The sequence below is a fragment of the Macaca thibetana genome, chromosome 8 (genome assembly GCF_024542745.1).
Source record: "Macaca thibetana thibetana isolate TM-01 chromosome 8, ASM2454274v1, whole genome shotgun sequence".
Classification (NCBI taxonomy): Eukaryota; Metazoa; Chordata; class Mammalia; order Primates; family Cercopithecidae; genus Macaca; species Macaca thibetana.
Genome location: NC_065585.1, coordinates 96774433 through 97043269, shown reverse-complemented (window position 1 = coordinate 97043269; position 268837 = coordinate 96774433). Strand labels below are relative to the sequence as shown.

Genomic DNA, 268837 nt, shown 5'->3' with positions numbered 1-268837 from the left:
GCCCCGCGCCTCCACCGTGGGACCAGATGCGGGAAGAGGCGCGGGGGACGGGACGTGGGGACAGCCACAGCGTCGTCGTAAGGTCCCCAGGTGGCGGCCTGGCAGACGGGGAGGGCTGCCAGCACCGCACTCGGGCGCCTCAGGTAATGCGGCCCGGTTCTCGCTGTTCTCCTCGGAGGTCCCGGGTCCGGCCGGCCCTGGGGGTCGAGGCCCAGCGACGCGGCTGCTGCGTCCTGGCCGAAAGGGCGGCGCGACCCCGTCGCCAAAAGCAGAGCAGATGAGGGAGACGCAGTCACGACATCGTGTCCTCCGCCGGCCCCTCGAGGTGCGGGCTCTCCCGCCGCACGCCACTCCCCGACCCCGCAGAGCCCAGCGCCCCCCGCCAGCTCCCGCGCCCGCGTCTCTTCCAGGTCTACGGAAGCAGTGCCATCGTGTGGCAGTATCTGCGTTAGACCTGTTTTTAGTTTCAGGCTCTTTCCCTGTTAAATATTCCAAAAAAGTGGCTTGAACGTAAAGTAGTTGGGTCCCTTTTGGGAGACAGGTAAGATATCTACCAGTAGCTATAGCAGGGTGCAGATGGGCCTTGGCTCATGATGGGGTTACATCCCGGTAGACCCATCGCACACTGAAAATGTCTTAAGGATGGGCTTTGTCATGTGTCCTGCAATTTGAGGCAGGCATTTCTGGTCAGACCCATTTATTATTTTGAATTTAAAATAAAGGTTTTTTCAGCCGGGCGCAGTGGCTCATGCCTGTAATCCCAGCAGTTTGGGAAGCTGAGGTGGGCGGATCACTTGAGGTCAGGAGTTTGAAACCAGCCTGGCCAACATGGTGAAACCCTATTTCTACTAAAAATACAAAAATTAGCCAAGCATAGTGGCGCGTGCCTGTAATCCCAGCTCTTCAGGAGGCTGAGGCAGGAGAATCGCTTGAACCCCTGAGGCAGAGGTTGCGGTGAGCCGAAATCGTGCCATTGCACTCCAACCTGGGCGACAGAGCGAGACTCCGTCTCAAAAAAAAAAAAAAAAAAAAAAAAAAACTGAAATGGGATCTCACAATGTTGTCTAGGCTGGTTTCAAACTCCTGGGCTTAAGAGATTCGCTGGCCTCACCCTCCCAAAGTGCTGGGATTACAGGCGTGAGCCACCATGCCCGGCCCAAATCTATTAACTCACTATCCCTAGTCACACCTGCTCCATGTCGAGTCTCTTCTTCCGTAGGCCTCTCACCAGATCTGCGTTGAAACACCAAGCCCTACTAACTGTGCGCAGTTTCTGCAGTCAGTTCCAGAGGTCATTTCTAATGTTGCATTATGGGATATTTAATAGGTTTCCTAAAGAACAAACGTATTTCTTTAGAGTGACTCAGAGGGTACGCAATGATGATGTCACACAATTACCTATTAAGACTCGAATCCAGCAATGCATATAAGTGTGGACTTACACACATCCAGAAAAAGTTCTAGCACAATTTTTTTCGTTCTCATATATTTAAGAAGCCACAGAAACACTATTAAAGCCCTCCCTAATCACTTAGGGAATGCAAAATAAATATTTATAAGAGATTACCATATCCTCCTAAAAACAGCTCAGACTATTTTCAGTGAGATGATTTACTGATTCCGATAGTCAACATAATTACTTTTTATTTTTATTTTTGAGACGGAGTCTTGCTCTGTCGCCAGGCCTGAGTGCAGTGGCACGATCTCAGCTCACTGCAACCTCCGCCTCCCGGGTTCAAGCGGTTCTCCTGCCTCAGCCTCCCGAGAAGCTGGGATTACAGGCGCATGACACCACCCCGGCTACTTTTGTATTTTAAGTAGAGACGGGGTTTCACCGTGTTAGCCAGGATGGTTTCGATCTTCTGTCCTCGTGATCCACCTGCCTCCACCTCCCAAAGCTACATTTATTAACACTAAGTTGAGTTTACCTGACAGTGATGCATATTGAGGTGCTTTACAGGAAGTGGTTAGAAAGCGCTTGCCTAGGCCTGGCGCAGTAGCTCACACCTGTAATCTCAGCACTTTTGAGAGGCCGAGGTGGGCGGATCACCTGAGATCAAGAGTTCAAGACCAGCCTGGCCAACATGATGAAACCCTGTCTCTACAAAAATACAAAAATTAGCCGGACATGATGGCAGGTGCCTTGTAATCCCAGCTACTTGGGAGGCTGAGGCAGGAGAATCGCTTGAAACCTAGAGGTGGAATTTGCAATGAGCCAAGATCACACCATTGCACTTCAGCCTAAGCAACAGAGTGAAACTCCGTATCAAAAAAAAAAAAAAAAGGCCGGGCACGGTGCCTCACACCTGTAATCCCAGCACTTTCAGAGGCCGAGGCGGGCAAATCACAAAGTCAGGAGATGGAGACCATCCTGGCTAACACTGTGAAACCCCGTCTCTACTAAAAACACAAAAAATTAGCCAGGCGTGGTGGCAGGTACCTCTAGTCCCAACTACTAGGGAGGCTGAGTCCAGCCTGGGCGACAGAGCAGGACTCCGTCTCAAAAAAAAAAAAAGAAAAAAGAAGAAAAAAAAAAGAAATTCAGGAGGTTGAAAACTGTTAAAATGTGTTTGAGTTAATATATGCTGTTAATATATGCTCTTGGGGTCCGAAAGCCAGTCTGACTTCCCTTCATTCATAGGATGAAGCTGACCATAATTCAGCTGTCTCTCATCCTAGGGATCATATTTGGATACTTCAGATGGCAGAAGAGCAGTTCTGCTCCAAATTGCAGTCTGAAAAAGTAAAACATTTTTGAGCACTGCTCTCTAAACGTAAATATGAAATTAAGTTTCAAGAGATGGGAAACTTTTTAGTGCTTTCTTCAGATTTTTATTCTCAACTACCAGATTAGATGGTTTTGTTTACCTTCTGCCTTCAGGCTATTCTAACTTTACGGCTTATTTTTCTGTTTTTGTGTCACAGTAGGATTTTTTTTTTTTTTTTTTTTTTTTTTTAGATAGAGTCTTGCTCTGTTGGCCAGACTGGAGGACAGTGGCACGATCTTGGCTCACTGCAACCTCTGTCTCCCGGGCTCAAGCAATTCTGCCTCAGCCTCCTGAGTAGCTGGGATTATAGGCATGTGCCACCATGCCCAGGTAATTTTCAGTACAGAAGAGGTTTCACCATGTTGGCCAGGCTGGTCTCCAATTCCTGACCTCAGGTAATCTACCTGCCTTGGCCTCCCAAAGTTCTGGGATTACAGGCATGAGCCACCACACCCGGCCATGAAATTTTTATATGTTACATGTTTATATCCAAAAATACTGACTTTTTTAGGATGAACCTTATTGCCAATGTGTGAGTTTGGAAAAGGAAGGACAAGAGTCAAAGGGACAAAATTATTGGTTGTTGGGGTCACGCACTCCTCATGCTATTAAAGCATGCGCATGTCATTGAAACCTGCTGTGATTGGTAACAATTTATATGTGTGCTTCAGCTTCTAGAATCTAAGAGGCTGAGTCCCCAGATTGTAAAGTAGCCAGAGCTGACAACAGGCATTGGATTCTGTGGGTTGGGTGTCCCACCTGCCAAATACCTGCTCACATTCTCCACAACAGAAAAGGAAAAGCAGTTTGTCTTCCCAGCCTACGTTTTCATCAGGTGGATTCATCCCTCCCTGGCCCACACCCGGCAGCCCCTCTGCCAGCCTCCTTGCACCCCAGGTCCCCAGCTGCCTCCTTGGTGACAGTGATGCTGCAGCTGCACCTGCACCCAGGAAGGGTGCAGCAGGTCTGGACTCACAGCTTGCTCTCCCTGTCCAATCCGTTCTCCAGATGGCCGCCCAAGAGAGCCTGTCACATCACTGTGTTCCTTAGAATCTGCTGAAGCTTTCTTGCCCTAGAGAATGGAGTTTCAGTTCTCAAGTGGGAGCCCTCCACTGCCCACTTCAAGAAGAAGTCATTTTCCTTTCACAACAACTGGCACCTGACTCAACTCCAAATACCAGGACCTGCCTGGTTTCCTGTGTGTGAAGCTGATGGTTCTACCGAGAGCCCTTTCTCCTCTGCACCACTCCACTGGCAAGAGCCTTCCATCTGTTACAGACTGGCTTAAAATGGTGCCTGCCTCGATGGTGCTTTCTGTGACTGACTTAATCACTTCCTCATCTGACTTCTCAGGAAAAATACATCCCACATCTTGTCAATTATTAAGTGCGCTTTTTAAAATATTTCACTGAAATTCAGATGCATCTGACAATCACTGTTGTCCAGAGTGTCAGTTAGGATGTTTGTCTTCGTCCACATACGGGTGCCAGTGGCTGGGAGTGAATCCTGAGAATGATGGCGGAGAGCACTTTCTAAAAAAATGCTACAGCGCTCGCTGTCTTGATGGAATGGAGAGCAGTGGTGTATAAAAACCCGCAGGGCAATGACTCTGAAATGAAAAGTGATTCAGAGGAGACAGTGAGTGAACATGAAAGCATTTGGGAATATCTTAAGCAATTTACTTATATTGTCCTTTTCTACATGTACATAAGAGTGATATATTATTAAAATCAATGTCTGAAAGAAATTAAGTTCTTTCTATGAGTACAAAATCAAAATTTTAAGAATTATGAGAGAAGCAACATCACCAAAAATGGCATAGTAAGGAATTCCGGTGCTCCACGAATACAACTGTCAAAAGCCGTCCTAATCAACTTTTACAGAACTCTGAAATCTAGCCACAAACTTACAGCAACCAGGGAAAGTATAATGAAGAAAGAAGCTGCTGCAATGTACTAAGAGAGCACTGTGGTGTTTTAAACTGCCTGCTTGCCATCCCTCCTTCTCCAGATCGCTGGTGGCCATGAAGTTGGCAGCATGAATTCCCGACACAGGCTGCTAGTGCCAGAGTGAACAACACAGACTCTGTTCTCAAAGAAACAGGGGAGTGTGTTTGGACCTGGCTGGCAGCTCCCTGATGGACTAGAGCAAGGGTAGCATTTGCATTTGGGCATTTGCCAAGAGCAGCAAGGGCAAAAGTACTGGCTGTAGCAGCCTGAGACAAGCAATAGAAAGACCAAAAAGTCTGGGAAGGAAGAGCTGGAGGAAGAACATAAGTGGGGGAATAGGGCTTTTAAAAGCTCTTGCGTGTACCAGGGAATCACGTGCATGCCCAGCATGGGTGGAGTGCTCAGAAAAGGCCTGAGAAGACCCCAAGCCTCCACTTCTGGCTGGCCTTCAAGATGTGCACATTCAAGAAGAGAAAGCTAAGACAGAATTATAAACAACCTGGCTAAGTGTTAAAGGAGTATGCCAACACAGAGCCAATCTCTAAAGACTGGAAGAGTTTCTGTAGGTATGTTTTTGTTTGTTTGTTTGTATTTTCCCTCTTTCTTTTATGGGTTGGGGGTTTTCGGTATTTAAGGTTACTCTGTTAAAAATACTAGCTGACCACTAAGCTAATGGAACACAGACTTCAGCGGCCTCACACAACAAACAATACAGATGTTACAAAAGTAGTTTTGAAAAGTCAGTAACAAATAACAACAGCCCACAACAAATAGCAACAACAAACCTTTGGAGGGTGGGGGCAGAATTTACTTTGCAGAGTTGCCACATTGTAATTATCAAAATGCTGAGTTTTTGACAAACATTTATGAAGCATGCAAAGAAACAAGAAAGTATGAACCATTCACAAGCATACTCTGAAGAAATTAATAGAAATTATCCCTGAGGAAGCCAGACATTGGACTTAGTGGACAAAAACTAAATCACCTGTCTTTGAAATGCTCAGAGTTAGGGCAAACCATGTACAAAGGACTAAGGAAGCCAGAAGCATGAAGTATCACCAAATAGAGAATATCAGTAAAGAGAAAGAAATTACCAAAAAGAACCAATTATAAATTCTGGAGCTGAAATGAAATGAAAAATCACTAGGAGGTTACAACAACAGGTTTAAACAGGCACCAGAAATAATGAGACTGGGTGTAGTGACCCACACCTGTAATCCCAGCACTTTGGGAGACCAAGGCAGGCAGATCATTTGAGGTCAGGAGTTTGAGACCAGCCTGACCAACATGGTAAAACCCTGTCTCTACTAAAAATCCAAAGAAAATTAGCCAGGGATGGTGGCACATGCCTGTAGTGTCAGTGACTTGGGAGGCTGAGGCAGGAGAATCTCTTGAACCAGGGAGGCAGAGGTTGCAGTGAACCGAGGTCATGCTACTGCACTGCAGCCTGGGCAACAGAGCAAGACTCCATCAGAAGGAAAGAGAGAGAAAGAGAGAGAGAGAGGAAGAGAGAAAGAAAAAAGAGAGAGGGACGGAAGGAAGAGGGAGGGAGGAAGGGAAGAAGGAAAGGAAGAGGGAGGGAGGGAGGGAGGGAGGGAGGAAGGAAGGAAGGAAGGGACAAACTTGAATATAGGACAATTGAAATTATGCAGCCAGGGAAGCACAAAAGAAAAGAATGAAGAAAAGTGATCCAAGCCTAAGGGACATGTGTGACATCATCAAGTAGATCAACATATGCATGACGAGAGTCCCAGAAAGAGGAGACAAGGAGAAAGTAGCAGAAAGACTACCTAAACAAATAATAGGCCAGGCACAGTGGATCACGCCTGTAATCCCAGCACTTTGGGAGGCCAAGGTGGGTGGATAACCTGAGGTCAGGAGTTCAACACCAGTCTGTTCAACATGGTGAAACGTCATCTCTACTAAAAATACAAAAATTAGCCAGGCATAGGGGTGGGCACCTGTAATCCCAGCTACTTGGGAGGCTGAGGCAGGAGAATCGCTTGAACCTGGGAGGCAAAGGTTGCAGTGAGCTGAGATTGTGCCACTGCACTCCAGACTAGGGGACAGAGTGAGACTCCATCTCAAAAAAAAAAAAAAAAAAAAAAAGAAAGAATAGCCAAAATGTCCCATATTTTATAAAATACATGATCTATGCATCCAAGAAGCTCAACAACACCAAGTAGAGCAAACTCAAAGAGATCCATACTTAAAAACACTATAGTCAAATTATTGAACACCAAACAAAAAGAGACAGTCTGGAAAACTGCAAGAGCAAAATGACTCATCACATACAAGAGATCCTGAATAAAATTAATAATCAGTTTTTCATCAAAACCATGGTAGTCAGGAGACAGTGGGATAAAAGAAAAAAAGTCAACCAGGAATACCATATCCAGCAAAAATTGAGACATTAAGACATTTCCAGCTAAACAAAAACTGATGTATTTCACAAATAGACCTGCTCTAGAAATCCTAAAGAGAGTCTTCCAGGATGAAACAAAAGGACATCAAACAGTAACTCAAAAGCATGCAAAAACAAAGAACAATGGTAAATGTAGCTACATAGGTAAATATAAAAACACTCTTTGGTTTACAACTTCCTTTTTCATTTTACTAAATAGTTTAAAAGACAAACCCCTGAAACGAGAATTGTAAAGCTATGTTAATGGGCACACAATATATAAAGATGCAGTTTGTGATACTACAACATAAAGTGTGGGAAGAGGGGCACGACAGAGCTGTAAAGGAGCAGAGTCTTTGTATACTATGAAACTCAGTTGGTATTTCATTAAAATTTGGTTGATATAAAGTTAATTGTTATTCCTCAAAGTAAACACTAACACAAAAACTAAAAATACATACAGAAATGGAAATAAGGGAATCAAAGTGGTGTACTGGAAGATGTCTTCTGGTAGGCGAATGGATAAACTATGATACACCCAGTTTCTAGCCATGAAAAGACATGGGAGGAAACTTAAATTCATATTGCTAAGTGAAAGAAACACATCTGAAAAGGCTACCTCCATGCTGTATGATTCCAACTCTGTGATATCCAGGAAAAGGGAAAACTATGGACATAGTGAAAAGATCACTAGTTGCCAGGGGTTCAGCGGGAAGGAGGGAGAGATGAGTAGGTAGAGCACAGGGAACTTTTAGGGCACTGAAACTAGTCTGTATGATACTATAATAGTAGATACATTTGTTTAAACTCACAGGATGTACAACACCAAGAGTGAACACTAATGTAAACTATGGACACTGGTTGATAACAGTGTGTTAATGTTGGTTCATGGATTGTAGAAAACACACCACGCTGGCTCAGATTATTGGCAGTGAAGGAGGGAGTGTGTATTGGGACGGGAGCAAGGAGGCCTATGGGCATTCTACCTTTCACTAAATTTTTCTGTGAACATAAAACTGCTCTAACCATAAGGTCTGTTTTTTTAAAGGAGCAAAATATCAAGTAAACTGGAGGTTTAAATAAAAAGAAAACTTGGTCTCTCCTGAAAGAATGCAAATACGGTAAGGTTAAGCGCTGTAACACTATTTTTCTCTAGTGTCTTTCACTCTTTTAAGCACATATTTTGCACTCAATAAGATTTTCTGAAATAAAGGGAATTTTGTGTGTGACCTTAAGCGAGTCATTTCTCCCCTCCCTTTTTTTTTTTCTGGAGATGGAGTCTCACTCTGTGCCCAGGATGGAGTGCAGTGACGCAATCTCGGCTCACTGCAACCTCCACCTCGCCAGTTCAAGCAATTCTCCTGCCTCGGCCTCCCAAGTAGCTGAGACTACAGGCACAGTCCACCACTCCTGGCTGACTTTTGTGTTTTAGTAGACACAGGGTTTCACCGTGTTGCCCAGGCTGGTCTTGAACTCCTGAGCTCAGGCAACCCACCTGCCTTGGTCTCCCAAAATGCTAGGATTACAGGCGTGAGCCACCACACCCAGCCAAATCATTTCCCCTTTTATCTATATTTATTTATTTATTTATTTATTTTGAGATGGAGTCTCACTCTGTCACCCAGCCTGGAGTGCAATGGCACAATCTTGGCTCACTGCACCGTCTGCCTCCCAGGCTCAAGTAATTGTCCTGCCTCAGCCTCCTGAGTAGCTGGGACTACAGGCATGCACCACTACACCCTGCTAATTTTTGTATTTTTAGTAGAGACAGGGTTTCACCATATTGGCTGGGCTGGTCTCGAACTCCTGACCTCATGATCCACCCACCTCAGCCTCACAAAGTGCTGAGGGGTGAACCAGTGCACCTGGTCCATTTCCCCTTTCTTAACCTTATATTCTTTACATAAAAAATAAAGGTAATAAGTGGGGGGAAATGGTGTGGTAGAAAAAAATCGAACAAAAGAAGGCAATATTAGTTGAATTCAGGAACAAAAATAAAGTGAATCTTACAGGGGAAAAAAAGCAAAATGATAAAAGTGCTTTTTAATTAGTAGAAATGCAGATGATAACAAAGGTGTTGAGGTGGATTATATGATATCAAACAAAATAGACTTTAAGTCAAAACTTGTTACAAGAGACAAATAAAGACATTATATGTAGATAAAATGGTCAATCTATCAAGAAGATAAATCAGTTTTACGGATGTACATATGAAAAAAGAACCCCAAAATACATGAAGGAAAATTTGACAGAGATGTGAGAAGAAATAGATAGTTTTATAATAATCGTTGGAGTTTAAATACCTCATTTTCAATATGAATAACAAAATAGAGTCCTTAAAGAACACTACACACCAACTAGACTTAATGGACATACACTGACTTTTTCACTCAGCAGCAGCAGAATACACATTCTACTGAATTGCACATGGAACATTCTCTAGGGCAGACAACATGTTAGGTCACAAACAAGTTTGACAGATTTAAAGGACTGAAATAAGACAAAGCATCTTCTCTGACTACAATCTTTCTCTGACTAGAAATCAAAAATAGAAGGAAAACTCAGTTTTCACGATTAATGTGGAACTTACACAACATACAATGGGCAAAAGAAAAAATTACAGCTGAAATTAGAAAAAGCTTTTTTGGGATATATCAACACAAAAATAGAACATATCCAAACTTATGGGACATAGTGAAAATTGTGTTCAGAGGGAGATTTATAGCAATATATGCCTACGTTTTAAAAAGAGAAAAAGAAATCTCCCAAATCAATCATTTCACACATTAAGAAACCAGAAAAAAAAAAAAAAAAAAACAAGCTAAGCCCAAAGTTAGCAGAAGAAAGGATTAATACAGATTACAGAAAAAAAAGAGAGAAAGAACAGAAAAATAATACAATCAATAAAACCAAAATTTGGCTCTTTTAACAAGATTAACAAAAAACGACAAACATTCAGCTAGATTTAACTGGATTGAGCAGAGAAAAAGAAGAGTCAGATTATGAAAACCAGTAAGAAACTAGGCCATTACTATAAACCTTATATAAATAAAAAAGATCATGAGAATAATATGAAAAATTATACACCAACAAATTAAATAATCTAGATGAACAAATTCCTAGAAACAAACTACTAAAACTAACTAAAGAAGAAATGGAAAATCTGAGCAAATTTATAACGTTTTTGAATTAGTAATCAAACATTATTTCAACAAAAATAAGCTCAGGGCAAGATGGCTTCACTGGTGAATTGTAAAAAACATTTAAAGAAAAATTGACCAGGCATGGCGGCTCACACCTGTAATCCCAGCACTTTGGAAGGCCAAGGCAGGGAGACCATTTGAGATCAGGAGTTCGAGACCAGCCTGACCAACATGGTGAAACCCCATCTCTACTAAAAATAACAAAAATTAGCCAGGCATGGTGGCATGCGCCTGTAATGTCAGCGACTTGGGAGGCTGAGGCGGAGAATCGCTTGAACCCAGGAGGCAGAGGTAGCGGTGAGCCGAGATCGCACCACTGCACTCCAGCCTGGGCGACAGAGCGAGACTCCATCTCAAAAAAAAAGAAAAAGAAAAATTAACATCAAAGTTTTCCAAAAGGAAGAAGGGGAGGGAACATTTTCTGATTCATTCTATAAATCCATATAAATATTACCTGATGCCAAGGCCAAATGAAGATATCACAAGAGAAGAAAATTTGCAAACTGGCCAGGCATGGTCGCTTGAGCCCAGGAGGTTGAGGCTGCAGTGAGCCGTGATCATGCCACTGCACTCCAGCCTGAGTGAGAGAGTGAGACCCCCCGCTTTTATTGAGATGGAGTCTCACTCTGTCAGCCAGGCTGGAGTGCAGTGGCACAATCTCTCCTCACTGCAACCTCCGCTTCCTGGGTTCAAGTGATTATCTTGCCTCAGTCTCTTGAATAGCTGGGACTACAGACACCTGCCACCACGTCCAGCTAATTTTTTGTATTTTTAGTAGAGGCGGGGTTTCTCCATGTTGGCTGGCTGGCCTTGAACTCCTGACCTCAGGTGATCCACCCACCTTGGCCTCCCAAAGTTCTGGGAATACAGGCATGAGCCACTACTCCAGCCCAAGACCCTGCTTTAAAAAAAAAGAAAAAAAAAGAAAAAAGGAAAGAAAATTTGCAGACCAACATCCCCATGAATATAGGGAATGCAGAAATCCCCCAAAAATATAAAATAAAAACTAAGAACCTACCAAAGCTTAGTCCAACCACCTTTTACACAGATTTTACATATCAACCATGTAGGATTTATTCCAGAAATACAAGGCTAATTCTGCATACAGAAAAAAATCAATCAATGCTACATTAATAAAATGAAGGAAAAAACCTATAAGATTATCTCAATTAATGCAGAAAAAGCATTTGACAAAATCCAATGTCCTTTCTTGATAAAAACACTCAACAAAATAGGAATATAAGAGAATTTCATCAACAGAATAATTAGTACTTATGAAAAAGCCACAGCTAACATCATACTCAATGCGGAGAAACAAAAGCTGTTTCTCTCTAAGATTAGGAACGACAAGTGTACCTGCTTTCCACACACACAATACTAGAAATTCTAGACAGAACAATTAGGCAAGAAAAGAAAAATCAATGGCAAACAAAATGGAAATGCAGAAGTAAAATTGTATCTATTCCAGAGGACATTATATTTATAGAAAACATTTTTTAATTCATAAAAATCTGTTAGAGCTAAATAAAATTAGCAAAGATGCTGGGTACAAGATCAACATGCAAATATCAGTTGTATTTTTGTACACTAGCAATGAACAATCTGAAAGAGAAATTTTTTAAAAATTTACTCATGATAGCATTGAAAAGAATAAAATACTTAGGAATAAATTTAACAAAAGACCTGAAAATTTAAGTGTGTTATACACTGAAAATTACAAAATATTGTAAAGAAATGTAAATAAATGGAAAGAAATCCCATGTCATGGACTGAAAGACTTAATAGTGTTATGATGACAAAACTGCCCAAAGCAATCTACAGATTCAGTGCATTTCCTATCAAACTCGAAATGACCCTTTAAGCAAAACTAGAAAGGCTGATTCTCAGGTTCATAGATAATTGTAACAGACCTGAACCTCAACACAATCTTGGGGAAAAAATAACAAATTTTGAGGGCTCACACTTTCCAATTTCAAAACTTACTACAAAATTATAGTAAACAACACAATATGGTGCTGCATAGACATATAGATCAATAGAATAGAATCGTGAGTCAAGAAATATAAGACCATCCAATGAGGAAAACATAGTCTCTTACACAAAAGCTTGGCTGGGTGCAGTGGCTCATGTCTATAATCCCAACACTTTGGGGAGGCTGAGGCAGGTGGATCACATGAGGTCAGGTGTTCGAGACCAGCCTGACCAATGTGGTGAAACCCCGTCTCTACTAAAAATGAAAAAAAAAAAAAAAATTAGCCAGGAGTGGCAGCTCATGCCTGTAGTCCCAGCTACTCAGGAAGCTGAGGCAGGAGAATTGCTTGAACCCAGGAAGTGGCGGTTTCAGTGAGCCGAGATTGTGCCACTGCACTCCAGCCTGGGCAACAGTCTCAAAAAAACAAAACAAAACAAAAAAATGTTGAAACAACTGGGCATATACAAACAAGAGATTTAATTTTGGCTCCTACACCACACCTCATAGGAAAATTAACTGAAAATGGATCAAAGATATAAATGTAAGGGCTAAAACCATCAAACTCTGAAGAAAACATAGGAGTAAATCTTCATGACCTGCATTTTGTTGATGGATTTTTAGTAATGATATGAAAAGCAAAGCAACAAAAGAAAAAAATAGATAAATTGGACGTCATCAGAACTAAAATGTTTGTGCACCAAAGGACACCATAAAGAGAGTGAAAAGTGAAGCCAGTGAATGGGAGAAAATATTTGCAGACCATATTTTGATAAATGTCTAGTATCCAGAATATATAAAGAGCTCTTAGAACTCAACAACAAAAAGACAACCCAGTTACAAGATAGGCAACAGACTTGAATAGCCTTTTCTCCACAGAAGACATACAAATGACCAAGAAGAAATCAAAAGCACTCAGATAAAGTTGGAAGGTGTTCCAAGATGGCCAAATAGGAACAGCTCCTGTCTGCAGCTCCCAGCATGATTGACACAGAAGACAGATGATTTTCTGAATTTCCAACTGAGGTACCTGGTTCATCTCACTGGGACTGGTTGGACAGTGGGTGCAGCCCACAGAGGGCACGCTGAAGCATGGCGGTGTGTTGCCTCACCTGGGAAGCGCAAGAAGTCAGAGGATTTCCCTTTTCTAGCCAAGAGAAGCCATGACAGACTACCTGGAAAAACAGGACACTCCCCGCCCAAATACGGCACTTCTCCCAAGGTCTTAGCAATCGGCAGACAAGGTGATTCTCTCCTGTGCCTGGTTTAGTGGGTCCCACGCCCACAGAGCCTTGCTCACTGCTAGCGCAGCAGTCTGAGAGGTGGCAGCCTGGCTAGGTGAGGAGCGTCTGCCATTGCTGAGGCTTGAGTAGGTAAACAAAGCTCAAATTGGGTGGGGCCCACCACAGCTCAACAAGGCCTACTGCCTCTAGACTCCACCTCTGTGGGCAGGGCATAGCTGAACAAAAGGCAGCAGACAGCTTCTGCAGACTTAAATGTCCCTGTCTGACAGCTCTGGAGAGAGCAGTGGTTCTTTCACATGGTGTTTGAAATCTGAGAATGGAATGACTACCTCCTCAAGTGGGCCCCTGACCCCCATGTAGCCTAACTGGGAGACACCTCCAGTAGAGGCTGACAGACACCTCATATAGGTGGCTGCCCCTCTGGGATGAAACTTCCAGAGGAAGGATCAGGCAGTAATATTTGCTGTTCTGCAATATTTGCTCTTCTGCAGCCTCCACTGGTGATACTCAGACAAACAGGGTCTGGAGTGGACCTCCAGCAAACTCCAACAGACCCGCAGCTGAGGGATCTGTTAAAAAGAAAACTAACAAACAGAAAGGAATAGCATCAACATTAACAAAAAAGGACATCTACACCAAAACCCCATCTGTAGGTCACCAACATCAAAGACCAAAGGTAGATAAAACCACAAAGTTGGGGAGAAACCAGAGCAAAAAAGCTGAAAATTCTAAAAATCAGAATGCACCTTCTCCTCCAAAGGATCACAGCTCCTCATGAGCAATGAAACAAAACTGGGTGGCGAATGACTTTGACGAGTTGACAGAAGTAGGCTTCAGAAGGTCCGTAATAACAAACTTCTCTGAGCTAAAGGAGGGTGTTCGAACCCATCACAAGGAAACTAAAAACCTTGAAAAAAGATTAGATGAATAAACTAGATGAATAACTAGATGAATAACTAGAATAAACAGTGTAGAGAAGACCTTAAATGACGTGATGGAGCTGAAAACCATGGCATGAGAACTATGTGGCACATGCACAAGCTTCAATAGCCAATTCAATCAAGTGGAAGAAGTGGTTTCAGTGATTGAAAATCAAATTAATGAAATAAAGCTAGAAAACAAGGTTAGAGAAAAAAGAGTAAAAAGAAACAAACAAAGTCTCCGAGAAATATGCGACTGTGTGAAAAGACCAAACTTACGTTTGATTGGTGTACCTGAAAATGATGGGGAGAATGGAACCAAGTTGGAAAACACTCTTCAGGGTATTATCCAGGAGAACTTCCCCAACCCAGCAAGGCAGGCCAACATTCAAATTCAGGAAATACAGAGAACACCATAAAGATACTCCTCGAGAAGAGCAACTCCAAGACACGTAATTTTCAGATTCGCCAAGGTTGAAAAGAAGGAAAAGTTGTTAAGGGCAGCCAGACAGAAAGGTCGGGTTACCCACAAAGGGAAGCCCATCAGACTAACAACAGATCTCTTTGCAGAAACCCTACAAACAAGAAGAGAATGGAGGCAAATATTCATCATTCTTCAAGAAAAGAATTTTCAACCCAGAATTTCACGTCCAGCCAAACTAAGCTTCATAAGTGAAGGAGAAATAAAATCCTTTACAGACAAACAAATGCTGAGATATTTTGTCACCACCAGTCCTGCCTTACAAAAGCTCCTGAAGGAAGCACAAAACATGGAAAGAAAAAACTAGTACCAGCCACTGCAAAACCATGCCAAATTGTAAAGAACATCAGTGCTATGAAGAAACTGCATCAATTAATGGGCAAAATAACCAGCTAACATCATAATGACAGGATCAAATTCATACATAACAATATTAACCTCAAATGTAAATAGGCTAACTGCCCCAATTAAAAGACACAGACTGGCAAATTGGATAAAGAGTCAAGACCCATCAGTGTGCTGTATTCAAGAGACCCATCTCACATGCAAAGACTCACATAGGCTCAAAATAAAGGGATGAAGGAAGATCTACGAAGCAAATGGAAAGGAAAAAAGCAGGGGTTTCAATACTAGTCTCTGATGAAACAGACTTTAAACTAACAAAGATCAAAAGAGACAAAAAAGGCCATTACATAATGGTAAAGCGATCAATTCAACAAGAAGAGCTAACTATCCTAAATATATATGCACCCAATACAGGAGCACCCAGATTAATAAGGCAAGTCCTTAGAGACCTACAAAGAGACTTAGACCCTCAAACAATAATAATGGGAGACTTTAACACCCCACTGTCAATATTAGACAGATCAAGGAGACAGAAGGTTAACAAGGATAACCAGGACCTAAACTCAGCTCTGCAACAAGCAGACCTAATAGACATCTACAGAACTCTCCACTCCAAATCAACAGAATATTCACTCTTCTCAGCACCACATCACATTTATTCTAGAATTGACCACAGAGTTGAAAGTAAAGCACCCCTCAGCAAATGTAAAATAACAGAAATCACAACAAATTGTCTCGCAGAACACAGTGCAATCAAATTAGAACTCGGGATTAAGAAACTCATTCAAAACCGCACAACTACATGGAAAACGAACAACTTGCTCCTGAATGACTGCTGGGTAAAAAACGAAATGAAGGCAGAAATAAAGATGTTCTTTGAAACCAATGAGAACAAGGACACAATATACCAGAATCTCTGGGACACATTTAAAGCAGTGTGTACAGGGAAATTTATAGCACTAAATGCCCACAAGAGAAAGCAGGAAAGATCTAAAATTGATGCCCTAACATCACAATTAAATGAACTAGAGAAGCAAGAGCAAACACATTCAAAAGCTAGCAGAAGGCAAGAAATAATTAAGATCAGAGCAGAACTGAAAGATAGAGACACAAAAAACCTTCCAAAAAATCAATGAATCCAAGAGCTGGATTTTGTTTTAAAGATCAACAAAATTGATAGACTGCTAACAAGACTAATAAAAAAACAGAGAAGAATCAAGGATGCAATAAAAAATTATAACAGGGTGATATCACCACTGATCCCATAGAAATACAAACTACCATCAGAGAATACTATAAACACCTCTACACAAATAAACTAGAAAATCTAGAGGAAATGGATAAATTCCTGGACACATACACTCTCCCAAGACTAAACCAGGAAAAAGTTGAATCTCTGAATAGACCAATAACAGGCTGTGAAATTGAGGCAATAATTAATAGCCTACCAACCAAAAAAAGTCCAGGACAAGATGGATTCACAGCTGAATTCTACCAGATGTACAAAGAGGAGATGGTACCATTCCTTCTGAAACTATTCCAATCAATAGAAAAAGAGGGAATCCTCCCTAACTCATTTTATGAGACCAATATCATCCTGATACCAAAGCCTGGCAGAGACACAACAAAAAAAGAGAATTTTAGACCAATATCCCTGATGAATATCGATGCAAAAATCCTCAATAAAATACTGGCAAACCAAATCCAGCAGCACATCAAAAAGCTTATCCATGACCATCAAGTTGGCTTCATCCCTGGGATGCAAGGCTGGTTCAACATATGCAGATCAATAAATGTAATGCATCACATAAACAGAACCAACATGACAAAAACCACATTATTATCTCAATAGATGCAGAAAAGGCCTTCAACAAAATTCAACAGCCCTTCATGCTAAAAACTCTCAATAAACTAGGTATTGATGGAGTGTATCTCAAAATAATAAAAGCTATTTATGACAAACCCACAGCCAATATCATGTTGAACAGGCAAAAACTGGAAGCATTCCCTTTGAAAACCAGCACAAAACAAAGATGCCCTCTCTCACCACTCCTACTGAACATAGTATTGGAAGTTCCGGCCAGGGCAATCAGGCAAGAGAAAGAAATAAAGGGAATTCAATTAGGAAATGAGGAAGTCAAATTGTCCGTTTTTGCAGATGACATGATTGTATATTTAGAAAATCCCATTGTCTCAGTGCAAAATCTCCTTAAGCTGATAAGCAACTTCAGCAAAGTCTAAGGATGCAAAGTCAATGTGAAAAAATCACAAGCATTCCTATACATCATTAACAGACAAACAGAGAGCCAAATCATGAGTGAACTCCCATTCACAATTGCTACAAAGAGAATAAAATACCTAGGAATACAACTTACAAGGGATGTAAAGGACCTCTTCAAAGAGAACTACAAACCACTGCTCAACGAAATAAAAGAAGACACAAACAAATGGAAGAATATTGCATGCTCATGCATAGGAAGAATCAACATCATGAAAATGGCCATACTGCCCAAGGTAATTTATAGATTCAATGCCATCCCTATCAAGCTACCAATGACTTTCTTCACAGAATTGGAAAAAAAACTACTTTAAAGTTCATATGGAACCAAAAAGGAGCCCTCATTGCCAAGACAATCCTAAGCCAATAGAACAAAGCTGGAGGCATCACGCTACCTGACTTCAAATGATACTACAAGGCTACAGTAACCAAAACAGCATGGTACTGGTACCAAAACAGATATATAGACTAATGGAACAGTACAGAGTCCTCAGAAATAATGCCACACATCTACAACCATCTGATCTTTGACAAACCTGACAAAAACAAGAAATGGGGAAAGGATTACCTATTTAATAAATGGTGTTGGGAAAACTGGCTAGCCATATGTAGAAAGCTGAAACTGGATCCCTTCCTTACACCTTATACACATATTAATTCAAGATGGATTAAAGACTTAAATATTAGACTTAAAATCATAAAAACCCTAGAAGAAAACCTAGGCAATACCATTCAGGACATAGGCATGGGCCAGGACTTCATAACTAAAATACCAAAAGCAATGGTAACAAAGGCCAAAATGGACAAATAGGATCTAATTAAACTAAAGACCTTCTGCACAGCAAAAGAAACTACCATCAGAGTGAACAGGCAACCTACAGAATGGGAGAAAATTTTTGCAATCTACTCATCTGACAAAGGGCTAATATCGAGACTCTACAAAGAACTCAAACAAATTTACAAGAAAAAACAAAAAACTCCATCAGAAAGTGGGCAAGGGATATGAACAGACACTTCTCACAAGAAAAGATTTATGCAGCCAACAGACACATGAAAAAATGCTCATCATCACTGGTCATCAGAGAAATGCAAATCAAAACCACAATGAAATACCTTCTCACATCAGCTAGAATGGCAGTCATTAAAAAGTCAGGAAACAACAGATGGTGAAGAGTATGTGGAGAAATAGGAATACTTTTACACTGTTGGTGGGAGTATAAATTGGTTCAACCATTGTGGAAGTCAGTGTGGCGATCCTTGTGGAAGAGAGTTTGGCAATTTCGCAAGGATCTAGAGCTAGAATTACCATTTGTCCCAGCAATTCCATTACTAGATATATACCCAAAGGATTATAAATCATGCTACTATAAAGACACACACACACATATGTTTATTGTGGCACTATTCACAATAGCAAAGATTTGGAACCAACCCAAATGCCCATCAATGATAGGCTGGATTAAGAAAATGTGGCACATATACACCATGAAATACTATGCAGCCATAAAAAAGGATGAGTCCATGTCCTTGCAGAGGACATGGATGAAGCCAGAAACTGTCATTCTCAGCAAACTGTCACAAGGATAGAACACCAAACACTGCATGTTCTCACTCATAGGTGGGGATTGAACAATGAGATCACTTGGACACAGGGTGGGGGAACATCACACACTGGGGCCTGTCAGTGGGGGGAGGGGAGCTGGGGGAGGGATAGCATTAGGAGAAATACCTAATGTAAATGATGAGTTGATGGGTGAAGCAAACCAACATGGCACATGTATACCTATGTATCAATCCTGCACGTTGTGCACATGTACCCTAGAACTTAAAGTGTAATAATAATAATAACAAAGAAAAGCACTCAACATCATTAATCATTGATAAAATGCAAATCAAAATCACAATAAGATACCACTATAGACACACCACACCACACACTAGGATGGTGATTTTTTTTTTTTTTTTTGAGACAGTGTCACTCTGTCACCCAGGCTAGATTGCAGTGGCGTGATATCCGCTCACTGCAACCTCTGCCTCCTGGGTCCAAGTGATTCTCCTGCCTCAGCCTCCAGAGTAGCTGGTATTACAAGTGTCATCATGCCTGGCTAATTTTTGTATTTTTAGTAGAGTTGGGATTTCACCATGTTGGCCAGGCTGGTCTCGAACTGTTGACCTCAAGTGATCTGCCCACCTCGGCCTCCCAAAGTGCTGGATTTACAGGCATGAGTCACCACACCCAGGCTTGGGATGGAGACTTTTTTAAAAATAAAGAGAAAATAAAAGGTGCGTTTTTTTGTTTTTTTTTGTTTGTTTGTTTGTTTTTGTTTTTTTTTGTCTGTTTGTTTGTTTTTAATACTTTAAGTTCTGAGATACAGGGGCTGAACATGCATATTTGTTACATAGGTATACATGTGACATGGTAGTTTCTGCACCCATCAACCTGTCATCTACATTAGGTATTTCTCCTAATGCTGTCCCTCCCCTAGCCCCCCACTCCCTGACAGGCCCCGGTGTGTGATATTCCCCTCCCTGTGTCCATGTGATCTCATTGTTCAACTCCCACTTATGAGTGAGAACATGCAGTGTGTGGTTTTCTGTTCCTGTAATAGTTTGCTGAGAATGATGATTTCCAGCTTCATCCATGTCCCTGCAAAACACATGAACTTACCCTTTTTTATGGCTGCATAGCATTCCATGGTGTACATGTGCCACATTTTCATTATCCTGTCTATAACTGATGGGCATTTGGGTTGGTTCCAAGTCTTTGCTATTGTGAACAGTGCTGCAATAAACATACATGTGCATGTGTCTTTGTAGTAGAAATGGGATTGCTGGGTCAAATGGTATTTCTTTCTGGTTCTAGATCCTTGAGGAGTAGCCACACTGTCTTCCACAATGGTTGAACTAATTTATACTCCCACCAACAGTGTAAAAGTGTTCCTATTTCTCTATATCCTCTCCAGCATCTGTTGTTTTCTGACCTTTTAATGATTGCCATTCTAACTGGGGTGAGATGGTATCTCATTGTGGTTTAGATTGGCATTTCTCTAATGACCAGTGATGATGAGCTTTTTTTCATATGTTTGTCGGCCACATAAATGTCTTCTTTTGAGAAGTATCCCTTCATATCCTTCACCCACTTTTTGATGGGTTGTTTTTTTTTTCTTGTAAAGTTGTTTAAGTTTTTTGTAGATTCTAGATATTAGCCCTTTTTCAGATGGATAGATTGCAAAAATGTTCTCCCATTCTGTAGGTTGCCTGTTCACTCTGATGATAGTTTCTTTTGCTGTGCAGAAGCTCTTAGGTTTAATTAGATCCCATTTGTCCATTTTGGGTTTGGTTGCCATTGCTTTTGGTGTTTTAGTCATGAAGTCATTGCCCATGCCTATGTCCTGGATGGTATTGCCTAGGTTTTCTTCTAGGGTTTGTTTTTTGTTTGTTTGTTTTGCTTTGCTTTTTTGAGACAGAGTCTCGCCCTGTCACCCAGGCTGGAGTGCAGTGGCGTGATCTCGGCTCATTGCAACCTCTGCTTCCCAGGGTTCAAGCGATTCTCCTGCCTCAGCCTCCAGAGTAGCTAGGACTACAGGCGCATGCCACCATGCCAGGAATTTTTTTTTTTTTTTGTATATTTAGTAAAGATAGGGTTTCACCATGTTAGCCACGATGTCTCAATCTCCTGATCTCGTAATCCACCTGTCTCAGCCTCCCAAAGTGCTGGGATTACAGGTGTGAGCCACCATGCCCAGCCTAGGGTTTTTATGGTTTTAGGTCTTATGTTTAAGTCTTTAATCCATCTTGAGTTAATTTTTGTATAAGGTGTAAGGAAGGGGTCCAGTTTCAGTTTTCTGCATATATGGCTAGCCAGTTTTCCCAACACCATTTATTAAATAGGGAATATTTTCCCCATTGCTTGTTTCTGGCAGGTTTGTCAAAGATCAGATGGTTGTAGATGTGTGGCGTTATGTCTGTGGCCTCTGTCCTATTCCATTGGTCTATATATCTATTTTGGTACCAGTACCATGCTGGTTTGGTTACTATAGCCTTGTAGTATAGTTTGAAGTCAGGTGGCATGATGCCTACAGCTTTGTTCTTTTTCCTTAGGATTGTCTTGGCAATGAGGGCTCTTTTTTGGTTCCATATGAAATTTAAAGTAGTTTTTTAATTCTGTGAAGAAAGTGAATGGTAGCTTGATGGAGATGGCATTGAATCTATAAATTACTTTGGGCAGTATGGTCATTTTCACAATATTGAGTCTTCCTGTCCATGAGCATGGAATGTTTTTCCATTTGTGTCCTCTTTTATTTCCTTGAGCAGTGGTTTGTAGTTCTCCTGGAAGAGGTCCTTCACATCCCTTGTAAGTTGTGTTCCTAGGGATTTTATTCTCTTTGTAGCAATTGTGAATGGGAGTTCACTCATGATTTGGATCTCTGTTTATTGTTGGTGTATAGGAATGCTTGTGATTCTTGCACATTGATTTTGTATCCTGAGACTTTGCTGAAGTTGCAAAGTTATCAGCTTTAGGAGATTTTGGGCTGAGACAATGGGATTTTATAAATATACAATTATGTCATTTAGAAACATAGACAATTTGACTTCCTCTCTTCCTATTTAAATACACTTTATTTCTTTCTCTTGCCTGATTGCCCTGGCCAGAACTTCCAATACTATGTTGAATAGGAGTGGTGAGAAAGGGCATCCTTGTGTTGTGCTGGTTTTCAATGGGAATGCTTCCCGCTTTTGCCCATTCAGTATGATATTGGCTGGGGTTTGTCATAAATACTTCTTATTATTTTGAGATACGTTCCATCAATACCTAGCTTATTGAGAGTTTTTAGCATGAAGCGGTGTTGAATTACATCAAAGGCCTTTTCTGCATCTATTGAGATAATCATGTGGCTTTTGTGTCATTAGTTCTGTTTATGTGATGGATTACATTTATTAATTTGTGTATGTTGAAATAGCCTTGCATCCCAGGGATGAAGGTGATTTGATCGTGGTGGATAAACTTTTTGATGTGCTGCTGGATTCGGTTTGCCAGTATTTTATTGACGATTTTTGCATCGATGTTCATCAGGGATATTTTCCTGAAATTTTCTTTTTTTGTTGTGTTTCTGCCATGTTTTGGTATCAGGATGATGCTGGCCTCATAAAATGAGTTGGAAAGAGTCCCTCGTTTTCTATTGTTTGGATAAGTTTCAGAAGGAATGGTACCAGCTTCTCTTTGTACCTCTGGTAGAAGTCAGCTGTCAATCCATCTGGTCCTGTGCTTTTTTTGGTTGGTAGCCTATTAAGTACTGCCTCAGTTTTAGAACTTGTTATTGGTCTATTCAGGGATTTGACTTCTTCATGGTTTAGTCTTTGGAAGGTGTATGCGTCCAGGAATTTATCCATTTCTTCTAGATTTTCTAGTTTATTTACGTAGATGTGTTTATAGTATTCCTTAATTATAGTTTGTATTTCTGTAAGATCAGTGGTGATATTCCCTTTATCATTTTTTATTGGCTAGTGGTCTATCTATTTTGTTAATCTTTTCAAAAAACAGCTCCTGGATTCACTGATTTTTTTTGTTTGTTTTTAGATAGAGTCTTGCTCTGTTGCCCAGGCTGCAGTGTAGTAGTGATCTCGGCTCACCGCAGCTGGAGTGCAGTAGTGTGATCTTGGCTCACTGCAGCCCCTGCTTCCCGGGTTCCAGCAATTCTCCTGCCTCAGCCTCCTGGGTACCTGGGATTACAGGCGTGCATCACCATGCCTGGCTAATTTTTGTATTTTTAGTAGAGATGGGATTTCATCATGTTGGCCAGGCTGGTCTTGAACTCCTGACCTCAGGTGATCTGCCCACCTCGGCCTCCCAAAGTGCTGGGATTACATGCATGAACCACCGTGCCCGGCTGATTCATTGAATTTTTGAAGGGTATTTTGTGTCTCTATCTCCTTTTTTTCTGCTCTGATCTTAGTTGTTTCTTGTCTTCTGCTAGCTTTTGAATTTGTTTCTCTTGCTTCTCTAGTTCTTTTAACCGTGATGGTTAGGGTGTTGATCTTAGATCTTTCCCACTTTCTCCTGTGGACATTTAGTGCTATAAATTTTCCTCTAAACATTGCTTTAGCTGTGTCCCAGAGATTCTGTTATGTTGTGTCTTTGTTCTCATTGGTTTCAAAGAACTTACTTATTTCTGCCTTAATGTCATTATTTACCCAGTAGTCATTCAGGAGCAGGTTATTCAATTGCCATGTAGTTGTGCAGTTTTGAGTGAGTTTCTTTCTTTCTTTTCTTTTCCTTTCTTTTCCTTCCTTCCTTCCTTCTTTCCTTCCTTCCTTCCTTCCTTCCTTCCTTCCTTCCTTCCTTCCTTCCTTCCTTCCTTCCTTCTTTCTTTTTTTTGACGGAGTCTTGCTCTGTCGCCCAGGCTGGAGTGCAGTGGCATGATCTTGACTCATTGCAAGCTCTGCCTCCCGGGTTCACACCATTCTCCTGCCTCAGCCTCCCAAGTAACTGGGACTACAGGTGCCCACCACCATGCCCATGCCTGGGTAATTTTTTGTATTTGTAGTAAAGATGGGGTTTCACCATGTTAGCCAGGATGGTCTCGATCTCCTGACCTCATGATCTGCCTGCCTAAACCTCCCAAAGTGCTGGGATTACAGGCATGAACCACCGTGCCTGGCCTTCAGTGAGTTTCTTAATCCTGAGTTCTAATTTGATTGCACTGTGTGGTCTGAGAGATTGTTTGTTGTTATTTCTATTATTTTGCATCTGCTGAGGAGTGTTTTACTTCCGATTATGTGGTCAATTTTAGAATAAGTGTGATGTGGTGCTGAAAAAAATGTGTATTCTGTTGATTCGGGGTGGAGAGTTCTGTAGATATCTATTAGAGCTGAGTTCAAGTCCTGAATATCCTTGTTAACCTTCTGTCTCATTGATCTGTCTAATATTGACAGTCTCCCACTGTTATTGTGTGGGAGACTAAGTCTCTTTGTAGGTCTCTAAGAACTTGCTTTATGAATCTGGGTACTCCTGTATCGGGTGCATATATATTTAGGAGCGTTAGCTCTTCTGGTTGCATTGCTCCCTTTACCATTATGTAATGCCCTTCTTTGTCTCTGTTGGCTTAAAGTCTGTTTTATCAAAGACTAGGATTGCAACCCCTGCTTTTATTTATTTATTTATTTATTTATTTATTTATTTATTTTGCTTTCTGTTTGCTTGGTAAATATTCCTCCATCCCCCCCCTTTTTTTTTTTTTTTTTTTTTTTGAGACGGAGTCTCGCTCTGTTGCCCAGGCTGGAGTGCAGTGGGGCAATCTCAGATCACTGCAAGCTCTGCTGCCTCCCAGGTTAACGCCATTCTCCTGCCTCAGCCTCCCTAGAAGCTGGGACTACAGGCATCCGCCACCACACCCGGCTAATTTTTTTGTATTTTCAGTAGAGACGGGGTTTCACCATGTTCGCCAGGATGGTCTCGATCTCCTGACCTCATGATCCGCCTGCCTCGGCCTCCCAAAGTGTTGGGATTACAGGCGTGAGCCACTGGGCCTGGCCCATCCCTTTATTTTGAGCCTGTGTGTGTCTCTGCATGTGAGATGGGTCTCCTGAATACAACACACCAATGGGTCTTGACTCTTTATCCAATTTGCCATTGGGAAATTGCAAATTTCCCAATGCAGGAAGGGAAAACCACCTACTCAAGCCTCAGTAATGGTGGACTGCCTCCCCTGTCAAGCTCAAGGGCCCCAGGTTGACTTCAGACTGCTGTGCTGACAGCGAGAATTTCAAGCCAGTGGATGTTAGCTTGCTGGGCTCCGTGGGTGTGGTATCTGCTGAGCTAGACCATTTGGCTCCCTGGCTTCAGCCCCATTTCCAGGAGAGTGAACGGTTCTGTTTCATGTCTTTTAATTGGGGTCATTAATATTGTTATGTGTGAATTTGATCCTGTCATTATGATGTTCACTGGTTATTTGCCTGTTAGGTGATGCAGTTTCTTCCTAGCATCGATGGTCTTTACAATTTGGTATGTGTTTGCAGGGCCTGATACCGGTTTTTCCTTTCCATATTTAGTGCTTCCTTCAGGAGTTCTTGTAGGGCAGGACTGGTGGGAACAAAATCTCTCAGCATTTGCTTGTCTATAAAGGATTTTATTTCTCCTTCGCTTATGAAGCTTAGTTTGGCTGGATATGAAATTCTGGATTGAAAATTCTTTTCTTGAAGAATGTTGAATATTGGCCCCCACTCTCTTCCGGCTTGTAGGGTTTCTGCAGAGAGATCCACTGTTAGTCTGATGGGTTTCCCTTTGTGGGTAACCTGACCTTTCTCTATGGCTGCCCTTAACACTTTTTTCTTCATTTCAAGCTTGGTGAATCTGACAATTATGTGTGTTGGAGTTGCTCTTCTCGAGGAGTATCTTTGTGGTGTTCTCTGTATTTCCTGAATTTGAATGTTGACCAGTTTTGCTAGGTTGGGGAAGTTTTCCTGGAAAATATCCTGAAGAATTTTTTCCAACTTGGTTCCATTCTCCCCGTCACTTTCACGTACACCAATCAAACATAGGTTTGGTCTTTTCACATAGTCCCGTATTTCTTGGAGGCATTGTTCGTTCCTTTTCATTCTTTTGTCTCTAAGCTTGTCTTCATGCTTTATTTCATTAAACTGATCTTCAATCTCTGATATCCTTTCTTCCACTTGATCAATTCAGCAACTGATACTTGTGTATGCTTCACGAAGTTCTTGTGCTGTGTTTTTCAGCTCCAACAGGTCATTTATGTTCTTCTCTAAGCTGGTTATTCTAGTTAGCAATTCCTCTAACTTTTTAAAAAGGTTCTTAGCTTCCTTGCGTTGGGTTAGAACATGCTCTTTTAGCTTGGAGGAGTTTGTTATTATCCACCTTCTGAAACCTACTTCTGTCAATTCATTAAACTCATTCTCCATCCGGTTTTGTTCCCTTGCTGGCAAGTTGTGATCCTTTAGAGGAGAAGAGGCATTCTGGTTTTTGGAATTTTCAGCCTTTTTGTGCTGGTTTTTCCTCCTCTTCGTGGATTTATCTACCTTTGGTCTTTGATGTTGGTGACCTTTGGATGGGGTTTCTGTGTGGACATCCTTTTGGTTGATGTTGATACTATTACTTTCTGTTTGTTAGTTTTCCTTCTAACAGTCAGGCCCCTCTGCTGCAGGTCTGCTGGAGTTTGCTGGAGGTCCACTCCAGACCCTGTTTGCCTGGGTATCACCAGCTGATGCTGCAGAACAGCAAAGATTGCTTCTTGTTTCTTCCTCTGGAAGCTTCATCCCAGAGGGGCACCCACCAGATGCCAGATGGAGCTCTCCTGTATGAGGTGTCTGTCCACCCCTGCTGGGAGATGTCTCCCAGTCAGGAGGCATGGGGGTCAAGGACCCACCTGAGGAGGCAGTCTGTCCCTTAGCAGAGCTCGAGCACTGTGCTGGGAGATCCATGGTTCTCTTCAGAGCTGGCAGGCACGAACATTTAAGTCAGCTGAAGCTGAGCCTACAGCCGCCCCTTCCCCCAGGTGCTCTGTCCCAGGGAGATGGAAATTTTATCTATAAGCCCCTGACTGAGGCTGCTGCCTTTCTTTCAGAGATGCCCTGCCCAGATAGGAGGAATCTAGAGAGGGAGTGTGGCTACAGCAGCTTTGCTGAGCTGTGGTGGGCTCCACCTAGTCTAAACTTCCCAGTGTCTTTGTTTACACTGTGAAGGGAAAACTGCCTACTCAAGCCTCAGTAATGGTGGACTGCCTCCCCTGTCAAGCTCGAGTGCCCCAGGTTGACTTCAGACTGCTGTGCTGACAGCGAGAATTTCAAGCCAGTGGATGTTAGCTTGCTGGGCTCTGTGGGTGTGGTATCTGCTGAGCTAGACCATTTGGCTCCCTGGCTTCAGCCCCCTTTCCAGGAGAGTGAACGGTTCTGTCTCATTGGTGCTCCAGCTGCCACTGGGGTATGAAAAAAAACTCCTGCAGCTAGCTTGGTGTCTGCCCAAATGGCTACCCAGTTTTGTGCTTAAAACACAGGGCCCTGGTGGCATAGGCACCCGAGGGAATCTCCTGGTCTGCGGGTTGCGAAGACCATGAGAAAAGCATAGTATCTGGGCTGGAATGCACTGTTTCTCACAGCATGGTCCCTCATGGCTTCCCTTGGCTAGGGGAGGGAATTCCCTGACCCCTTGCACTTCCTGCATGAGGCGATGCCCCACCCTGCTTCAGCTTGCCCTCCATGGGCTGTACCCACTGTCTAATCAGTCCCAGTGAGATGAACTGGGTACCTCAGTTGGAAATGCGGAAATCACCCGCCTTCTGCATTGATCTTACTGGGAGCTGCAGACCGGAGCTGTTCCTAGTTGGCTATAAAGCCACCCAATAAAAGGTGTTTTTCAAGGATGTGGAGAAATTGGAGACCTCACGCATTACTGGCGTATACCGGGAATGTAAAATGGTGCAGTTGCTGTGGATAACAGTTTGGAAGTTTCTCAAAAAGTTAAATATAGAATTACCATATGACCAACAAATTCTGCTACTGGTTATGTACCTCTGAAGAACTGAAAACAGGCATTCGCACACCAATTTCTATATGAATGCTCATGATTCACAGTAGCCAAAAGGTGGAAACAACCTTTTGAACCCAACTGTCCAGCAACAGATGAATAGATAAAATGTGATGTATCAATAATACGGAATCTTATTCAGTCCTGAAAAGGAACGTGTACTGATGAATGCTACAACATGGATGAGCCTCAAAAACATTTGCCAAATGAAAAAAGCCAGACCCTAACGGGCACATGTTATATGATTCTGTTTGTATAAATATCCAGAAGAGGCAAATCTATAGAGACAAGAGACAGATTTTCACAGCCAGAACCTGGAGGTGGGGAGTGCCTGCTTAACGGGGAGGGGTTTCCTTTGGTTGTATTGAAAATTAGAACTAGATAGAAATAATGTATGCCCATCACTGTGAAAGTAATAAATGCCACTGTATTATACACTTTAAAATTATTTATTTATTTATTTATTTATTTATTTATTTATTTATTGAGGCAGAGTCTTGCTCTGACGCCCAAGTTGGAGTGCAATGGCATGATCTCGGCTCATTGCAACCTCTGCCTCCCAGGTTCAAGCTATTCTCCTGCCTCACCCTTCTGAGTAGCTGGGATTACAGGCACCCACCACCACACTCGGCTAATTTTTTTTTTTTTTTTCCAGTACAGATGGGATTTCACCATGTTGGCCAGGCTGGTCTTGAACTCCTGACCTCAAGTGATCCGCATGCCTTGGCCTCCCAAAGTGCTGGGATTACAGGCATGAGCCACCGCACGCAGCCACTAAAATGATTTAAATGGAGAATATGTTGTGAATTTTACCTCAATAAAAGGATAAATATAAATAAATACGTAGGAGACTTATAAGTCACCCATTAATGTAACAACAGGGAAAGAGTATTTAGGCAATATACAATCTATTTTTAAAAGATATTTAGGTCCCGGCACAGTGGTTTACGCCTGTAATCTCAGCACTTTGGGAAGCTGAGGTGGGCGGATCACCTGAGGTCAAGATCATCTTGGCCAACATGATCAAACTCCGTCTCTACTAAAAATACAAAATTAGCCGGGTGTGCTGGTGTACGCCTGTGATCCCAGCTACTTGGGGGGCTGAGGCAGGAGAATCGCTTGACCCTGGGAGGCAGAAGTTGCAGTGAGCCTAAATCTTCCCATTGCACTCCAGTCCGGGCAACAAGAGTGGAAACTCCCTCTCAATAAATAAATAAATAAACGAACAAATAAATAGGCTGGGCACAGTGGCTCACGCCTGTAATCCCAGCACTTTGGGAGGCTGAGGAGGGCGGATCAGGAGGTCAGGAGTTCAAGACCAGCCTGACCAACATGGTGAAACCCAGTCTCTACTAAAAATACAAAAATTAGCCGGGAGTGGTGATGCGTGCCTGTAGTCCCAGCTACTCAGGAGGCTGAGACAGGAGAATCGCTTGAACCCAGGAGGCAGAGGTTGCCATGAGCCGAGATTGTGCCACTGCACTCCAGCCTGGGCAATAAAGTGAGCCTCCATCTCAAAAATAAATAAATAAATAACAATAAAAAAAGATAGATGGAAGCTTTGGGTCATTGCTTTTTTTTTTTTTTTTTTTTGAGATGGAGTTTTGCTCTTTTTGCCTAGGCTGGAGTGCAATGGCATGATCTCGGCTCACCGCAACCTACGCCTCCCGGGTTCAAGCGATTCTTCTGCCTCAGCCTCCCAAGTAGCTGGGATTACAGGCATGTGCCACCACGCCCGGCTAATTTTATATTTTTTAGCAGAGATGGGGTTTCTCCATGTTGGTCAGGTTGGTCTCGAACTCCTGACCTCAGGTGATTCAGCCGCCTCAGCCTCCCAAAGTGCTTGGATTACAGGCGTGAGCCACGGAGCCTGGCTGTGTGTGTGTGTGTGTGTGTGTGTGTGTGTGTGTGTGTGTGTGTGTGTGTGTTTTGTGCGATGGGAGTCTCTGTCGCCCAGGCTGGAGTGCAGTGGTGCAATCTCGGCTCACTGCAACCTCTGCCTCCCAGGTTCAAGCGATTTTCCTCCCTCAGCCTCCCCAGTAGCTGGGACTACAGGCGCACCACCATGCCTGGCTCATTTTTATATTTTTGGTGGAGATGGGGTTTCACCACATTGGCCAGACTGGTAACTCCTGAATTCAGGTGATCCACCCACCTCATCCTCCCAAAGTGCTGGGATTACAGGTGTGAGCCACCGCGCCCAGCCTGGGTCATTGTTTAAATGGAAGCATTTTTCTTTCTTCGTGGTACATAAAGTCTCGGTGCATCTTAGATTCAGGCACATCTCAAGTGAGCTGAAACGCGGTACTCAATTGTAAGCTCATTTAGTTGTGTGTGCCTCTTTGCTGTACGTGACTTTTACTGTGTGAATGCTGTGGAACTCTAGCCTTGCTAAAAAAAACATGCTCCTGTGTATTCGGTTTCATTTGGGGTAACAGGCAGTCCAAAATATCTGACTTCACAGGTCTAAAGGTTTTCTCGCTCATGTAAACGAAGTCCAGGGGCGGGCAGTCAGGTCTGCCCTGCCAGAGCCAGGAAACCACGCACGGTTGCTCCCTTCCCCTGCAGAGAAGCCTGTGCCCCGACCCCTGGGGGAGGCTTCCTCCAAGTTGCACATGAGGCCGGGGATTAGCGTTTTAGTCTGCTCAGCTAAAAATCGGTGTTTCTGATTGCCAACCAGTGACAGCACATGCGGTGCCCAGCCCTGGGTTTCTAAACCCCATTCTGTCGTCCCAATTGGTCCTGGGATGTCTGGCTGGGTCCAGGGCTTGGCGTCCTACAGTGACAAAACGTGTGAAAGTGAAGTTGAGCAAGAAGAGGAACAGCATAGCAGCAGATTGTAACCCAACACTGTCTGAGTCTATGCGAACAGACCCATTATTCTCCCTAAGGGAAGTGCGCATCTTCCCTAGCCGCTACTGTCCGCTTTCTGCGCGGCCGGGCTGGGCTCCGGCCGCAGTGAGGCAGTCTCGTGTAGATGAGACCACCATCCTCACCGGCCGAGGAGATGCCCCTGGACCACCTGCATGGTCAGGATCCAGGCAGGTGACAGGGCTCAGGGCCGCAGCCGAGTCCCCCAGAAACAGTCCCCCTGGGACAGTGGCTTCACGCTGGCCCGAGAGGATTCAGACTGGCCAGGCCAGGCCAGACCAAGTCTTCTAAGGCAGTTCCTTGCAGTGAACCTCCTACTGTGTGTGTGTCTGTGTGGAGTGTGTGTGATATGTGAGTGTGGGGTGTGTGTGGTGTGGTTGTGTGGTTTGATGTGTGTGGGGCAATTGTGTGTGTGGTGTGGTGTGTATGATGCTGTATGTGATGCTGTGTGGAGCGTGTGGTGTGGTGTGTGTGGTGTGTGTCATGGTGTGTGGTGTGTGATCGTGTGGTGTGCGTGAGATGTGTGTGGTATGTGCTGGGGTGTATGGTGTGGTTGTGGTGTGTGGTGGTGTGATGGGGTGTGGTGTGTATGATGGGATGTGTGTGGTGCGGTGATGGGGTGTGTGTGGTGTGGTGATGGGGTGTGTGGTGTGGTTCTGTGTGGTGTGTGTGAAGGGGTGTGTGATGTGGTTGTGTGTGTTGCTGTGATGGGGTATGGCGTGTGTGATAGTGTGTGATGGGATGTGTGTGTGCTGGGATGTGTGGTTGTGTTGTGTGATAGGGTGTATGGTGTGGCTGCGTGTTGTGTGGTGTGTGTGGTGGCGTGAGGAAATGTGTGTGGTGTGGTTGTGTGTGATGGGTTGTGTGTGGTGTGTGATGGGGTGTGTGTGGTGTGGTTGCATGTGGTGTGACGTGAGGTGTGTGCATGGTGGTGTGATGGGATGTATTGTGGATGTGTGTGGTGTATGATGGGGTGTGTGTGGTGTAGTGTGAGGGTGTGTGGTGTGGTTGTGTGTTGTGTGGTGTGTATGGGGTGTGGCGTGGTTGTGTGATGGCGTGTGTTGCGTATGATGGGGTGTGTGGTGTGATGGGGTGTATTGTGGGTGTGTGGTGTATGATGGTGTGTGTGTGGTGTAGTTGTGTGTTGTGGTGTGTGTGATGGGATGTTTGGTGTGGTTGTGTGGTGTGCGATGGGGTGTGTGGTGTGGTGTATCATGGGTGTGTGTGTGATGGGGTGTGTATGTGGTGTGGCTGTGTGTGCCCCTCTCCCTTCCTGCTGCCTGCTCAGTGGCCCCTGACACTCTGCTGCATGACCCGATGCCTCCCTTCCCCAAGTGTGGAGAGTGGCTGGGTCCCTGCAGCGGGAGGTGGTGCTGTGAGAAGGCCCCGGGACCTTCCACACCATCCAGGGCGTGGGGGACACCTGCAGGCCCCGAAGACCCAGCAGCTCTGAAGACTGAGCAGCACCAAGTCCGTCTGGCCGTCTCTGGGGAAACTGGCCCACATCAGGTCCCTGGCACTGTCTCCAGGGTGCTGCGGTTTTATTCAGTTTTCCCAAAACAAGAGGGGTGTGGTTCTGGGGGTCGTAACCCAGTACTGCACCCCAAGGCTCTAGCATCCGGGCTCAGCTGCAGGGGCTGGGTCGCAGTCAGGAGGGAAAGGCTGTCCCCTGCCCCCGGGGGCACCTCTCATAAGCAGGGGTGCAGGCAAGGAGGCCTAGGGGACAGGGCCCCCCACGTGGACTTTCTGCCAGCAGAGGAGGGTGCACTAGGGACAGCGGCTCCCAACCCTCAGCCCTCGGGTCTCCTCTCATAGCTCTGCTTCCCACCTACCCACACGCTCCCTCGGGTCTGTTCCCCTCGGGTGCGCTCCACTTAACGCAGCCTAGGCACCAAGGAGCTGCTTTCAGCAGTGCATTCATGAGACGCAATGGATTGAGCAGATCTGTCATAATTGATGGCAGTTCCTTCAGAAGCTCATTCCAGTTGCCCCACTTCCTGCTACTACCTTTGGTTCCCTCAGGACCCAACTGGAGAGCCCAGGCCACTTGATCCTTTTGGTTTCTGTGGTTTCCAGGGACTTTGTATGTAAGGTTTCATTTTCTATCAATCTGACCAATTTTTTTTTTCTCCTTTGTCTCAGCTGAGCGTAAAAGCATTTACCATTAACTACTTTGTGTATCAGTAGAGTTCAGAGTGTTGCGGGAAGTCAGGGACCCTGCCACGGCAGAAGAACATAAATTGTGAAGACTTCATGGACATTTATTAGTTCCTCAAATTAAAACTTTTATAATTTCTTACACCTGCCTTTACTGCAATCGCTGAACATAAATTGTGAAGATTTCATGGGCATTTATCACTTCTCCAATCAATACTCTTATAATTTCCTATTCCTGTCTTTAATCTCTTAATCCCGTCATCTTCATAAACTGAGGATGTATGTCACCTCAGGACCCTGTGATGATTGAGTTAACTCCACAAATTGTAAAACATGTGTGTTTGAACAATATGAAATCTGGGCACCCTGAAAAAGAACAGGGTAACAGCAATGTTCAGAGAACAAGGGAGATAACCATAAGGTCTGACCGCCTGCGGGGCCAGGCAGAACAGAGTCATGTTTTTCTTATTGCAGAAAACGAGTAGGAGAAATATCACTGAATTTTTTTCCTAGTAAGGAATAACCCTGGGAAGGGAATGCATTCCCAGGGGAAGCCTATGGACAGCCGCTCTAGGGTTGTCTGCCTTATGCAGTTGAAGATAAGGGATGAAATATGCCCTTGTCTCTTGCAGTGCCCTCAGGCTTGCTAGGATTAGGAAATTCTAGCCTGGCGAATTCTAGTCAGACTGGTTCTCTGCTCTTGAACCACTTCCTGTTAAGATGTTTATCAATGACAATGCGTGCACAGCGGGACATGGAACCTCATTAAGAATTCTAATTTCACCCTGGCCTTGTGACCTTGCTCTGCCCTTCTGCCCTTGTGATCTTTTATTGCTATTTGAAGCATGTGATCTCTGTGACCCACTATTTGCACTCCCCTCCCCTTTTGAAATCCGCAATACAAACTTGCTGATTTTGAGGCTCAGGTGGGCATCACGGAACCTGCCGACATGTGATGTCACCCCCAGAGGCCCAGCTGTAAAATTTTTCTCTTTTGTATTCTTTCTCTTTATTTCTCAGACTGGCTGACACTTACGGAAAATAGAAAAGAACCTACATTGAAATATTGGGGGTGGTTCCCCTGATACAGAAGACTTTTGTTTATTGTTATAAAATTAATGTGTGGACCAGGCACATGGTGGTTCACACCTGTAATCCCACCACTTGGGGAGGCCGAGGTGGGCAGACTGTTGGAGTCCAGGAGCTCGAGACCAGCCTGGCAACATGATGAAACCCCATCTTTACTAAAAACACAAAACATTAGCCAGGCAGGGTGGCGTGAGCCTGTAGTCTCAGCTACTCAGGAGGCTGAAGTGGGAGAATCACCTGAGCCCAGAAGGTCAAGGCTGCAGTGAGCCATGATAGCACCACTGCACTCCAGCCTGGTCAACAGACTGAGACCCTGTCTCAAAAACAAACAACAGAAGAGGACACAAAAAAAGTGAAAGATATTCCATGCTTATGGTCTTGAAGAATGAATATTGTTAAAATGACAATTCTGCCCCAAAGTAATTTACACATTAAATGCAATCCCTATCAAAATACCAATGACATTCTTCACAGAAATAGAAAAAAAAAATCCTAAAATCTGTATGGAACTAAAAAAGATGCCGAATAGCCAAAACAATCCTGAGCAAAAACAACAAAGCTGGCATCACACAACCTTTCTTCAAAATTTATTACAAACCTATAGTGACCAAAATAGCATGGAACTGGCATAAAAACAGACACATAGATCAATGAGACAGAATGGAAAATCCAGATATAAATTCACGCATTTATAACCAACTCATCTTCTACAAAGGCGCCAAGAACTTACAATGGGGGAAATGACAGCTTTCAATAAATGGTGCTGGGAAAACTGGATATCCACATGCAGAATGTGGAGACCCCTAACTCTCACTTTACACAAAAATCACAGAAATGGATTAAAGACTTAAATCAAGACCTGAAACTGTGAAACTACTAGAAGAAAATGTTGGGGAAACTCTCCAGGACATTGGTCTGGGCAAAAATGTTTTGTATAAGGCCTCAAAAGCGCAGGCAACCAAAATGGACAGTTGGGATTACATCAAGCTGAAAAGCTGCACAGCAAAATAATCAACATAGTAAAAAACAACCCGAAGAATGAGAAAAAATATTTGAAAACTATCCATTTGATAAGGGATTCATAACCTGAATATATAAGGAGCTCAAACAACTCAATAGCTAAGTTGTATCACTTCAAACTATATTCTTAGAAATGTAAGCTATTAATTATAATCAACAGGATAACCACTACGAAAAATCTTTAAAACATTACAGAAAAGAAAACGAGGGAATTCAAATGGAATACTAGCAAAATCAATCAAATACAAAACACTATTGGAGGAATTTAGGGGAAAAAAGATTGAAACTTACAGAAAACAAATAGCAAAGTGACAGAAGTGGTTCCTAATCAGAAATCATTTTGAATTTAAATGTATTTTAATTCACCAACTGAAAGAGAGATTGGCAGAATGGATTTTAAAAACATGACCCAACTACATGCTATCTACAGGTGACTTAAATCCAAAGACACAACGAGATTTACAGTGAAAGGATGGAAAAATATTTTCCATGAATTAGTAACCAATAGAAAGCTGGCATGGCTGAGATTGTGCCACTACTCTCCAGTCTGGACAATAAGAGCGAAACTCTGTCTCAAAAAAAACCCCAAAAAAACAGATAGCTGGCATGACTACTAATACCAGAAAATAAGACTTTATAAGACTTTAAGTCAAAACTTGTTACAAGAGATAAAAAAAAAAAGGACATTATGTATTGATAAAAGGTCAATCCATCAAAAACATTATAAGAATTATAAAGACACAAACGCCAAACAGCAGATCTCCAAAACATATGAAGCAAACATTGAACTGAAGGGAGAAAGAGATCGAAAATAACGGAGGCTGGGCATGATGGCTCACGCCTGTAATCCAGGCACTTTGGGAGGTCGAGGTGGATAGATCAGTTGAGGTCAGGAGTTCAGGGTCGGCCTGGCCAACATGGCAAAACCCCATCTCTACTAAAAATAAAAAACAAAAATACAAAACTCAGCTGGGCATGGTGACAGGTGCCTGTAGTCCCAGCTACTTGGGAGGCTGAGGCAGGGGAATTGCTTGAACACGGGAGGCAGAGGTTACAGTGAGCTGAGATCATGCCACTGCACTCCAGCCTGGGCGATGGAGTGAGACTCCATCTCAAAAAAGTTAAATAAAATAATAGCTGGAGACCTCAATACCCCAGTGTCGATAATGGAACATCTAAACATAACAAGAAGGAAACAGCAGACTTGAACAACACTATCAACCATCTAAACCTAAGGGACACAAATCAAGTCTCAATCACTTGGGGTCAGGAATTTGAGACCAGCCTGGCCAACATGGTGAAACTCTGTCTCTACTAATAATACAAAACCGGCTGGCCAAGCGCGGTGGCTCATACCTGTAATCCCAGCACTTTGGGAGGCTGAGGCGGGTAGATCACCTGAGGTCAGGAGTTCAAGACCAGCCTGGCCAACATGGTGAAACCCGGTCTCCACTAAAAATACAAAAATTAGCTGGGTATAGTGGCAGGTGCTATAATCTCAGATACTCAGGAGGCTGAGGCAGGAGAATTGCTGGAACCCAGGAGGCAAAGATTGCAGTGAGCCGAGATTGCACCATTGCACTCCAGCCCGGGGGAAAACAGCAAGACTCCGTCTCAAAAAAATAAAAATAAAAATACAAAAACTAGCCGGGTGTGGTGGTGGGTACCTGTAATCCCAGCTACTTGGAAGGCTGAGGCAGGAGAATCGCTTAAAACTGGGAGGTGGAGGACTGGGCGCTGTGGCTCACGCCTGTAATCCCAGCACTTTGGGAGGCCGAGGCAGGTGGATCACGAGGTCAGGAGATCGAGACCATCCTGACTAACATGGTGAAACCCTGTCTCTAGTAAAAAATACAAAAATTAGCCGGGTGTGGTGGCGGGCGCCTGTAGTCCCAGCTACTCCGGAGGCTGAGGCAGGAGAATGTGGTGAACCTGGGAGGCGGAGCTTGCAGTGAGCCGAGATCGCACCACTGTACTCCAGCCTGGGCGACAGAGCGAGACCCTATCTCAAACAAAACAAAACAAAACAAAACAAAACAAAAAACAACAAAAAAACAACAACTGGGAGGTGGAGGTTGCAGTGAGCTGAGATCACGCCACTGCACTCTAGCCTGGGCAACAGAGAGAGACCCTGTAAAAAAAAAAAAAAAAGGAAAAATAGAATCAACAAAACTGAAAGTTGATTCTTTGAAGAGGCTAACAAAATTGACTTACCTTTACCTATAAAGCTAAAGATGATTAAGCTATATTTAGAAAAAGAAAACATAAATAACTATCAGAAATGAACACAGGGACACTACCACTAACCTTACAGAAATAAATGCCAGTGCATTAGATAAACTGGATGAAATGGACAAATTCCCTAGAAACACTCAATTACCACAACTGACTCAAGAAAAAATAGAAAATTTGAACAGATCTACAACAGGCAGTGATTGAATCAGCGATAAAAAACCTCCAACAAAGACAAGACTAGCACCACATGCCTTCACTGTTGAATTCCACAAAACCTTTAAATAATTAATACCAAAATCTTTCTCAAACTCTTCCAGTAAACATCAGAGGAAGGAAAACTTTCTAACCCATTTTATGAAGCCAGCACTACCCTGATACCAAAGTCAGACAAAGGCACCACAAGAAAACTAGAGACTAATCTCTTCTTGATGCAAAAATCCTCAACAAAATATTAGCAAAGTAAAATCAACAAATTATTATAAAGGATTATTCACTATGGCCAGGTAGAATTCATCCCAGCAATGAAAGTGTGGTTCAATATACAAATATTAATCAATATATGACATTAATAGACTAAAGGAGAAAAACCACAGGTTCATTTTGATGCCAAAAAAAAAAAATTGGCAAAATTCACCATTTCATAACAAAAACACTTGCCAAATTTAGAAGGTACTTCTTCAACATGATAAAGGGTATTTATGAAAACTCACAGCTGGCCGGGCACAGTGGCTCATGCCTGTAATCCCAGCATTTCGGCAGGCCGAGGCGGGTGGATCACGAGATTAGGAGATCAAGACCATCCTGGCTAACATGGTGAAACTCCATCTCTACTAAAAATACAAAAAATTAGCCCACGTGGTGGTGCGTGCCTGTATCCAAACTACTCCAGAGGCTGAGGCAGGAGAATCACTTGAACCCGGGAGGCAGAGGTTGCAGTGAGCCAAGATCACTGCACTCCAGCCTGGGTGACACAGCAAGACTCCATCTCAAAAAAAAAAAAAAAAAAAAAGGAAAACAGAAAACCCACAGCTAACATCACACTCAATGGTGAGAGATGAAAACTTTCTCCCTAAGATCGGGAACAAGAGAAGGATGCCCACTTTTACCACTGCTGCTCAGCATTGTGCTGAATGTTCTAGCCACAACAATTAGGTAAGAAAAAAGAAAAGGTAGTCAAATTGGAAAAGAAATAAAACTATCTCTATGCACAGATGACATCATCCTATATATAGAAAATCCCAAAGAATACACAAAATAAGTACTAAAGCTATTAAATTAATTCAGCAAAGTTGCAGGAGAAAAGACCAACACACAAAATCAGTTGTTTGTATACACTAGCAATGAACAATCTGGAAACATAGTTAGGAAAAACAATTCCATTTACAATAGTAGCCAAAAGAACAAAATAGGTAGGAATAAATTTAACCAAGGAAACAAAACATTAGAAGTATTTAAAACTGCTAAAAATTGCAAACCATTGTTGAAGGAAATTAAACAAGACATAAATAAATGGAAATGCATTCTGTGCTCATGGATTGAAATACAGTATTGTTAAGATGGCAATATTAACCAAAGTAATCTGCAGATTCGATGCAATTCCTATCAAACGCCCAATGGTCTTTTCGCTTTTTGAAAAGCTGATCCTTAAATTTTTTTTTTTTGACACACTGTCTCAAAAACAAGTGTCAGTGTCGCCCAGGCTGGAGTGCAGTGGCACGATCCCTAAATTCTTTTTTTTTTTTTTTTTTTGAGACGGAGTCTTGCTCTGTTGCCCAGGCTGGAGTGCAGTGGCCGGATCTCAGCTCACTGCAAGCCCCGCCTCCCGGGTTCACGCCATTCTCCTGCCTCAGCCTCCCGAGTAGCTGGGAGTACAGGCGCCCGCCACCTCGCCCGGCTAATTTTTTTTGTATTTTAGTAGAGACGGGGTTTCACCGTGTTAGCCAGGATGGTCTCGATCTCCTGAACTCGTGATCCGCCCGTCTCGGCCTCCCAAAGTGCTGGGATTACAGGCTTGAGCCACCGCGCCCGGCCCCAAATCAAATATTCTTATTCAGCAAGAATCACGAGTTGAAGTTCAAGCCCCAGTGATGATTCAGATGTGCAGTTCCTACATTGTGTAATGACCATGTAACATCTAGTGTAATTTTCTGAATGTTTTCTGAATGCTGTACACAGCAAGAGTTTCTTCTTACTGCACTCTCGTGAGCAATGATGAACTTTTTGAGCACACGGCTTTGAGACTAGACCCACAAACACAACTTGTAACAATCAATTTTTTTTTTTTGTTTTGGAGATGGAGTTTCACTCTTGTTGCCCAGGCTGGAGTGCAATGGCACGATCTTGGCTCACCGCAACCTCTGCCTCCTGGGTTCAAGCAATTCTCCTGCTTCGGTCTCCTGAGTAGCTGGGATTACAGGCATGGGCCACCACACCTGGCTAATTTTGTATTTTTAGTGGAGATGGGGTTTCTCCATGTTGGTCAGGCTGGTCTCGAACTCCCGAACTCAGGTGATCCATCCGCCTCAGCCTCCCAAAGTGCTAGAATTACAGGTGTGAGCCACCACACCTGGCCGTAACAATCAACTTTTATTGATATGAAAAGTAATCATTAAAAAAACAGGGTTTCCTACAATGTAGGTGATCCATTTAATGAATGTAGTCCAAATTATCAGGACTCAAGCAAGAATTATAGCGAATTAGTTGTTACAGAAAACAATATATTATCAACTCTACTCCAAAGTGGGCTTACTTTGGCCATTTTTGTGCAAAAATATTTACTAGATCATGTGTACCAGATTGTTCACATACACGATCACTTATTTTTCTTTACAAATGAAATATGGTTCAATAGGTGTCACTTGTTAAGAAGATAAATTTGTTATTTTACTTTTAAAAATAGACATGTGATCTCACTATGTTGCCCTCTTGGTCTTTAACTCCTGGGCTCAAGGAGTTCAAGCAATCTTCCTGCCTTGGCCTCCCAGTGTGCCTGGACATTAATGTTTATTTTAAATGCCATAACGCATTTAACCCGCATTTATCAGAACAAACTAGGCAAGTAGTATAATAAACTATTTTGTAAGATGAATATTTTGCTCTTTAAACTGCTTAAAAGAGATACACACTACTTTTGGAAAAAAACTTTATTAAACACTCAAGAGTATACTTCTCAAAATCACAGAAGAGTTTCCAAATACAAGTGTTAGAAGGAGAAAACAACAACAAAAAGCTAAAAGCCAATCAGAAACAGTTCAGGTGTGCAGAGGACTGCAGGGGGGACAGGGACTGCACATGGGAAGGAGCCACTTTTGTATTCCATAATTTGATCTTGTGCTAGAATGCATGCTTTTTTTTCCTCCAAATGAGGAATTCATTTCAAATAGGAATTTCTTTTATTCTCCTGGAACTAAAATGCTTAGTGCTATCCCTAACATCAACCATGGGATTTTTGAAGTTATCCCAAATTTGCAATGCATAAAGCACTTTTACGTATCTTCCAGTTGTAGATCGGAATAGCAAAAGTGAATGCTATGACCAAAATTTTTACCCTCCTAAATAAAGACGTTTCCTTCTAGAGAGCAAATCTACCGTAAAATGTCAAAACTAAAAGAGAATAAAATGAAAGGAAAAAACCTAGAAAAATATCCTAAAATATCAAATGCAGTCATTTCTAAATATAAGCCATAATTAGAGCTTTACCTATTGTTCTTATTGTTCCTATGCTGCTTCTACAATGTTACATCAACTATACTTAGCTTTACTCTCCCAAAATCTTGGCCATGAAGCCTTCTGAGTGTGCTTTCCAATGTGCCAGAACCAGAGGGCATTCCAAGGTTTCTCACATTTCCTGTTTATGGAGACAGCTGTTTCACTAACTTGCAGCACTTGTAAATGCTTTGAAAGCTGATCACATACTATATTCTTGACTTAATACTTTGGTAAGCCTGGCTATGTATCTTTCTATAAACCTCACCTAACCTTTGATGTTACTATAACCTTATCTTTGACTTAACCCATATACATTTACTCATAATCTTGATTTAAACTCATGCTATAAAACTGTAGCACGAAAGGGATTTCTCTTTAGTGCTTCAGGAAAATCAGCTCATGGATTACTGCCAACCAAAGTATAGTAGATTCTTTAAACAATGTAACACCTCCTATCTGCAGACTCCCACAGACCTCACATCCAGGGCTCCCATCCTTCCCAGGTTCTGCCAAGGATGTTGGGGTCTGTTGCCTGGTCAATCAAGCACTTCACTTGAGTTTCTTCTGAAAGCCCACCCTCTGGTTCTCGGGCACGAATGTTGTGATCTTTGCTTCCTCGTGCCACAGCCACATAGTCTCTGAAAGCAGGCGCCTTCTCGTGACCCAGTAGCAGCTCATCACTGGAAAAAGAACAAACAGAAAACACAAAGCATGTGTTATTTTCCTTTGTTGCCCGCATTCCTAGTGATCCTATCCAAACACATTCCCCATGTCATCACTCACAGAGTCTTTTCTGTGGCTTATAACCTTTCAGTAAAAGACTGGATCTGTAGGAAAACAGAACAAGAATTATGCTGCTCAAGTTTTTGTGTGAATGTAAGCCTTCACTTCTCCTGAATGAATTCCTAGGATTCACCTAGGAGTGCCATTGCTGGGTTCACAATGATAACTCTATGTTTAACTTTGTGAAGAACTGCCACCTTCCCACAGCAGATGCACCCTTTCCCACTCCCACCAGCAGAGTATGAGGAGTCCACCTTCTCTACATCCTCAACATTTGTTAGATTCCTTTTTTTTTAATTAAAAAAAAAAAAAGAAAGTTTTAAAAATTTTTGGTAGAGACAGGGTCTTGCTATATTGCCCAGGCTAGACTTGAACTCCTGGGATCTAGTTATCCTCCTGCCTTGGCCTCCCAAAGTGCTGGGATTACAGGTATGAGCCACTGCATTAGCCCCATTTTAAAATTATAGCCATCTGGCAAGGCGTGGTGGCTCACCCGAGGTCAGGAGTTCAAGACCAGCCTGGCCAACATGGCGAAACCCCATTTCTACTAAAAATACAAAAATTACCAGGTGTGGTAGCATGCACCTGTAATTCCAGTTACTCAGGAGGCTGGGACAGGAGGATTACTTGAACCCAGGAGGTGGAGGTTGCAGTGAGCCTGGGTGACAGAGCAAGACTTTGTCTCAAAAATTAATTAATTAAACAATAGCCATCTTAGCAGGTGTGAGGTAGTATCTCACTTGGATTTCTCTGATGACTAGTGATGCTGAGCATTTTTTCATGCGCTTATTGGCCATTTGTATATTTTCATTAGAGAAATGTTAGTTCAAGTCTTTTGATCTTTTTTTTTTGAGACAGGGTCTTGCTCTGTCACCCAGGCCGGAGTGCAATGGCGCGATCTCGGCTCACTGCAACCTCTGCCTCCTGGGTTCAAGTGATCCTCCTGCCTCAGCCTCCCTAGTAGCTGAGATTACAGGCGTGAGCCACTGAGCCCAGCCCTGACCATTTTTAATTGTCGATCTACTATTAGGCTCTAAGAGTTTTAAAATGTATTCTAGATACAAGTCCCTTATCAGATATATGACTTGCAAATATTTTATCCCATTCTAAAGGCTGAAACACTTTCCTGATAGCACTCTGTGAAGCACAAAATTGTTTAATTTTGATGAAGTCCAATGTATGTATTTGTTTCTTCCTTGTGCTTTCAGTGTCATACCTAAAAAATGGCAAGTATCACAACAAAATCCAAGGTCAGGATGATTTACTCCTATTCCTATTTTTTTTTTTTTAAGACAGAGTCTCGCTTTGTCGCCCAGGCTGGAGTACAGTGGCGCCATCTTGGCTCACTGCAACCTCCACCTCCCGGGGTTCAAGTCATTGTCCTGCCTCAGCCTTCCTAATAGCTGGGATTACAGGTGCGCATCACCATGCCCAGCTAATTTTTGTATTTTCAGTAGAGACGGGGTTTCACCTTGATGGCCAGGGTGGTCTCGAACTCCTGACCTCAAGTGATCCACTCGCCTTGGCCTCCCCAAAGTGTTGGGATTAGAGGCGTAAGTCACCACGCCCAGCTGATTTACTCCTACTACTAAGTGTTTTATAGTTTTGACTCTTGCATTTAGCTCTTTGATCCATTCTGAATTAATTTTTCCACATGGTGTGAAACAGGGACCTAACTTCATTCTTTTGCCAGTGCTATTTGTTGGAAAGGTCACTGAATGGTCTTGGCACCCTTGTCAAAAATAAGTTGACCATAGACTGCCACTATTACTTAATTCTAAAGTCCAACTTTTTTCCTTCCTGTGAATCATCTCCATAAATTTATATTTGCTTTAGACCTCAACAAGAAAAAATTTTAAAGCTAACCTAAAAGCCAACTCAAATTGGAGTCTCATCTAACAAGTCCACACCGTGCTTTTCATACCTAGATACTATGTCCATCAGGGTCAAATGCCCTAAAAAGGACAAAAGCAAATTTAAAACCTAAGTCTCCTCATGCATATAACAATATTCTGGCCTAAGAGCACACCTTCTGTTTCTCCAATTGGCACCACTGTTCCAGGGACTGAGTGTAAGCCTGAAGCCATACGTCACAGTTGCAGGCCTCGCCCTGGCTTTCAGGAAGTCAGCCTCTCTAAGCCCTGCTTTCCTCCTCAATGAAAGCAGAGAAGTCATGCTAACAGAATATCAAGTGCTCAGCACTTTGTACATATGTTGGTTCCTCGAGAAACAGTAGCATGTTGGTAGTCCGTTAGTTTTTTCCACATATAAAAATCTTACCAAGTAATGACTGCTGGATTGGCACCTGCTAACTTTCTCTTAGCGTAACATATTTTCTGTCGGGGATACCAATTTTTTTCAGCAACATTTATTTCTTGAATCCATGATCCTCCTTTTTTCAGCATTTTCTGTTCAAAATTCTAAAAGAAAAGAATATGATTTTCCCGGCTGATGATAATGGTACATACAATCATGTCCAAACAGATTAAATCCAGTAATGATCTTAAACAAACATCTATAACCAGGAGCAGCCTTGCTGTATTGTCTACAGCTACAAAGCTGTTCATACAGACTCCATGGTGCACACATCACGAGACAAAGGGCCTCAGCAGGCCCCTTATTTCTCCAAATAAAGGTTTTGCCTCTTAACTTTTTTTTTTTTTTTTGAGGCAGAGTTTCGCTCTTGTCGCCCAGGCTGGAGTGCAGTGGCGTGATCTTGGCTCACTGCAACCTCTGCCTCCCAGTTTCAAGCCATTCTCCTGCCTTAGCCTCCCAAGGAACGGGGATTATAGGCGTGCGTTACCACACCAAGCTAATTTCTGTATTTTTAGTAGAGACAGGGTTTCACCATGTTGGCCAGGCTGGTCTCCAACTCCTGACCTCAGGTGATCCTCCCGTCTCTGCCTCCCAAAGTTTTGGGATTATAGGCATGAACCACTGGGCCCGGCCTCTGGTTTTCAAGCCAGACAATCCTAAATACTAATTTTGAGAAATGCTGTACAAAATAATGTAAATATTTTCATCAACATGACTCAATGCACTTCCATCATACACGGGAGATACCAGCTCGATCACAGGGACACTGTCACAAAAGTGAAAAGTGCACATGAAACAAAACCTACTTTCCAGTCAAAGGAAGGCTCCTTGACAAACACATCCATGGTGTTGGTGAGCAGGCCAGGGTCTGAGCGGAAGGCCCGGAGCGCGTGTACCATGACGCTGTACATAAGGCCCATTTCTTTCATTGGTAACATCAGATTGATAAACTGGCGAGTTAGCCGAAAAGGCATCAACTCAGGGACTGGCAGAAACTAAACAAGAAAAAAAGGCAAGCAGCAGAATATGTAAGCCAGAACTCTCAAAGTACCGAGCACAAACGGCAGCAACCTCTCATAGTTACTGTTCACATTTAGTAACAATATAGACTCTGCTTCCCTTGAAATCAGCTACACAGATGTGAGTTCCTACACTCAGGAGTAACCACCTTAGCTTGCATTATCCCTCAGCGCAAAACCCACGTGCGCAGGATACAGGCTGCAGATATTGAGAAGGATGGATCCAAACATTCAGAGGTTAACCAGAGAAAAGATCTGTATCACATTTTTTACCAGACATTTTTATTATGGGGCTTCCTAAAACTTCCTTAGAGTCTTCCTTTGACCTGCGAACACATTTGATTCCCGGTTCTGATGATATCATTGATCACCATGACTTCTGTGACCTGACTGAACAAGGCTGAACGAAGTGATTATCCCTTTCTGCAATCAATGACCATGACAAAACGAACCTAATATGTTGTTTTTCCTTAAAAACTGTCTATTTCTGGAGGGTGTTGAAAGTCCTATGATGACTCTCGCCTCGCCCAGGATCATGAGAGCACAGCAAGCGCACCTGTGTAGCGGATCCAAATGCATGCCCAAAGTCGATCCCAATCATGCCGCCAGTCTCCATGGCCACCATAAAGTTGTTCAGATGTCTGTCTCCAATCCCGAGGATCCAGTGGCTGATGCATATCAGAGCATGAGAGCTGGCAAAGTGGGAGCGGAGTGCCAGGAAAGCCTCGGGGCTTGTACTCATCCTCACAAAGGCCCGCCTGCAAGAGAGACACAGCTGTGCGGCTGCTGTGATCCTGCTAAGGGTGAGGGCAGAAGGGTACTTACTTTAAGAGATCGGCAGGCACTTTACTTTCTCGTTTTCTAAAAGAGGTGATTGTTTCAGTACGATTAGCTCCCCTATGATTTAATAATAGAAACATCTAATTAGAAAAAATTCTCTGACTTAAAATATAAATTTTAAAACTTTTTGTTTATACTGAGACTCAAATATCAAATAACCTTGATGATCTCTCTGAGGCAAAGCTTTCTAAGAATCAAAAGAAAACATGCAATTCGCAGAAGAACAAACTAACTAATACAAAGGAAAATCAAAACCAAACTTACTTATACATTAGCATGTAAGCTCCAACATCATGTTTTCCTGACATTTTTGTCAGCCAATCTCTATATTCACACAGCGGTGCCTTGGGATCACTAGTAAGTGAGAAAAGGGGAATCGGAATTAGGAAGATTTTAGCATTATGTGATTTCAAAGACAAAGATCACCAAGAAGTCACTGAAAAATAGCAAAGCAGCAGGAAAAAATATGACTTTTAACCATATTCAATATTAATACTGAACCCACATTACTCTGGATCTTGAATTTCAATATACCATTATTCATGCTTAATTACTCCTAAAGAAATCCAAGCTATTGCCTACGAAAAATTTAGGTACAAAACCATTAAATACAATAAATTTCCCACTGACATAGAGAGGAGTAAGATGAACTAAACATAATTGTTTATTAACCAGGCATGCAATTCTGCAACTTTGACCTAGAAAGAACCATAACAAGAGGGCCACAGCACAACAGGCAGCTGCTGGAAGCCTCGGGCCATGTCACTACCACAGCCAAAAAGCCCACACAGTTTTGCTAAAGATGGATTATGTCTGTTTTTATCCTTATTTAGACCACTTCCACTTCTTTTTCTTTTTTTTTTTTTTTTTTGAGATGAAGTCTCGCTCTGTCGCCAGGCGAGTGCAGTGGTGCGATCTCGGCCCACTGTAACCTCCGCCTCCTGGATTCAAGCGATTCTCCTGCCTCAGCTTCCTGACTAGATGGGATTACAGGCAAATGCCACCACGTCCAGCTAATTTTTGTATTTTCAGTAGAGACGGGTTTTCACCATGTTGGCCAGGCTGGTCTTGAATGCCTGACCTCGTGATCTGCCCACCTCAGCCTCCCAAAGTGCTGGAATTACAGGCGTGAGCCACCACGCCCGGTCACTTTTTCTTTCTTTTGAGACTCTGTCGCCCAGGCTGGAGTGCAGCGGTGCAATCTCAGCTTGCTGCAACCTCCACCTCCTGGGTTCAAGCAATTCTCATGCCTCAGCCTCCTAAGTGGCTGGGATTACAGGCGCCCGCCAATACGCCCAGCTAATTTTTGTATTTTCAGTAGAGACAGGGTTTCGCCATCTTGACCAGACTGGTCTTGAGTTCCTGACGTCAGGCGATCCGCCCACCTCGGCCTCCCAAAGTGCTGGGATTACAGGCGTAAGCTGCTGCGCCTGGCCAGTGCCACATCTTTTTTCATATTTCCAACATGTAGATATACACACAATCCATAGTAAATATGAGAAAATATTTTTTCTTTTTCTTCCAATAACCTTCTGCACTCCTATGAGAAAGTATTTTCTTAAATGACAATGGATGCTTAAGTGAACTTGAAAAGCTGTTTTCAGTGTTTCCTAGGAAAAAGGCAGCACCTGGGCAGTGGGAAACAATGTTATATACATATGTTCAGGTACTTTTGTAAGGAAAGCTTTAACAAGTTTTCCCAATAAAATCTAAAGACAGAACAGCTTCATGTGTGACTTAGCAATTCAATCACTTCAGGTGAAATAAATCTTTTCTAAGTTGCTACTAAAGTTAACTTTAAAAGTAGTCCCCTCCATCTTAAAATTCTCTCCTCCTAGTTTAAAGTGAGATGAAAATTCTTAGGTTATAAAACCGTAGGTTGGGCGCAGTAGCTCAGGCCTGTAATCCCAGTACTTTAGAAGGCCAAGGAGGGCAGATCATGAGGTCAAGTGATCAAGATCATCCTGGCCAACATGGTGAAAACCCATCTCTACTAAATACAAAAATTAGCTGGGCATGGTGGCGCACGCCTGTAATCCCAGCTACTCGGGAGGCTGAGGCAGGAGAATTGCTGGAACCCGGGAGGCGGAGATTGCAGTAAGCCGAGGTCACACCACCACACTCCAGTCTGGCGACAGAGACACTGTCTCAAAAAAACAAAACACTGTAACATGCTGAATTAAGAAAAAAAATAGCAAGAATTTTAATAATGGGTACTGGAAGTGCCCTGTAAAAAGGCAGTTGGAAATTATTTACATAATTCCATTATGTAAGGTGCTTTCAATTCTCCTGGTACCTATATCAACCCTGTGTGGTTCCACGCTACCATCCCGTCCCACAAATGCAGACAGGTACCACAGGAAAGGCGACACTTGCTTGGCACCTGCATTGTCAGGCAGAGGCTCAGTGCCAGGGCCAGATCTGAATTTGTGAGACTCCAGGAAGCATGCTCATCAGTTGCCCCATATTCCAGGGAAAGTAGAAACAATTCTAAGCAAAGGACTCAAATGTCTGGAACTAAAAGTTGGTGAACACTGCCCTGTAGAGTAATTATCACCTGGGAATATGAGTTTGATAAGAATATGTTTGATATTTTCAGAAATCTTTCCTGACTGAAGGGAACACTGCTCCTATTTAAAAACTTTTTAGGAAAGAATCAGAGGACATCAAAGAGAAAGAGGCCCTGAAGCTGTTCCTTCATCCTACAGCTTCGTCACCCAAACCTGTCAACTTTGGTTGTCAAAATCTGTCAACCCTCAAAATGTTTCTCACGTTGTCCTTATTTTTTTTTACAAAAACAAAAAGGAAATAAAAAAAACTTGTGGTTAATATACATGTTAATTGTAGAAAACTTGGAAAATAGAGAAAAGGATAAAGAAAAATAAAAAAGCATCCATATCATGACTAGTAATCCCAGCTACTCCACTTTACAGGCTAAGTGACACAGGACAGGTTACTTGACCTTTCTGGGCCTCAGCTTCCTCATCTGTATAGCAGTGATAATAATACTCACTTACCTTGTAGGTTGTTGGTGAGAAGTAAATTGGTTCATACACGTTAAAAATTGAGAACAGTGCCTATCCCACAGAAAATGTTTTACTACATGTTATCTGCTAATTTTATTATTATTTCCTTCAACAATTTTTCTTCCCCCCACCCAAAGTTAACATATATTTTGTATTATGGTAAAATATCTGCAACTACTGGTTAGCAGCCAGCACTCCATTTGGTTTATTGACCCAGCCAGCAGACTGCGGGGCAGGCAGTGTGGGCTCTCGAGCGCGCCTGTCACGGCCCCGACCTGCCACTGGAGAAGTGAGGGGAGGCGACTGCTGGGGGAGCAGGGCGTGTGGCCGCCCTTACCTCAGGTAAGCCGCCTTCTCCTCTTGGGACATGGTGTTCAAAAGAAGGTCCTTCAAGGTAACAGTATTTTCAAGCCACTCAATTAATCCTAACCTGAAAGGGAGAATAAAAGGTTAACGAGTAAACCCAAACTGCTCTTTCTTCACTAGAAAAACAGTCCCGTGGACGCCAAGCAATGTGCAGCAGCCTACTGGCTGGGAGCAGCCTGGCAGTTACCTGGAAGTCATGGGCACCACGCTGTAGGTCCTCAGCTGCAGGGCCCTCTGGCTGCAGGCGGAGTCTTGGGCCAGGATCCCATTCATGACCTGGAAGAGCTGCTCCACACGCTGGTCCTGCCGCAGGTCCTCGCCACCCTTCACCAGGAAAGGGTGCTCCCTCTCATTGTGGCCACGGATGATGATGCGCTTGGGCCTTCGCATAGACGCCATGACTGTCACCTTCAAAAATCAGAATGTCACCTCAGGGCACAGGCTAGTGACGTGTCAAACTCAGAGGGAAAAGCCACACTGGCTGTGAGCATTCCTCCGCGGGGCTGCCCTCTGAAGACAGTGCCAAAGAAGAGCAGAGCGTTCAGGCCAGCAACGAAATTCCTGCTACCTGCTTGTGCCTGACTACTGTGCCTGCAGAAATGTTGTATTCCTGGTTATAAATACTTGCTTATGAATGTGGATACCCTTAGCAAGCAGCAACAGCCAACATGCAAACTTTCTACAGTGGTAAGCTAATGCTACACATATTTTATAGTGGATACTCACACACAGCTTACTCTTTGAGTTTATGGTATCTTAAATAGAATTGTTGTTCAAACACTGGAGACATTATATTAAGAAACTCAGGGCCGGGAGTGGTGGCTCATGCCTGCAATCTCAGCACTTTGGGAGGATGGGGCGGGTAGATCACCTGAGGTCAGGAGTTCGAGACCAGTCTGGTCAACATGGTGAAACCCTGTCTCTACTAAAAATACAAAAATTAGCCAGTTGTGGTGGCGCACACTTGTATCCCAGCTACTAGGGAGGCTGAGACATGGAGAATCGCCTGAACCCAGGGTGTGGAGGTTGCAATGAGCTGAGAATGCACCACTGCACTCTAGCCTGGGTGACAGAGTGAGACTCTTGTCTCAAACAAAGAAGAAAAAAAAAAGGCCAGGCGCACTGTTTCACACCTGTAATCCCAGCACTTTGGGGAGGCAGAGGTGGATGGATCACGAGGTCAGGAGTTCAAGACCAGCCTGGTCAACATGGTGAAATCCTGTCTCTACTAAAAACTCAAAAAACAGCTGGGCGTGATGGCACACGCCTGTAATCCCAGCTACTTGGGAAGCTGAGGCAGGAGAATCATTTGAACCCGGGAGGCAGAGGTTGCAGTGAGCCGAGATTGCACCATTACACTCCAGCCCAAGCAACAGGGCAAGACTCCATCTCAGTAAATACGTTAAACTCGATATATCTGTGATCAACATGGGCTGTTGTCTCTTATTTACTAAAGGCAAACAGATCATTCTCGTATCTGAAGAACGTTCATCAGGACAGGGACTGGGTCACACACCCTCACACCTACCCGCTCATCAAACCCGGCGATTCGCACGTGGTACTCTGGCAACGGCTTTCCCCTACCGTCATACTGACCTAAAACAAACCAGAGCCTTGCTTAGGAACAGCTTGTTAGACAACTGCCTGTATTTTAAAACATGCCTCTTGATCTACTTTTTAAAAAGCCAATCTAACATAAAACTTTTTACTGAAAAGTTTTCATTTAAAGGAAACTGACTTTTAAAAAATGTTATTTCTTGGCCAGGCACAGCGGCTTACTCCTGTAATCCCAGCACTTTGGAGGGCCGAGGCGGGTGGATCATGAGGTCAGGAGATAGAGACCATCCTGGTTTACATGGTGAAACCCCGTCTCTACTTAAAATACAAAAAATTAGCCGGGCATGGTGGCAGCGCCTGTAGTCCCAGCTACTCGGGAGGCTGAGGCAGGAGAATGGTGTGAACTCAGGAGGCACAGCTTGCAGTGAGCCGAGATTGCGCCACTACACTCCAGCCTGGGCGACACGGCAAGACTCCAACTCAAAAAAAAAAAAAAAAAAGTTATTTCTCAATTTGACTGATTATGGAACTTAGCGCTCTATTCTAATAGCATGGACAAATCCTAAATAGAAAAATGATGCATTGACTAGAACACTGCATATTCTCAAGGCCAATCAAGCTGCACATGACAAGGCTTACATTTAAATGTTTTTCTTGAATTGAACCATATGCAACTGCACAGTCATTATTAATGACAAAGAAAAGTGTTTCTCCAAATATATTTTTTCTTATACCCACTGAAATGAGAACATGAATAACCAGATTAAAACTTTTTTCTCCTCTGGCAAATTTGGGGTGAAGAAAATGGAACTTACACAGGTTTCCTCTGAAAAAGTCACGCCTTGAAATCTGGCCAATTTGCTGTGCATCTCTAACCCTAATATTATTATCATTTTTCCTGCAGGTCAGTGACTTATCATTAACTTGTCACTTTAAATGGAACTGTGTACACATCCCAGGAAGTAATCTGCGTCTATACCTGTATTATATTTCTGAAGAAAAGTTATTCAGGAGCAAAGTATGAAATGAATATGTTCAGAGGAAATCTATGATTGCTGTTTACCATTATTACCAAATGAAAATCTGAACATTTGTCAGAATCAGAAATATAAGAACTATAATCTCATTAAACATTTAGTAATGTGTGCTCATTCATAATTATGGATTTTCCTAATGATGAAAAATTTGGTGAATTTTAAAATTCCTTAAAAAAAGAGATAACTGTCAATATCCCAGTATCACTATTCCAGAAACCACAAGTTATTACAGTGCTGTGCTCCTGACAGTACAGTTTTGTCACCCCTGGAGGTTAACTCACCAGGAATCTCCAGCTCATTTCTCAGGAACTCCACTTTGAAGTCGCTCATCCAGGGCGAACATTCTTTCAGATTCCCAGGGGGTTTTGAGTCTTTGTTCATTTTCAAAAGTAGCATGTTGGTAATGTCATTGAAGTCACTGAGCTTCATTCTCAGTAGCTTAGAACCTCCTTTCCCAAAATGTTTATCAAATTCTTTTCCAAAAGTCTGAAATTAATAAGAATTTACTATAAAGACTGATGTTTAGTTTGGACTGTGGAAAGGGCTCTAAGCTTATAAGTGTAATGAATGGAGTGCGCAATGATATATGTTTCTTCTCTGCTTTTAAGATGTATAGTCTTGGTTGGGCATGGTGGCTCATGCCTGTAATCCCAGCACTTTGGGAATCCAAGGTAGTAGCATTACTTGAGCCAAGGAGTTCGAGACCAACCTGGGCAACAAACATTAGCCAGGTGTGATGGCACGTGCATGTAGTTCCATCTACTCAGGAGGCTGAAGCGGGAGGATCGCTATTGAGCCCAGGAGTCTGAAGTGTCAGTGAACTATGATCATGCCACTGCACTACAGCCTAGGTGTCCGAGTGAGACTTTGTTTCTAAAAAAAAAAAATTACAGTTTTGCTTTCCTTGAATATTTCAATACTCTAAAACATCCAGAGTTTGCCTTTTGTTTCCTGTGTTCCATTATAAGTGACATGGTTAATGCCTGTAATTCCAGCACTTTGGGAGGTCGAGGCAGGTGGATCACTTGAGCTCAGGAGTTCAAGATGAGCCTGGCCAACGTTGTGAAACCCCGTCTCCACTTAAAATACAAAAAATTAGCCAGGTGTGGTGGCTCATGCCTGTAATCCCAGCTACTCAGGAGGCTGAGGCAGGAGAATCGCTTGAACCCGGGAGGCAGAGGTTGCAGTGAGCCGAGATCGTGCCACTGCACTCCAGCCTGGGTCACAGAGTGAGACTCCGTCTCAAATAAATAAATAAATTAATTAAATAAATGACATGGTTAACCGGGCGAGGTGGCTCACACCTGTAATCCCAGCACTTTGGGAAGCTGAGGGGCGCAGATCACGTCAGGAGCTCGAGACCACCCTGGCCAATATGGTGAAACCCCGTATCCACTAAAAATAAAAAAAATTAGCTAGGTGCGGTAGCATGCGCCTGTAGTCCCAGCTACTCGAGAGACTGAGGCAGAAGAATCGCTTGAATCCGGGAGGCGGAGGTTGCAGTGAGCTGAGATCATGCCACCACACTGTAGCCTGGGCGACAGATCAAGACTCGGTCTCAAAAACAAAAAACATGGTTAGTAGTGACTTTTAGTTAATAAATCCTAATAAGGGCTTTAAAAACTTGGTGAAGTCATTTAACTTCTGTGCACTCATTGTCTAGTTACTGTTCTACATCATTATGATGACACAAATAACTAAGAACAAAGTTAAAAACAATAAAATAAAGGAAGTAGTTCACTAGAAAGAAATGGCTTATAATTTTTGATACCAACTGAAGAGAAAAATTTAAGAATGCCACTTTCTTTAATAAGAGTCTTTCAAGTTATTATTTTGGGTAATAAACCAGAAAAAATATTATTTAAATAATCTTTTATTTTTATTTTTATTTTTTGAGACAGTCTTGTTCTGTCACCCAGGCTGGAGTGCGGTGGCGCTATCTCGGCTCGCTACGACCTCCACCTCCCAGTTCAAGTCATTCTCTTGCCTCACCCTCCCAAGTAGCTGGGACTACAGGCGTGCACCACCATGCCCAGCTAAGTTTTGTATTTTTAGTAGAGACAGGTTTCACCATGTTGGCCAGACTGGTCTCGAACTCCTGACCCTGTGATCCGTCTGCTTCGGCCTCCCAAAGTGTTGGGATTACAGGCGTGAGCCACCGCGCCCAGCAGATATGTTTATTCCTAAAAGCAATTATTATAAGTACTCTACCTTGGAACATATTAATTATCTCTTTGCATTAGCCTCTACTTAGATATTTATTTGAATTATAATTCTGATATCAAATAAAAAATAAATCTCAAGAGCATTACTAGCAGTTACTCAACAGTTGTCATGATTTACCTGATCATCTCTAATTAGAAATGTTCTTACCAAATTTATAACTAATGTCACAACATAAATCTGGTGTAAATGAAACGTGCTCTATTTTAAGACAATCCACTATAGGAAAATTGACATATATAAAACAGATTTCTTCTTTGATCTACTGATGTGGATGAAAAAAGTAGAAACAATGTTCAATTCTTAGAATACATGGAAAGATTAGCTATTTCCAAACATAATCAGCATTATCCTTTCTGAAAGGCATAATGCCCTTAAGGATCCTCTAAAGTGATATTTGAGGCACTTTATTTTGGTAGATTATTCTTTGAAAGAATGTAAGTTATTTTTGATTTGGTACAAGGTGGAAAGTTCTGGATAAATTTTCTAAGGTACTAGAAATAAAACTCCAAACACATCTCCTGCCTGAAAGGAACAAAGGAGGCCTCTGTGCACCCTGCAGGCTTGGGCAGGATCAGGTGCTGCTGCAGGGGGAAGAACTGTGCTGCCCATGGATAGCCCTGCAAGGCAGTCTCAGGGCTTCCAGCAACAAAGTGGCCATGAATTCCGAGACAAGAGACAACGTGCAGACTGGCTGCCCAGACTGGCTGAGGCAGCAGTATGCTGGGGGCAGACTAGGCCAAAGGCTGTGTAGAGGCGGTGCTGCTAATGGGTATGGGTTTCTTTTTGTGGCGATGAAAATGTGCTAAAATTGATATGGTGATGATTTCATGACTCTGTGAATATACGTAAAACTGCTTTAAATGGATGACTTAAGGGCCATGTGAATTATATCGTAATAAAGCAGTTATTTAAAAAAGGATAAAGCTCTTCCTTTGCACTATACACAGTGGAACTTGAGAACTCTGGCAACAAGAGTTCCAAGACTTATCTAAGCCCTTAAATTTCTTGAGGTTTAATGAATAAAAGTAATTTTGACAAAAACTAGAAAGAAAAGTCAGTATGACCCAGGCTAAGCAGAGAGAATGTAAAGTAAGGTGTTTTAGGTGAGAGAGGAAGAACACTCGACTCTTCTGGAGATCACAGTTGGGGGAGGGTTGGGAAAGGCTCTGAAGGAGAAATGATGCTGCTGCCAAGCCCTAAGGGCAAGTCTCCAGATGGAGGAGGGAGAGAAGGAGCCAAGCAGGCTGCAAAGGTGTGGCAACTGGGCTGACTGCAGTCTACTTGCTCCATCATTCCCATCAAATGATGGTGTGTTTTCCTTCCAACTCCAGCATCCTCTGAAAGATCTCACACTTACCACACTTGTCCTAGGCACAGCTCTTGGTAAGCAGTTTTGTCACACAACCCCTTTGTATTTGGGGACTGGATCCTGAGCACCCAGAACTGTGCCCCGAACTAAGTGCTTGAAAATACTTATCAGCTTATTTAACACAAGCCATCTGAAGAACTGGAAATACCAATCTAGATGTAACTTTCAGATCTAAAAATCTGAGCATGAACAACATGTAATGAAACTCTGAGGTTTTACCTACTAACCCACATGCTACCAGCCAACCTAAAAATATGTTATCAGTGTGTCACAGAAAGCATGAGATCTAAAGCATTCAACAGACGTTTTAAATCCAGAACTGTTAAATCATTAAATGTAAATATTGACTGTCACAATGATTCTGCTATCATAAAGGCAGGCTGTGCCAGTCCATACCTGAATAAACTTCCTTCTAAAGGCCCCCAGGCCTGGAGCTTTTGGGTCACCCAACGCTGCATACATTCTTTCATACATTTTTTCAATGTTTTTTTTATTTACAGGGGTTTTTGCTAGTTCAGCTCTTACATCATTGCTCCAATCCTGTTGGGGAGTGGGGGTGGGGAAGGTAAGAAAAAAATCAAATTAGATTGCAATTAAGTTTTACCCAAGTTCTATGTTTTATGTGCCAGAAGCTGTTCTATCATTACCTTAAAGAGCAGTTCAGGATTAGAGAGCTGATCTAAGGCGTTAATAAAATCTTGAATCACTCCTCCTTGATCCAACTTACTTTTAATCCTATTTAAAAAAATTTTACAAAGTTTAGGTAATCAAGTACCTTCCAAAAATCAATATATATTTTATATATTATACATATATAAAACAATGTATTTTATATATTATACATATATAAAATGTATGTTATATATAACTAAATATAATTTATACATATCATATATATAGATATATAACCAACTATAGTAATTTAAAATTCCATCTAATGTTAAAATGAAGCAAGAAGCATCTATTTAATCAAGAGATGAGGTTCTTAAAAACCAATTAATCCGATCCTACTCAAACTATTCCAAAAAACAACGGAGGAGGGAATACGTCCAAACTCATTCTACAAGGACAGTATTATCCTGATACCAAAACCAGACAAAGACATATCAAATAAAAGGAAAACTACAGGGCAATATCCCTGATGAACATTAATGCAAAAATACTCAACAAAATACTTGCAAACCAAATTCAACAGCACATTAAAAAGATTATTCATCATGACCAAGTGAGATCTATTCTAGAGATACAAGGATAGATCAACATACACAAATCAATCGTATCAACACAACAGAATAAAGGACAAAAACCACTGATCATTTTAACTGATGCTGAAAAAGCATTTGAAAAATGCAACATCCCTTCATGATAAAAAAAAAAAAAATCTCAAAAAACTAAGTATAGAAGGAACATACCTCAACACAATAAAAGCCATATACGACACACTCATAGCTGGTGTCATACTGAACAGTGAAAAACTGAAAACCCTTTTCTAAGATCTTGAACACGTTAAGGATGCCCACTGTTATTCCACATACTACTGGGAGTCTTAGCTAGAGCAAGTTGACAAGAGAAAGAAATAAAGCGTATCTATATTAGAAAGGAAGAAGTCAAATTATCCTTGCTTGCAGATGATATGATCTCATATTTGGAGACATCTAAAGACTCCACCACAAAACCATCAGAACTGATAAATTCAGTAAAGTTGCAGATACAAAAATCAATACACAAAAATCAGTAGCATTTCTATATGCCAGCAGTAAACAATCTGAAACAGAAATCATAAAAGTAATTCTATTTACAACAGCCACAAATAAAAGAAAATACTTAGGAATAAACTTAGCCAAAGAAGTGAAAGATCTCTACAATGAAAACTGTAAAACACCGATGAAAGAAATTGAAGAGGACTCAAAGAAATGCAAAGTTACCTCATGTTCATGGATGGGAAGAATCAATACTGTTAAATCTGTCCACACTACCCAAAGCAATCTACAGAGTCAACACAATCCTTATCAAAATACCAATGACATTCTTCACATAGAAAAAATAATCCTAAAATTTGTATGGAACCACAAAAGACCCAGAATAGCCAAAGCCACCCTGAGTAAAAAAGAATAAAACTGGCACAATCACATTATCTAACTTCAAATTATATTACAGAGCTATAGTAACCCAAATAGCATAGCACTGGCATAAAAACAGACACATAAGTCAATGGAATAGAACAGAGAACCCAGAAATAAATTTACACAGCTGCAGTGAACCAATTTTTTGACAAATGTGCCAAAAACATACATCAGGCAAAGGACAGTCTCCAATAAATGGTCCTGGGAAAACTGGGTATCCATATGCAGAATAATGAAACTAGACCCCTATCTCTCACCACATACAAAAATCAAATCCAAACGGATTAAAGACTGAAATCTAAGATCTCAACCTATAAAACTACAAAAACAAAAACAGGAAACTCTCCAGGACACTGGTCTGGGCACAAAGATTTCTTGAGTAAATACCCCACAGGCACATGCAACCAAAGCAAAAATGGACAAACAGGAGGATCACATCAAGTCTAAAAGCTTCTGCACAGCAAAGGAAACAATAAAGAGAAGAGACAACCCACAGAATGGGAGAAAACGTTTGCAAACTACCCATCCAACAAGGAATTAATAACCAAAATATGGCCGGGCACGGTGGCTCACGTTTGTAATTTCAGCACTTTGGGAGGCCAAGGTGGGTGGATCACAAGGTCAGGCATTCAAGACCAGCCTGGCGCTGTCGCTACTAAAAATACAAAAATTCGTGGGGCATGGTGGTGCTTGCCTGTAATCCCAGCTACTCAGGAGGCTGAGGCAGGAGAATCGCTTGAACCCGGGAGGCGCAGGGTGCAGTGAGCAGAGATTGCCCCACTGCACTCTACCCTGGGCAACAGAGCAATACACTGTCTCAAAAACAAACAAACAAACAAACAACCAAAATCTATAACAAGCTCAAACAACTCAACAGGAAAAAAATCTAATCTCATTTTTAAATGGGGCAAAAGATCTGAATAGACATTTCTCTAAAGAAAACATATAAATGGCAAACAGGTATATAAAAACATGCTCAACATCAATGAACATCAGAGAAATGCAAATCAAAACCACAACAAGGTATCATCTCACCCCCAGCAATAACGAATGCTGGCAAGGATGTGGAGAGAGGACCCCCATATACTATTGGTGGGAATGTAAACTAATACAACCACTATGAAGAACACTATGGAAATTCCTTAAAAAAACTGCAACTAGAAGTACCATATAATCTAGAAATCCCACTGCTGGATATATACCCAAAATAAAGGATTATCAGTATGATATCTGCACTCCCATGTTTATTGCAGCACTATTCACAACGGCCAAAATTTGGAAGCAACCTAAGTGCCCATCAACAGACAAATGGATGAAGAAAATGCAGTACATACATGCAGCAGAGTATTATTTAGCCATAAAAAAGAATGAGATCCTGTCACTTGAAACAACATGGTGGAACTGAAGGACATTATATTATGTGAAATAAGTCAGGCACAGACAGACAAACTTCACATGTTCTTACTCATTTGTGGAAGCTAAAAATTAAAACAACTGAACTCATGGGGAGGGGAGGAGAGGTGGAAAGTGGGGATGGTTAGCAGGTACAAAAATATAGTTAGGAAAAACAGGATCTAGTATTTGGTGGCACAACAGGATGACTACAGTAAATTTTTATTGTACATTTAAAAATAACTAAAAGAGTATAACTGGAATGTTTATAACACAAAGAAATGATAAATGCTTGAAGTGATGGATACTCCACTTACCCTGATGTGATTGTTACACACTGAATGCCTGTATTGAAATATCCCATGTACCCCATAAACACAGACACCTACTATGTACCCATAAAAATTAAAACTTAAAATTAAAAAAAGAGCTGCTCTTAGATAAAAGCCAATCTTGCAACTGATGTTGACATTTTGACATATATAACTAGACATATATAGTTTCTGAAGTTACGTTATGAAAGAGAAGATCACTTTTTTAAAAAACAGGGTCTCACTATGTTGCCCAGGTTGGACAGCAGTGGCAACTAACAAGTTCAGTCACAGCTCACTGCAGCCTTGAATTCCTGGACTCAAGCAATTCTCCCACCTCAGTCTCCTAAGTAGTTGGAAGTACAGTCATGCACCACCATGCTTAGCTTATTTTTACTTTAATATTTTAGAGATGAGATCTCACTATGTTGCCAAGGCTGGTCATGAACTCTTGGCCTCAAGTGATTCTTCCACCTCAGCCTCCCAAGTAGCTGGTATTATAGGCACGAGCCATCATGCCCAGCGAGGTCACTTTATTGACACACTGTCTTTCACATCTTTTTCACTTCTTTCATTTTTCAAGACAACAGTTGTCTGTTCAGAGAAATGGTATGGTGGGCAGGGCCTCAGCAGGGCAGGGGTGTGTTCACAGACAAGCCACCCACTAACCAGAACAGAAGCTGGGCCTCAGCCGGGCATGGTGGCACACGCCTCTAATCCTAGCACTTTGGGAGGCCAAGGCGGGCGGATCACTTGAGGTCAGGAGTTTGAGACCAGCCTGGCCAACGTGGCAAAACCCTGTCTCTAGTAAAAATACAAAAATTAGCTGGGCATGGTGGCACACGCTTGTAATCCCAGCTACTCGGGAGGCTGAGGCAGGGAGAACTGCTTAAACCTGGGAGGCTGAGGTTGCAGCTGAGATTGCACTACACTAGGTGACACAGCAATACTCCGTCTCAAAAAAATAAATAAAATAAAATAAAATTAAATTAAATTAAAAAAAAAAAAAGAGGCTGGCACTTTTCTTCATCTTGTCAAAATCAATACATTCAAAATAATGAGGCAGATCCGCTCATAATTAAAAACAAACAAACAAACAAACCCCAACACCTCATGATGGAGAATGCCACTAAAACACTACACATTTTGTGTACAAAGCATCCCTGAAAGAGTCGTGCACTATTGCTTACTCATCATCAGTCTCAACTCATAAATCCATTTAAGAGTGGACAGGATGGAATAGGAACAGCTCCTGTCTCCAGCTACCAGCGTGAGCGACAAAGAAGACGAGCGACACAGAAGACGGGTGATTTCTGCATTTTCAACTGAGGTACTGGGTTCATCTCACTAGGGAGTGCTGGACAATCGGTGCTGGTCAGCTGCTGCAGCCCGACCAGAGAGAGAGGAAGCAGGGCAAGGCATCGCCTCACCTGGGAAGTGCAAGGGGGAAGGGAATCCCTTTTCCTAGCCAGGGGAACTGAGACACACAACACCTGGAAAATCGGGTAACTCCCACCCTAATACTGCACTTTACCAAGGGTCTTAGCAAACGGCACACCAGGAGATTATATCCCACACCTGGCTGGGAGGGTCCCACGCCCATGGAGCCTCCCTCATTGCTAGCACAGCAGTCTGCGATCTAACTGCAAGGCAGCAGCGAGACTGGGGGAGGGGTGCCCGCCATTGCTGAGGCTTAAGTAGGTAAACAAAGCCACTGGGAAGCTCAAACTGGGTGGAGCCCACAGCAGCTCAAGGAGGCCTGCCTGTCTCTGCAGACTCCACCTCTGGGGACAGGGCACAGCTAAACCCAAAAAAAAGCAGCAGAAACCTCTGCAGACGCAAACGACTCTGACAGCTTTGAAGAGAGCAGTGGATCTCCCAACACGGAAGTTGAGATCTGAGAATGGACAGACTGCCTGCTCAAGTGGGTCCCTGACCCCTGAGTAGCCTAACTGGGAGACATCCCCCACTAGGGGCAGACTGACACCCCACACCTCACATGGAGGGGTACACCCCTGAGACCAAGCTTCCAAAGCAAGAATCAGACAGGTACACTTGCTGTTCAGCAATATTCTATCTTCTGCAGCCTCTGCTGCTGATACCCAGGCAAACAGGGTCTGGAGTGGACCTCAAGCAATCTCTAACAGACCTATAGCTGAGGGTCCTGACTGTTAGAAGGAAAACTAACAAACAGGAAGGACACCCACACCAAAACCCCATCAGTACATCACCATCATCAAAGACCAGAGGCAGATAAAACCACAGAGATGGGGAAAAAGCAGGGCAGAAAAGCTGGAAATTCAAAAAATAAGAGCACATCTCCCCCTCCAAAGGAACGCAGCTCTTCGCCAGCAACGGATCAAAGCTGGACAGAGAATGACTTTGACGAGTTGAGAGAAGAAGGCTTCAGCCCCACAAACTTCTCAGAGCTAAGGAGGAATTACGTACCCAGTGCAAAGAAACTAAAAATCTTGAAAAAAGAATGGAAGAATGGATAGCTAGAATAATCAATGCAGAGAAGGCCATAAACGAACTGACAGAGATAAAAACCATGACATGAGAAATGCGTGACAAATGCACAAGCTTCAGTAACCGACTCGATCAACTGGAAGAAAGAGTACCAGCGATTGAGGATCAAATGAATGAAATGAAGCAAGAGGAGAAGTCTAAAGAAAAAAGAGGAAAAAAGAAATGAACAAAGCCTTCAAGAAGTATGGGATTATGTGAAAAGACCAAATCTGTGTCTGATTGGTGTGCCTGAAAGTGAGGGGGAAAATGGAACCAAGTTGGAAAACACTCTTCAGGATATCATCCAGGAGAACTTCCCCAACCTAGTAAGGCAGGCCAACATTCAAATTCGGGAAATACAGAGAACGCCACAAAGATACTCCTCGAGAAGAGCAACTCCAAAACACACAATTGTCAGATTCACCAAAGTTGAAATGAAGGAAAAAATGTTAAGGGCAGCCAGAGAGAAATGTCGGGTTACCCACAAAGGGAAGACCATCAGACTAACAACAGATCTCTGGGCAGAAATTCTACAAGCCAGAAGAGAGTGGGGGCCAATATTCAACATTCTTAAAGAAAAGAATTTTAAACCCAAAATTTCATATCCAGCCAAACTAAGTATCATAAGTGAAGGAGAAATAAAATCCTTTACAGATAAGCAAATGCTTAGAGATTTTGTCACCACCAGGCCTGCCTTACAAGAGACCCTGAAGGAAGCACTCAACATGGAAAGGAACAACCGGTACCAGCCATTGCAAAAACATGCCAAAATGTAAAGACCATCGAGGCTAGGAAGAAACTGCATCAACTAATGAGCAAAATAACCAGTTAATATCATAATGGCAGGATCAAGTTCACACATAACAATATTAACCTTAAAGGTAAATGGACTAAATAGTCCAATTAAAAGACACAGACTGGCAAACTGGATAAAGAGTCAAGACCCATCAGTTTGCTGTATTCAGGAGACCCATCTCATATGCAGAGATACACATAGGCTCAAAATAAAGGGATGGAGGAAGATTTACCAAGCAAATGGAAAACAAAAAAAAGCAGGGGTTGCAATCCTAGTCTCTGATAAAACAGACTTTAAACCATCAAAGATCAAAAGAGACAAAGAAGGCCATTAAATAATGGTAAAGGGATCAATTCAACAGGAAGAGCTAACTATCCTAAATATATATGCACAATACAGGAGCACCCAGATTCACAAAGCAAGTCCTTAGAGACTTACAAAGAGACTTGGACTCCCATACAATAATAATGGGAGACTTCAACACCCTACTGTCAACATTAGACAGATCAATGAGACAGAAAGTTCACAAGGATATCCAAGAATTAAACTCATCTCTGCAACAAGCGGACCTAATAGATATCTACAGAACTCTCCACCCCAAATCAACAGAATATACATTCTTCTCAGCACCACATCACACTTATTCCAAAATTGACCATATAATTGGAAGTAAAGCACTCCTCAGCAAATGTACAAGAACAGAAATTATAACAAACTGTCTCTCAGACCACAGTGCAATCAAACTAGAACTCAGGACTAAGAAACTCAATCAAAACCGCTCAACTACATGGAAACTGAATAACCTGCTCCTGAATGACTACTGGGTACATAACGAAATGAAGGCAGAAATAAAGATGTTCTTTGAAACCAATGAGAACAAAGATACAACATACCAGAATCTCTGGGACACATTTAAAGCAGTGTGTACAGGGAAATTTATAGCACTAAATGCCCACAAGAGAAAGCAGGAAAGATCTAAAATTGACACTCTAACATCACAATTAAAAGAACTAGAGAAGCAAGAGCAAACACATTCAAAAGCTAGCAGAAGGCAAGAAATAACTAAGATCAGAGCAGAACTGAAGGAGATAGAAACACAAAAAACCCTCCAAAAAAAATCAATGAATCCAGGAGTTGGTTTTTTGAAAAGATCAACAAAATTGATAGACTGCTAGCAAGACTAATAAAGAAGAGAAGAGAGAAGAATCAAATAGATGCAATAAAAAATGATAAAGGGGGTATCACCACCAACCCCACAGAAATACAAACTACCATCAGAGAATACTATAAACACCTCTACATAAATAAACTAGAAAATCTAGAAGAAGGTTAATTTCCTGGACACTTACACTCTCCCAAAACTAAACCAGGAAGAACTTGAATCCCTGAATAGACCAATAGCAGGCTCTGAAATGGAGGCAATAATTAATAGCCTACCAACCAAAAAAAGTCCAGGACCAGATGGATTCACAGCTGAATTCTACCAGAAGTACAAGGAGGAACTGGTACCATTCCTTCTGAAACTATTCCAATCAATAGAAAAAGAGGGAATCCTCCCTAACTCATTTTATGAGGCCACCATCATCCTGATACCAAAGCCTGGTAGAGACACAACAAAAAAAGAGAATTTTAGACCAATATCCCTGATGAATATCGATGCAAAAATCCTCTATAAAATACTGGCAAACCGAATCCAGCAGCACATCAAAAAGCTTATCCACCATGATGATCAAGTGGGCTTCATCCCTGGGATACAAGGCTGGTTCAACATATGCAAAACAATAAACGTAATCCAGCATATAAACGCAACCAAAGACAAAAACCACATGATTATCTCAATAGATGCAGAAAAGGCCTTCCACAAAATTCAACAGCCCTTCATGCTAAAAACTCTCAATAAATTCGGTATTGATGGAACGTATCTCAAAATAATAAGAGCTATTTATGACAAACCCACAGCCAATATCATACTGAATGGGCAAAAACCGGAAGCATTCCCTTTGAAAACTGGCACAAGACAGGAATGCCCTCTCTCACCACTCCTATTCAACACAGTGTTGGAAGTTCTGGCTAGGGCAATCAGGCAAGAGAAAGAAATCAAGGGTATTCAGTTAGGAAAAGAAGAAGTCAAATTGTCCCTCTTTGCAGATGACATGATTGTATATTGAGAAAACCCCATCATCTCAGCCCAAAATCTCCTTAAGCTGATAAGCAACTTCAGCAAAGTCTCAGGATACAAAATTAATGTGCAAAAATCACAAGCATTCTTATACACCAGTAACAGACAAACAGAGAGCCAAATCATGAATGAACTTCCATTCACAATTGCTTCAAAGAGAATCAAATACCTAGGAATCCAACTTACAAGGGATGTAAAGGACCTCTTCAAGGAGAACTACAAACCACTGCTCAGTGAAATAAAAGAGGACACAAACAAATGGAAGAACATACCATGCTCATGGATAGGAAGAATCAATATTGTGAAAATGGCCATACTGCCCAAGGTAACTTATAGATTCAATGCCATCCGCATTAAGCTACCAATGACTTTCTTCACAGAATTGGAAAAAACTGCTTTAAAGTTCATATGGAACTTGCCAAGACAATCCTAAGCCAAAAGAACAAAGCTGGAGACATCACGCTACCTGACTTCAGACTATACTACAAGGCTATAGTAACCAAAACAGCATGGTACTGGTACAAAAAGAGATATAGACCAATGGAACAGAACAGAGTCCTCAGAAATAATATCGCACAGCTACAGCCATCTTATCTTTGACAAACCTGAGAAAAACAAGAAATGGGGAAAGGATTCCCTATTTAATAAATGGTGCTGGGAAAATTGGCTAGCCATAAGTAGAAAGCTGAAACTGGATCCTTTCCTTACTCCTTATACAAAAATTAATTCAAGATGGATTAGAGACTTAAACATTAGACCTAATACTATAAAAACCCTAGAAGAAAACCTAGGTAATACCATTAAGGACATGGGCATGGGCAAGGGCTTCATGTCTAAAACACCAAAAGCAACGACAACAAAAGCCAAAATTGACAAATGGGATCTCATTAAACTAAAGAGCTTCTGCACAGCCAAAGAAACTACCATCAGAGTGAACAGGCAACCTACAGAATGGGAGAAAATTTTTGCAACCTACTCATCTGACAAAGGGGTAATATCCAGAACTTACAAAGAACTCAAACAAATTTACAAGAAAAAAAACAAACAACCCCATCAAAAAGTGGGCAAAGGATATGAACAGACATTTCTCAAAAGAAGACATGCATACAGCCTACAGACACATGAAAAAATGCTCATCATCACTCGCCATCAGAGAAATGCAAATCAAAACCACAATGAGATACCACCTCACACCAGTTAGAATGGCAATCATTAAAAAGTCAGGAAACAACAGGTGCTGGAGAGGATGTGGAGAAACAGGAACACTTTTACACTGTTGGTGGGATTGTAAACTAGTTCAACCATTATGGAAAACAGTATGGCGACTCCTCAAGGATCTAGAACTAGAAGTACCATATGATCCAGCCATCCCATTACTGGGTATATACACAAAGGATTATAAATCATGCTGCTATAAAGACACATGCACACGTATGTTCATTGTGGCACTATTCACAATAGCAAAAACTTGGAATCAACCCAAATGTCCATCAGTGACGGACTAGATTAAGAAAATGTGGCACATATACACCATGGGATACTATGCAGCCATGAAAAAGGATGAGTTCGTGTCCTTTGTAGGGACATGGATGCAATGGAAACCATCATTCTCAGCAGACTATCGCAAGAACAGAAAACCAAACACCGCATGTTCTCACTCATAGGTGGGAACTGAACAATGAGATCACTTGGACTCCGGAAGGGGAACATCACACACCAGGGCCTATTATGGGGAGGTAGGGGGAAGGGATTGCGTTGGGAGTTATACCTGATGTAAATGACGAGTTGATGGGTGCTGACGAGTTGATGGGTGCAGCACACCCACATGGCACAAGTATACATATGTAACAAACCTGCACGTTATGCGCATGTACCCTAGAACTTAAAAGTATAATAATAAAAAAAAAAAGTGGACAGGATGACACTTGAGGCCATCTACTGAGTCCTAATTAAAAGGAGGAGTCTTTCTGTGTATTTTAAACTACAGGACAATTTCAGGAGCTGATTTCAAAAATCATCTCAACTAGTCTATCCCAAGCAACCATGACCATATGAGCAGAATGTTTTGTTAGCAATGTAAGATGAAAGTATTTTACAAAGGAGATACATCCTGTAACAAGTAACATACCCAGAATAGATATAATCAACAAAGCGACAGCTAAGATTATTCTTCAATGACAACTAATTAATTTGGAAACAACCGTAGGTGTCCACATGTGTGCTTTAACCACATTTTTATAACCTGTAGTATCTGAGCAACGTATTCTTTCTGTAATATTACCTACCTTGCCACAAACTCTTTATTCTTATGACCAGTAGAAGTATCCTTGAAGGAATAGCTTTCGCTGCTTATGATGAAGGGATAAACAATAGCCTGCGGGTAGTTATCAGTGATTTCTTCCACGGTGTGCTGAACAGCAATGGCTTGGTCTTTGTCCAGTAAGGCCACCATGTGGCTGATCCAGCCGATGAACTGCCAGCAGGGAACGGAAGAGATCTAAAATAGAGAGCTGAAACTTAATGCTGAGTAAAACATCTCACATCACCTGTTATAAAAGTAACATATGTCCAAAAAAAAGAAAACTGAGAAGTATAAAAACACAAGTACAAAACAAGTATTCCATCCCTCAGCTCTCTTCTGCTGTGGCAATCACTGGACTCTCCCAGTCACTTTCTGTGCAGAACAGTCTTCTGTTGCAAGAATGGAATCACACGAGACAGCTAGTGCTGGTTGTTCTTGGACAGACGTATAGAAAAATCTTCTACTTCATTCCTCTTGGCAGCTGTGTAGTATTCCATGTTGTTTACTGCTCTATAATGAATATTTCAATTTTTTATCATAGGTAATGTTGCAGTAGACATCTCTGTACACATAACTTTAGTTTTTTGTTTGTTTTGTTTTGTTTTGTTTTTTGAGAGGGAGTCTCGGTCTGTCGCCAGGCTGGAGTGCAGTAGCATGATCTTGTCTCACTGCAACCTCCGCCTCCCGGGTTCAAGCAATTCTCCTGCCTCAGCCTCCTGAGTAACTGGGAATACAGGCGCATGCCACCATGTCCAGCTAATTTTTGTATTTTTAGTAGAGATGGGGTTTCACCATATTGGCCTGGATGGTCTCAATCTCTTGACCTCATGATCTTCCTACCTCGGCCTCCCAAAGTGCTGGGATTACAGGCATGAGCCACCGCACCTGGCCATGGTAAAGAATTTTTTAAATTTTCATTTCTAAAAGTATTAGATTGACTACTTTCCAAAGTCTTTACCAACACCGGACATAATCAACTTTTAAAATCACTGTCGAGTTGAGATTGTGCCACTGCACTCTAGCCTGGATGAGAGCGAGACTCCGTCTCAAAAAAAAAAAAAAAAATAAATCACTGTCAATCTGAGAAGTGAAAAACGTCTAATTTAAATTTTCATGTTTCATTATTAGTGAGGCTGAATGTTCCATGTTTATTTGCCTTACGTCCTTTAATCACGCATGCATTTCCTCTCACCATTTTCTACTGGTCTGTTGTGACCATTTATTTTGTAGATTGCCAATGTCAGCTTTCTGTTTCTTGTATGTGTTGCAAACGGTTTTGTTTTTTTTTTTTAGTTGGTTGTTTTTTTTAAGACACAGTCTTGCTCTGTCGTCCAAGCTAGAGTGCAGTGGCATGATCTTGGCTCACTGCAACCTCCACCTCCCGGGTTCAAGTGATTCTCCTGTCTCAGCCTCCCAAGTAGCTGGGTTTACAGGCACCCGCCACCAGGCCCAGCTAATTTTTGTTTTTTTTTAGTAGGGTTTCACCGTGTTGGCCAGGCTGGTCTTGAACTGCTGACCTCGTGATCTGCCCGCCTCGGCCTCCCAAAGTGCTGAGATTACAGGCGTGAGCCACTGCGCCTGGCTTTTTATTTTTTTAACTTTGTATACGGTATTTTCTTTTTCTGTATAGAAGTACTTCTTTTCTTTTTCTGTACAGAAGTCAAACTATTTTGCTTCATGGATTCTGGTTTTTGTTTCTTCGTTCCAAGACCATTTAAAAAAATGTGTTCACATTTTCCTCTGATACTTTAAGGTGTCATTCTGAAGATAAAATCTGATGTGTTTGGAATGCTGGCGTGAGGCTTGAGTATGGACAAGTTTCCTGAGTGCAAGTGTGCACTGAGGACAGCATGGCGTGTGAGGACGGATCAGTTCACACACCTCACGTAAGCTCACAGAGAGGCTACCGGCTCCACTGCACGTGTCTACTGGGTGTTTTGACAACACGGAGTGAATACTTTATGTCCTCACAAATTCAAATGCTGTTTTTATCATGTATAAATATTATATTATATTGGAAAAAAAAACCATAATGAAGTTATTTAATTATTTGCTCACTTACCTTGAAGAAAAACACATACATGTTGCATTTCTGAATTTACCTTAACCTGTTTAATACCTACTGAGAAAGTCTACTATTCAGAATGTAGAAAAAGGTAAAGGGAGTGGTTAGGGCCCTAAAAGTCAAACTGGGTCCCCGTTGCCCAGAGATCAACATTATTTAAAAACTCACCATGCAAAGCTAATAGAGATCGAACCATGTAACCCTTTTTGAACTATTACATTTTCAACTCAAAGCTTGGCCCTGTCTTCCAGTTACATGTCTATAAAAGTCAACTACGAAGACTTTCAGAGGCCCTATGCTTTGCAAATGAAGTCAGTGGAGCCTTCCTGCACACAGACAGAGCCCAAAGGACAGGAGTGCAACTGGCAGTGCAGCCCTTGGTGGGGCCAAGGGGCAGGTCACGTGGAGGGGTGCGGGTTCCTCCCATGTCCACACACTGACCCCTCACTCCTGCTCACAGGTCTCAGACCCCTCTGGACACCGTGCTGCTGGAAGGTGCTGTGGTCCTGGGAGGTGGGATGCAAGCTGAACTTGCTCACTCCCTCTGGGCTAAATGACAGGTGAGCACTGGGCACAGCAAATGTGACTGGGCACAGTCACCCCGCCTCCAACTCTCTGGGTCCTTGTTCAAACACAGTGTTCTTATGTCTTATCAACACCCACGGAGGAAAATGGGTAAATGCGAAAACTCATTTTTGCAGCTTTCAATTACCTATGTCCTCAGAATGTAGCAGAATTCACACCTGGCTGGGAAAAGCTATAATACACGAACTGCACACATTAACGCATTTGGATATAAATAAGCATATCTTTACGTTCTGTAAAGTTCCTTACCGCCAAGTCGAATAAAGACACCAACCTCTTTTGTCATGAGACTCAAAGTCTCCTCTGGATACCGTTCTATAATCTGAAGTAATCTGGGAAACTTCAATCTGGCTTCATTGGAATTTAATTTTAAAGCTTTCAACATTTTCTCCACCACAAGTGCTGGATACGCCTGCAGTTCTGCAGAATCAGTAACTATCAATGACACCAAAGAAGAAAGCAAAGGTCAATATATCTACTTATCCATAAACTATGACCTTAAATGCTAACATGTTCCCTTTTTGCCTTGTATTTTTTAGTGTCATTGTTCTTTTTTTGTTGTTGTTGAGACGGAATCTCACTCTCTTGCCCAGGCTGGAGTGCAGTGGTGTGATCTTTGCTCACTGCAAGCTCCACCTCCTGGGTTCAAGCCATTCTTCTGCCTCAGCCTCCCGCGTAGCTGCCACCATGCCCGGCTAATTTTTTTGTATTTTTAGTGGAGATGGGGGTTTCACCATGTTAGCCAGGATGGTCTCGATCTCCTGACCTTGTGATCCGCCCACCTCGGCCTCCCAAAGTGCTGGGATTACAGGCGTGAGGCATTGCACCCAGCCATTGTTCTTTTCTTAACTACCACTGTACACCAACAAACACCAGGTACAGTTTTGTATCTATCCTGAAGCCAAATCCTTCCATTAGAGTGCCCATTCTGCACGAAGCACAGTTTGAATCCTGGGCTGGGAACACAAGGGGCAGTTGGTGGTTACTGAATTTATTCCAGGAGCATGAAGCAGGCCACATGAGCCAGTAATATTGAAGCTGCAAGCAAAATATCAAAGTATAAATTAAACACATGGAAAGAGAGGACCACTTAACTCCATTTAAATGTAGGTCATGTTGCTTAGACAGGCCATTCATTGTCTATCTCTCTCTCTTTTTTTTTTTTTTGAGACGGAGTCTCGCTCTGTCACCCAGGCTGGTGTGCAGTGGTGCAATATCAGCTCACTGCAACCTCTGCCTCCTGGGTTCAAGCGATTCTCCTGCCCCAGCCTCCTGAGCAGCTGGGACTACAGGCATGGGCCACCACACCCAGCTAATTTTTTTGTATTCTTAGTAGAGTTAGGGTTTCACCACGTTGGCCAGGCTGGTCTCAAACGATCCACTGCACCTGGCTGCCATTGTCTCTTAAAAAGACAATAGGATTTTCAAAATATTTGTAATTTGAAAACAAATAGGAGACCAAAAGTATGTACAAAATTCATAAGACTTTATGCTGACATAATGGAACACTAGCTTTTTAATTTTGCAATTCACCTGATGCATTCTCTTCTTCCTTGCGCAGCTGTTGGTCACAGAAATCTGCCAGCGTCATGTAAGCATCAATCACTCCAGCTGCAGGCCTACAGCTCCAGGAGGGAGGCTGGGCCTCCTCCTCAGCTGCCTGCACAGCCTCAGAGAGGTGCTGGAATGCTCTCTGGTACAGACCCGCGATCACCTGGAATTCACAGAGACCTCAACCCATGAGCATGACTGAAGCTTTCTCAAAGAATTCTGCTTTCCATTTGTGACTCATGACACATAAATGGATCAACAGTTCCAAAATAACACTGAAGCTATGGAACTGGAAAAACAAGAGTCCACACTGGCTGTGAAGGAGCAAGCAATTCCAGTAAGATCCTCAGCACATAACAACTGGCCAAACAAAAATGCAAGCCCAGTGCGGGCCAGGTGCACAAGCAACACAGAGCTAGGTCTGGTCGGTGGAGTGTGTGGCGGTTGGGAATATAAGAGGGAGATGGAAGTTGGCTCCTGCCCTCAGTGTCCTGCACAGATGCTGGTAGCATCATGGAGGGAAAAGACAAGGCCCCACAACTGAGGTGAGGCAGGACATAGTGAATGAGAAGGAAGCTGGTAACTATTGAAAAAACAAAATAATCGGCAAGAAGCTAAGCAAAGCAGGCACTAAATAAAAACGCAGAAAAGGCTGATTTGTTCCGTAAGCTGGTGGGACGTCTGAATGGTGATGGGTGGGGAAATTTAATAAACAAAAGTCATAAAAGAACTGTCCACAGTTCTTTTAATCCAAAAAAAAATTAAAATTCATGACTTTTAATATTAAAAAATTTGTATCATTCAAATAAATAGGAAGCACAAAGAATGTCAATTTTCCACATAAGAAAATTGGCTGTGCATAACTGTCAAATATATTTTAAAAACACAAAGCAATACCCTATTACTTTCCTGTAGCCTGAACACTGCACATTGAAGACATACACAGCACACTAGTATAAAACATTCTTCCAGTATTACCTTCTCCGAATCCTCTGAACTGGATCCAGAAAGCTCTAAGATTCTTCTAGCCTTGTCCTCCTCGATTTCAGCAAGGCAGGCTGGCTCACTGCTGAGAGCATTAGCTATGATCCTGTAAGTTGTACCCAAGAGAATGTTCTGGTCACGGGAAGCCAGAATATTTTTGCTTAAGTAGCTTGACACGTTGTTCTCATCTGTTGGATTAAAAAAACAAACAAACAAAACAAAAACAAACACTATGTGTATGTGTGTGTGTGTGTGTGTGTGTAATTAAAAAGAAGAAATTCGTTGTCTACGAAAGTTTTCTTTTGTTTTTGGAACAGGGTCTCCCTCTGTTACCCAGGCTGGAGTGCAATGACACGATCTTGGCTCATTGCAACCTCTGCCTCCCGGGCTCAAGCGATCATCCCACCTCAACCTCTCAATTAGCTGAGACTATAGGCTTGTACCACCATGCCCGGCTATTTTTTGCATTTTTGGTAGAGATGGGGTTTCGCCATGTTGCCCAGGCTGGTCTCGAACTCCTATGTTCAAGCAATCCTCCCACCTTGGCCTCCGAAAATGCTGAGATTACAAGTGTGAGCCACCGTGCTTGGCCTAAAGTTTTCTATCAATAAATTAATAAAAATAAATATTGAAAGTATAAGAAACTGACTTCAAATACTGGCTAGGGAATTTCTTGAACTCACATATTAATGAAAAATGTTCTTTGTTAGAAGTAACTGTATCAAAGTCCACAGAGGCTAAGCAATTGAAACTTTCATGAATTAACTTTTTATTCAAGCATCATCATTCTGCAATTTTTCAAAGCACCTAATTCTGTTATAAAGAATAGGAAATGAGTACGGTGTTTGTACATAAATTAATAATCCAGAGTAGGTCTTTAAATTGGCACTGTGGCCCATAGCAAATGAAGCAACAGGCACTGCTGCATTTAAAGTTCTAGTTCTGCTGTGACTGTGTGATTCTGGGCAAGCAGCTGGATCAGTGCTGGTTAAGTCTGCAGTGTCCAGAGATGCGATAACAGTGTTGAAACTAGGAGGCCTGATCAAACCACATGCCCTCCTTGCCTATGGTCTGACAGTTCTCTGCCAGAGTTATCTCACATACAGGATCACAACTACTGGCCCTGCTTATCACGCAAGGCTGTTACGAACTACAACCATACTCTAACTGTGTAATTATTATTATATGGGTATATGGACACTAATATTAACATCAGCAAACTCCTCCTCCCCTCAAAAAAACCCATATAATTATTTAGCAATCATCAGGATAATTTTCTTCTTCTTTTTTTAGACACAGGGTCTCACTATGTTGCCCAGGTCAGAATACAGTGGCTACTCACACAGGCACAATCATGGCTCAATGCAGCCTCGAACTCCTGATCTCAAGCTATCCTCCCGCCTCAGGCTCCCCAGTAGCTGGGACTAAGGGTGCATGCCACAACGTCCAACTAGAATGATCTTCTCCTCCTGGGATCAGTGTAAAAGAGTGCTTCTCCCCTAGACACCTTTATTCAGGCTGATACCTCAGAGCTGGTCTAGGAACCCAGCTGGATCATGCCTGATCAGAATACTAGCACACATCCTCAGACACAGGGCAACAGAGCAGGCAGGGGACAAGACCCAAACCTGCCCAAGAAAGCTTTCCTCCTTTAATGTAGTCTTAAAGACTACACTATTTCAGAAGGAAACAGCTTTTTTTTTTTTTTTTTTTTTTTTTTGAGACGGAGTTTTGCTCTTGTCAACCAGGCTGGAGTGCAGTGGCGTGATTTGGGCTCGCTGCAACCTCCACCTGCCAGGTTCAAGCGATTCTCCTGCCTCAGGCTCCAGAGCAGCTGGGACTACAGACATGCGCCTGCCACCACGCCCAGCTAGTTTTTGTTTTTGTTTGAGATGGAGTCCTGCTCTATCGCCCAGGCTGGAGTGTAGTGGAGCGATCTCAGCTCACTGCAAGCTCCATCTCCCAGGTTCACGCCATTCTCCTACTTCAGCCTCCCAAGTAGCTGGGACTACAGGCGCCCACCGCCAAACCTGGCGTAATTTTTTTGTATTTTCAGTAGACACAGGGTTTCACTTTGTTAGCCAGGATGGTCTCGATCTCCTGACCTCGTGATCCACCCGCCTCGGCCTCCCAAAGTGCTGGGATTACAGGTGTGAGCCACTGTGCCCGGCCTAATTTTTTTTTTTTTAGTAGAGATGGGGTTTCACCATGTTGGCCAGGATGTTCTCGATCTCCTGACCTCGTGATCCACCCACCTTGGCCACCCAAACTGCTGGGATTACAGGCGTGAGCCACTGCACCCAGGCTGAAATGGCTTTTCATGTTTGTTTATATCTTATATGCAAACAAAGTTTTCAAAATAATTAAACTATCATTCTTTGCTATATTCACTGAAATTACTGCAAAGATTTACCTCCCAAATGTCAGATGATGCAGCACAAAGAAGAAGAAGATACACAAGACAATATAACACAGCCCTCTAAGATGTATGTGGATAAAAGCGGTCAACTTACCCAACAAAGAGACTGTTTTCAGCACAGTGAGCACCTGCTCAGAGCAGCCCTGGGATCGGCTCCGGCAGTGGCTCAAGCGGCAGTAGCTCTGCACCCAGCTCACCAGCCAATCGTCTCTGGTTTTTGACTCTTTATGCAGCTCCTTCAGTAGTTTCATGGCAAGTGAGAAATTGTTCTGTATTAATAGAAAAAGAGAGAAGGTGGTATGATGATACACAAGTGACAGAAGTTTCAAATTGGCCTGCTTCCCCCTTTGCATGACACAATCCACCGGAGAGTAACAAATCTATTTCTTTAGCTTCAATTATGTCTCTAAATGTATCACTGGGGTATAATTCATATTTAAAGAGTACAATTCAGGCCAGGTTTAGTGGCTCAGGCCTGTAATCCCAGCACTTTGGAAGGCCGAGGAGGGAGGATTACCTGAGTCTAGGAGTCTGAAACCAGACTAGGCAACATAGTGAGACCCTGCCTCTAAAAAAATTTTAAAAATTAGCCAGCACCATGGCACGTGCCTGTAGTCCCAGTTACTCTGGACACTAAGGTAGTAGGATCACTTGAACCTGGGAGGTTGAGGCTGCAGTGAGTTGCTGTGTACTCCATCCTGGGAAACAGAGCAAGACTGTCTCAAAAAAACAAACAAAAAAAGGTGGGGGCAGGGTGGGTACAATTCAGTATTTTTGAGTATATTTACAAAGTTGTGCAACCACCACCCCTAATTCCAGAACATTTTCATTACCCCAAAAAGAAACTCACTGTCTATTCCGAGTCACTACCCAGCCACTGGCAACAGTAAATTCCCTTCCTGTCTCTATGGATTTGCCTACACCAGACATTTTGTAACAATGGTATCAGAAAACAAGTGGTGATGGCATCTTTTACTTAGCATGATGTCTTCCAGGTTCATGCATGTCGTAGCACCTGTCAGCTCTTCTTTCCTCTTTACGGCTGAGTACGGCTGAATAATACTCCATTGCACGGACATGCCACTTTTTTTTTTTTGAGATGGAGTTTCACTCATTGCCTAGGCTGGAGTGCAATGGCGTGATCTCAGCTCACTGCAACCTGTGCCTCCTGGGTTCAAACAATTTTCCTGCCTCGGTCTCCCAAGTACCTGGGATTACAGGCGTGTGCCACCACGCCCGGCTAATTTTTATATTTTTAGTAGAGACGGAGTTTCTCCATGTTGGCCAGACTGGTCTCGGACTTCTGACTTCAAGTGATCCGCCCGCCTCGGCCTTTCAAAGTGCTGGTATTACAGGCCTGAGCCACTGCACCTGGCTGGACATGCCACATCTTATTTAGGTTGCTGCCACCTTCCAGCTATTTTGAATAATGCCCCTGTCAACATTTGTGTATTAATTTCCATGTGAATTTAAGCTTTTGTTTCTCATGGGTCTGGGAGTGTAATTGCTGTGTCATAAGGTAACTCTAGGTTCAACTGTGTTTGTTTGTTTGTTTGTTTGTTTGAGGCAAAGTTTTGTTCTTGTCACCCAGGCTGGAGCACAGTGGCACAATCTTCGCTCTCTGCAACCTCCATCTCCCAGGTTCAAGTGATTCTCCTGCCTCAGCCTTCTGAGTAGCTGGGATTACAGACATGTGCCACCAAGTCCGGCTAATTTTTGTATTTTTAGTAGAGACAGGGTTTCACCATGTCGGTCAGGCTGGTCTTGAACCCCTGACCTCAGGTGATCCACCTGTCTTGGCCTCCCCAAAGTGCTGGGATTACAAGCGTGAGCGCCCGGCCTTGACATTTTTTTTTTTAAAGTATAGTCAAGTGAAGCATCAGAAGTGGAGAATCAACAAAGAAATCTGGTAAATGGTTGTGATCCATTAGTTGTAAAAACCACTGCACTTGGACCAGCCTCTATGTTTAACTTTTTGAGGAAATGCCAGACTGTTTTCCACAGCAGATGCACCATTTTACATTCCCACCAGCAGTTCAGAAGGTTTCCAGTTTCCCACATCTTCTCCAAGTCATCTGTGTGTGTGCTTCCAGCCATCACAGTGGGTGTGAAGCGGTCTCTCATTGTGGATTTGATTTGCATTTCCCTCAAGCCTAGTGACACTGAGCATTTTTGCATGAGCTGGTTGGCCATTTGCCTATCTTCTTTGGAGAAATGTGTATTCAAACACTTCATGCCCATTTCTTAATTAGGTTGATTCTTTACTGTTCAGTTGTGAAGCATTCTTTATGTATTCTGGATACTAGACCCTTATCAGATATGTGATCTGCAAATAGTTTCTCCCATTACATGAGTTGTCTTTATACATTCTTCAGCTTCTCAGGTAGGCACAATAGTTTTAATTCTGAATACAATTGACCTATTTTTTAGTTGCTTATATAATGTCTTCTTAAATCTACACCTCTAATTCTCTCTCAAGCTTCAAAAGACATTTTCATCAGACTTTGGTTTTCCTAATTACTGCCCTTTCAACCACCCAGGAGAGAAATCCAAGTTGTTCCCAGCCAGACCCTCTCATCACTCCTGTCACCGCGGGTTGTCCTGGATCTCCTTACAGAGCACCTCTCTTGCCCTGCTCACTCCCACCCCACTCCCCTAATGTGGAGCTTCCTGGTCTTTCTCTGTCTTTGCTTTCCCCAGAGCTGTCAATCTCCCACACAGCTTACAACAGGCCAGCATGCATGGAACCTTCAATGGCCTCCTGAACCCTGGAAGGATGCAGTCTCTCACCCTCTGTAAACCTAGCATAAGACTCTGCATTCTGTTTCTCACTTTCATGTTTCTGTGTGCGTGACTCCTGACTCCTGGAATACCTTTCTCCTCTCCATGCGCAAATCTTTCCATACCCATAAAGCCTACCCTAAATCACATCCCCCTTCCCCAGACACCTCCCTGTCCAAGGTGGAAGCTCTTCTCTTCCCTGTGCCCTCCAGGCTTTGCTGACATCTCTCTTCTTTGCCCACCAGTGCTGTTGTCATCATGTGTGCAGCCCCCACTCTCACTAGATAGTAATAATGGCAGGGAACATGTCTTTCCCCTCATCGTGCCAGTTTCCTAACTACACTGGGGTCCCCTCCCCATGACCCCAACTCCCTCACCACTAAATCCTTTAGTTCAGATCACCCCTTCTGGCCACACCCTGCTCTTCTCTCACCCAGTTCCTGCTCTGCCTGCCTCTAATTGGATTTTCTGTTATTTGCAACATAAAAATTCTTACTTGATATTACACTCATCCAAAGAAAAATCTATAAATGAGCATTTAAACCTAGAAAAAAGAAATATTATTTCTACTAGAATATCATCCTTTGCCTTGCAATAGCAATTGATATAGGGTCATTAACATAGCAAGCTTCCGTAGTATGTTTAAAAATTATATACATTTAAAGAGATTACATGCAATTTTTAAGCAATGTATATACTTAATATCAAGAAAGGGTCCTGGTATTAAATGATAATTCCTACAAAGTAAACCTAAAAATAATTTGTAACTAACTGGTAAGGATTCATTCTGAAATGACTAACAGGAATATAATAAACTCTAGAGGCTTTCTGGAGACTTTTGAGTAAGTGCTCCTTGAAGTTTCCTTTTTTTTTTTTTTTGAGATGGAGTCTCGCTCTGTCGCCCAGGCTGGAGTGCAGTGGCCGGATCTCAGCTCACTGCAAGCTCCGCCTCCCGGGTTCACACCATTCTCCGGCCTCAGCCTCCCAAGTAGCTGGGACTACAGGCGCCCACCACCTCGCCCGGCTAGTTTTTTTTGTATTTTTTAGTAGAGACGGGGTTTCACCGTGTTAGCCAGGATGGTCTCTATCTCCTGACCTCGTGATCCACCCGTCTCGGCCTCCCAAAGTGCTGGGATTACAGGCTTGAGCCACCACGCCTGGCCGAAGTTTCCTTTTTTTTTGAGACAGGTTCTCACTCTGTCGCCCAAGCTGGTCTCTAACTCCTGGGCTCAAGTGATCCGCCTGCCTTGGCCTCTCAAAGTGCTGAGATTACAGGTGTGAGCCACTGCACCCAGCCCAGTTTACTTATAAAGAGAGAAAAAAAATAACACCTACTCAATTATTTTAAGGTTCAGACTATAAAGAAAAGCTAAAATTAGAGAAAAGCTAATTTAGCAAAATCCTGTGACACAGCAGGAAAGACAGACATGAGTACCCACCTGCTTCCGGGCACTGTCTACCATCTTCATTTTCATGGAAAACTTGCAGCTCCTGATCAAGGAGCTGATATCTTCTTCCTGCTCTTGCACGTCCATCCTGTCACTGGGGTCTCCATCTTCATCCACATTCATACTATTATCTTCTGGAAGAGGGGTAAGCTTCTCCTCTATTTTGCTGAGAAAGAAACATCTACACAAAGAAAAATGAGACAATGTCAGACTCAGGAATAGGAAGCTGCTGGGTAGCAATAACAGGCAGAAATTCTACACCTTAGTAAATGTTTGTTTGTTTCTTTTTTTGAGATGAGTTTCACTCTGTCGCCCAGGCTGGAGTGCAGTGGCGCGATCTAGGCTCACCGCATGCTCCGCCTCCCAGGTTCACATCATTCTTCTGCCTCAGCCTCCTGAGTAGCTGGGACTACAGATGCCCGCCACCACATCCGTCTAATTTTTAGTAGAGACAGGGTTTCACCATGTTAGCCAGGATGGTCTCAATCTCCTGATCTCATGATCCGGCCGCCTCAGCCTCCCAAAGTGCTGGGATTACAGGCGTGAGCCACCGTGCTCGGCCTACCTGGTTTGTTTTTTTTTTTCCTGAGATGGAGTCTCATTCTGTTGCCCAGGCTGGAGTGCAGTGGCACGATCTTGACTTACTGCAACCTCCACCTCCCGGATTCAAGCGATTTTCCTGCCTCAGCCTACTGAGCAGCTGGGATTATAGGCGTGCACCACCATACCCAGATAATTTTTGTATTTTTAGTAGAGAGGGGGTTTCACCATGTTGGTCAAGCTGCTCTCCAACTCCTGACCTTCAGGTGATCCACCTGCTTTGGCCTCCCAAAGTGCTGGGATACAGGTGTGAGGCACCATGCCCAGCCTTTGTTCACATTTAAAACCATAAATATACACTCTAGGTATTGACTTACTCTCCATTTTCATAAACCAACTCCTTAAAGATCACCAATGAGATATATATATAATTTTATTTTTTTGAGACAGAGTCTCCCTCTGTCACCCAAGCTGGAGTGCACGATCTCAGCTCACTGCAACCTCTGCCTCCTGGGTTCAAGTGATTCTCCTGCCTCAGCTTCCTGAGTAGCTGGGATTACAGGCGCGTGCCACCACGCCCAGCTAATTTTGGTATTTTTGGTAGAGATGGGGTTTCACCATCTTGGCCAGGTTGGTCTTGAACTCCTGACCTCATGATCTGCCTGCCTCAGCCTCTCAAAGTGCTGGGATTACAGGAGTAAGCCACCATGCCCGGCCACCAATGATATGCCTCTCAAAGTGCTGGGATTACAGGAGTGAGCCACCATGCCCGGCCACCAATGATATTTTAACAGTACTTTTCATACATCACTTAATGCTTCCAGTTGCACAGAATAAAATGTTCAACCTCACCATTTTCTTTTCTTTTTTTTGAAGACAGAGTATGGCTCTGTCACCCAGGCTGGTGTGCAGTGCTAAGATCTCAACTCACTGAAAGCTCCACCTCCCGGGCTCAAGCCAACCTCCTACCTCAGCCTTCTGAGTAGCTGGGGCTATTGGCGCAGGCCACCATGCCCAGCTAATTCTTTTTTTTTTTGTAGAATCGTGGTTTCATCGTGTTGCCCAGGCTGGTTCTGAACTCCTGAGTTCAAGCAATTTGCCTGCCTTGGCCTCCCAAAGTGTTGGGATTACAGGAGTGAGCTATCATGTCTGGCCTAAATTTTATCTTTTGATGAATGGTAACATACCCTGTGTTGAGCCATTTTGCTCCTTATATGTCCCAACTTAAGGTGATAAATATATAACAGTAAACAGTTTATAATCACTGAAAATTTTCTTTTCTTTTTATTTATTTATTTTTTTGAGACAGGGTCTTGCTCTGTTGCCCACGTTGGAGCTTAGTGGTGCAACCACAGCTCACTGCAGCCTCGACCTCCTAAGCTCACGCAGTCCTCTTCCCTCAGCCTCCCAAATAGCCGGGGTTGGTTATAGGTGCATGCTACCGCATCAAACTAAGTTTTACATTTTTTTGTAGAAACGGGGGCTTGCTATGTTGCCAGGCAGGTCTCAAACTCCTGGGTTCAAGGAATCCTCCTAAAGGCTGGGATTACAGGTATGAGCCACCATGCCACCATGAAAATTTACAAGGTAAGTCTAGGTTGCTATTAAATTATTATTTTAGAAACAGGACTCACTATGTTGCCCAGGCTGTAGTGCAGTAGTTATTCACAGATGTAATCATAGCACACTACAGCCTTGAATTCCTGGGTTCAAGCAATCCTCCTGCCTCAGCCTCCCAAGAAGCTGAAACAATAGGTGTGTGCCTCCATACCCAACTTCAAAATTATTTTTATTTGAATCATAATTTACATGTATGACTCTGTCCAAGTAATTTTATTTCCATTAATATTAATAACACTGACAAAGGGCCCTAATATATAAAGCTCATCCCTGATCAACAATCAAGTAAATTTCTGTTATTCTTCCAGGAACTGATTTCCAATTTCTTAGAAACACTATGGCCAGGGAGTTTGAGAACATCCTGGGCAACATAGTGATACCTCATCTCTACAAAAAAAAGTAAAAATTAGCTGGGCATGGTGGCATGAGCCTGTGTTTCCAGCTACTCAGGAGGATCGCCTGAGCTCAGGAGTTTGAGGCTGCAGTGAGCTATGATTGCACCACTGCACTCCAGCCTGGGTGGCAGAGCAAGACCCTGTGCATGGAAAGAAAGAAAAGAAAAGGAAAGGAAAAAAGGAGAGGAAAGAAGAGGAGAGGGGAGGAGAGGGAGGGGAGGGGAGGGGAGGGGAGGGGGGAGGGGAGGGGAGGGGAGGGAGGGGGGGAAGGGAGGGGGGGGAGGGGAAGGGAGGGGAGGGGGGAAGGGAGGGGAAGGGAGGGGAAGGGAGGGGAAAAGGAAACACTGTAGGCAGATAAACCATCATGTTTTACATTTCTTTTTCCTTTTCCCTCTTTTTTTGTTACTCCCAAGATACAAGCCTCGCTGGCCATTTCCTATTCTTACCATACTGCTCTGTGCTCCTCATCCCCACACCAACCACAGTGCTGGCTCATTTTCCAAAGCTGCCACTGATTTTAAGCTTTCACTGTTTTTAATCATAACAATAAATACAAGTGGGTACTGGATTAACATTTCAATAAATAATGAATTACTGAATCCATAAATGTCTCCTACCAGTGTGAATAAAGTGCCTGGCATTTCAGGAAAGGGAGGTGGGAACATCCACAGAATGAGACAGACTCCCTTGGGCTGTGAAGGGTGCATGCAATTTTAGAAGTGGAGTTGACAAGGGAGTCCCAGACAGAGGGAACAAATTAAACAAACACAGAAAACAGTTACACTGCATGACATGTTCTCACATCAAATCAGAGAGAACAAACCAAGAAGAGAACCATCTTTTCTAAAAACAACAGAGTCTGGCTCTGGTATGGCACTGGGAGCCCCTTGGGCCTATCCTCTGCTGACAACAACTAGAAACTGGATAAAATACAACTCCCCAAGAACTCTGAGTGAATAAAAGATGGCAGACTGTATGTGCAGGGAATCAAAACTGGGAGGGTCTGCTATTGGGATGGGTTTCCTGTTTCCTCTCTGTCTTATTCCCTTTTGACCCTGAGGAGTGTGGTGGCAATGTGATTGAGATCCTTAAGGCAAGCCTGCTGCATTCTACCCAGGGAAACAAGAAAAGGAGCCCAGGCAGACAGGTGCTACAGGGAGAATCCTGGTGGGGAGAGAACCAGAGAAAAATCCTCTAGTTCTGCACATGAACCCACCAGGCTCAGGCTGCCCTGAAGTATGCATGTACAGACAGACTCAAAACAGCACAGGTTTGGAAAGGAACTGAGGTTTCAATCAACAAAAGGCAAGACAGAGCCTGCTATCTAAACAGATCGCCAGCTAGAGAATTATAAGCCAGCATCTACGCAAGAGAATCCAGTAGTTCTCCTTATCTTACCTGCAGTTTTGCTTTCCCTGGCTTCAGTTACTGCAGATATAGTGCAATAAGATATTTTGAGAGAGATAGACCACATTCACATTAACTTTTATTATAGTATACTGTTTGAATTATTCTATTTTATTATTGTTATTATTGTTACTTACTGTGCCTAATTTAGAAATTAAACTTTATCATATGTGTGTATATATAGGAAAAAAAACCAGTATACATAAGGTTTGGTATTATCCATGGTTTCAGGATTCCACTGGGGATCTTTGAACGTATCTCCTACAGATAAGAAGGGACTACTATATTCACAAATTACATTCAAAAATTAACTGATAAAAAGAATCAGGAGAATGTATCCATCTCAACAGAAAATGGATGCCAACTCTATGCTGACCCCATATGTTGGAATGATCATATAAGGACCTTAAAGCAGCTATTTAAACTATGCTCCAGGAGGTCAAGAAAAAAACACATGCAATAAATGAAAGGGTGAGTATCTCAGCAGAAAAAGAGAAAATATTTTTTAATAAACCAAACGGAAATTTTACAACTGGAAAATACAATACCTAAGATAAAACAGTCACTAGACGGACTTCCTAGAACAACAAGTAAGACAAAAGAAAATAAGAGCAAGATTGAAGACAAATCAATAGAAATTATCTAATCTGATGAATAAACAACAAAAAGAATGAATAAAAATGAACAGAGTCAGGAACTTACGGAAAAATGTCAAAAGGCACGATGTATGTGTAACTGGATTCCCACGAAACCAAGAGAAATTGGGACAAAAAGTATTTGAAGAAATACAATGACCAAAAACTCCTCAAATTTGGTGACAAAAATGTACAGATTCAAGAAAGTCAGTGAACTTTAGATGGGATAAATTCAAACAGAACCAGGCCTAGACAAATCATAATCAAACTGCTGATAACCAATGATAAAGAAAAAAATCCTGAAAGCAGCCAGAAAAACATGACACATTACATATGAGCCACAACAACAGGAATAGTGAAGACATCATCTTCAGAGACACAGCGGCCAAAAGATACCGCAAGGGGCAGGGAGTATCTACCCAGATTCTACATTCTGAGAAAGTGTCCTTCAAGAATGACAGAGAAATAAAGATATCTTCAGAGAAGGAAAAAACTAACAAGAGTTCATTACAGGTAGACCTGCATTACAAGAACTGCTAAAGGAAGATTTTCAGGCTAAAGGAAAATGACACAAGAGAAAAACTTGGGTCTTAGGAACAAATGATGAGTACAGAGTGGTAAGTATAATAAAAGACATATACTTATGTTCTAAAGAATATGTGACAAAAACCACATATGTTCTTTAGAATATGTATGACTGTTTACAATATTATCTAGTAGTGTTTTCATTATATGTTACTTCATAAACATACATGAAATCCATCCACACACACATCGATGTATCATTACTTCATAATGATAAAAGGAGTATTTTGACAGGGCATGGTGGCTCACGCTTGTAATCCCAGCACTTTGGAAGGCCGAGGTGGGCGGATCACCTGAGGTCAGGAGTTCGAAACCAGCCTGACTAACGTGGCAAAATCCTGTCTCTACTAAAAATACAAAATTAGCTGGGTGTGGTGGCACATGCCTGTAATCCCAGCTACTTGGGAGGCTGAAGGAGGAGAATGGCTTGAATCTGGGGGGTGCAGGTTGCAGTGAGCCAAGATCATGCCACTGCACTCCAGCCTGGGCAACAAGAGCAAAATTCCATCTCAAAAAAAAGTATTTCCACCATGGCATGTGTATACTTACGTAACAAACCTGCACGTTCTGCACATGTACCCCAGAACTTAAAGTATAATAAAAACAAATAAATAATTTCATCAGGAAGACAGCAGTTATCCATGTGTATGTGCCTAATAACAGAATCAAAATACAGTACATAAAACTACACAGAATTAAAGGCAGAAATAGACAATCCTATAATCATAGATTTTGACATCCTTATCTCAGCAGTGATGGAACTACACAAACAAACAGTAAAGACATAGAAGATCTGAAAAGTATCCCTGACAACCTTGATCTCACTGAAATTTATAAAACCTGATACCCAGGAACTGCAGAATATACAAAATTTTCAAATTTACATGGGTATTTACATAGACCATATGTTGGCACATAAAAGAAGTCTCAATAAAATTTAAAAGGAACGAAACCATACAGAGGGTGTTTTCTGACCACAGTGGAATTTAGCAATCACTAAGATAGCCAGAAAACCCAGGTATTTGGAAATTAAAACACTTTTAAATATTTAATGGATCAAGTTACATAAGAATTAGAAAAATATGTTGAACTGAATAACATACCAAAATTTGCAGAATGTAGCTAAAGCAGTACTTTAGAGGGACACATGTAACTTTCAATGCTTGTATTACAAGGAAGAAAAGATATAAAATCAACAGTTTCTGCCTAAAGAAACAAGAAAAAGAAAAGCAAATACAAAGTAAGAGGAAAAGAAAAAAATAGTAAAGATGATACTAGAAATCAATTAAATAGAAAACAGATAATAAAGAAAATCAACAAAGTCAAAAACTGGTCCTTTGAAAAAGATCAACAAAACTGACAAACTTTTACCCAGATGAATCAAGTATTAAAAAAGAGAACACAAATAACCAATACATGGAATGAAAAAAGGGTTCCCTCCACAGACACTACAAATAATAAAAAGGATGAGAATAATGTGGACTTTATACCAACAATTTGATGATGTTGATGAAATGGACAAATTTACTTTAAAAAACAAATAAGGCAGGCAGAAATTTAAAAAGAAAATGGACAAAGTGATTGAAAAGTACAATTTAACAAAAATGACACAAAAAGAAATATAATTTTTTTTTTTTTTTGAGACAGAATCTTGCTGTTTCCCAGGCTGGAATGCAGTGGCATGATCTCTGCTCACTGCAACCTCCACCTCGTGGGTTCAAGCGATTCTCCTGCCTCAGCCTCCTGAGTAGCTGAGACTACAGGTGCTGACCACCATGTCCAGCTAATTTTTGTATTTTTAGTAGAGGCAGGGCTTCACCATATTGGCCAGGCTGGTCTCCAACTCCTGACCTCAAATGATCCGCCCACCTAGGCCTCCCAAAGTGCTGGGATTACAGGCGCGAGTCACCATGCCCAGCCAGAAACAGAAAGTTTAAATTCTTGGCCGGACGCAGTGGCTCATGCCTGTAATCCCAGCACTTTGGGAAGCCAAGGCGGGTGGATCACAAGGTCAGGAGATCGAGACCATCCTGGCTAACACGGTGAAACCCCGTCTCTACTAAACAAAAAATAAAAATAAAAATAAAAAAATTAGCTGGGCGTGGTGGCAGGTGCCTGTAGTTCTAGCTACTCGGGAGGCTGAGGTAGGAGAATGGCATGAACCTGGGAGGTGGAGCTTGCAGTGAGCCAAGATCGCGCCACTGCACTCCAGCCTGGGCGACAGAGCGAGACTCTGTCTCAAAAAATATAAATAAATAAATAAGATAAATAAATAAATAAATTCTCTATCAGTATCGACTAAGGAAATTATATACATTATCAAAAATCTTCCCCAAGGGAAAACCCATGTCCAAATAGGATAGGTTTCACTGGTGAATCCTATCAAATATTCAAGTATGAAATAATGAGGATCTTATATAATTTTCCCCCCTTTGGAGAAGGAGTTTTGCTCTTGTTGCCCAGGCTGGAGTACAATGGTACAATCTTGCCTCACTGCAACCTCTGCCTCCCAGGTTCAAGAGATTCTCCTGCTTCAGCCTCTGAGTAGCTAGGATTACAGGCATGCACCGCCATGCTCGGCTAATTTTATATTTTTGGTAGAGACGAGTTTTGTCCATATTTGTCAAGCTGGTCTTGAACTCCTGACCTCAGGTGATCCGCTCACCTCAGCCTCCCAAAGTGCTGGAATTACAGGTGTGAGCCACCACGCCTGGCCATAAACTTCTTTTTAAAATAGAGAAGGAAACATGCCTTACTCATCTTATGAGTCCATGATAACCCTAATACCAAAACCTGATGAAGATATTACAAAAAAGAAAATTATAGACCAATATCCCACTTCGATACAGATGCTAAAATCCTTAAGGGATCATCATGACCATATTGGGTTTACCCCAAGAATGCAAGATTGACTTCATATTTAAAAAGCATCAAAGTAATACTTCATAAACACAATAAAGGAGAAAAACAATATGATTAAGCTGATGCAGAAAAATTGTTTGATAAAATTCAACACGCATTCATAATAAAACTCTCAGAAAACCAGGAATAGAAGGGAATTTCCTCAGTCTGATAAAAGGCATTTACAAAAACATTACCATTTTTTAAAGCTGAATGAGTGAGTTGTCTTCTCTAACATCAAGAATAAGACTAAGATGCTCATTTTACCACTTATATTCAGGATTGTACTTGAGGTCCTCATGGTTTTAACAAAGCAGGAAAATGAAATAAATGGCATAAATTTCAGAAAGAAAGAAAAGTGACCCTATCTGCAGATGATATGATAGAAAATCCCAGAGAATCTGCAAAACAAGAACTAAAACTACCAAGTTAGCAAAGATACAAAGTTAATATATAAAAAGCAATTTACATTAGCAGCAAATAATTGGGAAATATAATACAATTTTGAAAATAAATCCATTTATAACAGTGCCAAAAAACATAAAATACTTAGGAATAAATCACAAAAGACATCCAAGATCTCCATACTGAAAAAATACATAGATATGTCATATTAATGAACTGGGTAACTCTATATTGTTAAGATAGCAACTCCCCCAAACTGAACTATAGTCAATACAGTCCCAATCAAAATCTCAGCAGTTTTTCTTTATACAAATTGACAAGCAGATTCTAAAATGTAAATATAAATGCAAATCAACTAAAATAAAGTAGTATTTATAAAGAAAAGCAAAGTTCAGCCAGGTGCCATGGGTCATGCCTGTAATCTCAGCATGTTGGGAGGCTGAGACGGGCAGATTGCTTGAGCCCAGGAGTTCCATACCATCCTGGGCACATAGTGAAACCCTGTCTCCACAAAAAAAGACAAAAAAATTAGCCAGGCATGGTGGCGCACACCTGTGGTCCCAGCTACTTGAGAGGCTGAAGTGGGAGGACTGCTTGAGCCTGGGAGGTTGAGACTGCAATGAGTCATGATCAGGTGACAGAGTAAGACCCTGTCTCAAAAAAAAGAAAAGTTTGAGAACTCATCCTATCTGACTTCAAAACGTACTATAAAGTGATAGAAATGAAGACAGTTTGCTATTGTGGGAAAAAAAAAACACAAAGGAAGGGCTACAACAGAGCATCCAGAAATAGACCCACACATACATGGTCAACTGAGTTTCCAAAAAATTGCCAAGGCGACTCAATTATGAAAGATTTTTGAACAAATGGGGCTGGATAGATATCTATATGGAAAAAGTAAACACCTACCCCCTATCTCACACCATTTACAAAAATTTTCTTCCAATGCATCAGAGACCTAAATCCGTAACATTTCTAAAAGAAAACAGGAGAAGACAGGTAAGATGAGCCTGATTTGCCAGTTTAAAGGGGAGCCTGCTGGCCAAATCTGAGATAATTGAACACAAAATAAATAAGGACAGTAGTAGGTTATATCCCACTAAATAAAATTTGAATCCCTGAGTCTTTATTGATAATCTTTAAAAAGTAAATAAGTACGTAAACAGAAGGGAGGGTGCCTGCCTACAATAAGACGTAGACTAATATAAATAAATAGGTAGAGTTAGAAATTATTATTTTGCAACCATTATTGCCAACACTGGTTTGGGCCAGGAGTCATCCACAAATGCGAAATATGGAGGGGCAAGTCTTAGGAGAAGCAGGACATCTGTATGTCTCAAAGCAGCTCCCACATTTATTTGTTAGTTGGAAAGGAAAAATAAATAAATAAATGGCATTATACAGTGAAGAGACCAAACAATCTAAATTATTATCACCAGGCTGGGCATGGTAGGTAAAGCCTGTAATCCCAGTACTTTGGGAGGCCAACGCTCACTTGAGGATCACTTGAGGGCAGGAATTTTAGTACAAAATAGCCAAATTTTGTATTTTGTACTAAAAATACAAAATTAGCCAGGCATAGTAGTGCGTGCCTGTAATCCCAGCTACTTGGGGGGTTGAGGCAGGAGAATTGCTTGAACCTGGGAGATGGAGTTTGCAGTAAGCCAAGATTGCGCCACCGCACTCCAGCCTGGGCAAAAAGACTGTATCCAAAAAAAAAAACAAAAACAAAAAAACAAAAACACAAAACAAAACAAAAAACAGAAAAAAAACAGAAACAAAAAAAATCACCAGTAAAAGGCAGATGGACATTCTGCCCCACGCATGATTTGCTAGCCTGAGGAATATTTTGGCCAGAGGCAGATCACCTGAGTCCCACCATAAGGAAACATAAGACAAACCCAAACAGAGGAACATTACTCAAAAGTGTCAGTATTAGGATACACAAAGCCTTTTGGAGACTAAACAGACACATCAAATAAATGCAGTCCATCATTCTGTACTGATCCTGTCATAGAGGTAGAGAAAATGCCACAAAGGACATTACTGGGACGATTGACAAAACTGAAATTGGGCTTTAGAGGAAAAATGAAAGCTCTGAGGTTTATCACCGAACTGTTAAATAAAAAGATACTCTTTTTCTTAAGAAATGAACACTGATCTATAACAAGGCAAAGGGATGTATCCAGCTTACGCTCACAACTGGTTCAGAAAATAAATAATATGTAGGGTCTGGTAGAAAAGAAAAAAATACAAATGCTAACATGGAAAAATGTTTAAAATGTTATTTAAAAAATCAGTGAATCTGGGTTAAAGGCACCCAGGAGAGTACTACTTTTCTCGCAACTTTTCCAGAAGAACTCGTCTCAAAATAAAAAGTTAAAAAAAAAAAGTAGTAGTGGAGGAAATAATGGGAGAACATGACACTTGGAATCAGAGTCCTTGAGTCCTATTTCCTATGCACATTTGCATGCAATAAACCACAACCTCTCTGACTTTATTACATGGTTAGCACCTGCCCTATGGATTCCACAGGGTAGTTACAGGATGGGAGAAGATGAGGACATGAAAATGACCTGAGACCTGGGAAAGTGACACGACTGTGTAATGGAGTTGGGAGATAGGAGGCAAGAATGTAAAAAATCCTAGTTATAAAATCTGATAATAAAAATCATTATGTAGTCGTCGTCTTTGTTGTCATTTAACTACTTAACATTCCGTTGTGAGAGGAGCAAATGTACACTGACCCTGTCTCCCTTCCTGGAGGTGCAGGTTCAGGATCAGCCACCAGCACCTCCCGACAGCAGCATCCCCACAGGGCAAGTGGGAAAGAGGACACGGCAGACACAGAGAGCTCTATCGAACCTACTTACATGGGAAACAGGAAGGATGGAAAACAGCTGCACTAGGCTCAAATCCCACGTTTCTCTAAACCATGGTTTGGAAGAAAAACCATTCCAACAATTTCAAAAAACAATCCACATTTGACTTAAAGGGACCACGTCTTACCGATTTGTGATGACGTCATCCCAGATGTTCATTGGGTCCATTTTAGCATCTGGATATCTGTTTGTCCAGGTGTTCAGAAGTCTCTTAAGGGGAACTTGAGATGATAAATTGCCTAAAAATAGTATTAGAGGGTGACTATACCCACAGCTCAATTATAAGACCAAATGACAAAGTAAGGTCATTATCAGTAAATGGAAAACTCAGACTTCTGCCCAAATTACAAAAAAGTCCTTTCTTTCACAAAAGGACACAAAGTTACCATACTAAATTTAATGTATTCTAACATTTAAACTCAATTGCTTAAGGATGGAGAAATAAACATGCATAAATTCTTTTTACATTTATTACAGGTCTACAGTCCATCTGTAATATCAAAATCTAAAAAGCATTGATAACTAAAAAGATTTTCATAGGGTTATAGCAAATTTTCTTGGCAAAAAAAAAAAATCTGATCTTCACTGGTATAGGGCTACTTAGTCTTTGTTTATGGCATCAATGTGAATATTCGTAACTTAAGCTGGAGAGTTATAGAATACTGTCCTAGCCCCTAGCGTGTACACAGGTAATATTTCTAGTGTCCAAAACATTCTGGCCTCAAGGGTCTCAGAAAAGAGATTCATAATAATCTTTATGAAACTGAAAATTCACATTGCTAATGTGTTTTCTTTCTGTTGGAGGAAAACAGTAGTCAGGAACACAAGCTTAGATAAGACAGTCCTGGGTTCAAAATTTAAATCTTTTACTTATTAGCTTAGGCAAGTCATTCAATCTCTATAAGCCTCTAAAAAATGAGGAGAAAAAAATCCATCTCATGAAGTTGTTACAAAGACTAGGAAACACTGGCCGGGTACAGTGGCTCACGCCTGTATCCTAGCACTTTGGGAGGCTGAGGCAGGTGGATCACGAGGTCAGGAGATAGAGATCATCCTGGCTAACATGGTGAAACCCCACCTCAACTAAAAATACAAAATATTAGCTAGGCATGGTGGCAGGTGCCTGTAGTCCCAGTTACTCAGGAGGCTGAGGCAGGAGAATGGCATGAACCTGGGAGGCAGAGTTGCAGTGAGCCGAGATTGTGCCACTGCGCTCCAGCCTGGGTGACAGAGTGAGACTCCGTCTCAAAAAAAAAAGACTAGGTAATACTGATAAAGAGATTAACATAGCTCCTGAAAGCAGAATGCACTTAATAAATGATACATCATTAATATGTACTTGAAAAATAATTTTCCAAAATTAAAATAGAAAATAACTAGGTAGATATAAATATCAGTTTTTATCAGTATTCTGAAAAGCATCTTTTGTAATTATTTTTAATTATTTAAGACAAAAATGAAATTCAGATTAACAAATAAAACATTTTACCTTTGCAAAGATGTATTCCTCCCCTTAGATTCTTGGGTGACCTCCCATAGGCACTGGGATAAAACCCACTTACCAGCAATACAAAGGCCTTCTTGATGTGGGCCCTGCTGCCCGCAGCCTTCCCGCCCTCCCTTCAAGCCAGGACACCCAGTACCCTCAGTGTGCACCTCATGGGCACCACAGCTTTCTGTCTGCAAGCCCCTGCCTCTTCCCCACTGCTCAGGACCCTCCTCCAAGAGTTCTGCACCCTCTCAGGCCAGGGTGGGCCCCACCACCCTTGTGGGCAGGTGTCCTCTGGAATCACCCCACTACTCCAAAAGCTTCATTAAGGTAGGCAGCATGTTTTCTTTCACTTTGCAGCCCTGGTGCCTAGAACACTGCCTGACCATTTTAAACATTTATTTCAATGATCTGAAAATATATATTTGTAAAGGAAATTTGATGGAGTTTCTAACCCATACATTAAGAAACGTGCACTTTCACTAAGTAGAAAATAATTTAGATGCTAAAACTCTTCCACAATTAGAAATGAAAAAAATGACAGATGAAAAAAATTACCTTGTTTGCTTATAAAGCTGATGAACTCCTGAATTTCTGTTAAAGCCTGTACAGACTGCAATTTGGTGAGTCTACTTCGGTGTAAGAGGACATCAATACTAGAATAATTCTTTAAAAAAAAAAAAAAAGGCATTTACAAATGCCGTGTTATAAATCAAGCTGTGTCTTTAAGTTTTTAACAATACTCTAAATTATGAAATGTAGCAATTATTCTATAAATATGCCTCAGAATGGTTAATAATTAGGTCACAGACACAGTTAACAAACAGTTTAAATTAAAAAAAATAATAATTTAAGGTTTCAATCACATTTTGGCTCAGTGAAATCAATAAAACTGACATCACCAGGCTATCACTGCCTCAACTTGCCACCAAGTTTTAATAATCCCAACATCCTATAATGTAAAACTGCTGACTACAGAAGCCAATTCTTCTTTTGATAAACTTCCTTGAGAGTGCTAATCAACTTCAACACATTAAATAAAAATGAAAACAATGAATGAATATGCTTCTGTGCTAAATGTCACTAACCTATGCTAAATGTTATTAATAAACTCTATACAAGACATTCACTTACAAACAAACAACTGTCAGGAAAAGATTTGAAGAAAAGCAAAAAGGAAAGAAAGAGTGGCAGAAAACAATCAGGGAAGATCAACCCCCACTCTTCTCCACAAAGTAAACAAGCTTCCATTCTGCTACCCCAAATAGAAAAGTCTACTCTTGGCCAGGAGTGATGGCTCATGTCTGTAATCCCAGCACCTTCGGAGACTGAGGCAGGTGAATCACCTGACATCAGGAGTTCAAGACCAGCCTGGCCAACATGGTAAAACCTCGTCTCTACTAAAAATACAAAAATTAGCAGAGCGCCCGTAATCCCAGCTACCCAGGAGGCTGAGGCAGGAGACTCACTTGAACCAGATTGTGCCACTGCACTCCACTGTCTAGGTGACAAAAGAGAAACTGTCTCAAAAAAAAAAAAAAAGCCTACTCTGAAGTGTTCTTTAAGAGTATGAGAAAGGTAACAAAAGGGGAAAAAATGAAACCTTTCTAAAACAGGAAAAAAAGATTTAAAAAGGCATTAACATAAATGACAGAATGAACAGCATTATTGGAAGAACAGAAAGAAGGAAATAGGTGGTATGAAAATAGTACTTGAAAATTTTTGGGTTTTTTTCATGAGTTTACTGAGTTTTAAAAATATCCTAAAAATAGTATATTTCAGATAGATCCACATTATAATATATACACACACACACACATATATAATATATAGTATTACCTGCATAAAACTCTGAATGCCATTTTGAATGTAGTATCTGGCTCTGTCAATATCATCTTGCAGGAGGTAAAGTAGACTCAGCTCTTGACTGTAATGAAGCTCTAAAATCGCCTTCTGGAGCTCCCCATGCATAGCTTTGTCAATAAATGTCAGCAGGGACTGGTCAGCCTCTCCCTGGAGCAGCAGCTTCAGCTTGCTGCGGATCATGTAAGGTAGATACGTTTCCTAAGGAACATAAAAATATACTTGTAACTACAGAAAGCCAATTTGAGTATGTCTGATTATTTTATTTCTGTAATACTCTCTGCTATACTTTCATAGATCAAGATTTAGAATCAAAGCGATGATGTCTGATGTCTGAAACAGTAATCTCCAATTTTTAAAACAAATTCATCTAAAATAGCTTGTTTTGTAACCACAAAATATATAGGAACGTGTTCTACAAAATATTGGGGACTACTTTTAGCTGGAAGATGATTTAGATGTTACATACAAACTGAGGAATTTACAAGCACAGTCAGGATAGGTATAGTGTGGAGAAACCAGGAGAGCCTCTTGTCCCAGGAGCTGGGAGGCCTATGTTTAGTCAGTGATCCGGGGCGACTTCTTGTAATATAAGAGACAACAGTAAATATTCTCCCATGTAGTCATACTAGGAATGTTAATATTTATTTTAAAATGCATTGCATTCATTTTGAAAAGATGATTAGCTAAAAGTGATAAGAGATTTAACAATACTATGGGGTTTGTAGGTGGAGTCTGGTCATGCAACTCACTGGTGCTTCACAACTACTACCTGTTTTGAAACGTTTTAAACAACTTCGTTAACTAGAAAACACCTATCTAAAATATTTATTTCAATCACTTAAAAATAATTTTACCCACCTGATAAAATGGTTCACTCCAGATTTTATTTAGATCTGGGGGGTTCTCACTGTCTACACTGGCTGTAGAACAGTATTCAAGTGATTTCCACTCAGCAAGGTGGTTGTAACAGTCAAGGGATGCAAGTTCCCAAAAATCCTTCTCGGCGTCTGTGGGCTCACCATCTACCCAGTCTTGTTTATTGAGAGCCTAGTGGAGAAAAGTTAATAAAATTATTTTACAAAGTTGGAAAGAATACCAATGAGAACATGTAAAAAGGAAGAATGTAACAATCACACTAAAAACAATCCTTTTCAGATTTATGGCAAGGAGAGAGAAAAGAGAAGCTATTCAGAGTAACACTGAATGGAAGAAAAACCAAAAGGAATTTTACAGTACTAAATGAATAGACAAACCCAGCTGGGCACGCTGGCTCACGCCTGTGATCCCAGCACTGTGGGAGGCTAAGGCAGGTGGGCCACCTGAGGCCAGAAGTTTGAGACCAGCCTAGGCAACATGGCTTAACACTGTCTCTACAAAAAACACAAAAACTAGCTAGGTGTGATGGCAAACACCTGCAGCCCCAGCTACTTGGGAGGCTGAGGTGGGAAGATCACCTGGGCCCAGCAGGTTGAGGCTGCAGTAAGCTGAGATCATGCCACTGCACTGCAGCCTGGGTGACCCTGTTTTGAGAGAGAGAAAAACACACACACACACACACACACACACACACACACAAATCCTAACTAGGAGGAAGCCATTTCTCTGAGAAACTTACCAATGAAACCAATTACTAAGACTAACCAATTAGTAAGACTTAATACTTTTAATCACAATAACTTGATTTACATCTCTCCTGGGGGTTATTTACCACATAACAAGTTCTTACAATAAAATTAGAATACAGGACATTTATAGAAAATTGCAGAGGATTTTAAAACCTGGACTGCTCATTGAAGAGTTTCACAGGTCACAGACCCTGAATTTCAACACCTACACTTGAATAGCCACTGACAAAATGTACAAAACTGAACTTATAGTCATCTTCCCAAATTCTTCTTTACCTCTGATATAGTTTGAATATGTGTCCCCACCTAAACCTCATGTTGAAATGTAATCCTCAATGTCAGAGGTGGGGCCTGGTGAGAGGTGTTTGGATCAATGGGGGCAGATCCCTCATGAATGAAGTGGGCCATTCCCTTGGTGATGAGTGATCCTAGCACTTTGGGAGGCCCAGGCATGATGGCTTGAGCTCAGGAGTTCCCAACCAGCCTGGGCAACACAGTGACCCCTCGTCTCTCCAAAAATCTTTAAAAATTAGCCAGGCATGTTGGTGCATGCCTGAAGTCCCACCTACTCAGGTGGCTGAGGTGGGAGGATCGCTGGAGCCTGGGAGGACTGCTGGAGCCTGGGAGAAATGATCATGCCACTGCACTCCAGCCTGGGTGACAGAATGAGAACCTGCCTCTAAATAAATAAAAGTATATGGCACCCCCTCCCCAACTGTCTCTCTCTTGCTACTGCTTTTCACCATATGAAGTGCCTGCTCCTGCTTTGCCTTCTACCAATGAGTAAAAGCTCCCCAAGGCCTCCCCTGAAGCCAAGCAGAAGCCAGCACCATACTTCCTGTGTAGCCTGTGGAACTGTGAACCAATTAAACCTCTTTTCTTTATGAATTACCCAGTGTCAGGTATTTCCCTATAGAAATGCATGAACAGCCTAATACAACTTCGTTATAATTTTTTTTTTTAACTAACTGAAAGAAAATAACCTATTCAAATAGAAACTGTGTAAGAGCAGACAGAAAAACAATATACAGTTTCATAGTATGGTAGGCCCTCACTTAAGTGAACAACCTATAAGGAAACCAATTTTCTTCCTCATCAACATTGTAACCAACAAGGATCTGCTGTACCTTATTTTGCTTAAAGTTACAGTTCAGCAGAAAACAAAAGTGTTGTAGTAAATGTCATATTTTGCCAGAGATCAATCTTACCTCATCATACTGCTTAGCAGCTTCAGAATAATCACTTCTGGCTTCTGCTAACAATGCATTCTGAGTGATTTGCTTTGTTCCTATCTCACTGCTAAAAATCCCACGGAGGACGTCGTATTCTCCAATTGATCTATACAGTCTACAAAACAAATCAAAAAGGCCAAATCAATGAACACCCCAGTATTTTAAAAGTATTTATTCTAATGAAATGATAGTAAATCAAGTTGCCACACATTACATTAACAAGAGACATAAAATGTTACTTTAATTTTGCTAAAAATATAAAATTTAAGAAACTATGAAGTTACCCCTAGATTTTATAACTTTAATCATACATAAGGCAGAATTTATTCAGATGTGCATTTAAAGTGGAATCTGGGACAGGCGTGGTGGCTCATGCCTGTAATCCCAGCACTTTGGGAAGCCGAGGTGGGTGGATCACCTGAGGTCAGAAGTTCAGACCAGCCTGGCCAACATGGTGAAACCCCGTCTCTACTAAAAATACAAAAAGTTAGCTGGGCGTGGTGGTGCGTGCCTGTAGTCCCAGCTACTTGGGAGGCTGAGGCAGAGAACTGCTTGAACCCAGGAGGTGGAGGTTGCAGTGAACCGAGAACGCCCCACTGCACTCCAGTCTGGATAACAGAGCAAGACTCCGCCTCAAAACAAAACAAAAGTAGAATCTGAAAATATCAAAGGTTCACAGTATACAAGATGTGTCATTACATAAGGTTCTCCAGTATTAATCCATGAAAATATCTGCAGGTGACCCATTTGGAATCCTTGTCTAGCCCCCAAAAACCCGGAAGCAAAGAAAAAATAATCCTGACTACTGATGCCATGTTTAATCCATGGTTCTACGGACCATCTCAATTTGTTGGAGTATTCATTCATTTCTTCACTTTAACAAAATTCTGGCTTGACCCTTTCAATCAAGTTTCCCAGTCCATGATATTCTCAAAGTGTTTATTAGGTTTGTTCCCTTCCTCCAGGAAATTTCTTTCCATCTTGCAGTCTCAACCCAAATGTTATTTCTTCCTAAACCAGCCAGCCAAGGACTGCTCCCTCCTTAGTTCTCCTGCTGTTCAGTTTCCTTCTGGTACTAAGTCTCTTGCATTTACATCAAAAGAGCCCTACGGGCTCTCTCCTAGAGCTTATGAATTCTGAATTCAATAAAATCTAGTAGATGTGGCTCTCTTATTGCCCTGATTACAGAATGTTAGGGGTAATAAATCAGCAGTAAAGGTGGGTGGATAGGTAGGTGGTGGAGCAGTAGCTCATGGCCCCAGAGTCAAAGGAAGAGGGAGAGCTACATACGTACCCCTATACTGGTTCCCAGGTCCCTGGATTATGTTCACTGTAACATGGTTAAAACAATGGTCATTACATATAAAAAAAAGGCTAAGGCTGGGTGTGGTGGCTCACGGCTGTAATCCTAGCACTCCGGGAGGCCGGGGCGGGCGGATCATGAGGTCAAGAGATCAAGACCATCCTGGCTAACACAGTGATACCCCATCTCTACTAAAAATACAAAAATTAGCCAGGCGTGGTGGCACATGCCTGTAACCCCAGCTACTTGGTAGGCTGAGGCAGGAGAATCGCTTGAACCCAGGAGCCGGAGGTTGCAGTGAGCCAAGATCGCGCCACTGCACTCCAACCTGGGCGACAGAGCGAGACTCCTGTCTCAAAAACAAAACAAAACAAAAAACACTAAACTTGTTCACAATGCTCAGAAACGAATGCAAAAATATCACAAAAGTATGAGAATGTACTTAACACAGTTAGAAAAAAATGTTTAAGTTTAGGCCCTTAAAAGTTGTTTGCTCCGCTTACTTAGTAAATACACATTATATATGTTTACCACTCCTGGAAATAGTAAACATACAAGGTGCCACTTCCTGTTCACTTACACATCTGAAGCAATAGGAGAAAACGGTTCCAAGGTAAAATCAGCATAGCCCAGAGGCACTCTCTGAATGGCCCTGGCATTTTATCTTGTCTAAGTGCTCACCACCTTCTACTTCAATTCTGATTTATTATGTGTAAAGTACATATACTTCCTACTAGATTGCCAGTTTTGTGAGTCTGTGATCAATGTCTAACCCAATTTCACGTCTCTTTAGTGCCTGGCCCAGCACCTTGTACACTCAGCGCTCAATCAAGACAGACATGAATTAACTACAAAACAGCAGGAAGCACAAGGATCCCCTCCCTTACTTTTACTATCTTTTCTCTTAGAACCTAAAGCTCTAAAAATCTGCACTACAAAATGAAGTTCAAGTTAAATTTCAATCTTAACCTAACAACCTCCTCAGAATGAGACTTTCATATGATGAGATCACAGGTAAGGGAAGAATCAGACATAATGGAAAATGGTATAACTAGAAAATGGAATCTGTTTATCCCAAATTAACTGATTTAAACTCTTTCTAAAACCTTAAGTCCTGCTGAAAATACTAAATCATCCACTATTCAGTGTAGTGAAGCAGGAAATAACATAAAATATTAGGAACTATGATTCACAGCTACACTTTACAGGAAACTCAACTTGGTGAATAACACTGAGTCCAAAAAATCGTATACTGAAAGAAATCAGCAGGTTTCAATAACATTCTCTTTCCATGAGCAAGACACTGCTTGATGTGGCAACTGTTCTTGACTTTGAGAATGGTACTCAGCCTGAAAGACTTTTTTTTCTTTTAAATTTCACATTACTGTTACTATCAACTTTATTAGTTCATTTTCTGCCAAGTGAAGCCAAGTGTTTTCCATATTGCTTTGGTCAAATCCAGTGTGCTCCCAAGAGTACTCGACCTCACACTTACTTAGCAAGCTCCACCCATCTGAGGACATCAGGAGGGAGGCGGGCCTTCCCGCGGACTCGCTTGGCAGGCAGCTCAGCAGGCAGCAGGCGGAGCAGAGCCTCCTCCAGCAGGCGGATGCCCACGGGCTGCTGTAGGCTAGCCAGGCAACCAGCGCTAACAGCTGCTGGGTCAAGGCTCAGCAGGGCTGTGTGCTGGCAGCTGATGTCCTGTGAAACCACACATACAACCAGCTGTTTAGCTTGTGGTACTTGGACCATGTTTTCACAAGGAGTAACATACTTTACTAAACATAAAAGGTACCGATGTTTAAGTAGTGGTATCACCAGAAGTTTCTCTGTGTAATGCTATTAACAAATTTTCCCACAATATTCAATTTGCTCAAAGGAGGAAATGACCTTTTAATTTTACACTTCCAATCCAGGGATCGATTTAAAGCAAGAAAAGCACTATCAAAATATGAAGATAACATATACACACACACATAAATTAGAAACCAATATAAAACAGAGCTAATGTGTAAAAAGAAATTTATACTGACAGTTTCACGTTCCATCAAAAAGAATAAAACAGAAAAACTAAGTATTTCATTTCAGAAAAATATTACCCAATTCGTTTGTAAACCGATACTACCGATACACAATATTGAAGAATATAAATTAGTAATTATTCAGAAAAGGTCACTAGATACAAAAATACTAAAATGAATCAAAAAGATGTTCTACTAGGGAATTTTATATAACCCATACTTTGAATGGCACAGAAAACATTTCTTACATGAAAAATAATCTTCTGACAAATATATTTAAGTAGTAACTGAATATTAAATTAGATTTTCTGCTCATGCTGTGTTGCCCTGGAAAGGACTTCTCTGACCACTGCATCTAGGCACACACACCCTACCCATCAAGAGGCACCTGCTTACCTGCTTCATTACTATCTTACACTGCTTTAATACTTCCCCATTACTCAAGTACTATGACACTTAATACAACCTAACATCCCGTTCTACATTTCCCTGTGGGTTGCCTATTACGCATCTATTAATGGGAATGTAAGGTCAAGAGGAAAGGAATTTTTGCCTCTTCATCGATGTGGCCCAACCACCTAGAACAAAGCCAGGCAGGTACTCAGTCAACACCTTTTGACAGCAGTCAAGAGGCAGGAAAGAATTTGGTGAAAGACTACATAAGGAAAAACAACTAAATAAATGAAGGGTTTCATCAAAAACACTGAGGGGACTGGCTTACTACAAAATAAAACATAACATGTTTGATTTCTGGTTATTCTGTCACATATCGGTTTTTCTGGGGGGGGAAAAATAAATTACATCTACTCATTTGGGAGGAGGTAACCCAAACAGTACATCTATTCTGTTAAACACCAGGTTATCAAAAGTTTCAACATGGGAAACAGTGATGACGGAATGGCCATGTGAAGCCACAGCAAACAATATTTGGTGAAGTGTGTGCAGACTTTACCTGAATACAAGAGACAAAAGGTGGAAAGAAAGAGAAGGTGGTATTAAGAAAACGATTGAAGTCTTGGAGCAACTTTTGAGTGATGTTGTTTTTTTCAGACAGCGTCTTAAATTTATCCATCTCTTTCAAAATTCCGGAAAACAAGCTGCTAAAGAGCTGTTTTGCAATTATTGGGTCTCTCTGTAAAAAATTCAAAACAAAGACAAATTAGGATCTGAAGCAAAAATGCTATATAAATCACCAATACTATCAGAGCTTAGAAAATACAGACTGTTGCAAACACATCTATTATACCTCTCAATTCTATTTGGAAAGATTTAACAGGCATTGACAAAGGCAGCATTTGGAATTTAACCAAATATATCTGTTTGATGTATGTTATGGAAACATGGACTTTTGGCCCAGAGAAATGAATTTAAAAGCTGGCTTAATCAATATGTAATGACATAGTTTCTCTCCTGAGTTGAGTCTGGGTCTCCAAACTTTAAATGGGGGCTACCAGAACACGTCACAGTGTGCTGCGGGGAAGATTAGCCCAGATGATGCACAGCCAGTGCTTAGTGCAGCACCTCATAAAATCTCAGAGAAAGATTAAATGTTTAGGTATTTTCCTCCTATCAGCACCATGGTAAAGCTTAAAATAACTGATCAGCTTAAATGAAATGCCAGTGTTAATTTTCAAGGTCCCACCACCTGACCACTTTAAACTACTGAAACCATCAGATGCTTCTTCTGAGCATCAGCTCCCTCAAACAGCACACTACCTAATCATTTATAGCCCTAACCCTCACACACTTCATGGCCACAGGATACTCCCTTTATTTATTTATTCATGCTGTGACATTAGTACCAAAAACAGTTCCTGGCATATAGTGTCTATCTTTGCTAAATGGAGGTGATAAATAAAGTTTAAAAATTACTTTGTGTAATCTTCTAGGGATCTTCCCTGTTAATAAGTTTTCTATCATATTATAATTGACAAGTCAATTCTGTTAATATCTTTTTGTTAATTTTGCTACGTGTTTGCCTCTGAAGGAGGTGAGACTTGTGCTGCTTTTTTGGATCATGTTCTTTTTTCATGTCTAAGACCTATTTTAATTATGTTTACAACATAATGGTAATCCATTTTTGATGTTTTATGAACAAATTACATTATTAAATGAATGTTCTTAAATCAAGCGTGATTTCTGCATATTGTTGAAAAGAACATTAAAAGCAATGGTTTACACTTAGTTACCATAGCCAAAAAATAAACAGTTGAAATGTTTACTGTACAATTCTACTGATTTAAGATTATACTTAATATTAAAAAAAATCTAATTATCGAACGCAAAAAATTACTTTGATAAAAGCTATGTATGACTAAAACATACAAATTCCTTATTGTATATTTTAAGTAATGTATTTATCTTGTTATAAGAGTTCTAGTGAGTAGTAAAATTTTAGAAAATATGGCTAAATCAAAAAAAGCACAATCCCATTTACAACAGCCACAGAAAGAATAAAATACCTAGGAATACACTTAACCAAGAAGGTGAAAGATCTTTACAAGGAGAACTAAAAACACCACTGAAAGAAATCACAAAATGACACAAATAAAGGGAAACACATTCCATATTCATGGATTAGAAGCATCAATATTGTTAAAATGGCCATTCTGCTCAAGGCAATCTATGGAATCAATGCTAATTCTATCATACTACCATCAGTTATCACAGAACTAGAAAAACTATTCTAAAATTCATGGAACCAAAAAAGAGCCCGTATAGCCAAAGCAATCCTAAGCAAAAAGAATAAAACTAGAAGCACTGCACTACCCAACTTCAAACAATACTGTAAGGCTGCAGTAACCACAAAAGCATGGTACTGGTACAAAAACAGACACACAGACCAACGGAAGAGAATAGAGCACCCAGAAAATGTGGTTTAGGAAAAGAAAATAAGTATCACCCACAATTATACTATAAAGAGGTTAAATCACTGGCACGTGTCTTTTACTGGTGTGTACACTTTTAGACCTGTTTGGTAACCTGCTGTTTTTATGTAACACGTGGTGGACGGGTTTCCATGTCTACAATCCACTGATTCCTGAGTACAAATTCCTTCATTTATGCTCCCTTTCTTCAGACAAATGCAGTGGTAATCCTGATAAATAACGATAAATAATGTCTTCAGCACTGATGATCTCAGAGTCTCAGCATGTGTAAAGAAATCATGGAACTAGGAAATGGCAGAGTCAGGACTTGGAGCAAGGTCTTTACACCAAGCCCACTGTTGAGGACAAACCAACACCTCATCTATGTTGCAGGACAGCCTCAGCCATGTTTCCTCACATAGGCAAACCCCTAAACTGGAAACAGATTTTATTTAACCTGTCAACAGAAAACGCAGCGGCAAGGACTGACCTGGGCCACGGCCTGTAATGGGGTGATGAGGCTGCTGTGCTTGATTTGAATGTCAGGAAGGTCTCCCAGCCGGTAGCTTCTGTACAGAACGACCTGGGCATCCTGCTTCATTTTTAACTCACTCTTGATTTCCTACAAGCACGAAAACCAAAGTAGAAGATGAACATTCTCATTGAAGGAAACCAGTCGTGCATGAGCTATGAGGCTGCCAAAATCCCCTGAACCACAAGGGCGAAGCAGTGGGAACTGATGCTCGCGGAGGCTTAGTCACTCTGCTTTACCGTCTAGGGCAGACGCTGCATCCAAAATAAAATCACTATACAACAAGCAGTGGAAAGGCTTTAAACATTCACTATAAAGTAATTAGAATATTTATAAAATCGGAAAATTTGATTTAGAAGTATTTAAAAACAGGCGGAGGGCTGCATCTCTGGAAAGTCTCGATGAGAACGAAGCTGGCAGCCGGTGCGCACTTCCACCTCAAGGTCCTGCCCTCCGGCTACTTCTGCTCCCAGGCAGCTGCAGAGCCCAAGGTTCCCCTCCGAGGGGGCAAAATAGTGCCCCGGGGGCGCAGTCCGGGAGGCCTCAGGCTCCACAAACATCACTGGGCGGCAGGGCTTGGGGAGGGGGCCGGCACAGTGCCCCACTTCGAGGGCTTCACACCCAGATGTGGATGGAGGCGCTCCGGTGGAGGCAGCGGCTGGCGCTGAACTTGAGCACCGTCAGGGATCTGTCCTACCCGCTTCTTATAAATGCATCTTAATGACCCATATCTAGGCGGAATGGACGCTGCGGCTACAGAGTCTCCACGCCACGGGAACGCCCGCCTGGCCACCTGTCGTTGGGGCCCCGTGAGTCCCAGCCCCCAGCTGCCCTCCCGCCGCATTAGTCCCTGAAGCGAGGGCCAGTGAAGTCCTGCCAGGGCGCGGGCCTTGAGGTGGGCCCAGGATCAGCCTGCTGATCCCAGGTCGGCCACGCTTCCACCCGCGGAGAGAACGGGGTGCATTCCTGGACCCCCACCAGGGCACTGCGGGGGCTGCATCCCCGTGGGGGAGCCCCAGGAGGCTGGCTTGGAGCAGCCCCGCCACCTGGTTTGCAGGTGACACTGGAGCCAGTGTCTGGCAGGAAGCTTGTTCACTTCGTCTGTATCCTGTGACAGAAATTGCATCATTCTGATCAAATTCTTGACAAAATACAACCTTCTCTCGTTTTTGCTCAGCAACGCCTTTTCTGGCATACATCAAACTGAGCTTCTCTTGGTCCCTCATAAACCGTCTGCGCAGTCGCAGTAGGTCCACTCGGCCAGCCGCACCTGGAGAGGGAAAGCAGGCCCAGTTACTCCCCGCCGCCCAGACACTTGGCTCTGCTGGTTCATTTTCACCTCGGGTTTCCTCAAAGACAAAACCTAGAAGTGCCACAGAGGCAGCGATGGGAGCAGGAGTGCAGGGGCCACAGCTGCAACTGGAACTGCTCAGCAGTGGATTCAGCAGGCATGATAAGGGGCCAGGCCCCTCCAGAAGGAGGCCCAGGGAGGGCACGCAGCCACCTTCTGAATCTCGGCCCAACTTGTCTGGGAGTGCTTTGCCTCTGGCTAACTGAACAAGAGAGGAGCTGCCTCGGAGGCTTCAACACCCGGTGCAGACCAGCCTCCCTGCGGACTGTGGCAACCTGATCAGGGACAGGTGACTGCAGCGCTCCTAAACTCATATGATTCCAAACGCCTGTTTAGTGCCTGGCAGATACCAGCCTTAACCTCCAAATCACGACAGGTTCTAAGGAAGGCTTCAAATATGAACGACAGAAACCAAAGTAAGCAACAAGGAAAGAGCAACTGTTAAAAGCAGATCATGCAGGAAGAAATTTCAAAACATGATCATTTATCAGAAAGACAAGAGTAGGAACTGAAGAAATGTTCAGAGCATGAAAAAAAGCTCATGGAAACTAAAACATGTCATAACTTAAAAGCACAGGTGGTTGAAGGGATTTCCCAGAAAAGAGGCAAAGGGAAAAACATGACACCTCAGAAGGACACTCACGCAGGTGTGATATTTAAGCACTAGGACTCCAAAGAGAAAACAGCAAACTGAGGTGAAGAACTCAACAAAATCACCCGTGATGACGCTCCAGAACTGGAAGGTGAGAGTCAGAGGCCTGGAAGCTCCCACCATATGCCCAGAGAAACAGACTGAAACAGACCTACACCCAAGGACACTTGTGTGCAATGTCAGAACGCTGGTTTAAAAGAGAAGATCCCGAGAGCGTCCACAGAGAAAAGACCCACGTTCTCACAAAGGATCCCCAAGGAGGATGGCGCCCGCAGCCCTGCAACGCAGGGAGTCCAGGGGCCCCACGTATGGAGGTCCACAGCAGCACTCCCGCCAGGCCACGAAACCATGAGCTCCCAGAGAAAGCTCCCTGCTGCTGACCCCCATTGTCAGTGCTCAGGTGGCTCCACCTGAATGACCACCACCAGCACTCCAACTCACAGCAGGTGCCAAAAGTTGGGCCACACTGACCTCTCCCGGTTCCATTTAGAGAACTGTGTGTGGGCCACAGGTTTGTGACTGAAAAGTATGACAGAGAGTGGTGGAGTAAAGCAAGTTATGTTGCCTGTGTTTCAGTTCCTACGATTAGATAAGAAGGCAGTGAGCTTTGCTTCTAAGTTCTTCTAAGTTTACGTCCACAGAGCTGAGCTTCCCTGCTGGCACTCCCCCAGGGTTCTGTCATGGGCCCTTTCCTCTCTGCACATGTCCTTCCTCTGGGCCCTTGTTCCCTCCCAGAGCCACACTTCTCACAAAGAGCTGCTTCCAGCCTTTCAGCATCCATCTAGCTCTGGTCATCAGTTAGCCAAGACCAGGTCCTGGTGCCTTTGGCCCCTGCCTCCCAGTCCCCATCACTCCATTTCTGCCCCACACAAACCTCAGGGAAGGGCATTCAGTCCCCGAACCTTCCTCTGCTTGGTGCGTTACAAGGCTGCTTCCTAAAGCTGAAGTTCGACACACACCCCCACACCCACAAGCAGCACCCTTTGCCATTACTCTAGCATGCCCCGAAGCATCCCTTCACCTGGACCGCGGAATTGATCTGAGCCTGCCCACCCCAACACTTCTCAATCCCTGTCCTTTCCATCCTCTCCCTTCCCATACCCCCAGCTCCAAGGCTTCTCTCAAATGCTCTTCCTCCACCCAATCTCTTAGGACGCTCTCCCCATTCTCCACCTGCATTAAGCCCGCTCGCCCTAGACCGTGCTTGCTAATTCCACCTCATCTTACAATCTTACATCTTACAATCACCCCTTTATAAAGCCTCACCCACTCCTAATGCTCCAGAAAGTCACTCAACAATGGATCAAGTATAACTTACTGAAGGATTCTTCTGGAACTCCCAGAAAACAATGTCTTCAGCATGGTAAGTGCCTAGGCAACATTAACTGAATTTTAAGGGGCTTGATTACGAATTACAAGGAAACATGGATACAGTCAGAAATGTCCCCAGACCTGAGCTCTGCAGTAATTAGTGGGGAAGCTATTTTAAGCACTCTCAGCAACCCAGCTTACCTTTCACTTTGTTATCCACCTCATCCCCTGGAAGGCCCAGCCTTTTTTTCCCAAAATCAGGCCCCACTGACTTCAAGGGTGCTCTCTGTAACCTTTCACTCCTCTTGTGGGCAAACAGCAAAGAGTCAGATGACGGACTGGAGTGGTCGACCAGCGGGTCAGTGCTGCTCCCGGTCAGCCAATCAAATGAGCTTCTTCCATCTGCAACATGTGATCAGAGAGGTCAGGCACTCAGCACCACCCAGCTCTGTAAACGGGGCAGGACCACCTGCCAAGACACACCTGGTAGCACCCTAGGCCTCCGTGCTCACCTCCAACCCTGGGCAGAGGCTCTGTCAGATCCCAGGGTATGCCCCAAGGAAAACTGGGTGCATGGGCCTCAGTGCCCCTGGGCCACAACGTCCCCATTTGTAAAGTAAGAAACATGCCACTTGCTCCCACCACAGGAATAACACTTTGTTATCTACTGAAAGGTGCTAAGAGCCCCTGACTTGTAATATTAGTGTCACAGAATTCCCATTGTGATTATTCAAATTAGTCCCACTTCCAGAACCAACAAAATGTGAAAAAAATTACATAAAGGAAAAACGTTAAAGAGTTTATGTAAAAGGATCAAGATATTTTACTCTACAATTTGTACTTTGCTCATCAAAGGAAGCAGTTAAACCATTTGAGAAAGAACAGTTTAATAACTGTAAATCTAGTAAATGAATTTGGTTTACCCCTACTCTGCTTTGGAGATAAGATGTCTTAAATTTGCTGCACTAGGTTTTTCTGTACCAAACCAAAACCAAAACATACATATACTGAAACTTTCCTTGATTTTTCCGGTCAGAAATAATCCATTTCTTTTTTAGAAAAATTGTAGCAAAACAGGCTAGGTGCGGTGGCTCACGTCTGTAATCTCAGCACTTTGGGAAGCTAAGGGTGGATCACAAGGTCAGGAGATCGAGAACATCCTGGCCAACGTGGTGAAATCCCACCTCTACTAAAATACAAAAACTTAGCCAAGCGAGGTGGCACGCGCGTGTAGTCCCAGCTACTCAGGAGGCTGAGGCAGAGGAATCGCTTGAACGAACCTAGGAGGCAGAGGTTGCAGTTAGCCGAGATCACTGCACTCCAGCTCCAGCCTGGCGACAGAGCAAGACTCTGTCTCAAAAAAATAAATAAAAATAAAGGAAAATATACATAAAATTTACCATTTCAATCATTTTTAGGTGCACAGTTCAATGGCATTAAGGACATTTACACTGTTGTACAATCATCACCATCTTCCACGTCCACAGTTGTGTTTTTTTTTTTGAGACATGGCCTTGCTCTTTTGCCCAAGGTGCATGTGGCATGATCACAGCTCACTACAGCCTTGAACTTCTGGGCTCAAGCCATTCTCCCGCCTCAGCTTCCCCAGTGGCTGGGACTAATTACAGGTGTGCGCCACCATGCCCACTTATTTTTAAAATTGTTTTGTAGAGATGGGGTCTTTCCATGTTGCCCAGGCTGGTGCAGAACCCCTGGGCTCAACTGATCCTCCTGCCCCAGCTGGAATAACAGGAATGAGTCACTGCACCCTGCCTCCACAGCACTTTTCCTCTTGCAAAACTGAAATTCTGTACCCATTAAACTATAAATCCCCATTCTTCCTCCCCAGACCCTGGCACCTAGCACTCTATTTTCTGTTTCCATGAGTTTGACTGTCATAGGAACCCACTCTTTTGACTGACATCTTCCTTGGGTTCTCAATGCTTTTTGTTATCATCCCTTACTTCTCTCGCAAAAGCCCAACACTGTTGTGACAGAAGCTGCCCACTGAGGTCAGAGTGCTGTATACATGGCCGGCGGGGTGGGTCACTGTTACCTGCAGTCTGTGTCGGTGTGAAGTCATGCTGCTGCTGGGTGGCCCTTATCTGCCCTGCCATTGGCCAGCGAGCTGAGAGGGACCCTTCCTGGGTACGGGTCTGGAGAGTGCCCTGGGAGGCCTGGGTCTCCACAAACATTGGAGTGAGAACAGTACTTCGGAAACGCCAATCAGAATCAATGGTATATTCCTGTACATAAGAAAGTTTCAAATGAAATAAGACTCCTTTTTAAGGAATGCTGATATATTTCTATTTAAAATCTAATGGTACCATCAGCATATTTCCACCATAACTTCATATGCAGCTGAAGAATCTTCTCTAATTTAAAAGTTTTAACTAAGTGATTTGCCAACTAGAAAAACTAGCTAACTATTGAGGGAGAAAACCCAACTTTCTTAATGTTTGCATAAAAAGGCTTGATATCATGCTCAGCACCGCAACCCAAATTCAACGAGTCAAGTGACCCAACTTGTCCACATACACACATGCCACTGGGACAGATCCTGAGCTTGTGAGTGGGACCAGAGGGGCCCTACCCCAGGAGCTCTCTGCAACCTGCCCATCATTCCCACTGTTAAGGCTGCTGCGAGAGAGCACAAGCTCAGCATCCACTGTGGGCTGGGAGGAATAAGGGGAGGGAAAGCAATGGCGATCCTGACAAGGGAAATCTAGTGAAGGCCAAGAGGGTGAGGCCTGTGGACCTCCAGGTGGCTGAAGCAGAGGCACAAGCCTTCCCTTTCCTTTTCAGAAAGGAATATGTGAGTATTCCAAGAAAGCAAAGAGCCAGTTAAAGCTATTAAAAATGTTCATGAACAAGAAAAGCTTATAATATTCACTACTATGAGAGAGAAGACCACATTACCTGAAATTCGCATTCTGACAGAGGATGTTCGAACATGGGATTTGGATAATCTGGGCTCAGGCTGGTCATTTCAAGCAGAAAATTTGTTGCTAAACTTAAAAAGTGCACTTCTATCTTAGGAGAATATAAGGAATTTAGTGCCAGCAACCGGTCCAAAGTATTTGAAGGTAACCTAGTTTCATGGCTCCAGAAATTTCGAATAATTAATCTGAAAAGCAGAGAGAAAAAAGTAGATTGCTTAGACAATGGCAAATGGGAAAGAATGTGCTGTACAGGGTGTCCTGTGGAGAAGGCACAGCTCTTCACCCACATGAAGCTTAACAGAGAGGGAAACCACATTCAACTATATCAAAAATACAGTCTGAGTTATGAAACATATCCACTGAAGGAGGGGAATATTACAAAAAATGTAGCATATTTTTTATGCTACAGAGGGGAGGGGAGAAACTGGGTGATTTTATTCTCTTATCTCTATTCTCTGGGAAGTTTTCAATGATGAGTACATGATATTAACTATTTGAAACAAAAAAAAATTTAGGAAATTACACAAAATCCTTCACTGCCTTGCCAAAACAATTCATTATAAAAATTACTGCCATAAAATACTCAAAACATATATTAATTAAATACCAAATTAGGGGTTGGGCACAGTGGCTCAGGTCTGTAATTCCAGCACTTTGGGAGGCCGAGGTTGTGGATCACCTGACTTCAGGAGTTCAAGACCAGCCTCGCCAACATGGTGAAATCCTGCCTCTACTAAAAATACAAAAATTAGCTGGGTGTGGTGGCGTGCACCTGTAGTCCCAGCTACTCGGGAGGCTGAGGCAGGAGAATTGCTTGAACCTAGGAGGCGGAGGTTGTAATGAGCTGAAATCGTGCTACTGCACTCCAGCCTAGATGACAGAGTGAGACTCCATCTCAAAAAAATAAATACATACATACATACATAGCAAACTAGGTCCTATAATTTATGAATGCATATGAAATCCAAATACAATTTTAAGAAGCTCAATGAATTTAAAATTATAGCAGAATGGAAAAATAATATACAGAAACATACAAAAAGTGTATGGCTTCTTATATTGAGGCTGGTAGCAGTGCTCACACTTAAAATTCCAGCACTTTGGTAAACCAAGTCAGGAGGATTGAGGCCAGGCACTGAAGCCTAGCTTGGGTAATATAGCAAGACCCTATATTTACAAAAAGTAAAAAATTAGCCGAGCCTGTTGGCATATGCCTGTAGTCCCAGCTACTCAGGAGGCTGAGGGAGGAGGATCACCTGAACCCAGAAGTCCGAGGCTACAGTGAGCTACAGTTACACTACTGCACTCCAGCCTGGGTGCCAGAGCAAGACCTTATCTCTAAAAAACATATTAATAATAATAATAAAAACTTTAACCCCCTTTTTGCATAGTCAGTATACTTATATAGTCAGAAACACATATAACTGACTTACTCAGGGCAGGCATTTCAGAGGATAACAATCATCATTCACACTTTCATATGTAACTAATATTACTATTATTAACTAATATAATTAATATCTCATTTCTAAGGTTTCAAACACTTTATTTTCAACATTAATACTTACAGCATGATCTCAACTATGTGTGTTAAATGGGAAACAGAAGAATTGTCATTGTAGACTTTCTTTTCATTTTGAAACACTTTAACTCACTGCCTTAGCATTTGGTCCATATGACTTTTTCAAGAGTGTTATTTTTAAGTTGTCAGGATTTTAAAGCCTTACTCTTCATAATGTGCTTTAAAATACTCTTTTACTAAATATTGTGAAATGCAGAAAGCAGAGAAAATGCTAATACTGCAAATACATTTCTAAAACTCCTGAAAAATACTCTATGCTACCTTTGAAAGCAATACCCTTAACATTTAATTGTCCCAGCCCAGTTATTCAAGGAGAGCACGTACTGAAGTCCAGGGTTCTCATCGATCAATCCTTGAATCAGCACATCTTTTGCCAACTTAAATATTTCCTGGGAGTCATTATCTGTCTGACTTTCTGGATCTCTGCTTGAGAAAACAGCAAAACGTCACAACATTAATGCTCTCTTCTAGTCCTTTTGTTCAACTACAGTAACACCATCTAGAATTCAATTTAAAAAGACTGGTTTTCCCATTAGACTTTAGATCTCCAAATCACAGCTTGCCCCACTCATGGGTATGTACACAAGCCTTGAGAACCCATCCTCGCTCCCAGCAGGAGCAGAGTGGAACAGGGGGATGGGCCCACAGGAGGCCCAGCGGTCCTGTGACGCCCAGCTGTGGCGGTGTAGTAGTGCCCAGTGATCCTGGCAGACTTCATCTCCTTAGTCTTTGCCAGATCTTAAAAGGACAACTATGAAAATAGGTTTTATAAGCACACCACCATACTTTTTCACTCTGATTATTTCACAAACATATGTGAAATGAGTTTTTAAAAGGATACAATCAGATATACCAAAATAAATGTTAATCATATGGTAAAAAAAAAAAAAATTATTAATCATATGGTAAAAAAAAAAAGTGTTATTATGTTCCAGATTGATAAGGGGACCCAAATGATTCCTAAAGTGTTAATGTTGCCCCGGAAACAAGGCGAAACCCCGTCTCTACAAAAAATAAACAAAATTAGCCAGGTATGGTGGTGCACACCCATAGACCCAGCTACGCAGGAGGCTGAGATGGGAGGATCAACTGAGCCCAGGAGATTGAAGCTGCAGTGACCTGTGTTGGTGCCACTGTACTCCAGCCTCGTCGACAGAGTAAGACCCTATCTCAAAAAGAAAAACAACAACAACAACAACAAAAAAAAAACCACAAAATAAAATAGTCAATGTATAGCTTACCTGTAATTGTCATGAATCCACATGAGAATATTATACATTTGTTCCCTACATGTTGCAGAAGGATGGGAAACGAATTCCACAACAGGGTTCAGAAGTTCTCGGAGTTCTACTGGTTTTAATTTTGGCATCATCTTATAAATTATGTCCAAACATACTTTTTGTCTTTCATCATCTCTATGGGAGAGATTTTAAAAACACACAAATTTAACTATTTTTTATTACTGTACTTTCAAAGTATGACAGACAACTTTTTCTTCTTTGTTTCAAAATTTGTTATAATAGATAACACTACACTTATATAAAACTTGTATTCTTGAAATAATCATGGACTAGATTATTAAATATAAGACAAATAACTTCAATGTGCTATCCTACACCGGATCCTGAAACAGAAAAAGGACATTAGAAGGAAACTGGAGAAATGGAATAAAGCCTAGTTTGGTAAACAGTAATGTTCTAATGTTACTTTCTTACTTTTGACACATGTACCAAGATTATGTAAGGGGAAAGTTGGGTAAAGGGTATATATGGAAATTATGTGTACTATCTTTCAACTTTTCTACAAATACAAAATTACTTCAAGATAAAAAGTCTATTTTTAGAAAAACCTAATAATGGCAAACAAAGTATTTTTTAAAAGGACTTCAAGTGCTGCCTGGCATGGTGTATAGTGAAGTGCAATCTGAGCTCTAAATGAGGCAAGTATTTATTTCCTTGTTTTGACTCCTTAATAGCACCCAGCTGAATGCTTCACACAGTAGATACTCAGTGAACGTAAGGATATTAGGACAGTGACATACATTCTTTGTTACTGACACAATGCACGTTTATTGTTGTGTAAAAATACTTACATAGGAGGGGGACAAGATGGCTGAATAGACATAGCCAGGAGGGCCTCTCCCACCAAAACAGAGCAAAATAATGAGTAAACCAACATGCTTTGAAGAGATCTTTGGAAAGAAAGCACTGAACATCGATAGAGACAGGCAATGCAGACACTGAGGCAGAAGAGGGAGGAAGCTGGGAAGCCTGCACAGTCTCCGGATGCCAGGACCTACTCTTGGCCCTAATCAGGTCCTAAGGAAGGGGTGAGTGGAGTGACTATGGGGCAACCCACGCTCACCATGGAGCTCTGGAATACTAGCCACAAGAGATCCCACAACCCCCACAGACATTTGAATTGGCAGGGAACTGTCAGAGAGAAGGTACAGGCAGAGCACCAGCCTACGTGGAGCCTGGCAGGTCTCACTCAGCGTGGAGCAGCTCCAGCAAAATGCGACCCCAGGCGCCCATGCCCCCAGGTTCTCACCTTGCTCTGAGTCACTCTAGGCCCTGCTGAATGCTGGGGCGGAAAACAGCAGGGCTGTCCTTCCTGTGGGTCTGGGGAGAGCCTGATTCGCATGCCTATCTGTCAACTTCCCAGGCACTACCAACCCCAGCTGCTCCCACAAGAGCATAGACACAGCATAGCCTCCACTATCCAGCCTGAGTTCTTTGCCAGTGGCCTTGGAGCACTTTGGCCACAGTGCTTGATTCCAAGGGGACAGAGGATGAAGCCGTGGGCCTGGTCTCAGCCCCCCACGGTATAAGCACATCGTTCAGGAATACAGAGCCGAGATCTGTGGCCAGAGCTTAAGCTCTGCTCAGACCACTGAGTACAGTGAGACGTGGGTTTGTGTTCCAGCATGAGTGCTGGGTGAGCCCCCTTCCATGAGGCTGGTCTGGGAAGGGTGAGGCCTGTTAGCCAGCTTTGCATCTGCCTGAGTGGCCTTCAACACCTAACAGCCCAGTGATCTGGGCACAGAAAGCATGGCATAAAACTGACTGGTCAGGCTAGCTACCGGGGCAGACACCAACAGACTTGGTCAAGAGAGCGTGAGCTAGGCAGTCCCCACAACTGTCTGCTGGGCAAAAAATCCCAGGCTGTGGGCACCACACCAGCTGCACAAGCATGACAACATCACCCTGCCCTGAGATCCCCCACCCTTGACCTACTATACCAATGACCTACTATACTATATGTCTGTGGTCTCACCCACAGACATACCCCACAACCCTCTCTGGCTTTGCCAAGCACAGAGGACCAGTGGGCCTCTGGAATACTGTGGGTCTCCTGGTGACCTAACCTTCAACTCAGGCCACTGCTAAGGGATGGAGAGCGCAGCCTACCAGGGCCCCCCTTGGGGTTCAGGAAATGTGAGTATGGTGCCAGTGATTGGAAGGCGCTCCTCTAAGGCCTGGAAATGAACTTAGTGAGGGGGTCATCTCCCTTCCCCTGCCCCCAGAACACTGTGCTGAACACACTGTAATCTAACAGTCTATCTGCTAGCCCTTACCTTTAAGCACCATATACTGGATCATAGTCTGAACTACATCACTAAAAAAAATTCTTCTAGTATACATCACCTGTGAAACCCAATGCAGGAACCAAGGACAAAGAAAGATCCTATACAGAGCCTCAGCCTGCTGAAAGCACCCAGAAAGGAAGCCAATCGACTATACTCAGCATACACCACAGTCAAACCCTCAAGGAAAATGATGAATATGAAAACAAAAGGCCCCATCCAAGCAGCAGCAACACCAAAAAGATAAAGGAACACCAGCCCTCTCAGATGAGAAGGAATTAGTGCAAACACTCTGGCAATTCAAAGTATCTCCTCACCTCCAAACAACTGTACTAGTCTCTCAGCAACGGTTTTTGGACAGATTGAAATGGCTGAAATGACAGAAATAGAATTCAGAATCCAGATGGCAAGAAAGCTCAAGATCCAGGAGAAGGCTGAAATTCAATTCAAGGAAACCAGTAAAATAATTCAAGAGTCAAAAGGCAACATAGCAATTTTAAGAAAGAACAAGCCAGGCGTGGTGGATCACACCTGTAATCCCACCACTTTGGGAAGCTGAGGCAGGTAGATTGCTTCAGTTGGAGAGTTTGAGACCAGCCTGAGCAAAACGATGAAACCCCGTCTCTGCAAAAATATAAATCATTAGCTGGGCGTGGTGGCGCATGCCTGCACAGGTCCCAGCTCCTCAGGAGACTGAGATGGGAGGATCACCTGAGCCTGAGAGGTCGAGGCTGCAGCAGTAAGTCATGGTCACACCACTGCACTTCGGCCTGGGTTACACAGCAAGACCCTGTCGAAAACAAAACAAAACAAAACAAAGGAAAAGAAAAGGAACCAAACTGAACTCTGGAATTGAAAGATTCACTACAGGAATTTCATAACACAGTCTGAAACATTAACAAAAGAATAGACCAAGCTAAGGAAAGAATCTCAGAGCTTGAAGACCAGTCCTTCAAATCAACCCAGTCAGAAAAAAATAAAGGAAAAAGAATTTTTAAACAAAATCTCTAAGAAACAATAGATTATGTAAAAAGAATCAAACCTATGACTTACTGGAATTCCTGAGACAACTTGGAAAATATATTTGAGGATAGAGTCCATGAAAACATTCCCTATCTCACTAGAGAGGTAGACATGCAAATTCAAGACATTCAGAGAACTCCTGTGACACACCATACAAGACCATCCCCAAGACACATAGTCATCAGATTTTCCAAGGTCAACGTGAAAGAAAAAATTTTAAAGGCAGCTAGAAAGAAGGGTCAGGTCACATACTGACAGAACTTCATCAGGCTACCAGTGGGCCTCTCAGCAGAAACCTTAAAAACCAGAAGAGACTGGGGCCTATTTTCAGCATCCTTGAAGAAAACAAATTCCAACCAAGAATTTAATATCCTGCCAAAATAAGTTTCATAAGGAAAGGAAAAATAAAGTTCTTTTCAGACAAGGAAACATTAAGGGAATTTGTTAACATTAGACCTGCCTTATAAGGGGTCCTTAAGGGAGTGCTAAACATGAAACAAAAGAACAATGCCTGCTACCACAAAAACATACTTAAGTATGTATCCCACAGATACTATAAAGCAACTACACAGTTAAGTCTACAAAACAACCAGGTAACAACATGACAACAGGATCAAAACCTCACATATCAATATAAACCTTGAATGTAAACAGTCTAACGGCCCCTCTTAAAACCCACACAGTGGCGAGTTGGATTTAAAAAAAAAAAACTCAGTTATCTTCTCTCTTCAAGAGACCCATCTCACATGTAACAACACCCACAGGCTCAAAGTAAAAGGATGGAGAAAGATCTATCACAAAAACAGAAAACGAAAAAGTGCAGGGGTCACTATTCTTTTATCAGATAAAACAACTTTAAACCAACAATAGTTAAAAAGGACAAAAAAAGGCATTACATAATGACAAAGGGTTCAATTCAATAAGAAGACTTAACTATATACTAAATATATAAGTACCTAACTTTGGAGCACCCAGATTCATAAAATAAGTTCTTCTAGACCTATAAAGAGGCACTCAATAATAGTGGGAAACTAACACTCTATTGACAGTTATAGATAGATAAGGCAGGCAGAAAACTAACAAATTCTGGACTTAAACTCGACACTTGAACAATCGGACCCAATACATCTATAGAATACTCCACCTAATATACCACAATATACACTCTTCTCATCTGCACATGGAACATACTCTAAGATCAACCACATGCTCAGCCATAAAGCAAGCCTCAATAAATTAAAAAAAAATTCAAAACCATACCAAGCACACACTCAAGACTACAGTACAATAAAAATAGAAATCAATACCAAGACCTCTCAAAACCACACAATTACATAAAAATTAAACAACTTACTCCTAAATAACTGTTGAGAAAATTATTAAGGCAGAAATCAAATTTTTTTCAATTACGGAAAACAGGGACACTAAATGCCCATGTCAAAACATTAGAAAGACCTCAAATCAATAATCAAACATCGCATATAAACTAGAAAAACAAGAACAAACCAAGTCCGGGTGCAGTGGCTGACGCCTGTAATCCCACTTTGGAAGGTCAAGGCAGAAGGATCATTTGAGGTCAGGAGTTTGAGACCAGCCTGACCAACAAGGTGAAACCCTGTCTCTACTAAAAATACAAAAAAATTAGCCAGGCATGGTGGTGTGCACCTGTAGTCCCAGCTACTCGGGAAAGAGGCTGAGGCAAAATAGCTTGAACCCAGGAGATGGAGGTTGCAGTGAGCCAAGATCGCACCACTGCACTCCAGACTGGGCAACACAGTGAGACTCCGCCTTAAAACCAACCAAAGCAAAACAAACCAACCCTAAAGACAGCAGAAGAAAAGAAATAACCAAAATACAGAGTGGAATTGAACGAAACTGTGATCCAAAAATCTACACAAAGATTCAACAAAACCAAAAGTTGATTATTTGAAAGAATAAACAGGATTGATAGACCTCAAGCTAGATCAATAGGGACAAAGAGAGACAGACAGAAGATCTAAATAAGCACAATAAGAAATGACAAAGATAACATTATATCTGATCCCACAGAAATACAAAAGATCCTCAGATACTATCGTGAACACCTCTACATAAGGAAATTAGGAAATCTAGAGGAAATGGATACATTTCTGGAAACATACAAGCTCCCAAGATTGAACCAGAAATTAAAAAAAAAAACAAAAAACAAACAAACAAAAACACCTGAACAGACCAATGAAGAGCTCCTAAATTAAATCAATAATGAAAAAAACTTACCAAGCAGAAAAAAAAGAAAAAAGAAAACAAAACCCCCAGGGCAGATGGATTCACAGTTAAATTCTGGCAGATATACAAGGAACTGGTACAAATCCTACTGAAACTATTTCACAAAACCAAGGAGAAAGGATTCCTCCTTGACTCATTCTATGAAGCCAAAATCCTGATACCGAAATCTGACAGGACACAATGAAAAAAGAAAACTTCAGGCCAAATCCCTGATGAATACAGATGTAAAAATCCTCAACGAAATACTAGCAAATTGAATCCAACAACACAACTAAAGGTAATGCATGACAATCAAGTATGCTTTATTCCTAGGATGCAAGGTTGGTTCAACATACACAAATCAATGTGATTCACCACATACACAATTAAAAACAAAAGCCTTACGATAATTTCAATAAATGGAGAAAAAGCTTTCAATAAAATCCAACATTCTGGGCTAGGCACAGTGGCTCACGCCTATAATCCTAGCACTTTGGAAGGCCGAGGCGGATGGATCATTTGAGGTCAGGAGTTCAAGACCAGCCTGGTCAACACGATAAAACCCTGTCTCTACTAAAAATACAAAAATTAGCCAGGCATGGTGGCATGTGCCTTACTCAGGAGGCTAAGGCAGGAGAATCACTTAAACCTGGGAGGCATAGGTTGCAGTGACCTCAGGTCGCGCCACTGCACTCTAGCCTGGGTAACAGAGAGAGACTCCAAGAGAGAGAGAGAGAAAATCCAACATCCTTGCATGATAAAAACCTTCAACTGGCCGGGCGTGGTGGCTCATGCCTGTAATCCCAGCACTTTGGGAGGCTGAGGCAAGCGGATCACAAGGTCAGTAGTTCGAGACCATCCTGCCTAACACGGTGAAACCCAGTCTCTACTAAAGAAAAAATACAAAAAAATTAGCCGGGCGTGGTGGCGGGCACCTGTAGTCCCAGCTACTTGGGAGGCTGAGGCAGGAGAACGGCGTGAACTCAGGAGGCAGAGCTTGCAGTGAGCCGAGATCACGCCACTGCACTCCAGCCTGCGTGATACAGCGAGACTCCATCTCAAAAAACAAAAACAAAAACAAAAACCCTCAACAAACCAGGCGTCAAATGAATATTCCTCAAAATAGTAAGAATCATCTATGACAAACCCACAGCCTACATGATACTGAATGATGGCAAAAACTGGAAGCATTCCCCTTGAAAACTGGAAAAGACAAGGATGCCCACTCTCATCACTCCTATTCAACATAGTACTCGAAGTCCTACACAGAACAATCAAGCAAGAGAGAGAAATAAAATGTATTCAAATAGGAAAAGAAGAAATCAAACTATTCCTCTTCTCTGATGGTATGATTCTATACCTAAAAAACCCTAAAGACTCTGCCACAAGGTTCCTAGAACTGATAAATGACTTGAGTAAAATTTTAGGACACAAAATCAATGTACAAAAATCAGTAACATTCCTATACACCAATGACATTACAGCTGAGAGCCAAATCAAGAATGTAAGCCTATTTACAAAGGCAAAGAAAAGAATAAAACACCTAAGAATACAGCTAACCAAGGAGGTGAAAGATCTCTACAAGGAGGACTACAAAACACTGCTGAAAGAAATCGGGTATGATACACATAAATGAAAAAATACTGTTAGAATAGCCATTCTGTCCAAAGCAATCTACAGATTCAATGCTATTCCTTTCAAACTACCTATGTCACTTTTCACAGAATTGGAAAAAACTATTCTAAAATTCATATGAAACCAAAAAAGAGCCCGAATAACCGAAACAATTCTAAGCAGAAAGAACAAAGCCAGAACATCATATTACCCAACTTCACTATACTACATGGCTACAATAACCAAAACAGCATGGTACTGGTGGGGGAGGGGGGGAGAACCACAGACACACAGACCAATGGAACAGAATGGAGAACCCAGAAAAAAGCCACAGACCTACAACCATCTGATCTTCGACAAAGTCAACAAAAATAAGCTGTGGGGAAAAGATGCCTCATTCAATAAATGGTGCTAACTGGCTAACCATATGCAAAAGAATGAAACCAGACCCCTGCCTATCACCATATAAAAAAATTAAGATGGATTACAGACTTCAATGTGAGACTTCAAATTATAAAAATTCTAGAAGAAAATCTAGGAAATACCCTTCTCGATATCAGCCTTAGCAAAGAATTTAAGACTAAGTTCTAAAAAGAAACTGCAACAAAAACAAAAATTGACCAGCAGGACCTAGTTAAATTAGAGACTCTGTGCAGCAAGAGATACTATCAAGCGGGTAAACAGACAACCTATAGATGGGAGAAAATATTCAAAATATTCACAGACTATGCACCTAATGAAGGGCTAATATCCAGAATCCATAAAAAACTTATTCAACAAGTAAGAAGCAACCCCATTAAAAAAATTAGCAAAAGACATGGATACTTCTCAAAAGACATAAAAGTGGCCAACAAATATATACATATACGTATATATGTATATGTATATAATTGTACATATACGTATATATGTATATGCATATAATTGTATATATACATATATATGTGTGTCTGTGTATATATATATAAAGGTCATCACAAATCATCAGGGAAATGCAAATGAGATACCATCTCACACCAGTCAGAATAGTTTTCTTAAAAAGTTAAAAATATAGCAGATATTGGCAAGGCTGCAGAGAAAAAGGAACGCTTATACATTGTTGGTGGGAATGTAAATTAGTTCAGCCACTGTGGAAAGCAGTTTGGAGACTTCTCAAGGAAGTGAGAGTTGAACTATCATTTGACCCAGCAATCCCATTGCTGGGTATATACACAAAGGAAAATAAATCATTCTACCAAAAAGACACATGCACCCATATGTTCACCATAGCACCATTTACAACAGCAAAGACATGGAATCAACCCAGGTGCCCATCAATGGTGGACTGGATAAAGAAAATGGCACATATATACCATGGAATATTAGGCAGCCATAAAAAAGAATGAAATGTCCTTGCAGCAACATGGATGCAGCTGGAGGCCATTGTCCTAAGCGAACTAGTACAGAAACAGAAAAGCAAATACTGCATGTACTTACTCATATGTGGGAGGCTAAACACTGAGTACACACAGACATAAAGTCAGGAACAATAGACACTGGGGAACAAACAAAGGGGAAGGCAGGATATGAGGCAAGAGTTGAAAAACTACCTGCTAGGTACTACGGTCACTACCTGAGTGACAGATTCATCTGTACTCCAAACCTCAGCATTACACAATACACCTTTGTAACAAACCTGCACTTGTACCTCCTGATTCAAAAATAAAAGTTCAAAAAACGAAAAAAAAAGTACATAGACTAAGACTGGAAAAGAGTACAGGGACAGGGAAATAATATAATGTAAGTGATCAGCAGCTTTCTCTTTTAATGTATACTTTCATGCTATGTTGCAATTTTGAAAATAAATGAACAATTTAAACACATTAACAGAAGCTTCTCACTTGGCAAAATAGGTACAGAACTCAAAAGCACACATTTTAAATCTGAAGAGAGCCAAGGTAACCCCACAGGCCACCTCCTTCATTTATGGGTGAAACACGCCCTAGGATGTGGCTCCCCAAAATGCCAGGCCAAGGGTGCAGGGAGCAGGCCCACCTCAGCAGATGTGCTATTCTTAAGGTGCCTTCACCTTTTCTTCAGAGATTCCAACTTCACAAACGTGCATATCATCGAAACCCACAGGTTCTTCTTGAGTTGAAGATGTCTGAACAAATTGACACTTTATGAGCCAATGGGACCCAAGAGCAGGGCTAGTGTTCACTCACCTATGTCTCATGACTTGAACGAAGTCCTTGCTCTTTAACTGGAAGTACAGCTCTGTCATTGCCTCCACACGACAAAGTACCACCTCCAGACAGAGTGTTTTCAACACTCCATGAAATTTTGGCAGCAGAAAGAACACAGCATTCATGAACCTGGGGGACAAGAGGACTGGTGAGAGGAGGGCCAAGGACCCTCCTGCCCCCACAGGCTCCGTGGACACAGGCTCCCTGGACAGCCCATACCTGTCTGCAAGAGGAGGGAAGCTCTTGGTCACTTTGTTTAAGCACACAATAAACTTGTCCTCCATGGTATTTTGATGTTGCTTCAATTGTTTTGCAACCAGTTCACACAGAGACTCCTCCAGCATCTGAAAAATTAAGTTTATTTTCAAATACACAAAAGTGGAAATGTAGATTAAGCACTGAAAGTAAGGTTTATCGAGTATTTAAGTGAGCCCAAAGAAGGTGTTCAATGTTATCACCTACAACAAGGCAGATGATAGGACAGTAGGTGCTGGGGATGTCTGCTGGTCGGCACTGACCATCGCACACCCTTAGGTTCTGGATCCTTGAGTTCCTACACCTCAGTGAGCCAGTCCACATCACTGTGCTCTGCGCTGAGCACCCAGGTGTCTGGTTCGTGTGGATGTCAGATCAATGAAGATTAGCGTTTCCTACTGACACCAAAACACTTGGTAGGACCAGTAAGTCCTTTGAGAAGCTAAGTTAAATGGCTAAATATTGTTTGAGACATATTTTATGATGTTCAGATTTCTGATAAAAAATATTCACACGGACTAGAATTTTCAAACAATTCTATTCACACAGCAGTCCACATCACTGTCTGCTCACGTCCTGCCTCTTTTCACCAAGTGCTGCTAACTGTTACATATTCATCTGTATATCATCTGTCTCCCCTCCCCAAATGCCAGCTCCCCAAGGGCAGGGACGTGACCTGTCCTGTTACCTACTGCATCCCTAGAACCTAGAACCAGAAAGTCCTCAAATGTCCTCCACACAGAGAAGCACTCAGTGGAGTCCACTGGAAGGAAGCAACAGAAAACACTGCTGTCCTTCCTGGCTCACCTCCTTCCTCACAAACATCAGAAAGAGGTGTAGGCAACCTTTTCAAAGGCATGAAGACTGAACAGTTTTTCAATGCAAACTCAACACAGACTGAGCACCTCAAATCTGAAAATCCAGAATCCTCCAAAATGCAAAACTGTTTGAGCCTCAGCATGATGCTCAACCAAACGTTCACTGGAGCATTTGAATTTTGAACTTTTGAATTAGGGATGCTCAAACAGTAACTATCATGAAAATATTGCAAAACCAGAAACTGAAAACACTCCTGGCCCCAAGCATTTTGGAATAGAGACACTGTACCTGTAGTATGAGGCTATTTTTAAATTATCTTAAGAAAAACCCTTAACACAAAACCACAAATTTCAACGGCCTGAACCCGATATAGAATACATATAGTATTACACTACCGATTCATCAGCTGTCTTTTTATTAAAAGTATTTAATACGACAACACAAGGAAATGATCACAATCTAGCAAGTAAAGAAAGCAAGTTATAAAACAGTATGAATAAGAGAGACCAACGACAGTTGAGCTGCGTGCCACAGGTGTTGAGGGATGTTGCGTGGGAAGAGCGCAAGCCTCTCTTACTGACTTCTTTTTATTTTTTTTGAGATGGAGTCTTGCTCTGTCACCCAGGCTGGAGTGCAGTGATGTGACCTCAGCTCACTGCAAACTCTGCCTCCCAGGTTCAAGGGATTCTCCTAGCTCAGCCTCTTGAGTAGATGGGATTATGGGAGTGTGCCACCACGCCCAGCTAATTTTTCTATTTTTTGTGGAAACAGGGTTTCACTATGTTGGCCAGGCTGATCTTGAACTCCTGACTTCAAATGATCCACCTGCCTTGACCTCCCAAAGTGCTGGGATTACAGGCATGGGCCACAGCACTCGGCCTCTTACCAACTTCTTTATGTTTACTCTGCTTTCCAAATTTCTACGATAAATCTGTATCACTTTTATATTCAGAAAAAAATATGTAAAACAGAAGTGTTTTTTATTCTTAAATTGAAATTTAAGCCATGAGATTAAACCTGGGGATCTGCTGTAACTTGCTCCATTTATGGTGGAAATGAAGCATATTATGTAGATTCAAACCTCATATTTAGGGATGTTAGAATCATCTTGTAAAAAAGTTCTACTGAATTTAAAAAATCTGTTTATTTACAAAAATAGCTGATAATCCCTAAAATAAATTACAAGTAATGTTTGATCTTCCCAAAGGGGTCATCTTAATTTTATTTTAAATCCAAATAAATCCGTATTTGGTGACATGGACAAGGGTCCAATCACAGCACCGGGCCCACTGGTGCCTGCTCAGGACCACCTGGCTTCTCATGAGCCTCTCCTCATCCAGCCCCACAGTGACTAGGCCTGGACTCTACTCTGTCCTTTCTTTCAGGAGAGTTAACTGAGCTGGGGGTGCAAACTTGAGAATCATGAACATAAAGGCAGTCTATATCAAGTCGTGAGGCTGAATGAGGTGGGTAGGGGAGCAGTGAGTGAGGCCACAGCAGAGCTGTGGAGGTGGTCAGGGAAACGCAGCTGAGGAAAGAGAGAAGGGGCCGCCACAGGAGGAGGACAGGAGCCAAGAGTGTCCTCAGGGTGTGACCAGCTGGGCCACCTAGACAGGCTCTGCAGCAGCAAGATCCCGAGGCACCCACAGAGCACCTAATCCCAGTGATGACCCTGAAACCCACAACCCTGCTTGGGCAACATGGCAAAACCTTGTTTCTACAACAAATACAAAAATTAGCCAAGCATAGTGGCATATGCCTGTAGTCCCAGCTACCCAGGAGGCTAAGGTGGGAGGACGGCTTGAGCCCAGGAGTGCAAGGCTGCAGTGAGGTATGATTACATCACTGCACTCCAGCCCAGGTGACAGAGCAAGACCCTAGCTCTAAAAAGACTTTAAAACAGTAAGGAACACGTTACTTCTTTATTCAGTCCTCTTATCTGAACAGTGCACTGCACTTAAAAGTTAAAAGCTCATCTCACAGTCCTGTCCAGTGGGCAAGGCAGCAGTACTGAGAGGGTCGCCTGGGAAGTCCCTTCCCCTGTTCAATAGCTACACCAAAAACTGCAAGGGGAGGAATGGACTGGGAGACCACAGCAGCTATCTACCAGGACAATTTCCTCCACAAGGAAATCCTGAGACCACATTCACAGTAATAAAAGCTGGTTAAATACTCTCATCTTGATTTTATATTACCAAGACGGTTGCTGACCTCTCCACGTTCACCAAGTTTCCAAGGTGTCTAAAAAACTGAGTGTTGTATTTGCTGTATTATAGTAAGGAACAGTAAAATATTAATAAATGCAGATGCCCATTTTGTTTCTAATACCATACAGGAAATAAACATGTAAGTATCAAGGGTCATAACATATCAAAATAGAGTAAGAGGTATTTATTGAAAATTGCATAGCACACTCACGTTTTTTCTCTCCATAACATATCGAAGTATAAGTCCTAAAACTTCTGCTGCAGCAGCATACACTTCTTTATATCTTACAAAGGACATATTATTCACCAAAGCCTGAAAGTATCTACAATAAACACAGAAAAGACATATGCATCAAATAAACCATTCTGTTGTTCCACAAATATAAATGACAATTTTCCTTTTCATGTCATACTGACAGCCTAAGTTGAGGAAATCTAAATATAGAACGTGATGCAAATTCCATGTACAAATGCACACATCAGCATGTATTTAAGGGTGCCCGATGTCATAACCAGAAAATCGTAGGGCAGTCTGCTGTCCCATCATGCAGAACCGCTGCAGCTGGACCATCCCATAAGGCTGAACAGAAAGCTGCAGTGAAAGACAGAGCTACTATCCAAGATCACGGGGCACTGACTCCCTTTCAAAATCCACCTACTATAGCAGGACAAGGACAATAAAATGAAAAACAGCATATTCCCAATGCCATGCTGTGTGAGGAGGCTTCCCAGGGAGCCTCGCATCCACTGTCTGCACTCAGGGGACTCTGCAAGGTTGTTCTGGCATAGAAGCCAAAGGCCCAGCCAGTGACTGTCTAAAAGGAGCCGAGTTCCCACTGAGGCTGCTGCGAAGCTGGCTGACTGCCTCAGCCCTGAGGTCACGTGTCATCTCTGGCACCAGTAACTGGTCCAACGGTGCTGGAGGGCCAACACGGAGGACCAAACAGAGAGAGTGAAACACTCACAGGGATGGGAGAGTCAGGTAGGGCAGGCGGAAACCCAGGGAGTGGCCAGGAGTCAACACTGACTTCACAACCCTCAGGAGCAGGACAAAGAAATACCCTTTTGTGATGTCCCGTAACCATCTTTCTGAGGCCTCTTGTCTTGGCATGTCACACCCAGCTGCCCTAGCTCCCAGGCAGGCACTGCAGCCCAGCGTCTACCAGCCTTCAAGGTCAGAGAGCCCAGAACAAAGCCTCCTGAGGGGACTGCGTTACTTTTGGAGGTAAATGTTCAGAGTATCAGTTTAGAAAATAAGAAATACCACCTCTCATCTGTCAGCATGTACATGAAAAAAATTACACTGTTTTAAACACCTACATTTCTTATTTGCCCCAAACATATTTTTTCTTCCAGAAAAATCTAAATCCAACTTCCTACATTTAGGAAGAAAAAAAAATTTTTGGTACAGATGGGATCTTGCTATGCTGTCCAGGCTAGTCTCGAACTTCTAGACTCAAGCAATCCTCCTGCCTTGGCCTCTCAAATGTGTTAGAATTACAGGCATGAGCCAACATGCCTGGCCAAGAAACATTCGTAACATGGGTCTGGTCCTTAAATTTATCAAAACTGCACCATACCGAAGTCTGTCAATCCAGTTTGGGTAGACGTGACCTAAAAAATAATCAAGCAAACACGTACTCGCTACTCTGAATGCCACACTGCGGGTCATAGGGAGGCAGGTCATTGGCCATCACGATGCCTAGCAATTGAATCCCTACTGAGTTGTCTTTAGAATTAGGATCTTTACCGGAAAACTTTTCAAATATTAACCTGAAACATAAGCACAAAGGAGAAAATTGAGACTGTCACATAATCAAATAAGAAGCAGAAAGACAAATACAGAATTTTACTTTTTTGAGACGGAGTCTCACTCTCGCCCAGGCTGGGGTGCACTGGTGCGACCGAGACGGAGGCTTGGAGTCTCGCTTTGTCGCCCAGGCTGGAGTGCAGTTGGCGTGGTCTCGGCTCGCTGCAAGCTCTGCCTCCCGGGTTCACGCCATTCTCCCGCCTCAGCCTCCCAAGTAGCTGGGACTACAGGAGCCCACCACCACACCCGACTAATTTTGGTATTTTTTTTTTTTGGAGAGACGGGGTTTCACCATGTTAGCCAGGATGATCTCGATCTCCTGACTTCGTAATCCGTCAGCCTCGGCCTCCCAAAGAGCTGGGATTATAGGCGTGAGCCACCATGCCCAGCCAAATACAGAATTTTCTAAAGCTACTCTTCAGGGTAAGAAATGCTTTTTCTTTATTTCTGTTTCTTCCCCAGGTCTAGCTTTGACTTTATAGAAAAGCTTTCTTTTTATTTTCCCATATCCAATACCCCTGCTTGCTAACACCTCCTGTTCACATCCAGGTCACTTCAGCTTTGTAACACTGGCAATTTTATCACCCTCATATTTTAATTATTTGCCTAAATTCTCCCTTAGTTGATAGCAAAACTTTTTGAAAGTTTTAGCTTGCCTAAGGTTACAAAAAAAGAAATTACACACAAGTCCTACCCACCTCCCACCACCCTTTACCCCATGGGCCAATGGAGGGTGGTGCCCCTCCCCAGCATGGAGACATCACAGGCAAGCTGAGGGGGAGGGCAGGGCCACCGGAGGGCGCATCTGGACACACACTCTGGAGGCTGTGGTTTAATTAGTAACAACAAATTATTTCCTTCCTCCTATCATTTCATGTAATTAAATTTCACTGTAATCATCATTTACCACACACTACATTTTAACCTAAATTTCTAAACAATACTGCAAAAACCAGTAAACATACCTATAAGGGATGGATAAACAATCCTTCCAGCACTCGACAAGGGTCTTTATAATTTCAAGGTTGTGTCTAAACACAGCTCTTTTTGGATGAAAGACATGTTTCATTAGGAAATTAAGCAATCGATTTGCTAACACTTCATCCTTAGGAACCCCCTGAAAAGGTACAGAAATTCTGTATTAATATGCGGCACTCCATTCTGGAAAAGCAATTTTTAACTCAAGTTCATTTAAAAAAGAAATCTGGCATTTTACAGGAGTCCGGCTCCAGTTCAAAGCCCTGTGATTTTTCAGAAACAGGCAACAACAAAGGCTGTCCCTGGCAAGAGGACCAGGCACCGCTGGTGCTGCAGTCTCGGAGCTGCGGTCCAGGGTGCAGGCTGTCAGCCGCCATGCCCCATGCAAGCACCTCTGCATTCCTCCCTGGAGCCTCCATGCCTAGGACCCTTTATCTGAGGCCCTGGACAGGGGTCACCTGCAGGGCAGGGGGGCGGCATGAAGGCACTTTCCGCACTCTGACTCAGTATCCAGTGCTTTCTGACTCAGCTCTTCCCCCATAAAACTGCACGGCCTCTTGTTCGGGGCCTCTCAACAGGGAGACAGCCCATGTCTGTGCTAATCCGCCTGGCTGCTGAGCAGTGCACCATTCCAGGGGCAAACAGAACAGGGGGAGTCTCCCTCCAGTGTTAGCCTCTCACTTCCATAACTCCAGAGTGAGTAAACCCTTCACTGCAACCCTCTTTCTGGCTTGCTGTTACTTTATTCAGCTACCCTGAGCCTGGCAGTTCCACTCTCTTGAGTTCAGCTGAGCCGCTGACTCAATATTATCAGCTACATCAATCTCTTCCAACGGATTCTAAGTTAAACTAAACCCCTCTTAATTTTTTCATTTTATTAAGCAGAATACAAAGTATTTCATTACACTAAGACAAAGAAATCTAAATTTGGTTAACTATGAAACAAATGAGATGGGCACATCCAGAGGCAAGCGTATGAGAAAGCTCCGTGTATTTTTTTGTGGGGAGGTGGTGGTGGAGCAGGGAGAACGCAGTCTCACTCTGCTGCCCAGGCTGGAGCGTAATAGTGCAATTTCAGCTCACCGCAACCTCCACCTCCCCGGTTTAAGCCAATTCTCCGGCCTCAGCCTCCTGAATAGCTGGGATTATAGGCATGCAGCACCACGCCCAGTTAATGTTTTTAGAAGAGATAAGGTTTCACCATGTTGGCCAGGCTGGTCTCAAACTCCTGACCTCAAGTGATCTGCCCGCCTCGGCCTCCCAAAGTGCTGGGATTACAGGTGTGAGCCACCACGCCTGGCCCCGCATGTGTATATTATATTTAATACAGACTGTTCCTACCATCTCCTCACACGAAAATGTTTATATGCTGTCAGTGTCCACAGTTACATGAGTAGGCAAAGCTCGAACAAACACACACATCTACACTGCTGGGTACCGCATCTGCCTCAACATAACATGGTGTTACCATCTGGCAGCTACTGCTGTAGCCCTAATCTTGCCATTACTGGTATCAGTCAATACTCTGGGAGTAGAGAAGCTGGCACAAACGCCAAAATCTAGGGACTTCAGGGCAGAAGTTCTCAGAGCCTCCCATTCAGGGTTGGCTGACATTCAGTTTACACATAGTGTTAATAAATTTGCAATCTCATTTCTAAGGCAAGTAAAGGCAGCAAACAAAACAAAACAAACACCTGACAGCTTCATAATAAAAGCAATGTCAGACGAATAAAACTAGAGCAGGCTGAGGCCATTTGGTTTAGAAGCACACCAGCAATGTAGCAACAAATGCTGAAAACCATAGCACAGTCAGTGAGAGGGACCTGAATTATGTGTCATAGGCTCTATAGGCTATTGGCAAAGGATAATATATTAACATAAAAGATGCATCAATCCTTACTGTCGGAGTGGCCAAGCCTGTCCATGAAAGAATAGTGGCCACTATCTCAACCACCATGTAGTGAATTCCTTCTCCTCCATTGTTTTCAGAAGCAGCCAGCTGCAACAAGGGGCTAAGCCAGTGCTTCGCGTAAGGGCGAAAGACCTACAAGAGGATGTAAAAGTCAAACATCAAAGAATGGTCTTGAATTGCCAAAATATTAATACAAGACTGTATCTTCCATCAGCTAAAATTTCATTCTATGACTGGACCTAAAGCCAAAAGGGAGGTAAGCACGTTAAAGTGAAGTCATTAGTGTGGGCCCTAATCCAATATGACTGGTGTCCTTATTAAAAGAGGAAATCAGGACACACAGACAGATACAAGGGGGGAAATGAGGTGAAGACATAGGGAGAATGTCTCTGACACACCACACAGTGCTCGAGGCTGCCAGATGCTGGGACCAGCCTGGACTAGGCTCTCTCATAGCTCTCGAAGGAACCAACCCTGCCGGCAGCTTGATCTCAGGCCATGGCTGTCTGAGTTCCCCCAGTGTGGCACCCTGAGACCATAGGCCCAGGGTGTGAAGAATCAAGTGAGCCTTGAGGAAAGCAGGTCCTATTGCAGCCCTAGAGCAGCCTGTCAGGGACCTCCTGACAGACTCACCACATCTGCAGGGCTGCCCAGAATGACCTTCTACGGAGCCAAGTGGATGGTGTTACCCCACCACTTAGTGCCCTTCAGTGGTTCCCTGGTGCTCAATGAATGAGCTCAACCCTCTGCATAGCTCTGAATGGCCTGGCCTGGCCTGGCTGTGGTCCAGACCACACTCCCACAGCCCAGGCAGTCAGTGCAGACTTGCTCAGTTCACCCAGAGACCACCCGTGCTATGCTGCTCCTTCCCTGCCGAGTGCAAACTCCCACTGCACTACACCACGTCTAGCTCAAAGGACTTTCCAAAATCGACTCCAAGATGCTCCTACCTGACAAACTCAGCTACTGCCTAAGTAAGAGTCAGCTGTTTTTCATATAGAGTTAACAGGAATATTTTCTTCCCCCTACTCCGCCTTTTTTTTTTTTTTGCTACTATACGTTGGCAGCTGTAAGAAAGCGACTACATGTACTTTATACAAAGACCACTTCTAACTCACAGAGGTGAATTTACATTTGTTAAGAACGATAAAAGAATGGTGACGAACAAGTAGATAAATATTGGACGGCTAATCAGAGAACAAAAATGTCATGCTCTGTACCTTTATATTTTCCTTTTTTGTGAGTGTTTTTAAGTAGATTCACAGAATTGCAATTGATTCATTCATAGAACTGAATAAACAGACTTATAGAATCTATTCAAAGAATAAAGAAATAATCAATTACTTACCTCTTCTGTATTAATAATAAGCTTGGCTAAGAAGAGACGGATATTTAATGATACTATTGGATTTCCCAGTTTGCCATGGAGGAATTTCATCCAAGGAGGAAGATCTCTTGGCACTGAATCCTAAAATAAAACATTCAAAATTACCTTAAAAAGTGGAATAAAATAATGTTACGTTTTTGATATGGGAAAACAATGACAAAGTAAGACATGAACAACAAAAAAATCACATTTATTTGATAAGCAGTTTGGTTTTGTCTTCAATATTAAATGTTAATATGACACCAATAAATACAGTATTAACAGATAAGATGAGTGGGAAAAGCACCTCTTCTCCTTGAGGCGGGCCCAGACTTCTGTGCATATGCTTCACCAGGGCCGTCAGGGGCGCCATACACTCGTGCCGATTGAGCTCATCCATCTCCAGCTCCAGCACATCATCATGCACCGTGGGGTCCCGCTGCTCCTGCGAAAGGGAGGGCCCAGGAGAGCAGAGGGTACAGTTAACATTCAGTGGACACGGCAGTGGATGTGGGAGGTTCTTTCTGGGGCAACAGCATATAACAAACACTTCGGTAATAACAATGATTTGGTAATATCAAATACACTCACTGTACAATTAACACATAAGAAGGATTTCATGTCCTCCTTGTATCCCAAGTACATACTCCCCCTGCCCTGTCTGCCCAGTCACTCCACAGGGTGGCTCCTGAGGTCAGATGTCTCTGCTACACTGACCCCTGACCCTCATCTATCGTCACTCCCCAGGGTGGCTCCTGAGGTCAGATGTCTCTGCTACACTGACCCCTGACCCTCATCTATGGTCACTCCCCAGGGTGGCTCCTGAGGTCAGATGTCTCTGCTACACTGACCCCTGACCCCCATCTATGGTCACTCCCCAGGGTGGCTCCTCAGGTCAGATGTCTCTGCTATGTTGACCCCCTGACCCGTCTGTATGGTGACTCCCCAGGAGTGCACCTCAGGTCATATCATCTTTGCTATGTTGACCCCTGACCTCCTACTGTGCTGATGATATCTGACTGCTGAGTCAACAGAATAAAAGGCTAGGAATTAGATCTTTGAAAATTCTCCAAATTAACTCTATACTCTGAGGGCTGTCAATGGACAGGGAACTGGCTTCCTGTAGTAACAGCAAGGCATAGCTGTGACCCCCTTTCTTCACAAACATCGACAATATTCTTTTAGTATGTGAAATGTGATCACCCGTCTCCGAAAACGACCAGTGGTAGGTCTAGGGTCTTGGGAGCTGTATGAATAGCTCTGAACTCCGGTTGAGAAATCAAATTGACTCATTTCTTCACTCAGGGTACTGTCTGCCAAATATGACAGGGAAGACATATAGGAAGGACCATCTGAAATATAAAAAAGGAGAAAATTACATGTATTCAAACACAATCAGTAAGAAATGTACTTCTCTAAACTCAAATGATATGAAAATGAAAGGGTATTTTAATCTAAGGTTTTCATCAACCCGGTGATTATTAACCCATTATCCAGATTAAGAAAGCAAAAAGGAAATGGGGAAGAGACCTCAATTTCTTTTTGTTGTTATCAAGCAGTTATTCTGTCATAGACAAGGAAATTGTTATACTGGGCCAATTTTGCATATGATTAACAAATTTTCTTTGCATTTAAAATTTTGATAATGTACATTTTGCCCATTAAGTCTAACATAAATGTGGGAAGAAATACTACTGAAAAGTAGCTAATCCAAAACATTTAAGGGATTTAGAAAATTGGTCCAAATTTTATTCTCATATCAAGAAATGATGATAAAGCTATAAAGAAAAATTAAGCAAAAAACAAAAACAAGGAGCATATAGAGGGATAGAGGACTAATTTTAAATAGAAGAGTCTATTTCAGGGGTTGACATTAAACAAAATGTCATGAGGTATGCTGACACCTGGGGTTGAGGGTATTAGTGGAAACAACCTGGGGCAAAAGCAAGCCTGGTGCCTACAAGGCACAGGGAGGAGCCTTATGCTGGAGTGAGCAGGAAGAAGGGCTGCAGGGGAGGGGGTCAGCAGATCAGGGTCTTTGAGCAGCTCTGTCCTGAAGGAGATGGGAACCCACAGTGAGGTTGGGCACAGAAGAGTGGCTGGAAGGACTTGTATTCTACTGTAGACTTCTGAATGTATCTAAATAACATACAAATACGGCCGGGCGCGGTGGCTCAAGCCTGTAATCCCAGCACTTTGGGAGGCCAAGACGGGCGGATCACGAGGTCAGGAGATCGAGACCATCCTGGCTAACACGGTGAAACCCCGTCTCTACTAAAAAAAAAAGTACAAAAAACTAGCCGGGCGAGGTGGCGAGCGCCTGTAGTCCCAGCTACTCGGGAGGCTGAGCCAGGAGAATGGCGTAAACCCGGGAGGCAGAGCTTGCAGTGAGCAGAGATCCGGCCACCGCACTCCAGCCTGGGTGACAGAGCAAGACTCCGTCTCAAAAAAAAAAAAAAAACATACAAATACAATCCATATGCAAACAATAAAACACCAAGCTAATTCTGTACTTTTAAAAAAGTGTAACATATCTGAGCCCCATCTGGCTGCTCTGAGACCTTTTCATGCAGCTCAGTTTAGCTAAGTACATTTCTTTCAAAATATAATTCCATTTGCCACTTAAAATACTTTTTCAAACTCAATTTCAATGTTTTAGAGCACTTAAAGCATTTTCTATTTACATAAAAAAAATCTTACTCCTCTACTTGTCTTAGAACGAAACAAAACAAAATAACCCACCGATTTGAATCCTTTCTCATGATTTTGAAAACATCCTACCTGAGTCCCCATTTGCTGCTTCTCTGGCTTCCTTCCTAATTTCAATGTACTTTTTCTTTCTTTCCATAGGAACCTATTGGGCAGAACAAAAATGTAAAACATTTTATAATAACAGTCATGCTTTTTCTGTTTTAGTAGCAATCTGGTAAAAAAAAAAAAAAAAAAATTATAAATTTTTAAACAAAACAAATCAAAAAATTTTAAAACAAAACAAATCTGAAAGCACTCAAAACATAACCTCAACAAGAGACTAGTGAGTGTCCCTTAAGGAAAGCCCTTCCTGCAGATTCCCACAGAACTTGGCCCAGGCACTTAACCTCCATCTCAGCTCTGGTATAGCTCACTGCATACAGTGTGTACTAAGCTCTTATGCCTGGATTGCTGATAAATTTTATTATCTCTGAGCCTCAATTTCTTCAAATCTAGTTATGATATCATGGTGCCTTACACTGTTGTATAGAAGTAACATACAGCATGTGTCTACATGCTTAAGGTGCTAATTTTGTTGTTTTTTAGTTCTTTGAACATATGCCTAGAAAACAATCCTAGTCTTGTTCAAGGCAGGATCACCATTCACATATAGTGGTAAAGCACTAAGACGTGGTGGAGGTCAGCAGCTGTGCGGGGAAAGTGCACGCCATGGGGGATGAGCTAAGCTCTCTGCCCATCTTCCCATTTCCAATGGGTGGTGAAGGCAGCAACCAACACATTCTCACCAACTGTCCAATTGCTGAGGCTGGCACGTCAATCTGAGTTTGGCTAAAACAAACCTTGTCCCATCTGCCAGAGCAAGTCTTCCAGTTAACCCATGACTCCTCCATGATCCTGGCACGTTGCCCAAGCAAGTCCACAGTAAGGATCTCAATTTCTTTGACTGGAGCAATTCACTCAGAAAACAACTTCTGGGATATGTCCTAACACTTGCTTTTACTGGCACTGTCTTTCCTTCACATGTCAAGAGATGAAATCAAGTTCTGACAAATTTTGTAGTTGCCTGAGATTGTATCTGAAGCTAAAATTGCCAGTTTTTGTATAAACTACATGAAACTACCAGTTTTTGTTGAAAGCCGACTTGAATACTGGCAACTTAACGTGTTCGACATAATATGGTTTTCTTTGTGAGCACTTGGTAAGTCTTTTTTAACTTAGAACACTGACAATTTCACTCACCTCAACTTCTACAGGAAAATTATAGCGGCGCTTCAGGTCGATCAGATTTTCAAAAATAAGCAAGTTCTGTGAATACAAAGAATCATGTAAAAATAGCTGAATGGTGAAAATCCTCATAACTGATGTTACTTTAGAATTAATGCTATGTAGTAACTCATGGAAAAGCACTCCAGCTTTAAATATACCTATGCAGAATTAAAAGAACCACATCTTTAATATAAGATGGTGCAAATTATAAGTTTAACATAATCTAACTTTTGAACTCCTACAATGACAACAATAGTGCACACCTTAGGAGAGGCCTACCTTTTCTGGTTTTTCACTAAACAGAAAACCTTGGTAAAATTTTAACTCATTGAAGACACAGCAGATGACAGATATGGCGCAGTTGTATGCTGCACAATGGTAAAGTCTTCTCCTCTCCAGCAGCTGATTCTCTCCTGCCATGTTCTCTGTAAATGCATCGTAGCACAATCTGCAGAGAGATACACATGACAAATCAATTCACACAACATGGCAATCACTGCTCAAGCCCTAATGCCATTCCCATTCAGCCTTTCTCGAGTGTCAGGCTTGTGCCAGGCAGAGTATTGGGCACTGGGAATATGAAAAGGAGCATGTCACCCATCTCACAGCAAGGGCAGCATACACACATGGATCTCGCAACACAGTGGTCAGTGATGCAACGGCATCAAGTGCAGTAAGTAAACAGAGGAAAGCAAGGAGGACAGACAAAAGCCCAGTCATGACTGAACAGTGACATCATTCACTGATGAGATAAGATAGCACTAAGAGGAGGCTAATAACGATTTTGTTTGGAGATGCAAAATGAGACACGGCAAAGTCTGTGTTCAATATTTACTAGGAGGAGAATTCCACTAAAAGACAAGTTTTAGAGAAAATACATTTGACTACTTTTGTGTTTAGAATGCCTGTTAAAAAATATTTACTATTCCTTTAATTTCAAATCTCAGAAAAAATACAATACTCTAAATCTTTTGTTACTGAAAATCACAGTACTAAAAATATATCAAGCTATTCAAGGGGAAAAACAGCAGGAAAAGAACAGTAAAAGGAAAAAGTTTTATTATTTGTAAAATATTAGTACAAGATAAAACAACTGTTATCCAATACACCCTAAATTAACACCCTAATTAAAGTTCACCTAAGTGGTTTATAAGAAGAAAACTATAAAAGCTCAGTATCTAAATAAAATATTTATTCACATTATATACACAAATAAAAATATATGTACCCAGAGCATTGATAAATACAATAAAATCCAAAATTAAGTAAAATCTTACTTAATCAGTGTCTTTGTAAGTTCATTTCCTTCTGTAATACGCGAGCCATGGAAAACTTGATTAATTTTAGATTCCTTAGCGTGAACATCATCTTTGGGAAGACGAGAATACATCACATCTAGAATCTTATAGTAGCCCATCTTCTTCGTGATTTGAGTATCAAAGGTAGATTCATTTAGCTTCAAAAAAGTAACATATAATTATCTTTGGTCTTATTAAACATGAAATAAACCTTATTGAATATATCAAATTTAATACTTAATATCCTTTAGACAGACAGAATTTTAACAGTCAAAAACGCTAAATCACTTCAATAAGAAAGCATGCAATTGTCCAGGTCTAGAACATGAATACAAGCATTTGATATGTTACACTGGGTGAAGCAGGAAATAATGCATGACATCCAAATAGTGAGCCAAGGGTAGAAAATGTTTGCACAAAATCTTACTGAAGACAAGGGAGCAACAGGTGAAAATCCAAAATTCTCAGCTATTTTGAAGTTTGCATTAACAATGCGGCATCTGGGTATTCATAGTATTTCCCAACACGATTCCAAGGGAGGCTGAGTGATACATCCCGCCCTTGCCCCACAAAAAGTATCCAAAAGATGCCCTCATTCCTGAATCCTACCTCCTCATGTGGCAAAAAAGGACTTTGTAGACAAAATTTAGTCAAGGGCCTTGTGATGAGGAGATTATTTTGGATTGTCCAGGTGGGTAGGCCATAAATGAAATCACAGGCAACCTTGTAAGAAGTATGTGTAGGGAGATTAGATAGACAGGAAATGGAAATGTGACCAAGGAGGAAGAGACCAGGGTGATACCAGCGCAAGCCAAGCAATGCTGGCAGCCCCCAGAACTTGGAAGAGTCTGGGAACAACTCTTCCCTGAGTTCCCAGAGCGAGCGTGGCCCTGACAACACTGTGATGTCAGCCCAGTGAAACTGATTCTGGACTTCTGGCCTCCAGAAGTATAAGAGACTATCCAAATTTGCATAAGCTGTTACAGAAGCCACAGGAAATAAAGGTAGATCCCGTTTAGCCACAGGCTGTTATGTGGCACACTCCTCGAACAGCAGAGGCCATGTGACTGAGCACACAGCAGTATCTAAGCACACCAGTCAAATAGGCTGCTCACTTCTTATTACTATTTAACTGATTTAAGGTGTGTGATACCTTTGTAAACCTGGACTTCAACACATCAATGGCATCCACCACAATTGTGCTAAAGAATTCTCTCAAAGCATCCAGGCTACAGTGCCACAGCAGAGTAAGGAGAGAGCGGTCCACAAAGGATTGGCGTGTGAAACTTAGGCGGGGGTCATCCTTCCTGAACATTTCATACACGCTTTCCAGAAGGCCTACTTGTGTGACACATGAACCCCTAAGAAAACAAGATAAAATTATATGAGCATCCCTGCTTTGAAGAGGAACTTTATGAGTGCCTACCACATAACAGGCAAAGTAAACACCAATGATTACAAATCACAAAAATAACTTTAAGGACTATATATATGCAAAACCCACAAAATACAAAAAGCATTTGCACATGAACCATACTACTTTTATTCACTCCCCAAAATCTTCAAATCAAACGTGGGCATTAAAAAGAGGAATGTTTCATTTACTTTCAAATCTGGTCTTGCTTCAAGAACATCTGAAAGGCTCTGGAAGAGTATCAAGCTTAAAACAGACACATTTCCAGGATATAAAACTTAGAAGTTGGCCGGACGTGGGGGCTCACGCCTGTAATCCCAGCACTTTGGGAGGCTGAGCCTAGCAGATCTTGAGATCAGGAGATTGAGACCACCCTGGCCAACACAGTGAAAACCTATCTCTACTAAAAATACAAAAATTAGCTGGACATGGTGGTGTGCGACTGTAGTCCCAGCTACTCTGGAGGCTGAGGCAGGAGAATCGCTTGAACACGGGAGGCAGCGGGTGCAGTGAGCCAAGATCGCACCACTGCACTCCCACCTGGCAACAGAGAGTCTGTCTCAAAAAAAAAAAATTCAGAGGTTATGATTTTAAAGTTCTAGTTTCTCCCTACCAATGAACCATCGTTGCTATTTTCCAAACAGAAATATACCTATCTGGTCCTTTCTCACCTGAAAATAATATATTTGAATAATCATCTATAAAGTTCTGTCTATAAATCTATAAATTAAGAATGCAGAATTAGTATCTCATCTATAAAAATAAGAGGGTTAAGACTAAACAACCATTAAAATTCTGATGTCATGAAGTTAGATAACCCGTGCAAAAATATTAGATTCAGAAGGTAACTCAGTCATAAAGACTATAGGACACTACTAGATGCCATACAGGCTTTGCAAAGTTCGTTTGGGTACTACAATGGACTGAATGTTTAAGACTCCCCAAATTTCTATGTTGAAATCCTGACCCCCAATGTGATTGTATTAGGAGGTAAGGCTGCTGGGAGGTATCAGTGCCCTTATATAAGAGGTCCCAGAGGCCAGGCGTGGTGGCTCATGCCTGTAATCCCAGCACTCTGGGAGGCCGAGGTGGGTGGATCACCTGAGTTCAGGAGTTGGAGCGCATGGATCACCTGAGGTCAGGAGTTCAAGACCAGCCTGGCCAACATGGTGAAACCCCGTCTCTACTAAAAATACGAAAATTAGCCTGGCATGGTGGCAAATGCCTGTAATCCCAGCTACTCAGGAGGCTGAGGCAGGAGAATTGCTTGAACCTGGGAGGCGGAGGTTGCAGTGAGCTGAGATCACACCTTTGTACTCCCGCCTGGGCAACAACAGAGAAACTCTGTCTCAAAAAAAAAAAGTCCCAGAGAGTTCCTTGCCCCTTCTACCGCGGATGACTCAGAGAGAAGGTGCTGCCTATAAAGCAGGCAAGCAGGCTGTCATTAGACACTCCGTCAACTGGCAGCACGTTCTTGGACTTCCCAGCCTCCAGAACCATTAGAAATGTATTTCTGTTGTTTTATAGGCCACCCACTCTGTGCTATTTTGCTATAGCAGCCTGAAAGGAATAACATAGGCACCATCCTAGGTTCACTTTCTCTTGAGGAGCTTTCTACTAGCAAGCACAGTAGAGATGCACATAAAACATCCGACTCTTACATAAAAAGCTAAGATGGTAAGGAGAAGCAAAATAAAAATAGCAAAGACCTAATGTTAAAAATGGGCCCACAGATGATTTACTGAAAAATAAATGCAAATTAAATATATAAAAATATGTCCAACTTCACTCATAATAAAAGAAAAATTAAAGTAACAAAGGGAAACCCTTCCTCACCTATAAATTGGAAAAAATCCAAATGTTTCAGAATGTTGGCAAGACAGTGGTGAAACTGGTACTCTAGTACATTACAAATAAGGAAGGAATGCAAATAATACAGCCCCAAAAGAAGCAATACAGAGATACCTGGCAAAAAATACAAATGCACTTACCTTTTCATCTGCATTTAGGAATCTACCCCAAAGATACATGGGCAAATACAAGATGATATAAACACAAGGTTATTCACAATGGCATTATTATTATTTTTTTAAAATATTTTTGTAATGATGGGGTTCTGCTATGTTGCTCAGGCGGGTCTCAAACTCCTGGGCTCAAGTGATCCTCCTGCCTCAGCCTCCCAAAGCACTGGGATTATAGGTGTAAGCCACCGCATCTGGCTTCCCCGTGGCATTAAGTTTAACAGCAAAAGATTGAACCCAGAAGTTCATTGGCAAGGGGCTGCTTTAAAATACTATGATACTTCTTTGCAATGAAGAATTAAACACCAATTTTTTAAGGAAAAAAATGAGGAAGATCTCTATATGCTGATAGGACAAGATCTGTACAAGACACAAGTGGAAGAGATAGGAAGGTGATAGGGCAAAAGAGGAACGAGAGAGGGCCAGAGACGGAAGGAAGATCCTCTGAATTGTAGCTCATTATATAGCTTTGATTTTAGTCATGTAAATATCGTACACGTTCAAAATGAAAATTGAGTCAAAAGAAAAAACAAAATTTCTAAAATTTGAAAATTAATTAAATAAGCACTACTAATTGGTGTAATAACCACACATCAAGAAAAAAACTACATCAAATGATTTTGGAACACAAAATTTGACTGTATATCCTTAGATGGCATGTACTAAGAAAATTATAACTAAAATGAAAAATTTAAACTTCATCTAGCTGTCATTATTCTATGTAATAATACTGGTATTGTTATTTTTGAAAGTATTTTGTGTATATTGTAAAGCCATTGAGTAATTATAGACTATCACTGGAAACAACATTAGAAAGGAAAAGAGAACAAGATGCACAGTGTAAAGGAATAAGAAAAAAAGTTACATTAAAATCCTACAAAACAGAAAAAAGAATAAGAAAAAAATTTTAATAGTAAAAAATTTGGGGCCGGGCGCGGTGGCTCAAGCCTGTAATCCCAGCACTTTGGGAGGCCGAGACGGGCGGATCACGAGGTCAGGAGATCGAGACCATCCTGGCTAACACGGTGAAACCCCGTCTCTACTAAAAAATACAAAAACTAGCCGGGCGAGGTGGCGGGCGCCTGTAGTCCCAGCTACTCGGGAGGCTGAGGCAGGAGAATGGCGGGAACCCGGGAGGCGGAGCTTGCAGTGAGCTGAGATCCGGCCACAGCACTCCAGCCTGGGCAACAGAGCGAGACTCCGCCTCAAAAAAAAAAAAAAAAAAAAAAAAAAAAAAAAAAAAATTTGGTTGTCTTTTATTTATTTTTGTTTATTTTTTCAGGCTCTCTGGCCTTATTCCCAATCTCAGGAAGCATGCAGTCCTTCACTATTACATATTTTGTTGGCTATTGGTTTTTCATAGACAGCCTTTGTCAGTTTTATCACAAATGAATGTTGTAGTTTGTCAAAAGTTTTCCTGCATCTACTGAAATTATAATGAGTTTTTGTCCTTTATTCTATTAATACAGTATCTAAGACTAACTGATTCCCAGAAAGAAAAGCAACCTTGTATTCTTACAATAAACACCAATAGGTTATGGTGTATAATGTTTTGTGGGTGTTGCTGAATAGGTTAATGTATCTTTAAACATTTTTGTGTTTATACTCAAGAAGGATACTGGTCTATAGTTTTCTTGTGCTGTCTTTCTCTTATGTTGGTCTTGCTACTTGCCTCACAAAAGGAGTTGGGAAGTGTTCCTTCCTCCTCTATATCCTGAAGGGCTTATGAACTACTGGTATAATTTCTTTTTAAATATTTTAATTCCAGGCACAGTGGCTCACACTTGTAATCCCAGCACTCCGGAGGCTGAGGAAGAAGCCCACGAGTTCAAGACCAGCCCAGGCAATTTAGGAAGAACCTCTCTACATTAAAAAAAAAAAAAAAAAAAAAAAAAAGGCTGGGCTTGATAGCACGCCTGTAGTTCCAGCTACTAGGCAGGCTGAAGGAAGACTACATGAGCCCAGAAGTCAAGGCTGCAGTGAGCCATGATCATGCCACTGCACTCCAGTAGGGCAATAGAACAAGACCCTATCTCAAAAATAAATGAATGAATGATAAAATTCAATGGAAGGAGTGGACCAAGAAAGCTAAATAGAAGCCTCTAGTGATTGTCTCCCCTGCAGAATGCCAAAATGAACAATTATCTGTACAAAAAAGCACCTTCGTAAGAACCAAAAATCAGGTGAGTGATCATAGTACCTGGTTTTAACTTCGTATTAAGTAAAGAGGCATTGAAGAAACTAAGAAAGATAGTCTTCAATCAACTATACCACTCCTTCCCCATCCCCCAGCAGCAGTCACACGCAGGACACAGAAGCTGTGCACTTGGGGGAGGAAAAGCACTTTGCATTGGAACTCAGTGCTGTCCTGTCACAGCAGAAACCAACCCAGGGCAGAATTTAGCCAGCACTCACTGAGAGAACATTTAGACCAGCCCTAATCAGAGGCAAACTATCGATCCCAGTGGTCAGAAACTACATTCTGGCAAGCCCTGCCACCATGGGCTAAAGTGCCTTGGGGTCCCAAATAAAACTTGAAAGGCAACTAAGATGACAACAACTGCAATTCCTGGGCAAGTCCTGGTGCTGGGCTGGGCTCAGAACAAGTGGACTTGGGGGGGCACATGACCTGAGATACCAGCTGTGGCCACCATGGGAGTGCTTGGCCATGCCTACCCCAACCCCAGGTAGTACAGCTTGCAGTAATAAAAGTGACTCCTTTCTTCTGCTTGAGGAGGAGGGGGAGAGTAAAGAGGACTTTGTCTTGCAACTGGGATACCAGCTCAGCCACAGTAGAACAGGGCACCAGCGAGAATCCTGAGTCCCAGACGACATTTTTAGACACACTCTGGGCCAGAAGGGAACCTGCTGTCTTGAAGGGAAGGGCTCAGCCTGATGGGATTCATCACCTACTGACTAAAGAGCCTTTGGGTGATGAATTATCAGTGCCAACCAGGTAGTACTTGCTGTGGGCCTTGGTTAAGACCCAGGGCCATGCTGGCTTCAAGTGTGACCCAGTACATTCCCAGTTGTTGTGGTCACAAGGAGAAACCCTTTCTGCTTGAGAGAAGGAGAAGGAAAAGTAAAGAAGACTTGCATTACGTTTCATGCCTTGCAACATGGGCACCAGCTTGGCCACAGAGACGCAATATCCCCAGAGGGCTTCTGGGGTCCCCAGTTCTAGGCCTTGGCTCTTAGACAGGATTTCTGGACCTGCCCTGGGCCAGAGGGGAGCCCACTACCCTAAAGGGACAGACTCAGAACTGGCAGCATTCACCACAAGCTGACTACAGAGCCCTTGAGCCTTGAGTGAAAATCAGCAGTAGCCAGGCAGTCCTCACTGCAGGCCTGGGGCAATGGTGACCATAGGGAGAGACTTCTCTATTTTAGGAAAGGGGAGGGAAGAATGAAAAGGACTTTGTTTTGCAGCTTGGGTACCAGCTCAACAGCAGTGGAACAGAGCACCAGGTAAATTGCTACAGTTCCCAGCTCCAGGCCTGGCTCATAGATGGCATCTCTTGACCCACCTGGAGGCGGGGCGAAATCACTGTCTTGAAGGAAAGGACACAAGACTGGTTAGATTTGCCTCCTGCTGATTGTAGAGCCACTGGGCCTTGAATGAACACAGGCAGTAGCCAGGCAGTGGTCACTGAAGGCCTTTAGTGAGACCCAGTGCTGTGCTGTGCTGTGCTGTGTGCTTCAGGTCTGACCCCGTGCAGTCCCAGTGGTGGTGGCTACAGAGGTGCTCGTATCACCGTTCCCCCAGTTACAGGCAGCTCAGCAGAGACAGAGAGACTCCATTTGTTTGAGAAAAGTAAGTAAAGGAAACAAGAGTCTCTGCCTGGTAAGCCAGGGAATTTTCCAAGATTGTACCAAGACCACCAAGGTGGTACCTCTATAAGTCTGTAAGAATCACAGTGTTACTGGGCTTGGGGTACCTCCTACAGCAGATTATGACTTAGGGTGGCCCCTAAAGCAGATATGGCTTCAGTGACCAAAGACTTAGATCAAACCCCCAAGTACCTTCAAATACCTGGAAAGTCTTCCCAAGAAGGATGTATATAAACAAGCCCAGAAGACTACAATAAATACCTAAAATATTTAATGCTCTGACATCAATGAACATCCACAACCATCAAAACCAGCCAAGAAAACATGACTTCACCAAATGAACTAAGTAAGGCACCAACACCAATCCAAGAGAGACAGAGGTATGTGACCTTTCAGACAGAGAATTCAAAATAGCTGTTTTGAGAAAGGCCAACAAAATTCAAGATAATACAGACAAGGAATCCAGAATCCTATCAGATAAATTAAACAAAGAGATTGAAAAAATTTAAAAGAATCAAGCAGAAATTTTGAATCTGAAAAGTGCAGAGGACATACTGAAGAATGCACTGGAGTCTCTTAAAAGCAGAACTGATCAAGCAGAAGAATGAATTAGTGAACATGAAGGCAGGTTATTTGAAAATACACAGTCAGAGGGGACAAAAGAAAAAAATAAAAAACAATGAAGCACACCTACAAGATGGGGTTTCACCGTGTTAGCCAGGATGGTCTCGATCTCCTGACGTTGCGATCTGCCTGGCTCGGCCTCCCAAAGTGCTGGGATTACAGGCGTGAGCCACCGCACCTGGCCAGTATTTTACATTTTTAAATAATTAAGAGTATAACTGGATTATTTCTAACACAAAGAAGGGATAAATGTTTGAGGTGATGAATACTTCAGTCACCTTGACCTGATTGTTACACATTTTACACCTGTATCAAAATATCTCATGTACCCCATAAATATATGCACCAATGACCAACAAAAACAAAAATATATCATATATCTGGGCCAAGCACAGTGGCTCACGCCTGTAATCCTAACACTTTGGGAGGCTCAGGCGGGAGGATTGCCTGAGCTCAGGACTTTGAGACCAGCCTGGACAACATGGCAAAACCCCGTCTCTACTAAAAATACAAAGAATTATGTGAGTGTGGTGGTGTGCCCCTGTAGTCTCAGCTACTCAGCAGGCTGAGGCACAAGAATCACTTGAACTTGGGAGTTGGAGGCTGCTGTGAGCCACTGCACTCCAGCCTGGGAGACAAAGTGAGACTCTGTCTGAAATATATATACACATACATACATATATTTGATAAAATTCACTAGTAGCTATCTGGAGGCCAGGCGCAGTGGCTCATGACTGTAATCCCAGCACTTTGGAAGGCCAAGGCAGGCAGATCACTTGAGCCCAGGAGTTCAAGACCAGCCTGGGCAATATGGCAAAACCCTGTGTGTATACAAAAAATACAAAACTAGCCGGGTGTGGTGGTACATCCCTGTAGTCCCAGCTACTCACAAGGCTGAAGTGGGAGGATTGCCTGAGCCCAGGAGGTCAAGGCTGCAGTGAGCCTTGACCACTGCACTCCAGCCTGGATAACAGAGTGTGACCCTAAATCTAAAAAAACAAAACAAAAAAGCCATGTAGGTCTGGGATTTTCTTTACAGAAAGATTTTTAGTTATTAATTCAATTTAATTACTTGTTAGGGATGTATTCATACATTTTATTTCTTCTTGAGTCAGTTTTGGTAATTTATGACTTTCTATGAATTTGCCCATTTTGCTTAAGTTGCTGAATTTGCTGGCCTAATATTTTTCATAATATTCGCTTATAATCTTAGTTTCTAAGAGGTCAGTGGGTTACATCCACCTCTTTTCATTCTTAAAAAGCTTTCATAAACTGTGGTTTTTCCTTTATTTTTGGTTAGCCTAGCTAATGGTTTGTCAACTCCTTTTTTTTTTTTTTTTTTTTTTTTTTGAGACGGAGTCTTGCTCTGTCACCCAGGCTGGAGTGCAGTGGCCGGATCTCAGCTCACTGCAAGCTCCGCCTCCCGGGTTTACGCCATTCTCCTGCCTCAGCCTCCCGAGTAGCTGGGACTACAGGCGCCCGCCACCGCGCCCGGCTAGTTTTTTGTATTTTTAGTAGAGACGGGGTTTCACCGTGTTAGCCAGGATGGTCTCGATCTCCTGACCTCGTGATCCGCCCGCCTCGGCCTCCCAAAGTGCTGGGATTACAGGCTTGAGCCACCACGCCCGGCCGGTTTGTCAACTCCTTTAACTTTGATTGTGAAAACAAATACTGATTTTTCTCCACCACTTTTCTGTTTCCTATTGCCTTCCTTTGTACTACCTTTGGTTTAGTTTTTTTTTTTTTTTTCTAGATTTTAAGGTAGAAAGTTCAGATTACTAACTTAAATCTTTCCTATTTTCAAACATAGGAATTAAAAGATATAAATTTCCCTCTGAGCACCTATTTAGTTGCATCACATTTGGATATGCTTTATTCTTATTTTATTCAGATCAAAATATTATCTGACTTCCTTTGTAATTTCTTATTTGACCCAAGGGCTATTTAGAAATATGTTATTTATTAATTAGTTGATTATTTACAAATATTTTCAGATTCCCAAAATTTCCTTGTGTTGTTGAATTCTAATTTAACTTCACTTTGGACAGAGAACATACTTTGTATGATTTCAACCTTTTTAAATTTGTCAAGACTTGTTTTTATGGTCTAGTATATAGTCTGTCCTAAAGAATGCTTCAAGTATGCTCAAAGAGAATGTGTTCTGCTGCTGTGCAGAATTCTGTTTTATAGTTGGTTAATTATGATAACTTTTAAAATATCAGTAGAAAGGAATGAACTATGTCATGGATGAACATCAAAAACATTATGCTGAACAAAGAAGCCAGGAATAAGAAATCACATATTGTATAATTCCACTTATATAAAATGTCCAGAGAAGGCAGATTTATAAAGACAGAAAGTAGATTAGCGTTTGCATGGAGCTAGGATCAGCAATAGCAGTCAATTGTAAATGGTCCTATGGGGTTTTACTGGGGAATAAAAATGTTGCATGGTGCTGGTTGCATACTCAATAAAGTTCCTAAAAATCATGGAACTTATATACTTACAGTTGGTGAAGTTTATGATCTGTAAAATACAACTCAAGACAAATTTACATGGATATTTACAAATTCAATATAGATAAATGCCAATTTTAAAAATTCATTGGAAGTTTACTATGAGAACTAACCATGGCATCAAACCCTTACTTCAAAAATCAATAATCAGGGCCAGGTGGGGTGGCTCACATCTGTAATCCCAGCACTTTGGGAGGCCAAGGCAGGCCCATCATTTGCGGTCAGGAGTTTGAGACCAGCCTGGTCAACATGGTGAGACACCGTCTCTACTAAAAATACAAAAATTAACCATTGTGGTGGGGTGTGCCTATAATCCCAGCTACTTGGGAGGCTGACAGAGGAGAATCACTTGAACCCGGAAGATGGAGGCTGCAGTGAGCCAAGATCAGGCACTCCAGCCTGAGTGACAGAGCCACTCTGTCTCAAGAAAAAAAAAAAAAAATCAATAATCAATTATGTCCTATCTTTCCCACTATATTATTGCTAAAATACTAAATTGTATTTTTGGTAATCAAACAATCCCAGTGATGAGACCTTCATTACACTGTAATTCCGGGCACTAAATTTAGAAGGAATAAAAGAATCAGAAAAATGGCCATTTATAACTCTTAATGAAATTAAGTGATTCAGGGCAACCATCATAAATGGAGCTAAACCATGAGGAAAATGCAATGATGCACATGGCTAGTCAATCCTAGCATCACTAAAAGCAGGACCACCAGATATTATACACCTCCTAATGCCATGAATAAGAAGTATAAAGTATCAACTATTAGTCTTGCCAAAATTTCAACCTGAATCTAACTGTGTTATTTTAGACATAACTTTCCCTTTACAGAAAACCGAAGGACTGGAGGAAGAAGTTAAATGAATGTAAAAGAATCAGATATATCCAGAATATAAGACATTGTACAGGACAAGTGTCCAAGTTTCTCCAACAAAATAAATAATAAAGGAGAAGACTGTTTTAAATGCAGATTGAAGAGACACAACAGTGAAATGCCATGTATGAACCTCGTTTGGATCATATTTCAAATAACCCGACACTGTCAGCATGTTTGAGACTACTGAGGAAATCTGACTACGAATTACTGATAATTTTGTTCAGCTGATAATGGTACTATGGCTATTCAAGAAAACTGCTTTAAGAGACATATACAGAAGGATTTAGAGGTGAAATGACATGGTGTCCAAGATTTGCTTTAAATTACAATAGCAGCAGCAAAAAAGAAAAATGATAAAAGGCCAAATGAAGCTTGGAAAATGCTGAACTTTGTTCAAACTGGAGCCTTATTTATACTCTTCTTCTAGCTTTGTGTATGTTTGAAAAATATAATAATAAAAGTCTTGTTTTAAAGACAAAAAAAATAAAAGTTTAGTAGCAAGAATGTAATTGTCACTCAGCTTTTTTTGGAACACAGAAGATAATTTCCCACAAAACCGAAATGCGTATGGTTTCCGAGATCCCAGACCAGAATGACTTACCTTCTGGCAATCCTCTTGAAACTGGATTGAAATAATTCTTCCATGACATGCTGCTGTTCCCGACAAAGAACTTCTGTCATCAATTCCAACAACATAGGGCTTTGAGATAATTCCAATGCATCTAGAAACTAGAAAAAATACATCATCAAAATTTTGTTGAGTTTTACTAAAAATATAAAAAGTTTCTTATGTAATAAAAATATATAACATATAGAAAAATATACCAGAATTTCACAGACTTAACAAATACCAGTATTTCTGTCATTTTTATGGATATTGTGAGTGGCTGGTATATATCAATGTTCACTATACCGAGCCTAGATTCTTTTAGGGTTTTTTTTTTTTTGAGACAGAGTCTCACTCTATCGCCCAGGTTGGAGTGCAGTGGCGCGATCTCGGCTCACTGCAAGCTCTGCCTCCCGGGTTCACGCCAGTATCCTGCCTCAGTCTCCCGAGTAGCTGGGACTACAGGTGCCCGCCACCACGCCTGGCTAATTTTTTGTAGTTTTAGTAGAGACAGGGTTTCACCATGTTAGCCAGGATGGTCTCGATCTCCTGACCTGGTGATCTGCCCTCCTCGGCCTCCCAAAGTGCTGAGATTACAGGTGTGAGCCGCTGTGCCCGGCCCCGATTCTTTTTAGGTTTTGCAGATGTTACTCTTCTCTCTATCTCAGGTTCTGAGAGTACATGGAGACAAGCCTTCAACAGGCCCCCCCTCCTTCACCATGCCAGGGACTCTTGCCCTCACTCTGATTCTGGTAATGTGCATCTTTTCCACACCGTCCTCGCTACAGAGGGGATATCCCAGGCCACTCCCCTGATGTTCTCATCTTGACTCTCCCCTTTTCCATCTCAGTTTCTGTTCTACTTTCTAGGAGATATCTTAATTTTATCTTCAGAATAGAACAGGTATGTTTTTTAAATTTTGCTTCTGCATATTTAATTTCCAAGGATCATTATCCTATCTTGTGGACACAATACCTTCTTTCATCTCTGAAATTATTGTGTGCAGTTTCCACTGCACTCCAGTCTAGGTGACAGAGCAAGACCCTGTCTCAAAACAAAACAAAACAAAACAAAACACACCAATGCATTTCATGTCTATGTCCAGACTTGGGTCCCATCCCCAAGATAACTCATGTATACACAAACATTCCAAAATCCGAAACACTTTTGGTTCCAAGCATTTCAGATAAGGGATGCTCAAACTATCGTATTAGGGATAATCACAAAATGCTTCTCAAATAACTGCTATTCTATTAAAATTTAGAAACTGGAAATTATTGGTAATATTCTATTTCTTAGCTTCTTTTGGTATTACTATTCATAACTTAAATATACTTTATATATTCCATTTTATGCATAAAATATTTCACAATTTAAAAATGGGAGAAAAAAACAAATTCTCGTGGATTCACATATATGCCTGTCACTGCTTTCCAAGTGAATTAAATGGATTCTCAGGCTATGCACACATAAATAAATGGGATATGGTGCTGATTTGGTATGTGCTTCCTCTTCTACAAATAATGACCCTAGTAAAAATGTACTGTACAAGCTTTGTGTAGAAAGAATATTCTGAATGACCTATTGGGTGGTTTACAACTTCTCTGATTATGGGTATTTTACTCACTTCTTTTCATCAAGATATGTAATAAGAAAAAAAAAATCAGTGTTCTAATTGTACTTGATACTACTAGAAACCAACCTTTTTCATGCAGTCCACATAATTATTGAACCGCGGAGTTCCTGGGGGAAATTCTCTGGACTGCATGGGGAAGTGAGCAACGATGAGCTGCTCCAGAACACGCCTAAGTTCCTCCAGACTGCCTCCGGTGAGGCTGGTGAAGAATGGAAGAAGAGTGACAGCTTGGCCCTGTGGAACAAGGCAGACGTAAGAAACTGCACGAGTTATGGCTTATATATCCCACAGAATAAATAAAATTACTATTTTCTAAAGACATTGCAAATAAAGCACTATGTAGAATCAATGAATCACTTCAGCATAATTTCTAAATTATATTAAAAACTAACAATACAATTCTGTACCTCAGCGTTTTTTTTTTTTTTTTTTTTTTTTTTTTGGAGATGTAGTCTCACTCTGTCACCCAGGCTAGAGTGCAGTGGCACGATCTAGGCTTACTGCAACCTCCGCCTCCTAGGTTCAAGTGATTCTCCCTGCCTCAGCCTCCAGAGTAGCAGGGATTACAGGCGCCTGCCACCACACCCAGCTAATTTTTTTCATATTTTTCATAGAGACAGGGTTTTGCCATGTTGGCCAGGATAGTCTCAAACTCCTGATCTCAGGAGATTTGCCTGCCTTGGCCTCCCAAAATGCTGGGATTACAGGCATGAGCCACCGTGCCCAACCTATACCTCAGCTTTGACTCTTACCCAGGCTAGTCGGTTGACTCCAGCTATGGACACATAAATAAATGGGACATGGTGCTGATTCGATATGTGCTTCCTCTTCTACAAATAATGACCCTAGTAAAAATGTACTGTACAAGCTTTGTGTAAAAAGAACATTTTGAATAACCTAAGGAGTGGTTTACAACTACACATTGCTGAACTACATAAGAACTTCATACTGAGCTTAACAAGAACTAGGAGTTGATTCCTATTCTCCCTTGCATGGCAGATAAATTCCAAGACTGTCTATGGAGAAATGGGAAACTTGATTAATCACACAGCAGAAAATTCCAAAGAATTTTTTATCCAGTAAAAAGGTCCCCTTGAATTGAGGTCACTTTTCAATAGCGTTTAAAATCTAATTGTTCTAGGACTTTAAAATTAGTAACCTTAAAATGACAATATTTATTAATTCTTGACCCTAAAAATCACCAAAAATTTTTATATTATTTTTAATAGAAAAATGACTGAGTAATAAAGTCATTATAGCACAAAAAGCCAAATTAAATCATATGTATGCAAACACAAATGTTAATTCATCCAAATATGATAATCTTATACTTTAAAAGAAATGTTCTAGGCCGGGCGTGGTGGCTCACACCTGTAATCCCAGCACTTTGCGAGGCCGAGGCAGGCAGATCACTTGAAGTCAGGAGTTTGAGACCAGCCTGGCCACTATGGTGAAATATACTAAAAATACAAAAATTAGCCAGGCCTGGTGATGCACGCCTGAGATCCCAGCTACTCGGGAGGCTGAGGCACGAGAATCACTTGAACCCAAGAGGCAGAGGTTGCAGTGAGCCATGATTGCGCCACTGCACTTCAGCCTGGGCGACAAAGCGAGACTGTCTCAGAAAAGAAAAGAAGAAAAGAAAAAGAAAACGAAAAGAGAGAGAGACAGAAAGAAAGGGATGGAAGGAAGGAGGGAGGGAGGGAGGGAAAGGAGGGAGGGAGGGAGGGAGGGAGGGAGGGAGGGAGGGAGGGAGGAAGGAAGGAAGGAAGGAAGGAAGGAAGGAAGGAAGGAAGGAAGGAAGGAAGGAAGGAAGGAAGGAAGGAAGGAAGGAAGGAAGGAAGGAAAGAAATGTTCTCATGTCTTGGAGAGACATCCTGAACTGAAGCAGGTGCAGGTCAGATAACACGCCCGGCCTGCTTGGCCTTCCTTGCCCGCTGACAGGTGGGTTGACTACACAGGTGAAATAAACACGCCCAAACAGGATGGTTATCGAGACTGGCTAATAAGTACAGGGGGATTACTGTGCTAGTCTCCCTATTTTTGAACATATTTGAAATTTCCCATAATAAAAAATAAAAAACATCACAAATATGCAAAAATAAAAAATATGAAAATAGACGAGAACGTAATCCAAAAATAAATAAATATTTCACTGTTTACCTTTAAATGTAGATCCAGTTTTGTGTCAGCAAGTAGACTAATATATGTTGTAAAGACTTCAGGGAATGAACCATGACTTGTATTAAAAGATACAGATGAATCAATCTAAAGGAAGGAAAAGAAAAACAGGACGCATTTGTATATTACATCTTTATTTCCCTTGTTTAAATTCCAGAAATGAACTGTAAATTTAATTATGGGCTTCAATAATATTTTCACAATCGTATTGTAAAATATTGTAATACTATCTGTTAAGACAATACATGCAAGGGTACATTAAAAAGATATAGCATAAGAAATAGTAAGTCTAATAAACAATGGAAAAAATTTAAAAAGGTAAATATAAGCAATGAGCTTTTGGAGCAACCTCCATCAAATTTTAAAGACACAAGTTATAGAGTTTAGAAGAACAAACATGACTGCTTTTTAAAGGAATCTCAAAATACCTGTAAAATTTTTGCCAGTAAGGCCAGCACTGCCATTTTAGTTTCGAGAGGGGAATCTTTGGCCCACCAGGAATCACACTTCTTCCAGTGTTGCAGAATTGTAGTCGCAAGTTTCAGTCCTTGGTGTTTCTGGCTTGCTCGCTCCCTGAAGCTCTGGTCTAACATGCCATTCAAAACAGTACTCACCTAAGACAATTTCGTTGTGAGTGAAGAAAAATTCTTAATTTTGAAAATGACAGAAAACAAAATTTACCTTTATTTCAAAGCTATTCTTGGAAAATAAGCTATTTCTATAATAGATGTTTATCTACTTCAAAACTCCTCGAGTTTGATTTGAGGTGCACTTTAACCATAGTTTTTCCACAGAAAGTACAGGGTGGCCTTAGCTATGTCATCAGGCTCATCCAGCTTGTCCTGGCTTTCCTAGTCTGGGCAGTGTAGGAAACAGGAGTCAGCTCTCTTCTGTCACCACCACCATCACTGTACATGCATGCACACGCACACACGGATGTACACACACAAGCGCATAAATATGCACATATGCACAAATGCACACTTCCTGCCCCACCACCACTGTACATGCATGCACAAGCACACACAGATGTACACACATAAGCAAACATGCACCCAAGCACATACTTCTGGTCCTACCACCATACAGGCACACACTAGCACACACAGGTGTGCACACACAAGCGAACATGCACATGCGCAAATGCACACTTCCTGTTCAACTACCATCATACATGCACACCCACATTTCCTGTCTCACCACCACTCCTGCAACAGAGTGACAAGCTCATTTTGATCAGATTAACATTCACTATTCTGTCATTCTGACTATGCAAACATTTTTCACAGATGTTCCAAGTAGAAACAATGCTTTTTCCTTTTTGCACATTTTGTACTCCCTGAAGCTAATCTTGTTTGCTTTCATTGCGGTTTTCAATGCGTCTGTCATTAATTCGTCATCAAACTCTCCCAAGTTATGAAATTGCTGCAAGACCTCTAAGCCTATCAGGTCTATCTGCCGCATCTCTGTGGCAACTCAGCTCCTGATCTGCAATGCTGGTGCTGGGCCATCCACGCCTCTGTGCGGGGCTGACATACTGCATCCAGCACCTTCCCGTCTTGGCTTACTGCGTGATCACTCTCCACCCAGCAGCAACGTGATGAGAGTGCACAGGGACCTCTTGGGGATCTGGCATGTCTAAAACATCTGCATTCCACTCTCACATAATGGATAATCCAGGTGGATTCAGAACTCTAGGCTGGAGACTTCTCTCATGAATTGTGGAAGAAATCTGGTTCAAGTCTTGCAGTGCCCACACTGCTGCTGAGAAGACATATGTCATTCAATTTCTAGATCTTTTCACACATAACTGCTTTTTCTCCAGTGGAAACCCAAGAATCTTTTCTTGTACTGAAACCTCAGGGTTCTGAATTCTCAAGAAATGTGTTCCACGTGGAGCTGTTCCTGTGCACCATGCTGGAAACTCCATGGCCCTCTTCCACCTGGAAACTCAAAGCCTTTGCTTCTGGGCTCCTCTGGAGCTGTGTCCTCAGCAAACGCCTCTCCTGGCCCCTGCCTTCTGGAGCCAAGGCCCTGCTGCTCAACCTCGTGCATGAATGCCTAGTCTCCTCCTCATTTCTCTCGTGTTTTCCGTTTTGTCTTTTCACTCTACTCTCTGTGAGAGTTACTCAAGTTTACCTTCCAAACTCTTTCATTTTTAATTTCTGATGCCTATGCTTAATTCCCAAGAGACCTTTTTTGTTCTCTGATGTTCATTCTCCAAAGCAATTCTTATTTCACAGTTTTGTTTCTCATCTTTCAGTTTTACTTCTCCACCTTACGTTCCCATCTCAGTGAACGGGCCTTGCCACAGTTGCCCATGTCCTGCTATGCCCTCTAGCGTCCCTTTCCCCAGGTGCCTGGGCCCCAGGGCTGCCGGCTCACAGGTATCACCCGCCTAGAAGTGCTGTGCAGCATGCAGGGCTCACTGGTGGGGAGGATCACTGTTGCTGACCCAGCTGGCTGTGATGTCTGCATCTTTATTTTCTCTTAGGGCTTGTCAAGATATTCTGGTGCCCTGCCAAGGGCAGACGCTGAACTGTATTCGGAGGGAAAGGGCAGACAGCCTCAAAGTCTAGAATTTAGGTAGGTTTGCACTTAACTTCCCTCTTTTCCTGATGGTATCCATATATTCAGCCATGCCAGAGCCCCCTAGTCTGGAGGTCTCTATCCTCTCCAGGGAGTCACTGCCTCCTGCCTTCTCTTTAAGTGGATCAGACCTCCAGCAGCAGGGAAAGGAGGCTGCCCTGCACGGGAAAGCTGACCTTTGCCTAATCCTCTCTTAGCCTCTGCTCACCCCTGCTCTCATGCCTGCCCTGCTGGGGCTCAGCACTTCCAAATTCCGATGTTGCCACACTTGTCCTTTAGATTTACAACTCTTGTTACTCTTGGAAATCCTTTTCTCCTTTTCTCTGTGTACTTTGAGACTGTAGTGGTGTTTCTGTTAAATCTCATTCTGTTACTTTAGAGGAATTTAGGGCAGGAATACAGGTGAAGGTGTATGTTTTTTCTATCATTTCCATCAGCGGTCATAGTTTACAAAATCAGAATGTTAAATCTGAGTGTCATCTACTACGATTTTATTTCTAATTTTAAAGAATACAAATTCCTACTGCAATCTACCACAAAAGATTCCCTTACAACAGACAAGCACTGTTTGCAATAAAAGCTCAACTTATGAAATCATGTACTCTCCCTTAAAATGGTCATACCAACAGTTAACAGTTTCTGTCCACAGAACAAACTAAATTTCAAAATTCCAGAGGTTTAACAAACGAAAGTCAACTACATATTAAATACTGATCTCCAGAGAGTCAATGTGAGGGGGAAAGGGCGACACAGCAGGAATGTGCCAGAAATGATAACTCAGCATCGAGGCCACAAGAGAGCTCTGAGAACAGCGAGGTCTACCAGGGGCGGAGACCAGCCTGCAGCTGGTGTGAATGCAAAGCCAGCTCTGGGCCCTAGGATGGGTTTGTAAGCTCCAAGGCCACGTCTTGGCAAACATCAATATCCTGCATAGCTGTGCCTTATAATATTTAGGCTTAGAAATTTGCAAAGCATGAGGGAATAGAAAAAACAATCAATGTTTCAACATCCAATAACACTCATGAGCTATTTTTTATTTTTTTGAGACAGAGTCTCACTCTATCACCCAGGCTGGAGTGCAGTGGGCGTGATCTCCACTCACTGCAACCTCCGCCTCTCAGGTTCAAGCAATTCTCCTGCCTCAGCCTCCTGAGTAGCTGGGATTACAGGCGCGTACCACCATGCCTGGCTAATTTTTTGTATTTTTATTTTGCCATGTTTGCCATGCTGGGCTCGAATTCCTGACCTCTGGTGATCCACCCACCTCCACCTCCCAAAGTGCTGGGATTATAAGCATGAGCCACCATGCCTGGCCTAACATTCATTAACTATTGATAAGGGGTATGTTTTGGGTTTTTCTGAGTTTGTTAAAAGCAAGAGCTTTTAACCTTCTAGGAAAAAGTCTTGTCATACTTTAATGAATATTTGTCATACTTTTATGAGGATTATATAAGAAAATATTGACCAGGCGCGGTGGCTCACGCCTGTAATCCCAGCACTTCAGGAGGCCAAAGCGGGCGGATCACGAGGTCAGTTCAAGACCAGCCTGGCCAACATAGTGAAATCCTGTCTCTACTAAAAATACAAAAAATTAGCTAGACGTGGTGGCAGATGCCTGTAATCCCAGCTACTCGGAAGGCTGAGGCAAGAGAATCGCTTCAATCTGGGATGCAGACATTGCAGTCAGAAGAGATCGTGCCACTGCACTCCAGCCTGGGCAACCGTGCAAGACTCTGTCTCAAAAAAAAAAAGTTTATTTAAAAGAAAATTTTGTTACCATTTTGGGATTTTCCACTGATGACTGCATGAGCTCCAATACAGCAAGATCCAGATTTTTCAATAATTCCATGTTGATCGTTTCTGAGAACAAGCTATAGAAATACTCCCCATGGGAGAACTGGATGACGCTGCTCTGTAAGCTGCCCAAGGATGGCGTGGACAGCACTGCTGGGTTCAGGAGAAGACTCACGAGGCGCTCACACTGGAAAAAAGAAAGGAGAGGTACCATAACCGGGGCACATCTTTGCATGGCACAGAAAGACCCTTGGCAACTGATTAACTTTGAAATTGGAAAATGACACAGGCCTAAAAAGCCTGATATGTGAAGTCTGGATTCAAGCTGAAATTGTATATATTTCAACTAGCCTCCATCTTCTAGGTTTCATTTTGGGAAAGAAATCTTCCTTGACCCATATTTCTTCCAAATGTCCAAAAATCTTGTAGTTGTTTTTTATTTTTATTTTTTGAGACAGGGTCTCGCTCTGTTGCCCAGGCTGGAGTGCAGTGGCACGATCTTGGCTCACTGCAAACCTCCACCTCCTAGGTTCAAGCGATTCTCCAGCCTCAGCCTCCCGAGTAGCTTGGATTACAAGGGCTTTCTACCACCCCTGGCTAATTTTTGTATTTTTAGTAGAGACAGCATTTCACCATGTAGTTCAGGCTGGTCTCGAACTCCTGATCTCAAGCAATTCACCCGCCTTGGCCTCTCAAAGTGCTAAGATTACAGGCAATAAGCCACCCTGCCCAGCCTTGCTGTTTTTTAAAGACAGGGTGTCACTCTGTTGCCCAGGCTAGAGTGCAGTGGCATGATCATGACTCACTACAGCCTTGACTTCCTGGGCTCAAGCGATCTTCCCACCTCAGCCTCCTGAGTAGCTGGGACTACAAGCATGTGTCACCATATCTGGCTAATTTTTTTTAATTTTTGTTGTAGAAACAGGGTCTCACTACGTTGCCCAGGCTGGTCTCAAACTCCTGGGCTCAAGCCACCTGCCTACCCCACCATTGTTGCTTTGAGGGTAGAGTCTATTAAGGGTGAGTATTTTTAGACAATTTAAATATATAATTGTTTAATTGGACAAAGGGGTGAAAGGGGGGTTTCTGCTACAGAAGAAAGGAAGTTGAGATGGAGTGAACAAAGGGCTGGCTGCAGATTTCAGCTACAGCAGGGACTATTTAAAGTCAGCCCTGCATGGTTCAAAGAGCCATGAGAATATTTTTTTTGGAGACTCTGGTTCCTCTGGGATTATCCTTCAGAGGCCCTCCCAATCATCCATGTGAAGGACCACCAAGGAGAGAAGAGGCCACATGTCAACGCGGCTCAGCTTCATAGTCACAAAATGTTCTCTAGCTAATTCCTTTTGGAAACAAAGTGGGATAGACAAAACCTTAATATAAAAAGAATGTTGTTCTATTCTTTTTTTTTTTTTTTTTTTTAACTATTGAGAAACTAATCTTTCAGAAAGAAAGCTGGCTCATGCAAATCACACAATACTCGTCCAGCTAAAACCTTACTACCCCAATTCCACAGTTTCTAGAGACACCTGCAAGTGACATGTGTATTTCTATTATTAGGGGGGTCCAGCATGAAGACGTGTTTTTCCTACCAGTCCTCCGAAAGCAAAGGCTAACTCCAGAAGTCCGCTGGCCAGTTGCTTACAACTGAGGTCTAGAGAAGGCAAACACTGTCTCTCATCTCCGGGGGCAATGCCTTTATAAACCAGGGAAAGAAGTTCTGTGCCAATAGAATGATGCAGATCTGTGGACTAAAAGCCAACATTGAAATGCTTAGCAAAAAGATATTTCTTAGAAGAAAACAACTTCACTCCTCTCATTAAATAAAAAGCCCACTTCAGATAGCACTGACAATTACCTTCCTATATTCAGAAAAATTTTAATTCAACTTTGCTTTTGTTGTTCTTGCTGTTTTGAGACAAAGTCTCACTCTGTCGCCCAGGCTGGAGTGCAGTGGCACAATTGTAAGCCACGATTGTGCCACTGCAGCCTCAAGCTTTCAGGCTCAAGCAATCCTCCCACCTTAGCCTCCTGAGTAGCTGGAACTATGGGTCCGTGGCACCCACTCCTGGACAATGTTTTTGTGTGTGTTTTTTTTGTTTGTAGAGATGAATCCCTGCCATGTTGCCTGGGCTGGTCTCAAACTTCTGGCCTCAAGCAATCCTCCTATCTGAGCCTCCCAAAGTACTGGGATTACAGGTATGAGCCACTGTATCTGGCTCAACCTTGCTTTCTATGCTAGATTCTTCATTTGTGTTATCTTGCCACAAAGGTACAACAGCAGTTCCTAAAGTTTTTCAGAAAGCTGCCCTGGAAATATCCAAATGTCCTTTATTTTACTTTCATTTTATATTTATAAATTTTTACATTTGCTTTCATATTTATATTGATATATAATAGATATACAGATAGATAATATCTACATGTCTAGAGCAAGTATTTCTATAATTCCCATTTCAGCATGCTCAATATATAAAGGACTTTTAAGAATATAAATAAATACACTAATTACCATACTAAAGCTAAAATAAATGTAAAAACAAATAGGTTATAGTTACCTGAGATGGTAATATACTATGCAGAAGCCCAGCTCTGTGAAGCTGTTTACAGGCAGACACAACAGCAGCCAGCCTGCTCCTGTCCATTTGCGCGTCAGGGCCATACAAGTTGACGGCACAAAGCTCCTCAATGCTGGCCATGCGAGAAAAACAGTAAATTAGGTGAGCTCTGATCTCATTAAATTATTAAGATACACTGAAAAAAATGTTTGCACTGTTGTGAAAGCAAACAGAGGCAACACCTAACAGGATCCATATGCACTAAGCTAGCATGGAGATCAAACACGGCGCTAACCACATCTGAAGTTTGCTTAAGTTTGGTGCAGGGAAGGCACTGGTTATATGTGATTTCTAAACAACTACTGAGGTCACTGGCAGCAAACATCCCACTAATATGAGCCTTCGCTGAGGAAGCAGGAGCAGCTGCAGGAGCACGGCAACATACTAGGGCTTGAAATTCCAGGACAACACGTCCCCGATTGTTGACCCAAGTACCCACCTCTGTGCTGTTATTTTCTCTCTCAGATGAGTCTCTAGGATATCTTTGTATGGGGACATCTTTAGCGCTTTCATCAGGTTCACACAAACATCAGGAAGATGAGCCATAACCTGGACGTCTCCGATGTTGAAACCTACGCTTGCAGGCTCACACAGCGTCTGCACCAGGACTCTCATCAAGTGTGTATTACACAAGTCCTTCTTCAGGAGCTATAACAGATGGTTTGACAAAAACACTTCATCAGCCAGCATTTCTATTTTCACCAGAGTGTAGGGCCCACGAGGTTGGCAACTTCTGCCTGACTAAGGGAGAGGTGGACAGAGTTTCTCTGTAAAACGGGGGCAGCGTAAACACGTGAGGTTTCTGGGCTAGACGGTCTCTGCTGCAACTCCTTACGCGTCTGATAAGAAAGCAGCACAGACAACAGGTGGAGAGAGGCGCGCAGCCATGCTCCTATATAGCTTTATCTACGGAGCAGGCAGCAGGTGGGGCTGTGTCCATGCACAGGGTTTCCCAGCTCCTGACTCAGGACACTGCTGCATCCCAGGGCCTGGTGTGCCATAGGTGCCTGGCAGAGATTCCCTGAATGAACTGACTGGAGTGTGTTTACACAATAAGCCTCATGGATAAATCTATAAATATTTGCTAGTATGTGTCTCCTAAGGTAAACGTTTGATCATAGCATAAAATATAGCATCCAATAAAACAATTAGAAAAAACTACTTTGTATTTTTATTCACACAATGAAACTCTGAAGGACATGCAAAGTTTCATGATTTTCGATAGATCATTCACCATGATGACTGTAGTTATTAACGATGCATTGTAATTTTGCAAATTGCTAAGAATATAGATTTAAAAGTTCTCATCACAAAAAATGTTACATATGTGAGGTAACAGATACGTTAATTAGCTTGATTTAGCCATTCCACAAGGCAAACCATATCAAAACATCATGCTGTATAACATAAATACAGTTTTTGTCAACTAAAATAACTTGACAAATTTATTTTGACAGATAACTCTTCTGAGAATGTAGTTTTAGAAAAGCCAAAACCTGGCCTTCTCTTCCTGGTTCTTCCCGAAGTCAGGAAAAGCTGGGTTGAGAGGACGAAAAATAATAATAATAATAATAACCATAATAATTTTTTTAAGCCAAAATCCCTTCTAATAGAAACCTTTGAAGCAGTTTTCTAGTAACAATAACTGACCTCAAATTAACAGAGCAGCCTACCTTCCATCCTTCTGGGGAGGTGTTCAGCAGAGTCGTGGTGAACTCCATAATCCGGACCACAATGGTGCATTTGCTGTAGTTGTACCTTTCTCCCTCTTGGGGGCTTGGTCTGTCACCTGCTGCCCCAGTGCCAAAGCACTTTTCTGCTGCTATAATGTCATGCATGGCAATGCTTTCTAAAAAGAAAGCCACTGCTTTCAAAAGTGAAGAGTGGGCTTCAGTACCTAGAAGCAATTATAATAAAATATTAATATATGCTTCCTTTCAACTCCACTAAGATTAATATAAAATTGCTTCTGTAAGTATAGGTATGACATACGTTCAGTAAAAATTCAAAATTTTTCAAAAGAAACAAACAGCTTAATAATAGCTGAATAAAGTGGCAGTTATTGCTTCTCATATCAAAAGGACACACTGATGGAAGGTCAGGTCTTTATTCTCAAACATTATATGTGAGAAGATAAATTAATATGATCATTTTAAAAGGCGATTTGGCAATTCATACCAAGTTTTTAAAAATATGCATGCCAATTTCTATCAAATGTTTAAAAACTCATTATGCTTTGATCCAGCACTGAAATTTTAACCTAACGAAATGACTGCAGAATTGCAGAGATGTGGTTGTAAGAATGTTCTTTTTAGCACTGTTATTAATAATGAATGCTATTAATAATGAAAAAATAAAAAATCCTGTCCTTCAAAGGACAGAAACAAATTATGGAGCAGTCTTCAAGCAGGCGTGGACGGAAACCAGTCGTCTTAATCAACTTTCAGATCCATCCTCAAAAGGGCTTTGTCATAAAACTCATTTGTCTGAAAACACCCTGGAGCTGGTTCTCCTTTCCCTTCTCAGCCTGTTCATCAGGACTCTCCTGCTTAAGGAAAGACAGACCCACCCTCACCTCTCTCCAGTCTAACTATAGTTTATTACTCCAAGGTGCACAGCCCTTCAGAGAACCAAGGGACAATTTAAAATACTTGTATACTGTTGAAAGAGTAAAGGCAATGATTGAGTAAGAAAGCCTTTTTGTAAGTCTCGGCCAGGTGCGGTGGCCCAAGCCTGTAATCCCAGCACTTTGGGAGGCCGAGACGGGCGGATCATGAGGTCAGGAGATCGAGACCATCCTGGCTAACACGGTGAAACCCCGTCTCTACTAAAATACAAAAAAAATTAGCCGGGCGAGGTGGCGGGCGCCTGTACTCCCAGCTACTCGGGAGGCTGAGGCAGGAGAATGGCGTGAAGCCGGGAGGCGGGGCTTGCAGTGAGCTGAGATCCGGCCACTGCACTCCAGCCTGGGCAACAGAGCCAGACTCCGTCTCAAAAAAAAAAGAAAGCCTTTTTGTAAGTCTCACAGTTTCTAATTCTTTGTTTCCAACATAATTTAAGGAAAGTCAAACTGTCAACTGATCTCATTAAAAATAATTTTGATAACATGCATTTTGATGTATTCCAAGAACTGAGATAACTTACATTAAGAATTACTCTCAGCCAGGCGCCGTGGTTCCCGCCTGTAATCCCAGCACTTTGGGAGGCCAAGGTGGGCGGATCACAAGGTCAGGAGATAGAGACCATCCTGACTAACACAGTGAAACCCCGTCTCTACTAAAAATACAAAAAATTAGCTGGGCACAGTGGTGGGCACCTGTAGTCCCAGCTACTCGGGAGGCTGAGGCAGGAGAATGGCATGATCCCGGGATGTGGAGCTTGCAGTGAGCCGAGAACGTGCCATTGCACTCCAGTCTGGGCGATAGAGACTCCATTTCCAAAAAAAAAAAAAAAGAATTATTCTCAAAAACCAGATATCCTTGAATCCAACAGAATATTGGATTGTAAGACACACTGCAACCATGGATCTGTTAAATATGGGAAAATGTACATTTTAGAATAAATCAAATATGGCACTTATTTAAGTGAACAAGTTTGTTTTGTTTTATTTTCTGAGACAGAGTCACTGGAGTGCACTGGTGTGATCTCGGCTCACTGCAACCTCCGCCTCCAGGGTTCAAACGTTTCTTTTGCCTCAGCCTCCCGAGTAGCTGGGATTAACAGGGACCTGCCACCACGCCTGGCTAATTTTTGCATTTTTAGTAGATATGGGGTTTCTCCATGTTGGCCAGACTGGTTTCAAACTCCTGACTTCAAGTGATGTGTCTGCCTCAGCCTCCCAAAGTGCTGGGATTACAGGTGTGAGTCACCACGTCCAGCCATGAACAAGTTTTTTTAATACTAAAATCTATACATACAAAAATAGAATTCCAACCACATAATTTTACAGTTTATATGTAACAATTATCAAAATTTTTATATTTGTTGTGGCAGTAAAAAATGTAATGTGCACTAATAATAAACGTAATCATAACACAGAAGAAAAATTTTTTTTGAGACAGGGTCTCACTCTATTGCCCAGGCCAGAGTACAGTGGCACAATCACGGTTCACTATAGCCTCAACCTTCCAGGCTCAAGCGATCCTCCCACTTCAGACTCCCTAGCAGCTGGGATCACAGCTGTGCATCACCACGCCTGACTAACTTTTGTATTTTTTGTAGAGATAGTGTCTCGCCATGTTGCCCAGGCTGGTCTCAAACTCCTGGGCTCAAGTGATCCTCCTGCCTTGGCTTCCCAAAGTCCTGGGATTACAGGAAAGAGCCACTGCACCCAGCCAAGGAATCTTTAAACATATACATCTTTTCATTAAAAAGACATAGATAGGGATATAGTAAAATCTTAAGCAAAAAAACTTAATACTTTAGGATAAAATCATTTCAAGGGTATGAAACGATAATATGAATTCAGGGACTCTGCAAAATTTCCAATAAAGCAGCTATAATTTAAAGCCAATGATGCTGTATATAAAACTGCTACAGTATTTATTGTTCATGGAATACATTTTTTTAAAGTAATACAGTTTTGTGTATTTAAAATGTCAACATTTACAACACACCAGAAAGTATAACTTTTTCAATTATATAAAACTATGAGAAAAACTGTATTTGTCAACTTTGAAGTGTGAAGGAAGGAACCCTCGTGGTAAGGTGACATGAAAGCACGGGCAAGGCGGCCGCACAGCACCTATTGTCATGTCGCTGGGATTCTGACCTGGCAGAGCCTCTGCCAAGGGTGACCCTGGCAGCATGACATACACCAGCAGGAGGCAAGGGTGACCTACCCAAGACCTGGAGCGCTCCCACAATTCTCTCGCCAATGAAAGTGTTGTAGCACTCCAGCGCAGCCAGGAGCAGGTCCAGCCAGCACAGCGTGGTCTGCAGGCTGAATGGCCCCCGCAGGTGCAAGAGGGTGGGCTGGGCCAGGATGCCTGAGGGCTGGCCACAACCGCCCCCTTCAAAGGTGTTGATGATAAAAGAGACACCTTCTTCCTTGAGAACATCTTTCAGCCACAAATTAGGGGATCTGTTGCCTTTAAAAAGAAACAAAATTAAAATACACACACATACCTACATTTCTTTAATCTAATCTTCGTACCTAAAATTTCAAAATGATATGGGACAATTTTTTTTCATTTTACTATGCATTCAATTTGTTTCACTGTAATAACTTCCAAGAATGTATTTCCAACACAGCCATTCTCTTCAGGTTCCTTAAACATTATAAAAATAGTTGGACACCATTTGGAGTAGCTGCATACTAATACTCTTTCCCCTGCCTTTTTATTTAAAAATCATTATTCCTTTAAGTCACAAAACAGTATTTGCAAATGAGAACAATAATATCTACCTCTTGGACAGTTACAAAGATTAGCAGAATTAAAGGAGTTAATATTTGAACATGTGCTTAGAATAACATCTACCACACATAAGTGCAGCGTTTGTTAAATAAGAGAATCCAATAAGCTGTTTTTTCCAAGGAATTTTCTTTTAAATATTAAACTTCTTCTAAATTGAAAAGACAAATACATAAAACTGCATTTTGTATGCTCTGAAATCAGTAGCACCGAAAATGTCAAATCATTCTGACTCCAATGAAGAATTCAAAACGTTATCTCTGACGTATTAAAAAGAGAACATTCGGCTGGGGGTGGTGGCTCAGATCTATAATCCCAGCACTTTGGGAGGCTGAGATAGGCAGATCACTTGAGGTCAAGAGTTCGTGACCAGCCTGGCCAACATGGTGAAACCCCATCTCCACTAAAAATACAAAAATCAGCCAGGCATGGCGGTGCGCGCTTGTGGTCCCAGCTACTCAGGAGGCTGAGGCAGGAGAACTACTTAAACGAGGGGAGGTTGCAGTGAGCCAGTATCACGCCACTGCACTCCATCCTCAGCTACAGAGTGAGACTCGGTCTCAAAAAAAAAAAAAAAGAGAGAGAACATTTTGTATATTAAGAGGAGGAATATTCTGTAATGTTCTGTTATTTTCACTAAGAGGAGACAAAGAAATCTGTAATAATGAGCAAAAAATAAATAGTAAGGTATTTAAATTTTACCTCAAGAGCGACAGAAGGAAAATGATAGAAAGGACACAGAAAGGCAGATCGAGAAAGAGCAGCCAAGGGAACATCACAACTAGAGAGAGAAGCTGAAGACGCAGACAAGCACGCTTGGGGTTGGGGAGCCTGCCCAGCCCTACTTCTTCCTTGGTCTCCACTGAAGACCTGCTATTTCTGGGCCTGGGCCACACTGAGTCTCAGTATTCAGAAGCCACCAGGAGCTGTCTCTCTTGGACACACGTCAGAGAGACAACCCTGCACCTGTCGTCAAGTCCTACTGATCTGGGTGTTCATGTACCCAGGACTACTGCTACACAGTGAGCTAAAGAGACACCTGATACAGACACTTAAAAACAACTAAAGGAAGCTAGATGCAATGGCTCACACCTGTAATCCCAGCACTTTGGGAAGCCAAGGCAGGAAGACTGCTTGGGGTCAGGACTCAAGACTAGCCTGGGCAACATATTAATACCAAGACCCTACCTCTATAAAACAAACTTTAAAATTAGCCAGGCCTGGTAGCCACGCCTGTGTTCCCAGCTACTCATGAGGCTGAGGCAGGAGGATCACTTAAGCTCAGTTTATGGCTGCAGTGAACTATAATCATGTCACTGCAACCTAGCCTGGGCAAAAGAGTGAGACCCTGTCTCTTAAAAACAAACAGGTGCTGCACACCTGCAGTACCAGCTACTAAGGAAGTTGAGACAGGAGGACCACATGAGCCTAGAAGTTTGTGTCTAGCCTGGACAACATAGTGAGACTCTGTCTCTAAAACTGAAAAGGAAAAAAATAAAAGAAAACAAAAATACCCACTGGGGGATAAAATACCAAAGGAGAAAGGTGGTTACACCCTGGAAGGCCACAGAAGAGATAAATCAAGGAAGGCTCCTTAATGTTACACAAATTACCTGTTGGAAGAAGGGCAAGGCTCACCTACTACCTAGAAGCCTTTGTCCAACAAAATCAATTCTGAGAGGTGGAACTCTATTTAGTCCAGAATACATGAGGTCCGTATCATAGGCAACTTAGAAGAGAATAGCACTAGAAATGCCTGTGGTCAATACAGCTGAGGACACAAGAAATCCCATGCACTACCAGAGTCACAGACTCAATGTGAGATAGTGGTCTGCCCATAAGCAGCTCTACCAACATGCTATCAGGGTCTCGATTTCTACTAAATATAGGAAAAGTGCCTCCCACTGCCCTCCAGCCCTTCCCCAGCCACTGGTCTACTCTTCAATGAGAAATTTCACAAGGCTGCTGTGAGAATGACTTAATATAAAAAAAACAAAAACAAAAACAAAAAAACTGTTAGCTAAACACATTAAGCAAACTGAAAATGCTAGGCCAGGCGTAGTGGCTCATGCCTGCAATCCCAGCACTTTGGGAGGCAGAGGCTGGCAGATTACAAGGTCAGGAGTTTGAGACCAGACTGGCCAACACAGTGAAACCCTGTCTCTACTAAAAATACAAAACTTAGCCTGGCATGGTAGCACACGCCTGTAATCCCAGCTACTCAGGAGGCTGAGGCAGGAGAATTGCTTGAACCCAGGACGCAGAGGCTGCAGTGAGCCAAGATGGTGCCATTGCATTCTAGCCTGGGCGACAGAGCAAGACTCTGTCTCGGGGGGAAAAAAATTTTTTTTTAAATGCTAATGTTTTCTAAATAATTATCTAAATTAAAACACAGATACACATTTCTATTATGTATGTAAAATGATATAGTACAGTAAATTTACACTTTATATAGCGTATATAAAATAATTGAACTCAATTATAGTATGTATTTAAACATACTCTATAGTATATAATATGTAGTATATAACATTCTAATATATCCTATAGTATAACAAAAATTAGAGTCCTTCTAAGTTTTAGAAGCCCGGAAATTATTAAAGTAACTTTTTTCCTCTTGTTCCATGAAGAAAAAGCCCAGAGAGAACTCCACTCCAACTTTTGCCAAGGAACCAGCGCACCCATCTCACCCGAGGCGCTCTCCACGCATGGCATGGGGCTGTGACAGCCCACAATGGGGGAAGGCAGGACCTGATCTGTCCTGAGCACAGCTTCCCCACTCCCAAGCTATCAAACCTGGGTATGGACTTAATGGACAAAACTGAACAACACATTTATTCCTGAGAAATTATTTCAGTCTGTAAGCAGTTTAATGGTTTAGCAATTACTGAAAAGCACAGGTTCACTGCTTTCCTTTAACATCATAATGATTTGAGATTATTCAGACTTAGGATGCTGGCAATTTCTTATTAATCACATGCTGAAATAGAACTGCATTAACTCATCAACTGTTAACATTCTGAATCTTAACTGAATATCATGTTAACTGCAATGATCACCCAATTACTCAATTCTTCTTTGCTTCTTTTAAATGGGATAATAAAGCAAACTGTAGTAAAATTAAAGACATATAGATTACCATACCTGGCAATAAAGGAACGAATTTATAAAAGAGTTCAATGGATTTGTGTCGACATTCTGTCTGGGGCCTCCCACAATGAGCTAAAAGCCACTTGACCAGATCCAGTAAACACAATGACGTGGAAGGTGGAAATCCTCTGCAGAGAGACAGCATACTGTCATTAGTCCCTCTCCAACATGCAACATTCAGCTACCAAGGCTCTAGAAATCATAAAGTCATCTTTATCACACAGATACACGTAGAAACCTCACTAAAAGGCATTCAACTTATTTTTAATTTATTATAATTAGAGTGCAATCAAAATAACATAGGTGAAAGGGGTCCTAAATGCTGCTCATGTTCATTTTTTCATGTGGGGAAAAATTAAAAAGTTCTCCTTAAAAGAACAGCACTAAGTATTTTCACGTTTCCTTTGCAACGTACCTTGTAAAGCAGTGCTTCTCAAAGTGTGGTCCCTGGACAGCTGTTCCAACATTACCTGTGCACTTGTTACAAATGCAAATTATCTGGCCCTACCCCAGGTGTACACAGAAATTAAGGGTGGGGCCAGCCCAGCGATCTGTGTTTTAACTAGATCTCCAGGCAATTCTAATGCATGCTCAAGTTAGAACCAATGAATTAAACCGACACCGTAAGTTAATAGTAGAATCTGGAAGAATCAACTTTAAAACAACAGAGAAAATATTAATCCAGTTCACACACAGAATTGTGCTTCTCCAGAGTGGTAGTCACTATCATGGACAATAGACGTCCCCAGACACCCTGCAGAGATCTGGAGGGGCTCATGGAGGGCACTCACCCTATTGAAGAAAGCAACACTACTGGGATGGAATAAGGGCAAAAACTGGAAACCACTGGCCAACACCCCAGCCTTGGCTCTAAGCAGTTTCATTTTCTAATTTTATAATTCCATGTCTGTCAAGATATTACTATTTGAACATTCAGTTCATACACTTCAAAATTTACTGAATGGTTCATGCATATTCTAGTCAAATCATCCACATCAAAACATATTCAAAATTAGTGCATATTAAATAAAACGTCCATTACAAAACTAATTTTCAATTTGTATCTACTATCTCAACCCAGATCAAATACCTTACACCTTATCCCTTAAATCAAGTATTTTCAAACACAAAGCTTTTTAACGTTTTTTGAAAACGAACTCTTCGTACTTCTACACATTCCTTGTTTAGGAAGTAATTCCTTATACTTCCACAGATCCATCCCAGGTTGTCCTTTATTAGCTGAGAATTAGTTTTATGTTGTGGGAAAAGACGGAAAAGGAAGCAAGATCACCTACCGTGGCAAACGTCGTTTCTTTGCTTTGTTTAAAGAAACATGCTTCTTTTCAATGATGCGGCATAGGTGATCAATGGCATCACAACACTGTTGAATTGTACCTGTTCTCAAGTACAAAGACATATTTCCAAAGAAGGCATATATAGTTGATTATTATTAAATCTGTATTATAAATTTGTTGGCCTAAATTTTTAACTGAAAAGGTAATTTTACTATAGATTTAATGCTTTCATCCCTAAGAACAATAAATTTAGATAAACGGTTCACATTTCATATTCAAAAATGAACACAAAACCCGTATTTAAGACTACAGGATAGCATGGTATGCACACACACACACAAAGCAATGCCACACCTAACTAGAAACTGTACCACCACCATCTCGGCCACCCAAAGCACAGCTTCTCCTAATGGACCTGAAATGGAACAGACCTTGCAGGTATTACAAAACCCACATACCAGGCCAGAGCCTGTGGACTTCAATTTGTGGCTATTTTAAAGGGGTATAAGTCCTTTGACCTCCCTTCCTACGCAGGATAAACTATGGTATCGTTTAGTAATATAGCCTCTGGAGAAGGACAACAGAGGTAAGATGGTGAAGTCACCCAGAGAAGTCTGGAATTATTTAGGAAAGGAGCCTTATACATCTTATTTTGACCTGTGTCACCAAGAAAAAGTTTTCTTTCTATGTTTTTTTAAATATGTCAGTGATCACAAAAAAAGTTTCACTTATTGAAAAAATTCACCTATATGGGAAATCTAGATAAAGCAAATTTAAGCTATTTGACAATGAGGACTAAATTTTAAACATTTTTGCCCACAGTAGACTATCAACATGAAGGATAACAGAGCTCAGTTTGTCTTTTTAAAAAATAAACAAAGTTGCCGGGTGCAGTGGCTCACGCCTGTAATCCCAGCATTTTGGGAGGCTGAGGCAGGTGGATCACATAAGGTCAGGAGTTATAGACCAGCCAGGCTAACATGGAGAAACATCTCTACTAAAAATACAGAAATTAGCCAGGCGTGGTGGCAGGCCCCTGTAATCTCAGCTACTCAGGAGACTGAGGCAGGAGAATCACTTGAACCCAGGAAGTGAAGGTTGCAGTGAGCTGAGATCGCACCATTGCACTCCAGTCTGGGGGACAGGAGGAAAACCCCATCACAAAAAATAAACAAATAAAATAAAATAAGATAAAATAAGATATAAAATAAGATAAAATAAAATAAAATAAGTCAAGACTTGTATCAGTGATAGAGTCCTGGCACAGCTGTGTGGCCCTCTCAGTCACTGACATGCCTGGGCCTCTGCGCCCCAACTACATCACCAACAGGGAGTTAAGAAGTCTTCTAGCTCAACAACTCTACGTAGTTCCTAAAAGCTTCTTGTATAGAATTTAGTTATAATCATTTATTACTCTCTTAGCTATTTTAGCCTACTTCTGACTTGGTATCTTTATAATATTCTTTCATCATGGATGACACAACTTTATCACAGTCCTGTAATGAGACCCACTTTCTACTTTCTAAACGATCACGAGTTGAGTGCAGAAGCACTGACCACATCTCTGTGGTTATCACATCCAGCTTCTTCAGCACCATATCTGTACATTTTCCATGTTCTGTCATCACATCATAGCATCATAGTGTCTGACTGGCTTCGTTGTCTCCCCTGCCCTGGGCAGGATCTGCAACCAACCAGGGTCAAGCTCAATGGCCACCAGGAGTATATGGTGAGTCAAAGAGAATGAGGGCATGAAAAAATCATTAACAAGCTGGATTTGAGGCACTGAAGGGGCTTATCTTCTCTTCACATTTATTAATTTATAGAACTCTTGGAGGGGGGGAAGCCTTATAAGAGAATCACACGAGCCTTAACTCCTCATTGGGGAAACTTTTCAGACCTGTAAGGCAGACAGAACACTGAAGCGAAATGTACCTAAGGACTTCTCATCTGCATGTGCTAAGGCCAGACTCTCCATGTATATCACCAAGGCTTCAAACACAAACTGTTCCACCAGAGACTCTTCTTCCCTGAAAAATAAAGAATAGGAAACCTCGCCTAAGAAAACAATAAAGCAGAAAGGACAAAGAAAAGGAATGGAATTAAAGAAGGCACACATTAATTAAATTTTTTTTTTTTTTTTTTTTTTAAAGGCTCAGCTGCGTGTGGTGGCGCGTGCCTATAAAGATCACTTGAGCCCTGGAGTTCGAGACCAGCCTGGGCAACAAAGTGACACCCTGTCTCTACAAATAATTAAAAAAAAAAAATTAGTTGGGTGCAGTGGTGCACACCTGTGGTCCCAGCTACCGGGGAGGCTGAGGCAGGAGGACCACTTGAGCTCATGAGGTTGAGGCTGCAGTGAGTCATGATCCCGCCACCGCACTCCAGCCTGAGCAACAGAGCAAGACCCTGTCTCAGACAAAAAAGAATAAAAGGGCTCAGTGTTTTAAAACATGAAACAGGCACGTGGCTCACACCTGCAATCCCAGAATTTTGGGGGGCTGAGGCGGGGATCACCTGAGATCAGGAGTTCAAGACCAGCCTGACTAACATGGTGAAACCCCGTCTCTACTAAAAATACAAAAATTAGCCAGGTGTAGTGGTGGGCGCCTGTAATCTCAGCTACTCAGAAGACTGAGGCAGGCAAATCGCTTGAACCCGGGAAGCAGAGGTTGCAGCAAGCCGAGATCACGCCATTGCACTCCAGCCTGGGTAACAGAGCAAGACTCCATCTCCAAAAACAAAAGAACAACAACAACAAAAAAGAAAAACCATGAAACAACCTAAAATACTTCTCAAAGATACTTCCTCAAGAAAAAGCTACATGAACCAAAGAGGCAACACACGCTCTGTTTCCACACCAGTGCCTCTGTCCCTTGAGTCTGCAGAACTGCTCATTTGCCTGTGTGGCTATTATCTACATGTCCTTCTGAAATGTAACCCTCATGAAGGGCTGTATCGTTATACCTTGAACATGGGCACAGGCCTGGCACATCATTTTTTTTTCCTTCAACTTTTAAGTTCAGGGGTACATGTGCAGGATGTGAAGTTACACAGGTAAATGTGGTACACAATATTCCTAATAAGGAATGCTGGATGAATGAATGAACACCACTACCTTAGGTCAGTGACCACTTGTCTTTTTTCTTGGACCTCTGAAATGGCCTCTTCACTGGTGTCCCAGTCTTCAGTCTACTCAGACCCACCTTCTACACAGCTGCCAGCAAGTGGATTTTAGGAGGAAATCTAAATGCATCTCTCCCTGCACCCACTATTCCACAGACCCTCTGTCACTAGAGGTGACCTACGCTCCTTGCTACTGCAGGCAGAGCCCTCCTCACCAGCCTCACAACACCTGCCTCCAAACCTCAAAGGCCTTTATCGCCTCAGACACCTTCCTGTTTCTTATCTCTACCCCCCACCACCCCACTAACTTTGATCTAAAATGCCTTGGCTGACTTCCATTTATCCTTTAAGTCTCATTTCCAATATAAACCCTAGCAAGAGGCCACAGCTTATCTGCTCACCCCGGATTAGCTACTCCTCCTCTGAGAAACCCAAAGCCCCTGTATGTGCGTCTTTTGTTGCATTTCCAAAATGGCTGAGACAGTGTTTATATGCATTTCTCAGCAGTTTCCAAGCTTCTGGAGTGCAAACTGAATTTTAATTCAGTTTTTAATTTTCAGAAGACAGCACAGCATCCAGCATATAATTACTTACTAAATGCAGGATATATGACACACAAATACACAGAGTGAAACTCCAAGTCACTTTTCAAAACCACAAGTTTCTCTTCCCTGTGGTGTAGCTTTACAAACCTGAATTCCCTGTAGATATTATTAAAGGCGAGTGACGCTCCCAGCCTCTTGAAAGCATTAGGGTGAAGCGCAAGGCTGTAAAGTCGCTTGAAAAGCGATTTGGTGTTTACTGGACTCTTCTCCTGCTGCTGTGGTGTTGTTTGCTTAATGGACCATTTAAGGAATTCTCGAATACACCGACCACAAAAATCTCTTAAAGTACTGTCAACAGGGTCCACAATTCCATCCTGAAACAAAACAAAGAGACCTTGATTTTACTAATTTTTATAACCACTGACAACTGAATACCCTTGGTCTATTTCTAAGCCTAACTAAAGTAGGTTAAAAATTAATTTACAGCACTAGTCAAGAAAAAAATAAACATTAGTAAAACCAATCTCCATAGTGTATCCAGAATCTAGGCTTATATAACTATTTCTTTCTGACATAATGAAAACATTTTCTTTTAAACAAATTAGTAAACTGAAAAGCCGTGAAGGGAGAGAAAATTTTAATTAAAACAATCTTTCCCCTCCCTGAAAAAAAACAAAATGGCTATATCCTAAGAATTTCAGAGGAATTCTGATTGTTGATTTTACCCCATAACAGCATTCGAGACGCTTTGCATATTGAAGTTAAAGAGAATAAGAAGTTCCAAAGAAACTGTACTGCTCCATAAAGGAAAATCCTATGGACACATGAAGAGCAGCCGCCATAAAGGCCCTGCCGAAAACAGCTATGGACATTTGACCAACGACCACACAGAGATGCATTCTACTTTATGCTTTGTTTCTTTCTAGTCATGACGCTCTCTCAGATCTATAAAGGAAAAGTTTAACTTGAAAATGTACACTCAACACTGAAATAAAAGAGTTCTGCCTAACACTTCCAGTTATTTGCTATACACAAATCCTTTCTTGCAGAGGTAATTAGAATCCAAAAAGGTAACACAAGCCACGGGAATGGGAGAAGAGGGTGCTTCCTGCTTCTCAGAGCAGAGGTCACCGGCGCCATATGGTGATGCAGGGAACAGCAGCTCTCACCAGGAAACCCACAGCCCTCCTTCACTTGAGTGCTGTGCTACTGAGTTCACGCTGCTGCTTTACCTTTTCTTTCCTCAACTATCTCATTTTACTTATCAGATTTCTTTCTGAAGCTCTTACTTAATCTACCTTCAAGGATCAAAAGGGAGAAAAGAAACAGAAAACTACTAAAATAAAAACTTCTTAACAGAAACATGATAATGAAACCATCTGAATGCAAATAAGCCATAAATTAATTTTAACTAACTGTATTTATTATAGGTAGGATTCACTGGTAGACACTGCAGGGAATTAAACTACAGGTTTAATTATGTCACCACCCTAACGAATGTTCAGTCACTCTCCCCTGCCCCTAACATGACTACAAAGAAAGGTCATACTCAGAGTACACTGCCAGCAGCATAACCAGGACTGTGCAGGTGACATAAACTTATTTGCACAGGTTCAAAAATTATAGTAAAATAAGCATCAAGACACTAGAATTTAGCTGGCCTCACTGCCTCTGCCCTCAGTGAGATGGCGACCAAATGCTAAGACGCTGCTTCTCTGTGTCAAGAGAGTTCTGTGTAAAAGGTGAACTGCTGTTTCCAGGGCCCTTTAGTTATTGAATCTGAGTATAGGAGAAAACTGGATATGCTCAGAAATTCTTCATATTGTTTGTTTGTTTTTGAGACAGTCTCACTCTGTCGCCCAGGCTGGAGTGCAGTAATGCAATCTCAGCTCACTGCAACCTTTTGTCTCCGAGGTTGAGGTAATTCTCATGCCTAAGCCACCTGGGGAGCTGGAACTACAGGTGTGTAACACCACACCCAGCTGATTTTTGTATTTTTAGTAGAGACAGGGTTTCTCCATGTTGGCCAGGTTGGTCTCCAACTCCTGGGCTCATGCAACCTGCCTGCCTCGGTCCCCCAAAGTGTTGGATTACAGGCATGAGCCACTGTGCCCGGCTCACCGCTGAGGTGGGTGGATCACTTGAAGTTAGCAGTAAAACTAGCCTGGCCAACATAGCGAAACCCCATCTCTACTTGAAATACAAAAAATTAAGCAGGCATGGTGGAGTGCGCCTGTAGTCCCAGCTATTCAGGAGGATGAGACAGGAGAACTGCTTGATCCTGGGAGGCACAGGTTGCAATGAGCCAAGATCATGCCATTGCATTCCAGCCTGGGCGACTGAGTAAGACTCTGTCTCAAAATCATAAATAAATAAACAAACATCAAATACAACTAATCAATGGGAATAAGAGGAAAAGAATCAACTATTACTTACCAATATAGCTTCTAGTAAGGCGACAGTATCCTGACTTTCAAATTTCTTATTGTTAGTGAACCAGTGAATCAGCTGCATAACTAGTGGCTCGTACAGCTGCCTTGTCACCTGAAGAAAGAATATCATTAAAGTTAATTCCCTTCATGTTAAAGAAATGTTACTCTGTAAAGATTTCCATTTAAATGCCATTTGCAGTATAAAATTAAGCAATACTACTACCATGGTTGTACCAGCTTCCTTTTTTAGTTCAGGCTCAAGTGGTCCTCTCCCACCTCAGCCTCCAGAATAGTTAGGACTACAGGCATGTACCACCACACCCAGTTAACTTAAAATTTCTTTTTAGTAGAGACAGGGTCCCACTATGTTGCCGAGGCTGGCCTTCAACTCCTGGCCTCAAGTGATCCTCCTGCCTCAGCCTCCCAACGTGCAGGGATTACAGGTATGAGCCACCATCCCCAGTCCCATTAGTTTCCTTTTCCAGTTTAATCCCATGATGAAGAGTCCAGCAAAGAAAAATATGCAATTGAAGCTCCCTGTTTCTCTGATTGGGAGGACAATTTAGGATAGATATTGTTGGGTTTTTAATGCTCATCTTTATTCATTTGATCTTGAACATGCACACAAGATATCCTGGATTACAGACAGATCCTCGCCATTCAACTATTATACAAAGCAAATAATAACCCTGTGGTTCCCCACAGCCTAACTGTCCCCCATTGTGGTGACACAATGAAAACCCAATCAATGTGCTATATACACAAATTCAAAGCCTGTACCACAGCGGAGGAACACAGAAAAACAGATTTAATCTGTTTATATATAGGACAAAGAGGAAGCTGCCTCTCCCACTGCTGCCAAAAGGAAGGATAAAAACCTCTATGGATATGGGATGAAAAGGATCCTAGGTCTAATCTTCTGGAACATAAAGAAAGCCTCTCCAGGAGCCAGAAGTCCCGTACTCCCCGGCTTTGTAAAATCCAAGATGTCTCCAGGCCTGGGCTCCTCCCTTCTGATAAGTAAATCCATGCCCAAGAGGGCAGAGATCCTGTCTTCCTGGAAGCTTGGAAGTGTAATCTAGTGGCCTGGTAGAGGTGTGACCATGTGGCCATCTTGGGGCAGTAAGAGAAGTGGATCAAATCAATTAGCTAGACAAACTGCTACAGATTTAATCCTCATTATACATGAGAGTAAAATGCTGGCCAGGCACAGTGGTTCATGCCCGTAATCCCAGCATTTTGAGAGGCCATGCCAGGAAGGTCTTTTGAAGCCAGTTCAAGACCATGCTGGGCAACATAGCAAGACCTTGTCTCTAAAAAAGTTATTTTTTAATTAGCTGGGCATGGTGGTACATGCCTGTAGTCCCAGCTACTCAGGAGGCTGAGACGGGTGGGTGGCTTGGGCCCAGGAGGTGGAGGCTGCAGGGAACTATGATTGTGCCACTGCACTCCAGCATAGGTGACAGAAGGACACCGCATCTAAAAAAAAATTAAAATGGCCAGGCACGGTGGCTCACGCCTGTAATCCCAGCACTTTGGGAGGCTGAGGAGGGGAGATCACTTCAGGTCAGGAGTTTGTGACCACCCTGGCCAAAACAGTGAAAACCCTTCTCTGCTAAAAATCCAAAAATTAGCCAGGTGTGGTGGTGGTCGCCTGTAATCCCAGCAACTTGGGACGCTAAGGCAGGAAAATCGCTTGAACTGGGAGGTGGAGGTTGCAGTAAGCCAAGATTGTGCCACTGCACTCCAGACAGAGTAAGACTCTGTCAAAAAAAGTAAAATGCTTGTGGTGTAAGTTAAGGCGAACACTCCCTACACTGGTATCCTGTACATTTCTGCCTCAGAGGCCAGGGTTTTTATAGGAGCACTGAGCCAACCTTTATTCCCCACAGTTATTGAGCTCACCAATTAAGTACTTTGATATTAGAGGTCCATACTGTAGTTAATATCACCTCAAAAATGATGCAAAATGTCCCACGGCTAAGAATAAGCAACTCAGAGACTATTCCAAATAGTCTTTCCAGTCTTTGAAGGTATTTTTCCCCCAATACCTTCACTGGCCTCTATGAAGCAATTTTGAAGATTAATCAATATGAAAGGGTCTTAACTTTCAGTCTGAAAGTTTAACCTGGTCTTAAAGCATCACTTTTTTTCCCCACAAAAGAATCATACTGTTTTATTCTTAGTACAGAAGTTTTTTAATACATGTATACATAGCTAGATATATATACAATATACACATACCCCTTTATAGAAAACCATCCCTCTACAGTCCTACATCCCAAAGGTAACTACTGTCAACTTTCAAAATATTTTATTTATATACTTTTTTTTTTTTTTTTTTTTAAGACAGAGTCTTGCTCTGTCGGCCAGGGTAGAGTGCAGTGGTGCAATCTCAGCTCATTGCGACCTCTGACTCCTGGGTTCAAGTGATTCTCCTGTCTCAGTCTCCCAAGTAGCTGGGATTACAGGTGTCCACCACCATGCCCGACTAATTTTTATATTTTTAGTAGGAACAGGGTTTCACCATGTTGGCCAGGCTGGTCTCAAACTCCTGACCCCCAGTCAATTTATATATATTTAAATATGTGTATATGCACATGTAAAAATAAAAATAAATCTGCCAAGGAGGCAGAGCTCCTGGTTTCTTCTTAGAGTACTTTCCACGTAAACATATGCACTCTACCAGTGTTTTCACTAGCTGCCCAGTACCTCAACTAAGGATGTACAACCCAGCTAGCAGAACCCTACTGCTAGAAATGCAAGTATTTCTAAATTATGACTACCACGCAGAGTGGAGAGTCCTGAGCACACTGTTTAAGCAGCTCTGTTGTGAGGAAGTTGCTAGGCCAGGGCTGTGGTCACCCAGTCCAAGCCCAGCTGCAGAGCACTGTGCCTGCGTTGCCCCACCAACCATGACGCACAGGGTCCTTTCCTTGTGCCCTTGGCAACACCAAACATTGTCCATCTTTTAAATACTTGACAGTAGCCAATCATTTTAATTTGAAGTTCCTTGTTTACGAAAAGGTTGACTATTTTAAGATACATTCCATCGGCCATTTACATTTCTTCTTTTATGAGCTGCCTATTTTTTTCTTTATACATTTGTCTGCTTTTAAATCTGATTTCTTCAGTAGTATGTTGCACGTTATGTATATGTTACAATGTTGGTTTTGTGCCATTCAGTAGTCTTAAACATTTATAAGGTCAAAACTATCAATACATTAACACTTTTATGTATCTCCCTATCTGTACAAACTTTATAGAAAGACACAGAAGGATGCCGATTATGGAACGGTAATGAAATCCATCCAAGGAGCAGAAATCACACTGCACACAGAAGAAAACGATTTGAAATGCTACGAGTCTACTTTTTCTTAACAAAACATCTATGCACATGTCAAGATGTGTTATTACAAAGACATTCTCCAGACTTTCCAGAGGATCTAACATCTTTTCCCAGGGAACAAGCATGTGAAAGGGGTGACGTGAAGGTTCATTTTTATCTTTGAACATTTTTATATTATAAACTGATGTGTTATCAACAAAAAAGACCTAAAGACCTAAAGACATACACAGACAACTATGTAGTCATTACATTTTTCTGTAATTTATTTACAGTTTGCTTTTCCTTCCAAATCTTATTGATTTACAATTAGTTTCTTCACTTGTGACAAAGACTCTCTTCCTTACCCTAACTCTAGTCAGGCTCCTCTGAACTCTTCTCAACTAGGCCTTGACTTCTGGGCTTCCATGTTCATCTCTATTAGTCCAATTTTACCAAGAACTCTGGTGGGTCAGTTCAGCGAAAACCCCTCTCCCCTTGATATATAATCTAATTCGTCATCTCCCACCAGCTCCCAGGCAGTGTTTGGTCACCCTGGCCCATCTTCAGCCATAACACTCTTAGGTTGGTTTAGCCACAATCCTCTTTATGCCTGATGTTTTCTCTATTGCGGCAAGTCAGGGACCCCAACAGAAGGACTGGCTGGAGCCAGGGCAGAAGAACATCAATTGTGAAGATTTCAGGGACATTTATCAGTTCCCCAAATAATACTTTTATAATTTCTTAAACCTGTCTTTACTGCAATCTCTGAACATAAATTGTGAAGATTTCATGGACATTTATCACTTCCCCAATGAATACTCTTATAATTTCTTATGCCTGTCTTTACTTTAATCTCTTAATCTTGTTATCTTCGTAAACTGAGAATGTATGTCACCTCAGGACCACTGTTGTACAAACTGATTGTAAATTATGAGTGTGTGAACAATATGAAATCAGTGCACCCTGAAAAAGAACAGAATAACAGCGATTTTCAGGGAACAAGGGAAGATAACCATAAGGTCTGACTGCCTACAGGGTCGGGCAGAACAGAGCCATACTTTTCTTCTCACAGAAAGCCTATAGATGGATGTGCGAGGAGGAGAAGTATCACTGAATTCTTTTCCCAGCAAGGAATGACCCTGGGGAAGGAATGCATTCCTGGGGGTAGGTCTATAGACGGCCACTGTGAGACTGTCTGTCCTATGCAGTTGAGATAAGGAATGAAATATGCCCTGGTCTCCAGCAATACCCTTAGGCTTACTAGGATTGGGAAATTCCAGCCTGGTAAATCCTAGTCAGACCAGTTGTCTGCTCTCGAACCCTGTTTCCTGTTAAGATGTTTATCAAGACAATGAGTGCACAGTGGGACGTAGGCCCTCATCAGTAATTCTAATTTTGCCTTGCCTTGTGACCTTTATTGCCCTTTGAAGCATGTGATCTTTGTGACCTACTCCCCGTTCGTACACCCCCTCCCCTTTTAAAATCCCTAATAAAAACTTGCTGGTTTTGCAGCTCCAGGTTGTCATCACAGTCCTACCAATATGTGATGTCACCCCTGGAGGCACAACTGCATAATTTCTCTCTTTGTACCCTTTATTTCTCAGACTGGCCGACCCTTAGGGAAAATAGAAAAGAACCTACGATGAAATATTGGGGGATGGTTCCCCCAATATTCCTCTTAGTGATTTTCCATCCACTGACCCTGACCCTGCTCCTTGGCTATCAATCTCCCTGGTCAATAAGTATTTGGAGTACAGCCCAATCCCTCTCCAGCAGTGTAAAAGCCCACTGGAGTAGCCTCCCCTTTAGTAGTTTTCCTTAACATCTTTAACGAATGTCAAAATTTTTTCTTTAACATGTTAGTCATTTGACCTAATATCATTTATTAAATGACCCATTTCCCACTTAAATGGCCCCCTACCATAGACACAATTTTCATATACACACTTTCTAGCACCTACCTCTCCCACTGAGCCATCTGTGCACTGGTTCAGCCTCTTATACTCCATAAGGCCCCTTTTTAACATTTGCTACACTAGACTCCCTCCAGTACACTACCCTTTCAAAATGTGTCTTGCTTATTAGGCTCAAGTAATTACTCCTTCAGATTATTTTTAAGTTCAAAAATAAAATTAATTCTGGATTTTTTTACTGAAATTACACCAGAGTTAATTGATTTGGGGAAATCTGACTTTTTTTTCAATAATGTCTAACTCAGGTACATAAGCTATTCATCTTCTATATTCATAAAATACATTTGCCTGGCACATTGAAGTTTATTCCTAGATTTTTTTTTATGCTGTTATAAGCAAGATGTTATAGACATATTTTCCAAGTGGTCAATACTAATATATGAAATATATGAGAATAACATACGAAAACAGATAATGAGAATTATGTGTTTATAATTCATCAGCTTTTTCCTTTATTAATTCTTAGAGTTTATCAGCTAATATGCTTACGCTTGGGCCTTCCAGATTTGGAAACAATTATAGTAATCTTTTCTCCTTCCTAATATTCCTTCTGTGATTTTCTTATCCTACAGTATTGAATAGAGTCTCCCAAATAGTTAGTGGGGCTGATGTCCTAGCCTTACTGGCCTCCTGACAAGTGTCTTTTAATTGCCAAGTGCCAAGTGCTGGGGTAGATGCTGGAGAGGGAGCAAGGAATACCAGGCTCTGCCCATGCCCTCAGGGGACTCACAGACCTTGAGAGGTTAGGATGCTAAACATGGAAACAACTAACTCCAAGTAAAGCACTGACCACTCCCAGAAACAGGCCGTGCTCCCATGCTGGGTGGAAGCGCAAGGGAGTGTCAGTACTTCACACAGAGGATGACCTGGCTGCAAGATTCAGGCAAACATTCTATCACATTAAACATCATGTGAAACTACTCCTATTTCATCAGGAGTTGCCAAATGCCTCCCAGGCTCCCATAGAGAGGTTCACTGCTATGTTAAATCTACTTCTGTGGTAAGTTTCCAGTTTTCACTATGAACTCTATTTAATAACAGTGCATCTGAACTTACTGCTGGACTATACCCACACATGTATACCACAGAATTTTCCAACTGCATTATGAATGAGTTTTGCATTTCATTTTCCTTTTTACGTGTATACCCTGATATTCAGGTCATGCTAGACTCATAAAATGAACTGAGAAGATTTCTTACCTTTTTCTGCTTCATGGCAGCAGTGAAAGATTTGTCCATAAAGTCATAGTACAGGCCACTTGTCAGCCATGGTTAGTTCTCTCTTTTTTTTTTTTTTTTTTTTTTTTTTTTGTTTGAGAGTGAGTCTTGCTCTGTCTCCCAAGCTAGAGTGCAGTGGCGTGATCTCAGTGCACTGCAATCTCCACCTCCTGGGTTAAAGTGATTCTCATGCCTCAGCCTCTCGAGTAGCTGGCCACCACGCCTAGGTAAGTTTTGTATTTTTAGTAGAGACGGGGGTTTTACCATGTTGGCCAGGCTGGTCTTGAACTCCTGACCTCAGGTGATCCACTCACCTCGGCCCCCCAAATTGCTGGGATTACAGGTGTGAGCCACCAGGCCCAGCCCATGGTTATTTCTCTCTTCTTCCCTCTGTGAAAGACTATGTTTGTCCATGAGAGGGATGACAGCTAATTCACCTTCAGATGCCTGGACTCTCAGTAACTTTTAACTACAACAGCGATTCCCAAACTCCGAGACACACTGAAAGTGGAGGGGAGAGCTTTTAGAAGTCCTGGGGCCCAGGTCGTGCCCAGGTCACGCCCAAGACCAATTAAACCAGAGCACCTGGGGTAGCAGCCAGGGAGCAGTATCATTCTTAACGATCTCCAGGTAATTCCACTGCTCTGTTGACTACTGAATTAGACAAACCAAACTTTTTAAAGTTTCAGTTTAAAAAGTTTCAGGTAAAGTTTCGGTTAAAGTTTCAGTTACAAATGTTTCAGATTCAAAGCCCTCACCTGATCAACATCACACGCAAGTCGAAGCAGCACAGGAAACGTCCGCTTATAGAGCTGGTACATGGGTGGGGCTCCCTGTCCCCCTTCTGGCATCTGCGTGGCTTTGCCCAACATAAACATAACCATGCTATGTAAAAGTTCACAGGCTGCAACCTAAAACAGACCAGGAGGTCAGCAACGTCTAAGTTATCACGTTGAAGACGAGAGAATATGTGAAATGTCACTCAATTTAGCCCTTTAAGAAGAAAAATTTCATTGCACATAACTATCACGTAACCCAAATATAAATTAACTGGAATTAGCATTTCTTGCTGTATAAAACTAATGATTCTGTTCACTTTGTTTTTTATCCAAGAACAAAAATTAAAATTTAAAGCTTTAGAAACTGACACCACTACATTCTTGAGAAGTATATTTCACTGTGGCCATATTAAAGAACTGTATAACTTTGCTTCATCTGTTAGCACATTTTCAACTATCACTTTTAGTAAAAATGTTTTTTGAAGCACTATAGAAAATTTACAAATTAATACATGCATACCTCATTTTATGAGGCTTTGGACACAATGTGTTTTTTAACAAATTGAAAGTCTGGGGCAACCCCGCATTGAAAAATTCTATTGGCTCAATTCTTCCAACAGCATGTGCTCACTTTGTTAGCATTTTTAAGCAATAAAGCATTTTAAAGTATGTATATAAAGTTCTAATTCTATTACACACTAAACAGACCACATAGAGTGTAAACATAACTTTTACATGTACTGAAAAACCAAAAAACTAGTGTGATTTGCTACACTGAGATGTTAACTTTATTGCTGTGGTCTGGAGCTGAACCTGCAGTATCACCAACATATGCCTGTAAGAAAATTCGAGATTATCTGTTTCTAAACTCCCAGAGTTAAGGGGATAACCAAGCAGAGACGAAATATCACTCTAAATGCCCTTTATATTGCATTTTATATAAAGAAAAGCTTTTGGTATATTAACGTTTTGAAAGGCATTTTTTTTTTTTTTCTGAGATGGAGTCTCACTCTGTCACCCAGGCTGGAATCCAGTGGTGTAATCTCGGCTCGCTGCAACCACTGCCTCCCAGGTTCAAACGATTCTCCTGCCTCAGCCTCCCGAGTAGCTGAGACTACACTCACGCGCCAGTACACCTAATTTTTGTATTTTTAGTAAAGATCAGGTTTTACCATGTTGGCCAGACTGCTCTCAAACTCCTGACCTCAAGTGATCTGCCCGCCTCGGCCTCCCAAAGTGCTGGGATTACAGGCAGCCCAATTATCTATTAAGACGATTTATGTTTAAATTCCATTTCTCAATGACACTGACTTCTAATAAGTAGTTTTCTAATTACTGTATTACAGAATATACAAAATTACTAATATTGGAATGGCTGAAATGTGTTCTCCATATCCTAACCAATATGTATTTTCAAAGCAATAGGCTCTAAATAATGGGTGAAATAAAAAATAGAAGTACTTTAGTTTGTCTGTCACTGGCTGTGAGCGCTAATTCTGTGACTCGAGGCAGGAACACGTCCAGGAAAATGACAGGTTTCATCTCTCTAAAGGGCACTGCAAAGCTCAGCCGCTTCTCTCTGTCCCAGGCCACATAGCTCTTCATCATCTCATCAGAGGAAGCGACTGTTAGAAAAGATTTAAAAAGAACAAAACATTTTTTTCTTTTTATTACTGTTAGAATTATTCACAAATCAAAACATTTCTAATGCCACCAGTTCTACATTCTATTAAAGTGAAGCACTTCATTCACCTTTCCCTATTCTTTTGCCTCAGATATGTAATTACATTAGAAATCACTCGATTTAATTTAAAGCAAAATTACTTTTAAACAAGCCTAATAGTCTCGAATGTTTAACATCCAAATTCAGTCAGTTACTTATTCTGTGGAAGAAAGTCAATGAACAAAATTTTTACTTTAAAAACAAAAATCTCGGCCTGGCGTGGTGGCTCATGCCTGTAATCCCAGTATTTTGGGAGACCGAGGCGGGCAGATCACCTGAGGTCGGGAGTTCGAGACCAGCCTGACCAACATGGAGAAATCCTGTCTCTACTAAAAATACAAAATTAGCCGGGAGTAGTGGCACATGCCTATAATCCCAGCTACTAGGGAGGCTGAGGCAGGAGAATCCCTTGAACCTGGGAGACTGAGGCTGCGGTAAGCCGAGATCGCGTCATTGCACTCTAGCCTGGGCAACAAGAGCGAAACTCTGTCTTCAAAAAAAAAAAAAAACCTCTTTAAAACACTTCCCAAATACAGGCTCTAACTCCCTAAATAACCAAAACTCACTAGTATTAACACCAAATTTCAAAAGTAAAAATACAGGGGAATTTTTACTAATCAAAAATGTAGAGTTTTGACCAGGCACAGTAGGACACGGTGGCTCACACCAGTAATCCCAGCACTCTGGGAGGCAGAGGCTGGGGATCACCTGAGGTCAGGAGTTCAAGACCAGCCTGGCCAACATGGTGAAACCCCATCTCTACTAAAACCACAAAACATCAGCCAGGCATGGTGGCGTCTGCCTGTAATCCCAGCTATTCAGGAGCCTGAGGCAGGAGAAACGCTTGAACCTGGGAGGCGGAGATTGCTGTGAGCCAAGATTATGCCACTGCATTCCAGCTTGGGCAATAGAGCGAGAAAAAAAAAGAAAAGAAAAGAAAAAAAAAGTGGATTCTTTTAAATTGAAATAATAGAGACAGCTTCTTGCCATGATGTTGCCCAAGCTAGTCTCAAACTCCTGAGGCTCAGGCAATCTTCCCACCTCAGCCTCCCAAAGTGCTAGAATTGTAAGCGTGAGCCACCACACGCAGCCTACTAATCAAATATGGTAATTCTCATTTGGAAAAATTTCTAAAAATATCAAAATATTAACAATATTGGATCTCAAAGAGATTAACTTGGAATTCCTGACACTCACATGGAAAAGAGTATCAAATTACATTGTTTCAAACTGGATAACATTCTTAACGAGTCAAGCTAGAACATCTATTCTACTGGTATACTGAATTATTCCAATTTTATGGATACAGTCAAAGAATTTCATTAGGCAAGATATTATTCTTTATAATCTTATTTAAAATATATAAATCACATATAGGAGTAAATATTCAGAATATATTATGACCTGGATACATCCAAATAAAAGCACAAATACATCTACAGAGGTTATTTATTTTAAAAGAAGTTTACCTGTCAGAAGATTTTTGTTTATTTGTCCTCCTAGAGATCCAAGCATTTGTACTACTCTAATTCTTATTTCTTCTAAGGATATTGCTTCATTCTATAAATTTGAACAATTGTATATATGTGATTACAAATGGGTTAAAAATTAAACAGAAGACATATGAAAACACTCTTTGCCACCCACTTGGATGTCCATTTCCTAGACCAGCAGTTCCAAACATTTTGGCAGGATCCTTTCCACTCTTAAGAAATACCAAGGACCCCCAAAGAGCTCTGCTTTATGTAGGTCCTGTTTATCAGTATTAATGACATTAGAAATTGAAACTCAGAAACTATGTAAATAGTTATTTAATTAAAATTACTAAACCCATTACATGTTATAAAAAGTAACTATATTTTCCAAACAAACGAAAACTCTGGGCAAAGTGGCCATCTCAGTGTGCCTTTCAGTTGTCATTTTAATAAAAATTGTGTCCACAAAGCAGTGGCTACTTCAGCTCCCCGTTCAAAGCACTACACAGTGCTTTTTCTCCAGATAGCTGTCACACTTCTCTACGCAGGCCTGCTTCCTGTGCACCTCTTGCCTCACACACAGAGTATTTTTAAAAATCTGTGCTCAGAGTCAATGCTAGAGAATCAACAGTTTTCTCCATCATAATATCATGGTGCAAATTAACAGAGTAAAAATAGCTTTGGCCTTGCACCCTGGATCCCCCAGGGGTCACAGTTAAGAGAACCGTAGTGCTAAGGAATAGGCATTGTGCATCTGTATAAAAATTTTGGCAAAGCACAGTGGCACATGCCTGTAATCTTAGCATTTGGGAGGCTGAGGTGGGCGGATTGCTTGAGCCCAGGAGTTCAAGACCAGCCTGGGCAACAATGTAAAACCCATCTCTACAAAAAATACAAAAATTAGCTGGGCATAGTGGCACACGCCTGTGGTCCCAGCTACTCGGCTGGCTGAGGCAGGACGATCACTTGAGCCTGGGAGGTTGAAGCTAGAGTGAGCTGAGATCACACCACTGCACTCCAGCCTGGGTGACGACATGAGATCCTGCCCTAAAAAAATTAAATCGATAAGAATAAAAGAAATTTTATTTGTAAAACCAAAGATATATTCAAGTTATTTTATCCTGCTGTGTCATAAAATTATAAAAACTTTTATGCTGCCATTTCTTGTTTCATTCTAGTCTCTCAAACAAAAGGTGCCCAAAATAATGAGGTGAGAAGAACTGACCCTAGAGTTTGCATTTCAGTTTTAGATGTTAAAAGTTTTTCAGACCGGGCGTGGTGGCTCACGCCTGTAATCCCAGCACTTTGGGAGGCTGAGGCGGGTGGATCACGAGGTCAGGAGATCAAGACCATCCTGGCTAACATGGTGAAACCCTGTCTCTACTAAAAAAATACAAAAAAAAAATTAGCCAGGGGTGGTGGCGGGCGCCTATAGTCCCAGCTACTCGGGAGGCTGAGGCAGGAGAATGGCATGAACACAGGAGGCAGAGCTTGCTGTGAGCCAAGATCGTGCCACTGCACTCCAGCCTGGGTGACAGAGGGAGACTCCATCTCAAAAAAAAAAAAAAAAAAAAAAAGTTTCTCAAATTTTAATTCTTACTTAATTCCAAAATAGCTATTTTCCCTATTCTAACTCAATTGTCTCTATTTACATCATTTTTTACTATCACATCATATGGTTCACTCGAGTAAACTGCCCCAAGGAATTATCACCAAAAAGCCATAAAACACAAAAAAGAAAACTGGAACAAACTGAATCTGATAATATGACATATTGAAGATCTAAGCATAAATGAAAGTCTTACATATCCCTGGTATCAGTATTCTGACTTGCTTATTTAATATGAACCAATTTACCTTTTATTATCCACTAAATACATTTGAAGGCAGGGATGAACAGAAAAACAAGACCAAAAAAATAAAAAAAACAGGTAATAGAGTTTATATTTTCATTGCTAAAAATATATTAATTTTTTTTGAGTCAGGCCACTCCCATTGCCCAGGCTGGAGTGCAGTGGTGTGATCTTGCTCACTACAGCCTCAACTTCCCAGGCACAGGTGATTCTCCCACCTCAGCCTCCCAAGTAGCTGGGACCACAGGCATGCGCCAGTACACCCAGCTAATTTTTTGTATTTTTTAGTAGAGACAGGGTCTTCCTATGTTGCCCAGGCTGAGCTCAAGCAATAACCCACCTCAGCCTCCTAAAGTGCTGGGATTACAGGTGTGCGCCACCATGACTGGCCAATTAATTAAAATTATTTTTATATTGTACTCTACTTTGCATACAAAAACAACTAACATTTTAAATGAAGATTTTTACTTTTCACAAGTGTTAGAATCTGATCTCTGCATTATGTAAGGTACAGAAAATACAAAGGACTTCTTACTGATGAAAGGTTCTTTGTCTTCTTCAGATGCTTTAACACCACTTTATTAAATCCTTTCTGGGCAGCCCGAGAAAGAGCTGACACTTCCCAGTTATTCTTGGTCTCATCTATCAATAGTAAACAAAAATAAATTTAAAATAGCATTCATTCATTCATTTAATGCACATTAGCGACAACAAACTATACTGTCAAATAGAAACATTAAAATCCTAAATTATGATTTAACAAAACTAAGTTTCTAAAACAAAAAATATAAATGGTGGTGGCTTTTAAACATCAGTGTCTGACAAACGGAACATGGCTCCTTGGGAAGTGTCTGACTCCAGGGTCGAGAAGAGCATGAATCATCTCATGGCGCAGGAGTGGCTCCCGCGCATCACACTCGGGCCAAATCTGGGACGATGTGAGCATCAAAACCAATCATGACGGCAAAAGATTAGACCCACTGAAAAAATAAGAATCCACAAATCTTACTAATACAGATAAATAAATAACAGGGAAAATTGTTTCTTGCAGAACATCAACTAGGATGAAAGAAATGATAGGGGTAGAAAATCACCATTTTGCAACCATCAAAGTAATACCTGATTCAGAAGAATTGTCAGTGGATACTAAAACCATTATGGTGAGCTTGATGAGGAACAAGAATATTTACAGTGTTAAAGTACCCTATATAATAAATTCCTTTTTTTTTTAAGCAATCATAAACTTACAGAGGATGAAGAGTGTATCATTTCTTTCCTGAAGCACTGAGGGTAAGTGACCGACTCAACACCCCACTGCCCCAAATGCTTCAATGTGTGTTTTCCACAAGGACAGCCTCCCAAACAACTGCCACACAACCATCCAAACCAGATTACCAACATTCACTCCTTAGCACCACTCAGAGTTCAGCATTCACCTAACAATGTTTTTAATTCAGGACAGCATATTGCACTTAGTTGACCTATCTCTTTAGTCTCTTTTAGACTGAAGCTGTTCTTCAGTACTTCCTTGCATTTCATAATTTGGACATTTAAAAAATCATATGTTAGTAATTTTATACATGGTCTCTCCATTTGCATTTGTCTAATATTTTCTCATGATTAGACTCAGGTTATGGGACCGAGTTGTACCATTTTACTATTTCCTTTATTAACTGCTGAATTAAACTCTGACACATGTCCATTTTCTCTCTGCAGTCATAGTTCTACAACTATAAAGTCATTTCCAACAGTTCTGAGATGTCCAGTGCATTCACTGACACAGCCAGGTGAGCGGCACTGTGGAAAAGCATCCCCCGGTGGTTTAACCCCAGCAAGTCTTCTCTTGGTTCCAGAATGAATCCCTGGCAGTGGGATCTTACCTCTGCTCTGTCTCTCTAGCTAGTTCTTTTCCTTTCTATAATTGTGTGGTCTGTTTGGTGACCTTCTATGGGTAGATGTTAAAGAGTTCTACTCTCTGATGGGCCACAGATGATAAGAGAATCTAGTTTTTAGTGAGGTTTTTTTTTTTTTTTTTTTGAGCTCCAATAAGTTAAGAATTTTTAGTTCATTGGAAAAAACAGATCTTTGATATCTGGACAATTCAGCATTTTCTATGTCATTTGGGAACAGGCCTCCAAATCTGGCCATAAACTGGCCCCAAAACTGGCCATAAACAAAATCTCTACAGCACTGTGACATGTTCATGATGGCCATGATGTCCACGCTGAAGGTTGTGGGTTTATTGGAATGAGGGCAAGGAACACCTGACCCACCCAGGGCGGAAAACCACTTAAGGCGTTCCTGAACCACAAACAACAGCATGAGCCATCTGTGCCTTAAGGACATGCTCCTGCTACAAATAACTAGCCAGAGCCCAACCCTTTATTTCAGCCCATCCTTTTTGTTGTAGCCCATCCCTTTGTTTCCTGTTTTAGTTAATCTATAATCTATAGAAACAATGCTTATCACTGGCTTGCTGTCAATAAATATGTGGGTAAATCTCTGTTCCTGGCTCCCAACTCCAAAGGCTGTCAGCCCCATGATTTACCACTCCACACTCTGTATTTCTGTGTGTGTGTCTTTAATTCCTCTAGCACTGCTGGCTGGTCTTGGCAATGTCTGTATCTCCTGGTTTTTGGCTCAAGTTGTGGAACTGAAACTATTTACTAAGCTCTCTATGTGTCTTTGCAAATATGTGTCTATAATCAACAAAGACCTATATCTAATTTTGTGTATAATGTTCTCCAGTATTTGGAGGAGATTGATAAATTAGATTATAAAGTCTCTTAAAGGATCTCTGTTCTGATTTATACAGATATGTAAATTGAGTATTCCTAAAATTCTCCAAAAATAAGGAAGTTGAATTAACAGTGTTTTAAATGTGCTAGACTTTAAAAATCATACAGAAAACAATTTGGGATCATTTAGGAAGATTCACATAATTAAGGCACATCTGTGGTAAACAGACAAGTTTAATATTTTGGTTTATATAAGTCTATTTTATCTATCAGTATTAAATACAATACGAACATACACTTTATTCTACTTGTGTTTGTTTTCCCTATAGTTATTCCGGCTAATAAGCTAACATTACTTCTCAATAACATTTTTTAAAACTGTGGTATAATATACATAACATGAAATGTACTCTTTTAACCATTTTTAGGTATATACTTGAGTGGCACTGATTACATTCACAGTGTTGTGCAACCATCACCACATCCATCTCCAGAACTTTTTCAACATCTGAAACAGTCACATATAACTGTTAAGATTATGAAACATGTGGCTGAGTGCGGTGGCTCACGCCTGTAATCCCAGCACTTTGGGAGGCCGAGGGGGGCAGATCACCAGGTCAGGAGATCTAGACTATCCTGGATAACATGGTGAAACCCCCATCTCTACTAAAAATACAAAAAAATAGCCAGGCGTGGATGTGGGTGCCTGTAGTCCTAGCTACTCGGGAGCCTGAGGTAGGAGAATAGCGTGAACCCGGGAGGTGGAGCTTGCAGTGAGTCAAGATCGCACCACTGCACTCCAGCCTGGGCAACAAAGCAAGACTCCATCTTGGGGGGGAAAAAAAAAAAGATTATGAAAAATGTAATAAGTTTATGTCCAACTAAATTGAATCATTACCTGGGTAAACTTTTTTTTTTTTTTTTTTTTTTTTTGAGATGGAGTCTCGCTCTGTCGCCCAGGCTGGAGTGCAGTGGCTGGATCTCAGCTCACTGCAAGCTCCGCCTCCCGGGTTTATGCCATTCTCCTGCCTCAGACACCCGAGTAGCTGGAACTACAGGCGCCCGCCACCTCGCCTAGCTAGTTTTTTGTATTTTTTAGTAGAGACGGGGTTTCACCGTGTTAGCCAGGATGGTCTCGATCTCCTGACCTCGTGATCCGCCTGCCTCGGCCTCCCAAAGTGCTGGGATTACAGGCTTGAGCCACCGCGCCCGGCCTGGGTAAAGTTTTTATTTCCCCAGTAATTATATTGTGTAGCATGCCAACTGGAAGACTATTATCTTTAGGCAATTTGCAACCTTGGACTGACTGAGTTAATGGATACTTTGGATGGTTGGGTACTTTGATAATTTCTAAGTAAAATATTAATAGAATACTGAAATATTGATGAAAAGGCACAATTTTTATGTTTATGTGCTTTTCCTTTTCGCTTTTATAGGCCACTGAAGGTAGGAACCTTGGGTCATGCTAATAGACATGTACATGCTGTCTCTTGGGGGGCTGCAGACAGTGGTATCTGTGAGCTCCATGAGTCTGACATACTGCTAGTGTGTAAGGCTATTCTCAATTACTCACTCCAGTTTTCTAGGTGAACCATGAGTTTAGTATGTTATATAATTAACAAGTCGTTGTGTGGCTATATTAGAAGAATAGTACAGAAATACAATTGCATGCATGCTTTTTTTTTTTTTTTTTTTTTGAGACAGAGTCTTGCTCTGTCACCTGGACTGGAGTGCAATGGCACCATCTCCGCTCACTGCAACCTCCGCCTCCCAGGTTCAAGCAATTCTGCCTCAGCCTCCCGAGTAGCTGGGATTACAAGTGTGCACCACACCCAGATAATTTATCTATTTTTAGTAGAGCCAGGGTTTTGCCATGTTGGCCAGGCTGGTCTCGAACTCCTGACCTCATGTGATCTGCCCACCTCAGCCTCCCAAAGTGCTTGGATTACAGGCGTGAGCCACTGCACCCAGCCTGATTTTTCTTTTTTCTTGGATTACAGGTGTGAGCCACAGCACCCAGTCTGATTTTTCTTTTTTCTTTCTTGAGAAGGCTCTCACTCTGTCACCAAGCTATGGTGCAGTGGTGCAATCATGACTCAGCGCAGCCTTGACCTCCCAGCTTCAAGCAATCCTCCCATTTCAGCCTCAACCTCCCAGGCTCAAATAATCCTCCCACCTCAGCCTCCCAAGTAGCTGAAACCACAGGCATACACCACCACATCCAGCTAATTTTTAAAATTTTTGTAACGAAATTAGCCAGGTACAGTGGTGCGCACCTGTAATCCCAGTCACTTGGGAGGCTGAGGCAGGAGAACTGCTTGAACCGGGGAGGCGGAAGTTGCAGTGAGCCAAGATCGCGCCACTGCACTCCAGCCTGGGTAACAGAGCGATACTTCGTCTCAAAAAAAAAAAACAATTTGTAGAGATAAGGTCTCCTTATGTTGCCCAGACTGGTCTCGAACTCCTGGCCTTAAGTGATCCTCATCCCTCGGTCAGTCAAAATGGTACCTGGGATTACAGGTGTGAGCCAGTGCATCCAGCCTGCTTTTCATTTTTAAGTAAGGAGGGTAGTTCCTCATAAAACAGTGAGTCTCAGACTTTTTCGTGTCTGGATCTTTTGCCAGAATTGGGACTTACCCCCATAAATCTTTGTTTTGTGGGTTAGAACTAGCAGCAGTTACAATATTGGAAACAGAAATAATGTTTTAAAAACTTATTAATTGATTTGGAGGTTATGTTAACATGCATAACATCTCAGTATTTCTATAAGAATAGTTCTGATCTCCCAGACTCCCTGGGAACCGGTATTTGAAAGTTGTGTCAATTGGTTTCAGAATATGAAAGGACACAACATAGGACAAATCTCAGAAAGTGACTATCTGAGCCTGAAAAGATAATATTAAATGAGTTAAATTTTTAGCAAAGGTGACTTAACCTTGAAAAGTTTGGTTCTTTGGTTTACTAATCAAGGCCTTTGCCTATACCATGAGAAGTCATTCTTTTTTCTTTCTTTTTTGGGACGAAATCTCACTCTGTCGCCCAGGCTGGAGTGCAATGAAGCGATCTCAGCTCACTGCAACCTCCGCCTACCGGGTTCAAGTGATTCTCCTGCCTCGGCCTCCCAAGTAGCTGGGATTACAGGTGTGCACCACCATGCCTGGCTAATTTTTTGTCTTTTTAGTAGAGACAGGGTTTCACCATGTTTGCCAGGCTGGTCTCAAACTCCTGACCTCAGGTGATCCACCCAAGTTATGGGATTACAGGAATGAGCCACTGTGCCCGGCCAAGAAGTCATTCTTTGTATGTAATCTGCCAAGACAGCAAAGATTCACTGTCTTATCCGAAAAATTTTCTGAGCTTTATGCTGACTTCACTGTCTGAAAAAGGAGATTCAGGCCATGTGTCTTTGACAGGAGAGGTCCAGAGCGGCACTGAGTTCCCCCTCAGCAAGCCAAATCAGGATGCACGTGTGGCCCACAAGTCCTACTGCTAGTCAGTGGGCTGAGAAGGGCTCTACCAGGTGTCTCTGCTGTAAAGCCACTATTTTCACTCTCAATCATTAGTACATGTTTGGGTGAGGTACTTTAAAACCATGGTACTTCAAAAAGTGCCATGCTGGCTGTGAAGGTGTAGGGGCCACCTAGGAGGACACTCAGAGGCCTCCACGAACCGAGAATCATGCTCCAGCTGTCAGTCAGCAAAGAGACAGGAACCTTGGTTCTCCAATCACATGGAACTGAATCCTGCCAACAACCTCGATGGGGAGTGAACAAACCTGGCCTAGCCAACACCTTGATTTCAGTCATATGACTGAACAGAGAACCCAGCTGAGCCCATCTGGACTTGTGTCCTACAAATCTATGAAATAATCATTGGGTGCTATTTTAAGCTAAGTTTATAACAACTTATTACACACCAAACAAACAAAAAACCACTAGGAAACTTTAACTCACTCATTTTACTTATTTATATCTGTATATGCTCACTGCTTCCTATTTGATTACATGGGTTATAATGTTTCTAAAGTTATTTATTTTGATGCTCAAATCATCACTAATTTTGCCTGTGACATTTCCCCCATCATGCTTTTAACAGGTCCTTACTTTCTGGATGTTCTATAAAACACAGTATTCTGGGTTCATAACATATTTTCCTGGCCCCAGGTTGGAACCAAGGAGTCCTGGTTCCATTAATGGAAAATGAGGTGTGGGTCTGGGCATGGTAGCTCACGCCTGTAATCCCAGCACTTTGGGAGGCCAAGGTGGGTATATCACTTGAGGTCAGGAGCTCGAGACCAGTCTGGTCAACACAGTGAGACCTCAACTCTACTAAAAATACAAAAATTAGCTGGGCGTGGTGGTGCATGACTGTAGTCTCAACTACTTGGAAGGCTGAGGTGGAAGGATCAGTTGAAACCAGCAGGCAGAGGTTTTAGTGAGCCAAGATCATGCCACTGCACTCCTGCCTGGGCAACAGAGTGAGACTCTGTCTCAAAAAATTAATAATAAAAAGAAAAAGAAAATGAGATTTGGAGGCCATGACCTGGGTGCCAAGTTTTCCTGTTACTATTCAGGTACCACACTCCTAGGCAGGTGCCTTCAGAGGTCAGAGTGTATGTAACACACAAACACACACACACTCTCTCTCTCGGTCCTATTTCCACATTTATTTAGATGCATCCATATGTGAACACACATATATAACTGGGGAGACGCAGAGGGAGGAGGAGGACAACGGGTTCACACTGTTATACCCATTTCCAATGCAGCTCCACAGTGTCCATTCCAATTTCCTGTCTTTCTGTATTTGTAGCTCACTCCAACATGAGAAACCTAGTTTCCCTTACTCTCAATGAATTTACGTATTTGTTCAATCCCCTGTGTGTAACCAAACTACTACCTCCATCACCCTCCTGGGTGCACCCCGACATCCCAGACAGCTGTCCCAACACGTGGGTGCCTCATCCGGCTTGGGTAAACCCCATGCCAGGTCACCCCGTGGGGGATGACCTCCTCACGCCCTCGGGAGCACCTGGGACCTCCCCCTGCCCAGCATCTACCTTCCTCTGTACCACCTAAAGGCCTCAGGACTGATCACTTTAGGAAGTGGAGTGTGGAATGCCTCAAATTACTAACTCACAAGAGGGAAAAATAGTAACTCGATGACCACAAAAAGATGATGCAAACACTGACCAAATGGTTAGAGTGGAAACAACCAGCAAAGACACCAAGGGTCCTGAAGAGGACCCAGGGTCTGTCAAAAAGGCATAGCCCAAAACTCACCAAGAGGAAACATCAGACAAACCCACATGGAAGGACACTGTTCAAACTAACTGGCCTGCAATCTTCAAAAATGACAAGTCGTAAGAACTAAGAAAGGTTGAAGAACTATCCCACATTAAAGAAGCCTAAAGAGTTACAACTAAAAGTAACACATGATCCTACACTGAATTCTAAACCAGGAAAAATGCAGCTAAAAAAAAAAATTAATAGGGCAAGTGAAAAATGTGCCTATTGACTGTTACTTGGAAGAATATGTATCCATGTTATCTTTCCTGATTTTGATAATAATACTGTTGTTATGTAAAAATGTTCTCACTCTTAAGAAATATACAATGGGCCGGGCGCGGTGGCTCAAGCCTGTAATCCCAGCACTTTGGGAGGCCGAGACGGGCGGATCACGAGGTCAGGAGATCGAGACCATCGTGGCTAACACGGTGAAACCCCGTCTCTACTAAAAAATACAAAAAACTAGCCCGGCGAGGTGGCGGGCGCCTGTAGTCCCAGCTACTCGGAAGTCTGAGGCAGGAGAATGGCATAAACCCGGGAGGCGGAGCTTGCAGTGAGCCGAGATCCGGCCACTGCACTCCAGCCTGGGCGACAGAGCGAGACTCCGTCTCAAAAAACAAATAAATAAATAAATAAATAAATAAATAAAAGAAATATACAATGAAGTCTTCAAGATCTATGACACCTTCAGCTTATTCACAAACAGTTCCGAAAAAAATGTCCCATGTAAATGTAAAAACATGCACGAACACACAATAGAGAAAGTACATGCGATAACATAAATGGTACAAAATCTTAATAACTGGTGAATCCAGAGAGAACTCATGGAGTTCTTTTTACTGTTACTGCAACTGTTCTGGAAGTTTGATATATCAAAAAAAGTTATTAAAACACTAATTTTCATCTCTAACATGATAGATTTTGTTTTGTCACCTAATGTTGCTTACTTTCTGTTTTTCTCAAGGATCGAATAATCTAGATAGAGTATATGTTTAACAGGCAAATCCTTTTTTTTTTTTTTTTTTTTTTTTTTTTTTTTGAGATGGAGTCTCGCTCTGTCGCCCAGGCTGGAGTGCAGTGGCCGGATCTCAGCTCACTGCAAGCTCCGCCTCCCGGGTTCATGCCATTCTCAAGTCTCAGCCTCCCGAGTAGCTGGAACTACAGGCGACCGCCACCTTGCCCGGCTAGTTTTTTTTTTGTATATTTTAGTAGAGACGGGGTTTCACCGTGTTAGCCAGGATGGTCTCAATCTCCTGACCTCGTGATCCGCCCGTCTAGGCCTCCCAAAGTGCTGGGATTACAGGCTTGAGCCACCGCGCCCGGCCCAGGCAAATTCTTTAAAACAATCACAGTAACTTCCTTTATTAATCTAATACAAATCTTTTCAATGAGTTAATTAACAGAACTCAAAAAAGAAAATTAAATACTACAAAGATATATGCTATCGGATACATTCATTTTACTAAGTGATGTATTTGTCACGAACACTCAAATTATGGCACTCCTTACATAAATGTGAATTTTAAAAGCTATAAAGATCAACTAGTTTGTAATTTTGGTCTCTAAAACATACTTGTTATTACAATCTGTAAAAAAAAATTGTGACTTTTCTTCATGAACTCTGCATATGTACCGCGGATGTCACAAAAACCAGACACAGTGCATGAAATCTGTCACACAACTTTTACTTAATGTTTCCAAGCCAGTAAGATTTAACAATAAAATAACGATTTACATAAGTAAAACCTCACAATTTTTTTTCTGCATTTCTTTTTTTGGCCTCATGAAGGAAAAAACCTTACAAATTAATACTTGACTTCTACTTTGAAGATAGTAAAGCTTAAATTCTTACAAATACTTCAGTCTTTCTCCCAATGGAATCTGTTCGCTTGCATTGGATGACAAGGTCTCTTTTCACTCCAGTTTAAGTAAGTCTGTGCCCCATCCCAACTCTTAAGTCCTACTTTTTTTCTTAACTAGTAATATTTTTACCTGGACAGATAATTTTTTCCTTTGACTCTTTTCCCAAACCTATTTTTTCTATGATGACACTTTTTTCCCAATTCTTAATTAGCTACCCTTAGTGTGCTTCATCAGCTATGTTTTAAAAAGCAATAAAAATCTAGTGAAAGTAAAAATACAAAATCACTATTGAATTTTCTGAAGTTTTTAATTCCTCACTGATTTATTCAACAAATTTTTTTGCAAAGCAGTGTATTAGGAGCCATAAAAATTTAAAGGTATTTAAGACAGTCCTTGTCTTTGAAGATTTTATAAATCTTAGTAAGCTATAAGGGAGTAAATGAAAAATATTTTTAATACCTCAACTATATTTATCACAATTAGAGTCAGAGAAATTAGGGAAATTACAAAAATAGCAATCAAACATATTTTGAACACGTTGGGTTTACATTTCAGAAGTTGCAAAAATACAGTCCTACCTATTATAGTTATTCCATTTCCATTTTAATTACAATACACATCGTAATTCTTCTAAACCTTACCTGACAAGGCTGAAGTCTTCAGGTAGCCATCCAGGCAGGGGAGAATGTCTTTGTAATAAGGCTGCATTACATGTCTGTCGATATAAATTGACCATTCTTCTAGAGCATTCAGGCCTACTTCTGCCAAGGGGGTATAGCTCAGGCCCAGTTTGAAAGCCATCTGTATGTTAACACAAACAAGTTAAACTAAAACACAAGAAATAAAAGATTTAAAGGAAAAAAAACACCACGTAATTGTGGTTTCTAATGAATACACCTTTTTATTGCTGGACGCCCGACACTACTGGAGTGTGCAGTCCAGGTAATTAGGAGGAAAGCAAGCAGCTGTCTCTGTGGCTGTGGTATACCGCAGCCTTTCAAGACACACAGGTTTAACTTTCACATCGACCTCCAAGTGCAGTTCAGAGTCACCAAGGGTCTAAGTCCCAAAGCCAGTAAGTGGCAGAAACAGACCCTGACCCGGGTACGCCTGTGAGGAAACGCTTGCTGGGACTGCCTTGGCAAGAGCGTGGTGTTTCCATGTGCTCTGGGACTCACAACAGTCCCAGATGTCTTGAACAGAGCCCAGATGGCTCTGTTCAAGACAACACCTACCTGCAGCGCAGGAATGTAGGCTCTAATATCGAGTTCGATGATGTCATGTGGCAGGGACAGAAGAAAGGTCAAACAGGAGGCCAAAAGTTCATCTTTGTATTGCTTCATTTTAACTGCCACCTTAACAAGAAAGAAGACAATAATGTATATCTGAATAGAGCCTACATTTGAAAATCAACTAAAAAGAATTTGCCCTATTCTCAAATACAAAAATGGGCATGTAGTCTTTATTGACATGACCACATTCACTTACAAATTACATACTAACCTCCAGGAAAGTTAATTTGTTGAAATGCTTAATACCTACTACATGGAAAAACAAGAATCTATTTCATTTTGAGTTGTCATCACTCAATTGAATTACGCTAAGAGAGCTCGAGGGCCTTTTTTTTTTGTAAGATAGAGTCGTGCTGCCACCCAGGCGAGTGCAGTGGTGCAACTCGGCTCACTGCAACCTCTGCCATCCTTCAAGCGGTTCTCCTGCCTCGGCCTCCCAAGTAGCTGGAATTAAAGGCACTCATCACCACATCTGGCTAATTTTTTGTATTTTTAATAGAGATGGGATTTCACCATGTTGGCCAGGCTGGTCTTGAACTCCTGCCCTCAAGTGATCCACCCACCTTGGCCTCCCAAAGTGCTAGGATTAAAGGCTTGAGCCACCATGCCTGAATGAGGGACTTTTGAAGCAAAATAACTTCCTCTACTAGTTTTTTTAGGACCTCACTCCCACTCTAGATTTAGCAAACACACTTTTGTTTTTATTTTTATTTATTTATTTATTTGAGACACAGTCTCGCTCTGTTTCCCAGGCTGGAGTGCAGTGGCACTATCTTGGCTCACTGCAACCTCCATCTCCCAGGTTCAAGCAATTCTCCTCCCCCAGTCTCCTGACCCGACACAATTCTTTTTTTTATTGAGACAGAGTCTCACTGTGTCGCCCAGGCTGGAGCACAGTGGCACAATCTCAGGTCACTGCAACCTCTGCCTCCGGGGTTCAAGTGGTTCTCCTGCCTCAGCCTCCTGAGGAGCTGGGATTACAGGCGTGCACCACCACGCCAGAATAATTTTTGTATTTTTAGTAGAGACGTGGTTTCATTACGTTGGTCAGGCTAGTCTCAAACTCCTGACCTTGTGATCCGCCCACCTCAGCCTCCCAAAGTGCTGGGATTAGGGCATGAGCCACCACACCCAGCCCCAATTCTTAAAATAATTATTTATGATCACTAGGATTTTTTCAATAAACATTCATTTAAAAATAGTTCATGATAACACTAAAATAAATCATTTAAAAATTACCTCTTTGCCAAATTTCACAAATAAAGCAAAGCAAGAATGCTTTTCTGGGTCTTCAGGAGAGTGTTTCAGACTCTTTGGACTAACTCCCTGTCAAATAAAACAGCAAGTTAGTACACTGAACAAGAATCAGGAGACTGCATCCTAATCCAGTGGTTCCCAGCCTGTCTTCAGAGGGGTGAATCCATTTCAAGTTACCAACATCCAATGAAGACAGGAGAGAGAATCAACTCTGCAGACATTTCAAGGCACAGGCCAGTCAGAACAAGAGGAGGGAAGGTGGCGGCTAGTGAGAAGCCATGGACACAACTAAGTCCATTCCCTCTTTCTCATCTCACCCTGTAATTCCCAGGTGGGCTCATCACGTGACTGACTGAAGCGTCCAGAATGCTAATCCAGTTGTTCTCAAACTTCACTAGGTGCCACAATCACCTGGTAGCTCCTAGCACAGGTGGCAGAGCCCTGCCCCCAGGGTTTCTGATGCAGGAAGCAATGCTCAAGGCTGCTGGTCCTGGGACCACACTTTGAAAGGCCTTGTTAATCTTACATAATTAGCCAGGTGCTTGAGCATCAGGGCAAAAAATGCTGCTAGCTTTTTAGAGTGCTATCTAACTGCCAGCCACTCACATATCAATTTTTTAAAACACATATAATAAAATTAGTAGACTTTAAAACTGCATAGGCCACAATCACATATTTTATGATACATTTATATAAACTCATAACCTAAAAAAATGCAAGATTCAACGTCCTGCAAAAAAGACTCACCTCGAAATATTTTATTTTCTTGGCATTTCTTACTGTAATAGAAAGCAATTTGTAGAAACCACTGATGAGGGGCAACCTTGTAGACTGTAAAATTAATTCATATGAAAATGAGTACACCCAAGGTTCAAAAAATTCTGCTTGTTTCTCAGGGAGAATCTCTCTGTAAAAACAAATTAGAAATCGAAGGTAGAAATTTTTATCATACTGATCTTAAAATTATAAGGGACACAAATAACTAAGCTACAATTCCATTGCATAACATTTTCAGGTATCCTAAAATGTTTAGTTATATCTATAATCCATTTTTCTCTACCTGAGGATCTTTTAAACATAAAAAATAATGAAAACTGTAAGCTAGGACACTTACAAACATTTTTAAAGATCTATATAATCGATTATAAAGTTTGTCTTTTATTATTTCTTTTTTTTTTTTTTTTTTGAGATGGAGTCTCGCTCTGTGGCCCAGGCTAGAGTGCTGTGGCGCAATCTCGGCTCACTGCAAGCTCTGCCTCCCAGGTTCACGCCATTCTCCTGCCTCAGCCTCCCAAGTAGCTGGGACTACAGATGCCCGCCACTATGCCCAGCTAATTTTTTATATTTTTAGTAGAGACCGGGTTTCACTGTGTTAGCAGGTGAAACCGGATGGTCTCGATCTCCTGACCTCGTGATCTGCCCACCTCGGCCTCCCAAAGTGCTGGGATTATAGGCGTGAGCCATTGCGCCCGGCCTATTATTTCATTTCTTGTATCTACATAAGGGATTTCCTATATTACAGCCAATAAGTAACAATCATTTTCATTCTTAAATAATTAGAATTTTATAAAATACCTGCAAAATTCCACCAGGTTAATGAAAGCCGAAAAATCTTTAGGTTTAGCCGGATGCAAGTTAGCCGCTGGATCTGAAGTCGGGATCATCCAAACACCAGGAGCCTCATCTCCGTTCTTAAAGAGTAATTGTAGCAAAGAAACATTGTACCATTCAATCACCAATCACTCAACAAATAACTTTCCAACTGACTTCATGGTCAAGGCCTGATGCTATGAAGAAAGAATGCAACAGCAAGAAAGACCAAGATGGGTGCTCAAGAGCTATGGTCTGGTAAGAAGTGCAGGACTTGCAGAAAGCGTTAACCAAAAGGACTCTCGGGAAGTGATGAGAGAATGGGACAAATAGAAAAATGCCAAGGGTGGGCAGCACTTCTTGAGGGAGCTAGCAGTAATGCCTTGACAGAGACAGATTTTTAACAGGTGACCTAGAGATTTCAAGTGAAGAAACAGAGAAATAGAGAAATTATTAACAGTATTAAGAAAGATAAATGAAAAATATGGTGTTTTGGAAGTGCACGAAGATCAGTTTTAAACATGCTAAGTTTGTGTCACCAAATTTGTGTTACCAAACACAACTGTGTATTCAAATTTAAAATGTTGCACAAGTAGCTAGAAATAGACAGCAGAAACCAATAAGGGAGGAGGAGGCTGGAGATCAAACATCTGGGAAGTGCTAACAGGTGGTTGTTGATCTGTTGGAACCAAGTTGGAAGGGCAGGGAACAGAGGAGAAAGGGAAGCCACTGAAGATAGCAATGAACACACACGTGTTCTAAAATGCAGGTCTGTCAGCTGACACAGTTCGAGGAAGTCCCTTTGGGCAAGTTTTTTTTTTAATAAAATTATTTTAGACATATGCAAAGCACAAGAGCAATAAAGCACACATCAGTGTTACTACCTATCATTCAGCATGAAAAAGAGAATACTGCAAGTACAACAAAGCTGATGTGACCACGGGTTTGTACCATTTTCCCTTCATGTTTCCTCTGCACATTCTCCCCATTACCTCTTGTCTAACTTCTCAGGACTGCAGGGGAGGTACTGACGCGTGAACTCGAATCAGCACAATCTAGTCTGAAACAATCACTGCAGTCGAAAGCAAGTGAGATGCCTCCCCAGGATCTCAGTTCTTTCTCGTCAGCCTAATTACCATGGAGTCCAGTTACCACCAATGCCTCAGACAAGAGCAGGGCAGCTCCAGGCTGGTGGCCTTAAGCCATGACTTACCCTTCTTTTTCTGAGACAGAGTCTCGCTCTGTCACCTAGGCTGTAGCACAGTGGCACCATCTCGGCTCACTGCGAGCTCTGCCTCTGGGGTTCACGCCATTCTCCTGCCTCTGCCTCCTGAGTAGCTGGGATTAGGGCGCCCGCCGCCACACCTGGCTAATTTTTTTTTTTGAGACAGTCTCTGTCGCCCAGGCTGGAGCGCAGTAGCGTGATCTCGGCTCAATGCAAGCTCCGCCTCCTGGGTTCATGCCATTCTCCTGCCTCAGCCTCCCAAGTAGATGGGACTACAGGCGCCCGCCACCATGCCTGCCTAATTTTTTGTATTTTTAGTAGAGACAGGGCTTCACTGTGTTAGCCAGGATGGTCCCGATCTCCTGACCTTGTGATCCACCCACCTCAGCCTCCCAAAATGCTGGGATTACAGGTGTGAGCCACCGCACCAGGCCTAAGCCACGACGTATCTTTAATCCAGGCTAGGAAAATTATGTGCAAAAAAAAGGGAGGGCATTTTCTTATTTCTCTTCCTATTATCTATACTCTTCTATCTCAGGAACACATTTAACACCTTGTACCACAAGTTTCCTTAACTATAAACAAGAGCAACCCCAGGTTTCCCTATCCTACACAAAGTCATTTCTACATAAGATTTCTGTCACTGTTTACTATTGCTAAGGAATAAGAAACAAATGAGCCTAGTAAATAACTTTTACAAAAAAAAAAAATTAACATACATAAATTACTTTTTGAACCATCTAGTAATAACATTTTCTATACAATAGGTTATATCCAACAGAAATGCATCAATGGCACATAATAATCCTGAAGAACCAAATTTCCTCCAGTCCTCCTCTACAAATGTGCTATTATCCCCTAAATATTTATATGCAAAGACAGTTGATACAAAAATGATGAAAAATTACTACTAATAAAAATTTCTAACCTCTTGTTCCCCAACAGTCTGTGTTTGTAGTGTAAGATCCAATTTCTCAACAATCTTCAAAACGGATTTTACAAATTCATCATAAAGTAAATGATTCAGACTTTCACTGGAGGAATTCACAGAGAAAAATGCTTCATCTGCTAAAATAGAATCCTTTAAATAAAAAAAAAACAATAAACTTCAAAATCTTGTGCAAAAAAGTATTAGTATGAGTATTTTATAAACATTAAGACACATATACAGATATATGTGCCGATTTGGGTATTATGGAAACAGTGATGATAAACTGTAGCAGATTTACCTGGAAGTTTTCAAGTTGCAAGTTACCTTCCTAAATTATTATAATAGCATTATTTCAGTCAGATATCATTTATCCAGTCATGTAACAAATACTTACTCTGTATATAGTGGTAAGTGAGAAGATTTAGGCAAATCCTTGTCAAAGCATTTACCCCAATTAATTTGTGGATGTGTATGCATAAACACAAATATGTGTAATATGCATCTACAGACACTATGTCTGTGTACATGTAAGGACATGCACGTATACTTATGTGCATACATAATATGCACACATATACAAACATACACATATATACATATATACAAATACATATATATCCATCCTCAGACTGGACCTGTTAGGAGGAACAGCTTAGCATGAGCTGTACCATCTCGCTATTTAAAATTAAAATGAGGACGCAGCAACAGTAACTAATTAATGTTAAAGGAATTCTATGTCTGTGTTTCTTTCAATTCATTTATTTCTACTCTCATTCTAACTTCCTGATTCATAGCTTTAATTTTTTATTTTTGAAGTACAGTTTTAAATTTTTGAAAGTTAGTAAAATATAATTCTGATATGTCTTATGTCTAAACTATGAAGACTAATAATAGAGGAAGTGAGGTACATTTATGGCTTTCAAATGGTAAACATTACCATCATCTGGTCAGAGGTCAGGAGATGTCTGAAGAGATCCACGTAGTCTTTGTATGTGGGCACCTTCCATTTGCCAGTTCTGACTTCCCCTGAAGCACGGTAGTCTTCAGATTCAGACTCGGGGCCCTGGTCAGAAAGACAGCATGACAATGTGTAATGATGGATTCTCAGAAGCAGCACTACTGCCAGAACATGCTGGTTTTCGGAATTTTCTAAATTAAACTGCCACCCGTAGGAGACCATATAATTAAGGAAGACACTGTATTATAAAAGCATAATTTAAAAAGCTGAGGTCAGGTGCGGTGGCTCATACCTGTAATCCCAGCACTCTGGGAGGCCAAGGTGGGTGGATCACCTGAGGTCAAGAGCTCGAAACCAGCCTGGCTGACATGGCAAAATGTCTCTACTCTAAACACAAAAATTAGCTGGGCAAGGTGGCGGTCGCCTGTAATCCCAGCTACTCGGGAGGTTAAGGCAGGAGAATCGCTTGAACCTTGGAGGGGAAGGCTGCAGTGAGCCAAGATTGCGCCACTGCACTCCAGCCTGAATGATAGAGCGAGACTCTGTCTCAAAAAATAAATAAATAAATAAAAAGCTGAAAAATACGTGATTCTTCTGTGACTAAAACTGTGATATACCAAGAAGTATTTCAATACAATATCCACTGAATGTGCTATAATAATCTTGCTTTCGTACCCAGTTCCATCTTTCATCTCATCATATGTCCTATAATTTCTGGGAACTAAGATACGCCTCCCTCAGCAATCTGTCCTAGAGTTTCAAGAGAGAAAACATTTTCTGGTTTACGAAAATGTATAAAACCTAAAGTTATGCTTAAAGATGTTTCATACCTTAGAAGTGTATTTGCCTAACAAAATACAGAGGTATTATATCCTATGCTTTTCAAAATGTAAGGCATTGCTAATAACTAAGAAAAGAACGGCCACTTTTGCAAAATTATATTCGAAAACCTCAGCAACATTCCTAACTTTCAGTGATAACAGATTAATTTTCTAAACATTAAATTCAGAATTTACCTTTGGAAGGACCACTGGTTTAGAACATATTCTGATTAAACCCTGATGCACTGAAAAAAGAAAAAAAAAACAAAAATGAAGGAAACACTGAAAAATAGAATCAAACGCTCAAAAAAAAAAAAAAAAAACCAGTCATTTTATTTTGGAACCCAACTTTACCTCTCAATTTATTTTCTAAGTTCATTAACAGCTTTAATTTTAAAACTTAAAATTATTGGCCAGGCGCGGTGGCTCGTGCCTGTAATCCCAACACTTTGGGAGGTCGAGGCAGGGGGAATCAAAAGGTCAGGAGTTCAAGACCAGCCTAGCCAATATGGTGAAACCCTGTCTCTACTAAAACTACAAAAATTAGCCAGGCGTGGTGGCAGGCGCCTGTAAGTCCCAGCTACTCTGGAGGGTGAGGCAAGAGAATCACTTGAACCCAGGAGGCAGAGATTGCAGTGAACCAAGATTCCACCACTGCACTCCAGCCTGGGAGACAGAGCAAGACTCCTGTCTCCAAAAATAAAGAAAAAAAACCCAAAGACGTAAAACTATTAAAATTCAGAGGTAATAGGATGAAAAAAGGATGAGATTTTGGTCTACCAAAATTTAGGAGTTCATCAAAAGTTGTATCAAAGATACAAAAGAATTTGATAAACAGATTCTCTTTACCTATATCAAATAATGTGTTAATTATCCAACATTACTCATAAAAACAATAAATTGCAAACTTACCCACAGTACTAATGCAATTCCTGAGAACTGGCCCTTTTGCTGCCAAAGCTAGGAACACCTTCACTATGGCTCTGCAACACACCAACTGCATTTTTGGACTGTACTGTGGGAAACTGTCTATCTGCATCACCACAAGGTGCTCCAGAACTGGAGTATACACCTCAGGAACCTACCGGAAATAATTAGCAAACCGTGAGTTAGAGGAGGGAATCAATGAACACAGGAATAATACAAATATTCTAAGTAATTACAACCGAATTAGACACTTGTTTAAAAAAAACATGGTTTGTCATCTAACCTGCTGCTTAACATTTATTACTGTGATTGCCTTAAAAAAAAAAAAAACAAAAAACACACACAGTAAAAATTGTCTTGAGGTGCAATTCTATCCCAAGCAACAATTCCAAATCTTTCAGAAAGATGGCAAGAGAAACAAATTTTTTTTTCCTGTTCTGGATAACAAAAAATCAAGTTTCATGACAATAATTGTATTGCCACAAAATACTAACTAAAACTGTCACATTGTTCCCAACAGTGCCTACACTAAATGTATTGTATGACTCCATCAAGTTATTTGAAGAAATGAAGATTAAATACTTAAAACTGTGCTGTTTAGTTCACTTACTGTGTCAAGGTACAGCAAGACACTAGCAACAGACTGGAGGAAGCTCGGCATCTGATAAACACGGTCGTCACCAGTGTCTGTCTGGGTGAGGAACATCTGCTTGCAACGCTGAATGAGCTCAACATACATGAAGTCAACATCTTTTGCGTTTATAACTTTGCAGGGCTTTAGAAAAGGGAAAACATAAGTTTTCATCAATCTTATCAAGATCAAAATAACGATATTTAAGGTGTCATGTTAAGCCATGTGATTATAAACACAAGTTTAATAAGGCTTTTTTTTTTTTTTTTTTTTTTTGAGATGAACTTTTGCTCTTGTCCAGGCTGGAGTGCAATGGCATGATCTCGGCTCACCACAACCTCCACTTCCCGGGTTCAAGTGATTCTCCCACCTCAGCCTCCCGAATAGCTGGGATTACAGGCATGAGCCACCATGCCTGGCTAATTTTTTTTTCTTTTTTTGTATTGTTAAGTAGAAACAGGGTTTCTCCATGTTGCTCAGGCTGGTCTCGAACTCCTGACCTCAGGTGATCTGCCCACCTCAGCCTCCCAAAGTGCTCGGATTACAGGCGTGAGCCATAAGCTTTTTAATTAAGAAGAAATACAGATATAAAATACAGTATCTGCCCAGGTACAGTGGCCCATGCCTGTAATCCCAGCACTTTGGGAGGCCAAGGCGGGCAGATCACCTGAGGTCACGCGTTCAAGACCAGCCTGGCCACCATGGTGAAACCTCATCTCTAAAAAAACACACACACACACACAAAAATTAGCCACGTGTGGTGGCGCACAACTGTAATCCCAGCTACTCAAGAGGCTGAGACATGAGAATCGCTTGAACCCGGGAAGTGGAGGTTGAAGTGAGCTGAGATCGCACCACTGCACTCCAGCCTGGGCAACAGTGAGGTTTCACCTCAATAAATAAATAAATAAATAAAATATGGTATCTCATTATAAAGATGCTTTGTATAATAATATGTAATCACATTTTCAATACTTATTCACACAGGAAGCATTTATTGGTTGTCAGCTATGTTCTAGGCACTGTTTAGACAGTGGGTACTGAGGACAAATGAAAGGCAGTCCCTGCCCCCAAGGCTGTCCATCTACAGGAGAGGCCAGGAGTCCATACATGACTGGAAGATGCTCCATGTCACGCTCCACACCACACCAGAGACATTTTTTCAAACTCACAAATGTGCTAATGCAATTGCTCAATTTCAGACTTTTCTAAGGCTTCTTTTCCAGGACTTCTGAATCCAGTCCAGACTCCCAGAGGATCTGATGGTGCACCTCGTTTCCCCTTTCCTGTCTATCATGCTCTAGCCACAGGGACAAGCTCAAGTCGGGGTAGATCACTGCGTAAAGGGAAAATCCCATGCGATCTTTTAGCTCAGAGCCTTCTGCCATTCTGTTTCTTCTGCCCTAAGCATATTTAAAGAAGGCAACAGAGACAAATGGAGATGAAGATTAAGAAAATGGGAATGGCTAGGCACGGTGGCTTACAGCTATAAGCCCAGTGCTTTGGGGACTGAGGCAGGAGGTTCGCTTGAAGCCAGGAGTTCAAGACCAGCCTGTGTAACAAAGTGAGATATCATCTCTACAAAAGATTAAAAAATTTGCTGGGCATGGTGGCTCATGCCTGTGGTCCCAGCTACTCGGGAAGTTAAGGCAGGAGGATCGCTTAGCCCTAGAAGTCAGGGCTGCAGTGAGTTATGATTGTACCGCTACACTCCAGCCTGAGAGGCAAAAAAGAAAAAGAAAAGAAAAAGGGAGAGGCCAGGAGCGGTGGCTCATGCCTGTAATCCCAGCACTTTGGGAGGCCAAGGTGGGCAGATGACCTGAGGTCGGGAGTTCAGGACCAGCCTCACCAACATGGAGAAACCCCGTCTCTACTAAAAATACAAAAATAAAATAGCCAGGCATGGTGGTGCATGCCTGTAATCTCAGCACTCGGGAGGCTGAGGCAGGAGAATTGCTCGAACCCGCGAGGCGAAGGTTGTGGTGAGCCGAGGTCATGCCATTGCACTCCAGACTGGGCAACAAGAGCGAAACTCCAACTCAAAAATTTAAAAAAAAAAAAAAAAAGAAAGAAAAAAAAGGGAGAGATTATAGGAAGAAAAAGGAATTTAGTTGTCTTTTCTACAAAGCAGAAGTCATAGAGTTCCACTAAGAAGAAATAACTAGGGTTATTCTTAACATTTTTCTTTAAAAAAATTTTTAAAGAGAGATAGTGTCTCCGTTGCCCACATTGGAGTACAGTGGCTCGATCATAACTCACTGCCACCTCTGCCTCCTGAGTTCAAGAGATTCTCCTGCCTCAGTCTCCCAAGCAATTGGGATTACAGGTGCACGCCACCACACCCGGCTAATTTTTGTATTTTTAGTAGAGAGAGGGTTTTATCACTTTGGCCAGGCTGGTCTCAAACTCCTGACCTCAGGTGATCTGCCCGCCTCAGCCCCGCAAGGTGGTGAGATTACAGGTGTGAGCTGCCACACCTAGCTAATATTCTTAAATATATCTCTTTCTGTCATATAAACTTTTTTTTTTTTAACTTCTCTTTCTAAAACTGAGTGAAATCAACTACAATTTTACTTTAGGAATAAGGAGCAGCATAGTATAGAGGGGAAACGTGTTTCTACTCTTCACGCTTGGACTTATGCCTTGGTTCTGTCAATTCTGAGTCTCTTAACAAGTTTCCTAATTTCTCTGGGTCTCGGTTTGCTAATCTGTAAAACAGAGTAATACTCAGCTCCTAAGGGTTAGGAGAATTTGAGATAAACACATATAAAGAATTCTAGTACATAGTAGACAGTGAAGGAATCTTAACTGTTAATAAACAACACTAATACAGTGACCCTCACGATATGTGGGAGGGATTGGTTCCAAGCCTCCTCAGTATACCTAAATCCATGCATACTCAAGTCCCACAGTCACTCTGTGGAAGCCTCATATACAAAAAGTCAGCCCTCTATATAAGTTTCAAATCCAGCACACACTGTATTTTTGATCTGTATGGCAGAAAAACATCTGCATGTAAGTGGACCTGTGCAGTTCACGCCCACGTTATTCAAGGGTCTGCTGTATTGTTGCAAGTATTAGACACTACTCAAAATGCAATAAATTAGATTCCTTTAAACAATCACGTGAAACCAAGACAAAATAGAGTAAGTTAATGAGACATACTCCTGCAAAAAGTCCATATCCACGGATAGCAATAGATAACTCCTTGTTGTTCGAATCCACATTTCTGATGATTCCATAAAACTGCTCCATAAAGTACTGCAGTTTACTTTTATGCATTTCTGCATTTTTCGCCACCATATTAGAAACCTGCAAATACATAATATTTTGAAATATTTAATAGCAATGGAATCTTTACAAATACGGAAAAACTAGAACTGTTTAGATGCTACTAATGTACTATTATAGTCACACGCAATTGCTTTAAATCATAAAGACCCTTTGCTTCCATTTTGCTTAGTCTCTATCAGGTTCAGAAAAGTGTCTTAAATAAGGTTATGTGATACATTTTTCCTAGAGAAGGGACTAAGAGACCGAGGATACGCCTAAGCCTGAAAAGAAAAAAAAAACAGGTTTTGAAGTAAGATTATCTGAGGAAGCAAAGAGCAGTCTTTAGAGCTCACCTGTCACCCACACAGTAAAAGAGAGTTGTCAGGGGACCAGTGATTTCAGACGTCATCAATAAATACAGTTCAGAACAATCAGAATGACAAGACATCTCAGTTTTCAAAAAAATAAGCTACAAACTATAAAGCTTAAATCAAGTGATGCAAGGGGAAAATGTCGTCTGAGAAGCAAATAGATCATTATTTACCAAACCAAGAGACAAGATCCTAAATGCAAGAACTTATACAGGTATTCAGAGAGCATTCCCCATTTCAGCACAAAGACTGTCCAGAATAAGAATGGAAGGAATCTATCTAGACAATTATCAAAGACAGAAAAAAAAACCCACCTTCGGCCGGGCACAGTGGCTCAAGCCTGTAATCCCAGCACTTTGGGAGGCCGAGACGGGTGGATCACGAGGTCAGGAGATGGAGACCATCCTGGCTAACACGGTGAAACCCCGTCTCTACTAAAAAATACAAAAAAAAACTAGCCAGGCGAGGTGGCGGGCGCCTGTAGTCCCAGCTACTCGAGAGGCTGAGGGAGAAGAATGGCGCGAACCTGGGAGGCAGACCTTGCAGTGAGCTGCGATCCGACCACTGAACTCCAGCCTGGGCGACAGAGCGAGACTCTGTCTCAAAAAAAAAAAAAAAAACCCACCTTCCATTGCCAATTTATCCATACACTTCCCAATCCCCCTAAAGCCACTAGGTCTTAGGGCGTGACCTTCGGGAACTTTGCTATTTGTTTTAGAAGAATGAAACATTGTATATACTGTTTCATAATTTACTTCTTCACAAAACATATTATAAATGTTTCTCAAGAAGTAAACAAACAACAATATCATTTTACTTAACTACAGAATACCAAATATTATATACGATAATGTGTAACCACCTAAACACTGCTAATTTTCTGTATTGTATTCCCAGTAAGCATGTTTTTAATGCATCTTTATTCAACTATTTCCTGTATATAATATTAAAGACTCGAAAATAATTATTCAACAGTAGCAGAGGACAGATTAAAACATTATGGCTCATAAATATCATTATATATTACACTGCCACTGAAAATTAATCATACAGATGTCGGCCGAGCGCAGTAGCTCACACCTGTCATCCCAGCACTTTGGGAGGCCAAGAAGGGTGGATTACCTGAGGTCAGCCTGGCCAACATGCTGAAACCCTGTCTCTAATAAAAATACAAGGTCGGGCGTGGTGGCTCAAGCCTGTAATCCCAGCACTTTGGGAGGCCGAGACGGGTGGATCACGAGGTCAGGAGATCGAGACCATCCTGGCTAACACAGTGAAACCCCATCTCTACTAAAAAATACAAAAATGTAGCCAGGCGAGGTGGCGGGTGCCTGTAGTCCCAGCTACTCGGGAGGCTGAGGCAGTAGAATAGCGTAAACTCAGGAGGCGGAGCTTGCAGTGAGCTGAGATCCGGCCACTGCACTCCAGCCTGGGCGATAGAGCGAGACTCTGTCACAAAAAAAAAAAATACAAAAATTATCCAGGCACAGTGGCAGGTGCCTATAATCCCAGCTATTTGGGAGGCTGAGGCACGAGAATTGATTAAACGCAGGAGAGAGGTTGCAGTAACCCAAGCTCACGCCACTGCACTCCAGCCAGGGTGACAGAACAAAACTCCATCTCAAAAAAAAAAAAAAAAAACATATAGATGTCACTGTGAGGAAAATATATTCAACATAGAGGAAAATCTTAAGGCCAAAAAATTATGTATCCTTTATGTAAAGTCCTCTTTCCCTCTTCCTCTGTCCTCACTCCCTATTCTGAAGTAGGAGGGAAGGAGGGTCTCTCTCCTTGCTTGGGGCCTCAGGTCACAAGGGATGATCTAATAATGGGACTCATGGTGGGGCTGGCCACACCTGGTAACAATGTGACTCGGAATGGGAACTTTGGGTCACACAGAATCCTTGGAAGCTGAGACCCAACAACCCACTATGCCTACAGGGTGGGTCCCCAAGGGAAACCCCAAACACAGAGGTTTGGGGGAGCACCCAGTCAGTGCTCCACACATGCTGTCACACATGGATGCTGGGAAATGAATGCTGCCCTGACTCCATGGGGATAGGACCAGGGAAGCTCCACATTTGGTACTTTCTTAGTCTCTACACCATGTGCTGCTTCCTTTGGTTGATTTTTATCTGGGCCCTTTAGATGTAATAAACCATAGCTGTATCAAATTTGAGGGTGTATTGGAAACTCCCAAACTTGCAACAGGTATCAGTGCTGAAGGCAGCATTGAGGATAGTTCTCTTGAACTTCTCCCCTGACTAAGCTCGTACAACTTTCTCACGAGATTAGCAGGTAGAATATATTTCCTCAATGAAACTCTAAAATCTATTCAATGTAGTTTTTGTTAAGAATTGGAGTGGGGAACTGAAAAGTCTCTGGCAAGGATGTGAAACAGAGATGTCTGCGTGGTTCACTAAAGACAACCAGCGCAGTGGAGGGAGGGCTGGCGGGCTTCCCTGCGGGCCCATGCCCCACTCAGCCCTGTGCTAGGAAAGGCAGGCCATCACTAGGGAACAAGGCCCCAGGGGTGCCACCAGGGATGACCCCTCTGCACACATCCCAGACACTCCTCCTTGCTAACAAAGCATGAAATTCTGTCAAGATGTTTATTGCAGTAAATGTTCACTGAGATGCAAACATATTCATATGAATCAGTAAAAAGTAATTCCTCAGATTTTTATTTCCCTTAGCAACTAAGGCCAGCCAAGTTCAGCGGAACAGAAGTTTTATGAGGAGGACCAAGAAGAGGTAACCTAAAAGCCAAGAGTGACTTCAGGGAGAACACAGTCTGACAGGAAGGCCAAGTACAGCAGGGAGGCTAAGGAGGCAAGAGGGACAGGCGACAGAGGCAGGGGCCAAAGACAAGACCCATTGGCTCAGTTTTTTGGGAGGCAGGCCCAGACCTAAAAAAAGGATGGCAGTGCTCTCTCTTCTCCTTCCACACATCCTGGCTGTGACTCTCAAGCTAACACAACTGCAACACTGTTCACACAGGTTTGCAAGGATACCCTGTGAATGCAGTTACTGTTTACCCATGTATATAGCAGGGCCCCTAAGAAAACGTTTATTGTGAATCTCCAGTCCTTTCCCTCAGAGCAACCCCAGAAGTCCACTTCCTTAGTGGCCAGGCCCCTGCGGACATCTCTGGAAGCCCAGGATATCCTGGAGACCAGCGCTCAGAATGACAAGCAAGGTCTCCTCAGCCGACCAGACAAGCTTCCACATACGCAGGTGCAGATTCTATAACCACCTCCTATCGAGGTGGAAAATCCACAACGGCAAAGAGGCGCTCCTCGTTTTCAAGTTGACACACAAGCATCTATCTGTCCCCTGGAGACAGCTGGCCCTCCTCTTCCAGAAGAGATGGGGCTCAGCTATCCTCAGGCCTCCACCCACTCTCCAGCTCTGACCTCCCAGCCCTTTCGGCCACCTCCTCACCACCATGTCTTCACTCCATTAGACTTGTCTCAATCTGGGCTCTGAGGCCCTAATCAAATCTGGCATCTCCTTAGCTCTCTTTCAGTCTGGCTGCCTCCCATGAGGCTGGTTGATCAACAGCTTTCTGCTTTAAATACTACAGAAGCTAACAGATCAACTTATATTTATTTTCAAACACGTATGCATACAATGGGAATTTAATTCTGTGTGTGAAAGAATATTGTTAAATGACAGTTGAATGTGTGGTACCTGTTTCAGAAAGGATTCCAGGGCTGAAAGTGCAGCTTTTTTCAACTCTACATTTGTGTGGGCACACCACTTTAACAAGACTTCAAATAGAGACACGTAGTTGTCCAGAAGGCAGGTGCTAAACTGAGATGCATGCAGGGCAAATAGGCGCAAGCCAGCTGCAAATGCAAAAGCCATTATATTTAAAATCAGACGACATAAGACAGAACAGAAAACCAAAAAACCTGCAGGGATATGTCAAAGTCAAGACCGTGGTCAGGAAGATCTAGTACCATTACACTACAGTAACCCAGGGATCCCTGTCAGCCTCTAACGCTGCCAATCAACAGGCCCAACTTCACTAACAAATCCCAATACAAGGGTCAGAAGTGGAATCAGGATTCATTGAGGCAAAGGCAGAATCAAACAGCCTGGATCCCCTGAAAGATATCCTAAAATAAAATGATTTCAACCATGTAACCTGAGTATCACCATTTCAGCGAGCTTATTAAGTCACCGAAAGCCTCCCTGTAAATAACTGTGTGTGAAACATCACAGATGTTATCACATTTGCTTTCATTCAAAGTTTAAGCAAAAGCTTACCTGAGATGTTAATTTAGTAATCTAAACTATTATACCTCATTATAAACAGAATCCTACCTGAGGGCACAGCATATCTCTTCAGATCAATCTATTTTAGAAAAAAAAAAATTCACCATCAGTATTTGAAAGACTATACTGTAAAGGCATTAGAATAATATTAATAGTAATATTAATCCTACCTGAGGACGAATTGCCTTTAGTACAAAATTAAAAATCTCCCTTGATGTCTGGGGATCTAGGGAAATACCAAGAAGCCTCTGTTACAAATTGTAATAACAGTATCACATGACACACTTTACAGACAGCTTGACACCTATATTAACCCCATTAGTCTCTTGTGAATTCAGGAGAAACATCTTTCATCATTCCATCTAGCTAAAGTTGCAAGTTATTACTGCTGCACGGTTACGACTGCGAGAAAACAGAAAGAAAATCTGTAATAACAAAGACATGGTTTAAGCACCAACCCATCACTTACAAGCTCTGAGAGATTTAAACACCGACTCATCACTTACAAGCTCTGTTAGATAATCTCTCAGAGCCTCAATTTTCTTATTTGCAATAGGGACAGTATATACCTTTCTTTTAGGATAGTTTGGAGGATTAAATAAAATAACTTACTCATGGCCAAACATACCATTTCTCCCCAATACACCCAGGCATTTACTCAACACGTAGTACATGTAAGAAGAAGAAAAAAAAAAAAAAACAGGAAAAAAACAGTACACGCCAAGATATTATGACAATTACAAATACAAATAAATTATGATCTTTGACCTCGGCATACTTATTAACTAAAAGGGAAGATAAAACGGGCATACAATTATAACATGAGGCTCTAATCCTGGCCTGACTGACATCACAGTTATTTGCATAACTGTCTCCCACCGGATTATTCATTGTAGCTATAGAGTCATGCTTTATTCATCACTAATTTCTCTACCCTTCTAACAGTGACTCGTAATCAACAAAGACTCAAGAACTGTTTGCTTTTATTGCAAGGACTGACATATTTGAGACAGAGCCCTGATGATGATGTGATAGGAGCTGGAGAGAGAATGTGGTCAGAGAGGCCTTAAAGCAGAGACACATCTGCATGGTTGCAGGATGGTGGCATAAAAAAGATACAAAAAAAAGCTACTTTGGAATTCATGACAAGCAGATTTCTTCTGACTATGAGTATTCTATAAAGGCTTTCCAGATATGGGAGCATTTGTTCTGAGACTGAAAGAATAGGTACTAGTTGGGGAAAAGGTCATTCAAATAGAAAGTAATCATGTTAGTAAACACAAGTGTGCAGACACAAGGACACCCACAGTATACAGTGGGTTTGGGGTGTGGGGACTTGGCAAAGACAGACTTCTCCAGGCTCTGCCCTCCATGGTCCACTCTCCTGCAGCCCGTCCCTCTAGTGGCCCACTCCATGTACAAGCATAGTCTTGTTCTGCTTTTTTCAATGTGGTAAAACACACATATTTATCATTCAAACAATGTGTACAGATACAATTCGTTGGCACTAAATATATTCACACTGTTGTGTAACCATCACTATGGTCTATACCCAAAATGTTTTCACCATCAAAAACAGAAGCGTGCCCATCAAACACTAACTCCCATTTCCCCTCCCCCAGCCCCAGTAACCTCTATTTTACTTTGTCTCTGTGAATCTGACTACTCTACATACCTCGTGTAAGTGAAATCACACATTGTTTGCCTTTCATGGCTGGCTTATTCCACTTAGCAACCTGTCTGCAAGGTTCATCCATGCTGCAGCATGTGTCAGACTTTCCTGCCTTTTCAAGTCTGAATAATGTTCCATTCATCCCTGGATGAACACTTGGGTGGTTCTGGCCCTTTGGCTTACTATGGATTTGCTGCTAGGAACACGGGTGTGCAAATTCTGTTTGTTTCTTTTTTTTGAGACAGAATTTCGCTTTGTCACCCAGAATGGAGGGGAGTGGCATGATCTTGGCTCACCACAACCTCCACCTCCCGGGTTCAAGCAATTCTCTGCCTCAGCCTCTCGAGTAGATGGGATTACAGGTGGCTGCCACCACGCCCGGCTAATTTTTTTGTATTTTTAGTAGAGATGGGGTTTCACTATCTTGGCCAGGCTGATCTTGAATTCCTGACCTCATGATACACCCGCCTCAGCCTCCCAAAGTGCTGGGATTACAGGTGTGAGCCACCATGCCCTGCCTGCTTCTATTTTTTTTAAACCATCTCTTCGCCAGGTGCAGCAGCCCTCAGTCTCTCACAAACAGTCTCTCAATCCTACACTAACTCACATCCCACACCCAACAGCAGTCACGCAGACCCCTGTGAAACATCTCTTGGCCCACATCCACTCCTTTTTGAAAAGCCCTCGCTCCCACTCCATCTGGAATGAGATCCCAGCTCAGAAAACTCTCACACACCAACCCTGTGTCCTTCCCATCTCACTCTGGCCCACCTTGTGTACCTCCACACTCTCGACACGCCAGCTTTTATAGACCCTCGGACCACTGCATGCAGGCTAAGCACAGGGTCAGAGGCTGGCCGAGCATGGGGCCGGGTGCTGAGCACCCGCTGCCTGGAATGACTGCTCTTCCCAGCACTTCCCCAGTTGTCTCCCTCTCCTCCTTCTGACCACGACTTCTGCGTTACATCCTCAGAAAGTACCAGTGGGTCGTCTGCTCCACTTCTCCAAATTCTGGCATTCCTCTTCACTACACCCCACCTCTGGGCATTGCTGAACCCCAAAATCAGCAGAGCTGCTTTATTTGTTCATCTGTTTCCTCCACTAGACTGAGCTCATGATGGTAGGAACTTGGTGATTTCAATCACTGGTTTAACACCAAGTTAATCACTCTTTAGATAGATGGCACCCACAGCCAGGCACAGTGCCTCAAGCCTGTAATCTCAGCACCTTTGGGAGGCCAAGGCTGGTGGATCGCTTGAGCCTAGGAGTTCAAGACCAGACTGGGCAACATGGTGAAACCTCGTCTCTACTAAAAACACAAAAATTAGCCGGGCATGGCATCGCACACCTGTAATCCCAGCTACTTGGGAGGCTGAGGCACAAGAATCACTTGAACGCAGGAGGCAGAGGTTGCAGTGAGCCGAGATTGCACCACTGCACTCCAGCCTAGGTGACAGGGCAAGACTCAGTCTCAAAAAGAAAAAATAAAATAAAAATTACCAGGGCAAGGTGGCACGCACCTGTAGTCCCCAGCTACTTGGGGAGGGCCATGGTGGGAGGATCATTTGAGCCCAGGAGGTTGAGGATGCAGTGAGCCCATATCACAGCACTGAACTACAGCCTGGATAACAAAGTGAGACCCTGTCTCAAAAACAATGTTTACATATATATATACACACACACACACACGTATACATACACATATATATACAAATTTTTTTTGAGATAGAGTCTCATTCTGTCACCAGGCTGGAGGGCAGTGGCGCGATCTCGGGTCACTGCAGCCTCCGCCTCCCGGGTTCAAGATTACAGGCATGTGTCACCATGCCCAGCTAATTTTTGTATTTTTGGTAGAGACAGGGTTTCACCATGTTAGCCAGGATGGTCTCAATCTCTTGACCTTGTGATCTGCCCGCCTTGGCCTCCCAAAGTGCTGGGATTACAGGCGGGAGCCACCTTGCCCAGCCTTATAATTTTAATAACTCATTCATACAGTCTGTACTTCCTGGGTGCCTTATATATATGTATGAACAAATTAGTATTTAGTGCTTGAAGTCACATGATCGTGGCATCACAAAAATAGTATAAATTTTAGCCTCAGACCAAGGCTTAAATCCCAGACTTGTCATTTGTTAGTTTCCTAGTGTTGCCATAATAACTTACCACTAACTTAATAGTTTAAAACAATACAGATTTATTACCTATAGTTCCAGAAGTGAGAAGTCTGAAATGATTCTCATATTGAGCTAAATTCAAGGCATCAGCAGGGCTGTGCTCCTTCTGAGAGGCTCTAGGGGAGAACCCTTTTCTCGCTTCTCCAGCCTTGAGAGGCACCCCCATGCCTTGATTCCTGCCACCTTCCACATCCCCTTACTCTGGCCTCCTCTGTGCCTCCCTCTTCCACATGTAAGGACCCTGTGATCACACCAGGCCCATGGGGATGATCCAGGATCATCTCTCCACTTCAAGGTCAGCTGATTAGCAACCTTAACCCTGCTATGCCATGCAGTGTAACAGGGATGAGGATGGGAAACCCTGGTGGCCATTATTCTCCTAACTACACAAGTCACTGTGACTTGGGGCAAGTTACTTAACCTGTCTGAGTTGCAGTTTACTAATCTATACAACAGAGACATTTTACCTGCCATGCAGATTCATAATAGGAACTTGCCTTGCAACATGTCTAGAATAGTCCTTAACACACAAAAAATGAGCACTAAGTGCTACTATTTTCCTTCCACTATAAATGTTCACTGAGTGCCCGTTATAAGCCAAGTACACATAAAGACAAATAAGCACCATCACCTGCCAGCAGGGTCAAGGGAGAGAATCAAACATATGACCTAAGAAACTTAAAATATGACCGTAAGTGCTGTCACAGAGGGGAGTACAGAGGCCAGAGGAAGTGGCTCACCTCAGGGGAATCATAACTGCTTCCTAAAAGGGGTGACGGTTGAAAAGCAGCTGAGGAAGTGGGAGCCACAGGATACAGGAGAGAGGAGAGAGAACATAGGAAGGAAAATTACACAGGGCTACTCTAACAGTCTTGATAAGCAAGGAAGAAGGCATGGGTAGAAACATTAGCTTAAAATGAAACTGCTGCTTACATAGGTTAAAAAAAATCACTGGATATAAGCAATTTTGTAAGTTTCAACCTAATGGAAGAAAAACACAGAGTAGGTACAAACATTTGGTAATTACTTGAGGATAAAGTGATAAGGACGCCAGGGGTGGTGGCTCATGCCTTATAATCCCAGCACTTCGGGAGGCTGAGGCAGGTGGATCACCTAAGGTCAGGAGTTGGAGACCAGCCTGGCCAACATGGTGAAACCCCATCTCTACTAAAAATACAAAAATCAGCTGAGCATGGTGGCACATGCCTGTAACCCCAGCTACTCGGGAGGCTGAGGCAGGAGAAAGGCTTGAATCCAGGAGGCAGAGGTTGCAGTGAGCCAAGATCGCGCCATTGCACTCCAGGCTGGGTGATAAGAGCAAAACTCTGTCTCAAAAAAAAGAAAAAGTGATAAGAAAGAGCAAAGGAGTTTTTTTGTCCCCGCTTAAGATTATTTTAGGATCAGCTAGGTGCAGTGGCTCACACCTGTAATCCCAGCACTTCGGGAGCCGAGGTGGGCGGATCATGAGGTCAGGAGATGGAGACCATCCTGGCTAACACGGTGAAACCTATCTCTACTAAAAATACAAAAACAAAATTAGCTGGGTGTGGTGGCGGGTGCCTGTAGTCCCAGCTACTCAGGAGGCTGAGGCGGGAGAATGGCGTGAACCCAGAAGGTGGAGCTTGCGGTGAGCCGAGATCACGCCATTGCACCCTAGCCTGGGTGACAGCGAGACTCAGAAAAAAAAAAAAAGATTATTTTAGGATTAAAAGTTACATTTGTCTTTTCAGAAAAAGAAAAGAATTTCATTGGCCAGGCGTGGCAGGTCATGTCTATAATCCCAATGCTTTGGAGGCTGAGGTGGGAGGATCACTTGATGGGAGTTCAATACCAGCCTGGGCAACACAGCGAGACTATCTCTGCAAAATATAAAAGGAGCCAGGCATGGTGGTGCCTATAGTCTCAGCTATTCTTGAGGCTGAGGTGGGAGAACTACTTGAGCCAGGAGTTCAAGACTGCAGTGAGCCATGATTGTATCTGTGAGTAGCCACTGTACTCCAGCCTGGGGAGACCCCATCTCTTAAAAAAATTTAAAAAATGAAAAAACTGAACTTCAGCAAAATAAGGGATTTTTGTGTACCAAAAGACATAATCAACACCATGAAAATGTAACTCAAAAAATGAGAGAAGGGCCAGGTGCAGTGGCTCACACTTGTAATCCCAGCACTTTGGGAGGCCAAGGTGGGCAGATCTCTTGGTTGGAGACCAGCCTGGGCAACATGGGGAAACCATGTCCCTTCAAAAAGTACAAAAATTAGTCATCTGTGGTGGCATATGCCCGTGGTCCCAGCTACTTGGGAGGCTGAGGTAGGAGGATCACTTGAGCCCAGGAGGTGGAGGCATGCAGAGAGCCATGTTCGCATCACTGCACTCCAGCCTGGGCAACAGAGTGAGACCCTGTCTCAAAAAAAAAAAAAGAAAGAAAAGAAAAAGGGAGGGAGAAAATATTTGCAAATATATATCATATATCTGATAAGAAACTGGTATCTAACTAGGCATAGTGGCTCACGCCTGTAATCCTAGTACTTTGGGGAGCCAAGGCAGGAGGATTACTTGAGCCCAGGAGCTAGAAACCAGCTTGGGCAACATGGCAAAACCTTGACTCTACAAAAAATTTTTTAATATTAGGTGTACACCTTTGGTCCTAGCTACTTGGGAGGCTAATGTGGGAGGATTCCTCGAGCCCAAGAAGTTGAGGCTGCACTGGGCCACGTTTGAGCCATTGCACTCCAGCCTGGGTGAGAGAGCAAGACCCTGTCTCCAACAAAAAAAAAAAAAAAAAAAAAAAAAGAAAGAAGAAAATGATATCTACAACTCAACAAAAAGTCAAACAAACCAATTAACCTAAAAAATGGGCAAAAGATCTGAATAGACATTTCTCCAAAGACACACAAATGGCGAGTAAGTACATGAAAAGATGCGCAACCAACATTATTCATCATCAGGGAAATGCAAATCAAAACCACGAGACATCCCTTCATAACCATTAGGCATTAGGATGTCCACTACCAAAAATACAGAAAATGAGAAGTCAGTAAGGATGTGGAGAAGCTGCAACCCTTGTGCACTGCTGGTGGGAATGTAAAATGCTGCAGCCACTGTGAAAAACAGTATGACGATTCCTCAGAAAATTTAAAACTAAGGTTACCATACAATCCAACAATCATAATTCTAAGTATATACCCAAAAGAATCCAAAGCAGGGACTGCCAACAGATTTCTGTACAATGATCATGGCACTACTACTGAGAATAACCACTAAGTAGAGGCAAACCAAGTGTCCATACATGGATGAATGAATCAACAAAATGCAGTGAATACACACAGGAATATGATTCAGCCTTTGAAAAGAAGACAATGCTGACACATCAGGATATGGACGAACCTGAAAGACACTAGCCTAAGTGAAATAAGCAACACAGAAAAAGCTACATACCATGAGTTCATCTGTATAACTTTTTGAAATGACGAAACCACAGACGGAGACAGATGAGCCGTTATTAGGGGGCCAAGACGGGGGAAGAGGTTAACTATGGCTCTAACTAAGTCAGTAGCACACGGGACCCTTGTGCTAATCAACCTGTTCAATATCTTGACTACAATGGCACATACACGTGACAGAATTACACAGAACTCGCTGGGTGTGGTGGCTCATGCCTATAATTCCAGCACTTTAGGAGACCAAGGCGGGCAGATTACTTGAGCCCAGGAGTTCAAGACCAGCCTGGGCAACATAGTGATATCCTGTCTCAATTATTAAAAAAAAAAAAAAAAAAATTTTTAAAGGGCCGGGTGCAATGGCTCACGCCTGTAATTCCAGAACTTTGGGAAGCCGAGGCAGGTGGATCACTAGAGCCCATGAGTTTGAGAACAGCCTGGCCAACATGATGAAACTCCATCTCTACTAAAAATACAAAAATTAGGCCAGGCGTGGTGGCTCACGCCTGTAATCCCAGCATTTTGGGAGACCAAGGTGGGCAGATCACTTGAGGTCAGGAGTTCAAAACCAGCCTGGCCAACTTGGTGAAACCCCATCTCTACCAGAAATACAAAAAAAATTAGCGGTTTAGTGGCGAGCGCCTGTAATCCCAGGTACTCAGGAGGCTGAGGCAGGAGAATCACTTGAATCTGGGAGGCAGAGGCTGCAGTGACCTGAGATGGAGCCACTGCACTCCACCACCCTGGGCGACAGAGCAAGACTCCATCTCAAAAAAAAAAAAAAAAAAAAATTAGCCAGGCGTGGTGGTGCATGCCTATAGTCCCAGCTATTCAGGAGGCTGAAGTGAAGAACTGTTTGAACCTGGGAAGCAGAGGTTGCAGTGAGCCAAGAAAGTACCACTACACTCCAGTCTGGGCGACACAGCAAGATTCTGTCTCAAAAAAAATAAAATGTAAAACAACTGCACAGAACTAAATACACCTACACAAATGTGTGCATGTTAAACTGGTGAGATCTAACAAAGCTCAGCGGACAACATCAATGTTAACGCCCACCATGCTGTTGTGCTGTAGTTGGGAAAGATGTCCTGGGGAGGGCCCACAGGTCCCTCTATATTATTTCTCACTACTGTATGTGAATTCAGGATTGCTTAAGAGTTCAAAGATATAATCAGGCATTGCTGGTTAGACTTAGTTTTTGAATAAAGAAAATCAAGTGAAGCCAAGCAATACCTTCTTCCATGGACTTAGTGAAGTTGCAGAGAAGTGAGGACAACCCCTTCAGACATCCTGCCAGAACAGGTAGTTTGGGCTCTCTTACTGCTGATGTCATCTAAAAGGAAAGATTTAAGAAAATGTCATTACAAGAAAAAAATACAACCACGTCTACGGAAGCAGAATGTCATAAATTTTATCATACCTGGGTCTTAAGTTCACCCAGAAAAGCGCGGAACAGGTTTTCTGCATTATTTATCATCTCACTAGGATGAACTTCACCCAATAATCCCAGGAGCTCATACACTTTTTCTAAAACTGAAAAGAAAATTTTAGACAAGGGCTCAAACTACATTTAAATAAGTTATACTAACCAAAACGTATGAAGAAAATAAAATAATGTGAAGTTCAAAATTAATTTTACAATAAGATATATAAAATATAAAGCTTTTAGGGCTGCATTTTTTCCTAAGTTTTATGCAAATGTATTAATCATATTTGACATGTGAGTTTTCCATTTAAAGGAATAATTTTGTAAAAATTAACATTTTTAGGAAGGGAAGTCTTCACATGTTTTTTGGTTTCATTTTGGTTTATTTTCAGCAAAAAGGATTCATCTGTGAAACATATAAGACCTTGGTAGAGAAAATCTAAGTCTTACGCTAATAATTTGTTAATATTAACTTGCTAAACTATTTGAAAATAACATGTAAATGCATCTCACCTGTATCTGGTATTTTTTTTTTCAATGCAAGTTCTCCATAGAATTTACTAAATAATTCTCCAATTTTAAATTCATCCATGAGTCTAGAACTTCTAAAAGTCTGAAGTAACTAAAAGAATACAAATTAGTACATCAATGTAGTGTGGGAATCAAGAAAAATAAAATAATACAAATTAGCATTCTCTCTAAAGAGGGAAATAAAGGGATTCCTCTATCTCAGTGCCTCTGCACACAGCAAAAGTTCAGAATTAGGTGTGTCTCAAGGATTTACACTTGGTCTCTCAGGATTCACATCCACCCAGCTTATCTGGAAATTAGAGGTTGAGATGGGTGGTGTAAGAACACCAGAGGAAGAATACTCTAGGCTTAACTGTTACCTTCCCAAGAAACCAACATGACTAGAACCTTTCTCCCAGAAGCCTACAAAACCAAGGACCAACCAGAAACAAAGGAATTCTAAAATACAAATGCCAAAAAAAAAAAACAGAAACAGGTCACAGTAACCCCAACAACCACTTAATTGCAACATATCAACCGATTCCTGCTGGACACGGTGGCTCACGCCTATAATCCCAGCACTTTGGGAGGCCGAAGCAGGCAGATTACAAGGTCAGGAGTTCAAAACCAGTGTGACCAACATAGTGAAATCCCGCCTCTACTAAAAATACAAAAATTAGCCAGGCATGGTGGCACATGCCTGTAATCCCAGCTACTCAGGAGGCTGAGGCAGGAGAATCGCTTGAACCTGGAAGACAGAAGTTGCAGTGAGCTGAGATTGCACCACTGCACTCCAGTCTGGATGACAGAACAAGACTCTATCTCAAAAAAAAAAAAAAGAAAAAAAAACATATGAACTCTTTCCCAGTGCTAAGATTTTAGGAAAAACCTCAGAGATACAAGGTGATCTTTCAGCAATTCCTAACAGCATTAGGTTTTGCCAAAGGCAGTAAGGGTGATAAATGAAAGAGCAATAAATTCTTTAGTCATTTTCCTATTTCATTCTGCTCACAACTCAGAATTCTTCTTTTACTGCCCAGAAGAGTCTGAGAACAAAAAGTCAGGGTACTGTCAGGTGATGGTTGGAAAATGTGCATATTACCCATACATCAGTGTGATTAGATCCTATCCTTCCCCAAACACATCACCCAAAATACAACTCAAAACTCTGACTTTCTTTTAAAAGTTATACGTTTAATATAAAATGCACGTACTTAAAAACATAATTACCTTAATAAGAAGGTCCAGGGCTGGAATTTTACATTTAGCAGCTCTATCTTTTGTATAAACACTGGTACAAGTATTCTAGGTTTAAAAAAAAAATAACCAAAATCATCAATAAGATATAAAAACTGAGACTCAGCAATATCTGAAACTACGTCTCAAAGAGGAGCAATATCAAAATTCAGTATTTAGCTGTGGAAAATATAACATTAGGCTGGGCGCGGTGGCTCATGCCTATAAACCCAAAACTTTGGGAGGCTGAGGTAGGCGATCACCTGAGGTCAGGAGTTCGAGACCAGCCTGGCCAGCATGGTGAAACCGTCTCTACTGAAAACATAAAAATTAGCCGGGCATGGTGGCACACGCCTGTAATCCCAGCTACTCAGGAGGCTGAGGGAGGAGAATCGCTTGAACTCGGGAGACAGAGGTGGCAGCGAGCCAAGATTGTGCCACCGCACTTCAGCCTGGGTGACAGATCAAGACTCCGCCTCAAAAAAAGAAAAAAGTATTCACCAGACTCCGTGGTTGGTGTCTGCAATCCCTTTGGGGATTACAGTGTGGTTCATGCCTGTAAGCAATTTGGAAGGTGGAGACGGAAAGATCACTTGAGCCCAGGAGTTCGAGACCAGCCTGGGCAACAAGGCAAAACCCTGTCTCTACCAAAAAAAAAAAAAAAAACCCACAAAAATTAGCTGGGCATAGTAGCACATGCCTGTGGTCCCAGCAACTTGGGAGGCTGAGGTATGAGAATCACCTGAGCCCACGAGATGGAGGATGCAGTGAGCCATGATCACACCACTGCACTCCAGCCTGGATGACAGAGCAAAACCCTGTCTCACAAAATAAAAATAAATAAACAATAAAAATACAAATACAAATTATTATTATTTTTTTGAAATGGAATTTCGCTCTTGTCGCCCCGGCTGCAGTGAAGTTATCAAGAAGCCGTCAGGGCCCCAGGGAGCCCAAGGTGCTACTGCCACCTCCTCAGGAAAGAAATTATCAAAGTAGTTTCTCTGACAAAGGCCTTAGCTTACTAAATCTAAATAACTAATGGGCAACAAGAGCAAAACTCCATCTCAAAAAAAAAAAAAAAAAAACTAATGAAGAGCCCACTTCATTTGTAACACAATGAAGCAGAAATAAGCAAATTCCCCAATAAGAAAGGAAAATGTTTTATCTTTAAAATAAAAATCCAAGTTCCTTACACCATAAGTTAAAACAGATGTTGATATATAATGTAATAAGGTATGTTTTTTTAATTCTTACCTTAATTTCAACACAGTAAGGCGCGATCTTCTGGCCCATTTTTTCTAAGAAAATACATAAAAACTTTAGGATTTCTTCTCTACATTCACGAAACTGTAATGAAAGAGATACATATTGTAAATATGGGTAACAGGAGTCACTCCAGGAATATACAAGAAAAGCAAAACGAAAATTGTCAACTTACTTCAATACTGTTGAGTGACTTCCGGACAAATACAAGCAAACCGAAATCTCTGGAAAAAACTAAAGATGTCTGTAATGCTGTTCAAAAAAATAAGTAAGCAAGTTAAGAGAGTGCCAAGAGCATCATGTAAATCACTCCTAAAGGGGCTGCAATGATTCTTTCTTTTATTACCACTTTTTTTTGAGACCGAGTCTCACTCTGTTGCCCAGGATGGAGTGCAGTGACTCTGGCTCACTGCAGGCTCCGCCTCCCAGGTTCACGCCATTCTCCTGCCTTAGCCTCCTGAGTAGCTGGGACTAAAGGTGCCCGCCACTCTGGCTAATTTTTTTGTATTTTTAGTAGAGACAGGGTTTCACTATGTTAGCGAGGATGGTCTCAATCTCCCGACCTCGTGATCCACCCACTTAGGCCTCCCAAAATGCTGGGATTACAGGTGTGAGCCACCGCGCCTGGCCAAGGATGGAATGGTTTTCAAGGCAGCCTTATAAATATAAAACACTAACCCAAGGTTGCTATATTAAAACAAAAAAAGCAGAAAATTCTAGACAATGTTCCACAGGGAAGCAGTAGGCAGAATAATGGCCCCAAAGATGCCTGCATCCCAATCCCTGGGGTCACATCTTGTGAATATGTAAAATGTATATAGCAAAAGGAAATTGAGCTTGCAGATGGAATTAAGGTAGCTAATCAGCTGACCTTAAAATGGGAAGATCATACTGGATTATCCAGAGAGCCCAATGTAATCATACAGGCCTTTAAAGTAAGGAGATGAAGAAGAGTTGATCAGAGAGACAGGAAGTTGGGAAAGCAGGAGATTCCAAACCTCTGCTTGACATGCTGTTGCTGGCCTTGAAGACCAAGGGAAGGGAGCTGTGATCCAAGGAAAGGGGACAGTTTCAAGAAGTATGGAATGTCAGGGACCTCAATCCTATAACCTGAATGAATAAGGCAATGGATCCTCCCCAAGAGCCTTCAGAAAGAAAGCAGTCCTGCGTGGTGCTTTGGTTCTAGCTTGGTGAGACCTGTGTGGGATTCTGACTCACAGAATCCCCCTTACAGTGGGAACTGTAAGAGTAACAGACCTGGCCGGGCGCGGTGGCTCAAGCCTGTAATCCCAGCACTTTGGGAGGCCGAGACGGGCGGATCACGAGGTCAGGAGTTCAAGACCATCCTGGCTAACACGGTGAAACCCCGTCTCTACTAAAAAATACAAAAAACTAGCCGGGCGAGGTGGCGGGCGCCTGTAGTCCCGGCTACTCGGGAGGCTGAGGCAGGAGAATGGCGTAAAAACCCGGGAGGCAGAGCTTGCAGTGAGCTGAGATCCGGCCACTGCACTCCAGCCTGGGCGACAGAGCGAGACTCCATCTCAAAAAAAAAAAAAAAAAGAGTAACAGACCTGTGCTGTTTTAAATTACTAAGCTTGTGATAATTGTTACAGCAGCAATAAGGAACTAATACACTTCCCCTGGAATCTCTCAAGTGAAAGGAGGTATGTCATGAATGGAAGGTAAACTTGGAAGTGCTTTAGACACAAGTTACTAAACAAACAAAAATGAATGCTAAATTTGAAACCCTAAGGAGAGAAAGTAACCACACAATGTTTTGTGTTTGATATTTCCCCATTGTTAACATATTCTTGACAACAAATAGAATATATAGAATTCATGTATATAGCATCTTTTTTTTTTTTTTTTGAGACAGAGTCTTGCTTCATTGCCCAGTCTGGAGTGCAGTGGCACAATCTCAGCTCACTGCAACCTCCCTCTCCTGGGTTCAAGCCATTCTCCTCTCTCAGCCTCCCGAATAGCTGAGACTATAGGCGCTCGCCACCATGCCCAGCTAATTTTTGTATTTTTAGTAGAGACAAGGTTTCACCATACTGGTCAGGTTGGTCTGGAACTCCTGACCTCAGGTGATCCACCTGCCACAGCCTCCCAAAGTGCTGGGATTACAGGCATAAGCCACTGCACCGTGCCACATACAACATCTTGTTTAAACTGTTTTAAGTTATTCCTATAACATATTCACTCCTAGACCCTCCGGAAGAAAATCTCACCTTTTAATAGGGCACAACATCAAGAGGTCTGCACACTCGTGTTTTAAAGAAGGAATACGGGAGTTTCTACACAACGAAATATTCGATTATTTAAAGTGCTAAAAAGAGGCACTTTTACCACAGAGAGGAAAAAGTTCGCACCCAGGCATTGCTAAAGAGTTAAAAGAACATGACTTCAATTGTATTTCTTCAATTTTTCTCAAGGTAGGAACAGTAAATATAGGGGTTTCGAAAAGGTACTGGTGGGATTAGGCGAGATTCAGGTGAAAGAAAATACTTTCTCTTGGCCGGCCCCAGTGGCTCATGTCTGTAATCCCAGCATTTGGGAGGCCGAGGCGGGCGGATCATGAGGTTAGGAGTTCGAGACCAGCCTGACCAACACGGTGAAACCCCATCTCTACTAAAAACACAAAAAAATTAGCCCGGTGTGGTGGCGCGCGCCTGTAATCCCAGCTACTCGGGGGGCTGAGGCAGGAGAATAGCTTGAACCCAGGAGGCGGGGGTTGCAGTCAGCCGAGATCGCGCCACTGCACTCCCGCCTGGGCGACAGAGCCAGATGCCGTCTCAAAAAAAAAAAAAAAAAATTATTTCTCTTGCCCTCCCCCCCACTCTGTATAGCAAGGATTGCCAAATTAGGGGTCGTTTTCACCAACTTTGGCTTTAAAATATCTTTCTTCTAATACTAGGGAGTAAAAAGCAGTATGAAAAATCACTTTATACACACGCACAGAAATTCCCCCCAAGAATCTAATCGCTGTACTTCAAAATACCGTCATCTAAACACAGAGAGAAGCGCCGGGCTGCCCGGCTCCAGAACGACTCGGGAAGCCAGGACCCACCCGCGGCCCAGCTCGGGCCGGTACCCACCCAGAACCGCGGGGCTGCTGCTCAGGACGCATTCCTGCCCCAGGCCGCGGATCAGCTGATGACCGGCCAGGGCAGCACCGCAGCGGTCCGCGGCGGACAAGGTCTCCTGCAGCCGCAGCAGGGAGCAACGCACACCGGCTCCGGAGCCCGCCATGCCGCCGAGTCCCACTCCCGCGCGTGCGCCCGCTCAGCCCGGACCCGGAAATGCTCCTACGCGCCGGGGCGGGGCTACGGGGCGCGGCGGCAGGAACTTTCCCGGGGACCCCTGCGGGAAAGCCTGGCCTGTAGGCTCGGCTCTTTGGCCCTAATCAAAATGGAAACTTAAGGAGAAACGCCATCCGTCGGTCTGACCTGCGGAAGTAGATTGGGTGGCTACTTGGTGTTGGACTTGGCTAAATAGATATCAGAGGCAAATAAAACAAGCGAAGGGCCTGGGTCAAGAGTTCCAAGTTTGTTCCTCGATAAAAAGCGACAAACGCGGTCGGGCGCGGTGGCGCCCGCCTGCAGTCCCAACACTTTAGGAAGCTGAGGCGGGAGGATTGCAGGAGTTCGAGACCTGCCGGGGCAACATAAGACCATCCCCGCCACCTCCCGTTCTTAATTTTTTTAATAAAAAAAATTTTTAAGTGGCAAATGCATCTCTAATGTCCTTATTAATCAAAAACGCCTAAGGGATAAAGAAGCACATGCTCCCTAGCCAACGCTAACGGAACACACCCCGAGAACTGGTGCGGTCAGACCCACTTTTCCCGCGAAAACGCGGCCCCGCAGGAGGTCAGACTATCTAGACAGAGGGGTGCCGAGCGAGGCCTACTTCTGGCTTGCGCGCGGGTGCTGAAGGAAGTAGCACTGTCCCCCCCTACTGGTGCGCAGTGGCGCGTCCCGGAGGCGGAGCCACGCACGAGCGTCGCTGTGATTGGTGAGGCCCCGCCAGGGGCGGAGACGACCTTGCCGCCGGCGGGAACTCTGGGTCCCGTGGTTTGGGAGCGCGACTGGCCAGGTGGACCTGGAGCCTGCGAGCGTCCGCAAGCGGCCGCCTTTCCCCGGTAACCGCGCGTCGGCAGGGAGGGCGTGGCGCGGAGCCGGCTGGATCGTCCGTGCTGCGGAGCAGGGCAGGGAAGCCGGGAGGCAGGCCCGGTCCGAGGTTGTCCTTGTCGCGCAGGTACCCCGAGCACCATGTCGTCCCCGGCGTCGACCCCGAGCCGCCGCGGCAGCCGGCGTGGAAGAACCACCCCAGCCCAGACGCGTGAGTCCCCCGAGCCGGGCCCACCACAGCCCCCGGCGCCGCCCTTTCTGCCCTCTCTTGCCGCAATTGGCAGCGCTGGGTGGGTGCGCGGGCCCCGGGCGCTCAGCCTCGGGCTGGGCGCTGCCACCTGGTGCGCACAGACACCCACAGCAGGCTGTGGCCTGGGTGCTGCTTAATTCGATTGCCCATTTGCCTCTGTTTGGTTTGGTTCAGTGGTGAGTCATAATGCCCCAAGGGACAGACAAATCCAGGAATACCGGCCCTAAAAGTTCATGGCCATCTTTTCTGTTTTGTGTGACACAAGCTCGAAGTGAGGATGCCAGGTCATCTCCTTCTCAGAGACCTAGAGGCGAGGATTCCACCTCCACGGGGGAGTTGCAGCCGATGCCAACCTCGCCTGGAGGGGACCTACAGAGCCCTGTCGCGCAGGACGTGTTATTTTCCAGCCCTCCCCAAATGCATTCTTCAGGTGCGTGTCTGAAGATCTAGGTTATGCTGTGCTTGATACACAGCTGATGCTTTATCTGCTCAGGTTTACTGTGTTTATTACAGTTGTCATAATGCCTAAAGCATCCCCTCTGCACATGAGTGAGCATATTCTGAACCAGAGGAGCTGAACAGAGTGCCGAAAATAATTGTTTTAGGGCTTAGTGAGCAGAATAAGCAGGTTCTTTGATGCTTTTCTTAATAGAACATTTAATAGTGCTCAGAATCTCAACCACCACAGGTTGCAATAAATACTCAAGTTTGCTGTGTGATTAGATGGTATAGGTCAACAGACAACATGCTGTAATTTCAGGTTTGATATACCACCAGAATTTCCTAATTTTGTTTTTATAGCTATCCCTCTTGACTTTGATGTTAGTTCACCACTGACATATGGCACTCCCAGCTCTCGGGTAGAGGGAACCCCAAGAAGTGGTGTTAGGGGCACACCTGTGAGACAGAGGCCTGACTTGGGCTCTGCGCAGAAGGGCCTGCAAGTGGATCTGCAGTCTGATGGGGTGAGTATGCAGTCTCCTGAAACCATCTTATGGCGGATATCATGTGGGTAACTCCATTTTCATGGTTCTGTCATGTTTTTCTGTGTAGGCAGCAGCAGAAGATATAGTGGCAAGTGACCAGTCTCTAGGCCAAAAACTTGTGATCTGGGGAACAGATGTAAATGTGGCAACATGCAAAGAAAACTTTCAGGTGAGCTATATGTATTAAAATTACTTTGAGCTCTGAAAATGTTGGGAGACCGTGCTTATAACCTATATCGAAGTAACCATAATGACTAGAAGGGCCACCTGTGGTGGCTCACACCTATAATCCCAGCACTTTGGGAGGCCAAGGTGGGAGGATCACTTGAGGCCAGGAGTTTGATAGCAGCCTGACCAATATAGTGCTACTCCATCTCTAAATTAAATTTTAAAAAAGAAAAAGGAAGAAAAATATTTATTTCTGTCTCCTGATAGAGACATACTCCTAACTTTGTGTGTTTTTAGTAGTTGCCTGTTCCCAAATGCTATATGCCTGATATGTTTTCTCTCCACTTAAAGAGATTTCTTCAGCGATTTATTGACCCTCTGGCTAAAGAAGAAGAAAATGTTGGCATAGATATTACCGAACCTCTATACATGCAACGACTTGGGGAGGTAATCAGATACTCTTTAAATTCAAGTTGTGTGTTTTAAAATAGTTAGCAAAATATAACTTGTTCATTTTTATCTTGTAGATTAATGTAATTGGTGAGCCATTTTTAAATGTAAACTGTGAACACATCAAATCATTTGACAAAAATTTGTACAGACAACTCATCTCTTACCCACAGGTAAGAATTTAGCTTTGACCTTGATGAATTTTAGTAACTGTCCAGAAAGAATGTTTCCAGATAACACAAATTCCTCGGTAATGAAGATAGTATGCACAAACACTAAGAAAACCATGTATCATCTCCTTTGGATGGGTGTGGTGGCTCACACCTGTAATCCAAGCACTTTAGGATGCTAAGGCAAATGGATCACTTGAGGTCTGGAGTTCGAGACCAGCCTGGCCAACAAAGTGAAACCCCATCTCTACTAAAAAATACAAAAATTAGCCACATGTGGTGGTGTGCACATGTAGTCCTAGCTACTCGGGAGGCTGAAGCGGAAGAATCACTTGAACCGAGGAGGCGGAGGTGCAGTGAGCCGAGATGACGCCACTGCTCTCCAGCCTGGGCAACACAGTGAAATTCCATCTCAAAAAAAAAAGGATCATCTCCTTTAAGATGAACTTTTTTTTTTTTTTTTTTTTTCACATTTTAATGTTCCTGAAAGTGGGATTTGTATTACTATCAATGACAGGTTATGGTTTACTGGGCAGTGTTTCTCATGTAGAAAAATGATGAATCTAACAACTATAGCTTCTTGGGTTTCATGAAGTAAGTTATCTTAAATGGAAATACTTTAACTGAATTGCATACTTCCTGCCGCTTTAAAAGAATATACTTATTGTACTGTAGACTTTGACTTTTTGGCCTCAGGTCAGTTTTTATTCATGAAGTATCAGCTCTGTTGACTCTGGGTGTGGTCTTTGAGGCAAGCAGACCTGGTTTTTGAATCTTGATTTTGCTGATTACTGGCTGCATAGCTTTAGTCAGGTTCCTTAACCAACCAAAAGCTGTTTCCTCATCTGTAAAATGGGAACCATATGTTAACAAATTTGGATAAATATGATTTAACTTACTTTGGTGTCACCGGGTGCGGTGGCTCATACCTGTGATCCCAGCACTTTGGGAGGCCAAGGCAGGCGGATCACCTGAGGTTGGGAGTTCAAGACCAGCCTGACCAACATGGAGAAACCCCATCTCTATTAAAAACACAAAATTAGCCAGACGTAGTGGCACATGCCTGTAATCCCAGCTACTCAGGAGGCTGAGGCAGGAGAATTGCTTGAATCCCAGAGGCAGAGGTTGCAGCAAGCCGAGATCATGCCATTGCACTCCAGCCTGGGCAACAAGAGCAAAACTCTGCCTCAAAAAATAAAAATAAATAAATAACTTACTTTGGTATCATTTCATTATAGAAGGAAAATAATGAAAGCGTGAGGTCAAAATTTTTTTCCCTTCTAATAGAAAGCATAAAATATGCCAGTATACATCAAAAAGGCACTTTTATATAAATTATCAAATTTAACCCAATTGAGAATATGCGGAGATAGATAGTTCAGCATACCTAAATTTGAAAACAGCACGTGCATGATTCTTTAGGGTAATACTTTGGGGGCATGACATGTTGTCTTGTTTTTATACTTTGCTAATCTGACGTGCCTTTATTGTATTTAACACTGAGATATGAATACAAATACATCTTCATATTTATTTTTACAGGAAGTTATTCCAACTTTTGACATGGCTGTCAATGAAATTTTCTTTGACCGTTACCCTGACTCAATCTTAGAACATCAGATTCAAGTAAGACCATTCAACGCATTGAAGACTAAGAATATGAGAAACCTGAATCCAGAAGGTAATGTATTTTTCATAGGATTACTTTTGTTGAAGGAAAATGCCTTACATGAAAATAGCCTTGTTTCATCAGGAAACTATGAAAGAAGTAATTGGTGGTGGTAGTCAAGGTGATGGATTATAAATTGTCAAAATAATACAGATTCAGTTATCCTGTATACTTATGAACCCCATATACTTTTTGAATTTAATTGAAGTTTCTGATATAAGAGATTGACTATTGGCTGGGCGTGGTGGCTCACGCCTATAATCCCAGCACTTCAGGAGAACAAGGCAGGCAGATCACCTGAGGTCAAGAGTTCCAGACCAGTCTGGCCAACGTGACAAAACCCCTTTACTAAAAATACAAAAATTACCAGGGCGTGGTGGCACGCTCCTATAGTCCCAGCTACTCTCGGGAGGCTGAGGCAGGAGAATCACTTGAACCCGGGAGGCAGAGGTTGCACTGAGCCGAGGTTGTGCCATTGCACTCCAGCCTGGGTGACAGAATGAGACTCTGTCTCAAAAAAAGAAAAAAAAAATAGATTTTAAAGACTTGAGGATCACTTGAGGCCAGGAGTTTGAGACCAACTTGGGTGACTTAAGAGATTCCAAGAAGAAATTAGCAAGGCACAGTGGCTCATGCATGTAATCCTACCACTTTGGGAGGCTGAGGTGATGGGCTTACTTGAGCCTGGCAGATTGAAGCTACGGTGAGTCGTAATTGCACCACTGTACTCCAGCCTGGGCAACAGGTTAAAACCCCATCTCAACAACAGCAAAATTGTAGAGGTCTCATGAATCAGTGGCAGGATAGGGTGATCTTCATGGCTAGCAGTGGCTAACTACAGGCCAGAACAGGGCAGCTCATCTGAAACCAGCAGGGGAAATTAGTTGGGGGCAGTGGGACCTTCAAAGGGGAAAAGTTGTCTGTCAGGAAAGGTTCAAATAATAAAGGAAACAAGCAAGAGTGAAAGATCAGACCATCTAAGGGGTTCTATGTGGATAGTAATGACTGTAAAGTATAGAGGAATTTTTCCTCTGCCAGGTGCTCTTACTAGTCTTGAAGTACACTGTCACATTCAGTCCTTGGCTCTGGGGTAGGTCCTGATACCACCCCATTCTATAGAGGACACAAAATGTGCACAGAGAGGCTAGGGTTGGGTCTCAGTCCAGGCTGTCTGGCTTTTTTCCTGATACAGCAGGGTGTCATAAAGGAGGCTGGGTGAGTGAGGCAGGCGGCAGGGAGGAGGGTAGTCAGACAAGAAGGGAGCAAGGGATGCCTGCTGGACAGGGGCCAGAGGTTCGCTGGGCTTGAGAATCTCCTGAAGACATACCCTGCAGACGACTGGACACAGAAAGGTCACCCTAGGCAGACTTGTGGGCACCCAGCACCTGCCTGTGATCCCAGCTATTCCTAGACCTCTGCACCTCAGATCAGGTGTGCTGACCTCTCTTCTCCCCTCACAGACATTGATCAGCTCATCACCATCAGCGGCATGGTGATCAGGACATCCCAGCTGATTCCCGAGATGCAGGAGGCCTTCTTCCAATGCCAAGTGTGTGCCCACACGACCCGGGTGGAGATGGACCGCGGCCGCATTGCGGAGCCCAGCGTGTGCGGGCGCTGCCACACCACCCACAGCATGGCACTCATCCACAACCGCTCCCTCTTCTCTGACAAGCAGATGGTGCGCAGCCACCCTGGCCCCCCAGGCTATGCTTTGCCTGTCTGTATCCTCAAAAGGCCGACTATAACTTGTCCCTCGGACCCTGAGCCTCACTTCCCGAATGGCATCCATCCCTCTCTGGTCTTGTGGGTTTCATTAGTGGCCTATGGGCTAAATACGCAGAGCACACAAAGGCCCTGCTTCAGGGCACTGTCCCTGTGCGATTGCCAGTAGTACTGTCTGTTGTTAGAGACGTCATATTTTCATGGCCTAAAATGCTTCAAACATTTGAGATGAGAATACTTAGTTAAATGTCGTTCTGCGGTTTTTCCATTGGTAAAGGATGGAGGAATTTTTCTGAAATTTTTTCACAAATTTTATTGTCTAAGAAGTTTGGTCTTTTTCGGCTGGGCTTGGTGGCTCACGCCTGTAATCCCAACACTTTGGGTGGCCGAGGCGGGCGGATCACAAGGTCAGGAGATCGAGACCATCCTGGCTAACGGTGAAACCCTGTCACTACTAAAAAAAAAAAATACAAAAAAATTAGCCAGGCATGGTGGCGGGCGCCTGTAGTCTCAGCTACTCGGGAGGCTGAGGCAGGAGAATGGCAGGAACCCAGGAGGCAGAGCTTGCCGTGAGCTGAGATTGCACCACTGCACTCCAGCCTGGGCAACAGTGAGACTGTCTCAAAAAGAAAAAAAAAAGTTTGCCCTTTTTTCTCTCTATTCGTGAAATTGTAAGATGAAGTTACTAAAATGACAGAAATAAGTGAGGGGAAGGTAGAAAATTGCTTATTTACTGTGATTGTAACTGTAAAGATGTGGGAGGACAGAATTTGAGTTTTTCTGTGACAGTGTGTGCATGGTTTCTTTAATGTTGCATGGGACAGAGCTGGAGACAGAAAGGCAGGCACCTTGTTCCCCAGGAGCATATGGCCTCCTATTCTCAGAATCCTGCAGGCCCCCAAAGTGGCTTAGAGAAAAGCCCAGCAGCCTTAGGCCTCTCAGAGGGTACCTGGTTTGGAAAGGCCTTCCTCGACCCTGCTTTATGAAAAGCATCTCAGCTTCCCCCACCGCAGCTCCCTACATTCCTTCCCCTGTTTTGTTGCTGTCTGCTGCATTTGTCACTGTCACATGTTATGTGCTCATTTTTCTGTATATTTGCCCCTTCCACTCCATGAGGCAGGGAACATTGTTCACTATCGGGTCCCTGACACCTAGGATGGGCTGTAGCACAAGCTAGGTGCGCCACAGATACCTGTTAGATGAGTGGATGCAGGCAGGGTTGTGAGGTGCGCAGGCATGCCCGACAGTGGGCCTTAAGAATGTGTGTTGCAGCCGGGCATAGTGGCATGCGCTTGTAATCCCAGCTACTCGGGAGGCTGAGGCAGGAGAATCACTTGAACCTGGGAGGTGGAGGTTGCGGTGAGCTGAGATCGCACCATTGCACTCCAGCCTGGGCAATAAGTGAAACCCCATCTCAAAAAAAAAAAAATGTATGCTGCTCTACCCAGGAGATCTAGAAGTAACTTCTAAAGCATTAATGAGAAACATGGACAAACATTTATGCGGGGATATGCACTGCAGCCTTACATGGCGAAAGCAGTACAAAGACATGCAGATTTTTGTCCTCCTGCACTCTCTTTGTGGCCCACATGTTCTCTGTTTGCTGCCCTTCAGATCAAGCTTCAAGAGTCTCCAGAAGACATGCCTGCAGGGCAGACACCACATACAGTCATCCTATTTGCTCACAATGATCTGGTTGACAAGGTTCAGCCTGGGGACAGAGTGAATGTTACAGGTAAGAGTATAGGTTTGCACCAGCACTTTAGCATGTCTGTCTTGTTTTCAATGCTGTGCTTTAGTGAGTCATTGGACTCAGTCACAGGTCCAGTTCTGCCTGCAGTTGTCACTGCATGTCTTTGAGACTGTGGGGTATATCCCCAGTTTATCTGCCACCTTTTTAACTGAGTACCACGGCCCAGCGTCATGAAATTGTTCAGTTCTTCTCAAACTTGAATGTTGGAACTCATGGTTTGTGCGGTCACTCGCCTCTTGATATCTCAGTATCCTGGAGCTATGTGTGTCTCAAGTCAGTACTGTTGGCATCATGAGACAGCAGCCTCAGATAGGCTGGTATGGGTAGAGTTTGAGTTATGCCATTAGCTAAGTATTATCAATGCTGGAGTTGTAAGTAATTTTTACTTATTTCCCAAATGTGTAGCCAGGGGTTAACATTTGTTTGTTACAGAGAAGAATGAGTCAGAGTGACTTGTTTCCATGTATAGAAGCTGAGGTTCAGGGATGCATAGACAGCAGTAGCTCAGATGCCATGGTAAATCAGGACCCAGGACTCCTTCTCTTGCTGCCACGAGAGTGTTCTTTGCACAGCACCACATGAGTGTGGCAGTCTTCCTTTTGAATCTGTAGAGTCACAATAGATTTTGGTTGGCGGCAAGGGAGTGTTGATGGCAGCACAGTTCTTCATTGATGGGCAAGGTGGCAACGGTCACAGAGTGCCTGAATCTGCTCCTGAGCGGAGAGCCTGGGGCACACCACGCATCGGCCTTTGTCTTCAGTGAGGCAGTGCTCACCCTGTTTCTTCCCCAGTGTGAAGTCCCGCAGTTGTCACTGGCAGTCTTCTGTTGTAAAAGTGCTTGTAGTCATTGAGAATTAAAATAATGCGTAGTCTTTAGTGAGTGACGTGCATATTTCCAGTCCTGCTACCCTGAAACCTTTGATAAAGTATTTAATCCAATATTTTAGTTTCCTCACCTACAAAGTGGAGTTAATGTGATGATACATGTGTGAGAGTATTTGGGGCCTAGGGGCTGTGGAAAGTGCTGTGTAGATATGAAATAAGTATCAATGCTGCTCTGTGAGATAAATCATCATGGGCCACTTTAAACATAGTCGTCCATCCCTAGCCTATATTGGAGTGAAGAATAGTGTGTATTCTAAGAATGCATGTAAACTGGTTTGTTGTGTTAAATAAGAATTACACCAACCCACTAAATGAGCAAGACTCTGTGCCATTGTGCTGAGATAGCTGTAAGGGGGAAAGGCCGGACTTTCTCCAAAAGCTGCAGGAATCAGCCTAGAGTTAAAGGCTTCTGGTTTGAAATCCAGAAAAGACGAATATCAGATCAGACTTCTGTATGTGGGGAGCCTGCCTTCCAGAAGAATGCATGATTTGCATGCTTTTGTCAGGGGTGGTGGGCGGGGGGTGGGACCTAGTCTAGTTTTAATGGCTAGAGGATTTTAGCATTTTGTTGAAGTCAAGTAAGTGCTAAGCAGATTCTGTACACTCAACTTAGGGAAGTAAAAATACTGCTTATTAAATACAACCACGAACCCAGCATTGAGCCAGAAGCACAGCAGCTCCATTTCACCCTCAGGGTGACTATGCCCGTGGAGGTGCTCATGTAGCTACAGTTGCCCTGGAGCACTGCTGACTAGTGGGCCCAGGTGAACACGTCCTCGGCTCTGTCATTTACAGAAACCTTGATTCTTTCTCTTTTTGTTTTGTTTTTGAGAGAAGAGTTTCGCTCTTGTTGCCCAGGCTGGAGTCCAATGGCACGATCTTGGCTCACCGCAACCTCCACCTCCTAGGTTCAAGCCATTCTCCTGCATCAGCCTCCTTAGTAGCTGGGATTAAAGGCGTGTGCCACCACGCCTGGCTAATTTTTATATTTTTAATAGAGACAGGGTTCTCCATGTTGATTAGGGTGGTCTCGAGCTCCTGACCTCAGGTGATCCGCCTGCCTCAGTCTCCCAAAGTTCTAGGAATACAGACATGAGCCACCTGGGTTCTTTCGAGCTTGTCCGTTTCCTGCTGCTGTTTCCCCGCTTGCTCAGTAGGCGGGAGCTTTGCAATGTGGGTCTGAGTCCTGGGCTTGGGAGGGTCATTTAAGAGATGGTGGAGCTCACCTTTCCAGGGCCAGCCCAGTGTGGTGCCTCGCTCTGAAGTGCACCTGTTGCCTACGCTGGTTGCTGAGCCACTTGGAGGAAGATATGGGAAGGTAAAAGTGCATCTCCTGGTTGTGCCCTCAGGCATCTATCGAGCAGTGCCTATTCGAATCAATCCAAGAGTAAGTAATGTGAAGTCTGTCTACAAAACCCACATTGATGTCATTCATTATCGGAAAACGGATGCAAAACGTCTGCATGGCCTTGATGAAGAAGCAGAACAGAAACTTTTTTCAGAGAAACGTGTGGAATTGCTTAAGGAACTTTCCAGGAAACCAGACATTTATGAGAGGCTTGCTTCAGCCTTGGCTCCAAGCATTTATGAACATGAAGATATAAAGAAGGTAACAGTGGATTTTAAACTAGGGGTTGGGATTTACAGTTCTTTAGAATCAAATAGTATAAACATCCACTCTGCCACTTAAGCCATTTGCCATAAAGGATGCAAGCTGTGGCCTGTTAGAGCAAGTGCTGGCAACCGGACTTGCCATTGGTTGAGGAGAGTCATAGCATTGTCTATCCTCATCTCTGCTCTAAACTTAAGTTTCTAAACAGAAGAGGCCACACAGTATCAGAATAGGGACAGGGACTTGCATGGCCATCATTCTGGCATAATGATGGGTGCTGATGAATAAATTGGTCAGTGATAACTTAGAGCATATCAAGCACTTTCAGGAGCCTTTTTATACCTTCCTGCGATTTCCGAATTGTAGTTCTTTATAAGAGAGAAAAGTACCTCTAAAGTTTAAACTACATCTCAGTTACTGTGCAGAAAATGAATGTTTAGACATGTCTCTGTTTGATTATTTAGGGAATTTTGCTTCAGCTCTTTGGCGGGACAAGGAAGGATTTTAGTCACACTGGAAGGGGCAAATTTCGGGCTGAGATCAACATCTTGCTGTGTGGTGACCCTGGTACCAGCAAGTCCCAGCTGCTGCAGTACGTGTACAACCTCATCCCCAGGGGCCAGTACACTTCTGGGAAGGGCTCCAGTGCAGTTGGCCTTACTGCGTACGTAATGAAAGACCCTGAGACAAGGCAGCTGGTCCTGCAGACAGGTGCCCTTGTCCTCAGTGACAACGGCATCTGCTGTATCGATGAGTTCGACAAGATGAATGAAAGTACAAGATCGGTATTGCATGAAGTCATGGAACAGCAGACTCTGTCCATTGCAAAGGTGAGTTGCCTTCTCCACTGTGAATGTGGACATGTTTAAAATACGTGGACCCTTGAAAGACAGCGTATGTGGAACTGTGCTGTGCTACCTTGGTTCTAACTTGGGGAGATTGATACGTGCTTTTCACATCATATTTCAGCTAAATCTCTACATATCTTCAACAGGATATCATGTTTTGTCTTTATTGCTGTACTAGCCTTGAATTTGTCCTAAAGCTCTTGCAAGGTGCCTGCTTCCTGAGAAAGACGTGGTTATAGCACGCATTCATCTAAACTCAGTCCTTGGCATGAATCTGAGGACAAGGCTTATCCAGGTGAACTGCTGAAGTCAGTAAAGGCAACATGGCTCAGGCAATAGAAATGCTGTAGAGGGAATATGGGTTTAGTAGGTGGCCGGGCAAAGATGGTACTTGTTAATTGCCAGCGTCAGGGAGAGGCTTCTAACCGCACTGTTTTCTCTGATAGGCTGGGATCATCTGTCAGCTCAATGCACGCACCTCTGTCCTGGCAGCAGCAAATCCCATTGAGTCTCAGTGGAATCCTAAAAAAACAACCATTGAAAACATCCAGCTGCCTCATACTTTATTATCAAGGTATTAAAACAGATTTTTATTTTGTTCATTTGTAGAATATTCAGGGTGAGATTGAAAAGGAGCTACTAAGATTCAGCAACTGCTAATGGAAACTCTTCACTCTTATCAAGATGTTTCAAATTTGGTTGGTCAAGAGTTTTCACGACAAGGATGATGCGTGTTTTCATTTGATTTTGAAGCAGTTGGGATGTTTCCCTTCCACGCCATTTTCACATGGCTGTCACTCACTACCCTTAGTCCTAAAGCCACTGCTGAGAGTCAACAGAGAACAACTCTGTACCGTAGATGAGGCTCTGAAAAGTTAGATTTATTAAAGTGCAATCACATAATCTTCACTCTCAGCCCCACTACAAATATTGGACATTTTTCATAAATGGATTTTAGGTTTTAATTACTTGCTTTTTTTTTTTTTTTTTTTTTTTTTTTTTTTTTTGACAAAAGTTTTTTTCCCCAAAAAACAGTTGAATGTGTTTTCATTCAAATCTTTCCATTGTCAGCCAGGTACAGTGACTCACACCTGTAATCCCAGCACTTTGGGAGGCTGAGGTGGCTGGAGGGCCTGAGCTTTGAGGCCACCCTGGGCAACTTGATGAAACCCCGTCTCTACTAAAATACAAAAAATTAGCCAGGCGTGGTGGTACATGCCTGTAATCCCAGCTGCTCAGGAGGCTGAGGAGGCACAAGAAATGAGCCAATGGGAGTGGAGATTGCAGTGAGCTGAAATCATACCACTTCACTCTAGCTTGGGCTATAGAGTGAGACTGTCTCAAAAAAAAAAAAAAAAACCCAACAACTTTCCATCGTCAAAATCATAGAAACCTTCCCCTAAGGGAAGTCTTCCTTTGACTCAGCTGATTGGTCCCCAGCCGTTCCCTGGGCTGACCTAAGGGCTAGGGACAGCACAGGGTGAGTGGGGTGAATGGATGGACACAAAGGCCCTTTCCACGCCAGGCAAAGATGCTTCTCCCTGCGGGCGCTCACAGGATGCACATTCACTGCACATCTGTGGTGCTTGAGCAGTCTTTAGTATGTCTTTTGTAGGTGTATTGGTGTCTCAACTAGGAAAACAGTTTGTTGTTGTTGTTGTTTTGTTTTTTTGAGACAGAGTCTCCCTCTGTTGGCCAGGCTGGAGTGCAGTGGCGTGAACTTGGCTCACCGCAGCCTTTGCCTCCCAGGTTCAAGCAATTGTCCTGCCTCAGCCTCCCGAGTAGCTGGGATTACAGGCACGCGCCACCCCTCCTGGCTAATTTTTGTATTTTTAGTAGAGACAAGGTTTCGCCGTGTTGGCCAAGCTGGTCTCAAGCTACCAACCTCAGGTGATCCACCCACCTCGGTCTCACAAGATACTGGAAAAACAGTATTTTTACTTTGTTTTCTTAGGTTTGATTTGATCTTCCTCATGCTGGACCCTCAGGACGAAGCCTATGACAGGCGTCTGGCTCACCACCTGGTCTCACTGTACTACCAGAGTGAGGAGCAGGCAGAGGAGGAGCTCCTGGACATGGCGGTGCTGAAGGACTACATTGCCTATGCACACAGCACCATCATGCCGCGGCTAAGTGAGGAAGCCAGCCAGGCTCTCATCGAGGTAACCCTGCTGAAAAAAGGCTTACTGTGCCTATAGCCCACAGCATTAATGTAATCGACCAATCATCTCCTTTAAAATATTAATTATTTTGTTAAGAATAACATACTGTTTTCTTCCTTTTTTTGAGATGGAGCCTGACTCTGTTGCCCAGGCTGGAGTGCAGTAGCGTGATCTTGGCTTACTGCAGCCTACAGCCTGTGCTTCCGGGTTCAAGCGATTCTCCTGCCTCAGCCTCCCTACTAGCTAGGATTACAGGTGCCCACCACCACTCCCGGCTAATTTTTGTATTTTTAGTAGAGACGGAGTTTCACCATGTTGGCCAGGCTGGTCTTGAACTCCTGACCTCAAGTGATGCGCCAGCCTCTGCCTCCCAAAGTGTTAGGATTACAGGCATGAGCCACCATGCCTGGCCTAAGAATAACATACTATTTTTTATAACTGTTTATTGTTTCCTCCCATATTACAGAATTGACTTTACCAAATGTTGCAAAAGGGGGAAATAGTTCATTTATGTAGGTAGTACACACACTTTATGTGTTTAAATACTTACAAGCATAGTGAATTTAAGATCAAAGACCTGGTTTCAAATAGAGGCAATACTGCATAGTAATTTGGAAACTGAAAAAGTCATCCAGTTTCTGTAAGCTTCCTTTTGCTTGTAAAAAACAGATTGAGCAGTCTTTTAGGTTCGTTTTTCAGCATCCTTGTACATGAACTGAAGTGCACAATGGCACATTTAGGTTATTTGAGCATTGTGATATTAAGAAAGTTCCTGGTGCTTTGATGAGCTTTACATCCTAACTGAGCTCCCAAAAATGCTAAGATGAAAGTTACAGACATTATGTAATTTTTTTGTGTGTCATAGTCTTGAGGGTTGTTCATGAAGAAGTAAGACTGTGTCATCTGTATGTGAAATTGATACAACTTACCTTTGCAGCATTCTCCCAGCAGTCCTTATGTGCCCCATGTGAGCACTTGTCACAGACAGACCCTGATTCTCCCTATGAGTCGTCACAGCCTGCTCCTTTCCCCACATGCCACATTGCTTTCCTCTGCCATGCCATGCCCATCTCTGTTCTTCAGAGCTACGTTAGATGCCACCCTCTCCAAGTATTCTTCCTGAGCATCTCCCAGTTGGAATATGTTCACCCACCACTGCACGCTGAACGTTGACTTCTTCACCTGGGATTTCTGTGGTCTGTGTAGCCTCTACCACTTGATGAGCTCCAGGGCCCAGGACCATATCTGAGTTCCATTTACTTAATGGAAGCCTAAGTGTTCAAAATTCAACCACAAAACTAAAGTTGTTGTCACCAAGGAGGTTTGTTTTTGTTTTTCTACCTACAATAGGCTTATGTAGACATGAGGAAGATTGGCAGTAGCCGGGGAATGGTTTCTGCATATCCTCGACAGCTAGAGTCATTAATCCGCTTAGCAGAAGCCCATGCTAAAGTAAGATTGTCTAACAAAGTTGAAGCCATTGATGTGGAAGAAGCCAAACGCCTCCATCGGGAAGCTCTAAAGCAGTCTGCAACTGATCCCCGGACTGGCATCGTGGACATATCTATTCTTACTACAGGTTCGTTATTTTCAGGGAGCAGAAAAGCTTTTGAAAATTATTTCAATATGTATGTAGTTCATATGTCAGATTTAAGCTAACAGTGAAATCATTTGAAACAGAAGTTCTTAACCTTTTTTGGATTGGGACCCCTTTGAGAGTCTGATGAAAGTTGCCCTTTAATCTTATCTTGATATAGTTTTAAGGAGATTCTGTCTCTTCGACGGTCTGGGAAGTTTTGTTAGAGAAGTTGTTTGTTTCTTAGCAGCAGCTGCTTGCTGCACAGATGTGTATACTGTTTCCACGGAAAGCGACAGCTAGTGGCTTACAGAAAATTCCAAATAATTCAAAACTCATTCCCTTCAAATGTACTCAGCCCCTGTCCCCTTACCTTTCTAGATGATACTACTAAAGGAATATTTTTGAGAATTTGAAACATTTCATTTCATAATAGCAAAAATGTTTTCATTGATTTCTTTTTAAATCAGGGATGAGTGCCACCTCTCGTAAACGGAAAGAAGAATTAGCTGAAGCATTGAAAAAGCTTATTTTATCTAAGGGCAAAACACCGGCTCTAAAATACCAGCAACTTTTTGAAGATATTCGGGGACAATCTGACATAGTAAGTGTTTATATGTATTTTTTGTTTGATAGAACTTTCTCTTTTTCCTTAATATTGCTTTTGGGTTTTTTTCCTTTATTTATTAAATAATAAATACAGATAAGAATGAAGAAAAGGAAGATGAACCATAAGCCATCATCAAGAAATAATCACAATTAAAATTTTTGGCTGAGTGCAATAGCTCACGCCTGTAATCTCATTTGGGACTCAGGCGGATCACTTGAGGCCAGGAGTTTGAAACCAGCCTGACCAATATGGTAAAACCCTGTCTCTATTAAAAATATAAAAATTATCTGGGTGCAGTGATGAGCACCTGAAATCCTAGCTACTCAGGAGGCTGAGGCAGGAAGATTGCTTGAACCCGGGAGGCAGAGGTTGCAGTAAGCTGAGATCCTGCCACTGCACTCCAGCCTGGGCAATAGAGTAAAACTCCATCTCAAAACAAAAGAAAATTGTTCTGCCCCTTTTATAGTTGTTATAAGTTTGTTTTAGGAATGAAATATTTGAGTGTTATTTTGTAAGTAAGTAAGGTGAGTTGTTTAGTGAATAAAACTATGCAGGCTTTCAGTGCTGGTCCACTTTCCATCTCTATGTTGTCACTGAGAGGGCAGAGTTGATAGTTACAACATGGACTATACAGATGCCAAGTCTACCATATGGACCATCTGGCCACTCCACTGCTGATTTAGAGCATAAGGCATGTGTACAGCCACCAAAAAGAGAAAGATTCTGGGTTGTACTTTAACATTAAAATTATGGTGTCTCTAACAGGTAAAGGAGGGACTTGACATGTAAAATATTTATTTTCTTTCTCTTCCCCACAGGCAATCACTAAAGATATGTTTGAAGAAGCACTGCGTGCCCTGGCAGATGATGACTTCCTGACGGTGACTGGGAAGACCGTGCGCTTGCTCTGAAGCCTTGTGAGCAAGGAAGGCTGCCTGCATGTCCTGCTTGCTGCATGCCACACGGGTGTGGCCTGCATCTCAGTTGGCCGCCATCAGTGTAAATAGAGCTTAAAGTCGTGGTTTGGCTACATAAAAATTTCTAACTTGGTTCAATATTTGTAGTGAAGTATCTGTTTTCTTTTTCTTTTTTTTTTTTTCCACATTATAAATAAAAATACTATGTCGGCCGGGCACGGTGGTTCACGCCTTTAATCCCAGCACTTTGGGAGGCCGAGGTGGGTGGATCACGAGGTCAGGAGTTCAAGACCAGCCTAGCCAAGATGATGGAACCCATCTCTATTAAAGATACAAAAAATTAGCCGGGCATGGTGGCACACGCCTGTAATCCCAGCTACTCAGGAGGCTGAGGCAGGAGAATCGCTTGAACCCAGGTGGCAGAGGTTGCAGTGAGCCAAGATCACACCACTGCACTACAGCCTCAGCGACAGAGTGAGACACTGTCTCCAAAAAAAAAAAAATACTGCCGGGCACGGTGGCTCAAGCCTGTAATCCCAGCACTTTGGGAGGCCAAGACGGGCGGATCATGAGGTCAGGAGATCAAGACCAGCCTGGCTAACACGATGAAACTCCGTCTCTACCAAAAAAATACAAAAAACTAGCTGGGCGAGGTGGCGGGTGCCTGTAGTCCCAGCTACTTGGGAGGCTGAGGCAGGAGAATGGCGTAAAACCGGGAGGCGGAGCTTGCAGTGAGCTGAGATCCGGTCACTGCACTCCAGCCTGGGCGACAGAGCAAGACTGTCTCAAAAAAAAAAAAAAAAAAAAAATAGTACGCCAATTTTCAAACATAACTGTAGAGATTATTTTCAAGTGCCATTTTATAGTATAGCAACAGGGCTTTTACTCTGTGTATGCACAGATACAGTCTGGGGCATGGTTTCTCATGGCCATCATCAATATGCTTAAGGATTTGATGACAGGCATAGCCAGGGCATATCACCTCAGTGGTAAAGGGCTAGAGCCTCTCTTTTTTACAGCACTTTTTTTGTTTGTTTGTTTTTGAGACAGGATCTCACTCTGTCACCCTGGCTAGAGTACACTGGTACAATCATGGCTCAATGCAGCCTTAATCTCCTGGGCTCAGGTGTATGTCATCATGCCTGGCTGCTTTTTGTATTTTTTGGTAGAGACAAGATTTCACCATGTTGCCCAGGCTGCAAGCTATCTGCCTGGGCTCAAGCAATCTGCCCACCTCAGCTTCTGGAAGTGCTGGGATTAGAGGTGTGAGCCACTGCACATAGCCTTTGTTTCATTTTTTATTTTTTATTTTTTGAGAGGTATAATTCTTTCTAGAGGTTTTTTTCTCATGGCTACTATTAGATCAGGAATGGGTGATTGGAGATTATTAGATTCTAGGTTAACTTCTACCCCTTTACCCTAATACATAAAACTTTTTCCTAAATAAATTATAGAAGGAATAATACTTGGTTATCTGGCATTATTTTTCATTAAGGAAAAAGCTTTACTAACCACTACATTCATGGAAATTTGTAGTAGTAAATATTTGATAGGTCATAAAAAACACCATAATACAACAAATCTCGTTTTCTTTAAATATTGATTAAATCCTAACAGTCATCTTTATAAAACGACCATAGGCTAAAATCTTATGTGTCAGTACTACTACAATAAATAATTTCTGAAACCTTTAAATCATATGAGTTGGGCCTTTTTTATAACTTAGAATCAACATTCATTAATAAAGTATCCATAGAAAATGATAGATCTGGCCGGGCACAGTGGCTCAAGCCTGTAATCCCAGTACTCTGGAAGGCTGAGACGGCCGGATCATGAGGTAAGGAGATCGAGACCATCCTGGCTAACACGGTGAAACCCCATCTCTACTAAAAATACAAAAAAATTAGCCGGGCATGGTGGCGGGCACCTGTAGTCCCACCTATTCTGGAGGCTGAGGCAGGAGAATGGCATGAACCTGGGAGGCGGAGCTTGCAGTGAGCTGAGATCGCCCCACTGCACTCCAGGCTGGGCAACAGAGTGAGATGCCATCTCAAAAAAAAAAAGATCTAGTTGAATATTTAAATAGTATTAAAATGTTAGCAGTAGAACGCTGTATTAAATATCCTAACTTGAAAATGTTTTTAATACACCTACCAAACATAGCTTAGCCAAGCCTACCTTAAAAAAGCTGAGCATACTTAAATCAGCCTATGGTTGAGTAAGATAATGAAACACAAAGCCTATTTTATTATAAAAGTGTTATGGTTGGGTGCGGTGGCTCACGCCTGTAATCTCAACACTTTGGAAGGCCAAGGCAGGTGGATCCTGAAGTCAGGAGGTCGAGACCAGTCTGGCCAACATTCCAAAATCCTGTCTCTACCAAAAAAAAAAAAAAAATAGCTCAGCGTGGTGGTGAACGCCTATAATCTCAGCTACTCAGGAGGCTGAGGCAGGAGAATTGCTTGAACCTTGGAGGTGGAGGTTACAGTGAGCTGAAATGCCACTGCACTCCAGCCTGGCAACGGTGTGAGACTGTCTCATAAATAAAGTGTTAAATGTCTTGTGTACCATTGGTAACACAAGAAAAGGTCAATCAAAATTCAAAATTTGAAGAATGTTGAAATTGTAACAGCTTTATACCATGTAAAGTTGAAAAATCATAAGTCGAACAATAATTAAATAATCTACTTATTGACTAAGATGGTTTCCCCCTGAAGTTTATGTACTAGTAATATTTTTCTAAACCTGGCATTTGAATACCAAGTTGAAGGTATATTCAACTGTAGATGAAGTCTGTGTATAGTTTCATTTTAAGGGGATTTTAGTAGAATGAAAATAATGGTGGTGTCCTGTTGCTGTCAGTTTCCATCATAGTGAATCTCAATTTAATTCAGTAAACTTTGTTTTCTCCAGAGTCTAAAATAATAATTCAGTGCTTGCTTCAGCACGCATATGTGAACATTGGAATGATACGCAAAAGATTAATTATCATAGCCCCTGTGCAAGAATGACACACAAATCCATGAAGCATTCTATACTTTCAGTAAAAACTGTAGTTATTTGGCTGGTTTCGATGGCTCACGCCTGTAATCCCAACACTTTGGGATGTCGAGGCAGGAGGATCACGAGGTCAGGAGTTTGAGACCAGCCTGACCAACATGGTGAGACTCTGTCTCTACTAAAAATACAGAAATTAGCTGGGCATGGTGGCGGGTGCCTGTAATCCCAGCTACTCAGGAGGCTGAATCACTTGAACCCAGGAGGCGGAGATTGCAGTGACATGAGATCGTGCCCTTGCCCTCAAGTCTGGGCGACAGACCAAGACTCCATCTCACAAAAAAGAAAATTGTAGTTATTTAGCAAACATGTTTACATCTATAGCCTGCCCACTGGTCATAAGTTTCTTGAGAGAAGGAATGGTCATATCCTTCAGTGCAGTGCCTGGTGCTTGGCGCTAGATGCTTGTTACATGTTGGTAGAGATAATTAACTCCTATGAAAGGAGGGTGAAGGTGTAAAAGTTATCAGAAGGCATTCTTGAAAACAGCGAAGTATCAGGCTGTGGAGTGGAGGAATAAGAGGAATTACAGTCCTGCCCCATAAATTCTTACAAATATTCCCTTAGAGGGTATGCCTCATAATCTCATGGAACCTGGGAGATATCTAGTCTCGCTAATTAAAATAGCTTGCTTTATTTGATTGGAGAATGCATGTGCCATTCTCCTTCAGCATCCATCATAGATAAAACCAACCCAGGAGGCATAGGTTGTGGTGAGCCAAGATCATGCCACTGCACCCCAGCCTGGGCAACAGAGCAAGACACCATGTCAACAACAACAAAAAAATAATTTCAAACTTACATAAAAGTTGCAAGAACAGTATAATTTCCATATACCCTTCACTCTGACATTCCTTTAATGATATTATTTTATCAAGTTTGCTTTTATTCCTTTTTTATTTTTATTTTTATTTTTTGAGACAGAGTCTCGCTCTGTCACCCAGGCTGCCATGCAGTGGCACGATCTCAGCTCACTGCAACCTCCACCTCCCGGATTCAAGCGATTCTCCTGCCTCAGCCTCCCCAGTAGCTGGGATGACAGGTGCCCACCACCAGGCATAGCTAATTTTTTTTTTTTTAGTAGAGACGAGGTTGTACCATGTTGGCCAGGCTGGGCTTGAACTCCTGACCTCAGGTGATCCACCCAGTTTGTCTTCCCAAAGTGCTGGGATTACAGGTGTGAGCCACCATGCCACCATGCCCAGCCGTGAAATTGTTTCAAAATAAAAGTTTAAAGAATTGAATTATAATGGCATTTTAAGAGTTTTTTTTTGTTTTGTTTTGTTTTGTTTTGAGACAGAGTCTCACTCTGTCACCCAGGCTGGAGTACAGTGGCCGGATCTCAGCTCACTGCAAGCTCCGTCTCCCAGGTTTATGCCATTCTCCTGCCTCAGCCTCCCGAGTAGCTGGGACTACAGGCGCCCGCCACCTCGCCCGGCTAGTTTTTTTGTATTTTTAGTAGAGACGGGGTTTCACCGTGTTAGCCAGGATGGTCTCGATCTCCCGACCTCGTGATCCGCCCATCTCGGCCTCCCAAAGTGCTGGGATTACAGGCTTGAGCCACCGCGCCCGGCCACAAGAGTTTCTTAGATTTAGTAAGCAACAGCAGTTTTTAAAAGTATTTCCTAGGCCAGGCACAGTGGCTCACTCCTGTAATCCCAGCACTTTGGGAGGCCAAGGTGGGCAGATCACGAGGTCAGGAGATTGAGACCATCCTGGCTAACACGGTGAAATCCTGTCTCTACTGAAAATACAAAAAATTAGCCGGGCGTGGTGGCAGGCACCTGTAGTCCCAGCTACTCGGGAGGCTGAGGCAAGAGAATGGCAGGAACCCGGGAGGCGGAGCTTACAGTGAGCCGAGATCATGCCACTGCACTCCAGCCTGGGCAACAGAGCAAGACTCTGTCTCAAAAAAAAAAAAAAAAGTATTTCCTAACTGATGTCATAGTAAAGATGGGGTTGCACCATGTTGGCCAGGCTGGTCTTGAACTCCTGACCTCAGGTGATCTGCCTGGCCTGGCCTCCCAAAGTGCTGGGATTACAGGTGTGAGCCACCGTGCCCAGCCTTTTTTTTTTTTTTTTCCCTAAAGACAGAGGGTCTCCCTCTGTCACCCAGGCTGGAGTGCAGTGGTGTGATCATAGTTCACTGCAGCCTCGAACTCTTGGGCTCAAGTGATCCTCCTACCTCAGCCTCCTGAATAGCTGGGACTACAGGCACACACCACCATGCCTAGCTAATTTTTTTTATTTTTATTTTTAGAGGTGGGGTCTTGCTACCTTGCCCAGGTTGCTCTCAAACTCCTGGCCTCAGCAATCATCCTGCTTCTGCTTCCTAAAGTACTAAGATTACAAGTGTAAGCCACTGCACCTAGCCTATAATGGATTCTTTTTTTTTTTTTTTTTTTTCCCTGTTGCCCAGGCTGAACAGAAGCAATCTTGGCTCACTGCAACCTCCACCTCATGGGTTCAAGTGATTCTCCTGCCTCAGCCTCCTGAGTAGCTGGGATTACAGACGTATGCCACCATGCCTGGCTAATTTTTTTTTCTTTTTTTTTTTTGTATTTTTAGTAGAGACAGGGTTTTACCATGTTGACCAGGCTGGTCACGAACTCCTAACCTCAGATGATCTGCCCACCTCGGCCTCTCAAAGTGCTGGGATTACAGGTGTGGGCCACCACACCCAGCCTTTATTATTTATTTTAGAGATGGGGTCTCACTATGTTGCCCAGACTGGTCTCAAACTCCTGGCCTCAAGCAGTCCTCCTGCCTCAGCCTCTCAAAGCACTGGGATTACAGGCATGAGCCACTGTTCCTGGCCTCGTTTTAGTAGTTTCTCTTTGTTGATATTCTCATTTTGTTCATATGTTCCCTCGATTTCCTTTTTTTTTTTTTTTTGTAGTTGTTGTTGCTGTTCTTGTTTTTGAGATGGAGTCTCACTCTGTTACCCAGGCTGGAGTGCAATGGTGAGGTGTCAGCTCCCTGCAACCTCCAACTCCCAGGTTCAAGCAATTCTCCTGCCTCAGCCTCCCGACTAGCTGGTACTACAGGCGCGTGCGACCACACCAGGCTGAGTTTTGTATTTTTAGTAGAGACAGGGTTTCACCATGTTAGCCAGGCTGGTCTCGAACTCCAGGTGATCGGCCCACCTCATCCTCCCCAAGTGCTGGGATTACAGGTGTGAGCCACCATGCCCAGCCCCTGCAGTCAATATATTTTATAGCTGGGCTCAGTGGTTTATGCCTGTAATCCCAGCTACTCAGGGATTATATATAAATATATAGAGATAGATAGATAGATAGATATTTTTTTAACTTGTCTTGCTTCTATGAACATCTTACAAAGGTTTTCTTATGATTTGGTGCTGCCTTGTCTGCTCAAATAAACTTTAAAATTTGAATATATATGCCTAAGTTTATCTCATAACAACCCTGTCAGAAGTGAGGATCTGAAGGAGGGCACTGAGGGTGGCCCCTACAGCAATGAGCCACCTGTGGGGGCACTGATGAAGCCATTGTGCTTGTTTTTCTACCTGCATCAATAAGCCTCCCTTGACACATACAAGTTTTCACAACTTGTGGCAACTTATCTGAGTTTATTTGAGACTTTTTCATTCAGGCTAGGGCCAGATGTCAGATTGGATTCAATCTGGGTTCTGCAGGAAGTCTCGGGTAGGTAATGTTTCAAGAAGTCAGAAAATAATAGGTTCATCTGAATGCAAGGAGTCTGGGACTCCTTCTGAGAACCTGTGCATTTCTAGAGATATGGTTACATAAGATAAAAAATAATGCCTAGGTGTGATGGCTCATACCTGTAATCCCAGCACTTTGGGAGGCTGAGGCAGGTGGATCATCTGAGGTCAGGAGTTTGAGACCAGCCTGACTAAAATGTTGAAACTCCATCTCTACTAAAAATACAAAATTAGCTGGGCATGGTGGTACATGCCTGTAATCTCAGCTACTCGATAGGCTGAGGCAGGAGAATCGCTTGAACCCGGGAGGCGGAGGTTGCAGTGAACCAAGATCGTGCTGTTGTACTCCAGCCTGGGCAACAAGAGTGACACTCCGTCTCAAAAAAAAAAAAAAAAAAAATTAGAATTATGGTGGCCACAGTTGGAAAGTTTGTGGGTTTCGGGGAGGTGTTTTGTTTTGTTTGAGATAGGATCTTACTCTGTCGCCCAGACTGGAGTGCAGTGGTGCAATCACAGCTCACTACAGCCTCGACCTCCAGGACCCAACTGATCCTTCCACCTCAGTCTCCTGGCTAGCTGGCTGGGACTACAGGTGTGTGCCACTATACCAAGCTAATTTTTTTTTTTTTTTTTTTTTGAGACAGAGTCTCATTCTGTTGCCCAGGCTGGAGTGCAGTGGCATGATCTCGGCTCACTGCAACCTCTACATCTTGGGTTCAGGCAATTCTCCTGCCTCAGTCTCCCGAGTAGCTGGGATTACAGGCACCTTCCGCCAGCCTGGCCAGGCTGGTCTCAAACTTCTGACCTCAGGTGATCCACCCACCTCGGCCTCCCAAAGTGCTGGGATTACAGGCGTGAGCCACCGTGCCCAGCATCCCAGCTAATTTTTTGTAGAGACCACGGGTTTTGCCCAGGCTGGTCTCAAACTCCTGGCCTCAAGCCATCCTCCAACCTTGGCCTCCCAAAATCCTGGGATTACAGGCATGAGTCTCGGCTCACTGCAAGCTCCGCCTCCCAGGTTCACGCCATTCTCCTGCCTCAGCCTCCCGAGTAGCTGGGATTACAGGCATGCGCCACCACACCAGGCTAATTTTTTGTATCTTTAGTAGAGATGGGGTTTCACCATGTTGGTCAGGCTGGTCTCGAACTCCTGACCTCAGGTGATACACCACCTCAGCTTTCCAAAGTGCTGGGATTAGAGGCGTGAGCCACTGCGCCCAGCCAACACCCTATCTTTAAAAAAATATTGGCCAGGCGCGGTGGCTCACGCCTCTAATCCCAGCACTTTGGGAGGCCGAGGTGGGCAGATCACAAGGTCAGGAGATCGAGACCACCCTGGCTAACATGGTGAAACCCCATCTCTACTAAAAATACAAAAAATCAGCCAGACATGGTGGCGGGCGCCTGTAGTCCTAGCTACTCGGGAGGCTGGGCAGGACAATGGCGTGAACCTGGGAGGTAGAGCTTGCAGTGAGCCAAGATCACACCACTGCACTCCAGCCTGGGCGACAGAGCGAGACTCTGTCTCAAAATAATAATAATAATAATAAAATTAAATATTGACTGGGCACAGTGGATCACGCCTGTAATCCCAGCACTTTGGGAGGCCAAGGCAGGTGGATCACAAGGTCAGGAGTTTGAGACCAGCCTGGCCAACATGGTGAAACCCCATCTCTACTAAAAACATAAAAATTATCTGGACATGGTGGTGCACATTGGTAATTTCAGCTGCTTTGGAGGCTGAGGCAGGAGAACAGCTGGAATTTGGGAGGCGGAGTTTACAGTGAGCCAAGGTGGCATCATTGCACTCCAACCTGGGTAACAGTCTCAATAAATGAATGAATGAATGAATGGATGGATGGATGAATGAATGAATGAATGATGGAGTGTTGCACTATCACCCAGGCTAGAGTGCAGTGGTGCAATCATAGTTCACTGTAACCTCAAACAATCTGTAACTTCAAGCAATCCTCCTGTCTTAGTCTCCCAAGTCTTAGTCTTAGTCTCCCCAAGTGGACAGATCACTTGAGGTCAGGAGTTCGAGACCAGCCTGGCCAATATGGGGAAACCCCATCTCTACTAAAAATACAAAAATTAGCCGGGTGCGGTGGCACGCACCTGTAGTCCCAGCTACTTGGGAGGCCGAGCAGAAGAATCGCTTGAACCTGGAGGCGGAGGTTGCAGTGAGCTGAGATCGTGCCACTGCACTCTAGCCTGAGCAACGGAGTTAGACTCTGTCAAAAAAAAAAAAAAAGAAAAGGAAGGAAGGAAGGAAGGAAGGAAGGAAGGAAGGAAGGAAGGAAGGAAGGAAGGAAAGAAAGAAGGAAGGAAGGAAAGAAAGAAAAGGAAGGGAGGGAGGGAGAGAGAAGAAAGAAGGAAGGAAGGAAAAAGAAGGAAGGGAGGGAGAGAGAGAAGGAAGGAAAGAAGGAAGGAATGAAGGAAGGAAGGAAGGAAGGGAGAAAAAGAAAAAGGGAAAGGAAAGAAAGAGGGCGGAGGAGGAGGGAAGGAAGGAAGGAAGAGAAAGAAAAGAAAGAAAAGAAAGGAAAGGAAGGGGGGAGGAGGAGGAGGGAAGGAAGGAAAATATTGTAAGAGGTTTTTCTTTACCTTTTGAGTAATCTGCCAAAGAAAGAGTTTGTGTTTTATCAAAATAATTTCCTATACTTGATCTTGTCTTTTATCAGGTCTTTCATTACTTAAGAAAACTCAGTCCTCTCTATTAAAAGAGTGGATATTTTCCCTACAACTCTGTAACTTTCTGTCTTTGGCTTTAAAATCTTTCATCTCTTTGTATAACTGGGTCTCATTCTGTTGCCCAGGCTGGAGTTCAGTGACACGATCTCAGCTCACTGCAACCTTCGCCTCCGGGTTCAAGTGATTCTTCTGCCTCAGCCTCCTGAGTAGCTGGGATTACAGGCTTGTGCCCCCATGCCCGGTTAATTTTTGTATTTTTCGTAGAGACAGGGTTTCACCATGTTGGTCAGGCTGGTCTTGAACTCCTGACCTCAGGCGATCCTCCCACCTTGGCCTCCCAAAGTGCTGAGATTACAGGCATGAGCCACCGCACCCGGCCTCTTTGTATAACTAAATATCATTTCACAGTGACCTGTGATACTATTTATTTGAGTATTTTAAACCTTTTGACATTTTTTACAACTTCACAAAATCAACTTCTAAATTAAGGTCTTTTGACCTTGAAATAACTTTGGAATGTTCCAAGGGTCCCTATATTATCTCAAAAGAATTTTTTTCCCTCCTTAGGGAAGATATTAAAATAATTAAGCTTATTTGGTAGGTTAAATTTGTATAGGAAGTATCATCAAATGAAAAGTGATGTTTTACCTTCTTTAAGTCATACATTTTTGGGTATATTTAGTACTAGTGTTCAAGAAATTATATAAAGTTCCTAGAAACCTGATAGTCCTGATGTCATAATATTAGTTATAATTTTAGTTATTATCTTAAAATATTGTATGTCTTGAAATAACAAAATTTCCTTGTCAGTATCATTATAATATGAATACCATTTTCTTTCTCCTAAGCTATCCGTTGCTTACAGCAATTTGATAAGTTATAATTTTGTACCAAGAATGTAAACATTTATCTTTTCTTCCTACTTGATCCCTGCAGAATTCAGAAACTATTAGTATTTTTATTTTCATGGCAATATGATTATTTGCATAAGTTCGGTAAGAATCTGTTCTCTTTGTACCAAGACACAATTGGAAACATTAGTCATATTACCAAAGCTTTGACTGAAGTGTCAGATTTTCAGATATAATCACACAATTTTTAGGAACTAAGGTTGACTCCATGGAGCCAATACGGCTCCTTGAAGGAAAAAGCTGGCCTTGTATCTTGTACACAAGATTCCCTCACATGGTTCCCTTGCGATGAGTAAGAGACGTTCACTTCGCACAGGCCCAGGAACCTCAGGACATTTTGGGGATCGCAAGAAGAGAGGAAGTCACTGAAACCAATAGGATAGCAGGACCTTGGCTAGGCTTCCAAGGATGGAGAGACATTCAAAAAAATAATTAATCACTCTTTTATTAATTATTTGTGCTGCTGTAATAAAATATATGAGACTGGGTAATTTATAAAGAACAGAATTTATTCCTCACAGTTCTGGAGGCTGGGAAGTCCAAGAGCAAAGTGCCAATAGGTGTGATGTCTGGTAAGGGCTCAGTCTCTGCTTCCCGGATGGCTATCAGAATGCTGCATATTCTGGAGGGCAGGAACACATGTGTTCTCACGTGGTGTAAGAGATGGAAAGGAAGCTAGCTAGTTCCCCTGAGCCATTTTATAAGGGCTGTCATCCATTCATTACAGCAGAACCCTAATGACCTCATCACCTCTTAAACGTCCCACTTTTTTTTTTTTTTTTTTTTTATGAGACCAGAGTCTCCCTTTGTCACCCAGGCTGGAGTGCAGTGGTGTGATCTTGGCTCACTGTAACCTCGCCTCCCGGGTTCAAGCGATTCTCCTACCTCAGCCTCCCAAGTAGCTGGGTCTACAGGCGCCTGCCACCACACCCGGCTAATTTGTTGTTGTTGTTGTTGTTGTTGTTTTTGAGATGGAATGTCGCTCTGTCGCCCAGGCTGGAGTGCAGTGGTGCCATCTCGGCTCACTGCAAGCTCCGCCTCCCGGGTTCATGCCACTCTCCTGCGTCAGCCTCCGGAGTAGCTGGGATTACAGGCACATGCCACCACACCAGCTAATTTTTGTATTTTTAGTAGAGACGGGGCTTTGCCATGTTGGCCAGTCTGGTTCTTGAACTCCTGACCTCAGGTGATCCTCCCGCCTTGGCCTCCCAAAGTGCTGGGACTACAGGTGTGAGCCACCGTGTCTGACCCGGAGTTTTATTATTACTCCAATCAGTCTCCCCGAGAATTCGGGAACTGGAGTTTTTAAGAATAATTTGCTGCCTGTAATTCGCGGTGGCTCACGCCTGTAATCCTAGCACTTTGGGAGGCCAAGGCGGGCAGATTGCCTGAGTTCAGGAGTTTGAGAACAGCCTGGGCAACACGGTGAAACCCCGTCTCTACTAAAATACAAAAAATTAGCTGGGCATGGCAGTGTGCACCTGTAGTCCCAGCTACTCGGGAGGCTGAGGCAGGATAATTGCTTGAACCCGGGAGGTGGAGGTTATAGTGAGCCGACATCATGCCACTGCACTCCACCCTGGGGGACAGAGTGAGACTCCGTCTCCAAAAAAAAAATTTTTTTTTGCTGAGTAGGGGGCCAGTGAGTTGGGAGTTCTGATTGGTCAGGTCAGAGATGGTAGTCAAAGCTGTCCTCTTGTCACTGCTAAGTCAGTTCCTGGGTGGGGGCCATAAGACCAGATGAGCCAGTTTATGGATCTGATTGGTGCCAGCTGATGCATCAAGTGCAGTGTCTGCAAAATATCTCAAGCACTGATCTTAGGTTTTTGCAATAGTGATGTTATCTCCAGGAGCAATTTGAAGAGGTTTAGAATCTTGCAGCCTCCAGCAGTATGGCTCCTAAACCATAAATCTAATCCTGTGGCTAATTTGTTAGTCCTGCAAAGGCAGTCTAGTCTCCAGGAAGGAAGGAGGCTTGTTTTGGGAAAGGGCTATTGTCTTTGTTTCAAAGCTAAACTGTAAACTAAGTTCCTCCCAAAGTTGGTTAAGCCTAAGCCCAGGAATGAGCAATGACAGCCTGGGGGTTAGAAGCAAGATGGATCTCTTTCATTCTAATATTTTTCTCAGTTATGATTTTTGCTAAGGCAGTTTCAGTATTTTGTTTTAAATTTCAGATTCTACTTGATGATTGCTGGTATATGGGAAAGCAATTAAAATCAGATGACTCCAAGGATTTTGGCCTTAGCAAGAATGGATTTGTTGTTTACTAAGAAAGAAAAGGCTTCTGGCTGGGCATGGTGGCTCATGCCTGTAATTCCAAGACTTTGGGAGGCCGAGGCGGGCGGATCACAAGGTCAGGAGTTTGAGATCAGACTGACCAACATAGTGAAACTCCATCTCTACTAAAAATACAAAAAATTAGCTGGGTGTGGTGGTGGGCGCCTGTAATACCAACTACTTGGGAGGCTGAGGCAGGAGAATCTCTTGAACCCGAGAGGCGAGGTTGCAGTGAGCCAAGATCGCACCACTGCACTCAGCCAAGGTGACAGTGCAAGACTCCGTCTCAAAAAAAAAAAAAAAAAGGAAAAAAGAAAAAAAAAGGCTTCCAGTAGAATTCTGTAGGGGGAGAATATAGGAGTTGAATTAAATTTGAGACATCAAATAGACAGCCTTTTAGATGCTAACCTGAGTAGGCAGTTAGATATTAGAGCATAGAACTTATGGGAGGGGTTCAGGCTTCAGATAAGAAATTGGGAGTGGAAATATATGGATGCTTCCCCGGGCGCAGTGGCTCACGCCTGTAATCCCTGCACTTTGGGAGGCCACAGCAGGCAGATCACCTGAGGTCTGGAGTTTGAGACCAGCCTGGCCAACATGGTGAAACCCCATCTGTACTAAAAATACAAAAATTAGCTGGGCATGGTGGTGCATGCCTGTAATGCCAGCTACTTGGGAGGCTGAGGTGGGAGAATCGCTTGAACCTGGGAGGCGGAGGTCGCAGTGAGCTGAGATCGTGCCACTGCACTCCAGCTTGGGTGACAAGAACAAAACTCCATCTCAAACCAAACAAACAAACAAACAATATATAGATATAGATATAGATATAGATATATAGATATAGATAGATGCGACTTAAAGTGATGAGCCTCATTGTGTGATCACCAAGTAAATGTAGACAGAGATAAAAAGATACCTGTAAGGTCAGCCAAGAGAGAGGAAAAATAGACCCAAAGTCAGGGGAGTAAGTTTTTCTTTTCTTTTCTTTCTTTTTTTTTTTTTTTGAGACGGAGTTTCGCTCTTGTTGCCCAGACTGGAGGGCAATGGCACGATCTTGGCTCATTGCAACCTCTGCCTCCCAGCTTCAAGCAATTCTCCTGCCTCAGCCTCCCGAGTAGCTGGGATTACAGGCATGCACCACCATGCCCGGCTATAGGCGAGCAAGTTTTTATTAACCTGCTGGTTGCCCCCTTAACAGTCAAGGGAAGCAGCACCAAGCTTACAGAATGAGGGGTTTATGTTGGGGAGGGGAGTTTGAGGGAGTTCTTTGGTATGGCCATATCCCAGGGTTGTTTGCTGGTTAATTTTGCCACATATCACTTTGTGACGTTTATTATAGGAGGGTGTAGGTAAAGTTTGTTTATGCTTCCCATGACCTCCCCCTGTGCGGTCTGGATGGTTTGTAATTGGGGTTTGCTTATCGCAGCAAGGTCTGATAAGTGAAGTCTGCTGGCTTCACCGCGGCAACTGTGTAAGGGCTTAAAAATGTAAAGAGGCTTGGGGAAGGGTAGGTGGCATTGGAGCCTCATCACACAATGAGGCTCATCACTTTAAGTCGCATCTATCTATCTATCTATCTATCTATCTATCTATCTATCTATCTATCTATCTATCTATCTATCTATATAGTTTGTTTGTTTGGTTTGAGATGGAGTTTTGTTCTTGGCATGGAGAACTGCACAGCATTGGAGGAGGGATGGGCAGCACAAAGAAGCTTTCTTGGGGCAGTTTGTCCCTAACATTCCAGCCTTTTAATAGGTAATAGAAGAGGTTGTCTGCTTCTTAAGTGGAAAGGGGCGACGGTTGTGGGGGAAGGCTGGACGGTAGGGACTGCCGTTCTTGGAGCCGTTGGTATTCCTGGAGCAGCATCATATCATGTACTGTCCCGTGGGTGAAGGCGCTGATACGGTCCTGTAAATGCTGGGTGAAAAGGCATAGGAGACAAGGGCCTAATGCTACAAAAAGAAGAATGGTTATGGCTGGGCTTAGGAGTGGCATTAGCCATGGAAACCAGGTACTAAAGGACTGGGAGGGCCACGCTGGCCATTGCGGGATGTTTTATTTAATTTTTTGTGCTCGGTCCTTTAGTATTTTTACAGCTTGTACTAAGCCAGATTGGTTAAGATAAAAGCAACACTGTTCATCTAGAAAAAGGCAGAGTCCTCCTTTTTCGGCTGTGAGTAGGTGTAAGCCTCTGCAGTTTTGAAGAACCATCCCCGCTGAAGAATCTATTTGTGATTGGAGAGTTGTAATGGATTTGGCTATCTCTTCCAAGCTATCTGTGGTCTTTGGAGAGGGACTGGTAATAGGAAACAGAGGTGGTTAATCCTATAATCCCGGGCCGGGCGCGGTGGCTCAAGCCTGTAATCCCAGCACTTTGGGAGGCCGAGACGGGCGGATCACGAGGTCAGGAGATCGAGACCATCCTGGCTAATATGGTGAAACCCCGTCTCTACTAAAAAAAAAATACAAAAAACTAGCTGGGCGAGGTGGTGGGCGCCTGTAGTCCCAGCTACTCGGGAGGCTGAGGCAGGAGAATGGCGTAAACCCGGGAGGCGGAGCTTGCAGTGAGCTGAGATCCGGCCACTGCACTCCAGCCTGGGCGACAGAGCGAGACTCCATCTCACAAAAAAAAAAAAAAAAAAAAAAAAAAAAAAAAAAAAAAAAAAATCCTATAATCCCAGTTCCAACTCCTGTAGTTATTCCAATGGCTACTAATAGAGGTATGAATTGTATAGCATGGCGGTGTCCGATAGAGGTATTAACTGATATTGGTAGGGGTTGGTATCCTGGGGCAACGTTGATTTTTGGAGTGAGGAAAACCAGGGTGCAGGTGCCCATCCAGTCAGAGGAAAGGCAAATATAAGTTGAGGTACCACGTAGGAAAACTATGCCTTAGCTTGGTAGACAGAGCTGGTTGTGTATGCTAAAAAGATGTATTATTGTTATTCTCATGCATCCATACTCCTAGAGTCCTGGCTAGGGCTGCTGCTGTAAGTGGTTGTAAAGGGGTGTTTGGTTTAGGCCGGGAGGCTTTTGAGTTCTTTTTTCCTAGTGTAAGAGGAAGCGTTTTGTATCCACTAAGATCCATGTGGGAGTGTTGTTGAATGTTAGGATAAGGAGACAGTCGCAGGTGGTGGGTGCAGGAATGGTGCATGGAGAGGGGAGCCAAGGGAAGAGGAATAAACAGGGGAGGTGTCGGCTGTTACAGTACTCTGAATTTTTATTAAGGAGGTGGGAGGTGTCAAGGGCTAGGGGGCTAGAGAAACGTGCCTGTCTTTATTGTTGGCGGCTCTGAGAGTAGTATGTTCAGTGGAAGGTTTGAGTTGTAGGGTATAGTTTGGAATTCAGGTGGCCGAGGGGAATGCCAGAGGGTAGATGTCATTGGATGCACAGTGGTGCTGGATAGGATAAGATTGTGTGGGTTGTTATGGCTCCTAATATGGGTTTATTATGGCTGCGGTAGGGGGATAGGTTGAGTAAGTAGGGGTGTAAGGTTGTAACAGCTGGAACTCGCTAGCTAACGTGGGGGAGATTTCTGTTAATGCCTGCATGTCAAGTTCGAGGGGCTGTTAATGAGGATTTCGGGATGGTAGGTTACATGGGTGCAAGTCAGTTATAGGCTGAGGCAGGGATTGCATTGTATGTTGTGGAGAGGAGGGGTACGCAGAGCCAGCAGTCTCTTGTCAGGGAGGAATTGGAGTTTTTTAGTAAGGAGTGTGTGAGATTAAGTGTTCTGTGTAGGTGTTCAGGGGTTATAGGTATTGGTTGGGCTGAAAGAAGGGTTGAGGTATTGATTCTGACATGGGTTAGAAAGGCAGAGAGTGAGCAGAAAAGTAAATAGTTCGGTTTCACCAAAGTGAAGCCATAGAGAGCCTTGGAAGAAAAGGTCAGTTATCCACTCAAAAAAGGTTCCCAGGGTGTTGTTCCATGGGCGGAACCAGGAAATATCTTGTGAGAGGGAGTGAGGAAGAGAGTGAAGCGGCAGGATAGACAAAAGCAGGGCATCTAGGGAGGATGTGGGAATATTTGTTTGTTAGTGATTGTGATTCCTGCTATAAGGATAACGATTAGGCAGAAGGCTCAAGTGAGGGAGACTTCTTGGCTGGTATTCCAATCGAAAGGAGTTACACTATATAGGATAAGTACTATAATGCCTGCAATTAAGGTGTAATAGAGTGTTTCCATAAAAGGAGGCTAGTTGTAAGAGTAGTTTAAACCTGTTTGAGACGGATGGATTTACTGATGTGAAGTTTCTTCTGGGATGGACGTGAGGCAGAGTCAGGTTGGCCTGAGGAATGGGCTGGAATACCTGTTAGAAGTTGGCGAAGTGCAGGTCGGTGGATTGGCGGTGGGAGCTCTCTTTAACCTGCAAAGGTGATACCAGGAGGTATGTCCTGAGAGTTTGGCTGCAGTAGGCGTTGTAAGGATGACCTGGAAAGGGCCTTACCCTTTTGATTAAAGGCTGGTTGGGTTAAGGGTTTTTAGGAAAACATGTTCTCCTGGTAGGAGGGTCTGGTCAGTGGCGCCTTTATGGGACCACTGGCAGACTTTTTGGGAGGGCCTGGTCTGCCTGTTTGCGGAGGAGATGGTGGATGAGGGAGAGTGTTGGGAGGTATTCTCCTAAATGAGAATCAGAAGGAGGCCTGTTTTGTAAGAGGAAAGGGCATCCATACATTAATTCAAATGGGCTGAGGAAGGAGGGTGCCTTTGGGCTGGCTCTGATGCAGGCTAGAGCTATGGGTAGGAGGGATGTCCAGGGCCTCTGGACTTCTAGAGTGACTTTGGTCAACTGAGTTTTAAGGATTCCATTTGCCCTTTCAACTTTTCCTAATGATTGGGGTCAATATGGGATATGGAGGCACCACTGGACACCAAGGGGCTGTTGGATGATTTGGGAAATGAAGCCAGGGCCATTTTCTGATTGAATGGAGTGAGGGAGACTAAACCTAGGGATGATTTCTGTGACAAGGATCTGGGAGACTACTGTGGCTTTTTCTGAAGAGGTAGGAAATGCCTCCATCCACCCAGAGAAAGTGCCTATAAGAGTGAGAAGGAATCTTGTGTTTTTGACAGGAGGCATGTGGGTGAAGTCTATTTGCCAGTGTTCCCCTGGGAGCGTTCCTCTTAGCTAGTGTGCAGGAACAGATGGGGAATGGAGGACTCCTTGAGAGGAGGTTACAGAGCATATACAACAATTTGAAGTTATGTTTTGTAGTGAGGTGAACAGGTGAGGGGAGAAGAAATACGGGTGCAGGAGGAGATACAGGGGACATGCACCAATATGGAAGGATTGGTGGAGGGATGTCAGGATTTGGTCAGTTTGTTCCTGGGGACAAGACTAGCTTCTGGTCCTTAACTATCCAGTCGCCCTGGAGGAAGACTCCTTATTGTAGTAATAAGGTCTTTTCAGTAGGGTGGTATTGAGGTTGGATTGCAGGGGTAATGAGGAGGAGAGAGGCAGGAGTGGAAGAAAGGAAGGCTTCTTTTGCTGCCTCATCAGCCTTTCTGTTCCCTCTTGAGATTTTATATGTTCCCGTTTGATGTTCCTGACAGTGTATAACACCTGCCTCAGTTGGGAGATGTGTGGCCTGAAGGAGTTGGTAAATAAGGGGGCTGTCAGTGATAGGGGTCCCTTTGGCAGTAAGGAATCCCCTCTCTTGCCAGATGGTGGCATGGGAATGAAGAATGTGATATGCATATTTGCAGTCTGTGTAAATGTTGACTCGTTTGCCTTTGGAAATGGTTAGGGCTTTGGTGAGAGCTATGAGTTCAGCTTTTTGAGAGAAGGTTCCTGGAGATAGGGGCTTAGCTTCAGTTGCTCAGTCAAGGGAAACAACTGCATACCCAGCAGTTTTGGGGGAGCCAGTGGGCCAGGAAGAGGAGCCATCTATAAATAGCTGGTCATCAGGATTGGTGAGAGGCTTGGAGGAAATGTTTGGAAAGTATGGTTGCAGGTGATCTAGGATGTCAGTGCAAGAATGAGTAGCAGGGGAAGAAGATACAGGGAGTAAGGATGCTGGGTGAGGAAAGCACTTTTGGCAAGACTAAATTCGGGATTTTTGATAAAGAGTATCCGGGGAACTAGCTCCCAATATTTCAACATAGGTTCTTTCTATTTTTCTAAGTGTCGGCCGGTCTGAGAAATAAAGAGAAAGAGTACAAAGAGAGAAATTTTACAGCTGGGGTCTGGGGATGTCATCACATATTGGTAGGACAGTGATGGCAACCCCAAGCCACAAAACCAGCGAGTTTTTATTAGGGATTTTAAAAGGGGAGGGGGTGTAGGAACAGGGAGTAGGTCACAAAGATCACATGCTTCAAAGGGCAATAAAGGTCACAAGGCAAGGCAAAATTAGAATTACTGATGAGGGCCTATGTCCCACTGTGCACTCATTGTCTTGATAAACATCTTAACAGGAAACAGCGTTTGAGAGCAGACAACCAGTCTAACTAGAATTTACCAAAATGGAATTTCCCAATCCTAGTAAGCCTGAGGGTACTACAGGAGACCAGGGCGTATTTCAGTCCTCATCTCAACTGCATAAGACAGACACTCCCAGAGCAGCCATCTATAGACTTACCCCCAGGAATGCATTCCTTCCCCAGGGTCTCAATTATTAATATTTCTTGCTGGGAAAATAATTCAGCAATATTTCTCTTACTCACACGTCTGTCTAGAGGCTCTCTGCAAGAAGAAAAATATGGCTGTGTTCTGCCTGACCCCACAGGCAGTCAGACCTTATGGTTATCTTTCCTTGTTCCATGAAAATTACTGTTATTCTGTTCTTTTTCAGGGTGCACTGATTTCATATTGTTCAAACACACATATTTTACAATCAATTTGTACAACAGTGGTCTTGAGGTGACGTACATTCTCAGCTTATGAAGATAACAGGAATAAGAGAATAAAGTAAAAACAGGCATAAGAAATTATAAGAGTATTGACTAGGGAAGTGATAAATGTCCATGAAAATTTCACAGTTTATGTTTGGAGATTGCAGTAAAGACAGGCATAAGAAATTATAAAAGTATTAATTTTGGGAACTGATACCTGTCCATGAAATCTTCACAATTTATGTTCTTCTGCCTTGGCTCCAGCCAGTCCCTCCATTCGGGGTCCCTGACTTCCCGTAACAAAAGAGGGCATGGAGTAATTGAATCCGGGAAGGAGGAAGGGAGCCTAATGCTCGGGAGGAGAGGAGATCCTGTAGATTATGAGGACTGTAGATGGCGGTATGTTGACTAAATGCTAGTTTCCTGCTTTCTAGAGCTAAAAGGGCTGCTGCTGTAGCGCTCTAAGACAGGTTGGCCATCCTCTAACTGTGTTGTCTAATTGTTTAGAGAGGTAGGCTACAGGGGCAAAGGAAGGAGGGTCTCCTTTCTGTTGCCCTAAGACACCAAGGGCTATTCCTCAGCTTTCAGCAGTATAGAGAGTGAAAGGTTGGGAGATGTCAGGTAAGGACAGAGCTGGTGCAGTGACAAGAGCGGTTTGAAGTTTGCAGAAGCTGGGGAGTATGTTATGCGAGGGATTTAGGGGCTTACTGAGAGGGCCTTTGGCTGCTTCATAGAGGGGGTGAGCTAGGAGGGCAAAGTTGGGAATCCATATTCTAAAAAAGCCTGCCAGTCCTAGGAAGGAAAAGACTTTCCTTTTGGTGGAGGGCGGGGACAGATTATCTGTTAGTGCTGCTCGGGCGGGGTCATAGCCTGGTCCCCAGGGGAAAGTTGAACTCTTAGGTAAGTTACTATGGGGCTGGAAAGTTGAGCTCTGGAGGGGGAAACTCTATACCCTTTGGTGGCGAGAAAGTTTAAGAGAGAGACTGTGTGGGTTTGAGAGTCTTCTAGAGACGGGCTGCAAAGGGAAAGATCGTCCACCTATTGAAGAAGATGGCTGAGGGAAAGGTTTAAGGAGGTGAGATCTCAAGCTAAAACTTGTCCGAAGAAATGAGGGCTATCTCTGAAGACTTGAGGGAGGACAGTCTAGGTGAGTTGTTGTGATTGGAGGGTGTCAGGGTCGGTCCAGGTGAAAGCAAAGAGGTTTTTGGAGTCAGGGTGCAGGTTAATAGTTAAAAAGGCATCTTTTAGGTCAATAGCAGTGTAGTGGGTGGTGTTGGAGGGAATGAGAGGGAGAAGTGTATAGGGGGTAGGGACTGTGGGATAAATAGGAAGGATGGCCTGATTGATGGCTTGGAGGTCTTGGACGAGTCGGTATGAGCCATCTGATATTTTAACCGAGAGGATGGGGGTGTTATATGGAGAATGTGTTGGCCTAAGAAGACCACATGAGCAGAGCTTGTGACGGGCTGCGAGCCTTTTTGGTGGGTTAGGGAGATGGGGTATTGGGGGACATTGAGAAATTTAGAGGGGTCTTTTAACTGGATTTTGATGGGGTCATGGTGAGCAGATAGGGAAGGGGTGGTGGTGTCCCACATTACTGGGTTTACAAGAGACGTGGGAAGTGGGTACTGGGGAGAGGGCTCAGGGGCCAGACTAGTGAGAAAGAGTAGGAGGGACTCTGGTTGAGGAAGGGAGAAAAAGGTGATAGAAGCTTTGAATCTGGCTAAAAGGTCTTGGCCTAGGATGGGGTGGGGGGGGCGTGTAGGGCAACGAGGCATGATAAGGAAAGAGTATGAGAAAACAGTATCAAAGAGAGAGCAAGTAAGGGATCTGGTGGTGCGTGGACTGAAGTGAGATGAGTCTGTCAAGCCCACAACTGAGACCTGGGAGGGATGAGTGGGTCCTGAAAATTTAGGCAAAGCCCAGTAGGTGGCCCTGCTATGGATTAAAAAAGAGATCGGCTTACCTGCTACCAGTAGAGTTACCCTGGGCTCCATGCAGTGATGGCAATGGGGGCCGGAGGCTCTGGGCATCGTCAGTCTTCAGTGGTTAGGCCGAGGACCTGTGGGAGTGCAAGTGATTCTTCATTTTTTGTCTTGTTGAAGGGGTGGTGGCTCTGAGGAGCAGGCTTGTCTGTCCATTTGCTGAGAGGACAGTGGGACTTCCAGTGGCCTGTCTGCTGGCAGACTGGGCAAGGGCTCTTTGGCACTTGAGGGCTAGGACATGCCCGCACCCAGTGGCCTTCTTTGCCACACTTAAAACAAGGCCCAGGAGGGTTGCTGCTTTGTGCCCTTGGGTAATATGACTGGGTTGACGGATAACTGCTGCTGGAAGTTTTTATTTAGCATGATCTCTTTGGGCTTTATCTAATTTATTTTGCTCATCCCTGCTATTAAAGACTTTGAAAGCCAGGTTAAGGAGGTCTTGTTGTGGGGTTTGAGGGCCATCCTCAGCCTTTTTAAATATGCGCCGGATGTCAGGAGCAGATTGGGAAATAAAATGGATGTTAAGAACAATAGAAAAGGCCGGGCGCGGTGGCTCAAGCCTGTAATCCCAGCACTTTGGGAGGCCGAGACGGGCGGATCACGAGGTCAGGAGATCAAGACCATCCTGGCTAACATGGTGAAACCCCGTCTCTACTAAAAAA

The 268837-nt window shown here is 42.6% G+C and overlaps 2 protein-coding genes, 2 long non-coding RNA genes and 1 other non-coding gene across 8 annotated transcripts; 4 read left to right on the top strand and 1 right to left on the bottom strand.

The window, feature by feature from the left end:
• Positions 1-40598: 40598 nt before the first annotated feature.
• PRKDC (protein kinase, DNA-activated, catalytic subunit) lies at positions 40599-230107 on the bottom strand. 4 transcript variants are annotated; one of them, XM_050800346.1, is made up of 86 exons: positions 229914-230107; positions 226991-227067; positions 226807-226899; positions 225544-225618; positions 224317-224425; positions 223798-223910; positions 223611-223710; positions 215265-215320; positions 215143-215173; positions 214504-214661; positions 210332-210478; positions 207146-207310; positions 206521-206689; positions 205804-205853; positions 204767-204892; positions 203827-203979; positions 201659-201774; positions 200831-200990; positions 200066-200152; positions 198770-198889; positions 198176-198335; positions 188181-188287; positions 185787-185877; positions 184056-184219; positions 182574-182726; positions 175301-175408; positions 173012-173238; positions 171129-171223; positions 169194-169293; positions 167893-168026; positions 164176-164424; positions 161008-161231; positions 159774-159982; positions 159275-159407; positions 158309-158467; positions 156700-156903; positions 152762-152947; positions 152316-152420; positions 150219-150386; positions 148511-148638; positions 137773-137980; positions 136599-136777; positions 135601-135769; positions 135295-135360; positions 134125-134197; positions 132547-132695; positions 131651-131788; positions 131326-131445; positions 129966-130109; positions 128053-128204; positions 126919-127050; positions 125489-125600; positions 122216-122340; positions 121976-122125; positions 112546-112719; positions 111629-111730; positions 109700-109907; positions 108837-109026; positions 106982-107182; positions 104624-104736; positions 103425-103556; positions 101020-101199; positions 99542-99747; positions 96720-96858; positions 94745-94933; positions 93860-94084; positions 92579-92687; positions 90659-90770; positions 79153-79342; positions 75027-75201; positions 72508-72701; positions 71512-71692; positions 70253-70413; positions 67312-67523; positions 56365-56452; positions 56114-56257; positions 52404-52608; positions 51057-51124; positions 49716-49936; positions 49500-49592; positions 46401-46490; positions 46122-46193; positions 45853-46054; positions 45084-45272; positions 44242-44381; positions 40599-41858 (listed from the first exon to the last, which is right to left on the bottom strand). In XM_050800346.1, exons 1-86 carry the CDS (start codon positions 230065-230067, stop codon positions 41654-41656), a joined length of 12390 nt encoding a protein of 4129 aa, XP_050656303.1. In that variant the 5' UTR covers positions 230068-230107; the 3' UTR covers positions 40599-41653. The 4 variants fall into 4 exon arrangements, with proteins under 4 accessions (XP_050656303.1, XP_050656304.1, XP_050656305.1 ...); XM_050800347.1 differs by having other exon boundaries at positions 111629-111727; positions 229914-230068; XM_050800348.1 differs by lacking the exon at positions 49500-49592 and having other exon boundaries at positions 229914-230068.
• Positions 131934-132336, top strand: LOC126960792 (uncharacterized). The gene is made up of 3 exons (XR_007728107.1): positions 131934-132036; positions 132104-132170; positions 132238-132336. It is a non-coding gene; the product is annotated as an uncharacterized LOC126960792 (long non-coding RNA).
• Positions 133491-248424, top strand: LOC126960794 (uncharacterized). Its single transcript, XR_007728109.1, has 2 exons — positions 133491-133568; positions 247303-248424. It is a non-coding gene; the product is annotated as an uncharacterized LOC126960794 (long non-coding RNA).
• Positions 230151-248424, top strand: MCM4 (minichromosome maintenance complex component 4). Its single transcript, XM_050800381.1, has 17 exons — positions 230151-230959; positions 231076-231159; positions 231464-231628; positions 232000-232163; positions 232252-232353; positions 232704-232799; positions 232880-232975; positions 234515-234653; positions 236102-236322; positions 237981-238101; positions 240354-240613; positions 241081-241446; positions 241911-242038; positions 243419-243626; positions 244977-245205; positions 245673-245806; positions 246631-248424. The coding sequence occupies exons 2-17, from the start codon at positions 231090-231092 to the stop codon at positions 246721-246723; spliced, it is 2592 nt and encodes an 863-aa protein (XP_050656338.1). The 5' UTR covers positions 230151-230959; positions 231076-231089; the 3' UTR covers positions 246724-248424.
• A 1239-nt stretch (positions 248425-249663) lies between these two features.
• LOC126961890 (U6 spliceosomal RNA) lies at positions 249664-249771 on the top strand. Its single transcript, XR_007728474.1, has one exon. It is a non-coding gene; the product is annotated as a U6 spliceosomal RNA (small nuclear RNA).
• The last annotated feature ends 19066 nt before the right edge of the window (positions 249772-268837 follow it).

What these genes read in the sequence shown, in the direction of transcription:
- MCM4 (XM_050800381.1), top strand. Translation starts at nt 231,090, where the DNA reads ATGTCGTCCCCGGCGTCGACCCCGAGCCGCCGCGGCAGCCGGCGTGGA. An exon ending in AGACTCTGTCCATTGCAAAG is followed by an intron (nt 241,447 to 241,910) that starts GTGAGTTGCCTT and finishes TTTCTCTGATAG; the next exon opens with GCTGGGATCATCTGTCAGCT. An exon ending in CCTCATACTTTATTATCAAG is followed by an intron (nt 242,039 to 243,418) that starts GTATTAAAACAG and finishes TTGTTTTCTTAG; the next exon opens with GTTTGATTTGATCTTCCTCA.
- PRKDC (XM_050800346.1), bottom strand. Translation starts at nt 230,067, where the DNA reads ATGGCGGGCTCCGGAGCCGGTGTGCGTTGCTCCCTGCTGCGGCTGCAG. An exon ending in AACCAGTGGTCCTTCCAAAG is followed by an intron (nt 204,893 to 205,803) that starts GTAAATTCTGAA and finishes CTTTCTGACCAG; the next exon opens with GGCCCCGAGTCTGAATCTGA. An exon ending in TGTGGCATTCAGAGTAGCGA is followed by an intron (nt 125,601 to 126,918) that starts GTACGTGTTTGC and finishes TGTTTATTGTAG; the next exon opens with ATACTTTCAGGCTTTGGTGA.